The sequence below is a fragment of the Leucoraja erinacea genome, chromosome 17 (genome assembly GCF_028641065.1).
Source record: "Leucoraja erinacea ecotype New England chromosome 17, Leri_hhj_1, whole genome shotgun sequence".
NCBI classification, from domain to species: Eukaryota; Metazoa; Chordata; class Chondrichthyes; order Rajiformes; family Rajidae; genus Leucoraja; species Leucoraja erinaceus.
Window position 1 is genome coordinate 38990232 of NC_073393.1, and position 264357 is coordinate 39254588.

General features: G+C 42.3%; 6 protein-coding genes and 1 long non-coding RNA gene across 11 annotated transcripts; 2 read left to right on the forward strand and 5 right to left on the reverse strand.

Annotated features, from left to right (window-relative positions):
- Positions 1–31164: 31164 nt before the first annotated feature.
- uraha (urate (5-hydroxyiso-) hydrolase a) lies at positions 31165–39557 on the forward strand. Of its 4 annotated transcripts, none has more exons than XM_055649011.1 (4): positions 31165–31295; positions 37009–37148; positions 38405–38540; positions 39389–39557. In XM_055649011.1, the coding sequence occupies exons 1-4, from the start codon at positions 31245–31247 to the stop codon at positions 39476–39478; spliced, it is 417 nt and encodes a 138-aa protein (XP_055504986.1). In that variant the 5' UTR covers positions 31165–31244; the 3' UTR covers positions 39479–39557. The 4 variants fall into 4 exon arrangements, with proteins under 4 accessions (XP_055504986.1, XP_055504988.1, XP_055504985.1 ...); XM_055649013.1 differs by lacking the exon at positions 31165–31295 and adding an exon at positions 36289–36430; XM_055649010.1 differs by lacking the exon at positions 31165–31295 and adding an exon at positions 36449–36592.
- Positions 39558–42537: 2980 nt separating this feature from the next.
- gas8 (growth arrest-specific 8) lies at positions 42538–73933 on the reverse strand. Its single transcript, XM_055649009.1, has 11 exons — positions 73826–73933; positions 70961–71053; positions 70335–70532; positions 62334–62540; positions 60156–60210; positions 55062–55267; positions 52615–52782; positions 49422–49508; positions 47030–47239; positions 45310–45375; positions 42538–43065 (listed from the first exon to the last, which is right to left on the reverse strand). The coding sequence occupies exons 1-11, from the start codon at positions 73826–73828 to the stop codon at positions 42916–42918; spliced, it is 1443 nt and encodes a 480-aa protein (XP_055504984.1). The 5' UTR covers positions 73829–73933; the 3' UTR covers positions 42538–42915.
- Positions 73934–90396: 16463 nt separating this feature from the next.
- Positions 90397–111064, forward strand: dbndd1 (dysbindin domain containing 1). The gene is given in 5 exon segments (XM_055649070.1): positions 90397–90427; positions 101952–102019; positions 102022–102088; positions 105754–105894; positions 110481–111064. Coding segments are annotated over 5 exon segments (483 nt in total). The 3' UTR covers positions 110657–111064.
- A 17683-nt stretch (positions 111065–128747) lies between these two features.
- LOC129705444 (AFG3-like protein 2) lies at positions 128748–160396 on the reverse strand. The gene is made up of 17 exons (XM_055649015.1): positions 160040–160396; positions 156340–156424; positions 154133–154195; positions 153342–153445; positions 151337–151486; positions 147473–147544; positions 145567–145691; positions 143957–144227; positions 142752–142889; positions 141551–141704; positions 140111–140218; positions 138630–138755; positions 136972–137082; positions 134617–134732; positions 132953–133153; positions 130207–130401; positions 128748–129338 (listed from the first exon to the last, which is right to left on the reverse strand). The coding sequence occupies exons 1-17, from the start codon at positions 160115–160117 to the stop codon at positions 129123–129125; spliced, it is 2313 nt and encodes a 770-aa protein (XP_055504990.1). The 5' UTR covers positions 160118–160396; the 3' UTR covers positions 128748–129122.
- A 4503-nt stretch (positions 160397–164899) lies between these two features.
- On the reverse strand, positions 164900–202442 carry def8 (differentially expressed in FDCP 8 homolog). Of its 2 annotated transcripts, XM_055649018.1 has the most exons (12): positions 202225–202441; positions 199476–199604; positions 193592–193686; positions 189411–189560; positions 184861–185002; positions 182640–182804; positions 177419–177546; positions 174197–174310; positions 173061–173141; positions 172754–172894; positions 170950–171059; positions 164900–167757 (listed from the first exon to the last, which is right to left on the reverse strand). In XM_055649018.1, the coding sequence occupies exons 2-12, from the start codon at positions 199591–199593 to the stop codon at positions 167664–167666; spliced, it is 1338 nt and encodes a 445-aa protein (XP_055504993.1). In that variant the 5' UTR covers positions 199594–199604; positions 202225–202441; the 3' UTR covers positions 164900–167663. The 2 variants fall into 2 exon arrangements, with proteins under 2 accessions (XP_055504993.1, XP_055504994.1); XM_055649019.1 differs by lacking the exon at positions 170950–171059 and having other exon boundaries at positions 167592–167757; positions 202225–202442.
- A 9350-nt stretch (positions 202443–211792) lies between these two features.
- LOC129705445 (tubulin beta-3 chain) lies at positions 211793–223456 on the reverse strand. The gene is made up of 4 exons (XM_055649016.1): positions 223320–223456; positions 215691–215799; positions 214824–214934; positions 211793–213166 (listed from the first exon to the last, which is right to left on the reverse strand). The coding sequence occupies exons 1-4, from the start codon at positions 223374–223376 to the stop codon at positions 212091–212093; spliced, it is 1353 nt and encodes a 450-aa protein (XP_055504991.1). The 5' UTR covers positions 223377–223456; the 3' UTR covers positions 211793–212090.
- Positions 223457–226847: 3391 nt separating this feature from the next.
- LOC129705447 (uncharacterized) lies at positions 226848–236750 on the reverse strand. Its single transcript, XR_008724909.1, has 3 exons — positions 234916–236750; positions 233281–233374; positions 226848–232320 (listed from the first exon to the last, which is right to left on the reverse strand). It is a non-coding gene; the product is annotated as an uncharacterized LOC129705447 (long non-coding RNA).
- Positions 236751–264357: the final 27607 nt, after the last annotated feature.

Consider the following 264357-nt stretch of genomic DNA (forward strand, 5'->3'; position numbering starts at 1 on the left):
AGTAAAATATGGCTCTGAATTATTATTCTCAGTTCTGAACCACGATTTCTGCATTTAGTGTCATCACAAACATTAAAAAAAACATAATTTAATGTGTAACCATTATCTGAATAGATCTATCCAATATTGAAGACTTGCCACTAAGTACACGAGAAGACAAAACAAATAAAATCTGATTTTATCTCCGTGTAGTTTATCCCTGATGGTGCAGCCTACAGTGGGGGACATCTTGTCATGTTGAGCAATAGAATGACAAGTTAGAAGGAAAGAAATGCAGAGATTCAACAACAAATTCAGAAAAAAAACTGCAAATATTAAACTATTAACAGAGCATCCCAGTTTCCAAAATATTAATGTGCAAACATTTTCCGTTGTACTATAAGACTTGCGGAATTCCAGTCCCATAATTTCCACAGTTGGATAATAAATATTACACAAAATGTAAAAGAATAAATAATGAGATTGAATTTAACTTGAGCTGAGTATTATGAAGAACCACCTGGGAATCTATTTGGCTCCCATCTCATGCATTGAGCGAAGATAGACACAGTAAGCTGAGCAGGCAGGCAGTATCTCTGGACACATATAGACACATAGACAATAGGTGCAGGAGTAGGCCATTCTGCCCTTCGAGCCAGCACCAACATTCATTATGATCATGGATCATGATTCTCCAAAATCAGTGCCCCGTTTTGTGTAACCTTCATTATGATCATGGCCCCATATCCCTTGATTCCGTTAGCCCTGAGCTAAACCTAACTCTCTGATAGGAGTAGAATGAGGCCATTTGCCTATTAAGTCCACGCCATTCAATCCAGCTCTCCTTCCTAACCACATTCTCCTGCCTTCTCCCCATAAACAGTCGCCCGCACTATAATCTCTGGCGCTGTTAGGCAACAACTCTACAGTTGTGCCACAGTGCCGTTCCAGAATTCCCACTGCGGGTGAATTTTAATATCCCAGCCCAGCTTTGAACCTAGGAATGGGACGGGTAAATTTACATATAAAATAGAAATCAATAATCACATCGTCACATGGCTTCCTTTGACTGTTGCTGCCTTCGTCAGGAACAATTTGTCTTGCAAAAAGATAATGACAAATATTTCATGATATTTCACAATGTTCAAAATAATGAAAGATGAGCCAGGAGATGGATAAAGAGATCACCACGTCCATTGTAATCATGTCAAAGAAGCCCATCACAACTGCATGCTACAAAATGAAAATAACACTTAGTTACAAACAAAGGAGCCCGTTAAAGTCTCCTTTGGATGATACTAAAATACACAGAAAGCTTTGATAGACAAAGTAATTATTTAACAAAAGGTTATTCATGGTTATGACCACAAAAGATTTCATGCCTCTTTCAGACGTGAACTCGAGATCACATGAAGAATGCATGATTCTGCAGATGATTTTTTTAAACATTCAACCAATGGATTTTGGTAAAAATAAAATTCTGATTTGAAATGTGGGAAGAAAGTGAAGAGGCAATAAACAACTGTTTTTAAATTTTATAACGCAATGATTTTCATTTTTGCTGAAGGCAGAATTATCTTTGACTGAATCCTGCATCGACCTTGTTGTAGACCAGCCGTTTGTTGATTCTGCAAGAGGCATAGACTGGGGCCTGGAAATTGTTCCACAGCTGAAAGGCTGCATCAAAACACGAAAGGGCCTGCACCAGGTCACTGCAAGGTCCCCAACGGACAAAATGTATCTTGCTTAAGACAGGTATAAAGACAGGTATTAAGACAAAGACAATACAGCTCACCCCCTCCATGACACACTGGTCACCTTGAGGAGCATCTTCAGTAACAGACTGGTTCCACCAAGATGCAGGACAGAACGTCACAGGAGATCCTCCCTCCCTGTGGCTATCCCCCCCCCCCCCCACCCCCAATCTTTGCACCCCCCCCCCCCCCCAAGCCTTTCCAATCATCACTTTGCATTTCCCCCCCATGTATTTTGTGTTTGTATGACCTTTGGCAGATCAATTTCCCTCCTCTATTGTATGGTGTTGTTTATATCATAGCTCTGTGGAATTATGCTGAGCGACATACCTGTGGATAGAGAGATCCATTGATGCCGAACAGCTGAGGGTAGACACACTCTCAAATCCATGATTCAGCATTAAGTACTCATTACCCATTGCTTAAGGAAATTTTTATGTAAATATTTATATAACATTTTAATATTACCACGTACTGATGACCACATTCATTTTTATGCCTCTCAGAAGTTACATCAGAATTTCTAGAAACTACAGATAAGGTATCAAATATAACCATATAACATATAACCATATAACGATTACAGCTGAGGGGCCCTACACACTCTCAAACTTTTTTTCCCTTGATTCAGCATTAAGTACCCTCCATTCCCTTCCATCCATTGCTTAAGGAAATTTTAAATGTACCAACGAATCCACCACTTTAGCTCATTCCAACATTTAAAGAATATTACCACGTACTTCTGACCACATCTGAAGTCATTTTTATGCCCTCTCAAAGTTACATCACTCTGTCTAATCCTCTCTAGAAGACCTCTACAATTCCCCCCCCTTAACCTTCTGTATCAGAATAAAGATAGCTATTTACTCTCCATTTTGAAACCAGGCAATCATTAAACTTTACTCTCTACTCTGAATATCAACAACGGAAGATACAGAACAAAGCAAATACACATTGGGCGGCACGGTGAACTACTGCCTCACAGTGCCAGTGACCCGGGTTCGATCCTGACTACGGGTGCTTGCCTGTGCAGAGTTTGTACGTTCTCCCTGTGACCTGCGTGGGTTTTCTCTGAGACCTTTGGTTTCCTCCCACACTCCAAAGACATACTGGTTTATAGGTTAATCGGCTTGGTATAATTGTAAATTATCCCTAGTGTTTGTAGTGAAGTATGTTTCCCTGCTGCATCCCCAAACTAAACTAAACTAAACTCTGTGTAGTTTGTCAAAGGTAGATTGCAAATCTCAGGTACATTTAGTAATCAGTATGTGTCTACATTAAAATGTTATATAAATATTTACATTAACATTTCCTTAAGCTTTATCTACTTTGAAAATAAATTCACTGATGTATTTTCTTGTTTCTTGTTTCTAATTTCTTCCTGCTGTTAAACTTTAATCTATTCAGTTTGAAGAAGAGTCTTGACCCAAAATGCCATGCGTCTATCCCCTCCACAGATGCAGCCTGACCCGCTGATTTCTTCCAGCAAATTGTTTTTTTGCTCTAAACTCTTACGAGCTCTTCTGGAGTTCCTGACTCCAGACATCAGTCGGTTAGAATTGATCATAACATTTCATCCACCCTGACCCTCAGCATGAACTGAAACGGCAATCCTTCTTGGCAAATTTCATGTTGGTGTTGACTGGATATCGCTGGATAAACTAACTATTAGTGTTCATTTATTTTCAGCATTAAGACCACTGCAGACTGTAATATTTTGTCTCTTGTCGTGCTTCCTATAAATACATTTCAGTTGCTTAGTGTATAAAATACTGTGTCAGGTAACAGAATTTTGTATGTTTAGTTTAGATTAGAGATACAGAGACACGGCCCGCCGAGTCCGTGCCGACCAGCGCTCCCCGCACACGAGCACTATTCTACACACTAGGGACCATTTACAATTTTACCAAAGCCAATTAACCTACAAACCTGTGCGTCTTTGCAGTGTGGGAGGAAACCAGAGGACCCGGAGAAAATCCACTCGGGTCACGGAGAGAGCAGACAAACCCCATGCAGACAGTACCCGTGGTCAGGATCGAACCCGAGTCTCTGGCGCTGTAAGGCAGCAACTCTACCGCTGCACCACCGTGCCGCCCATATGGTGTTTATTTGGATTTTCAGAAGGCCTTTGATAAGGTGCCGCACATGAGGCTTCTAAACAAGATGGGAGTCTGGCATGGGCTGAGGCCAAGCGACAAGCTTCAGACACCTCGTCCGACCATGATCCCACAGGTGAGCACCAGGCCTTAACAGCACACAGGTCAGTCTGCCCTGCGAAGGCTCCAACCGCATCGTTCCGCAGCCCCGCATGCCCCATTTCATCTCCCCCCAAAATCCACAAACAGAACTGGCCCTCACGAAGGAAACTGCAGATGCTGGAAGATCAGAGGCACACAAAATTGCTGGAGAACCTCAGCGGGTGCAGCAGCATCTATGGAGCGAAGGAAATAGGCAACGTTTCGGGCCGAAACCCTTCTTCAGATCAGTCTGAGGAAGGGTTTCGGCCCGAAACGTCGCCTATTTCCTTCGCTCCATAAATGCTGCTGCACCCGCTGAGTTTCTCCAGCAATTTTGTGTACCTTCCACAAACAGAACTGCCCTGGCAGTCCCATTGTTTCTGCTTGTTCCACTGAATCAATTTCCACATACCTCGACTCCATCCTATCCCCCCCGGTCCAATCCCTCCCTACCTATGTCCAAGACACCTCACACACTCTTCGTCTCTTCAAGGACTTCCGTTTTCCAGGCCCCCACTCCCTCATCTTTACTATGGATGTCCAGTCACTCTACACCTCCATCCCCCCCCAGGAAGGTGTTAAAATCCTCCGTTTCTTCCTCGATCGCAGAACCATCCAATTTCCGTCTACTAATACTCTCGACTGCCTAGCAGAGAAGGTCATAACCCTCAACACCTTCTCCTTTGACTCCTCCCACTTCCTCCAAATCCAAGGCATAGATATGCACACTCGTATGGGCCCCAGCTACGCCTGCCTCTTTGTAGGGCACGTCGAAAAATCACTGTTCCAGGTGTACACTGGGCCTATCCCCGAACTGTACCTCCGCTACATTGACGACTGCATCGGTGCTGCCTCCTGCACCCATGCAGAACTCACTGACTTCATTAACTTTAAAAATAATTTCCATCCTGCACTCAAATTTACTTGGACCATCTCCGACTTCCCCCTACCATATCTAGATCTCACCGTCTCCATCACAGGAGACAAACTATCAACTGACGTGTATTATAAACCCACTGACTCCCACAACTATCTAGACTACACTTCTTCCCACTCCGACAACATTTTATCTCTGTACCGCCCACTCCCCTGATCAGTTTGAAGAAGGGTCTCGACCTGAAACGTCACCCATTCCTTCTCCCCAGAGATGCTGCCTGTCCCGATGAGTACAAAATGAGATGAAAAGGAATTTGTTTAGCCAGAGGGTGGTGAATCTTAGGAATTCCACATTTTTAAATCAGAGATTGATACGAATAATAATTGAGTCAAAAGTTACAGGGAGAAGGCAGGAGAATGGGCTTGAGAGGGGAAGATATTTCAGCCATGATTAAATGGCGGAATAGACTTGATGGGCCCAATGGCCTAATTCTGCTCCTTAGAACGTATGAATTTACTTTCTTATGCATCGGAGATGATTTTGCAGATCCATGAGTGTTCTCTTGAATTTCTGCAGACATATAATAAAAACTATTCCGATGGGATGCATGTCAGCCTGGTATCACAACCACTCAGTCTGCACAATGGTTGCATCAGGGGGGGAGGAAGTATTGTCAAGGATGCCTGCCGCCCTGGCCATTCCTTTGTCTCTCTTCTACCATCTGGGGGAAGATTACAGGAGCTTGAAATCCCAAATGTACAGCCTTAAGAACAATTTCTTCCCACTTCCCGGAGATGCTGCCACACTCTTAACCCCGACTCATTCAGTTGTTCCATCATAGCATTTTAGTATTATGCTTCACACTTCTGCAGACTGCACGACAATCTGTGCATCATTCTGAAGGGAGGTGGATAATCTGATCGACCGCTGCTGGAACAGCAATCCTGCTCTCAATGTTATGACGATCAAGGAGCTGATTGTTAACTTCAGGAAGGGAAGGACAAGGATCCATGCACCTACCTTCATCAACAGGAAGACAGTGGTGAAAGTCAACGGCATCAATTGGTTGTGTGTGCATATCTCTGAAGATCTGGCTTGGGGCCAGCACATTGATGGAATCTCAAATAACCTCATCAAGGCCACTAGAATCTCACCGAATCCTCAATCAAACTTCGACTGATGTGGCGAGCCTACTGACTGGTTGCATCATGGCCTGGTTCAGTAACTCAAATGCACAGGGGCTGTAGAAAATGCTGGCCATTGCCCAGTCCACCGCCAGTGTTGACTACCCCACCATCAAAGGCATCTCCAGGCTAATTTATTGTGTCATTGGTTGTTGTATATTTCAACATCGTTCCTTCCAAACTCATTTGTTAGATCCAGAGAACTGGGTTTCTGCTCCTCCCAATGCAATGGGATCCTCGACTTTATTGGCAGACTTCAATCAGTACGGATTGGAAAAACACCTCCTCCTCACTGATCATCACCACGGGAGCACCTCATGGCCGCGTGTTCAATCCCCAGCTCTCCTCTCCTCTATACCCATGGCATGTATCCAAACACAGCTGCAATGCCACCTTTACATTTGCTGTTAGTATCACCATCGACGAATAATGGTAACACGAGTAGTGCCAGAATAATAATCTTGCGTGCAGTGTTAGTACGAGCAGCTGATTATCAACTTCAGGAACGGAAATCCGACGGACCATGCACCAGTCTTCACTGGAGGAGAGACAATCAATATATTCATGTTCCTGGGCGTACACATCCCCTATGACCCATCATGTAGGAATGAACTGCAGATGCTGGTTTAAATCGAAGATAGACACAAAATGCTGGAGTAACTCAACGGGACAGGCAGCATCTCTGGAGGGAAGGAATGGGTTGTTAGCTGTTTATTAGGTGAAAACGAGAAGCTGGTGCGACTTGGGTGGGGAAGGGATGGAGAGAGGGGGAATGCCGGGGTTACTTGAAGTTAGAGAAATCAATATTCATATCACTGGGCTGTAAGCTGCCCATGCAAAATATGGGATGCTGTTCCTCCAATTTGTGTTTAGGCTCCCTGTCAAAAAGACATTTGGCCTGAAACATCTCCTCGATTTCTCTGTCCATAGCTGTTATCTGACCTGCTGAGTGTGTCCATTGCACGTCACGGTTTGCTTGGAGTGCCGGCTTCCAGAGTGCTTCCTGATACTCTGGAGAGCAAGATTCACACACTAAATGAACGTGTGCACATTGGACTTAAACTTTCATTCAGTTCCCACAACATTCAAGCAACTGTCGCTGCTAAATCCAGATTCAAGGTCCACATTTTCCTCTGAGCAAAGTCCAGCTGCAGTGTGACATTTAGAGTGAATCAAATTGTAGGTGAAATCAATTATGAATTATTCTACAACATAACTTCAAAGATGTGACATAACTGAACATTTACGGAAACAGATGCAAAAAATGAATTTGATGGAAATCTAAATTGACTAAAAAAAACTACAGTTAAGTCCATGGTCAATGTCAGAATAAAGATTTGGCTACCAACCAAAACATGTCCAACATCAAGGTTAATTGGCAGACGGAGCTCGTCTGTTGTTTTCAATGTGATTAATGTTGGCAGTTGGATTACGTGAAGAGCTATCAATAATGGCTTCTACATTTGACGGAGCTAGCAACACTACATGAACCAAGGCCGTATTCAATCAAGTAAATATGAACATAATTCCTACAATGAAGGACAGATACATGATTCTTCAGCTTTGGACCTGAGCCACACCTGAGTAGTTTGATGCTCAAAAATTGATTTGCGTCTTGTTATCTCTCCTCTCCTCAACCATAATGATCTAGTTATCAGCACACAGTGGTTAATTGGGACCTTACTCTGTGCAAAATGACTACAGTGTTTTCCTGAGTACAAGAGTTGAGTGGCACAGTGGCGTAGCGGGTAGAGCAACTGTCTTACAGCGCCAGAGACCCAGGTTCGATCCTGGCTACGGGTGCTTGCCTGTACGGAGTTTGTATGTTCTCCCCATGACCTGCGTGGGTTTTCTCTGAGATCTTCGGTTTCCCCCCACACTCCAAAGGTGTGCAGGTTTGTAGGCTAATTGTCAAGGTTCTGCATTGGTGATGCCCCAATACCAACAGTGTCTGAGCAGCCAGTTAAAAGCCTGGGCAGATGGTACAGCACAACGCAAGGCTCAAGGACAAAGAGCAGGTGCAACAACTAAGGCAAGAAATTGTCAACGTCCTGGAGAACATCAACCCTACTGCCTGGGAAACTGAAGCTCTGGTGCCTACAGTTTGGACTCCTTCCTCGGACAATGTGGCCACTGACCGTTTATGAAGCCCCAATAACAACTGTGGAGAAGATGGAGAGAACCATAACTTCATATGCGTAGAAATGGCTCGGGGTCCCACGATGTCTAACTAACATCGGCCTATATGGCAAAGGGGTCCTGGAACTACCTCCCACTAGTCTAACAGAGGAATACAAGTGTTCTAAAGTAAGACTCCAGATGACACTGAGGGACTCTAGAGACAAGACCATCAGTGCTGTTGTGCACCGCCCCTAGTAACTGGCCGGAAGTGGACACCATCTGATGCAGTACAGCAAGCTTCATCAGCCCTGAGGCACAAAGACATCGTGGGGCAAGTCCAGCAGGGAAGAGGAGGCTTTGGCCTTACGACAAGTAAACCAACTTGGCGAAAGGCCACAACATCAGAGCGGAGGACATTGGTGGTCGAGGAGGTGCGGCGACAGGAGGAGGCCGCAACAAGTGCAAAGGCGGTCTGGTCTCTCTTGCCAAACAGGGGCAATGGATGCAGTGGGAAGGTGTGGAGCGGAGGAAGATCAGCTGGAAAGAACTATGGGAAATGGAAGCAAGCAAGATCAGCATCATCGTCAGAGCAACTTATGACGTGCTTCCAACACCAAAGAACCTCCATCAGTGGTACGGCGAGGATCCAACCTGTGCCCTCTGCCCAACTCCAGCGACCCTGAAACACATCATGGTAGGCTGCAAGACCAGCCTCACGCAAGGGAGATACACGTGGCAGCATAATCAGGTACTAAAAAGCCTGGCATCAGCCCTTGAGAACAGGCGGTGTGCGACCAACTCCTTGCCTCCGAGAGCAAGCAACCCCCCCCCCCCCAAGGGCAACAACCTTTGTCCGAGAAGGACAGAAAACATCTAAACATCCTTCCACCAGATCAGAAGAAGGAAACCTATGCAGGGCCCGTGACTGGAGGATGCTGGCGGACATCGGCCGACAACTAGTTTTTCCACCTGAAATTGCTTCCACCAACCTCAGGCCAGACTTGGTGTTCTGGTCCCCTTCACAGAAGACTGCTTACATCATAGAGCTCACAGTTCCATGGGAGAACTGTGTTGAGGAGGCCTATGAGCGTAAGAAGCTGCGCTACGCAGAGCTTGCAGCAGAGGCAACGCAGCGTGGCGGGAACACCAAAGTCTATCCAGTTGAAGTGGGATGCAGAGGATTTGTTGCGTCATCTACCATCAGACTGCTGAAGGAGCTTGGAATCCACGGTCAGGCTCTGCGGAAGACCATAAGATCACTCTCAGAGGCGGCTGAAAGAAGCAGCCGGTGGATTTGGCTCATGCTGGGCCCCAAGTACGTCAGGGTGAATCTTTGGGACGGTTTGACAGGGGACACGCGCTGAGGGCTGATCATCCTGCAGCGGGCCGCCCTTGTGGAGGGAGGGTGTATAGTGTTAAAAGGCCGAAACACCCAGTGATGCAAGGGTAGACTATTGATGATGTCTCCTGTGCCCAACTATCCTGAAGGTTACCCAGGCCAAGATATACGTACCCCCCACCCCTCCCCCCACCGATATTGAGCGTCTACCACTCTCAACAATCAACGAATGTCGTGAAATGCTCCCCACCTATTGGCACAAGGGATTTCTTAACATCTTGTCCTGTATATTTGATTCTGAATTGGCTTGGTATAAATGTAAATTGTCCCTAGTGTGTGTAAGATAATGTTAATATGTGGGAATCGCTAGTCGGTGCGGACTCGGTGGACCGTAGGGCCTGTTTCCACGCTGTATTTCTAAACTAAATTAGACATTAACTCATGATTTTAAACGTGGATTGTAAGCTGGTATGCCCTTTGAAACAATCCACATTCATTAAGGTTGTATGTAAACACAAGCATTTCACTGTGCAAAGAAAAGGCCAAGATGCCAACCAGGATTTTCATTGTGATGGCTTTGCAAAATGTCCTTGTGGATGTTGAATCAGCACAGGAACAAATCAAATGTAACTGCCCCTGCAAACAACATGAATAGTTTTCAGGATAATGTACCAAATGGTGCCCAGGATTCATGCAAATCTAATAATCACATATGAATCAGTCCTTCGAAACTGGAGAAAAAACAGATCAGATAGAAATTCATAGGAAGAAACTGCAGATGCTGTTAAAATACCCGACCCAATGGCATTACTGTTCAAACATCACTGACGCATCATAACTATTTAAGTGTTTACCTTGCCAGCAACTTTTTGAAAGTAACATACGATGGGCACCAAATGGTGGCATTCGGGTGACAACCCGAAAAATAAATGACTAAAATAAATCACAAGACAGAAAAGGGAGATAGTACTTTGTTCACATAAATCAATTGTATATTTGACAAGATAATCCTTCCCAGCCATAGATTGTATACTTCCTTCATTACCAACTGTATACTCTCCCAAGCTTGCTGACTAAAGGGCCTGTCCCACTTGGGCGTCATTTGCTCGTCATTTATGCGACATTGTTTACGCGTCATGACGCACGACGCGGGTGTCGTGATGCGCGCGCACGTGACGCGCGCATGACACGTGGTGACATAGGCAGTGACGCACGGTCGCGCACGGCGCCCCAGGATTATGGGATTCACAAAATCTTCACCCGCCACCTGCGTGATGCGCAAATGATGCTCGTGGGACAGGCCCTTAATGACAGCAGCCGCTGATCAGTTTAGTTTAGTTTAGTTTGTTATTGTCACATGTACCAAGGACACAATGAAAAACGTTTTTTTGTGTTATCCAGTGAAAGAAAAGACTATCTATCTCTCTCTATATATATATATTACTAAAACTCTCATCGTGTTTGTATGTTTGTGTGTTCCCGAAACCCGCCAAAACGGTACACAATAGCTCTACAATTTTACACCCAACTTAGTCAAGTCACATTTATTTATATAGCACATTTTAAAAACAACTCTCGTTGGCCAAAGTGCTTTACATTTGTTATAAGAATAGTATAAACAAATAAACTACGTACATATATACATATAGCCCTCGCTCAGTGGACATCAGGAAAGGCTTGGGAGTATAGATAAGTTTTTAGTCTTGACTTAAACGAGTCGATGGAGGGGGCAGTTGGGAAGGGGGATGCTGTTCCACAGTCTAGGAGCTGCAACCGCAAAGGCGCGGTCGCCCCTAAGCTTATGCCTAGACCGCGGGATATTCAGCAGCCCCAAGTCGGCCGATCTGAGGGACCTGGAGGTGGAGTGGTGGGTGAGAAGACTTTTAATGTAGGAGGGGGCAAGCCCATTGAGGGCTTTGTAGACATAGATGAGGTTCTTCAAATGTATACAGAACCGCTCAGGGAGCCAGTGGAGAGAGGCCAGGATCGGGGTGATGTGGTCCCTTTTTCGGGTGCCCATCAGGAGTCTCACTGCGGCGTTTTGGACCAGTTGCAGGCAGGACAGGGAAGATTGGCTGATGAGAGTGTAATGGGAGTTGCAGTAATCTAGGCGGGAGGAGATAAATGTGTGGATGATCTTTTCGAGGTCATCAAAGTGGAGGAATTGTTTTATTTTAGCTATCGTCCGAAGCTGAAAGAAGCTAGCTTTTACCACCTTACTCACCATTGTCCTGTGATGTGCATTAGCCAAGTTTCGTTCAGGTTGATGTTATATTTTTCAAGTTATAGACATTTTAAACTTAATTTAACTTAAAACTGCACCTCCACTTGCCGCCCGCACGTGTGCAGTTGGGGGAGAGTTCCCACGCACGTCACAATGGGGATCTCAGGCGTCACAAGGGGAACATGTCAGCCACGCCTGCGCAGTTGGGGCCTTTTCTGATTTTCAGATCACCATTTCTTTTCCCTTTTGCCTATTGGGTAAGTTTTGTTCCATTTTACAAATGCCTCCATGGGTCCTCTCTTCACTTTATTAACTTTAACTTAATTTCAGCCGTCAACGGCACAACTTTGAACGCGGAAGTTGCGCCTGCGCGAAATGACGCCGTCTCCCCTCGCGTGCACAGTGGGCCCCGGTATCTGCGTGCGCAGTTGGGGAAGGCTTGCCGGGCCGGGATCGACATTTTGACTGAACATCGCGTCGTGTATGGGATGAGCGGTGGACTATTGCGTTGGGGGAACGGTACCCAACGGGTCCGTGCTTAGTCTATTATATGATTAAAATCAAGCCATAAGGTCATGTGATAGGAGAAGAATTAGGCCATTTGGCCCATCAAATCTACTCCACCATTCAACCATGGCTGATCTATCTCTCCCTCCTAACGTAATTCTTCTGCCTTCTCCCCATAAACCCTTGACACCCGTACTAACCAAGAATCTATCTATATCCGCCTTAAAAATATCCATTGACTTGGCCTCCACTTGGCCAATCATCACCCTCTGACTATAGAAATTCCTCCTCATCTCCTTCCTAAAGGAACGTCCTTTAATTCTGATGCTATGACCACTAGTCCTAGACTCCCCCACTAGTGGAAACATCCTCGCCAAATCCACTCTATCCAAGCCTTTCACTATTCGGTAAGTTTCAATGAGGTTCCCCCTCATCCTTCTAAACTCCAGCGAGTGCAGGCCTAGTGCCATTAAATGTTCATCATATGCTAACCCAATCATTCCTGGGATCATTCCCATAAACCTCTCCAGAGCCAGCACATCCTACCTCAGATATGGGGCGCAAAATTGCTCACAATACTCCAAATGCGGCCTGACCAGCACCTGATATGGCCTCAACATTACATCCCTGTTTTCATATTCGAGCCCGCTTGAAATAAATGCAAACATTGCGTTTGCCTTCCTTTATCACCCACAGATAAAGGATAATGGATAAATAAAGATTTAAAACAGTGGAATGGTTGTAATGGATGATTGCAGATCCTCTTGACATACAACCTGAAAAATAGATTACTAAAATAAAGCACACGACAGAAAGGGAGACTGGCACACAGAGAGTCGCCATCTTGGATCAAGTATTCCCAGGGCTTCACTGTTGGATATTCTCACGCAAGATTGGAAAGGGATCAGTCTATGGAAACCATGATGGAAGAGTCTGTTACTCATATAGAATTCACGACCCTATGATTTCCAGCAGAAGATATTCGGAGAAAGAACCAGGGTTACATGTTCCTACTCCAAGTACGGCCTAATGACATCACACTGGCATAAGGCCTGGCTGGGGATATGCTGGAACATGAGAAATGGAAGCAAGAATTGGCCATTATTTAGGATCGTGGCTGATCTTGCAGCTCAGCACCACTTTGCTGTAATGACCCCACGATTCCTTTAATATCCAACAATCAATTGATCTCATGATGAGTATATTCAGCAACTAATGCCCCTGTCCCACTTCGGAAACCTGAACGGAAACCTCTGGAGACTTTGCGCCCCACCCAAGGTTTCCGTGCGGTTCCCGGAGGTTTTTGTCAGTCTCCCTCCCTGCTTCCACTACCTGCAACCTCCGGCAACCACCTGCAACCTCCGGCAACCGCACGGAAACCTTGGGTGGGGCGCAAAGTCTGCAGAGGTTTCCGTTCAGGTTTCCTAAGTGGGACAGCCCCATTAGGCTCCACAGCCCTCCTGGTATAGAATTCTAAAGAATCAACCAGAGACTGTCAACTTCTCACATTGAATCAAATTCTACATTATTTTAGTTGTCAAGTAAAACAAAAAAAATCTGATTTAGTATTTTGGACTTAAATTACATTTACATTTTGTCCCATCTATGGTGCACTATGACCAATACAAATGAAAGCAAGGGCTTCAAACACACTGGTGGTACGTCATTGATTCCAGAGAAAGCTGTTGGCTAATAACTGTGCAGATCAAAATGGCATTTTCCGCTATTTTGCTACATGTTAAGGATTTCTACAATAGAATTTTGTATCCAAATAAATGTCTGCTTACTGAAGCTTAAAGGGCCTGTCCCACTTTCATGACCTAATTCACGACCTTTTTTAGTCGTGCACATTTTTCATCAGGCTAGAAAAATGCCCTGACCTACTTGATGCCACGAATACCTACGACTAGCATCACAACCTACCTACGACCTCGTGACGACCATGCTGCGAGTATGAGTCAAGGGCAAACTCGGCAGAGGTCGTGAATTAGGTCGTGTAAGTGGGACAGGCCCTGAAATAAAATAATTTGTTAGACCAGAGAAGATAACATGTCCAGCATCTCATGCACAATTGGTTAGAGAATAAGGTATATATTAAGGATGTCCAAGTTCTTTTCCATTAAAGGTCCGAGTAGATCTTGCCCATTAAATAGCAATAGCAGACCATTATCTCGAGTACTTGCTTTACACAGAACTGAATATTCAGGACATCCACACAGAATTTCTTCAATCTCTCAAAAAGACAAAATAAACACTCGGCATAAAGTGCCTTGCTGGGAGCTGAATAGCTGCATTATTTAATAATGAGGTTATACTGTAGATGGATTCACTGGCGTAAATCAATATCATTACTACCATTTACAAGAAACACTGTAAACCTTCCCCAAGTGTGCCATCGTCACCGTATAGGAAGGAACTGCAGATGCTCGTTTAAATCATAGACGTACACAAAAAGCTGGAGTAACTCAGCGGGACAGGCAGCGTCTCTGGAGAGAAGGAATAGGTGACCTTAGGGTCGAGACCATTCTCCAGTCTGAAGAAGGGTCTCGACCCGAAACGTTACCTATTCCTTCTCTCCAGAGATGCACTGTTACTCCGGCTTTTTGTGCCCATTCTGTGCCCATCTTAATTAACTTAAGCAGAATTACTCAGCCTGGAGCAGGATCTCCCAACTTAACAATCTCTGCATTTTTCGCTCTCAACCTTGCTCCAATTTAAGCTATCAGTCAAAATGATTAACACTGAAATCTCTCTTGCCTGAACATAATGGATACTTTAAAAAATGTTTAAAAACAAAATCCTAATGCATTGCGGAAGGCTATTTTTTCCACGATCATAAGGCCATAAGCGATAGGAGCAGAATTAGGCAATTTGACCCATCAAGTCCACTCCGTCATTCAATCATGGCTAATCTATCTCTCCCTCCTAACCCTATTCTCGTGCCTTCTCCCCCATAGCCTCCGACACCCCTGACTTGGCCTCCACAGTCGTCTGTGGTAAAGAATTCCACAGATTCACCTCCCTCTGACTAAAGAAATTCCTCCTCATCTCCTTCCTAAAGGAACACCCTCTAATTCTGAGGCGATGACCTCTGGTCCTAGACTCTCCCATTAGTGGATACATCCTCTCCGCATCCACTCTATCCAATCCTTTTCGGTAAGTTTCAATGAGGTTCCCCCTTCATCCATCAAAACTCCAGCGAGTACAGGCCCAGTGTTGTTAAACAATTCTCATATGTTAACTTCCTTCACTCCATAGATGCTGCTGCACCCGCTGAGTTTCTCCAGCTTTTTTGTGTACCTTCGATTTTCCAGCATCTGCAGTTCCTTCTTAAACACTCAAATGTTAACCCACTCATTCCTGGCATCATTCTTGTAAACCTCTCCAGAGCCAGTACATCCACCCTCAGAGATGGGGCCCTCAGATATATGAGAAATCTTTCCATGTTGCTACCATGATCTCCTGTACAATATGGCATTGAGCAGTTTTGTCCTTGGAGCAGCTATCCTTGGTGTGGAATAGTCTCAGTACTGCCCATTAGCCTTCATCATTGCTCATTTATCCACTTTGGGAGACAGGGAAGAAAAGGATGCCAGCACTTTTGTTGCATTTTCATTGTTTAAGATAAAGCTGATCCAGATATTTATACGTATGACAAATAATGGGAGTGTCTACTATTTATGACTTCCTGGAACTGGAGGTTTGTTAACATTGAAATAAATGACGTAATTGCTCATTAGCAGATTGACATTTCCCGGCTAACTCAGAATGTTTCTTTCACCTCCATGTTCAGTAAAGATATATTTTGGATTGCATATAATGATTGTTCTGAAAAAGATCAACGGATTTTTAGTAATTAAGGATTAGCGTAGGTAAAAGGTAAAAAGATCAGCAAAGATGTTATTAATTGTCCTACTTGAGGTGATGCAGTGCCGGATTTAGATGAAGAGCTGTTCCACTTGTGAGGCCCCCAACGACCGGACAGCCATGGTGGCCAAATCTCCCACAATTCAAAGCGAGGGAGAAAGTGCCCAGTGCCGACCAGTTGCCGTTGCAGTGCGCATGCGCAGGGCGGCTGATGATGTGCTGGCCGTGGTTGTGCGCATGTGCAAGGCAGCCGGCCGTGCCGGCGGATGAGGAGCGAGCGGAGCCCGGTGGCCCGGACACGGATAGCGGGGGGAGATGGAGAGAGAGAGATAGAGAGGGGGGCTGCCTAGAGTTGAACGGTAGGTGTTCTGCCTTGGCCGGAGGCCCCCCTAGATCTCGAGGCCCATCAATTTTTTCGGGGGGGCCCCCTAGAAAGTGGGGGCCCTAAGCTATAGCTTGTTTAGCTTATACGTAAATCCGGCACTGAGGTGATGTACAAACCTCACGTTATGGGCCGGTCCCACTTGGGTGTAATTTGCTCGTCCATTAACGCGACAGGCCGGTAGTGACTGAAGCGCAACTGTTGCGCGCAAATCATGTGTCATCACAGCCGTCTGGTGAGCGTGACGTCATTAGAATACCCAGCTTCCCTATTCTGTATCATGACCATCGTGGAAGGGATACAGATTTTATTGCTACAGCAACAACAGAGACTTCTGTTAGCAGCAGCCCTCATACTTGCAGATCAGCCAGGCAGGAGTACAACAGGAAAGGCTAGCAAGAAACCCAGGAAGTGTGGGCGGTGCGCGGCGTCGCATGTTTACGGACGTTGACGTACAGTGACGTAACCATGCGTCACCACGCGATACAGCGTGCAAGCCAATGCGTCAGCGTGCGTGAGCAATACGTCACGCAGGCGACGCGCAAGGATTTCGGTACACTATGAAATTCTGGAGCGCCGTGTTATACCACGTGCCACTCCATGCGATTTCCACGCCTCACCATGTGCTATGCGCGCGTCACCCACGCGTCACGACACGTCGACCAATTTTCTACATGACGCGTAAATGAGGCGCAAATGACGCCCAAGTGGGACAGGCCCTTTAGCCACAATGGTGCTGAACTGTTGGTCAGGTGCTTCCAGTTTCTAAGCATAAATATCACCAACAATTTGGTCCAGGATTCACCACTGAAGCTACGGTTAACAAAGCAAATCAACATCTCTACTTCCTCAGAAGACTAAAGATGTTTAGCATGTTTTCACCAACTCTTCCCAACTTCTACAGGTGCAAGGTAGAAAATGTCCTCTAGTGACGCATCATCATTTGGTTTAGCAGCAGCTCTGCCCAAGACGACGAGAATTTGCAGAGATGTGGATATAGCGTAGTCCAGCACACAAACCAGCCTCCCCCCCCCGGGCTTCATTCTGCACTTTCTCTGCAGCTGTAACACTATATTCTGCTCTCTGATATTGCTTTTGCTTTGAGATAGCATGCAACGATTTCCACTGTACCTTAGTGCATGTCAAGTCAAGTCAAGTCAAGTGTATTTGTCACATACACATACGAGATGTGCAGTGAAATGAAAGTGGCAATGCTCGCGGACTTTTGTGCACAAGACAAGCTACCAAACAACCAAACAAACTATAAACACAATCATAACACACATATTCTTTTACATAATAAATAATGGAAGGAAAAACGTTTAGTAGAGTTAGTCCCTGGTGAGATAGGCGTTTACAGTCCGAATGGCCTCTGGGAAGAAACTCCTTCTCAACATCTCCGTTCTCACCGCATGGCAACGGAGGCGTTTGCCTGACCGTAGCAGCTGGAACAGTCCGTTGCAGGGGTGGAAGGGGTCTCTCATGATATTGTTGGCTCTGGAGTTGCACCTTCTGTTGTATAGTTCCTGCAGGGGGGCAAGTGAAGTTCCCATAGTGCGTTCGGCTGAACGCACTACTCTCTGCAGAGCCTTCTTATCCTTGGCAGAGCAATTCCCAAACCAGATGGTAATGTTCCCGGACAAGATGCTTTCCACCACTGCTGTGTAGAAGCACTGGAGGATCCTCGGAGACACTCTGAATTTCCTCAATTGCCTGAGGTGGTAAAGGCGCTGCTTTGCCTTACTCACGAGTGCTGAGGCATGTGATGCCCATGTTATATCCTCAGAGATGTGGACTCCCAGATATTTAAAACAGTTCACCCTATCCACAGGATCCCCATTTATCCTCAATGGAGTGTACGTCCTCGGATGATGTGCCCTCCTAAAGTCCATGATCAGCTCCTTCGTTTTTTTGATGTTCACGAGGAGGCTGTTATCCTGGCACCTGTGCTAGATCAGCCACCTCCTCCCGGTAGGCCTTCTCGTCATTGTCTGAGATCAGGCCCACCACCACAGTGTCATCAGCAAACTTAATTATTGAGTTGGAGCTGAACCTAGCCACACAGTCATGTGTGTACAGGGAGTACAATAGGGGGCTGAGGACGCAACCCTGGGGCGATCCTGTGCTCAAGGTGAAGGACTTCAATGTATTCCCTCCCATCTTGACTACCTGGGGCCTGGCGGTGAGAAAGTCCAGGACCCAGGCACACAGGGAGGTGTTGAGCCCCAATTCCATTAGCTTCCTGGCCAGTCTGGTGGGGACTATCGTGTTGAAGGCTGAACTGTAGTCTATGAACAGCATCCTCACGTAGCCCCCCTTCTGGCTGTCCAGATGGGAGAGAGCGGTGTGCAAGACCTGGGAGACCGCATCGTCCGTGGACCTGTTCAGATTCAGATTCAGATTCAGATTCAGATTCAATTTTAATTGTCATTGTCAGTGTACAGTACAGAGACAACGAAATGCATTTAGCATCTCCCTGGAAGAGCGACTTAGCAAACGATTTGAATAAATAATAATAAGTGTCCGGTGGGGGGGGTGGTGATTGGCAGTCACTGAGGTACGTTGTTGAGTAGAGTGACAGCCGCCGGAAAGAAGCTGTTCCTCGACCTGCTAGTTCAGCAACGGAGAACCTGTAGCGCCTCCCGGATGGTAGGAGGGTAAACAGTCCATGGTTGGGGTGACATGGGCAGACAGCGCTTGCTTTGGACAGACTCAATGGAGGGGAGCGAGGAACCGGTGATGCGTTGGGCAATTTTCGGACGGTATGCGAACTGCAACGGGTCCATGTTCCAAGGGAGGAAGGCGCAGATGTTTTTCTTCACCAGCCTCTCAAAGCATTTCATGACTACCGAGGTAAGGGCCACCGGACGGTAGTCATTCAGACAGGCTGGGGAGGCATTTTTTGGTACCGGTACAATGATGGATTTTTGTTCAGAACACCAATACCAACTGATTACACATTCTGGTCAGCAAAAGGGTGAAGGGCCAAAAGGGTGGTTGAAGTGAACTATTGCTTTCCATTCCTCTAGCAAGCAAGTGTTAACATGGAAGAGAAGGAATTTAGTTCAGTCTGAAGATGGGTGTCGACCCGAAAAGTCACCCACCAGAGATGCTGCTGAGATACTCCAGCATTTAGTGTCTATCTTTAGTTTATTTTTTACTGTGTGGTCATGTTGTTTTAAACAAAGAACAAAAAAATAGAAAAATGTCTTCCTTCTGCAGCAGTAGTTCCTCAGATGATGTTATTAAAATCTAAGTGACAATTAAAATTCTTCCTTAATACACAGGTGCGAGGCTCTTATTGAAGTTGATCTGCTGGATACTGCTGGCCCCAGGCCGTCTCCCATTGTGAAAACTACCATCCTTGTTACTTAAAACAGGTGGGGCTGGTTCACCGGTATGTGGGATTTCACTTTGTTTGATCCACACCACATTTCTCCAATTATCCTCACATTTCAGGTGCCTGGTCTCCTTGTAGAAGCTGTACCAGAGTTAGCAATTAGCTGTGGATAACATTTATAGTGAGTGGAATTTTGCAGTTAGCTCCATATAGGGGAGTTAAAACAGGCAGACTATGGGATCCTATAATTTAAATAGGGTGGAGTGCAAATTATAGCACCAGGAATGATTACAATCAGGACTTCTGAATTCCAAGGACTTCTAAGTTGTTGTTCCAATGGACAATCAGCCCAAACAAAACCCGATACATTCCATTCTGGGAACAAGCACTTTAAGAACAGACTGAGTGTTCTCCCAATGATGTAATGTTCATGCACTATATGTCGTTTAGGTGAATGGGTTAATTTTTTCTAGATTGGTGTTGAGTCGTCCAATTTCAACCAGGGTTGGGCCAAGTTTGGAGGCGGCAACTTTAGCTAAGTTTCCCACAGGAACTATTCTATTTGAGGACATGCAACATTGCAATTGTAAATTACTGCCAATACTCATCGCTCAGTTGCAATTACACACTGCCAATACTCATCGCTTACAACACAAAAAGCTGGAGTCATTTATATTCTGTTTAAAAAAAAGGCTATTAACTTTTAGCTACGAGGAATCCATATCCCAGTCAGAGGAGGGAAAATGAAAAGTCGGATGCAATTTATAGTCGAGTCAAGTCAACATCAATTTATAATATCTCTAGTTATTAATAACACTTCTAATTAACATAATTATATTTTGGGTGCACAATGGTTTTTAGAATTTCACGCAACTCTACTCCTAACTGAACAATGATATTCAGAAGGGCAGAGGAATATAAGATTGAGAGCAAGAATGTCAGTGTACTGAATCTAAATGATTCATATCTCATTCATTTGTGAGATCTGATTTTAAAAGCAATGCTTCCTTAAGTCTAGGTGAAGAAACAGACAGCTATACGTCGGAACTGTCACTGAATTCTGGAATTAAAGCAGCACAGAGGATAAAACAGACGGGCGTGCAAAGCAACAGCACTTCATCAGTTTTCTAAATGTTTGATATGAACGGTGGCACGTTTCAAAAACATTCCAAGTATATCCTGTTGAGCAGTTTTCTCCAGAGATGCTGAGTTACTCCAGCTATTTGGGTCTATCTTCACTTTAAACCAGCATTTCCAGTTTCTTCCTATATTATTAAGTAGCCTGCCAATTGACAAGGCACAATTATAAAGAATGGCAGATTCAACTAAGTCCAGAAGACAGATTTGTTTGGGTCAGGACTCACAAGGTACAGAAGTGTGAAAACGCAGATTCAGGGACAGTTTCTTCCCAGCTGTTATCAGGAACCTTATTCTTCTTCTTGGGTATGGCGTGCACAGCCTAAAGTTGCAGGACAACTTGTTCTATTTGATCCTATTTGATTGTGCACGCCGGGTTGATTGCATTCGTCGAAACAGGGCGGACCACGTGAAGGTTGCAATCTGCCACCCCAGGCAACTGAATCATCCTACCACAAGCAGAGAGCAGTGCTGAACTACTATCTACCTCACTGGTGTTCCTCGGACTATACCTGATTAGACTTTGCTGGTTTCACCTTGCACTAAAGGTTATTCCCTTATCATGTGTCTATACACTGTAAATGGCTCGATTGTAATCATGTATCATCTTTCCACCGACTGGATAGCACGCAACAAAAGATTTTCACTGTAGCTCGGTACACGTGACAAAGAAACTAAACTGAACTATCAGAAAGTAGAACGCCGGTACAATTTTTAACATCAAATGCTAGGATACACCATATTACTTTTTTTTTTTAAAAACAATCAGGGTGCTTTGATAAAATAACTTTTTAATGGAACAATTCTCCCAAATATGACAATCAACTACAAGGGGGAGATGTTTAACATCAAGGACAGTGGACTGGGACAACTATGTTGTTTAAGAAGGAACTGCAGATGCTGGAAAATAGAAGGTACACAAAAAAGCTGGAGAAACTCAGCGGGTGCAGCAGCATCTATGGAGCGAAGGAAATAGGCAATGTTTCGGGCCGAAACCCTTTGGGTTTCGGCCCGAAACGTTGCCTATTTCCAGTCTCGATGTCTCCAGCTTTTTTGCATACCTGTGAAAATATCATTTTTGGAGCCGGTATAGAGAAGGTTCCAACAGAGACGTATTTGTGTACTGCTGTGAAAGCCAAAGTGGGATATTGATGGACATGCATTATTTTGGCTCCATAAATTCAATAGGGAATAGAACTCTTTTTATTTTCACATGCTGGTTTCCAAAAAAAAAAGAGACAATATGCTGGAGTAACTGAGCAAGCCAGGGCATCATCTCTGGAGATATTGCTTTTAACTTGGATCTAAATTTAACGTGAATTGCATATATTTCCTGGGCCTCAGAAAATAGTCTGAGAAACAAAAGGCTAATCTGAGAAGCAGCAGTTCTGGTAGGAGCTTAAAATCTCAATGTCCCTTCAGTATAGAAACGGACATCTCAGACAACGATGAGAGGGCCTACCGGGAGGAGGTGGCTGATCTAGCACTCTGGTGCCAGGATAACAGCCTCCTCTTGAACATCAAAAAAACGAAGGAGCTGATCGTGGACTTTAGGAGGGCACATCATCCGAGGACGTACACTCCATTGAAGATAAATGGGGATCCTGTGGATAGGGTGAGCTGTTTTAAATATCTGGGAGTCCACATCTCTGAGGATATGACATGGGCATCACACGCCTCAGCACTCGTGAGTAAGGCAAGGCAGCGCCTTTACCACCTCAGGCAATTGAGGAAATTCAGAGTGTCTCCGAGGATCCTCCAGTGCTTCTACGCAGCGGCGGTGGAAAGCATCTTGTCCGGGAACATTACCATCTGGTTTGGGAATTGCTCTGCCAAGGACAAGAAGGCTCTGCAGAGAGTAGTGCGTTCGGCCGAACGCACTATGGGAACTTCACTCACCCCCGTGCAGGAACTATACAACAGGATGTGCAACTCCAGAGCAAATAAAATCATGGGAGACCCCTTCCACCCCTGCGACGGACTGTTCCAGCTGCTACAGTCAGGCAAACGCCTCCGTTGCCATGCGGTGAGAACGGAGAGGTTGAGAAGGAGTTTCTTCCCAGAGGCAATTCGGACTGTAAACGCCTATCTCACCAGGGACTAACTCTACAGAACGTTTTTCCTTCCATTATTTATTATGTAAAAGAATATGTGTGTTATGATTGGGTTTATAATTTGTTTGGTTGTTTTGGTTGTTTGTCTTTTGCACAAAAGTCCGCGAGCATTGCCACTTTCATTTCACTGCACATCTCGTATGTGTATGTGACAAATAAACTTGACTTGACTTGACTTGACTTGACTTATTGCAGCTGCTGTCGGTGCCCTCCAGCAATATTTAATAATGTGCCTTGTGTGAAGGGAATCTGCTTTGATCGTTGACACACAGATGGGAAGTAGATGTTGTTGGAGGTGAAAATAGGCACAAAAAGCTGGAGTAACTCAGCGGGTCAGACAGCATCTCTGGAGGCAAGGAATAGGTGATGTTTCGGGTCGAGACCCTTCTTCAAATTTCAGACTGAGCTGAGTTGATTGAGAGATTGAGTGCATTGACTCAGGCAAGAGGAAAAGTTCCCTACTTATCTTCAATTTATGCCACAGGCTCTTTCACATGCATCTGAAAGAGGAGGCAGGACTTCAGTTCTACACGTCAACTCCACCATCAATGGTCCAATGGTTCTCCCTACATCCGCCTAGATTCCCACACAGGCGTGGGTGGAAATCGCTTTTAAAACATGGGGGGGACGACACAATGAGGCCTGGCATCTAGGACAGGGGTGGGCAACCCACGGCCCACGGGCCGAATCCGGCCCGTAACCCAAAATCAAATCCTTTTTTTTTTCAATTTGTTTTTGCGACCTGAGAACTGCAGCCGTTCCAGGGGCACACGCAGACGACCTGGGCGCTACGGCCAGACCTGGGGCAGGCAACCGGGGAACTGTAGATCCTTTGGCCCACCGTGTCCGCGCCGACCAGCAATCACCCCGTACACTAGCACCATTCGACACATTAGGGACATTTTACCGAAGCACTAAACCTACAAACCTGCTCGTCTTCGGAGTGTGGGGCAGGTGAGCCCACCTGGGCGCTACAGCCACACCTGGGGCAGGCGAGCCCACCTGGGACTGGCTGTAACGCCCAGGTCACAAAACACGGGGGTGATTGCCCCCCCCCCCCCCCCCCCCCCCCCTCCCCTTCCTTGATCTCTCTGTCTCCATCACAGGGACAGACTATCGACTGACATGTACAGTAAATCCACCGACTCCCACCAAGTGCGGTCCAGGTATCTGGGCTAGACTTCCTCCCACATCTCCTACTCTCAATTTCTCCGCCTCTGCTTCCAAGACAAGGCTTTCCCGTGTAGGACATCCGAGATGTCCTCTTTCTTCAGCAAATGTGTCTTTCTCCCCCTGTTGTCTTAGATGGATCCCTTACCCAGTTCTCCTCTGTAACCCAGTTGTTCTGCGCCTGCTCTCCCTCCCCCCCAGGTGGAACATGGATAAAGTTTTGTCAGTGGAGTTGACTAACTACACCCTGAAATGAAATACATATGAGGCCTTTGCAGAGACCATTCAATCTTAGCCGTGCTGTTATGGGTCTGGACCAGAAAAGACAAGGACATTAGAGATTCCGGCAGAACGTTGCATCTATCCAGTAGTTTCTCTGCCACATGTGCAGGCCTTTACCTTTATTATGGGTGCTGGCTCCTTCCTCGACTTAAATTTATTCACGAATTCACAGAACCTTACGGCACAAAAGAAACTGAAGAATGGTCTCGACCCAAAACGTCACCCATTCCTTCTCTCCAGTGATGCTGCCTGTCCCGCTGAGTTACTCCAGCATTTTGTATCTATCTTCGGCACAAAAGACTGTCTGTTTGAAAGTGCCTGCAGGGCAAAAACAAAGAGTCTCAACATCACATTTCTAGATCTTTTTGCTGATTATCTTAAATCTGCATTGTCTGATTCCAATAGCTGAAATTGTGTGTGTACCAGTCTCTTGAGTCACCATTTACCTAAAGTTTCTCATCCCTGCTATCATTCCAATGAATCATCTGCGATCTCCTCTGGAGATTGTCTGAAGGATGGTGTCCAGACTTAAACCCGACACTCCAGCTGATTTACTAAAGAGTGATACTGTACAAGGAGGCTGCCAGCACTGGAAAACTGTAACTATGAGAAAAGATTGGATCAACTACGGAGGAGGCTAAGAAGATACTTAGTTTAGTTTAGTTTTGTGTCACGTGTGCCGTTACCGGCTGTTGTTGCGCTCTAACCAATTAGCGGAAAGACAATACATAATTACAATTGAGCCATTCGCAGGAAATAACGTTTAGTGCAAGATAAACCCAATAAAGTCTGATCAAAGACAGTCTGACAGTCACCAATGAGGTAGATAGCCATTCAGGACTGCTCTCAAATTGTGGTAGGATGGTTCAGTTGCCTGATAACAGCTGGGAAGGAACTGTCCCTGAATCTGAAGGTTTTCAAAATTGGAGAAGAGAAACTCAGCGGGTGCACTCAACATCTATGGAGCCGCTGAAATAGGTGACGTTTAGATGGGGCCGAAGGGAGGTTCTTTGTGTGATGGGGATGGGGGGGTCCACAATAGGGGTGGAAGGAAGGAGCTGTTCCCAAACCAAGCTGTGATGCATCCCGATAAAATGCTTTCTGCGGCGCATCTGTATAAGTTGGTGTGAGCTGTTGGGGACAAGACGAACTTCCTGAGCCTTCTAAGGAAGTAGAGGCGTCAGTGTGCTTTCTTGGTCGTTGCTTCAGTATGCAAGCAAGGCCCAGGCGGAAGTTGTTGGTGCTATTGACTCCTAGGAATTTCCGGTGTTGATGCCCTACTTTGACACTGTCCCTGAATCTGGATTTTTTCCCGAAGATAAGATAGGAGATAGGTTCTCATATCTTGTATCTTCTTTAAGATATTTTTCCTAATGTGAAATTGGAAAAGAAAGAGATTCAGTAGGTGCAACTCTGGTTCAGCGGATTATGCAGTCTGTCCGCGTTTGCTTATTTTCTGGCAGCGTTTTAAGGTAGTTTTTGATGGGGGTGTGTGTGTGGGGGGGGTGGGGTTTGTGTGATGGGGGGGGAAACTTTTTAAATCTGCCTGCACTGGAGATCCGACCTTTTTTCTCGTCGGGTTCCGTTGTCGTTGAGGCCGCAACGAGGAGCGGCCTCCAACAGGAAGAAGCCGGGGACTCAGGTGCCGACTCACCGTTGCCGTCGCGGAGCTGGCCGAATTTCTTGTGGTGGAGGAACGCTTGCTGCTGCTGCTGCTGCATGCTGCTGCTGCTGCTTGCCGTGCCGTGCCGTTGCTGAGTCGGGGCTGTTGCTGCGGGTCTGCGGACAGCTTCCTGAGCCTTCTAAGGAGTAGAGGCGTCGGGGCGCTTTCTTGGTCGTTGCTTCAGTATGGGTGGTCCAGGAGAAGTTGTTGGTGATATTGACTCCTAGGAATTTGAAGTTTTCAACCTCAACCTCCACTTTGACACCGTCAATGGGCTACGTGTATCGTTTCGCTTCCCGAAATTGTCGCGACACGGGGGGGGGGAGAGTGCAGTACGAGGCTCTCTATGTGATGGATGTTTATGTAAAATTGTAATTATGTTGTGTCTGGGTCTATTTGTGTGTAATGTATGGCTGCAGAAACGGCATTTCGTTTGGACCTCTAGGGGTCCAAATGACAATTAAATTGAAATAGATTTATAGATGGCTGCACGGTCGTAGGTGTACAAGGAGTAAAGATGGGGGCTGAGAACACATCGTTGCTGAGCGCCAGTGTTGAGGATTATCATAGAGGATGATTTGTCCCCTATCCTCACTGATTGGGGTCTGTTAGTCAGGAAGTCGATGATCCAGTTGTAGATACTGGACTGGTGCTGACTCCAAGTCCCACTAGTTTGGTGATGAGCTCGGATGGCACTTAATTGTGGTGTATAAAATTATGAGGCGTCTAGAAAGAGCAAATAGGAAAGATCATTTTCTCGGAGCAGAAGGGACAAAACCATATATATATATAAAAGGATTGCAAGGGGGATTGTGGTGGTAGGAGTCTCAAATCCTAGTAAAGGCGAAAGCCCAAGTCACAATTACGGGCATGTATTTGAGATTCTGCGACCTGCAAGGCGATGATTATGGCCGTAGACCAGAAGATTCATAAATTCATAAATGATGGGAGCAGAATTAGGCCATTCAGCCCGTCAAGTCTACTCCGCCATTCAAACAAGGCTGATCTATCCCTCCATTCTCCTGTCATCTCCCCATAACCCCTGACACCCATACTAATCAAGAATCTATCTATCACTGCCTTAAGATGTGATTAGCTGCAGAGCTCTTTTCCAAAAGCAAAATATGAAAGGCTAAATTAAATAAAATTTCCATGATTCCGAGATAAAAACTCTGAATAACATCTCAGCTTCCGTATTCTTTAGTTCTATTCATAAATGCAATGAATCTACACGTTCTCAACTTATTTAATGAAATGAAAATATGTTACGGTAAATCTGTTCCTGTTTTAGTTGGTGCCCTTGCTATGGGAAGAGTGTACATTAACAGGAGCAATGTTGTCTGTTAATACACAGTATCACCTGGTGGATGAACTAGGTAGTGCAGTGAAGCAGGGGAGATTTGCTGCAGGAACCACAATATATCATGGTAACATTTAAGATTCCTGTAAAGAATATTCTGCTGATGGATTGTGTCTTTGACCTAGATTACCTGCGTCCACGTTAAAATATGTGCTTCGTCTTGGAAAAAAACATATACAGAAGAGAAAGTGAAGATGCAGGAACCTTGTACATAAAACAATCTGCTGCCTGAACGCAATAGACCAGGCAGCATCAATGGAAGGAAATGGACAGATGATGCCTTGGGTCAGATCCTTCTTCAGATGGGAAAATGTATAGTTGGTTAACAAAGAGGGAAAGTGAGGATGGGAATTTCTTGTGAAGATCAAGCCTAAATTGAGGAACTAAGATTCAGATTCAGATTCAATTTTAATTGTCATTGTCAGTGTACAGTACAGAGACAACAAAATGCATTTAGCATCTCCCTGGAAGAGCGACATAGCAAATGATTTGAATAAATAATAATAAGTGTCCGGGGGGGGGGGGTGATTGGCAGTCACCGAGGTACGTTGTTGAGTAGAGTGACAGCCGCCAGGAAGAAGCTGTTCCTCGACCTGCTGGTTCAGCAACGGAGAGACCCGTAGCGCCTCCCAGATGGTAGGAGGGTAAACAGTCCATGGTTGGGGTGAGAGCAGTCCTTGGCGATGCTGAGCGCCCTCCGCAGACAACGCTTGCTTTGGACAGACTCAATGGAGGGGAGCGAGGAACCGGAGATGCGTTGGGCAATTTTCACCACCCTCTGCAATGCCTTCCGGTCGGAGACAGAGCAGTTGCCATACCATACTGTGATCCATATACAAGAAACTGTATCCATATACAAATCATTAATCCAGGCCAAAAATCAACAATTCCAATCTACTCTGAACAAAATGCCACAGTTATTCGCTGGACAACTGTGCTCCACCAACAGAATCCTCAGGTGTGTAGAAGGGAACTGCAGATGCCTGTTTACACAGAAGATAGACACAAAACGCTGGAGTAACTCAGCGGGTCAGGCGCGATCTCTGTAGAAAAGGAACAGGGGAGGTTTCGGGTCCAGACCCTTCTTCAGACTGATCTTCAGTTTCCCTTTCCTCCGACTCCCAGCGTGAAGAAGGGTCTTGACCCGAAACGTCACCTGGGACTTTTCGCCAGAGATGCTGTCTGACCCGCTGCGTTAGTCCAGCAATTTGTGAGTATCCTCATGCTATTCAGTGAAAGAGAACAAACGTACATAGATTTCATAGCATTTAGATAAATTATTTACTTATAATAGTTTACCTTTTAACCGTCAAATAATGAAGATTTTACGACATTGATAGCTAATTGTACTCAGACTTTACACATAGAAATACATCGATGTAGCCAGATGACTGGGATTAGCCATCAGTCCGATAAGGCTTCCCTTTAAATGATAATTACAGCTGGAGTAGTAGGAGGATAAAAAGGAAGCTTGATAGGTGATTGGAGCAGAATTAGGCCATTCGGCCCATCGTCTAGTTGGCTGATCTATCTCTCCCTCCCAACCCCATTCACCTGCCTTCTCCCCATAACCCCTGACACCTGTACTAATCAAGCAAGGTAGGCCCTTGGTAACTGCAAGATAGGTTAGAATGTATTTCACTGTATTTTTCACCCGACCCCACTACCTCAGTGCACATGACACTAACTGTTCATAACATGACAAATAATTGTTCTAAAACAACCATCACGTCCACAACTGGACTTGACAATTGATGTCGAACAATTATTTGTAAGGGGCAGAGCAAGCAGGATCCAGTAAAAGTGAATGTATAGATAATATTTGTGTGTAAATAGATAATATGGCCTGAAAATTGCCTTCATCAGCTGCACTTACTATGGTTTGTGGTGAGCAGACTTGAACTTGTTTATGTAAGTCGCAGTTTGCTAAAATCAGATTTATGATATTTTGTAAATAATTTTAAGGCCAAAATCTACATGGTTAAAATATAGGAATTGTGCCAGTCCTACTGTTTAATATTATCTGATCGGATTGGATAGCATGCAAAGCAGCACACATGACAATAACAAACTGAAACCCTAACTTCACCCCTCCCCCAAAATCAAATCAGACATTCAGTTATTTTGGGAAGTGTTAAAATATCCTTCTTCCCCCCCTTCACTCCAGAGTTGCTGCCTGACCTGTTATCCTGTTTCCAATATATCTTCCTATATTAAAGATGTGTATCAATTGCAATTTGTTATTGTCATTTACCATCTCCTAACCATGAGTCACCATGCTGGGGAAAGTACAGAATAGATAAAGGGGAAGTTGCTAATGGAAAAGTCCCACTAATGCCACATTGCTTATTTTATACGAGCAGTTTCTACAGTTAATGAGCAAATTCCTGAACATTAAGTGGCTTAAATTGTACTGAGAAAGCAGTTGTTGTTTCACAAATTCCGTTTATGAACAGAACTGAATGAAATGCTTCCTGAAAGTAGCGTTAAGTGATCAGAAAACACTATATTCTGAAAGTCCCTGCATTCCCATGTCATGCAGTATTAATCCTACGGAAGTCACTTTCCATTTAAATCTGAATACAGTTTCACAGCAGGTAACGAGGGGGATTGGACAATAAACTTGCCTTCTAATTTACATCATTGATCAGAGTCAAAACTCTTTTCCATCAATATTGTAGTCACGTGTGGAAACGGTGTCAACTTTTGGGAATGTGGAGATGAATTTCTGAAAGTCAAAGATCTATCTCACCTGATGAAAACAGGAAATAGGCACAAAATGCTGGAGCAACTAAGCAGGACAGGCAGCATCTCTGGGGAGAAGGAATGGGTGACATGTCAGGTCGAGACCCTTCTTCAGACTGAGCTCAGTCTGAAGAAGGCTCTCGACCTTCGCTCCATAGATGCTGCTGCGCCCGCTGAGTTTCTCCAGCAATTTTGTGTACCTTCGATCTTCCAGCATCTGCAGTTCCTTCTTGAACACTTCTCTCCAGAGATGCTGCCTGTCCCGCTGAGTTACTCCAGCATTTTGTGTCTGTCTTTGATGAAAACAAGAAGCAGGTTGTGAGTTGATCTTTGGGCCCAGGTAACATTCACTAAAAGGTAAGCATTAGGGACACGAGAATTTAAACTAAGAGAGAGATCATGGGCCAAAGAATGATGAAAGGCAATAGATGTCAAAGGATCGAGATGCCCTTCAATCCCATGTACTGACCTTTTCATGTTGCCTTATTTCCTCTTCCCCAGTTCCAATTAGAGGCCTCAATCTCAAACGTTAACACTATTTCTCTTTACATTGGTGCTGCTTGACGTGCTAAACATTTCCAGCCTATTCTCTTATTCCATAAACCCTCTCACCTCTTCACTTCACCTAAACTTTCGACAATAAAACAATATCTCTTATTGTTGATAAAAGCACACTGTATAATAGCAAATCTGCCCATTTTGCTCTCATTCCACCATGCAAATAAAATATTAACTTGGTTTAGCTTTTTCTGTAAATGCGATCCTAGCTGACCAATAGATTCAGAAGGTGATTGGAGCAGAGGTCATGAGTATTGACAGTAGCTGGCGTTGTGAAAAAAGCAAACACTTTGGCCTTCAAAAGGGACATAAGAACAAAATCCAGAGTTGTTTAAATTATTCTATTCGATAGCTCAGGATTGCAACCACTGATACCCAGTCACCTCAGAGAGACGTATAATTAAATGACTGCACCGCGACTTCAGCACATTCAAGATCACCTGGTCCCAAGAAAGGTAAGGTGGTTAGTTTCACTGAAGTGCAAGTGTGGTTGGTAATGGTAGATTTGCAAATGAATCTTATGGAAGATTCCACCACTTGCAATGGTTTGAATTTCAAAGACAGACACAAAAAGCTGGAGTAACTCAGCGGGTCAGGCAGCAATTCTGGAGAAAAGGAATAGGATCGAGACTCTTCTTCAGACTGGTCTGACAGTCTGAAGAAGGGTCTCGACCAGAAATGTCACCTATTCCTTTTCTCCAGAGATGCTGTCTGACCCGCTGAGTTACTCCAGCTTTTTGTGTTTATCTTCAGTTTAAACCAGCATCTGCAGTTCCTTCCTAAATATGGTTTGAATTTTCTTACGCTGTCAATGGCCATCAGGATGGTAGAGGGGTGGAGTCCCAGGATCTGCCACGTGCAGTCTAGTTACAATTCAGGGCAGCCATGGCAGCAATGCCGAGAGCTTCCATACACCTGCAGGCCCACAGGAAGTTAGTTGAACCCCAATGACAGAGAGTGGTGGGGGGTGAATGTGAGAGAGTTGGCACAAGGTGCAACATTCTCAGCTGAACCACAACCCCTGGATGGAGAGAGAGAAACTGTTGATCATAGATCTAATCTGCAGGGCATCTCCTACAGAATTGACCAATATTTCACAGATTTCACCGGTTCCTTTATCCCGACCGCGTTCTCTAATTAACTTCATTGATACTATCATCCAGATGTTAGTTTATCATTGTGCCAACACTGGTCTCATTCTCCCAGACATATTCTCGTTATCCTATCTCTCCCTCCCACCTTCTCTGCAATTAAACAACTTGTTTCCCCTTTTTCCCCAGTCCCAAGGGCCATCACCTCGGCGAGTGCAGAGTCAGCGATCATTTCGCTCCTACACCTACACTCCGTCTACCTTGGGCTACGCGATCTCCTAGTTGCCAAACATTTTAACTCCTCTTCCCATTCCCACACTGACCTCGCTGTCCTGGGCCTCCTCTACTGTCAGAGTGATACCAAACGTAAATTTGATGGCTAATCCCAGTCATATTTCGCTTGGGCAGCTTAAAACCCCACCGGTATAAATATTAAGTTTTCTAATTTCATGTAACCCTTGCTTTCCCTCTCTCTGTCCCTCCCCTACCCTAGTGTCCCGCTACTTGTACTGTTTGTATCTCCTCATTATCACCTCCTCAGCTGCCAACAATGAACCATTGTGGGCTCTTTGTTCATCGGTGTCGGCTCTAATCTATTCTGCACCTTTTCATGCCTCTAGTTTCCCTCTCCCCCGACTAGCTCTCAGTCCAAAGAAAGGTCTCGGCCTGACACCAGCTATTTCTTCACTCCAGTGATGCTGTCTGACCCGCTGAGTTACTCCATCATTTTGTGTCTATAGTCAGTGGAAACCATCTTCTGCATTCCAAGATGTCCTCATTCTTAGGGAACAGGGGGTCCCCTCGTCTATCATACATGAGGCCCTCACACACGTCTCCTCGATACCCCGCAGCTCCACTCCTGCTTCCCCTCCCCCCAGTTGCAACAGGAACAAAGTCCCCCTAGTCCTCCCCTTTCACCTTTACCAAACACTGTAACTCCAATTCCCACACTGACCTTTCCGTCCTGGCCCCCCCTCCATTGTCAGAGTGATGCCAAATGCAAATTGGAGGAACAGCACCTCATATTTCGCATTGTACAGTTTACAACCCAGTGGTATGAACCTACTCTCTCTCTGCCCCCTCCCCCACCCTAGTCATTGTACTAGTTTCACTGTTGTTCTGTTGAGATTCACTGTCTGCATAACTTGTTATCACCTCTACCACACAACAAACAATGGACCATTGTGGGCTCCACCTTTCCTTGATCACCGTTGCTTTTTGCATATCTTTTATTCATTTGTTCTATGTGCTGTCTATATCTACTGTTTCCCTTTCCCCTGACTCTGTCGTGACATCCTCCTTAACCCGAAACATCACCTATTTCTTTCCTCCAGAGATGCTGCATGACCCATTGATTTACTCCAGCTTTTTGTTTCTATCTCCAGTTTAAACCAGCATCTGCAGTTCCTTTCTACACATATGCAGTACCTCATTCCTACACCTTAATTGCTTCTTTTAACACTGCTGCCTGACCTGCTAAATGCTCCCATGCATGTTGTCTTATTCCATAAACCTTCTGCTCTTTTACTTCACGGAAGTTTGTAAATTCAAATCATATTTTTTTATTTTGATGACACCACACAGGTGTCTACCTTTCTCCTCACTCCACCATCGTATTGATAGATGATACTCAGAATATTTACGTTTAAGAAAGAACTGCAGATGCTGTAAAAATTCAAAGGTAGACAAAAATGCTGGAGAAACTCAGCAGATGAGGCACCATCTATGGAGCGAAGGAATAGGAAACGTCACCTATTTCCTTCGCTCCATAGATGCTGCCTCACCCGCTGAGTTTCTCCAGTATTTTTGTCTACCTTCAGAATATTTACTTGATTTTAGCATCTTCTTCAAATTTAGGCCAATGTTATTGGGCATGTATCCAAATCATCAACTGATAGAGAATCCAAGAATGTAAAAAGATTCAGGAACAGGTTATATGACCCCTTGTGTCTGTTTCATTGTTCAATAAGATGCTTTGAGATCCCTGCTTTGAACATACTAACTGACTGAGCCTCCACAGTCCCCTTGGGTGAAGAAGTGAGAAAGCCCAAAGATTTGCAGAGATGAAGACATTTGTCTCTGAACAGCAACCCTTCATTTTGAGGTCTAATGTTTGGTTTGTAGATGCCAGGATTGAGTTCCAACGATATAGTTGGATGTTGACGATGTTGACTTGGTCATTGAACCATGGCCTTTCTCAGCTGTGACGACATAGCCGGTATTTGGAGGGGCCGTACACAGCATAAGGTCTCACTATATGCTGACGACCTTTTGCTTGTTGTCTCAAACCCAGGCACCTCTCTGCATTCTGCTATGCCACTGCTATAATAATAATAATAATAATAATTTTATTTATAGAGCACTTTAAAAACAAACATAGCTGCAACAAAGTGCTGTACATCACTAATCATTGACAAAAAAGTTAATACACACCAAAAATAACAATCAAAAGAAATAGTAGGAAAAGACATGTAAAATAAAGAAACATCAAAAACACCACAAACAGAAGCAAAGCCTCAGGCATGGTCAAAAGCCAGGGAGTACAAATGTGTTTTAACACTGGATTTGAAGATGGACAGTTGTGTTGGGGGGCCTGTCTGATGTCTATGTGGGGGAGGGGGGCAACGGCAGGGTGTTCCAGAGTGCCGGAGCAGCAACAGAGAAGGCTCTATCTCCTCTGAGCCTCCAACTAGACCTCGGTACCTCCAGGAGCAGCTGACCAGCTGACCTGAGGGACTGGGCAGGAGCGTATGGGTGGAGCAGCTCAGAGAGGTAAGGCGGGGCGAGCCCATTCAGAGATTTAAAAACAAATAACAGTATCTTAAAATGAACTCGAAAGTGCACCGGGAGCCAGTGTAGGGAGGCCAGAATTGGCGATATGTGCTCCCTCTTTCGAGTCCCTGTTAAAAGGCGAGCAGCAGCATTCTGAACCAACTGGAGACGAGCCAGTGAAGAACGAGCAACACCAAAATAGAGCGTGTTACAGTAATCCAGCCTAGATGTAATAAAGGCATGGATTACTGTCTCAAAATCCTGCCGCTCGAGAATGGGCTTCACCTTCATCAGCTTCCTTAGATGAGAGAAGCTGGACTTAACCACCGCGCATATTTGGCGATCTAATTTAAAGTCACTGTCCATCCTAAAACCCAGGTTCACAACTGTTGGCTTCACGTACCTTGACAATGGACCTAAATCAACAATATAGATCAACGATATAGATGCTGCCTCACCCGCTGAGCTTCTCCAGCCTTTTAGTCTACCTTCGATTTTCCAGCATCTTCAGTTCCTTCTTAAACAAATAGTTCAAAGCTATACAACCACCCTCTCATTTTTCAGTAATAGACAGCTAGAGGGTGGTAACCCGACCCAAGATGATGCTGATCGCAAGTTTAGTCTTATGACGAGTTGATGGTGGGACAACATTCAAAGGACCAGGACAGCACAAACAATGGAAACTCAACTTGGTTCCTTCCCAATTCGCACCAAACCTTTGGTCCCACTCATTTATTATGGATACTGGGTTAAATCCACTAGGGGCGCTGCACTGGCAGCAGCCTCTGCCTACTGTCTGTTACTTCTGTCTTTTTATTATTTTTAGTTAGTCCAAAGTTTTGTGTTGGGGGAAACTTTAACTTTTCTATGTGGGGGAGTGGGGCAGGGTAAGGGGGAAACCGTTTCCCAGTCTCTTCCGGGCGGGGACGCGACTATTTCTCCGAGTCGCGTCCTCGCCCCCCACCTCGCGGCCTACCAGCTGGATCGGAGCGGCCTTTCCTGCCGGGGACCGGGAACCGGACCAGGGCTGCTACAGCGGCGGCGCAGCGCTGGAGTCACCGCGGAGCGGGCGATGCCTACTCTGGGTTGCCGTTTGGAGCTCCGGAGCGTTGGGCCGTTGCTCCAACATCGTGGAGCTCTGGTGCGGAGAGCTTCCAACGCGGGCGGCGCTGAACAACATCGTGGAGTCCTGGGGCACCTTGCAGAGGGTCTCCAGCAGCAGTCTCCACCCGGCGCGGCCTGCGGACTTTGGAAGCCGCCGACTCCGGTAGGAGGGGGCCGACTGTGTCCACGCCGCTGAGGACGTCCCGCAGCCCCGACGTCGGACTAACAACGCCCCAGCGAGCGGTCCTGGACATCGGGCCGTCCGTAGCGGCAACTGCGGAGGGCACGAGGAGGCCCTGACCACGGGGAATAGTGGAGGAAGAGACTGACTTTGGTGCCTTCCCACACAGTGGGAAACTTTGATTCTTTTGTGTCAAACCCTATAGCGTGTGGTGTCCTGTTGATTTTTATTGTATGGCTGTGGAAATTCATTTCACTGTGCCATCTGGCACACGTGACAATTAAATCTATCTTGAATCTTGAATCTTGAAAATCTTGGGACCGATGGCACCACCTTCTGGTTGACTTGAGACAAGCAATTAATGCCGGCCATCCGAGAACCATTATAGTCCAAAGTGAGACACGGGAGACTGCAGATGCTGGAATCTTCAGCTAAACACAAGGTATGGAAGGAACCCACTCAGCAGGCCAGACAGTGTTTGGGGTGGGGGGGTATGGCTAGATGTTTCAGGTCAGTCCGAAGAGGTCCCGACCCGAAATGTCGCTTGTCCACACCCTCCCAAGAGAATTGCTTCGTTCCTCTGCGCGACACATCAAGGCAGAAGGTGATATTAAGCCGCGGGAAGGGAAACATCAGCGGTGTTAGCTGCTGTTACACCATTTGTGTTTAACTCTGCGTGGCCCTGGGAAGATCGAGGTGGAACCGACAGCCTCAGCCGCCAAAAAAAGTGTGTGTGTGTCTCGCCAGTGTCCTTATTTAATGCGGGAACTGTTGAGATTTCGGATCATTAAAATAGAAAGATATTTCTGACCTGGGTTAGAAACACACACACACACTTGGGACTCGCCACACCGGCCGAATATCTGAGGAAAACGGCCGAGGAATATGCGAGGCGAATATTCAACAGGTAGTTTTAGAGAGTCTGGCGTTTGCAATTTGTTTTTTTTTTCTTGGGATAAAAGTCAATGACTTTAATAGGATACGCTTGGCTAACATTTGAGCAACTTTTCCTCCACACAGTGTAACTCCCGGGCGGCCAGCATGTCCCTGAGTCCACTCACCACCCACGCCCTCAACACTGCCCAAGGTATCCCTGCTGCTCGACTCCCCGTCAGCGTTCACAGGCTGGACAACGAGGAATGGAAAGAGATGGCCGAAGGGTGAGCGAGATCAAAGAGAAAGTAGCGAATCCCTCCTTTAAAGCAAATATGGCGCTTGCTATTGTACTCACCAGTGGTGCACCTTTATCAATTGTAGTCGCAGCAGGTGTTTGTGGGGAAACACAGAGTCTTGGGTAGAGTTAGCATTTTGAACAAAACAGAATGGGTTCGTGAAAAAAGAAAAACATTTAAGTCACTGTTGTTCCAGTTTAATTCTTCTCTCTTTAACAATTTTCTCATGTTAAAGCTAAGAAATAGAAAAAAGGAACATTACACTGCAGAGTATATTCCCTTTTCTAGTCAAAACTGTATCACACCTACCTAATGTCACCTGTCACCATACCTCATCTTTTGCTTCAAGTCACCCCCCAATCAATCTGAAGAAGTCTCGACCTTCCCAGCAACACCACCTACCCGTTTCCTCCAGAGATGCTGCCTGACTCGCTGAGTTGCTCCAGCATGTTTGTGCCTATCTTTGGTATACGCCAGCATCTGAAGTTCATTTTTATTACATCTACTCTTTCTGTCCCATCCAACAGATCAACACAAGTTCCAGATTACCAAAGATCTAAAATTAAAAAAATGATCATTCAACATTAATCTGTGCCTGTAAAGGAGGGTGGATTTACCTATTGGTGTCCCTTCAATGACTCTTTTCTGATTATGCCGACCTTGCTTAACCCGAGCAAATCGTCCTCTTCCTCACACACCATCTATGTCCTGCTAGACTTGTCCCCTGGTTTCAGATTAATCCATCATCCAGACAAACTCTAGTGCAGAACTGTCAATAGTAAGCCAATTCCATTCCATTGGCTTACCATTGACAGTTCTGCACTAGAGTTTACAGCCCAATCCTTTCATACCTTCCTTCCCCAACACTTGATCAACCTTTAAGTTACCTGGCCCATTCGAAATTTATACCCTCGTGGAAATTTATTTGTAAATAGTTTGCAATGTAATTCGCAGTTTTGTCAAAATAACTTTTTGCACAAAGCATATTTAGAGAATCAGTTTTCCGTCTCTGCTACTTCATTGGTTCAAATACTGTTGACAAATATTGAACATGATTGAAAATTTTACGATGCAGTATATTTTTTCACAAAAAAAGTTTAAAGGATTATGGAGGGATGAAGTATGCAACAACTGCGTGTTTGTTTTAAAATGTAATTGAAACAAATTAAAGGAAATTAATAATCAAGGGGAAAATTGTTACGTTTCTTAAAAAATGTAATTTCTTTTCATTTGTGTGTCTGTAGGGTTACTAATTCGGATGGCAGATGCCCAGGTCTGCTTACGTCACAGACTTTTATTCCTGGGATATACAAGATCAAATTTGCAACAGCCAAATATTGGAAATCATTAGAGATAGCAAGTTTCTACCCATACATTGAGGTAATAACAGTAAAATCTGCTGTGTTAAAAAAAATAATTTTGCTCTTCTCATCTATAGAAATCACACAATTCAAAATGAAAAGTGAAATTTATCATGCAAGATTTACATGGGAAGACAATGACTTGTGACGCTTCAAAGATTAATGAACCAGCCACTGCCAGGAGTTTAATTTAACATGTAAATGAAATCGCAATGAAACCATGTTTTCATTTGGCAATGCATTTATCCACCAGAGGCAAAATGTCTACATTTTATGTTTTGAAGAATTTTATTTCATAAATATTTATTGATAAATAGTTGCTGTAAATATTCAGGTCAGACTGCATCCAGTGAAGACAAAATCCAAGTTAACATTTCAGTAGATGTTGTCCACCTGATCTTCTTATCAAGTCCACACACAAGATGGGAAGTTGTTCAGCCAGAGCTGAACACACTTCTTGGCATCTGTATACAATGGTGTCTGTCTTGTCGCTTCTTGTGTGTGGTGGTGGAAAGATTGGTGGAAACAGGGCCCCGACGTGAACGCTCTTTCCGTGATTCTGTCCACCTGATGTCTGACCCACTGAGTATTTTCAGCAGTTTTGTTTTTATTTCCTATTTGCAAAACGTCTATATTTTTGCATAGGGATTCAGTATAGGGTAGATTTTAAACATTTCCCTTTAACTAATTTGATATGAGGTGATTTCAAAATTGTGTGGTGATGTAAAATGTTTGTTAGCAAATTGCTTACCTTTATGCAAATCTCAATTTATGTTTTATTTTTTTAAATTTCTGCACGGAAAATTGCTTCAAAATAAGCTTATTTGACTGGATTATTATACAACTAATTCTCATCATGTTTTTTAGGTTGTCTTCAACATTTCCGATGCAAGTCAGAAATACCACATTGCTCTTCTCTTGAATCCATTCTCGTATACTACCTACCGAGGATCCTAAATGTCCTCACCAATGCAAAGGTGGATTGTGCATCAAGTGTCACATTATAATAAAATAACATTTGTGTGATTTTTCTCAATGAAGAGTAGGGTGTCTATCTTCGGTTTAAACCAGCATCTGCAGTTCTTTCCTACACAGGGTATTTTAGCAATAGATTCAACTAGACTAATGAAATCTTGGCTTTTGTTTACACCAAAGGGAGGGTGCTGTACATTAGCTACATTTTCTTCTAATTTATAAATACCTGTCCAAAGTAGTGTGTGTTATGTTTTGGAAAAATTATGTACAAACCTTGGGAATGTATCACAAATTCGCAAGAAAGTGAGAGTTTGAGGTTACATTTCTGAAGCAACCTGTATACCTTCAGTGTAGGAGTGACTTAATTAAAAAGAAAAGTGAAATAGAGAGGCAGGAGAGGAGATTGGGGGACCCTTGACAAAGATCATTGCGTCTTCACAGGCAAGGTCCCAGTGGACGGAGAGTAGCTAATGTTGTTTCTTTTTTTAAGAAGGTAAGTAGAGAGAATCCAGGGAATGAAAGGCAATGAGCCTCATTTCAGTGGCAGGGAGATAATTCATCAGATTAAAATTTCTTCCCATTTGGAAGAAAATTGATTAATTAGGGACAGTCAGCATAGCTTTCTACACGGCATATACGGTCTTATAACTTGATTTAAGTTTTTTTGAGGAGGTAACAAAGATGATCGATGAGGGTAGGGCAGTGGATGTTGTCAACCTGGATTTGAGTAAGGCATTTGATAAAGTCGCCCAAGGTACGCTGATCCAGAAGATTATGATGCACAGGTTTAAGTGACTTGGTTGTACGGATTTGAAACTGTCTTACTGAAGACAGAGGGTTGTGGTGGAAGGACAATATTCATGCTGGAGATCTGTGAGGAGTAAGTTTGCAGATGACACCAAGTTTGCTGGAGTCGCTGACTGTGAAGAAGGTTGTGAAAGTTTAGAGTGGGATATAGATCAGATATAGCTGCCGAAATTTGTTAAGAGACATGGCAGATGGAATTTAATCCGATCAAGTGTGAGGTGTTGCCCTTTAGGAGGTGAAATGTAAGGAGTAAGTTCCACTTAGGCTATTTTTAGGCAACTGCCAGCGACTGTCAAAGGTCGCTGAAAAAACTGGCGACTGGACCCCCCTTCGACATAAAATTGGAAATAGAAACATTTTACTTTAACAACAAAAAAAATCTGAAGTCAGCACTGGCGACCACCTGTGTCGCCTGGCGACAACCTACATTAACCAGGCGACAACTATGACAGCACCTACGTCAGGAGAAGTCAAGCTACGCTCATTGGCATCAAACCCACTGTCGCCGACTGTCTCCGAAAATTTTTCAACATGTTGAAAATCCAGCGGCGACCAGAAAGACGCAACGACTCTGAGCGACTGAGGAGACGACTCACGACCATACAGGCGACAACCTGGCGACCATGTGACAACAGCCCAGTCTCCTGGAGTCTCCTAAAAAATAGCCTAAGTGGGACAGGCCCTTAAATATATAATTCATGGCATAACCGTTAACAGCATTGATGTACAGAGGGATATGGCATCCATGTCCATAACCTCTGAAAGTGGCAACACTAGTAGATAGAGTGGTAAAAAAGGCATATAATATAGTTGCTTCTGAACGTCTTGGCTTTTACACTCCTGACCATAAGAATCAGGAAGTCCCGATGCCACTTTATAGGGTTTTGGTTTGGCCGCATTTGGCGTATTGCGTGCAGTTCTAGTTTCCACAGTACAGGAAGATTTTGAGATGGGAAAGGGTGCAGAGAAGGTTTACTAGGATGATGCCCAATTTAGGGGGCCATTAGCTAAAGGAAGAGGTTGTGTCGACTTGGATTTTTTTTTTTCTCTGGAATGCCAGAAGATGCAGGGAGGCCGCATAGAATGATATAAAATTATGAGGCATAGATGGGGTAGTCAGTGGGAATATATTTTCCTAGATGAAAAAAACAAGCTCATCAATGCCTCTACTTCAAGCTCTACTACAAGCTCATCAACGCCTCTACTTCAAGCTCATCAACGCCTCTACTTCCTTCGAGGATTGAGGAGATTCAGGATGTTGACAAGTACTCTATTGATCTTATACAGGTTCATGGTAGAGAACATATTGACTGGTTGCATCATGGCATAGTTTGGCAACTCAATCACCCAGGAATAAAGAAGATTACAAAACGTGGTGGACAATGCCCAGTCGATCAATGATACTGACTTCCCCACCATCGAATTATGTGCAATTGAGGCAGTTAAGAGTTGGTCTTGGCATCATGCGTGGTAGACATTGTGGGATGAAGGGACTGTTCTTGTACTGTGCTGTTTGATGTACTATGTGTGATTTGTGACTGTGAACAGGTAACAGTGCATAATTAGCAATTTTGAATGCCCCACTCTGAAAAGGGCATTATATTCTTGATTGTGTATTCACCAAGATATCAAGGCAGGGTGACAATAGTTACAAGAAATCTGAGGTTTGGGTATTAGTCCACTGGAGCCAGTTGAAGCATAGGCATGGAAAATTCAATTACTTTCATTGCAAGTATCATCAAAGATTATGGTCTCTGGTCAATAGGGCAACGAGTTTTCAATTTGATTAATAAAAGACTGATGAGATTGGTTGAAATGATTAAATCTTTTAGTAGCAGATTAATGAAATATTTGAAGCAGCAGAAGGTACATTGCAAGTGAGGCCACAGGTGTAGTTCTGAATTGTTATAACAAGAAGCACATTAAAAATGGGGCAATGGTATTATTCTGTCCTTCTTTATAGGGTTTTACAACAACAGAATAGGCACGATGAATGAAGTTGTAGGAATAAAATTGCATTTAGTATTCAGTCAGCAGCAAAATCTAGATGGTAGCAAAACACTTCAAGGGTTTTTTTTAATTCTCCAATTTTTAAAATCTCATTCAGGGTAACAAGAATCTAATCATACCATACTATTATTTTTTTTTTCTCTAAATGTAAATATGAAAGATTTATTCAGTTTTTAAAAGACAAAACAAGTTACAAAAACAAAGTATTTTTACATTTTGTTCATTTTCATTTCAAGAAACTGGACAACTGGGTAGCTATTTTAGGAAAACCAGAATCTGGGAGATCAATAATCATTCATTTCCTTTGGGAAGTGCTGATTGAGAAATACATTTTGCGCACAGAATCAAGAGATCTTCAAGCACTTCTTCAAATAAAACCATGGTATCTCTAACATTCGCCTGAACTGCCAGAATGTACAATGGGTGTTATCGTAATCAAAAGATGGCACCTCACTTCAGCGGCACTTCCTTAGTAATACATTTTCAACAATAGCCTAGAATGTGATCATTAGATTTTCAAATGAGTGTCCACTGCATCAAAATGAACAATATTACCAATTATACCTATTGGTAATCACAGAAAAGTACAACCTACAATTAGGTTATGTCCCTGAAGCAACCAGTCCAGCCGGACCTTGCCCAATAGTTTGTCCACACAAGGCTGTTTCCAGTGGTTTGAATCCAAGCTCATCTACTGGAATTCCAAATGCAGTAAGTTTTGCTTCATATGTTCGCAGCAAGTCATTGTGAGCCTGTACAACAAGCAGAATGGCAATCTTTTATACAGTATTACTTAGAAAATAAATACTTTTGGCTTTCCCACTGAAATCATGCATGTTTAAATATGCCCAACAATATGGAAAAATCGACAAATTGGCAGGATTGTATGTAAACAATTGTATGTTGGTACAGGCACTTCAAAGCATGTTATATATGATGACAAAATCATAATGGAACTATTTTAAAATGTAGCAATTGCTACATAATTAATTGCTACATAATTCAATAATTAAGTTTGCTGATGACACTGTGGTGGTGGGCCTGATCTCAGACAATGATGAGAATGCCTACCGGGAGGAGGTGGCTGATCTAGCACTCTGGTGCCAGGAGAACAGCCTCCTCTTGAACATCAAAAAAACGAAGGAGCTGATCATGGACTTTAGGAGGGCACATCATCCGAGGACGTACACTCCATTGAGTATAAATGGGGATCCTGTGGATAGGGTGAACTGTTTTAAATATCTGGGAGTCCGCATCTCTGAGGATATGACATGGTCATCACACGCCTCAGCACTGGTGAGTAAGGCAAGGCAGCGCCTTTACCACCTCAGGCAATTGAGGAAATTCAGAGTGTCTCCAAGGATCCTACAGTGCTTCTACGCAGCGGCGGTGGAAAACATCTTGTCCGGGAACATTACCATCTGGTTCGGGAATTGCTCTGCCAAGGACAAGAAGGCTCTGCAGAGAGTAGTGCGTTCGGCTGAACGCACTATGGGAACTTCACTAACCCCCCTGCAGGAACTATACAACAGGAGGTGCAACTCCAGAGCAAACAAAATCATGAGAGACCTCTTCCACCCCTGCAACGGACTGTTCCAGCCGCTACGGTCAGGCAAACGCCTCCGTTGCCATGCAGTGAGAACGGAGAGGTTGAGAAGGAGTTTCTTCCCAGAGGCAATTCGGACTGTAAACGCCTTTCTCACCAGGGACTAACTCTACAGAACGTTTTTTCTTCTATTATTTATTATGTAAAAGAATATGTGTGTTATGATTGTGTTTATAATTTGTTTGGTTGTTTTGTTGTTTGTCTTTTGCACAAAAGTCCGCGAGCATTGCCACTTTCATTTCACTGCACATCTCGTATGTGTATGTGACAAATAAACTTGACTTGACTTGACTTGATAAGTAATTCTGCAACTACTTTAATTTCAGTGGAAGTCAACTAATAATCTTTATGTTTTATTGATAGTGCTGTTTGAGACAGCAAAGTTAGGTGTTACATCAGGAGAAATTCCTGCTTTTCATATTGTAGTATGGAATTGTTAACACTGAACCAGCAGAAAGTGCTGCAGTTTTATCATCCAAAATGGTACTTCCAGCAACATTTAAGTTTAGTCTTTGAAATAAAACAAAATATGCCAGTATCTGACGAGGGAGTACAGAGAAGGTTCACCAGACTGATTTCTGGGATGGCAGGACTTTCATATGAAGAAAGACTGGATAGACTCGGCTTGTACTCTGGTCCTGATGCTGGGTCTCCACCTAAGACTCCAACCAGTTCTTTGCCTCCACAGATGTTGATTGACCCTCCAAATAGGGTTATTTTTGCTAATGAATTGTTACTGTTTTATCCCTTGAGAGAATTTCCAAAGTGGAAATAATTTAAAAAGCATCTCTACTTACAACATAGGCTTCTTGTATCAACATATCAATGGACTGTTACTAAAGTTACAGTCATTATTATCAACTGTCTTTAACAACAGTTTGTCACAGGAATTCTTCTTACAGAACATATATATATATATATGTTAAACTTAATGTAGGGATTATAAAGTTTCATTAGAATTTATAGAGGGTTATTAAAATAAACACAATTTTTTCAGTGCATATCAATAGACAATAGACAATAGGTGCAGGAGTAGACCATTCGGCCCTTCGAGCCAGCACCGCCATTCAATGTGATCATGGCTGATCATCCGCAATCAGTACCCTGTTCCTGCCTTCGCCCCATATCCCTTGATTCCGCTATCTAACTTTCTCTTGAAAGTATCCAGAGAACCAGCCTCTGAGGCAGAGAATTCCAATGATAAGTGCCTGGTGTTCGGTAGTGTAATCAATGACACTGCAGTTGTTTAAAGAAACACAGGAAGGAACAAACACCTTATCTGAACACTAGATGTCAGTGAGTACATTTTCTAGTTTTAGATAAATGATCACTGGCATGCTGAGATTAATTCAATTGTTGAACATGGTGTTACATTTCATTTATAACTTACCTTACAAACCCGAGCCAGTTCATATTGCAAATCCTTGATTACATTGTTCTTGGAATCCAGAACATCCTGAGAAAGAACCAAACAAGTGAAGTAGCTCGACATAAGTTTCAAAAGCGGAAAAAGCGACTATAAATATCAACAAAGATGTTTCAGTCACAAAATAAGCAGTATTTCCATAAATACCTATTATCCATGAAATCCACTTGTTCATAAGGGACAATAAGAGCTAAACTTAAGGTAAATTAGCTAATCATAACTAGTGTTTTCGGTTTTCTTGCTTCACATCCAATTAACACTGACCAGAATGTTGTCTGCCTTATTTCTATCTTAGCCCTTACTGTTCGTTAAAATGCATTTTCCAATTCACCTACTTATTCAAATACCTAACCTGAATGTACTGTGCATACGCCTTTGGCAGTATTTGATTTCTCAGCAATCTTTATTTACTTGCAGGATGTAGATTGAGCGATTCTAAGCAAACTATGCGCACTTAATGTCCACCTGATGACCTATTTTTGTTTGTGTGAGGATACGATTTTGTCTTAAGAACAAATATGCATAATGCACTAAGATATAACATCTAATAAATGCATACGTCTTTTTTCAAGTTGAAATGACATTGCTTCTTTTGTTTCTACATTTCTTAATAAAGAAAAGAGCAGAAAGGACTATTATCCCTTTGTCAAGTATCTATCCAGCCATCCATCCATTTTTACTTCCTGCCTTTCTTTATATCTTAAAACCTTTTCATTCCCAATCTTACCAAGTACAGAAACAAGGTCATTAACTTGAAACATATACTCTGTTTTTCTCCCCACAGATGCTGCCTGACCTGATGGATGTTACCAGCTTTTTCTATTTCCATTTCAGATTTATAGTATTTGCAATATTCTGCTTTAATATGATGTTAATATGTTGACATCTCACAAAGAATTTTGCTTACTTAGTTTAGTTTTTTAGTTTAGAGATACACCGCGGAAACAGGCCCTTCGGCCCACCGAGTCCGCACCGACCACGATCCCCGCACATTGACACTACCCTACACACAATAGGGACAATTTTACATTTACACCAAGCCAATTAACCTACAAATCTGTATGTCATTGGAGTGTGGGAGGAAACCGAAGATCTCGGAGAAAACCCACGCGATCACAGAGAGAAGGTACAAACTCCGTATAGACAGCAGCCATTGTCAGGATCGAAACCAAGTCTCTGGCGCTATAAGGCAGTAACTCTACCTCTACACCACCATGCCATGTTTATCCTCCATTTATTCATGGAATCATGGCAAAGGTTATAGTATTATGTTTTATAACTAATTTAAGGAGGCAATAAGGAATGTACCAGTCAGACAAGCCGGGCGGCATGGTGGCGCAGCGGTAGAGTTGCTGCTGTAAAGCTCCAGAAACCCGGGTTCGATCTCGACTTTGGGCGCTGTCTGTATGAAGTTTATGTTCTCCCCATGACCACGTGGGTTTTCTCCACGATATTCCGTTTCCTCCCACACTCCAAACACACGTTGGTTTGTAAGTTAATTGGTCTGGGTATAATGATAAATTATCCCTAGTGTGTGTTGGGTAGTGTTAGTGTGCGGGGATCGCTGGTTGGCGTGGACTCGGAGGGCCGAAGGGCCTGTTTCCATGCTGTATCTCCAAATTAAACTAAGCAAGCATTGTCCATTTACCCGAATACAGAAGTAAATGAGAGAGATTTGTAGTACCTCCAGCTTGCGAGTGATCATCGTGAGAGCAGTTGGGTCCAGATTGGAAGCAGCGAGGACCTCATTCAGTTGTGCTTCTTTCTTTTCCAAGCAGTCGGACAGGACACAAAGTTTCTGCTCAAGGATTGCATTCTTCAAACCCGTCTTCTGCTGAACTTCCTGAATAGCTTTCTCAAATTTGTTGTACAGCTGATCCCGCTCTTCTTGAACCTCAACAAAACATATTAAAACAGAATAAGGGTAAAGCAGAATAAAACAGAATACATTCTGGGAGATATGCATTATCATGTCAAAATGTATTTTTCCCTTGTTTGAATTGATTTGTTCTCTATAAAAATCACGTTATCTGTTACTGTAGGTATTGTATTCAGTAGCTGTATGGTTTCATTGTACTCATGTATGGTATGATTTGACTAGACAGCAAGTAAAACAGTTTTTCCACTATAGGACATGACTTCAGAGTTAAGGGACAGAAGTTTAGGGGTAATATGAGGGGGAACCTCTTTACTCAGAGAGTGGTAGCGGTGTGGAATGAGCTTCCAGTGGAAGTGGTGGAGGCAGGTTCATTGGTATCATTTAAAAATAAATTGGATAGGCACATGGATGAGAAGGGAATGGAGGGTTATGGTATGAGTGCAGGCAGGTGGGACTAAGGGAAAAAAAAATTGTTCGGCACGGACTTGTAGGGCCGAGATGGCCTGTTTCCGTGCTGTAATTGTTATATGGTCATATCTCGGTACACATGACAATAATAAACTAATAGCATTCTGGCTTTTAAGAGGCGTTTACATTGGCACATTAATATGCAGGAGTTTGGATCACATGCAGGCAGAGGAGATTCGTTTAATTTGGCACACGTCTGGTGCATACATTATTATTACTAATAACAATAATCTTTAAATTCACCTTTCACTTCACTCAGACCAACAATGGGATCTGCTTGTGTCTAGCATTACAACACAACTCAAAACTAGCCGGACTGAACTCAACCTAAGCCAAGGATTTATGATGTTGTTGAATCCCAAACCAAACTCAAATAGATAGAACCCATCAAGCTCAGGTTGGATAGCCAGGTTCTAAATAAAGTACTGAATATCGGTATAAATTCTGGCTGATATGCATTAAATGCATTTATTTTATAAAATGCATTTATTGAATGAAGAAGTAGCCCAGCATGAAAGGACCCCAGGCCAAGGACTTTAATAATTCTTTTACTGCCAGACTGCAATCCCACTATATGTAATTGGAACCCATCAGACTCGGGTTGATTTACTAAAGTCTAATTTGTTCTGCTGGGATATTATGTGACATGGAGTTAAGAGGAATTAATACAGCTCAGGGTCAGAATAACCATGAGCTAATTGGGCCAGGACATGGAGGAGGTTCGAGGAACTTAAATGATTCCTGTTCCTGCTCTATGGTATTGGTATCTGCACAACAGCCATTTCCACTGCAATTTCCCCAAAAGGGATTTCTGATTGGTATCACATTATAATGGTTGTCAGAGTATACTGTGGAAGGTAGATCATCTCCAAAAAATTCGTAGAGAAATGGAATTTAATCCAAGGAAGTGTGGGGTGTTACACTTTGGAAGGTTTCATGCAATGGGAAATCATACAATGAACAGCATGGACATATAAAGAGTTTTTGGGTCCAAGTCCATAGCTCCATGAATGTTTCAACACAAGTAGGTAGAGTGGCAAAGAAGGCATGTGGTATGCTTCTCTTCATTGGACAGCACATTGAGTACAAGAGTCAGAATGTGTAATGTTGGTAGGACACATTTAGAATATTGCATGCATTTCTGGTCAAAGGATGTGGAGGCTTAGGAGGGGGTGCCGAAGAGATTTACCAGAATAATGTCTGGAGTAGTGGGTATTAGCTATAAGGAGAGGTTGGCCAAATGTGGATTGTTTTCTCTGGAATGCCAAAGGTTGAGGGCAGATCTGATAGATGTATATAAAAATATGAGAGGCATTGTACAGTCAGAATCTTTCCCCCCCCCCCCCCCCCCCATGGTGGAAATCTCAAAGACTAGAGAGCACACCTTTATGGTGAGGGGGGCAAAGTTGAAAGGAGATATGCGGGATAAGCTGTTATTTATTTATATGCAGAAGGTCTTGGGTGCCTGGAACATGCTGCTAGGGTTGATGGTGGAGGCAGATGCGATAGTAATGTTTAGGAGGCTTTTAGATAGACATATGGATATGCAGGTAATGGAGGGATATGGACCATGTGCAGGCAGATGGGATTCGTTTATGTTGGCAACATGTTGATCTTTAATCAAATATGATAACAAAAGTATTTTTAAAGTTTCTCTTCAGGTATGCAAGACTATTGCAGAGCTTCAGTTATTAGCCGCATTTCAATAAATAATTTTACGGTAACCAACCTTGCAAAAACGCTGCTCCAGTACTTCATGTTCCCACCTGAACTGCTTCATATCTTTGTCCATCATTTTAAGCTTCGCTCTAGCTCGCTGGAAAAAAGAAAATCAATTGATTGAACTGTTAAATGGTGCATGCTTTACCAGTGGCACTTTTCCCTTGAAGTCAAGAGATAGACCAACCAGGGCTCAGATATTTTAGTAACTGGGCAGAAGTGTTTCATTGGCAAATGTGCACAATTTTTCAACCACAAGATGGAGCTGTATGACTTTATGACGGGATATTATATCTGATAATCCACCCATAACTGAGAAACTGTTCATCCGATCGATAATTTGTTTCTACTTGAAGCAATTAATGCTCAAATGTTTTCGAAACATGGCGCTAATTAAATTGTTGTATGTAGAAATAGATTGGCATTTTAAGTAAAAATAAGGAACTATTTCTATAAAGTAAACACCTGCTCCAGTCAAATACCCAAGTGCCACAACTGCAAAGTGCCGATAAACTATAACTTTTTATAACGTCCAATTCACAAATCATTTTCAAAACCTTCATTTTCAAACAGGAACCCATGGTACAATAAGATGATTAGTGAACAGAGGGAGTTGTTGAGCCACCAAGTGGCAATACTATAACAGCATTTAAGACACTTGGACTGGTACGTGGATAAGAAAGGTTTTATAGGCCAAACGCAGACAAAATTGAACTAGCTTAGATGGGCATCTTAGTTGGCAGGGGCAAGTTGGGCCTGTATCCATGCTGTATGTCTCTAGTGACAGTCTAACTATATTGTCATCATCAGGTTCTGAGCCACTAAGGTTATGAGGGTCACCAGAAGCTCAGGACAAATCACATCAACATCATGTTTGCACCATGCACCTCTGATGAGGTAGAATTTTCTGTAAGTGGCTCACCTCTTAGTCTCCATCCAAAAGGTGGAAAAACACCAGGAGAATACAAATAATAATCCAAAGTCAAAGTTGTGATATCAGAATCTTGAAACGCTTTACACAATAGCTTTGAGGGAATATAAAGTGCATTCAGAAAGTATTCAGACCCCTTCACTTTTTCCACTTTAAAAAAAAAATCATCAATCGACACACAATATCCCAGAATGAAGCGAAAACACGTTTAGAAATTTTTGCAAAGTAATTAAAAACAAATAACTGAAATATCACATTTACATAAGTATTCAGACTATTTACTATGATACTCAAAATTGAGCTTATCCTGTTTCCATTGATTATCCTTGAGATGTTTCTACAACTTGATTGTGGAGTCCACCTGTGGTAAATTAAATTGATTGGACATGATTTGCAAAAGCACACACCCGTCCTGCAGGTCCTGCAGTTGACAGTGCATCTCAGAGCAAAAACCAAGCCATGAAGACGAAGGAAATGTCCACAGACCTCCGAGACAGGATTGTGTCTAGACACAGATCTGGGGAAAGGGATAAAACAATTTCTGCAACATTGCAGGTCCCGAAGAGCACAGTGGCCTCCGTCATTCTTAAATGGAAGAACTTTGGAACCACCAGGACTCTTAATCGAGCTGGCCGCCCAGCCAAACTGACCAATGGGGGGAGAAGGGCCTTGGTCAGGGAGATGATCAAGAACCCGATGGTTACTCTGACAGAGCTCCAGAGTTCCTCTGTGGAGATGGGAGAACCTTCCAGGAGGACAACTATATCTGCAACACTTCACCAATCAGACCTTTATGGTAGAGTGGCCAGACAGAAACCATTCCTCAGTAAAAGGCACAATTGGAGTTGTCAAAAAGCACCTAAAGGATTCTCCGGTCTAATAAAACCAAGATTGAACTCTTTGGCCTGAATGCCAAGCGTCACGTCTGGAGTAAACCAGGCACCGCTCATCACCTGGCCAATACCATACCTACGGTGAAGCATGGTGATGGCAGCATCATGCTGTGGGGATGTTTTTCAGCGGCAGGAACTGGGAGACTGGTCAGGATTGAGAGAAAGATGAACCGAGCAAAGTACGAAGAGATCCTTGATGAAAACCTGCTCCAGAGCATTCTGGACCTCAGACTGTGGCGGAGGTTCATCTTCCAACAGGACAACGACCCTAAGCACACAGCCAAGACAACGCAGGAGTGGCTTCGTGACAAGTCTGTGAATGTCCTTGAGTGGCCCAGCCAGAGCCTGGACTTGAACCCAATTGAACATCTTTGGAGGGACCTGAAAATAGCTGTGCATCGACGCTCCCCATTCAACCTGACAGAGCTTGAGAGAATCTGCAGAGAAGAATGGGAGAATTTACCCAAATACAGGTGTGCCAAGCTTGTTGCATCATACCCAAGAAGACTTGATGCTGTGATCGCTGCCAAAGGTGCCTCAGTAAAAGGTACTGAGTAAAAGGTCTGAATACTTATGTAAATGTGATATTTCAGTTATTTCTTTTTAATTAATTAGCGAAATTTCTAACGCCTGTTTTCGCTATTTTATTATGGGTTATTGTGTGTACATTGATGATTTAAAAAAAAAAAAATAATCCATTTTAGAATAAGGGTGTAACGTAACAAAATGTGGAAAAAGTGAAGGGGTCTGAACACTTTCTGAATGTACTGTATTTTCCACACAGACTTCACTCTCTCATTGCCTTCCACCATATTATTAGTATAGCCATAATGGTCAATAATTATCAGCCTTGGGGATAAAACCCACAACAATCCACAGAAAATAAACGGTGGCACTGTGATCTTTTACACATATAGACTTGGAATACTTCCAAGAATTTCACAATTAATAGCATGTTCCATTATCAACAGCTAAAATTATGAATTGAAAATTAGGAAAGACACTGAAAATAATTCTGCATTTGTTTTTGATGTGATATTTATGTTCATTGATACTATGATAATGGGCTGTAGACACAAAATGTTGGAGTAACTCAGCGGGACAGGCAGCATCTCTGGAGAGAAGGAATGGGTGACGTTTTGGGTCGAGACCCTTCTTCACACTCCGCTCCACTGTGATAATGGGCTATAGATTTAGTATAGCAGCATGAGAAATATTAAATTACAATACTTTATAACAGAGATCAGCATTTACTCCAAAGAAAATTAATATTGGTTAAAAAAAATATTGGTATCATAAACAAAATTACATTACTAAATCAGTAAGCACAAAAAAGTGGCAATCTAGTGATCAAATTGCCTAGTTATCAAGATACTTACTGTAAGAAAAGATTTATCCTGCTCATAGTTGGCCAAAAGTTTAGTAAGTCTTGCAACCTCGTCCCGCGCTTTTTCCAGAGGCTCGGTCAGACGCTTGTTCTGAAAACGAAGATCGGCCATTTCATTCTCCATTCGTTCTTCTTTTGCTTTCATTTCTTCCACTTGTTCCTGAGGAATTAGAGCAAAATCTGATGATTATTACTCCCCAATAGGTACTCTCTCAAAATCAAAAGCAAACGGCTATTTTATTCATTGTAAATCACACACAAGCCATAACATACTAGGTACACAAAAAAGCTGGAGAAACTCAGCGGGTGCAGCAGCATCTATGGAGCGAAGGAAATAGGCAACGTTTCGAAATAGACATAACATACTGTTGGAAGGAACTGCAGATGCTGGTTTAAACCGAAGATAGACACAAAAAGCTGGAGTAACTCAGTGAGACAGGCAGCATCTCCAGAGAGAAAGAATGGTCCTGCCGAGTTACTCCAGCCTTTTGTGTCTATCTTCAACATAACTTACTATTTTCTATTCAAATGAACATTAATATCTATTATAAAGTATAGGACTATGAGGGTCTTACATGTAATTAAGAAAATGATAATATCTTACTAATTTCATTCAGGTCCAACATATTCCTTTATTGTCTTTGGGTAAAAATTCTGAAAATGTTTGCCTAATGGCATTGTAGGACTATGTGCACCACAGATAGTGCTGTGGTTCATTGCCATCTCCTCAATGGCAATTAGGGGTTGCCATTAAATCATGGCCTTGCTAGCAACAGCAGTATCATTTGAGGATCTTTTTAAAAACTTCAAACATGTAAGCTAGCCCTCACGTAATGTACATTTACAATTTTTTTTAAATTACTCTTCACGCTAAAAAAAGACACAGTGGAGTCGCTGGTAGAGCTATAAATCACACACAAGACATAACATCCTGTTGGAAGGAACTGCAGATGCTGAAGAAGGGTTTCGGCCCGAAACGTTGCCTATTTCCTTTGCTCCATAGATGCTGCTGCACCCGCTGAGTTTCTCCAGCATTTTTGTCTACCTTCGATTTTCCAGCATCTAAACCAAAGGTTCAGCTGCTGCAGAAAAATCGCTCCAACATCCATTCTCTGAAGTTTTTTAAAAACATCGCTGGACAATTTAATTGCCGGAGTAAAATAAAATTTGACTTCTAACGCCGTCAACGAGACGGATCTCCCATACAGGACAAATAAAGGTAAGTCGTCTATTTTACATATAAACTTGCTTCATAGGATTAAATCCAAATTGTATGTTGTGACAAGGTGATTTAGGCCCCATACGAACGGGCAGTGTTTTTCCTGCCGATATGGGGTTTAAATTCACCGCAAACCGCAACGTTCCAAACAATTGCGTTCCACAAAATTCCACTCACAAGATGATTTAAACGGCCATTAATTTATGGGAATTACACACTAAATTCCTTCCATTTGGCCTATAAATTCATAACAATGAGATTTAAAAATCATGTTATCTTGTGAATTCTTGTGTGAATTCGTTATTTGGACACAGGCTATTTAAAAATGTTGACCTTTTCTTAAGAAATGGATAGATGTTTAGTTCTAGTAATTGAACTTTGTAATTAGCTACAATTAGGTAACTAACTAATTGTATGCTTTAATTTCAGGTCATCCAAGTAAGATTGTTTCATATTTGTTTCAGAATGCTTCAATCTATAATCTGAAAATTTCATTCAGTTCTTTTAATTTTTAAGAAAGTTATGGGCTTTGTCCTCGATCACGGCTTTTGAGTTAAGTCAATGGAAAAGCAATAGGGAACAAGATGCTAATTAATGGCCATAACCTTTTTAATACTGAAGATATGAAAGTGAATTAGATGTCAAATTAAACTTCTTTTTATGCTTTATCTGATGAGATAAATTGCAGGCTTGATTTTTAAAATCTCAAAATTTTGTAACATTGCTACAATATATGGTCCAGAGATGAAATATGTTCCTTGGGAAAATCTACATTTTTTTTCAATGTTCAAAGAGGGCTTAGTATTGAAAAATGCTTCAAGCACAAATGCATAGATCAGAATCCTTCAATTGGTGCTCGACATTCCTCAACGCCACCCTGAGGAAGAAGCTCACGATTTCTCATGTGTTATTGTTTCCAATACAAATTCAACCACTAGGAACAGAATAATGACTTAGAAACCTGATTAATAAAAATGGTGTCCAAAGTATGCACATTATTTTCTTGTAGATACTTACAAAGTAGATTTTACTTCAAAAAGAACTTGAATTGAACACAGATCCAAGTCAATAAGAGAATATACAAACTCATGCAGTTAGTTCTCTTGTAGAAATTCAATTTTTTATATCACTCAACAACACGTCATACCATTATGAATTTATTTATACCAATTTACAATCATCCACAGGACATATAGTTTAATGATGTGGAATGTTCTAACCTTCAATGAATTGATGAGTGCCAGGTTGTTAAGAGTGATGTCATTGTAGTAATTTTTGATATCACTGAAAGCTTTTTCATGGTTTTTCATCAGTGCGTTGATCTGACTATTCTTTCTCTCTTCAATCTCATGAATTTCCGTTTTTCTTCTCAATTCCATCTCTTCACGCAGCACATCCATCTTCTTCTGATACTTTGCTTCGATGTCTAATATGAAATTATAGTTTAAAAGATTTTCTCACAGTAAATGAAATAAATGGTCATATTATCCAAACCAAAAGAAAACCCTCAATTATTTTTCACTTCAGAAAATTTAGAATTCAATTACAAACATCAGATCTGAGGGCCCAGAGTTGCTGAGGTGCAGGGGAGTGAGAGTTGGACAGATCCTCTCTAAGTGTCACCATTATGATAAGATTAGAGGCATCCAATTTCCTTACAATACCAGCAGCAATTGTCTTTATAAGTTCTGGGAATACCTTGTCATAGGGCATGGAAACAGGATCTTCAGTCCAACTCGTCCATGCTGACCAAGATGCCCAACCAAACTAATCTTATTTGTCCAAGTGTGGCCCATATTCCTATAAGCTTTTCCTACCCATGTGCCTGTTCAGACAATGGGGGCAAAAGCATGCCCAACGTCACCCTCATCCTGATGGCCACCTTCATTCGTGGCTGCATCAGGCTGCGTGTAGAGCCAAAGTAGATGGGCACCAAGTGTCATTACCTGCTGAGGTTCAAAGTGTCCCCTGTGTTGCGAAGGATGGGTCTGGCTCTGCTGCTGCGCTATGTGCCAGTCAGCTGGACATTGCTGCACCATTTGTCCATGAAGGAAAAGTTCTTACAGACCCCCACCTTTGGCCACAAATCCATCAGGCAGTGGTCAGATGGAACATCCTATAGGAACTGGGGGACAAGGACTCAATCCTGCCATGTGATTCCCTGAGCAGACTGAAATGGCTCATAAGCAGAACTCACCAACAAGCATCAAGATCTTGCTTGTTAGGTGGTGAGAGGGGGCCTCCCAGTCAGATCCTTCCTGTTTCATTGGAGTCTTACATGCTGCCCTTCGGGATGGCTGCTATGGAGAGGAGCTAGTTGCGCACCTTTTCATAGTGTAGATTTGCAAAGAGAGCTTGGAGAATGATGCAAGGGTCCTTTTTCAGGTTCATCCTGAACAGCTCCGTAACAGAGGACTCTCCAATTTACGGGCTGTTCTCAGGGACACATTCGGGGACGGACATCAAGTGCTGCTGGAAGATCAATAACTCAGTGAAAGATGCTTTTGGGAATGTCCAAAGCTTGTGGGCCTTTCAGAACAGCAAGATGTCTGTCATGGAATGTTGCTGACTGGCCTATTCCGGACTGCAGGAGTACGTGCTAAGGGATTCACTGAAGCTTGGTGCAGCCCAGGCTCCCCCGGGATGAACAGTGAAGGACAGTCTGGATACCCCTCAAAGAAGGGAAGGGATATCACCCGGGCGGCCTCATGAGTGGTAAGGGGGCATTGTTTAAAGATAAGTGGATGCAGGGTGACTTGGACAGGTTGGGTGAGTTGGCAGATGCATGGCAGATGCAATTTAATGTGGATAAATGTGAGGTTATCTACTTTGGTGGCAAAAGCAGGAAGGCAGATTATTATTTAAATGGAGTGAAGTTGGGAAAAGGGGAAGTACAATAGGATCTGGGGGTCCTAGTTCATCAGCCAATTAAAGCAAGCATGCAGGTACAGCAGGCAGTGAAGAAAGCAAACGGCATGTTGGCCTTCATAACAAGAGGAGTTGAGGGGATGGGAGATTGCAACCTTCACGTGGTCCGCCCCGTTTTGACAAATGCAATCAACCTGGTGTGCACAATCAAATAAGATCAAATAGAACAAGTTCTCCTACAACTTTAGGCTGTGCACACCATACGCAAGGAGTTGAGTATAGAAGCAAAGAGGTCCTTCTGCAGTTGTACAGGGCCCTAGTGAGACCACACCTGGAGTATTGTGTGCAGTTTTAGTCTCCCAATTTGAGGAAGGACTTTCTTGCTATTAGGGAGTGCAGCGCAGGTTCACCAGGTTAATTCCCGGGATGGCGGGACTGTCATATATTGGTAGAATCGAGCATCTGGGCTTGTATACTCTGGAATTTAGAAGGATGAGAGGGTATCGTATAGAAACATATAAGACTATTAAGGGTTTGGACTCGCTAGAGGCAGGAAACATGTTCCCGATGTTGGGGGAGTCCAGAACCAGGGGCCACAGTTTAAGAATAAGGGGTAAGCCATTTAGAACGGAGGTGAGGAGAAACTTTTTCACACAGAGTTGTGAGTCTGTGGAATTGTCTGCCTCAGAGGGTGGTTCTCTTGATGCTTTCAAGAGAGAGCTAGACAGAGCTCTTAAAGATAGCGGAATCAAAGGATATGGGGAGAAGGCAGTAACGGGGTACTGATTGTGGATGATCAGCCATGATCACATTGAACTGCCGTGCTGGCTCAAGGGGCCGAATGGCCTATTCCTGCACTTATTCTCTATTGTCTATAAGTCTAAACACTATTGAAAGTATAGTCACTAAGAATATGTAAAGAGGTTTTGTACATTTTATGTTCTGTATATATTTTTAATCCTAATTAAATTTTACTTTGGACAAAAATGTTTTAAAAATATTGTTATTCAACCTGTCTCTGGCGGCTCGTTCAATGTACCCATGATCCTCAGTGTGAAAAATTTCCCCCTCAATTTCACTTTAAATCTTTTCCCTCTCACCTTAAATCACTGCCCTCCAGTACTTAATTGCCCTACACTGGGAAAAAGACATGACGCATTCACTCTGTCTATTCCCCTCATGATTTTATACACCTCTATAAGATCATTCCTCGGCCTCTGGTGCTCCGAGAATGGTCCTAGCATGCCAACCTCTCACTATAGCACAGTCCATCGAGTCCTGGCAGCATCCTCATAAATCTTCTCTGCGTCCTTTCCAGTTTAATGCCAACTTTTCTGTAGCAGGGTGACCAAACCCGAACACAGTAGACTGGTCTCGATTCCTTTTAGAGAGGCAAGTTACTAGTTTAAATTTTGCAGTGTTCACTGGGCTCGATTATCACAGGCCAGCCATCACATTCACCCCATTTTTGGAGTATGAGATGTGATCATATATTCCAGTTACCAGCTGTGTGAAGGCTCACCCCACCATATTTCTGACAGCAGGGCAAGACCCATTACCTTTTAAATTCTATAAGACCCAAAAGCAATATATTTGAAAAAATGCTTGAAAGACAAAAGTTCATATCATAGTTTACATATTATGTACCCCTATTAAAGAGTCTCCCCGTTGGTTTGCAAGCTTGTCGTGGTCGGGGTCTCAGTGACCCCTAGAGCTATGTCAGCGGGAGATTTGTTCCTGTTAGGGTCTCCCATGCTAGACAGGTTGAAGGGTAGAGGCGAGACGAAGAGCAATCCACTGGTCCTCCAGGTTGGAGGTTGAGCACAGGGCTAACAACCCTGTCTCGTAAAACAAATATGTTACGGAAGCAGCAACTGAAGGAATCGACACTACTGGGCATGATGGACTTCCAGGGCCATTGACGGATGCTAGGATGAATACCTGACTTGGGGTAATGTCCAGAAGCTAGCCCAGAACAGACAGGAGTGGAGGACCTTCGTTGCTGCCCTGCATGCCAGGAGGCATAATCGGCAGTAAGTAAGTAGTATTTAAAGAGTAGTAGGTTTCAGCAAGGTATAGTAAATTAACTTAATGTGGAAATCATCTTAGACATGGTTGGACAATATTGAATTTCTTTAACAAGAAAACCTCTCGCATTCATACAGTCATTGGCATTGAGGTGGGAGATTGCAACCTTCATGTGGTCCGCCCTGTTTCGACGAATGCAATCAACCTGCCGTGCACAATCAAATAAGATCAAATAGAACATGTTGTCCTACAACTTTAGGCTGTGCACGCCTTACGCAAGAAGAAGAAGAAGTCATTGACAAATGCAATGGTTCATGCCTCTGACCTCAAAGAGATCTGCCTACAAAAACTAGGGATCTGTCATTTTCTGATGCTGCTCGCGGTCAGATATCAGTTCCAGGGGATCACTAGAATCCAGTAATAGAGATGGCAGAAGATTCATTGTGTAGCCATTTCCAACCAGGAATTTCCACAGAGAGCAATCAGGAAGAAAAGTGCAATATTCTGTTCCCATTTAAAACATTTTACAGAAAGAGGGGAGAAAGAAAAAGGAACAGACAAAGATTGGAATTTACACATCAGATTAATTCAATACATTTATAACAAACAAACTGTTACTCTAATACCCAACCAAATTGAAATTGTTCACCCAGCTACATACATTAAATGATGTGGGAGTAATATTTATAACTCAGTCTGCTATTAAATATGAATCTAAACCTCATGCAACCAAGCAAAAATGATTAGGCAAAAGACCATAATTGTCATTTCAGTAGTTTAGCCTAAAGTTGATCAGTTGATCTAGAAGATGATCAGTTGATGAGCAATGCTGATGAGAGCAGGCCATTTCAGGTTGGCATGGATAGATTTAGTGGATGGATAAAGTAGTGTCAATACGAGATCATTATTGGGAATGAAAGGAGATTCATTTTGGACTGCTCCAACTGAACCACCACAGATAATGACTGATGCATTTTTATGTGTCAAACAACTACTAAAATAATAATCCAATGGTCTTTTGCCTATCATAAGATTCTAATAATCATGTAAAATGGTCCACAGCCTGCCTTGGATGGTGCTTCTGGCACCAAAGCAATAACTTTAAGGAAACTAACAACAACCATCCAATCTGGTGACTAGAATGCACCAAATACTGTTACCAATTTTCACTGGAGAGAAAGTCTCACAAATTCACTTAAATGTCTTATTCCAATGCACACAATTTACTAACATGTTTTAAAAGTTTGACTGCTGCTTATTTATTCCCTCATCGTTTCATCTAGGCAATTAGATTGAGCAATCATAACTCCTTCTCTTATATTGACAAATTAGAACGCAATGGCCTTTTGTATTTTACGAAGACCTAAACTGTTCAATGTGGTCAACCTGGGTTTAATTTTAAGATAAACCAAACCAACCTTCTGTTTGTTTCTCAAAGTCATTCCACAATCTTGTGATTTCTTCATCAGTTTTCTGTTTGTGAACATGAAACAAATGTCAAGCAATAGTGAATAACTAACATTTAATGATGGAGTTCTAGCATTTTTATGTTTAATTCACAATTGAAAAGTCAGTTTCTCATTTTATCGATAATTGAAAGCTACAGTGCCCTCCATAATGTTTGGAACAAAGACTCATCATTTATTTATTTGCCTCTGTACTCAACAATTTGAGATTTGAAATAGAAAAAATCACGTAGTTAAAGTGCACATTGTCAGATTGTATTAAAAGGTATTTTTATCCATTTTGATTTCACCATGAAGAAATTACAGCTGTGTTTATACATAGTCCCCCCCATTTCAAGGCACAATAATGTTTGGGACACATGGCTTCACAGGTGTTTGTAATTGCTCAGGTGTGTTTAATTGCCTCCTTAATGCAGGTATAAAAGAGCTCAGCACCTAGTCTTTCCTCCAGTCTTTCCATCACCTTTGGAAACATTTATTGTTGTTTATCAACATGAGGACCAAAGTTGTGCCAATGAAAGTCAAAGAAGCCATTATGAGACTGAGAAACAAGAATAAAACTGTTAGCAACATCGGCCAAACCTTAGGCTGTTTGGAACATCATTAAGAAGAGAGCACTGGTGAACTTACTAATCGCAAGAAAAATCTCCAAACACCTGTCCGACAGGCCAGAAACACTCTTCAGGAGTCAGGTGTGGATTCCATAGAAGACTTCATGAACAGAAATAGAGGTTACACTGCAAGATGCAAACAACTGGTTAGCCGCAAAAATAGGATTGCCAGTTTCAGTTTGCCAAGCAGTACTTAAAAGTACTTAAAACCACAGTTCTGGAAAAAGGTCTTGTGGACAGATGAGATGAAGATTAACTTATATCAGAGTGATGGCAAGAGCAAAGTATGGAGGAGAGAAGGAACTACCCAAGATCCAAAGCATACCACCTCATCTGTGAAACACGGTGGTGGGGGTGTTATGGCCTGGGCATGTATGGCAGCTGAAGGTACTGGCTCACTTATCTTCATTGATGATACAACTGCTGATGGTGGTAGCATAATTAATTCTGAAGTGTATAGACACATCCTATCTGTTCAAGTTCAAACAAATACCTCAAAACTCATTGGCCGGCGGTTCATTCTGCAGCAAGACAATGATCCGAAACATACTGCTAAAGCAACAAAGGAGTTTTTCAAAGCTAAAAAATGGTGAATTCTCGAGTGGTCAAGTCAATCGCCCAATCTGAACCCAATTAATCATGTTTTTTATATGCTGAAGAGAAAACTGAAGGATACTAGCCACCAAAGTAAGCATAAGCTAAAGATGGCTGCAGTACAGGCCTGGCAGAGCATCACCAGGGGTGACACCCAGCAACTGGTGATGTCCATGAATCGCAGACTTCAATCAGTCATTGCATGCAAAGGATATGCAACAAAATACTAAACAAGATTACTTTCATTTGACATTTCGGTGTTCCAAACATTATGGTGCCTGAAATGGGGGGACTATGTATAAACACTGCTGTAATTTCTACATGGTGAAACCAAAATGTATAAAAATGGCCTTTATTAAGATCTGACAATGTTCACTTTAACATTATGAAGGGCACTGTATGTACAACTTTAGTGCCCAACCTACAGCCAGTGGACCACTTCCACTCACCATGATGCTCTCAACCAGCAGCAGGACAAACATGCACACTGTTCCCCTTCTTACTCAGACTTACTTATAAGGCCACAGTCAGAAACCATTCCTCAAAAGCTTGACCAAAGAATTTGCCAGTTCAATGTCCATGGCGGCACAGTGGAGCAGCAGTAGAGTTGCTGCCTTACAGCGCCAGAGGCCCGGGTTTGATCCTGACTACAGGTGCTTGTCTGTATGTAGTTTGTACATTATCCCCACGACCTGGTGCTTTTTTTCCCGGATCTCCAGTTTCCTCCCACACTCCAAAGACATACAGGTTTGTAAGTTAATTGACTTCTGCAAAATGTAAATTGTTCTGGTTTGGACGTTGTGTGCTTCCAAATACCCATCTGAAATTCAGATAGATAATCTTGACGATATCATCTATACATTTCTAGATATAATTGCAGTAAATATATAATGCTGACTTGACCTTTAACTCTTTAAACACGTACCAGTTTCAAGGTTTTCACCATGTTTTCATTAGAGAGCTCCTGTTCCTTCAGTTCCAGTTTGAGGTTTTTTGTATTACTAACTAAGAAATGCTCCTGGTCACGATGCTCTTTTTGTTCCAATTTCATGGTGACTGTATTTTCTGCCTTCAACTCAGCAAGATTATTCTGGTGTTCATATAAAAGATGTTTGACTTTCTGCTTGTAGACCTATTGGAAAAAAAAAAACATTGTTAGAAATCTCATGTACTGGAAATATTTTGAAGTTATAAGCTCCCTATTTTTGTCAATACTCATGGATATTTTTCCACCACTGTTCAAGTTCCTAGAGCATAAGTTTAAAAAACAGCAAGAATAGTGCCGACTTCTGGATATGGAGCATATATAGGAATGTCATATATAGAAAATTCAAATCAACTATTTACTTTTAATAAAATAAGTTCCCATTATTTGAAAACTATTTACATTATAATGAAAGTGTTCTTCAAATCAAAACGCAGCAAAGACCCCAGGGACCTTCACTATCCAACGAGTGGTTGAACTATTTGTTCTCAAGAAGGGAAAATGATGTGGGATTATAGAACAAGAATTTGGTAAATTCTGATTCACCAAACCTGCAAGATATTTGCAACAGTAAAGAATAATAAATCAAATTATGTTGTAGTGGACTCTGTGTTGGCTTAGATCTTTATGTAAAGTTTAAATTGAAACAAGCTATTTACAATTAAATATTCGCTTAAAGTGTCATGTTTTTTTAATCTTCTGACGAAGATTTTAAATTCAATCGGGATTATTATAGTAAAATCAAAGTGGATAAAGAACTGCAATAGTGCAAGACCTGCCTCCAAAAGCTGTCAACAGCCCGTCTCAAAATAGTGATTACATGGGAAGATATATACGCACCGAGAATGTGGAAGCAGGTAAAAGAAACAATTTATCTACAATTTAACGTGCGCAATGACTGGGAGATATGGAACATCTGAAGTTGTAACATTTATAGAATGTATTTGTGAAATTTTAAAACATTTGCTTCTCAATTGCTAAGGAAGTAGACCATACTGGATTTAATGATGAATGACAAACTACTAAATTAATTTACAATAAGTGAATTACAAACAAACAGTGCCAATATGATAGAAATTGACATTCGATGGAGAAGGAAGATTGCAAATGGTGGATAACAATTTAAGAATACAAAACTAGAAAGTAATGATAAATAAATGGTGTTGCCTAACGTATAGAACCTAAAGAAAATACATTGTGTAGAACAACCAAAAGAAAAACAATAGAAGGTATTAAACTTCATATTTGACATAATATAAAGCAAGTTCATTACTCAAAAGCAAAGTATCCACTCATTCCACCCATATCTGATATGCTCTGGACTTCAATGATGCATGCAGAGTATATTTTTTGGACTATTGGATGGTATTCCTATTAATACCTCACATTTTCATATATTTATTTTTAAATGTTACATTTTTCAGTGATCCCGCAATGTTTAAAATAAGTGTGAAAAACAGGATTCTGGGCAGTTTTAAGAAAGCAGGACAGTGAGGTGAAAGGGAGCATGGGAATTAGGGGACCAAGTGTGTCAGAAGGGAGTGTAGGAACCAAGGTCCCTATAAGTTGGAGGGAATCTAGGAACCGGGGCTTCGGAGAGTCAGGAGAGAGCACGGGAACTGGGGTTTCAGAGAATCAGGAAAGGGGAGTGGAACTGGAGCCCAGTGAATTGGGAAGGAGCCCAGGAACTGATGCCCAGCTGAGTTGAAAATGAGAATACGAAACATCACCTGGGAGCCAGATGGTAAACCCTTATGATTTCCAAAGAGAGTTGGATTGCACATTATCGGAGTTAACAACTAAAAAAGGTGTTATATCTTGTAAGGATCCTGGGAAAAATGGAATCCAACAAAAAGGGGAAGCATTAAAAAAAACTGCTACAAAGAAGCTAATAAAAGATTAAGAAAGGAATTTGAAAAATAAATTCAAAAGCAACATCAAATATTTTATAAATATTTAAAAGGAAGAATGACAAATGTCTGAAGAAGGGTTTCGGCCCAAAACGTTGCCTATTTCCTTTGCTCCATAGATGCTGAGATTCTCCAGCACTTTTGTCTACCAATGACAAATGGCAATATAGGTTCATTAAAGATAGCATGGCTATGTTGAATATTAAGGAAATGAACATTTCTAATTGGCCATAGTAATTAATAAAGTTAAGTGGCAGAAAAGGAATCATAGTACCACTAGTACAACTGTACCTCAAAAATCTCAAAGAGAACTTAATGAATTTAATATAACAAGGAGATGATAGACAAAATAACTGGAGATAAGATAGACAAATATTCAGTACTCTTTAGTTTCCACTCCAGAACGTGGAAATAGGTGAGAAAATTGCAGATGAATCAGTCAATGCTTTTTACTAGCCTTGGGATTCAAGAAGTGTGTCTTTGCGCTAGAAATTTTCAAATGCTAGTGTACTTTAAAGAAGCAGATGAATCCAAGTTAACCATAGGTTAAACCACAGGTTTGACATTGAATGTGTCATACAGTCAGTCATACAGCATGGAAACAGCCCCTTCGGCCCAATATGCCCATGCCGACCAAGATCCTGCATCTACACTAGTCCCACCTGTCTGCGTTTGGCCCATATCCCTCTAAACCTTTCCTATCAATGTACCTGTCCCAATGTCTATAAAATATTGCTATAATACCTGTCTCAACTACCCCCTCTGGCAGCTTGTTCCAAATACTCACCACCTTCTATGTAATAAAGTTGTCCCTCAGGTTTCGATCAAATCATTCCCTCTCACATTAAACCTACGTAACTTGGTTCTTGATTCCCCCACTCTAGGAAAAAAGACTGTGTATTTATCCTATCTATTCCCCTCATGATCTTATACACCTTGACAATATCACCCCTCATCCTCTTGCTCTCAAAGGAATAAAATCATCGCCTGCCCAATCTCTCCCTACAGTTCAGACCCTCAAGTGAAATGTGGGATGAAACTAGAATCTCTAATCCACAAGAGGGAGTCTAAATATTTGACCATGTACGAACAGTCAATGTGGACGTGATGGATGGGCCACTACTAGCTAATCTATCACAGTAATCTATTACTGCCGACAAACGCGCTAGAGTTGAGAGGAGACAGAGGGTAGTGGTGGAAGGATTGCAAGCCTGTGACCAGTGGTGTACCATAGAAACATAGAAAAATAGCTGCAAGAGTGGGCCATTCGGCCCTTCGAGTCAGCACTGCCATTCAATATGACCATGGCTGATCATCTAAAATCAATACCCCGTTCCTGCTTTCTCCCCATATCCCTTACTTCCTTTAGCCCTAAGAGCTAAATCTAACTCTCTCTTGAAAACATCCAGTGAATTGGCCTCCACTGCCTTCTGTGGCAGAGAATTCCACAGATTCACAACTCTCTGGGTGAAGAGGTTTTTCCTCATCTCAGTCCTAAATGGCCTACCCTTTATTGTTAAACTGTGACCCCTGGTACTGGACTCCCCCTAACATCGGGAACATTTTTCCTGCATCTAGCCTGTCCAATCCTTTAAGAATTTCATATGTTTCTCTAAGGTCCCCTCTCATCCTTCTAAATTCCAGTGAATACAAGCCCAGTCGACCCATTCTTTCATCATATGCGAGTCCAGCCATCCCGAGAATTAACCTGTTGAACCTACGCTGCACTCCCCCAATAGCAATAATGTCTTTCTTCAAATTAGGAGACCAGAATTGCACACAATACTCCAGGTGCGGTCTCACCATGGCCCTGTACAACTGCAATAGGACCTCCTTGGTCCAAAACTCAAATCCTCTCACAATAAAGGCCAACATGCCATTAGCTTTCTTCACTGCCTGCTGTACCTGCATGCTTACTTTCAGTGACTGATGTAAAAACATACCCAGGTCTCGTTGCACCTCCCTTTTCCTAATCTGACACCATTCAGATAATAATCTGCCTTCCGGTTCTTGTCACCAAAGTGGATAACCTCGCATTTATCAACATTATAATGCATCTGTCATGCATCTGCCCACACCCAACCTATCCAAGTCACCCTGCAGCCTCCTAGCATCCTCATCGCAGCTCACACTGCCACCTAGCTTTGTGTCATCTGTAAACTTGGAGATGTCACATTTAATTCCCTCATCTAAATCGTTAATATATATTGCAAATAACTGGGATCCCAGCACCGAGCCTTGTGGTACCCCACTAGTCACTGCCTGCCATTCTGAAAAGGGCTCATTGATTCCTACTCTTTGCTTCCTGCCTGCCAACCAGTTCTCTATCCATATCAATACCCTATCGCCAATACCATTTGCTCTAATTTTGCACACTAATCTCTTGTGTGGGACCTTGTCAAAGGCTTTTTGACAGTCCAGAAACACCACATCCACAGGCTCTCCCTTATCTATTCTACTTGTTACATCCTCAAAAAACTCCAGAAGATTAGTCAAGCATGATTTCCCCTTCATAAATCCATGCTGACTTTGACCGATCCTGTCACTGATTTCTAAATGCATTGCTATAACATCTTTAACAATCAATTCAAGCATCTTCCCCACTACTGATGTAAGGCTAACTGATCTATAATTCCCAGTTTTCTCTCTCCCTCCTTTCTTAAAAAGTGGGGTTAAATTGGCTACCCTCCAGTCCACAGGAACTGATCTCGAGTCAAGAGAACATTAGAAAATTATCACCAATGCATCCACGATTTCTAGGGCCACCTCTGGGATGCAGACCATCAGGCTCTAGGGATTCATCTGCCTTCAGTCCCAACAGTTTACCTAACACCATTTCCTGACTAATGTGGATTCCCTTCAGTTCCTCCCTCCCACTAGATCCTCAGTTCCCTAGTATTTCTGGGAGATTGGATCTGTCTTCAAGTCTGAGCAAGACACAAACAAAGTACTTGTTTAACTGTTCTGCCATTTCCTTGTTTCCCATTATAAATTCACTTGTCTCTGATTGTAAGGGACCTACATTTGACTTCACTAATCTTTTCCTTTTTACATATCTAAAGAAGCTTTCAGTCAGTTTTTATATTCCCCGCAAGCTTTCTTTCATTCTTCTTTCTTTCCCACTTAATTAACCCCTTTGTCCTCCTCTGTTGAGTTCTAAATTTCTCCCAGTTCTCCGGTTTGCTGCTTCCTTTGGCCAATTTATATGCCTTTTCCTTGGATTTAACACTATCCTTGATTTCCCTCATTAGCCACGGTTGAGCCGCCTTCCCCGTTTTATTTCTTCACCAGAAAGGGATGAACAATTTCTTGAGTTCATCCATGCGGTCTTTAAATCTTTGCCATTGCATCTCCACCGTCGACCCTTTAAGTATAATTTGCCAGTCTATCCTAGACAATTCTCGTCTCTTACCTTCAAAGTCTCCTTACTTTAAGTTCAGGACGCTAGTCTCTGAATTAACCATGTCGCTTTCCATCCTAATGCAGAATTCCATCATATTATGGTCACTTTTGCCCAAGGGGCTTTGCACAACAAGATCGCTAACTAATTCTTCCTCATTACACAATACCCAGACTAGGATGGCCTGTCATATAGTCAGTTCTTCTACATATTGGTTTAAAAAACCATCCCATATACATTCCAGTACTGGAGGGATCATTACTGGGACTCCTGGGGCTTGTGCTCTATATTAATGACTTTGATTTGAATAGGAGGTTTGAACAATAAATTTGCCAATTATGTGAAGGTTTGTGGTGTTGTGGATAATGGGAAAGGTTGTCTAGGGCTACAGCAGGGTATAAATCAGACAGCAATTTGGAAGGAGCAAAAGCAGGTCGAATTTAATCCTGATAAGAATGAAGTAATAGCTTTACGACTTATACAGTAATTAATTGGGCATTAAGGAATGTCGACGGTGAAATGCACCCTGAAAGTGGCAAAACAGGGGGATAGAACGATGAAGGATGTATATGGCATATTTCCTTTCATAGGTTAGGCATAGAATGTAAAAGTTGGAACAGTGTATTGAAACTTTACAAAAGACTGGTTAGAGCACACTTGGAGTATTATGTGCCGTTCTGGTCACCACGCGACAGGTAAGCTGTGTGTAAGAAGGAACTGCAGATGCTGGTTTAAACCGAAGATAGACACAAAAAGCTGGAGGAACTCAGCGGGCCAGGCAGTCTCTGGAGAGAAGGAATGGCTGTGGTTGTGATTCACAGTGCAGAGGATATCCACTAGAATGTTGCCTCGTTTAGTTATGGGGAGAGATTAGATGGTTTGAGTTTGTTTTCCTGGACAAAGAAGACTGAAGGGTGCTGTTGTAGAGGTATATAAGATTGATATGAGGCATTGTTAGGATAGTCAGAATCTTTTCCAATGGTAGGTGTATCATAAACAAGGGGACATAGATATAAGGTGTGAGGAAGGAGTTATAAAGGAGCCAGATACAATAATGCATTTAGAATACATTTTGAGAGACACTTAAATAAACAAAGCATAGAAGGAAATGGTCTCAATGCAGGCAAATCGGATTAATATGGATGGGTAAAAGATCGACATGGAAGTGGTGGACAAAGGGCTTGCTTCTGTGCTGTACAACTCTGACAATTTTAGCCTTGTGAAATAAGGTCATATTGTGAAATAAATTTGTGTATAAAATCATGAGAGGAATAAATCGGGCAGATGCACAGAATCTCTTGCCCAGAGTAGGGGAATCGAGGACCAGAGGACACAGATTCAAGGTGAAGTGGAAAAGATTTAATAGGAATCTGAGGGGTAAATTTTTCATACAAAGGGTGATGGGTGTATGGAACAAGCTGCCAGAGGAGATAGTTGAGGCTGGGACTATCCCAACGTTTAAGAAACAGTTAGACAGGTACATGGATAGGACAAGTTTGGAGGGATATGGACGAAACGCAGGCAGGTGGGACTACTGTAGCTGGGATATATTGGCTGGTGTGGGCAAGTTGGGCCGAAGGGCCAGTTTCCACGCTGTATCACTCTATGACTCTAAATAGATTGGTATATAGCTAGGAGATTGGATACAAGGCACAGCAATAAAAATAAACTCTCTGCAGTTGCTAATGTGTGGCAAGTGGTGTTCTTCGAAAGTGTGCACTGGTGTCTAAACTTTTCACCTTATACATTACTGATGCTGATGGAGGAGTCAAACATTGAACTCCAAACTGTTAAAAAAATACTTAGAAGCTTTGTTACAAAACTGATGCTTACAAAACAGATACAAAACTGATCCTTACAGTCATTGTGGCCAATGATTGAAAATTAATATTCAAAAGGTAACAAAACAGAAAATGAAACATTAACTACTGAGAGAAAAATTCAAAGTAAGGTATTGTAAACACCAAGTTTGGACTTTATATTAAGTGTTGGGCATCAAATTTCAAAAAGATATATTATACTTGGAAAAGAATCCTTGTAGGTTCTCCAATTGATATGTTAAATAAAATAGAATTAGTGATTAGCAAAAATAGAAGATTTTTTTTTTCTCCTGGAAGAATCCTGGAATTTTTGAATGAGATATGCATTAGAAGACAATACTTTTTCACATAATTGGTCATGGAATAAGATATTTGCTTCCCCCCCACAAAAAAATACACCTACTGAATTAAAATGTTCAAAACTTGAGAAATGTATTACTTTTTTGTTGGTCAAGGACACACAAAACACAAGGACCCACAAATAGAGTTAAATACAGAATGGCTATGTAGGAAAGAACTGCAGATGCTGGTTTAAATCAAAGGTAGACACAAAATGCTGTTGTCTGAAGAAGGGTCTCGACCCAAAACGTTACCCATTCCTTCTCTCCAGAGATGCTGCCTGTCCCGTTTAGTTACTCCAGCATTTTGTGTCTATCTACAGAATTGCTGTAATCTAATTACTGTAAAGGTCAAAACAAGTCTGGAATCATCAGCCTCCATGATTTGTTGGATGTGGAGGTTGGTGGGGTGATAAGTCTTCTTATCTCTGCATGTTAATTTTCCCATGATTTTGTTGAATTCCTCCCCTTACCTTAATTTCCACCTGGTGCCGTTCCTCTGCATCTTCCATTTCTCGGTCTTTGTTCCTCAATTCTGACTTCCTCTCCTCTAGCTGCCGCTTTGTGATCTCCCAAAATGTATGGATTTTATCGCGCTCGAGCTGAAAGTAATTCCGTTCTTCACGTTCTCTGTCAAGCTCTTCACGTAGCCGCACAATATGTTCTTCCAACTGCGAATAGTCAAAAAATTGTTATTCTAACCACTGGCACACTTGAACTATTTACTGTGAAAATAAATAATTGTGGCAACTCTGCTTTATCATTCCGAAGCCTCCTCCTTGAAACAGTTATTTAATTAGTGGCCCTCCCATGCTCTTATCCATGGTCTTTCAAATCACTCCTTTTCAATTATTCATCCAAATCACCGTTGAACGTTAACATTGAATCTGATCTCACTGCCTTTCATAAAAGGGACAATAAATTAGTGTTCTTGTTTTAAAATCACTCCTCATCCCCTTTTTCAAAATGCTTTTCAACAAATTTAATCCTACCTTCTAAGATTGGACTCAAACTACCAACATGTGATTTAACAACAAATTGATTGCGCAACGGGTACGATTCAAATGAATCTTAATTTCACAGAACATAAGAATATTACCTGCTCCTTTGGCATATCCTCTGTGGAAATGCCATCGATAACCGTTGGCGTTTTTGCTTTCTTGCCTGCTTTTCCTTTCTTCTTTTTTGGTGCCTGTTTAAAGGGGAAGTTTCATAAGCATTACAATTTGTTTTGATGTGAGCAATTAAGTATGCCAAAACTTTCAGGTCAAATGTATATAATTCACTTAAAGACTGAGAATATACTGTGCTTTGTCATGAACAACCACATCTGTGATCCAAGTCGTGGCAGGTAATTCCAACTAGGTTCAACACAAAGTGCTGGAGTAACCTAGTCAGGCACATCTCTAGAGGACATGGATAGGCAATGTTTTGGGTCAGGGGCCTTCTTCAGACCTATTGTAGTGGGAGTAAGAAAGGTAGTTGGAGGAGCGACAAAGCCTGGCAATTCATAGTTGGATACTGGTGAGCAGGTGGGGAGGGGTTGATAGGCAGATGGTAGGCAAAGGCGAGAGATAAAAAGGAATCATATGGATGACAAAAGAGGACCAAAGGAAAAAAAAGAGGTAGCGATGTAGGTGGAAGAGGATGGGGTGGGGTGAGGGTGGGGTGGGGAGGAGAGTGGGTTAGTGGGACAATGGGAGTGCACCGTGATCAGGAAGTAGGACAGGGGAGGCAGGGAAGGGTAAGAATGGGGTGGGGTGCTCCCCAATTTGGAAATTTTGAAAATTCAATGTTCATACTGCTAAGCTGTAAGCTATCCACGTGGAATGTGAGGTGCTGCCCCTCATGTGTCCACATGCTGTTTGCATGTGGCCTAATTCTGGCAATGGAGGAGGCCCAGGACAGAAAGGTCAGTATGGTAATGGGATGAGAATTAAAATGGGTAGAAACCAGGAGATCCAGCCAGCCTAGGCAGATCAAGCACAGTTTTCCGAGAGACAGTCACCTAGTCCACAATTTGTCTCACCGATGTTATGGAGGTCACGTCGGGAGCATTAAATTTAGCATGTCTCACCTTGAAACATAGAAACATAGAAAATAGGTGCAGGAGTAGGCCATTCGGCCCTTTGAGCCTGCGCCGCCATTCAATATGATCATGGCTGATCATCCAACTCAATATCCTGTACCTGCCTTCTCTCCATACCCCCTGATCCCTTTAGCCACAAGGGCCACATCTAACTCCCTCTTAAATATAGCCAATGAACTGGCCTCAACTACCTTCTGTAGGCCTGCTGGAGTCCCTGGATGGAGGTAAGGGAGGAATCACAGGTGTTATATATACCTCCTTTCATTGTAGGGGAAAGTACCTGGGGAAGGGGTGGTTTGGATGGGAAGCCAAGGAGTTGTGGAGGGAAAGGTCTCAACAGAAAGCGGAAAGGGGCGAGGACAGGAAGATGTAACTAGTGGGATCATATTGCAGGTGGCAGAAATGTTGGGAATTTATTAGTTGGATGTGGATGCTGGTGGGGTGAAAGGAGAAGAGCAGGGAATCTCTATCCTTGTTCCCTCTGGAGGAGCAGAGCAGAGCTGCAGAACATAGCGGCCAAACGGGTGAGGGATCCATTCACAACAGCAGAGGGAAGACCATGTTTGTTAAAGACAGAGGAAATCTCCGATCAGCCACTCGCCCTTTCTCACTCAAATCTTCAACTGGGTTTAAGGGTTAGTACAGGACCTTTGCCCTGAATGCCTAAAGGAAAGGGAAGCAGGACCCAGCCGCCACCTCCAAAGGGATCCCCCCACAAGCCACATCTTCCCATCCCTATCCCTTTTCGCTTTCCGCAGAGACCATTCCCTCCACAACTCCCTGGTTAACTTATCCTCTTCCCATCCAAACCACCCCCTCCCCAAGTACTTTCCCTTTTAACCGCAGGAGATATACCTGTCCCTCTACCTTCTCCCTCGACTTCTTCCAAGGACCCTGACAGTCCTTTCACGCGAGGCAGACGGTCACTTGCACCTCCTCCAAGTCCAACCTCAGATACTGTACCGCTGTTCCAGGTGTGGACTCCAATATAATGGCGAGATCAGGCGGAGGCTCAGCGATCATTTGACTGAACACCTCCGCTCAGTTCTCCTAGGCCGAGGCAATCTCCCGGCTAAACACTTTAACTCATCCTCCCATTCCCACACTGACCTTTCTGTCCTGGGCCTCCTCTACTGTCCAACACAAATTGGAGGAACAGCACCTCATATTTCGCTTGGGCAGCTTACACCCCAACGGTATTACTTTTGATCTCTCTAACTTCAAGTAACCTTTCCACCCCTCTCTTTCCGTCCATCCCGCTTCTTAGTTCTCCGACGAGTTTACATGTACTCCCGATTAATTGTATTGTTTGTATGCCTCGTTGTCACCTTCCCCAGCTAACAACGAACCTTAGACAGACACAAAAAAGCTGGATTAGCTCAGTGGAACAGACAGCATCTCTGGCGGGTGATGTTTCGGATCGAGACCCTTCAGAACCATTCTACATTTCCTTGGTAACTGTCTCATTTGATGCCCTTTTCACACCTTATCCTTCCATATCTCTGTGTCTCCCTATCTCCTGGCCCTCAGTATGAAGGGTCTCGACTCGAAATGTCACCCATCCCTTCTCTCCAGAGACGCTGCCTGTCCCGCTGAGTTACTCCAGCATTTTGTGTCTATCTTCGGTGTAAACCGGCATCAGCAGTTGCTTCCTCCACATCCAGTCTGATGGAGTGTGTGGCCACGGGGCGGGGGCACGACAGCCCAGTCAGGCCTGTGAATGTCCTCTCGGTGGGTCAGTTTTGTTGTGGGTGGCCGGTGGGCAGCCGAACCCCAGCGGGACCCGGTGCCCCCGGGGGAGGGGGAGGTGAGGGGGTGGGGGCTGGGCGCCGATCTGCGGCATTCCCTCCCGGATAAACAACGGCCGCCACTCACCATGTCGCCGCCGCCGTGTGTTTACCCGCAGCACCATGGAGACAGGCGTGAGGCGGCGGGCCCAGTGGGGGACAACGTGATGACGTAGTAGACCACTGTCACCCGTGGGGCGGAGGGGGTGAGCGTGATGACGCAGTACATTCCTGACACGGGGGGGGGGGGGGGAGCGTGATGACGCAGTACATTCCTGATACGGGGGGGGGGGGGGGGGGGGGGGGGAGGCTGGAGGGGCAGGGGGGGGGGGGGGGGGGGGGGCCCCCACCCAAACGGGGGGGGGGGGGGGGGGGGGGGGGGGGGGGGGGAGGGAGGGGGGGGGGGGGGGGGGGGGGGGGGGGGTGGGGGGGGGAAGGGGGGGAAAAGGGGGGGGGGGGGGGAGGGGGGGGGGGGGGGAAAACGGGGGGGGGGGGGGGGGGGGGAAGTGATGACGCAGTACATTGGGGCACGGGGGGGGGTGGTGTGAGGAAGGAAGGAAGGAGAGAAAATCATCTCCACTCGTCGAACAGCCAGACCAAAGATGTGATAGTCAGCAGATAGACTGTGAGACCAAGCGGAGGGGGCGGTCGTTTCGAGAGAGGCTCGGTCCGCAATAACCAAGGGACCTCCCGGTGGGCAGCATGATTCTAGAGGAGCTCTAGAATCATCTGGTCTGTGTCTCCTCCATGGCCACAGCGTGAGGAAATTGGGGAACGAGACATTCCGTTTGGGGAGTCTGCACGGGGGCATGAAAAAGCTCTCCCAATTTTGTTAGTCCTTGGTGTCTCAGCCCCATCTATGGAGCGAAGTCTCCTCCCATCCCCCAACTTCTGGCTACTCCTCCTTTTTCTCTTTCTTGTCCCCACCCAACGCCCCCGATCAGGACTGAAGGGGTTTCGGCCCGGGACGGCCTATTTCCTTCGTCCATAGATGCTGCTGGACCCGCTGAGTTTCTCCAGCTTTTTTGAGAAAAATCATCTCTTCGCTCGATCGAACAGCCAGACAGCAGCACGACCTCGCACGTACTTTTAGAAGAACGATGACTAGCAATGTTACAACATTTTGAGATTTAAAAATTCAAGTCTTTAATTTATCCCATCAGATAAAGCATAAAAAGAAGTTTAATTTGACACCTATTTCACTTTCATATCTTCAGTATTAAAAGTGTTATGGCCATTTTCATACTCAGAAATTGGCATCTTGTTCCCTGTTGCTTTTTCATTGACTTAACACAAAAGCTGTGATCGAGAACATTTAAAAGCCCATAACTTTCTTAAAATTTAAGAGAACTGAAATAAATTTTCAGTTATTATAGATTGAAGCATTCTGAAACAAATATTAAACAATCTTACTTAGATGACTTGAAATTAAAGCATATAGTTAGTTAGTTACCTAATTGTAGCTAATTACAAAATTCAATTACTAGATCTAAACATCTATCCATTTCTTAAGAATAGATTAACATTTTTAAATAGCCTAAGTGTCCAAATAACATTCACACAAGAATTCAGAATATAACATAATTTTTAAATCTCATTGTCATGGGTTTATAGGCCAAATGGAAGGAATTTAATGTTTAATACCTGTAAATTAATGGCCATTTAAATCAGCTTGCGAGTGGGATTTTCTGGAACGGGACCATTTGGAACGTTGAGGCTGCAGTGATTTAGTCCCCCATATCGGCAGCAAATACACTGCCGGTTCGTTTGGGGACTAAATCACCGTTTCGCAACTTAAAATGTGAATTAAATACATCTTGAGAAACACTTTTATACATAAAAATAAACCACTTTATTTTACCTGTCCCCTACATAAAATCCGGCCCCGTTGTCGGCATTGACGGCTTCAGAAACTGATTTTAAAATCACTCCAGCGATTAACTTGTCGGGCAAATTTTAAAAAAAAACACACAGAACGGCCGTCGGAACGATTCTTTAGCAACATCTTGCACTCCAACAAAATATAATTCAGGACCAAACGCGTTTTAACCCCCCTCCCCCCCTCAAATGCGCCAAAATCGCGCACACGGCCAGTGGCAGAATTGCAGTGCCGCTGAAGGTAAGTATTGTAACATACCTACGATGACTCGTTTAATGTGGGAAACTATATATAGTCTGAGAACGATATCCTGAACGCTGTAGAAGGGTTCATCCAGAGATGCTGCTTGACCCGTTGACCAGCAATGATGCCTTTTGCACCGCACACGTCCCAGCTGACATACTGCATTACAGAATGGTGCAGCTGCACCATGGCAGACGCTTCAGAGGGTAACCAGGACAGCGCAAGGTCATTTGCCCTCTCCCCTCCCTGATGGACATACACCTCCCGCTGCCTAGCACAAAGAAATGACAGCTCCCATCCTGCGTTTGGAATGTGGGAAACTATATATATCCAGGACAAACAGACTCAGGAATAGTTGCTTTCCGAGAATTATATCTACCATAAATTCAAATTCACACATGCACTGACTACACCGCCCAACACGGACTTCCATCTGTATATATGTATATATGATATATGTATATATGTCCCCCCCCCCCATCTCCCTTCTGTTTTTTGTTTTTTTTCTGTTTCTTGTTTTTTGTGCTAAATTGTATGTATGCACTGAGTACGAGCAGCTTTCAGTTTCACTATACATGTATAGTGACAATAAATGGCATATCTATCTATCTATCTATCTATCTATATCTATTTTCAGTATCTTGCCCTTTGCTCTACCCATTGGTCTTCGAGTTTGGCTTTATTACACAATACTGTATATTAGTTGACCTGATGGAATGGCATTGAAAACAAAGCTTTTCACTATACCTCGTTACACAACAATAATAAACCTAAAAGCAGCAGCCAATTTGCAAGCTATGTCCCACAAACACCACTGGGATAAAGACTACTTGTCAGTGATAGAGATGTTTTGAATTGGGAATGAATAATGGGCAAAACACCAGAGTGAACTCCCCTGTTATCTTTCAAAATCAGCCTGGATCTCCTATGTACATCTGAGAGAACCGATCGTCCCGCAAACCACTCTGCAACAGGAGTGTCAACCTAGATTTTTGTGCTCAAGACCCGAAATTGGACACAGAACCTCTGGCGGAGAGACTCGGTTCTACAATCCACTGAAGGTAGAACATCTGTCCCACTAGCATTTAGCTGGGGAGATGGCAATTATTTTTGATTTGCAACAACAGTTTAATAATTGTGAATCTAATGAACAGTTGTAATTATCTCCACAATAGCTGATTAGATTATTTTTCAATTGAGTATCAACCTTTTTTAAATTTCAAGTCGAGAAAAATAACAATAATTAACATTGGACCATTGCGGGCTCCACCTTTCCAGAGTAATTGATGCAGACTCTGTGCCTTCTATTCTGTACCTTCACATACCTCCTGTGTCCACCTCCCTGATTCCCAGTCTGATGAAGGGTTCCGACCCGAAACGTCACCTATTCCTTGTCTCCAGAGATGCTGTCTGACCCGCTGAGTTATTCCAGCATTTTGTGTCTATCCAGGTCCCGCTGAGTTTAGTTTAGTTTAGTTTAGAGATACAACGCGGAAACAGGCCCTTTGACCGAGACCGCACCGACCAGCGATCCCTGCACATCAACACTATATCAAGCCAATTAAGCTACAAACTTGTACGTCTTTGGAGGGTGTGAGGAAATCGAAGATCTCGGTGAAAACCCACGAGGTCACAGCAGGAGAACATACAAACTCCGTACAGACAGCACCAACATTCAGGATCGAATACGGGTCTCTGGCGCCGTAAGCACTGTAAGGCAGCAACCCTCCAGCTGTGCCAACGTGCAGCTAACAGTGTTTTAATATTGTTTTATTTAATATTTGTTTTAATATCTATTAAACCTAATTCTAGTGAGTTACAGAAGTCAGCTTGCTGAATTCTAAGTATTGTGAGGGATGAGATAGATTTACTTGCAGTAACACCTGGCACACTCTATGATGCTCAGCAGAATCTCAAAGGCTTCAACTGAAAACATTGTCCCAAGCTTTTCAAATGTAATCAGAGGCAATCTAATGTTTTTAATATATACAGTGCCCTCCATAATGTTTGGGACAAAGACCCATCATTTATTTATTTGCCTCTGTACTCCACAATTTAAGATTTGTAATAGAAAAAAAACACATTTGGTAAAAGTGTACATTGGCAGATTTTATGAAATGGTATTTTTATACATTTTGGTTTCACTATGTAGAAACTACAGCTGTGTATTACCTTCACGTGCCAAGTCTATTGCGTTGTGTATTGCTTTACGAGCCAGTCAGCGGCTGATAGAGCTATGTTCCCAAAGAGGGGAGGGGCCTCGCTCGGAAGCAGTCCCATTGCCATTCGTTTGAATTTGCGAGCAGCGCTATTGGATATGACTTACCAGCAGTTATTTTAACAGCTGATTTCGTACCTGTATAAAGGCAGGCGCCAGGAAGCCATAACCTACTTCATATGCGAGAGCGGTTCACCGATGGGCTGACTCGCGATCAGCGCCATGGACAGATGCAGAGAGTGTGAGAGAGAGAGAGAGAGAGGTGTGCTGTTGTCAAATGGGCCCCGCGCATACCAAGACAAGTATTGTCTGAAGAAGGGTCTCAACCCAAAACGTCACGCATTCCTTCTCTCCAGAGATGCTGCGTGTCCCACTGAGTTACTCCAGCATTTTGCATCTGCAGTTCTTTCCTATACAAGTATTGCTTTTGTTCTCTTGCCAATAAAACTGATTTATATCTAAATGGACGAGTGAGCCTTTTTCTGTTTTACTAGTTAGATCCTTGAACCTGTTCCCTTGTAACAGTGCCTCAACTACTTCCTCTGGCAGGTTATTCCCTATCCACCACCCTTTACGTGAAACGTCGCCCCCACAGGTTCAAAAATCTTTCTGACGATAAATAGATAAGAAAAAAAAGTTCAGTGTGTATATACAGTACATATTTACACACATACGTACACATAAAAAACAAACAATAGTGCAATAATATCAATAAATCCCCAGTTCACCTTATGTCACTCGTATAGCGAGGCATGACATGTGGAGTTGATTAGACGGAAGATCAATGGATTCACAACAATTCCCACTATATTGACATGGAAATATATTACTACTAGATTAAGTGGGACCCGTTGGGTCCTATGTTCACACGGGAGGGCTGGTCCCCCAACACAATATTCCACCTCTCCACCAATTCCAATATTGGTGGCCAGTGGGGGTGGGGGCTTTCTGCAGCTCTAATATGGGTGTTGTGGGCCGAAGGGACTGGTTTCCAGAGGGCTAGTATGGACATTGTGGCGGCGCTGGTGAACGGCTGCGGCTCGCCTGCAGTCCGTTTGTTTTTACTTTTTTGTGTTGTTTTTTTCGTTTTGTCTAGCTACGTTTTTGGTTTTTTAGGTTGCGTTTATGTGGGGGGGGGGGGGGGGTTGAAACAGGGCTTGCTGTCTCTCCCTTTGGGGGAATGCGACTTTTTTGTCGTATATCCCTCTTCTCTGCCTCCGTCTGCGCTGAGGCCTAATGGCACAGCTGGCGACCTCGAGGCTCCGGAAGCAGCCTGTCAGGACTCGCCCTGGGCTCGCTCCCGTGAGGGCGGCCCAGCTCGGGGCTGGAACGGCGCCCCCGTGAGAGGCTGTGACGCTCCTGTGAGGGCGGCCTGGCGAGGGGCTGAGATGCTCCCGTCAGGGCGGCCCAGCCGGAGGGAAACGGCGCTCCCGTGAGGGCGGCCCAGCCTGAGGGAAACGGCGCTCCCGTGAGGGCGGCCCAGCCCGAGAGTAACGGCGCTCCCGAGGGCGGCCCAGCTCGAGGGTAACGGCGCTCCCGTCGGGGCAGCCCAGCTCGAGGGTAACGGCGCTGCCGTGAGGGCGGCCTTGTGCGGGGCTGAGACGCTCACGTGAGGGCGACCCGGCTTGGCTCGGTGCCCCGGTGGCTGAGACGACGTTCTGGCGGCGGCGGCCTGAGTCTGGGGTTTGATGAGCTTTCTTTATGATTGCATTAATGTGCTGGATGCAGGACAGATCTACAGAGATATGCACGCCCAGAAATTCAAAAATTTTCGATTCTACACCAACATCCTGTTGATGGATCCTTGACCTTCCTCTTCCAAAGTCAACAATTAGTTCCTTGGTTTTACTGATGTGGAGAACAAGGTTGCTGTTCTGGCATCTTTTGGTCAGTCAATTGATCTGCCTCCTATATTCTCACTTGTCATCTGTAATTCGTCCAATAATGATGGCGTCATCGGCGAACTTCAAGATGGAGTTGGAACTCTGTCCGGCCACACAGTCATGTGTGTAGAGCAGGGGGGTGAGCACGCAGCCTTGAGCAGCTCCTGTGTGGATGGTTTTCAAGGAGGAAGTGTTACTACCAATTTGCATTGGTTGTGGTCTGTTGATGAAGAAGTCAAGGATCGAGTTGGAGAGGGATGTCCATAGACCCAGTACCGTGAGCTTGGTAACCAGTTTGGAGGGAATGATGGTATTGAATGCCGACCTGTAGTCTACAAACAAAGCCCGACGTATTTGTTTTTTTTGTCCAAGTGGTCCAGTGCAGAGTGGAGAGCCAGTGAGATCGTATCTCCCTTGCCCTGTTGTGGTGGTAGGCAAATTGTAGTGGGTCCATATTCTTGTAGAGGTAGGAGTTGATATGCGCCATAACCAACCTCTCGAGGCACTTCAACACACGGACACGAGTGCTAACGATCATTAGGTCATGTCACCTTATTCTTCTTGGGCACCAGTATTATTGATGCACTTTTAAAGCAGGTGGTAAAGTCAGACCTAAGTAATGAGAGGTTGAAGATGAATGCAAAAATTCCAGCCAGTTGGTCTACACAGGTTTTAAGAACTCAGCCAGGTATACCATCAGGTCCAGACACTTTCCGAGGATTCACCTTCGTGAGGAATCTTTTGATGTCAGCCTCTGTGACTGAGATTGTATAACCCATCGAGGGCTATGGGGCCAGGGGAGGACAATCAGTGTTCTCTATATCAGAGCGTGCGTAGAACATATTGAGCTTGGCTGGGAATGATGCTTCGCTGTGGCTTGAGCTGCCCCGTTTTACATTGTAGGAAGTGATAGCACGCCCTGCCATAGCTGTTGAATACTCATGATCATAATCATACTTTATTAGCCAAGTATGTTTTGCAACAATTCGATTTGCCAAATCTGAGGAAGGACATTATTGCCATAGAGGGAGTGCAGAGACGGTTCACCAGACTGATTCCTGGGATGTCAGGACTGTCTTATGAAGAAAGACTGGATGGACTTGGTTTATACTCTCTAGAATTTAGGAGATTGAGAGGGGATCTTATAGAAACTTACAAAATTCTTAAGGGGTTGGACAGGCTAGATGCAGGAAGATTGTTCCCGATGTTAGGGAAGTCCAGGACAAGGGGTCACAGCTTAAGGATAAGGGGGAAATCCTTTAAAACCGAGATGAGAAGAACTTTTTTTCACACAGAGAGTGGTGAATCTCTGGAACTCTCTGCCACAGACGGTAGTCGAGGCCAGTTCGTTGGCTATATTTAAGAGGGAGTTAGATGTGGCCCTTGTGGCTAAGGGGATCAGGGGGTATGGAGAGAAGGCAGGTACGGGATACTGAGTTGGATGATCAGCCATGATCATATTGAATGGCGGTGCAGGCTCGAAGGGCCGAATGGCCTACTCCTGCACCTAATTTCTATGTTTCTATGTTTACATTCATACTAATAAAAAGCAACAGAACACACAAAATACATTTTAACATAAACATCCACCACAGTGACTCCTCCACATTCCTCATCTCATTGTTTAGAGCAAAAATCCAATTTAACCTGTTTGATGGCCTTAACAAGGTCGTATCTGGACTTCCTGCATGTTTCTGCATCGCCAGACTTGACTGCCCGAGATCTGGTCCTCAGAAGAATGTGGACCCCCTGGTTCATCCAAGCCTTCTGGTTGGGGAACACTTGGATGGTTTTCTTGGGAACAAACTCCTCCACACATTTCATTTTGAAGTTGGTAACAGCTGTGGCATATTCATTCAGGTCCGTTGCTGAGTCTTTGAATCTCACCCAGTCTACCAACTCCAAGCAGTCCCAGAGCATCCACCATTACCCTCTTTCTTCTATAAAATTATACAACTCTGGAAATATCTTCAATGCTAATCATTTACATGTAGATACTCGTTGACCATCTCAGTTACATATCCTATGGTTCAATGGTTTGTTATTACAGGGCTGCCAACTCTCACGCTTTCGGCGTGAGACTCACGCCCTGGAGCAATTTCTCACGCCCACACGCTCACGACCGAGTTCTCACGTTGAGTTCAGTCCCTGCGCAATTTGTCCCTTAGCGCCGTGTGCCAGGGATCTGTGCGGTCCGGGGAAGCGCGTCAGTTGGCGGCTGTGAGTGACGTCGCGCCTCTTCTCTTGGTTGGATGTGGAGCCGCCGCCAACATGAAGCAGCCGGAGATGGAACTAACCAGGTGAATCAGTTGTAAAACCTGGGGGGGATGTTTCGGAATGGCCATAAATTAAGTATAAATACGAGGAGTCCTCAGTAGTGTGTTTAGATATTTTGCAAACTGTTCCCAATATGCAATATACGGGTTTTCGACCCGTAACCCGAAAAATCGCGTTGTTTTTTTTTCAATTCGTTCTTGCGGGGTCGGTGCAGGCGAGCTGACCTGAGAACTGCGGGCAGTGCGAGTGTCCCGGGCCGTCGGAGGCGTCAGAAGCACCGCTGCCGCGAGAGTCTCTGTGCCGAAGGGACAGACTCTCAAAGGGAGGTGGAGAGAGAGAGGGGGGGGGAGAGAGAGAGAAAGAGAAAGAGAGAGAGAGGGAGAAGGGGGGAGAGAGGGGAAGGGGAGAGAGTGAGAGGGGAGAGAGAGGGTTGAGAGGAGAGACAGAGAGGGGAGAGAGGAGAGAGGGGAAAGAGAGATGGACGGGAGAGATAGAGGGGGGTTGAGAGGAGAGAGAGTGCATCCTGGAGGACAACCAATGGCTGCTGGAAGTAAGTACCAAGCACTGGGGAGAAACGGTGGAAGATAGTGGACTTCAAATGGGGGTGGTTGGAGAAAGCATCCTGCTTGCCTGCTAGATTTTCACTTACTGTAACTGCAGGAAAAATATTCCCGATGTTGGAGGCGTTCAGAACCATGGGTCACAGTTTAAGAATAAAGGGGGGGGGGGGGGGGCAATTAGGACTGAGATGAGAACAAACTTTCTTCACGCAGAGAGTTGTGAATCTGTGGAATTCTCTGCCACAGAAGGCAGTGCAGGCCAATTCACTGGATGTTTCAAGAGAGAGTTACATTTAGTTCTTGGGGCTAACGACATCAAGGGATATGGGGAAAAAACAGGAAAGGTACTGATTTTAGATGAATAGCCATGATCATATTGAATGGCAGTGCTGGCTCGAAGGGCCGATGGCCTATTCCTGCACCTATTTTCTATGTTTCTATGCTTGAGTATATGGCAATAAAACTCGATCACTTGATTTTGAGACATTCATTCATGGTGGAGGTATAATGTAGTCATAGAGTGATACAGTGTGAAAACAGGCCCTTCGGTGCAACTTGCCCATACCTGCCAACATGTCCCAGCTACGCCACCTGCTTTTGGTCCATACCTCCAAACCTGTCCTATCCATGTATTAGTCTAACTTTTTCTTAAATGTTGGGATGGTCCCTGCCTCAACTACCTCCTCTGGCAGCTTGTTCCATACACCCATCACCCTTCGTGTGGATAAAGTTACCTCTTAAAAATACAAAAAAAATTGAAATCATACTTCGACAGTGCAGTAAAACATGATTTTAATACAACAAATTTCAAAAAGTTCCTACCCTTGGAGGGGGGACCCCCTTCTTCCACACCGTCTCCCCACTCGGTTGCTCCACTCCCTCACCGGGTACCCCCCAGTGATCAGTGATCGCACAGCCTCCCCCCTTTCAAAAACGCTCCAATCCAATTTAAAGCATAAATATTGTATTCAAGTGTAAGTTAAAAGACTCGCTGCAGTATGCACCATATTGCACAATTCCTCCTCCCCCCCTCCCAACTCCCAACTCTCACCCAATGTTGGCAGCCCTGGTTATTATCACATGTACCAAGGGACAGTGACATTTTTTTTGCCTGTAGTTTGGTGAATCATAACTACACATAAACACAATCCCAGATTAAGTACAAAGTGCAGCTGGTCATAAAGGTCAGTTGTCCTGGCAGTGATGTAGGGTCAACCTGGCCAAGTAGGCATCCTCCAACGTTACTCCACCGCACCTTGACGCTGAAAGCTGTGTCCGGTTCGCGAGCGTAGTCTCCTGGAGCAGGTTGAGACTCAGGTTAACACCAGACTCCCCAAACACCCACTCTACCCCAAGATCTTAAGCAAGACAGTAATTGTGAATTAGAGCCATTAATCTCTACTGGAAAAAACTCTCTAAAATAATAAAGAACGGAATAAGTGAGGTCAAAAAAAGATTGTTGGGCTCGAATGTATCCATTTAAACATTTTGCTTAATTCTGCTTCTTCTTCATAAATACATTTTCCATGTGAGGTGTCTTGCTTCTGATTTTCTCTCCAGAAGCTTGTCGCCTCCCATTTTACACTGTCTTCAGATGAACTGGCTAAGATTAGAAAGCCCCACCATTGAAAATCCTGAGGCACAACCTCTTTAAGGATGCACACACTGTGAACAGAGGAAACCAGACATGCACCGTTTCCTTTCTATTGTGAGGTGATGTGAGACAGCAGCTGCCTGCACCAGCAGACAGCTTAATTGTCAGCATGCAATTCCAATTCAGGGCAGCTGGAATACATCTCCCACAAGCCCAGTACAAAGCTGACAATTTAGACAAGGCTTCAAATTAACTTGAAAACAAATCTTCCTATAATTTAGGTTTTTTTTTATTACCAATCATATCTCATCTTTCCAAGCATTGAGTTAACATATCTTTTTAAATACTTTTAGATTTTGTAGGCTTTATATTATTTGTAACAACTCAACATTGATGTGCTTTAAATACATAATTTCACTAAATACATATTGAGAAAACAACTGCTGGAAAATATGTTCATTTAAAAATTAAAACAAGGCTCAACACAAGTGCACACCATACCAGATTGTATCAGTGGTGTATCTTAGGATCATGAATGTACCTGCAAAAATTATATCTATTAGGCATCAAATAACATTCATTTTGCCTTGATGGATTCACAATCAACTTTCATGCATATATTTTTAATTGGTAACATGCTTTTTTTAATATAATACTGGGATCAAACCAAGCCAGTTGGAAATACAGTCATCAAAATGCTCCTTAAACATTAGCTCAGTTTTAACTTTCACTGCCATTTTCTTTTTATTAACATTACTGTTCTTTGTAAGAAGCAAAACATATATATAGGATGTAATTCTCAATCTCAGGATTATCCAAACCATTTTAAAATCAACGAACAGCTTTACTTTGTCACATGCTGTTGCCATTATTATACAATTTCAGTGAACAGAAGGAGGCCATTCAAACCATTGTGACTGTGCCTGTTCTTTGAAAGTCCCATATGCGATGGTGGACAGATGTTTGGTTTAGCCTTCCGTTTGAAAATCAGAGCACACTCATTATTGCTTCGAGGTGTCAGCCTATATTATCCAAGTCCTTGAGGAGAGTTTGATCCCACTACCTTCTGATTCAGAGGTAGAAGTGCTTTCACAGATTCAAGTAAGACTCCCACAGAATTCTCAAATGATGTTGTGATTTTATCCATTAGCAAATTGCTGTGTTCAAATAATAGTGCCCAAGCTATTGCAGTAGTATCTAAACCACAATTAATATTGATTTGGTGATATGAATAGGGCTTTGTACAATTTGTATTAATATATAGCGTATTCATGTACAAATTAAATTGGTGCATTGATTAACTCATGCATACACATTGCCATATACATCCACATCTGCAGGATCCGAATCTGTAGTAAATAGCTATACTTTACATTACATCTCTGGCCAATAACATTTTCACTTCAATTAAACGGCTTTCATTTGCATATCCAATCTTCATATCCAGCATAATTGTGCCACTGGTTCTGGACTATAGTATATATCCAGATCACCACATAGCCCAAATACACACAAACTACCATAATGTCCTGTTCAATTTGTTACAAGTTAAAATTGTAGGATATTTGAAGTTACTGATTACTAGAACTACACTGGGATATCTTTCACGTCACATTATGGAGTAAATGTTATAGATTAGTGTGTTCGCTATAAGGTTAATGCAGACTGGGATTGTGGAAGCAGAGATTAACACAGCAAATTCAGGGCTCACGTTACAATAAATGATTTGAAAATTATGTAGGACATGACCTCAAAGGAACAGTTGCATTTTCTTTTTATACTAATTATACTATGTATGATGTGAGTTCATCAATCTTAATGTAATTGAATTATCAACAAGAATTGTGGTACAGCTGCTTCTGAGAAAAATCACATTAGAGATTTGGCACATAGATTAATAGGGGTCTCTAATCATGAATACTAAGTAGCATAAAAATAAATAACGCTGCATATTCTTTTGGTATCCAGCTGTAAATTATTGCAATCTGGAACGCAATACCTGAGAAAGTAGCGGAGGCAGGTACTCTCACAATATTTAATAGGTATTTGGACAAGTACTTGAATAGCCAAGATGTAAAAGCCTATGTACACAATGCTGGTAAATGTATTACTCTAGGTGGGCATGGTAGGCGGGAGAGTATGTTACTGTGCTGTATGGCTCTAAGAGAATTAGAGGTTCATCATAGCCATGTTTACCTGCAGTAAGACATATCTGGAGAAATATATCTGAGGAAGGATGTATTTATCTACAAGGAATGGAACATGAGTTTACCATAATCAAGAATTGTCAATAATCAAGTTGAGTGATTAATTTATATATATATACTAACAATGGAATAATTAAATTCTTACTTGCTGCAGCTTTAATGTCCCATTAATGCAATAACACACAAATAAACATACAATAATCAATAATAAAATGAATTAATAATACATCATATTGGGTAACCAGACCATAATAGTGCAAAATTGAAGTTCGTAGTGCAACCGAAACAAAGTCCACCTATTTTGGATGCTATTGGCTGAGGTCGTGGTTAGTGTGCGCAAAGCTCACGAGCCTGATCGTTGCTGGGAGGAAACTGTTCTTGAATTTGGAGGTATGGCTTTAGAAGTTCCTGGCCTTCTTTCTGATCGTAATTGTGAGATTACAGTATGGTCCATTCTTCATTATTGGCAGTTTTGCTGTTGCAAGCGATCATTACAAATAAATACCTTTCAAAAAATGGTATTGATGTGATTTTGAAATGATCAAAAAAGTACTTTCTCTGATGTCTTTTAATCTTCTCAAGATTAACAAATACATTCGCAAGGTAACCAAGTATTCGACTATCGTGCAGCCAATTTGTGCAAGGAAATGTTTATCTCCTTGCACAACGAAATTTGTGCAAGGAAAGGAAATTATTCCTTAGATTTGATTTCTAACTCTAAGGAATAAATTGGTGGCTAGGAGATCAGTGCAAATGCCTGGTTCTCCCATTAATAATATCATTGGACGTCTTACTTGAATCTAAACTGTGTTTGCTGTGGCCCTGAGATGGCTCTTTAGCTTTCAGCAATAAAAGGTTGGTCCCTAGGACAAGCAGCCCAGAAGACATATGACAGGACATAAAATAAAAGTGATATTTTTCATTTTCTTTTGATAAATTATACCTTATCTATTTATTATTTATGAACGTTATTTTACATGAGAATAGTCTAACATGACCCAAGCAAACAAGTCAGCTTGATGATTAGAAGATGGAATAAAATCAATAAAAAGATGTAAGAAATGAATTGAAATGTTTGTCATACATTTGGTAGGAAAATATATATTTAAAGTTTAATCTAAGTTTCATGTTTGATTCCAACTTTGCACGGCTATCTAGTGCCTCAGATAGACAAAACATGCTGGAGTAACTCAGCGGGCCAGACAGCATCTCTGAAAAAAAAAATGGGTGACATTTCGGGTCGAGACCCTTCTTCAGACTGTCTGAAGAAGGGTCTTAACCCGAAAGGTCACCCATTCCTTCCTACACACGTCACCCATTCCTTCTCTCCATTGAGTTACTCCAGCTTTTTGTATCTTTCTTCGGTTTAAACCAGCATCTACAGTTCCTTCCTGCACATATATAATATATTAATACCTCATTTGATTAACACATTTGCCATTGAAAACACTCATTTCATTAACCTTTACTCTGAAGTGTTATATTTCAAACACCAATGGAACAATGGGAAACTATCTCTGCAATAATACCGTTGTGACATTTGTGAAATGAAATATGAAAGTGAGGAGAGGAGGGATATACATTGTCATGAACATATCTGCATTATCACCTCCTCAGATGCTGCTTGATCTGCTGAGCTATTCCAATATTCTCAATTATTTTCCTTACACAATCAATTAGAGTGTATATTTCCATCTGTAATATCCATTGTTTTTACCCTGGTCTCCGTTTATTCTAGAGCATGGCCCATGGATCTGAGTCCAGTGGCATTTTACCATTTTTGATGAGTTTGGGTCACCATTGGTGTCTATTTCTGATAAAACATTCAAATTTAGGTTTGTTTCAGCCAAGTCATGGTTTATTAGCCCGGCCCAGTTCTTTACCCAGATACTGATGACTTGCTCAGACCTTTCACCAAAATCAGATTTTTTTTTTTCAGATTTAGTGGGGCTGTCAAAAAATTGTTTACGTTTGCGCTCTGTTATTTATCAATATTTAGCGTTTCATTGTCACACTGAACAATACCATGTTTGGGATTGCTACATTTATAGCAATAGTTGGCTACTGTCTGGTATGGGAAAAATTATAGGAACTCAGGACCAGGTCTTCTCACCTCGAAACTTGACAATTCCAGAGCTTTCAATTGCTAGATCCATTTGGCCGAAGCTTGGTGCCTTAAAACTTCTGCCCCACACCAAGTCCCTGTTCACACCAAACCCTCTTCACTTATCACTCACGTGTTTTCTGACCTAAATTAACTCATAATTAAACAATGCTTAATTTTTAAAATACATATCCTCGTCATCAAATCCCTCTGTGGATTAACCCATTCCCCTCAATAGCTAATTCGGACACCCCATTAACAGCTGTGCCTTCAGCTGCCATGACCTAAGTTTTGGAATTATGTCCCTAAATCTCTCTTGTCTGTTCCTAACCCCTTTGGTATGTGTGCACCCAAAACCTCATCCCCTCGGCCTTGTTTGGTTCATCTGCCCGATTATGCAGAGTCCATGTCAAATGTTATTTTCTACTGCTCCTCAAAAGTTGGCATGTTTTACTATGCTAAATAAATAAGCATTGAAAATACTTGCAAAGTCACTTGTATTTTCACACTTACTTATTTTGATTAAAGTCTAAACGCAGGAAACCCCAGCACAGATTTTAATAATAATGGCTCATTTATTTCTCCTTTGGGCCGTTCATTTCTTGGATGTGGGACCCGTGGTGGGGGAAGGGACCAAGAATATTTGAAGGATAGTACTTTGTAACTTTGTCTGCGCCTTGTGGCGACTCGTTTGCGTGCTGTGTATCCAAAAACAAAGAATTCCACTGTACCTTCATGGTACACGTGACAATAAAGTATCTATCTATCTATGTACCTTTGGCTCAACAGCTGGCTTATATCTAAATATGTCCGTGTACCAGGCCAAATATAGAGCAGGCGGGTCTATTCATTATGGGTAAACCAAACACTTATCTCACATTTCACAAAAAAAGTGTTGCATTCTACATTTTCTCCGCCCTCTCACCATCTCTCTCTCTCTCTCTCCCACTCCTTCAACGTTATAGCACCGACCTTAATAGATGGTCAATATTTCTCTTTTATTAATGTTTTCTTTGCCGCGGTGAGTTTTAACGGTGAATAAAGAGCTGACCTCGGCTCACATGCTCCATTTAAATATTTCAGTCGGAGAAAACTGTCAAAAACACTGGAGAGACGTTTTTTAACAAAAAAAATCCCCGTGGGACAATACACCGAAAGATGGTGTAGTCCACATGGATTATTGAGGTAGCTTTTTAGTTTTCTGTTGAAAGTCTGCTGGATAAACATTTTTTTTTCTCTCTCTCTCTCTCTCCCTCTCTGCTACTCTCCGCCTCGGCGCTGCATAATTAAAGTAGCTCTGGTTTTTTTTTTGAGAATGTGATTACGGATTATGTGCTGATTCATGGAGCCATTGAATGAGATAGCGTGCTGAATGGTACACCCCACATAGTTTCCAGTCTGGGCTGTCTGCCAGACGGTGCAGTCTCGTATCCTCATTTGCAATGCAATGCTTACTTTGCACTGTAATCTCCCAATTTGCAATGTGATATCTTTGCATCGCATTGTTTTTGAGTGAGTGCTGGTGCAATGCTCAGGTTTTTTTGAAATGAGATGCCGGCTTTGAAAGCAAGGCGGTGTTAATTTCTGGCGCTACGGGCCGTTTCTTTTTACACGTTCACCTCTCTCCACCTTTTTCTCTTCCCCTCTGATGGTGTGGAGTTTGCGGGAAGGCGGAATCGATTCAAACTGTCTGGATGGAGAAACAAGGAGGGGCAGTAGCTCAGGGTAAGCGAAATCTTAGAGAATTTTACAGAATTTAACCCGTTGCAACTCAAGGATTCTTACAATCTGCACTTTGTACATCATGCCTTATTTCTGTAATTGATTTGTTTTAGATTCATGATGAATGTGTGTATTTGTGAAATAGTTGAAGTGATGGATAATGCGACCTGGATGTAGGGAGGATATATCTGTCCATCAGCTACAAACTATCGTAAACTTACTCTCTCTACATTCCTTGTCTGACATTACGTTCAATATTAAATTCAAAATATCAAGATCATCCATATTGTGTAAGATTTATTTTTTCAAGCAGAGAAAATTCATCCGAAACCATCTACATATTGAACCATCCATTTTACTACTGATTTCCCACAATTTGGAACTGATACGCCTTGGAGAAGTATGTACGCGTTGTACGCCGTTTGCCTTGTATCTTCGTGTTTAATTTCATGTTTAATGCGGGTTAAAATATATTGTTTTTGTTCAAAAACCGCATTGATATTTGACAGAATCACAAAACCAGTGGGTGAGGGGAGGGGGATATGTTATCCTGATTCGCATTCTTTCCCTCTCCGTGAAGCTGGGGACACCACTTTGTACTTTGTTCCTTTTCACGTGAGCTACGAATACGAATAGCTCAGACTTGTTTAACCAGATGGGGCGCGCCAGCTGAACACATTTCTATTTTTACTCGTTTCCAGGCAGGTGCATTTCAGGAACCGAGCAAGTGCTATTTATCCTACAGATTTATTTTTTCCATCCTTTGAAGTCAGAAGCAACAACTTAAGGCTAATTGTTTCCCCTTTTAAGCAATAAAAACCATAATGAGTACAAACCTTTTCCGAGATCTCTTTTCTGCCTGACTAGCGCACTTGCTAAATTATTAGTTGCATTTTAACCTATTATCTCTACAGTAGGACCTACAGAAGGAAAACACGTTGTCAATAGGGCATCGCTGTAGAGTAATGTTAATCGCAGCAGCAGGGAAAGTGAGGGAAGACTGGGTTTAATCAGGTCCCTCTATTGCACATCATGGCAGAGAGGAGAAATAATGCATTGACTCTCACGGGAGCAACTGATATGCAAGGAATATATATATATATGTAGACCCGCGGTATCAGGAAGGGAAGTCAGGGCAACTTGATTTATTCAGCGCTTTCAATAGAAATAAGTATCTATCATATTCTATAGATTCATATAAATCAAGCTCTGTGAAAATATAAAGGGAGAATTTTACTTCACAGCACTGTAAGCATTCATCCCTGCTGGTCCAAGCAAGTCCTGTAGAAAATGAGTACCTCAACCTGACCTCACCGGCAAGATTGGACTGAATTCATTTGGTAGCTTGAGTTGTTGCTGGAATTCCAAATAATGAATGAGGCAACATTAGGTTAAACACCTTCGTTAAACCATGCAGTGCAGCCTAAATTGGACACAAAATGCTGGAGTAACTCAGCGGAACAGGCAGCATCTCTGGAGAGAAGGAATGGGTGAGGTTTTGGGTCGAGACCCTTCTTCAAAAGGCTTGTGAAGCCTTTAGGCTAAGATAATACAAATTGTGGTTTATTAAGAAATATAGTACAGTAAAATTAACTAATACTTTGTTGATAATGGGATGTGGGTCTGAAATGTATTGCTTTTAGACAATAGCCAATAGATGCAGAGTAGGCCATTCGGCCCTTCGAGCCATCACCGCCATTCAATGTGATCATGGCTGATCACCCCCAATCAATACCCTGTTCCTGCCTTCTCCCGATATCCACTGACTGCTATTTTTAAGAGCCCTATCTAGCTCTCTCTTGAAAGCATCCAGAGAACCTGCCTCCACCGCCCTCTGAGGCAGAGAATTCCACAGACTCACCACTCTCTGTGAGAAAAAGTGTTTCCTTGTCTCCGTTCTAAATGGCTAATCCCTTATTCTTAAACTGTGGCCCCTTTTGTGTTTGGCTGTAATATCAAACACAATAGTTATTTACCAGCCAAACAATAATTGTAACCAAAAGTGCTGTATCTTACAATATGACAGCATATATGAAATGTTTCATAAAGTCAAGTGTGCTAAGTGGTGTATCACATTTTTGGAATCAATTTGAAAGAAGCATTAGAAAAAGTCTTATTTATAATTGTTCTTCTGCCACTAATATTTGTCAGTAATTTCCTTGGTCATTCTCCCAGTTGGATACTACTTGGCCAAAGCTGACAGTAAAAGATAAACTGCGTGATCCGAGCTTCTGTCAGTCTTCGCAAGTTATCACGAGAAGCTTCTGGTTATTACCTTAAATTATTCATCAAAATGCAGATGAATTGTAGGCTGGATTTCAGCGCTCCAGTAGAGGCTCGTCACTTTCAGCATCTCTCTTGACCTCTTCCTTATTGCCATTAAAATATATTTTGATTGAAAACATTATGGGCCGAAAAGGCAAAGTGTTGGGATATAATTCTGAGGTAACGCACTGGAATTTGGAAAGTAATAAACACATCTTTCACATTCGGGTATTTGCAAGACATGATTAAATGCATTATTGAAAGATTACTGGAAATGGGCTATCGGTTATAAATATTTAATACTTTAAATAAATTTGCTTTTTCAAACATTAAGGGTATCACGAATAGGATTAATTTATATCAGCTAAAACCACTATATTCAAAGTAAGTCAGGCTAATAAGATTAAGGGACACTTTTCAAATCATCAAAATACATTTTACAATGTGGTTGAATGTTAGAGCAGTACTGATCGAATGAGTTTAATTGAATTAAATGTATTATAACTTGATTGAAGCACAAATTATGAATGTCAGGCCTATTTGGAGAAAATGAATTACTGTAGACATGATTCAAAATACATCTTTGGTATATATGCACTGGATTTAAATCCAGGCTGGAAATGGATTTGAGGTCAGAAAGGAGAATAAGTGTAGGGATATGGGCCTTCAGTTTATTGAGTGCCCTGCATGTGCCAGTGCCCCTTGTATAATGATTGGTGGTAAAATACCTGCTGCAAGTTAATGGACTTGGTCATCTACTTCACTCGGACATCACAAGCCATTTCTAAGTAGATTTGTTTCAGCAAGCATATTACACCAATGAGATCATTCTTAAGGCTTGGGTTAATATTTCATTGAATTGAGCCATTCACTGATTGTGGATACATGATAAAGGGAATAATGTGAGCAGAGTTAAACTAAGAAATGTTGCTGTAGGAGTAGGGATTTAAAAGAATGAAATGATTATAATATGTGATTGCAGATCCACTTCTGTGGCGAGTGAATTACCCATTGTCCTCTGCAGTTATGCTATGATATACGACATCATTATCACAAATTCATTCTCTAGTTGAAACATTTAAGTTGTGTGGAAGAAATATAAAATGATTATTTATTATGGAGCAAGGAATGGACAGCTGACCAACAAAGTATGGAATTCCCAGCAATTAGCTTCTTAGTGGATTGTTACTAGGTCAATCCTGCACAGAGGCAATGTAGCAATGTTACAAAATTTTGAGATTTAAAAAATCAAGTCTGCAATTTATCCCATCAGATAAAGCATAACAATAAGTTTAATTTGACACTTAATTCACTTTCATATACAGGGTTATATACAAGCCCCATTTAATGTAAAAATAAGGTACATACCTTTAATTGTTTGCTTTATAAAACCCTGGGGCTGCAAGAGGTTGCGGGTTGAGAGAGTGATTTTTAAACTACTATAACTATTATACAAGGCCATAAAAACTAATAATACCTTTTGCGACAGGGTCTTTCAGCGATTTTCCATTAATGATTTACTAGGCTGAACATTTTCGATTGCAACAGCCTAGTAAAAATCGTGTTTTAAACCCGCCCCCTCTAAACAGCGGCAAAATCGCGCACACGGGGTAGGGCAGATGCTCAGCCACGATTCAGGTAGGTTTTGTAACATACCTAGGCAATGCTTATCGATTGCCTCTGTCTATAGAGCCCACTGAATGTACACCTATCTACACTAATTCCATTCATCCCCACATTTTCATCAACTACCTCCCACAGTCTATCAGTACTTTGTACAATTAATCTGCCAAACTGCTTCTAGATTGGGATGTGGAAGCCAGATGCTCAAAGGAAGCCCATGCAGTCACAGTGGGAACTGAAAATTCCACGCAGCATCCTAATGTGGTGCCACTGTGGGCCCTGGCTTGCAGGGGAACAGGTTGAGGTTGGAGTAGTAATTAGTCAATAAATCAAAGGAAACCTGATTTCTATCATGCAGAAAGACAATGGGAGTGACAACGTCCGAGTGTTTGTTACTGTACTACCATATCCTTTCCATATTGTGGTTACCAGGACTGAACCAATGTAGCCTCCAGAAGATATTTGCAGGGTTGCGGTGGAAGGACGATATTCAGGCTGGAGGTGTGTGACCAGTGGAGGGGTCTGTGCTAGGACCACTGTTGTTTGTGATATTTATATCTGACTTGGACATAAGCGTAGATGATTTGGTTTGCAGAAGGCTCTAAGATTGCTGGACTCGTGGACTGTGAAGAAGGCTTTGAAAATATACAACGGGGTGTAGATCAGCCACAGAAACGGGCGGAGAAAGGCAGATGGAGTTCAGTGTGAGCAAGTGCGAGGTATTGCACCTTCGGAGGTCGAATGTAAGGGGAAAATATACAAATAATTGCAAGACCCTTAACAGCATTGATGTATAGAGGGATCTTGGGGCCCAAATCCATAACTCCCTGAAACACCAGTAGATAGAGTGGCACCTCCATTACACTGACAGGGGGCAGGGGAAGAGTTGTTGCCTTACAGCACCAGAGGGGGGGAGATTGCAACCTTCACGTGGTCCACCCTGTTTCGACGAATGCAATCAACCTGGCGTGCACAAACAGAAGATCAAACAGAACAAGTTGTCTTACAACTTTAGGCTGTGCACGCCACACGCAAGAAGGAGACAGAGCCCCAGCCCCAGAGCCCCAGGCTTGATCCTGGCTACAGGTGCTGTTTGTACTAAAGGGCCTCCTGTCCCACTGCAGTGACCTAATTGGTGAGTTTAGAAGACTTTGCCCTCGACTCACACTCGCAGCATGGTCGACACGAGGTCCTAGGAGGTCTTTGTAACTCTACTTCATGCTCGAGAGTAGTCCCCGCGTACTCTAGGCCTCAGCTAGGTCGCAGTAATTTTTTAGCATGCTGAAAAAAGCCAGCAAGTAAAAAAAGGTCGCCATGGAAAAAATCGATACTTTTTTAGTCGACGTAGGTCGTGGTAGGTCGGTGTGTTATTCGTACGTAAGGCAATCAAAGGTAATCGAGGGAAGTCGAAGGTAATCATAGATAGTCTTCAACATAGTCAAAGGAGATCGAAGGAGGTCGTCTCCAGTCTCCACTATTCGGTGTCCAATTTTCCCGAAGTCTTCAACATAGTCACCGATTTGCTCCCACGCTCCAAAAACATGCAGGTTTGCAGGTTAATTGGCTTTGTTAAAAATTGTAAATTGTCCCTAGTTTGTAGGACCGTGCTAGTGTATGGGGGTGATCGCTGGTTGGCGTGACGGTGGGCCAAAGGGCCCGTTTCCACGCTGTATCTCTGAAGTCTAAAGTAAAGAGTGGTAAAGAAGGCATAAGGTTTGCTTGCCTTCACTGGTTGAAGCATTAAATATAAGAGTCAGATGCAGAATTATAGCACCGTGGTTCGGCAGCATTTAGAGTATTGCGTACAGTTCTCATCTCCCCAATACAGGAAGGATGTGGAGGCTTTGGGAAGAGTAAAGAGGAGGTTTAGCAGAATGATACCTAGATTAGAAGGCATTAACTTGCAAGGAGATTTGGACAGACCTAGGTTTTTTATCCAGAATGCTGGAGGTTGAGGGGGGACCTAATAGAAATATATACAGTTATGAGAGGCATAGATAGGGTAGACAGTCAGAACCTTTTTCCCAGGTTATAAATATCATATCTTTGATCAATCAACCTTTATTGTCATCTTGCAAGCAACAGTTGTACAGTGCAAAATGAAAAGACGTTTCCCAGTGAATAGCGGAGCATCGCACATGAAATTTAAAACATTTCACACATAATAACACTAAAAACAATCCAGTCCCTGATGGAACAGTATAAATAGTTAAAAGCAGGTAAAAACACAATGTTAAAATACAGTAAACCAATCATACAAAATGTCCGGGGCAGCTGATTTGAGTGGCCAGTGCCAGTTATTAAAGTGTCCGTGCCAGCCACAGAATCAAGTGACTGTGAGTACAGAGTGACTGTTTAGCAGCCTCACAGCCTGTGGTAGGAAGCTGTTTAGCAGTCTTGTAGTCCGGGCTTTGATGCTTCGATATCTCTTGCCTGATGGCAGGAGATCCAGGTGTATGTGGAGGGGGTGCAGTTTGTCCTTAGCATTTCTCTGAGCTTTTTTCAGACAGCGGCTCTGGAACAGTTCTTGTACCGAGGGTAGGGAGACGCCAATGATCCTCTCTGCTCCCCTCACTACCCTCTGCAGAGCCTTCCTGTCCGAGCAGTTGCAGGTGCAGTACCACGTATTTATGCAGTACGTGAGTACAGACTCCACCGTACCCCTGTAGAAAGTCCTGAGGATATTGGTGGGGAGTGAGGCCTGTTTTAGTTTCCTCAGGAAGTGCAGTCGCACTTGAGGTGAGATGGGCAAAGTTTATGGAACATGTGCGGGGGCAAGTTTTTTTTACAGAGTGTGATAGGTGCCAGGAACATGCTGCCGGGGGTGGTGGTGGAAGCAGATGCAATAGTAACGTTTTGGAACGGCACATGGATATACAGGGAATGGAGAGACATGGATTGCAAACAGGTAGATAAGAGTTGGTTTTGGCATCATGTTCGGCACAGACATTGTGGGGACAAAGGTCCAGTTCCTGTGTTGTATATAACTTCACAATAATTGCGGAATAGACATGAATAGTTCAATGCAATGTCAGTGTAACGAGTGGACAATTACAATAGACTAATAGCATCCTTGATGAAAACCACACAGCCAACTCGGATGCCAACATGAACTATCACACTTATGCAGTCCTTTGCTCAAAGACAGATTTAATTAAAAAGAAAGGGAAATTTAGTGGGGGTGTCATATTAGCAACCTGATGAGTAATCCTCAAACTGATATGTTTCGTGTTCTTATCACCGCAGAGCTGCCTTATGCCCCTGTCCCACTTAGGAAACCTGAACGGAAACCTCTGGAGACTTTGTGCCCCACCCAAGGTTTCCGTGCGGTTCCCGGAGATTTTTGTCAGTCTCCCTACCTGCTTCCACTACCTGCAACCTCCGGCAACCACCTGCAACCTCCGGGAACCGCACGGAAACCTTTGGTGGGGGCGCAAAGTCTATAGAGGTTTCTGTTCAGGTTTCCTAAGTGGGACAGGGGCATTACTTACTTAGTATTTCTTGCACTTCCCATTTTAAACAAAATTAAGACATTTAAACCAAATAAATATTTCCAACTAGATTTCGACAGGAGGTAATTGCAAGGCATATCCATGATAATTAAACCCACATTCCCTTAAAGCTTTTACTGAATTAGCCTTCCCCATAGTTCTTCGTCAAGGCCAATGGCATAGCTGTTGGAATGCAGCGGACGTTCAGTGCACCAATAGTTTTGGGGCAACTTTGAAGTTGTTGTCCTGGAAGTCGCATTTGAACAGCGATATTTAAGCAGGGTTGGAAAAAGCCAGGCCTGGCTGGCAGAAGGCAGTAAGGACATTCAGTGGGCACAAGGATGGAAGGGCAAACCCGTTATGACTTTGAAAAGGTGCTAGATTTCTTGCCACATCGGTTCACTGCAACACTCGAATGTGGCATCTCAGCCATCCCAGTAATCCATGGGAGGACAGACTACTGGGCTAGATTGTTGCCATTTCTTGCACTCTGATCCACAGCTGTGATGGCTGCTGGCAGACATTGTACGCCAGCGATCAACCCAGAAAATCCAGGCATTTCTGCCGAGAATTATTGTTACTTTCCTACAACGGAAAAGTTCTTGAACAAACTTTCACAACCCTCAACCTACCTCGACAACAGAACACTATGGACTTGGGTTTTTTTAAAAATTAGTGATTTTGCGCTAATGTTTTGGCTTTTGCCGTTATCTCTCCTTTTGCCGACTTACAGAATTTTGAGTCATTTACGTGTGGTTTTGTTTTTGTGATGCTGCTTCAAGCATGATTTTCATTTTTCCTTTACCTGTGGTTGGGCTTCTGACAATAACACAACTTGATCTGTTCAAGGTCAATGACTTTAAGTGTGTGCTCATGTGGAGAATTGCAAAAACAGAACTCATAACCAGGATTAGAAATCTAGCCATCTTTAAATTCCATTATTATCCCAGCTCTCAACATCTGGCCTTGGATAAGCAAAGTGTGTCATTTGAAAAAACATGATGACTGTACAACAGGGAAACAAAAACTCCATTAATGCATACTTACACAAGCCTGGTGTTCATATATAATATTATTAAATAACACCAGTATAAAAGTCTCTCCATACCATCAAAATTATCTGATTTAATTTCATAACGAGCAAAAATAAAAATGTCTACATGCGTCTTATCTTTACAGAAATGCTGTCAAACCTTATGTACATTTGCAGTATTTACTATCACAAAGTTCTAGATTTAACAAATAAATAACCAGATGTGACCGGATTATGTTCAGGATGATATGCTTTTCAAGGAATCTGGTTTTACTTACCCTGATGATAGTTTCATTAAAATCTGAAGCAAGCTCAGAGTTGTTATACTTGGACAAATGTAATTGCGTTTGCCGCTGATGTCTTGCTTTTTTGCAGTCTTCTTTCTTTATGCTACCATACAGAATTCTGTGTAATGTATGTATCATTTATGTTTTGTGCCTTTGTGCCTGTGATGCTGCTGCAAGCATGTTTTTCATTTTACCGTGGCACAGCGGTAGAGTTGCTGCCGGAGATGCGGGTTCGATCCCGACTACGGGTGCTGACGCTACGTAGTTTGTACGTTCTCCCTGTGACCGCATGGATTTTTTCCCCCAAGATCTTTGGTTCCCTCCCACACTCCAAAGACGTACAGGTTTGCAGGTAAATTGGCTTGGTAGGAGTGTAAATTCTCCCTAGTTTGTGTAGGGTAGTGTTACTGTGCGGGGATCGCTGGTCGGTGTGGACTGAGTGGGACGATGGGCCTGTTTCCGTGCTGTATCACTAAACTAAACTAAACCTTTACCCCACCATACAGACCATAAGCGCAGCCTGATTTGTTAGAGGTGAATGATCAGCCACTGTAGTTGTTTAATCTTATGCTTTTAGTCACTCTTGAAGGAAATGTTTGCGCATGACAGCAGAATTCAGCATTAATAACATCCGATGAATCTTAATTTCCAATAGAATTATTATCGCAAAGAAAATGAGTTTGACTTTTTAGTATTTTATAAATGCTGCTTTTTTGATTTGTTTGGTGGATTTTGTTTATTTTTCTTTATCTTAAATGAAAACCCCCGTGAATCTTATGGAATCTTTTATTGAATGTATCATCACTGAAATAGGTGAAGATTCAGTTTGATCGTTTTCTTCATGCCATGTTGTATAATTTTGGCAATATATCATTTTGCTCTCCCTGCCAAAGCAGTTATCAATATTTAATGAATACTGGCTGAGAAATTAATTGTCCCATATCAGACAGGGACAAGTTCACCAACAGTTGCTTTATACTCATAATTTGCACAATGAGATTTATGAGCCCTCTATTTTTCCCACAAACACTGCACTCATACCCACAGGAACATGGATGCAATTACACTTTCCCATTTTTTGGGAGATTCTAGGACCATAGGTCATAGCCTCAGAATTAAAGGACGTTCCTTTAGGAAGGAGATGAGGAGGAATTTCTTCAGTCGGAGGGTGGTGAATCTGAGTATAATTTAAAAGATAAGAGTTTTGGAAGCAAAGAAAAGTTCATGTTATCGGGGCAGAATTAGGCCATTCGGCCCATCAAGTCTACTCCACCACTCAATCAGGGTTGATCTATCTTTCCCTCTTTAACCCATTCTCCTGCCTTCTCTCCATAATCCCTGACACCCGTACTAATCGGGTGGCGAATCTGTGGAATTCATTGCCACAGAAGACTGGAGGCCAAGCTAATGGATTCTTTTAGGGCAGAGATATACAGATTCTTGATTAGTACGGGTGTCAGGGGTTATGGGGAGAAGGCAGGAGAATGAGCTAAAGAGGGAAAGATAGATCAGCCAAGATTGAGTGGCAGAGATAGACTTGATGGGCCGAATGACATAATTCTGCTCCTGTCACTTCTTTCCTTTTCCAAAATTCTTATCTTTTAACTTATACTTGCCCTCTATAATTGCAGGCACATTTGTGAACAATGTAACTGTGTGTGCACTACACATGCCAATATATTTCAGGCCAGACTTTGTGAATAGCGAGAAGAGGCGACCTTGATTATATTTCCCACCAAGATTAGGGTGCACCAGGCACTGATTTTCTCAATCTCAACAAGACTTTGAATATATTTCCAGCCAAAGGAGACTTGCGGAATCAAGGAACGATACGGGTCTCAAACCGAGTAACTTCATGGACAGCAAATTGGGAAGTAACTGGGATCATAAATCATCTTTTGTTCATTGTACAAAAAACAAAGTATAGTTTTGGTCTTATGCACAGGACTGAAATAAGTGATGATGTAACATGAATAAACTTGTTTTGAATTAGAATTTTTTTAAAGTTAAGATGGAACTTTAGATGTAACATTAACTTTGCAGGAGCACAAAGACGAATAGTGATTGTGAATTAATATTCTGTTTAAAAACTCAATTACAACTGATCAAACAAAGCTTAGTATTTTGCTGTTTCTCTTGCATGAAATGTGCACAAACATTGCCCGTTGCTTGCATTGCAGACTGCAGCAGTGCATCATGTTGAGAAGCAGGATGTCATTGACAGCAGTTAACTTATTTTTGTGTTTAACTCTGCATGTGTGGGTGCCGGAGTCTGCTGTCCGTCTTGCAAAGCAATGACCCAAAGCATTAAAGGTTTGCTTTCATCACAAATGCTAATTTTAACCTATTGAAAATTCATTTTGCCGTATGCTGCCAATAACTATATTGTGTGAAGACTTTCCTCGGCCGGTACCAGACACAGGCAAACACACCCAAATGTAATGAAACTGGTACATTTGAGTGTGTGTCTGTCTTAGATAGGAATATATCAATGAATTCAATGAATATTTTTAACATTAATAAAATATGATAAATATTAACACTTGGTGAAACAGTAATAACAGAATTAACTGTTTGAGTGACGGATGAATTATTGAATTGATTTCTTTATTGCCACATGTGACAAGACACAGTGAAATTCTTTGCTTGTGCACCCAAGGTATGCAAATAGTCGCCACGAAAAGGGCGCAGCCAAAGTTACAAAGTACCCTGTTCCAGGTCCACCTTTGTTCTCCCCCCTCTCCCTTAAAATTATTTTTAATTGTCCTCAAAATTATTTTTTATGACCAAAAATAAATAAATTAATGCATATTTCACCCCCAATTTAGGAGAGTATGACAAATATAAACAGAGTCCAAAGAAGCCAAAGGATTGCGGACAGTCCGAATCTCACATCCCCCCCCCGTGAATGAGGATGGAATCCCAATTTCCACATCAGGATTACTGCAGGTGGTGGAAAGAAGACGTAAGTATTAACTACTGTCATATATTAACCAACATGTTCTATGCACCTGAAACATTGCCATTATATCTTGAATCTGATTCATTGTAAGAGGAATCAAATGTCCAAATGTCTTGCAGTGTCTTTCCGGTTCCAATGCAAAATATTAATGAAGGCTCTTTTACATTGTATATGAGTTGGGGCATTGCATCCTTTACTCACTTTTCCAAACTGTGAGCATAGCTTTCTTCACTGTTGTAAACAACACACGATCAGAGATTGATTGGCCAGGCTTATAGTGAGAGGAACATTGGTAAAAGTAAACCATCTATCCTGTTCACCTTTTGTCCGCTCTAGGTTTATACAAGTGCAAGTAGCTACACAGTCCATAATACCCACATCATCAAGACTTAAATATTCCTATTCATTTCCCATAGCTCTGGAAATCTTTTGCTTAAGTGATTTTTCAACTGTTTGAGTTGAAGCAGTAGCCAATTAGCCCTTCATGTCCATTCAGCCATTAACAGCACCATATTCTCCACTAATCCCATATATCCATGATTCACTTAATATCCAAAAATCGTTTGATTTCATTGTTGAATATACGCAGCAACTGAGCTCTCACAGTCTTCTCCAACATGTTGAACGCTGTTAAAACATAAGCTCTAAAATCCGATACGTTCATTGTGTTTTCAAACTGCATTCATAACAAAATGTCAACTTTAATGATATATATGGTCAAAATGGTCACTGGAAACTCTTGAAGTTTCATCTTTGCCTTACACAGTTAAATGCCAAAACAAAATGTTCATTTTGTCGATAGATGTAAAAGGACATAAAACGTTGTCGCATTTTCATCATCGGGGCATCATAACCAAATAGCTCAAATATACATTCCAATTCTTGTTCTTAAATAAATCCCTACAAGCTTCATTGCTGGACACAAAATGCTGGAGTAATTAAGCGGGACAGGCAGCATTTCTGGAGAGGAGGAATGGGTGGCGTTTCGTGTCGCGACCCTACCAGCATCTGCAGTTCCTTCCTTCATACATCACCCATTCCTTCTCTCCAGAGATGCTGCCTGTCCAGCTGAGTTACTCCAGCATTTTGTGCCTATCTTCAGTGTAAGCCAGCAGCTGCAGTCCCTCCCTTCACAAGCTTAGAAACATAGAAATTAGGTGCAGAAGTAGGCCATTCGGCCCTTCGAGCCTGCCCCGCCATTCAATATGATCATGGCTGATCATCCAACTCAGTATCCCGTACCTGCCTTCTCTCCATTCCCTCTGATCCCCTTAGCCACAAGGGCCACATCTAACTCCCTCTTAAATATAGCCAATGAACTGGCCTCAACTACCCACTGTGGCAGAGAGTTCCAGAGATTCACCACTCTCTGTGTGAAAAAAGTTTTTCTCATCTCGGTTTTAAAGGATTTCCCCCTTATCCTTAAGCTGTGACCCCTTGTCCTGGACTTCCCCAACATCGGGAACAATCTTCCTGCATCTAGCCTGTCCAACCCCTTAAGAATGTTGTAAGTTTCTATAAGATCCCCTCTCAATCTCCTAAATTCTAGAGAGTATAAACCAAGTCTATCCAGTCTTTCTTCATAAGACAGTCCTGACATCCCAGGAATCAGTCTGGTGAACCTTCTCTGCACTCCCTCTATGGCAATAATGTCCTTCCTCAGATTTGGAGACCAAAACAGTACGCAATACTCCAGGTGTGGTCTCACCAAGACCCTGTACAACTGCAATAGAACCTCCCTGCTCCTATACTCAAATCCTTTTGCTATGAAAGCTAACATACCATTCGCTTTCTTCACTGCCTGCTGCACCTGCATGCCTACTTTCAATGACTGGTGTACCATGACACCCAGGTCTCGCTGACAATAGACAATAGGTGCAGGAGTAAGCCATTCGGCCCTTCGAGCCAGCACCGCCATTCAATGTGATCATGGCTGATCATCCTCAATCAGTACCCCGTTCCTGCCTTCACCCCATATCCCCCGACTCCGCTCTCTTTAAGAGCTCTCTCTTGAAAGCATCCAGAGAACCTGCCGCCACTGCCCTCTGAGGCAGATAATTCCACAGACTGCTGCCATTTTAAGCAATGAATGGTGATCATTTCCACAATTCTACATTTTTCTATGTAAACTTTAATATAATATTTTAATTTTTGGGGTATGTTCTTCATTCATTTTCTATTTTATACTAAAACTGCTGAAGATTGTCTAAAAACATTATTTAATTTCTTATTGTCCTTTACCCAAGGGGAGAAGGCAGGAGAATGGGGTTAGGAGGGAGAGATTGAATGGCAGAGTAGACTTGATGGGCCAACTGGCCTAATTCTGCTCCTATCACTTATGGACGACCTCTGCATCATAGCTTTTCCTTAGTCAACGGACTTCACTTTGTAATGTAGTAGCTCTTGCTACTAATGTGACAATTCCCTCACTATGTAATGGCCAGCCAAACAATCCACGTCTCAGCATCAATAACGGACAGTTATCCTGGTCTACTCAAGCTAGACAAAGTGCTACACCAACTTAAATGAAAGATCTACCACCAAGAAAATAACATGTGACCTTAAATACCCCATTTCAAGAGATGGGCAAATGTGAGGAAAAAAGAAAACATAACTGCACATGCTTGAGTCTAGAACAATAATAAATCACCTTGCAGCATGTACAATATTCATGGGCTTGGACGTGAAGGTGTCGGATTTGTTTCCTCTAATTTCATAATAACAATTTGGAATTCAGAACAGAATTGAGAAGAAATCTCCTCATTTTTAATCTTTTGAATTCCCTAGCCAAGAGCAATGTGGAAGCTCAGCCTTTGAATATATTCAAGCGAGACTTATTTTTTAAGATATCAAGGAAATCCAAGATGTGGGAGTGGTGAGTGCAGGAAAATGGTGCAGAAGTAATTGATCAGCCATTACAGTGAATGGTGGAGCAGGCATGAGAGGTCAAATCGCAGGTCCAACTTTTGTTTCTACTGTTCTAATTCCATCTTTTCCGGAGTGAAGGATCCACTCATTAATGATCTCTCATCAATCTGTCCGCCCATTTTTGGTTCCATGACAAAAGTCGCCATAGAGAATCTGAAAATCGTGATTTAGGTGACTGGACAGAGGAGAAGTGGTAAGAGTGCAAAGCCCCACAACCACTCCACAGACAGCCATCTGTGAGGGCCAGGCTAGCATAAAGCACTCTCGCCGAATCCGCCATTCCCTCAAGATGAACCATTTCTTGACAAACACGGCCTCACTTGTCGTTCCCCATGAAATACTGAGCATGATGGGCTGAGAGGCTTCATTTATCCTGAAGATATGGGGTCACCCATCTATGTTCTATTACAAGCAGCCTGGCGGAAAGTTGACGCAGGAAGATGAATATTATTTTTCCACATCTCCCACCACACTGAAGTGCAATCTTTCTAAAACAGTCGTGTGAAATATTACAAGGTAACAAGCAGATTCTGTTTATAAAACAAGCTTCTGTTGCACGGTGCAACTTATCATTCTGTGCAGCATCCTGTTCGGGGTAACGGTGTGGAAAAAGTGTACAAGCTTTCTCACTGGTCTTGCATTTTGTAGTTCATGTTTTATAGATTGAGAAACAGTCGGAGCGTGACTGCTGATGTCCCCTTGGATATCAAGCTTCTACTTGTCTGCATTTGTATTCACAGAGCCGCTCAGCAGTGTCTCGTCACTCGAGGTGCACTTTGACCTCATGGATCTGACTGAACTCACTGACATGTCCGATCAAGAGCTCGCCGAGGTTTTTGCTGATTCTGATGACGAGAGTCAACCACATGATTCATCCGCAGGTCAGTGTCGGGGAGGATTGGCTGAGACGAACACTAACTCTGATCTTGCCTCTTGCCTCTTGCCTCTCGATTGTAAAAATGAAGAGCAAAATCAATATGAAACCTATTGATTGTATATGTGATGTGTCACTTAAAGGTAGAATACAACCTAAACAAAAAGCAAACTAAAAGAACAAAGATTTCAGATGAAAGGATATTAAAATGTAAAGTTCAATAAGGTGGCCTATAATCGACATATTGTAAATCAGATGCTGGAAAATAATTTGTTCAAGAAGGAACTGCAGATGCTGGAAAATCGAAGGTACACAAAATTGCTGGAGAAACTCAGCGGGTGCAGCAGCATCTATGTAGCAATGTTACAAAATTTTGAGATTTAAAAAATCAAGTCTGCAATTTATCCCATCAGATAAAGCATAACAATAAGTTTAATTTGACACCTAATTCACTTTCATATCTCAAGTAATAAAAAAAGTTATGGCCATTTTCATACTCGGAAATTAGCATCTTGTTCCCTATTGATTTTCTATGGACATAACAAAAAAGCTGTGATTGTGAACAGTCAAAAGCCCAGAACCTTCTTAAAAATTAAGAGAACTGAATGAAATTTTCAGTTATCATAGATTGAAGCATTCTGAAACAAATATAAAATAATCTTACTTGGATGACCTGAAATTAAAGCATATAATTAGTTAGTTACCCAATTGTAGCTAATTTCAAACTTCAATTACTAGCTCTAAACATCTATCCATTTCTTAATAAATGATTAACATTTTTAAATAGCCCAAGTGTCCAAATAATATTCACAAATAATTCACTATAAAACATGATTTTTAAATCTCATTTACATCAATTTATAGGCCAAATGGAAGGAATTTAGTGTTTATTTGCTATAAATTAAAGTCAATTTACATCAGGTTTCTAGTGGGTTCCTGTGAACGCGCTGGTTTCGAACGTTCACATTGCGCTGGATTTGTGCCCTCAAATACCCAGAAAAATACTGCGGGATATAAAGAGCCCAAAATGAACTACTCGCTATAGAAAACTTTATATACAGGGTTATATACAAGCCCCATTTAATGTAAAAATAAGGTACATACCTTTAATTGTTTGCTTTATAAAACCCTGGGGCTGCGAGAGGTTGCGGAGTGAGAGAGTGATTTTTAAACTACTATAAATATTATACAAGGCCATAAAAACTAATAATACCTTTTGCGACGGGGTCTTTCAGCGATTTTTCGTTAATGATTTACTAGGCTGAACATTTTCGATTGGAACAGCCTAGTAAAAATCGCGTTTTAAACCCGCCCCCTCTAAACAGCGCCAAAATCGCGGACACGGGGTAGGGCAGATGCTCAGCCACGATTCAGGTAGGTTTTGTAACGTACCTAATCTATGGAGCGAAGGAAATAGGCGACGTTTCGGCCCGAAACGTCGCCTATTTCCTTTGCTCCATAGATGCTGCTGCACCCGCTGAGTTTCTCCAGTAATTTTGTGTACCCTGGAAAATAATTTGATCTCTTTCCCAGGCATCTGTTTATGCCTTTGTTGTCCCTCATTCTACTTCTATTCCATGTATTCAAATCAGTCCTTGTTTCCAGAAAGATTTTGTGCTCTCAAATTCGCAGGTGTGTGGAGACTGAGTTTGCGTGAGACACACCTAAAGGAAACGCTGCAAAGATGAGCATCTTTCAGATGTAAATGACAGAAGGTAGAAAGCAAATTTGGGATCAGATTTGTGTCCACTAAAATTAAAGAGCAACCATTTTCTGGAATGAATGTGACTAGAATTTTGACTGATGTTGCGCCAAAGCCTTCAAATAGTATGGAGAACAGAAGTATTCTGGAACTAATCAAATAAACTGCACACATGACACATTTGCATGTGACAAGCCACTATTCTGATCGTAAATTGTTTTAAATTTATGCAGAATGCAAACCTTAGCAAAATTCATCTAATCGTTTTTGGATTTGGCCATTGTTTATCAGACTCTAACTGCTCTTGTTAAGGAGGCACTCGTGGTGGCAAAGGTTTTCCTCTCTTCTCTTAGTCGGAGTCCCAGGGTTTTGAACCAGTGACAGTAAAGGAGTTGTGTAATATTCCTGGATATGTGGATCTTTGCATGGGTTGTGCATGGTCATCTTTCAAATCATCAGCACATCACATTAAATTTATTTCCATTTTTAAAGATATGTTATTAGATTCAGATTGGAAAATATAAATATATTTTGTTTGAATAAAGTACCACCACGTTCATTAAATATTTATTTTGATGTTGTTTGTACAATACTTTTAAAAACAATGTAAATAATGAAAGGCACAAAGGAGGGGGACACATGTCTGCAGAAATAAAGCTTGATCCGCAGATCAAATCAAGAGTTGAAATAAGGTTAGAAACATAGGAAATAGGTGCAGGAGTAGGCCATTCGGCCCTTTGAGCCAGCACCGCCATTCAATATGATCATGGCTGATCATCCTAAATCAGTGACCTGTTCCAGCTTTCTCCCCATATCCCTTAATTCCCTTGATTCCCTTAGCCCTAAGAGCTAAATCTAACTCTGTCTTGAAAACACCCTGTGAATTGGCCTCCACTGCCTTCTGTGGCAGAGAATTCCACAGATTCACAACTCTCTGGGTGAAAAAGGTTTCGCTCATCAGTCTTAAATGGCCTACCCTTTATTCTTAAACTGTGACCCCTGGTTCTGGACTCCCCCAACATGGGGAACATTTTTCCTGCATCTAGCCTGTCCAATCCCTTAAGAATGTTGATATGTTTCTATAAGATCTCCTCTCATCCTTCTAAATTCCAGTGAATATAAGCCCAGTCGATCCATTGTAACGGTGGTGGAGGGAATATTAAATAAACAGATACGTATGTGATCAGGGCAACCAGGAGGATTCGAATGGCAGTGTGGAGAATAAACACTGTGGGCCACATCCTGCTATGCTGTCATTTTTATTTCCGCACATAAACAAAAATGTGCACAAACTCACTTTGTGTCAGGGAAAATAAACCGTTGTTTCAGTAAAATGCACTTTTTTTCCCTTTGAGGAAACAGCTGCACTGTTTTTTTTTTTCCCACGGTTTAGTGAGCTAATATTGTAAAATGTATCTGCGGTAATCACAAGCTGGTTGTTCACATTAATTCCTGTCATATTTTGGCAAGAGGGGAGGGGAAATCATATTATCTGCATCGCACTTCAAATATTTCCCTCCTATGTAATGATTGAACATTAGTCAAAGTGGACAGAAACACCAGGTTTCACCTCGGTCCAACCCCACTCCGCTTACATATACAGTCTAATGTCACTGCTTTAACCAGAGAATTTGCGAGATTGGAGGCAATCTGCTAGATCTCTCATTCTTTTTCTCCCAAGAGAATGCAGCGTTGCTTATATTTGATTACTGACCTAACTTTTGTTACGTGTCTTAGTGTAAAGTTATGTTTGCCTAAGCCCTTGCGATGTTCCAAGCAATGGTTTGCTCCATTGAAAGTGCTTTTCCAATACATCATTGTTGTTGAGCGTAAACCCTCACAAGGAAACCTTCTGCTGAAGGTGAAAAGGATTTAATTTCATTTACAAATGACATAAATGCATTAAATGAAGAATTTTGATTTTTTCTATAAATTCAATCTGAAGAAGGGACTCAATCCAAAATGTCAGCTATCAATTTTCTCCAGAGATGCTGCCTGACCCACTGAGTTGCTCCAGCATTTTGTGTCTATCTTAAAAAAGTGCAGATGCTGGAAATATGAAATAAAAGCTGACGGTGCTGGAAACATGCGATAGGTCAGACAGCATCTGTGGGAAAAGAAAAGTGGACATTTTGGGTCAAAGTCCCATTGTCCGAACCCCTTGGCAATGGAACCACATGGTGTTTGACATCAGCCCAATCTGATCATTTCACAATGAATAAATCTCTGATCACATTCAAACTTCATGGCCAAATAAAGGCTGGATCCCCAGTCATTGAATAAAGAATGGTGCCTTGCAGTTTTTAAACCCTTGAGCTTTACTAAGACATCCAGAAATATAATTTATTTTGAAAGAATATCAATTAAAGCGGCAAGATTGAGGTTTACAGCAATTATATTTTGAACAGCATGTTCCTTTCTTTCAGTCAGAAAGAACAGGCTGTTTCTTAAGAGATTGGTACAGAATAACTGATTTCCATCGTTAGCTGACCTAGCAAAACTGAGTCCCAGGCCTGCAAATAGTCTCATATTGGATAAGGTACTGCATATTTAATGGAAAATCCGCTGTCTGAATGACATTAGTACAACTCCTGTTTAATTTGTAAGAGAGTATTGGCCCATAGTTAGACAAGCAGACTTACCATGTTTCTGTGGTCTGTAGGTCCAGCTTACATTTGACTGGAAGGAAACAATATTTCTCACAGCAATCCCACCAGCAACATATTTCCAATACTAGAATCCTTCTCAGCGAGGCAAAATAAAGTGCCCTCTCCAAACCTTACAAGCTGTACTCTATATTTGAAATATACTTTGGTGGCAATAACTAAGATTGGAGGTTATTGGAGTCCTTAAAGCCCATCATGCATTCATTGTTCCATCTTGTTTTGTAGAACTGAACCATCCATTGATGTATCCAATTATTTCGCATGGAACGCATTTAAAATCCCCCTCGTGGACAAGAGGCAAGAACGAGCAGACCCATGACAGGAAGCACCCAAATGACCCCGATCCACCTTTGAAGATGTCAGACCACTTTCAGACAGTTGAAACACACAAGAAGCCCTAGGGACAAGAAACCAGCGTGTTTCCGTATGGAATTTTGTGCAGTGCTGAATATTTCTAATGCATCATTCATGGTTGTTTATCTGTGCCATTCTTCAGTGGTCACCTACATTCACAAAAAACACATTTGCACAATGTGTCCCTGCAATAGTTCCATCTCGTGTCAAAAAGCTGTGAAAATCGAAGTATCAATGGCACTCCATTCTCATACCTTTGGTGCTGGCGTATGGGACAGTGCTGTGGCCTTCATATGATAATATCTGAAGAACTAAAACTTTGTATTGCCTTGTAACTCAATCAGGTGGCTCCATTGATCATTTTTAACAGAAGTAATCCTCATTGTCGCACAGTACATGGTTATAGATCAAGACAAACGCTGACACTTCCTGACAGAGTATCCCTTCACATTTGGTAGTTGGTGGAAAAAAAGCCTGACATATTCTCCATTTCACTGCACACATCGTTCTAGTGCCTGCAACATGCACATCCTAGAAGGTGGAGAATGTAGGCAGTGAATGCACAAAAGGAAGATTGAACCTCTGCAAATTGAAATAGGGAACCTCTCACCTTTGTAGTTAGAAGAACTCTTCAACTGCAAGGAAAACCAAGTCATTAATAAGTGTCCAATACATTTCCTGGACTGAGATATCAAGATAAGATGTTTTTCATTTCCCAGGCCACATATCTGGGTGAGATGCAAAATCATACAGAACAATTTCATTGATATCGAAACTCATTAGTCCATGGATTAAAATTTCTAAATGCAATCAATGGTTTTCTTTATCAGTCTCCTGTATATAACAAGACAGCATTTTCTTACCTATTACATTTCTCCATTTAATAAGTAAATGTATAGTCCTTCCTGCCCAAAGTGTGAAAAACATTCATTAAGAAGGAAATGCTTGGTTGAGCCAAAATATGAATTAATTCCATGGGATTTACTTACATGGATAAAGAAAACAGACTCAGCTTTAACTTTCTTTGTACACAAGCCATTACTCTAAACCCAAATATTGCACTTCCTGAACCTGTGTATAATTGAGCGATTTAAGTCTGATGCTAACTTTATTGTTTAATCTGTTCTTGTAAATTAAGGTTTATCCATGTGATCTGAAAGCTGCTCTTGTTCCCTTCCAAAAAGAATAATTAGTTGCATCCCGATTCACACCATCAAGATACCATTTGAATACTGCAGCCTGAACCAGGTGCTGTATCAATTAACATAGATTATTAATTTCATTAATATCAAACGACATTGGGATCAAACAAGCTGCAATTGACTCTGTGGTAAACTGTCTGAATTAAGGAAAGTTCAGTCTTTGCAAGTTTTAAATTAAACTTTTTAAGACTTGCAAATAATGTTGTTCATCATCTTTTATATTGATTTGTTAAAATTATGTTATAATAATAGATTATTTGTCATTTCTCACACAGTAATTCAATAAAGTGGAACATTGTTCTTTTTTGATTTGTGTAATTTGATTATTTGAGTCACTTAAGGGCCTGTCCCACAAGCATGCGACTCCATGCGGCAAGCGCGACCTAAGCGACTCCATGCGGCATGCGCAACCTAACGTGGTCGCCGGAGCCGTATGGAGTTGCGCGGAGCTGGTCCCGACATCGCGCGGGGCTCCGAAAAACTGACCATGTTCAAAAATTCCGCGCGGCAACAGCCTGCCGGCCCGCAGCCACCTCGACGCCGTACATCACGCGCGAACTTCCCGCGGACATCGCTCGCACTTCATGTCACTCACTCCACCTCCGCGTGGCCCCCGCTTCTCGTTAGGTCGTGCTTGCCGCATGGAGTCACATGCCCTTTAAGCTCCATGTTTCCACACTGATAAGTAACAGCGTCTCTATGTTAATTTGGAATTGAATACTTATGGGAAAGCATCCGACCACCATATTTGTGCAAGAAGCAACTGCAGATGCTGGTTTAAACCGAAGATAGACACAAAAAGCTGGAGTAACTCAGCGGGTCCCAAAACGTCACCCATTCCTTCTCTCCAGAGATGCTGCCTGTCCCGTTGAGTTATTCCAGCTTTTAGTGTCTATCTTCAACCACTGCATTTTCTCTATTCAACGTCTGCTCTCCTTCCTGCAATGAAAAAATAATCAAAAGATGGACCAACATTTAATAAGGGTAACAGATAAAAATCCAGCACCAATTGTATAGCTGATTAGAGAAACTAAAATAGGACTAAGGCAGATAAAGAGAACGTCAGGACCTTGAAGGCTAAAAGTTAGATAATAATTGATTTTCAAAATTATTTCATTTTAAATGTCAGATAGGTTCAGTTATGACAGTCAGTAAAACTTGTGCAATAACTTTTAGTTTACATTTTTCTAAGGAGTTTTGGGTCAGGCTTGTTATGATTACATTATACAAACCCAGTTTTCATTCAGAGTCTCACAATTTCCCCCCACAATGGTCTCGGGCAGCAAGAAGACCTACGTGGGGGAAAAATCTGTACAGTTGCAATATTGATATTGATCATAATATGATTAGTTTTAATCTGCAATGTGAGAAGGAGAGCGTTAAATCGGAAGTGTCAGTGATGCAGTTGAACAAAGGGGACTATGAAGGCATGAGAGAGGAGCTGGCCAAGGTAGACTAGAAGGGGATCCTAGACGGAATGACGGTGGAACACCAATGGCAGGAATTTCTGGGCATAATCCGGAAGACGCAGGATCATTTCATTCCAAAAAGGAAGAAAGATTCTAAGGGGAGTAGGAGGCAACCGTGGCTGACAAGAGAAGTTAGGGATACAATAAAACTAAAAGAAAAAATGTATAACACAGCAAAGAGTAGCCGGAAGCCAGAGGGTTGGGAAACTTTCATAGGACAACAGAAGGAAACAAAACGGGCAATACGGGCTAAAAAGATGAAGTACGAAAGGAAGCTGGCCAGGAATATAAAGAAGGACAGTAAAAGCTTCTTTAGATATGTTAAGGGAAAAAGAATAGCAAAGTCAAATGTGGGTCCCTTGAAGGCAGACACGGGTGAAATTATTATGGGGAACAAGGAAATGGCAGAAGAGTTGAATAGGTACTTCGGATCTGTCTTCACTAAGGAAGCCACAAACAATGTCCCAGATGTACTGGAGGACAGGATCTAAGGGAGTAGAGGAACTGAAAGAAATTTTCATTAGGTGAGAAATAGTATTGGATAGACTAATGGAACTGAAGGATGATAAATCCCCTGGTCCTGATGGTCTGCATCCCAGGGTCCTCAGGGAGATGGCTCTAGAAATAGTGGACACATTGGTGATCATTTTCCAATGTTCTATAGATTCAGGATCAGTTCCTGTGGATTGGAGGATAGCTAATGTTATCCCACTTTTCAAGAAAGGAGCGAGAGAGAGAAAACGGGGAATTACAGACCAGTTAGCCTGACTTCGGTGGTGGGAAAGATGCTGGAGTCAATTATTAAAGAGGTAATAATGGGGCATTTGGATAGCAGTAAAAGGATTAGTCTAAGTCAACATGGATTTATGAAAGGGAAATCATGCTTGACTAATCTTCTGGAATTTTTTGAGGATGTGACAAGTAAAATGGATGAAGGGGTGCCAGTGGATGTAGTATATCTAGACTTTCAGAAAGCCTTTGATAAGGTCCCGCACGGGAGACTGGTGACTAAAATTAGAGCACATGGTATTGGGGGTAGAGTGCTGACATGGATAGAAAATTTGTTGGCAGACAGGAAGCAAAGAGTAGGAGTGAACGGGTCCTTTTCAGAATGGCAGGCAGTGGCGAGTGGAGTGCCGCAAGGCTCGGTGTTGGGGCCGCAACTGTTTACCATATATATTAATGATTTGTAAGAGGGCATTAGGAGCAACACTAGCAAGTTTGCGGATGACACAAAGCTGGGTGGCAGTGTGAACTGTGAAGAGGATGTTAGGAGGTTGCAGGGTGACCTGGACAGATTGAGTGAGTGGGCAGATGCGTGGCAGATGCAGTATAATATAGATAAATGTGAGGTTATCCGCTTTGGCGGCAAAAACAAGGGGGCAGATTAGGTAAGGGGGAGGTACAGTGAGACCTGGCTGTCCTTGTACACCGGTCACTGAAAGTTGGCGTGCAGGTACAGCAGGCAGTGAAGAAAGCTAATGGAATTTTGGCCTTCATAACACGAGGATTTCAGTATAGGAGTAAAGAGGTTCTTCTGCAGTTGTATAGGGCTCTGGTGAGACCACATCTGAAGTATTGTGTACAGTTTTGGTCTCCTAATTTGAGGAAGGGCATCCTTGTGATTGAGGCAGTGTAGCGTAGGTTCACGAGATTGATCCCTGGGATGGCGGGACTGTCATATGAGGAAAGATTGAAAAGACTAGGCTTGTATTCACTGGAGTTTAGAAGGATGAGGGGAAATCTTATAGAAACATATAAAATTATAAAAGGACTGGACAAGCTAGATGCAGGAAAAATGTTCCCAGTGTTGGGCAAGTCCAGAAACAGGGGCCACACTCTTAGAATAAATGGGAGGTCATTTAAGACTGAGGTGAGAAAAAACTTTTTCACCCAGAGAGTTGTGAATTTATGGAATCCCCTGCCACAGAGGGCAGTGGAAGCCAAATCACTGGATGGATTTAAGTGAGAGTTAGATAGAGCTCTAGGGGCTAGTGGAGTCAACGGATATGGGGAGAAGGCAGGCACGGGTTATTGATATGGGTCGATCAGCCATGATCACAATGAATGGCGGTGCTGGATCGAAGGGCCGAATGGCAGCCTCCTGCACCTATTTTCTATGTTTTTATGATGATCAGGGGCAAGTGCCAGCGAAGGGCTCCAAACAGCAAAATTATGACCAATGAGTTGCTCTCCACAGAAATGACCAGAGTTATGTGTAGGAAGGAACTACAGATGCTGGTCGACACTGAAGATAGACACAAATGCTGGAGTACAGATGGTATCGAGCCGAAACGTCGCCCATTCCTTCTCTCCACAGATGCCGCCTGTCCCACTAAGTTACTCCAGCATTTTGTGCCTATCTACAGAATAACCAGAGTTGAACTGGAGAAAGCAGCGGAACACATACTCACCGCCAGGAGTGAGCTGGCACATTCCCAGGACTCCACTGAACCTTCAGTCTCCACTGAGAGATTTAGATCCGATGTCTGGGCACCGCCACACAGGAAATTAGTCAAACGAAAGGAAAATATCAGCTTGTATTCTGCACAGTCATTGGCACAGGAAAAGATTCTGGATAATTAGTTACAGATGCTATGGGAATATCTGGTAATGTGGGAGGAAGGCCGATACATAAATATAAATAAATACACACACACACACACATCGATTTTAAATCTCATCATTTTCTTATCAGGTAAATTAACTTCTGTATGGAAATTAAATGTGTTTGCAGAAGGCAAATGGTAGTATAAGCGCACTGAATCATGCACAGAGTGAACGGAACTTGTTCAATTAGTATTTATCATTCCAAACCTAATTTGACACTTTTCTACAGTTGACGTTTTAAATCCTGCCCAATCATTTACAAGATTATGGATTTTGCAATAATCCACGAGTAATTTTCTGCTGTCGTTGATCATCCATGGTGCTACTCATGGGGTGGCATCTTTATAAGCGTCATTGTTTATTTTACAAGATGCACAATTGAAAATTCAACACCCCATTTTAAAGAGATACTAGACCAAGTGCAGACCCGTTGGGTCTGCTCCCCCAATGGTGTGATTCGCCCAACCCAATATTCCACCATGCACCCGTCTCCTCCAATGGAACTGAAGCCGTTCTCAATAGTAAGATTCCAGCACTGCCCTGCCTCTTTAAAAAAAAATCCAATGGCACCTCCCCTGCCTGCTGCAGCAGTGAAAAGTTCAGTGTTCCTGTCTTGCAATCGAAGTGTGTTGGAAGCTGAGATGTATGGAGAAGCCTTTTATTTTTGAAATACTGGGGGTGGGTGGGGGGGGGGGGGGGGGGGGGGGGGGGAGAAGGATTTGACTAAAAAACGTGTACTTCAAACACGACGAAATGAAATGAGGAGCGGATACTTAGAAAGAAAAGCGAAATCTCTACCGAAATGGAAAATATCTCGGAGATTGAGCGTCTGGATTGGGCGTGGCAATGAATCAAAGGAAGAAACGCAGCCGGCAGCCATACATGCAAATGGATCCGTTCCGATTGGACATCTGTGAGCATCGGCCATTCCGATTGGACATCTGCGAGTATCGGGCACGAATCGAAAGGCAGGAAGGGAGCCGGTTGGCAGTCGGTCGGATGGGGCCAGAGTTTTAAATATATAGATAGATATTATAAAATAATGTTGATTTTGGTAAGATAAATTTCCATGCTTGCATTCCTAATTTTGATTCTTAGGTTATGTTATGTGTTTGGGGGTGGGGGGGGGGGGGGCTGAAACATGGTTTTCTGTCTCTCCCTTCGGGGAATGCGACTCTTTCTGTCGTATCCGCCCTTCTCTGTCTCCGTCTGCGCTGAGGCCTAATGGCAGAGCTGGCGTCCTCCAACTGCGACCGATCTCGAGGCTCCGGAGGCAGAGCCAGCCAGGACTCACCAACGCGAGGCTGGCCGAATTCGGAGCTGTGGCGGCGTTCGGGCGCTCCGGTGAGGGCGGCCCGACTCAGGGCTGAGACGGTGCTCCGGTGGCTGAGGCGGCATTCCGGCGGCGGCGACCTGAATCCGGGGCTTGGCCGCGGGCCAGTGGACGACATCGTCGGGAGCTCGCAGGTCACAGGCTGGTGCTTGTTTTCCGGAGCTCCCGCGGCAACAGCTGCGTCCGCTGGACTGGAGGGTGGCAGCTTCAACCAGGCCCGTTCGCGGAGCTCGGTTGAGCCATGGGACTGCCTACCATTGCCCAGTAGGGTATCAACATACCGCCACAGCGCAGAGGGAGAATAAGGAGGGAAGAGACAGTAACTTTAAGACTTTTGCCTCCATCACAGTGAGGAGGTGCCTGGTGAACTCACTGTGGTGGATGTTAATTTGTGTTTATTGTGTGTTTTGCTGTTTATTATTATATGTATGGCTGCAGGCAACGACATTTCGTTCAGACCGAAAGGTCTAAATGACAAATAAAGGATCTAATCTAATCTAATCTAAAACCTAATGCAGGATATTTGGGCAAGCTCTTGACTCCCCTGCTGACAATGCAGTTTATTTATCTAGACACGATACATTTACACTTGCATTTACATTGTAAATGTGGATATTGAAATTTGAAATCGTTAATAAATTCATAGGAGCAGATTTGGGTTATTTGGGCCATCTGTCATTCAATCATGTCTATTTTTCCCCTCTCAACCCCATTTTCCTGCCTTCTTCCCATAACCTTTCACACATTTACTAATAAAGAACATATCAATGTCTGCTTTAAAAATACATTAAGGCTTGGCCTTCACACACGGCTGTGGCAATGAAGTCTATAGATACATCACCCTCTGGCTAAAGAAATTCCCCATCTCCTTTCTAAAGGTACGTTTTTTTAGTCTGAGCTGTGCCATGTGGTTTTAAACTCTCCCACTAAGTGGAAACATCCTCTCCATATCCACTCTATCCAGGGCCTTTCATCATTCGGTAAGTTTCAGTGAGATCCTCATTCTTCGAAACTCCAGCGAGTACAGGCCCAGAAACATCAAACGCTCATCATACATAAAGGCAAACAAATATGCAAGATTCTTCCAATTATTTGTTCCTTATGTGATTGGTGCATGAATATGTACAAAAATCATGTGTCAATAAATATTAGTTTGCAACAGGATCTAATATATTGATCATTGTTTAAAAATTGTGGAACAGTTTGGTTTTCAATTTCAAGATAATTCTGCAACATGTATTTTTGACCTAAATTATAAAGAGTCAGACTTCTACAGAATGGAAAGAAGCCCTTTGGCTCATCGTTGCCTATCTGAGCTAGTCCCATTTGTCTATATTAGACCAAATCCCGAGACACCGTTCCTATCTCAATAGTCAATAGTCAATTAATTGTCATTTGGACCCCTTGAGTCCAAACGAAATGCCGTTTCTGCAGCCATACATTACAAACAAATAGACCCCAGACACAACATAATTACATTTTACATAAACATCCATCACATAACTGTGATGGAAGGCCAAAAAAACTTATCTCTCCACTGCACTCTCCCCCCCCCCCCCCCCATGTCTCAGAGTTAAAGTTGGCGATGGCGATTGTCCCGCGGCCATTAAAGCCACGCCGGGTGGTGCAAGATCGCACACCGGGTCTTGTGTTAGAGCCCCCGGCGTGCGCTCGCAATCCCGCGGCCATTCCATTGTGCTGTAGGCCCCGCTCCAGGAGCTCTTCGACCCCGCAACTCTTTTCGCCGTCTTTCTCCCTCCAGGGATCCGCGGGCTCCCGGTGCCGCCGTCCTCATCATAGCAGCCTCCCAATCTCCGGAGGTCCTAGTGCCCACCGCTCACCATCCGGACTCGGCCAGCTAGACGGTGAGTCGTCGGCACCAGAGCCCCCGGTCTTCCTGTTGGAGGCCGCACCTCATTGCAGCCCCAACGACAACGGAGACCCGGCAAAAAAGGTCGGGTCTCCCGTGCAGGGGAGATATTTAAAAGTTACCCCCCCCTCCCTCCCCCCCCCCACACACACACCCCAACATAAAATAACAAAAAATACATAAAACATAGACAGAAAATAATCGGGCTGCAGAGGCCGCTTCAGAGTCGCGCCTCCTACCGGATACCGCCTACCTATCTGACTGTCATTTTAAATGTTGTAATTGTATCAGCCTCCCCAAATTCCTCCAACAGTTTGTTCCTTGCACCAACCACTGGGTATCAATACATTGCTCCTAAGTTTCCTTTTAAATCTTTCCCATCTCATCATAAACCTATGCCCTCATTTTAGACTTTCCTACCTTGGGAAATAGTCGTTTCAGGTTAGAAAAAAAATGACAATCGTTTCAGATGCTCCCCTCAGTGATAAAATAATGACATTTATTGCTGCCTTTAAAATAAGGCTAGCCACAAAGATTTTGCTTGGTTTAGAATCTGGCGTTCGTTCCTCTTTTACAACATCGGTTTCGATTTGCTGCTCTCCGCAGGGAATTGGAGCATCTACGAAGCGAGCAGCGAGGCTGAACTCCCAATGAGATTGCTGTCAAAATAGGATGTAAAAAAAGCAGCATTAGTCACATTCAAGCCTCTCTTACTGAATATGAAATGCGTTTAGGACAGAGACATGGAAGAAGTGCTAGCAAAGCATTCTTTGTTAAATTTAGACAGAATGAAATTCATACTTGACAAATTATATATTTTTTCGTTGTTATTCGTGGAGTTGTAAATTTTAAATTACAACCTACAATGTCATTAATTACTTGGTTATCATGATTAACAAGAAACAAATCTCTGCTTAATGCCAACGATGGCAGACATCTTCTTTAATGACATTAAAAGTGAAGCCCCCTGTCCCACTTAGGAGACCTAAACAGCAACCTCTGGTGACCTTGCCCACCACCCAAAAAAAAAAATCACGGTCGAGGTGACCTGCAACCTCCCACGCATACGTTGAAAACCTTCCTCGACTATGAAGAAAACCGGCTTCGATTAGACCTGCGACTAATAAATGATCAATTTTTTAAAATGGCAACCTATTTTTAGTTGAGGCCGGTTTTAAACATGATGAAAAATAGCAGCAACCTAGATGAAGCCTCGACCACGCGGAAACCACTTTCGACCATTAGGGAGAGTGACCAAAACCTCCGGTGACTTCATGGAAACCTTGGGTGGCGGGCAAGGTCACCAGAGGTTGCCGTTTAGGTCTCCTAAGTGGGACAGGGGCTTAAACATTTAAATTCATGAAAAATCTGGACCTTCAAGTGATTCTGCCTGCCCAATGGAGTGCATCCTGTGGAGAAAATGCTGGATTTCTGTATTTAACTCTGAGCGATGTCAGCGTGCTCATGGGCACCCTGCTCTGTGGAATCCAACACAGGACAAGAGAGATGAACCTGCCCACTGAATATTGAAAGCCCCTCGTGGCCCAGAGTGACTGTCTTGGGAAGATACGGAAGAGAGGATTGATGGATGTCTCAGCGCTTAATGAGTCCCACAGCAAGACCGCAGAACAAGTCTGCCTTTAAAGGGTAGACGACTATGGGTTTGTCAACATCACCGAGGAATTAAATCTTAAAACATATTAAACTACCTTTCACTGAAAACCCAGGTGAATCCATACAGTTTAGTACATTTGTTTTGGTTTATTATCGTTACACGTACCAAGATATAGTGAAAAGCTATGATTTGCATGTGATTCAATCAAATTATACTATGGTCACAAACAGGATATACACAACTAAATAAGTTAGGTCTTTATTCTCTGGAGCGCAGAAGGTTAAGGGGGGACTTGATAGAGGTCTTTAAAATGATGAGAGGGATAGACAGTGTTGATGTGGATCAGCTTTTCCCTTTGAGAATAGGGAAGATTCAAACAAGAGGACATGACTTCAGAATTAAGGGACAGAGGTTTAGGGGTAACATGAGGGGGAACTTCTTTACTCAGAGAGTGTTAGCGGTGTGGAATGAGCTTCCAGTGGAAGTGGTGGAGGCAGGTTCGTTGGCATCATTTAAAAATAAATTGGATAGGCATATGGATGAGAAGGGAATGGAGGGTTATGGTATGAGTGCAGGCAGGTGGGACTAAGGGAAAAAAGTTGTTCGGCACGGACTTATAGGGCCGAGATGGCCTGTTTCCGTGCTGTAATTGTTATATGGTTAACTACAATAGATAAATTGCTAATTGTTAATGTTTTGCAGACTATCCAAAAATATAGCTTGATCCAGCTCTACTAATTATGAATGGCCACCAATGTATGTAGGTCTCATGCAGCATGATCTGCTGATAGTGGCAAACCATATTGTATTTCTGGATGTGCACAATGGAACACAACTAAAACTGACTCACTTCCATGTGATGGGGATCTCATGAAGAAGTTAAAATGGCTCACTGATTTGCCACTTCTGTCTCCTCCTACATAGTTGAAAATGTCTCAGCCACGTCTTTAGCACTCACTGGCTGGGCCCGAACATCCTGGAGGATGGAGATATTCTTGGAGACTCTGCTGCCAGTCGGTGTTTATTTGTCCACCACATCCAGATGGAAGAGGACTGCAGATTCCTGACTTCATGTGTTGCAGATTCATGTAGTTGGCGCCACAACAGTTTTAGATGTGGCTCCTGGCATTCCTCGTTGAATCAGACCTTATAGTTAGGGTAAAGTGAAGGATGTACCAGTTCGCGGGCTTTACAGTTTGTGGATAAATCTTTAAAAAGTCGAGGTTTTAAGATGAGAACATTACCAAATGTAGGCTTTTATGAATGAAAACTGTGCATTAAAGATATGCAAGGCTGGTTTTCTTTTCACAATGAGTGGTAGATACCCAGAAGATCAGAAGAGGGGATTCCACAATGATCATTTCCATTTGTAACTCCTCATTTAGAGAAGCGCTTTATGCAAACATGGTATGCATTCCATGACAGCATTTTGCAAGAAATATGTCCAGCCACGGCTCCTCACAAAGCTCATGGATCAGTTGTAGCCATAGTCAGGCACATTGAGGGGTATACAGGAGGCGGTAACTGTTTTAGTTAGTAGTTTCAGGGAAGTGGTTACACTGCAGGCTCGGTCAGGTAGAGATTGGGCGACTGGCGGCAGAGATAGGCAGGTAACACAGGAGTGCCCAATGGTTAACTCCCTCTTGAACAAATATACCAGTATAGGCAGACCAGTATAGGCAGCAGGTAACCGACACGGACACTTCTCTCCCAGATGAACTGAACAACTTCTCTGCATGTTTTGATGCAGCAAACACCACACCCAAGGGGAGAGCCAGTCCCTGCGTACAAACCGACCAGCCAGTCCTGACCATAGACCCGATGGACACACGGAGAACCCTGTCCAAGGTCAACCCGTGGAAAGCAGTCGGACCCGACAACATCCCAGGACGTGTGCTCAAGGAATGTGCTGAGGAGTTAGCAGATGTGCTAACAGACATCTTTAACATCTCCCTTAGTCAAGCCATTGTCCCCACATGCCTCAAAACTTCCACGATAATCCCCATAGCGAAGAAACCAGTGGTTGCCTGCCTAAATGACTACCGCCCTGTCGCCCTGACCCCAATAATAATGAAGTGTTTTGAACGCCTGGTGAAACCCCACATTACTGCCAGCCTCCCCTCATCGTTAGACCCCCTCCAGTTTGCCTATTGCCCCAACCGTTCTACAGAGGATGCCATCTCTACCACGCTGCACACAGTACTCACGCATCTGGAAAACAATAACACATACGTCAGAATCCTGTACATTGACTTCAGCTCAGCGTTTAACACCATCATCCCAAAGAGACTTGTGGAGAAACTAACCCTGCTGGTGCACTGGATCTTGGACTTTGTGACAGAGAGACCGCAGTCAGTCCGTGTTGGCAAGAACACCTCAGGCTCGATCACGCTGAGCACCGGCTCCCCTCAAGGCTGTGTGCTCAGCCCGCTGTTGTTCACATTGCTCACACATGACTGTGCTGCCAGATTCAGGGACAATAAGATCATAAAATTTGCGGATGACACAACAGTGGTGGGACTCATCAGCGGAGATGACGAATCAATGTACAGGGAGGAAGTAAAACAACTAGTGGACTGGTGCGGCAAAAATAATCTAGAATTAAATGTCGACAAAACAAAGGAGATGGTTGTCGACTTCAGGAGGGCGCAGCCAAAGTATACACCCCTCAACATCAGTGGCACTACAGTGGAGAGAGTGGAGAGCATAAAGTTCCTCGATGTGCAAATTACAGACAGCCTCACCTGGTCCAGGAACACCACTGGGACCGTCAAACGGGCCCATCAGCGACTGCACTTCCTGAGGAAACTAAAACAGGCCTCACTCCCCACCAACATCCTCAGGACTTTCTACAGGGGTACGGTGGAGTCTGTACTCACGTACTGCATAAATACGTGGTACTCCACCTGCAACTGCTCGGACAGGAAGGCTCTGCAGAGGGTAGTGAGGGGAGCAGAGAGGATCATTGGCGTCTCCCTACCCTCGGTACAAGAACTGTTTCAGAGTCGCTGTCTGAAAAAAGCTCAGAGAATTGCTAAGGACAAACTGCACCCCCTCCACATACACCTGGATCTCCTGCCATCATGCAAGAGATATCGAAGCATCAAAGCCCGGACTACAAGACTGCTAAACAGCTTCCTACCACAGGCTGTGAGGCTGCTAAACAGTCACTCTGTATTCACAGTCACTTGATTCTGTGGCTGGCACGGACACTTTAATAACTGGCACTGGCCACTCAAATCAGCTGCCCCGGACATTTTTATGATTGGTTTATTGTATTTTAACGTTGTGTTTTACCTGCTTTTAACTATTTATACTGTTCCATCAGGGACTGGATTGTTTTAAGTGTTATTATGTGTGAAATGTTTTAAATCTCATGTGCGATGCTCCGCTATTCCCTGGGAAACGTCTTTTCATTTTGCACTGTACAACTGTTGCTTGCAAGATGACAATAAAGGTTGATTGATTGTATGGATACTGTTAAGAGGGCTGGGGAGATAGCCTGCAAGGGGAACGTGGCAGCAGCAAAATCACTGATATATCTGGTGCTGCTCTAAAGGAAGGTAGGGTAAAGATAAGACAAGCAATTGGGATAGGGGAGTATGGTCAGGGGGCATGGACAGGTGTTTCTGTGGCTGGCAGCAGGACGCAAGGATGATGTGCTGCCTCCATGGTGTCAGGATCAAGGATGTCTAGGAGCAGACACAGGACATTCAAGGTAGGGCAAGCCGCCAGGTCATGGCCCACAGATGAGATTGCGCAAAGAGAATTTGAGGAATTAATTGAAAAGCAGGACCCCCCTGCTCCAAGAGCCGATGAGACCAGGAACAAGAAGATGGTACAAATAAATACATGGCCAGGAAGCTGGTTGTAGTAGGGAAGGGCCTCCAGGGAAGGTGGGACCTGCACAAGATGGCCAGGTTGCACCTGAATTTTGAGGGGAACCAACATGCCAACGGGGAGATTCACTAGTGCTACTCAGGAAGAAGCTTAAACTAGTCTTTCAAGTGGGTGGGACCCACAGCAATTGTGTGGCAGAGGGGGAAATAGAGTGTGATGTAGAAGTTAATGTTAATTAGAGAGGACAGGCAGGGGCAAGTCAGGGAGCGAGGAAGGTTTGAGAGACTAGACTGTATTTATTTGAATGCAAGAATCCTCAAGGGCAAGGCAGATGAACTCAGGGCATGGATTAGTACCGGGTCTCGGATATTCCAGCCATAGTGGAAATGTGAATGGGAAAGGAACAGGACTGGCAGCTCAATATTCCAGGCTACAGATGCTAGATGGGAAAGATTAAGGAGATATACGAGCAAGTGAGCAACTTGCTGGAGTCACTCAGCTTTACTAGAACATCATTAACATTACTAGCAGTAAGCAGCAATATTCACTGCGTAACAATGTTGTGAAAAGTCAACTCAAAATCCAGACATTACAGTAATTAAATCATCAAAATCAACCTTTTATTTCAACAGTGCAATACCTATTTAATTCAAAATTAGAAGAATACTGATAATGACATTGCACCACATCTCCAATAAACAGCATTAAACAATCAGTCGAGCAGCTGACCTATGCAGACAAGGCAGAGATCGATCCCTAGAATGTGAATTAGCTGATCTCTGTTAAATGGAGGCAGGGGTCTAATTTTTTTCAGTGTTCTTTCTGTGGATTACAGAAAAAAATCAAGGTTCTGCTCAGTAAGCATCATGTGAGCTCAAATGGAAAAATATGCACGTTGATATAGCTTAGCTTTGATAGGTCCTTTGGAAATGGCTAGAAGTCATTATCTGCCGCAGATCAAACACCAATATTTTTTTTATTTTTTTTAATCGATTAAGTAAATAGTAAATTTAAGTAAATATAAATTATGTAAAAGAATATGTGTGTTATGATTGTTTATAATTTGTTTGGTTGTTTGTCTTTTGCACAAAAGTCCGCGAGCATTGCCACTTTCATTTCACTGCACATCTCGTATGTGTATGTGACAAATAAACTTGACTTGACTTGAGGCAAGGTGGGGAAAGGTCACGTGCCCAGAAACACCAAAGTGAGAACTGCTTCATGACAGCAATAACTAAAAACATTTAATAAATGAATAACAGGTGGACTCATGAGTGAAGAATAATTATGAAAGCTAATAAATTGTGCACCGTTACTGCAACACTTAAAAGCCCAGTAGCGGGGATGTCAACATAAAACATATTTACTGCTCACATTGTAAATACATCAAGGTTCCAGATGAGTAATTTTCAGGCCACTGTTAACTATTTTTCCTCCGTCAGAGCCTGCTGAGCATATACAGCATGTCTGATTTTATTTCTCGTTTAGAAATATTCCAGCTTATTAAGTGTAAGAAAGAACTGCAGATGCTGGTTTAAATCGAAGGTAGACACAAAATGCTGGAGTAACGCAGCGTGTGAGGCAGCATCCCAAGAGGGAAGGAATGGGCAACGTTTCGGGTTGAGACCCTAAGGTTTGTTAAGAATGAATATGCATTTAGGATCTACATTGAATTCACCAGACAAATTTTGTCTAAGGCATTCCATTAAGAACTAAATCGGAATAGGCATTATTAGCAATAGGCAATATGCATTATTACCAATAATTTTATATCTGTGGCAAATACAGTCCTCAACTAATGTAAACAGAGAGTCTTGGATAAGGTTAATATAATTGACGGGAGTAAAATTTATGATACAGAGAATTATGTTATTAGCTTCTTCAAAAGGGTTGAACTGGTTGGAGAATTAATAAACATCACTGCAGGATGTTTACAGATTTTAACAGAGAAAAAAAGGCTCTAAAAACAGAATGGTAGTAATTATTAATTTTAGAATTAGATATGAAAAATAAAATCAACTACACAAGAGACACAAAAATATTTAGCACATCAGTGCTTTGAATCAAATTCAAACATGCTTACAGTGTTTCAGAAATTTGCAAATTTTACATGGTAGCAATCACTGTTCAGATTCTTTGACCTTTTTCTTTTTCAGGGAAGAATTTTGGGAGAAGTTCAGTCTAAAATTTGTAGGAAGGAACTACTAAATGCTCGTTTAAACTGAAAATAGACACAAAATGCTGGAGTAACTCAGCGGGCCAGACAGCATCTCTGGAGAGAAGGAATGGGTGACCTTTCAGGCCGAGACCCTTCTTCAGACTGATGTCAGGGGGGGAGGGGGATACATGGATAAGGAAGTATAAGGTGTGAAAACAGGACTAAGGGGATGAGGAAAATGTAGAATAGATCACTGTAAGCTAGGAGAAGGTAACAACAAAGCAAACAAGAGATCAAATGTAGTCAGAGGCAGTAAGACAGGTCGAAGAACTGGGAAGGGGGAGGGATGGAGAGGGAAAGCAAGGGTTATGAAGTTAGAGAAGTCAATGTTCATACCGCTGAAGCGAAACATGAGGTGATGTTCCTCCAATTTGCGTTGGGCCTCACTTTGACAATGGAGGATGCCCAGGACAGAAAGGTCAGCGTGGGAATGGGAGGGGGAGTTAAAGTGATCAAGAAGGTTTAGGCGGACTGAGCGGAAGTGTTCAGCTAAATGATTGCCGAGCCTGCTCCTGGTCTCGCTGCTATATAGTCCACACCCGGAGCAGTGTATTCCTTCCCTTTGTCCTGTTTTCACACCTTACACTTTCTTATCTATGTATCTCCCTCTCCCCTGAAGTCTGAAAAAGGGTCTCGACCCGAAACATCACCCATTCCTTCTCTCCAGAGATGCTGCCTGTCCTGCTGAGTTACTCCAGCATGTTGGATTTTTAAACAAAAGCAGTCACTCCGGTTCAAAGAGGCGATATGTTGCAGGTACTGAAAATGTTCATAGATTCTGGGCTAGCTGGCTTGTGAAATCACCAACAGTTGAATGTCCATTCACCAGAATGGTCCTAGTCTTTGAAAGCAAAGGCCTTATTAAATAAACATTTCAAAGAAACAATACTCTTATTGACATAGACAGATAGTCAGTAGCACAGAGTCATCTGAGCTGTACAGTTAAAGACTGTTAAGAGAATGCAAACAGCGGACCCCATTCTGCAGCTGAAAAAATAAAATGTTAAAGGTCCACGTTTGTGGTGGACATTGCCTGTGTGGAAGTGTGACAACATGTGGGCATCTGCAAAAGGATATATGGTTCACATTTCTTATATTGAGAAAGGATTTTTTGTAAATTAAAATTATTTTCTATATTTACATGCTGTCAGTGAAATAAAGAATGAGCCATAAATGGCCCAGTTCTCAGTGTTTCTCAGACTATCTATTGGAGAGAAATCAGTCGTATACTATGGCAAAATATATATTTCACATTACAAAGTGACTTCTTTGTTTCACAAGGACACAAGAGATTGCAGATGCTGGAATCTTGAGCAAAAAACTAAGTACTGGGGGAACTCAGTGGGTCTGGCAGCATCTGGGATGAAGGACAGCCAACATTTCAGGCCGGGACCCTTCGTCGGAGTCTGAAGATGCTGCCGGACATGCTGAGTTTCTCTTGAGTTCCTTCTGCACTTTCTCGACCCTCCACCCACCTCATTGTTTCACCCTGGATTACAGTGCCATAAATTTAAATATTGGGCATTACATACTAAATATAAGCCATACTGATGACTTTAGGATCAGCTGGAAATAATATATCCGAGTACCATTCTGTCAAAGAAAGATACCGACCCTAGTGGCATCAATAGTACCTGGAACATGGCTAGGTTGAAAAGAATTAGCCACTGAACACACGTTCCTGTTGCATGCTCATATGTCACGTTGCATTTGCTTAGGTTGTTTTTTTTGCTGTCCACTATACAAGTTAATGGATTGAACTGCAATTTGTATTCAGTCATAAATCCCAGACCTGTCGATAATTCTTTCCCTGGCTTCAGGCCTGAGAAAATTATTTTAAAATAAAATGGCCCCTAACAGCATAGAGCATTTGTTATATATAGTGAAAATAATGCCAAAAAAACCCCTATAAATATTGGTGAGTACGATACAAAGGAAGAAAATGTTTGCTCGCAGCTGAACATTCATATGTACACACAAGTTTTATATTGTGAGCCAACAATCATTGAAATTTATTCAGGTAATTTTTCCATTCTTTATATTCACTGTTGCTCTTTCATGTGTCCAGATACAGATCATATTCCCTCCAGAGAGAAATGGCTTTATCAGATTCAGCTTGAGTCCAGGAATCTAGCAGGCTCAGCAAAAACTTATAATTGAGTCATAAATCCATGTCCCGACTGGGTCAATGCAAGATGGAACTGCAAAAGCTGCTTCATGCTGCCTTGGTCATCATGTACAGTCTTAAATATGAACTGCTCCAAACAGCGCATTTGTTTTCTCCTTGTATTAGCAATGCAGTTTGGACAACACCAAGCTCTGCAATTGTCCAAGGCAGAAAGCTGCTTGAGATATTTCAGACGAGCTCTTTCTGTGGCAATTCCTCTTTACTCTCTTCCCTTTCCTGGTTCCAATCCTTTAGACCTTCAGGTAGAGTGGTGTCTTCTTCAAAGCTACCAGTCCCTTCTACAAACTCTTCATAGGTGGATTTTTCTGCAAATGGCCGTGGTCCCAGCAGATCAACCATGTCCGCTTTATTAAGTATTTCCTTTTCTAACAACCATTCAGCCACCTAACAAAACCAAAGAAAGAAAATACACGTCAGTTCAAAAGGGGAGGAGTGGTTATGAGAGTTGTCTGGTACTACCGATTTCAAAAAGTTGTTTGGTGTCTTTGTTTGAACAAGCATGAAGGTGCTAGTAATATCTAAAACATCCTTACGTTTTGGACATTGTTTTGTTCTGCACAAAGGTGTGGCAATATTATTTTATACAGCATAGATATTCAATTTCTACATGGTGAAACCAAAATGTGGAAAAACACCCTTTATTAAAAACTGACAATGTGCACTTTAACCACACGTGATTTTGTCTATTACAAATCTCAAATTGTGGAATTCAGAGGCAAATAAATAAAGGATGGGTCTTTGTCCCAAACATTATGGAGGGCACTGTAGGTGACATTTCGGGTGGAGTCCCTTCTTCAGACCGAAGTAGGGACTCGACCCGAAATATCACCCTATTCCTTTTCTCCAGAGATACTGCCTGTCCCGCTGAGTTACTCCAACAATTTGTGTCTATATTCGGTTTAAACCGGCTTCTGCAGTTCCTTCCTACACTTTAATGGAACTGCATTGTATTCATAAAAAATGATCTGTAAAAAATATAATCTCTGATAATATAGGCAGTAATGAAAATATCAGAAAACTTGAAACGCATAATAGAAGCAACAAATGAATGTTATGAATGAATGAGCATTGGGTGACCAGTTAATGAAGAAAGCTTTGAATGGAATGACACGGTTTCAAAGCATTTTAGAATTTTAGTCTTCAAAAGAATATCTGACTGATGAACAACAGAAATTGAAATACCGTGTGCATTGATGCAAGGAAAGTCTGTCCGTGCAGAAATTACAATCAACTATATCATATAATTACTTACTTTTTCAACTTCTAATCGCTTTTCCTTCAACAATGCGGTGGTTCTCTGGCTTGCGGTACCAATAAGGGCCCGAACTTCCTCGTCGATAATCTGTGCTGTGGTCTCACTGTATGGTTTTTCAACCACCAAATCTCCCTGACGTGGAAGGTCAAAGGACACTTGTCCAAGTTTTTCACTCATACCAAACTGAACAATCTGATGAAGGGGATAGGGTGTGGGGAGATAAGAAACAAAAAAAAAAAAATCAGATCTCCCGGATTATGATGAAATCAAGTAAATAACAGCTGTGTGGAACAGGAGTGTTCCATGTATGCTTCTGCTGATCAGATGTAGATCTATTGTAACATTCCATATATGTTTCCTGAAAGTGACCACACACACAACAGAGTGGTGAAGCATATGGCTTGCTTGCATTGATGTGTCAGGGATGTAATATAAATGTTGGGATGTTATATAGACACTTTGCACGATGACGTTAGCAATACTGTGTGCACCTTTAGGTGCCACACTATAGGGACGATATGGTTGTGTTGGATAGAATGAAAGAGATTCATCAAGATACTTTGTGGATTAGAGGACTTAGTTATAGGGGGAGATTGAATAGGCCGGGCATGTTCTCCCTCGAGTGAAAGAGGCAGTAGGGTGACTTGATAAGAGTATATTAGAATAGAATAACAGAATAAAATGTTATTGGCCAAGTATGTCTACATACAAGGAATTTGACTTGGTGCTTTGCTCGCACATGGTAAACACACGATATGCAGCAGACAATTAAAAATAAAACATTATCATTTAAACATGTGAAAATAAAGTACCAGAACAAAAGGAGGCTACAAACTTTTGGCTGATGAGTAGAACTACTTGAGAAGAAGCAGTTTTTACGTCTGGCTGTGGCGGCTTGGATAGTCCGGAGTCGCCTCCTAGAGGGAAGTGATTCAAAGAGTTTGTGGCCAGGGTGGGAGGGGTCAGAGATGATCTTACCCGCTCGCTTCCTGGCCCTTGTAGTGTACAGTTCTGGGTTAAGGTTACAGCCAACAACATTCTCAGCTGATAGAACGATTCGCTGCAGCCTCCGGATGTCATGCTTGGTGGCTGAACCAAACCAGACCATAATGGAGAAGCTGAGGGCAGATTCTATGATGGTAGTGTAAAACTGGACCATCATTGCCTGTGGCAGATTGTGTTTTCTCAGCTGCCACAGGAAGTGCATCCTCTGTTGGGCCTTTTTGAATGTGGAGTTGACCGTCGCCTCCCATTTAAGGTCCCTGGAGATGATGGTTCCAAGGAACTTAAATGACTCCACAGATGTGACTGTGGTGATGTCGATGATGAATAGGGAGAGGGTAGGTGGGAGCTCTCCTAAAGTCTACAATCAATTCCACTGTCTTAAGAGCATTGAGCTCCAGGTTGTTGCGATGGCACCAGGACGCCAGCTGTGTCACCTCCTGTCTGTAGGCAGATTCCTCCCCACCCTGGATCAGTCCAATCAGGGTTGTGTCATCCGCAAACTTGAGAAGCTTGACAGAGGTGTCTGTGGAGGTGCAGTCATTGGTGTAGAGAGAGTAGAGGAGAGGGGAGAGTACGCAGCCTTGCGGTGCTCCTATGCTGAGGGTCAGCGGGTCCGAGATGTACTTTCCCAGCCTCACATGCTGCTTCCTGTCGGTCAGGAAGTTGGTGATCCACTGACAGAGGGGTTCAGGCACTGTCAGGTGGGCCAGCACAAGTCTTTCTAGGGTTTTCATGATTACAGTGCAACAGATTATTAGATTATAGAGACATAGATACTAGAAAGAAGTAGGAGGTTTAAAGAAAATGTTATGAGCACGTGGTTGACAACCAGAACATGCTGGTGGTGAAGGTAGTGGAATAAGATAAAGTTATTACAGAGAGTTGAAGACAAGACTGAAAGAGGTTGTTAATAACATGAAGGAGAGATTTTTACAGGCGATATATAAGGAAGTACGATGAAGGGAATAGTGACCACATTTTAGAAGTCGGGGAGAACCTATGGTAAAAATAAGCTGTAAACATGGTGCAAGAGTATATATTCAGGAGTACATCAGTAAAATCAGAATGCTCAATAATTTGGAACAGAAGAGAGGGGAAGCAATAGGGAGACTGACGTCATCTCATAGGAAGGATCATACAGTGTAGAAGGGAAGGGAAGGAAGGATGGAGGGTATTTTGAAGATAATTCCTAAACAATCCCATTCCATGCAACCCTGTGGAGGTCAGATTCATTATGGCACTCCCGGTCCTCAAGTCTGAATACTCGGGCAGGTATTTAATGTGTGTTCCAAGCCCTCTTGCTCTAATTCTTAATGACAACTCTCCACCCAAAATAAAATCAGGAATAACCAAGCAATATTTACTGACAAACCTACATTTATGACAGGAGTCCAGACAAAAAGTATTGAAAGTCAAACAGCAAAGATTGCAAATTAAACTGTGCCCCCTGTGAAGAAACTCATCTTAGGATATTGTTGTTGAGGCAGGATTAATATGTATTAATAATAAGATGTATTACTTAAGATGGAGATGAGGAGAAATGTCTTCTCTCAGTGGATCATGAATCTTGGAATTATCTAGGCCAGTGAACACTAGATGGTAGATCACTGCATATACTCAATGCTGAGGTCAGTGGATTTCTGATCTAATAGAGGAATCAAGGGTAAAAGAATGGAGCTGCTAAAATCAGATGAACCATGATCTTAACGAATGGCGACTCTTGCTCAGAACAGTTTACCTGGGCATAAGCACTTTGTGTGATTTTTCTCAGATCATCCTGAGCACCAGTTGTGATACGATTAAAAAATATCTGCTCAGATACTCGCCCACCAAGCATCATGCACATGCGATCAAAAAGTTGCTCTTTTGTGTAAAGATACTGCTCCTTAGGCAAGTACTGTGCATAGCCAAGGCCTTTCCCACGAGGTATGATAGATACCTGCAGAAAGAGATACATATTACATATTTAAATATTCATAAAACTTAATAAAAAGTATTGATAACATGCATTAAAGGCGACTTAAAATCTTTGCTATACTGAGCTCAAAAGTTCAAGAGCGTTCAAGTTCAAGGGCAGTACGGTGGCACAGTGGTAGTTGCTGCCTTACAGTGCTTGTAGTGCAGGAGGCCCAGGTTCGATCCCGACTACGGGTGCTATCTGTACGGAGTTTGTACATTCTCCCTGTGACTTGCGTGGGTTTTCTCCAAGATCTTTGGTTTCCTCCCACATTCCAAAGATATACAGGTTTTGTAGCTAAATTGGGGGTGTGTAGTGTGTGTGTGTGGGTGCGCGGGTGTGTGGGTGCGCGTGTGTGTGTGTATACACACACACGTGTATCGCTGGTCGGTGCAGCCTCGGTGGGCCAAAGGGCCCGTTTCCCTGCTGCATCTCTAAAGTAAACAAAACTAAAGCATCAAAAAACAGTATAGGTAAAACATAATTGTCCCTTTCATTCAAGTCTATTCTGTTATTTAGCTTACTTTGTGCTATCTGCAGTATACTGGGAAATAAAATACTGGCTTGAAAGTTTCTATAGGGTACAAATTGGGGAAAATATTTGACATTTTTTCCCCCAATAGCTGTACTGTAATAGTACACCACTATTAGACCTGTCACTGAAATTGAATGCCTGTTATTGTCTTTGACATCTATGCTGCAGGTTGCTCCAGTGCTTTTGGGCTGGGAAATGTGTTGGTGAACCTGTATCAGGTTAGACATTTTGTAAGTTCAACAGCTGGATTGAAATCAATGGGAAGAATCCAGTGTTAGCAGGTCTTTCCCTTTGATTTCATTCTAGTAATTTAAACAAATTTAATTGTTCTGAGAACATACAAGTGTAAGTTTTTAAAAAGTAATTTAAAGTTTTCAATATTTTGTTTAATGACTTCTGGTGTGCCATTGAAACCCTGCGAAGGAGATCTCACTAACTCTCAAAGCCATTCTATGAGAACAGTTGCTGGGAGAGTCCACCATTGTGATAGACAGAGCTGAGTCTCCTGGCAGAAGGCTGTATCTAAGGCCACATTCCAGTCTAAGCGGAGGTTGGCAGCCATTTCAGGGTCAGCGGATCTGCCCTATTCCTTAAACTCATTTAAGATTTATGGCAGTCTACAACATTTGATTTATTTTCATTCTGCTGGATTACAAAGTTTGTCTCAAATTGTTCCATGTCTTTGAAAGGACCAACCTGTTCCAATTATTACAATCATCAAACAGGCAGCCTGAGATAATCATTTTAAACCCTGGATGAATCAGAAAGTAGAAAAAAACTGAACTGATATTAATTTTGAAATTATTTTGTCCACTGCTTCGTGTTTTCACTCATTTTCGTCAATGTTATGAAATGTAATGAATATTTACCATGCAGAATAATTTATTCCCCAATTCCAACAAATGCTTACTTTAAGAAGGGGGTCTGCATGTTCCAGGAACCAACCAACAACAGCATGTCCAGCCTCATGATACGCAACTGTCCTTTTTTCGTCTGGTTGCAAAACCTGCGTTTTTTTCTCCAATCCTAAAAAAGAACCCGATGGACAAAATTGATTAACAAATGAAAGAAGTAAATTTAAATAGAACCAGAGACCATTGGAAACATGGCTTAGATATTCAATAAATAAAATAGCCATTGAGACTTTTTGTTTAAGAAGGAACTGCAGATGCTAGAAAATCGAAGGTAGACAAAAGTGCTGGAGAAACTCAGCGGGTGCAGCAGCATCTACGATCTACCTAGCCATTGAGACAAATACTTCAGCTACTTAGATAAGGCATAATTTGAAAACCATGAATCATGAAAAGACAGATTTATATCTTGCAATAAAAATCAAAAATGTTGCAAATCTCCTGCACATAGGAAGCAACTGTACAGGGAGAGAAAGAGAATTAATATTATGGTTTAAGCACACAGTTTTCCAGGAAAGATTATGACAGCACTAGAGGGGTTACCGAGCAGACTTTTGATAATGTTGTCAGGAAAAATTGCAGAATACAACATTGCCACCTTTAGACCAAAGATAACCAAAGACTGAACTGATGCACATAACATCATGCAGCATCTAGATACAATATACAGAGATTATCTATTTTCTGATAAAGATGGGTCAAAATTAATGTTAACTGATTTAAAATTGAAGAAAGATTAGAGGGGAGCTGAGAATATGTTTTAACCTGGAAGGAGTAACAAATATGAAACTCACTACTTTGAATAAAGGCTGGTAGTGAAAAAAACCATCAACATATTTAAATGGTATTTACAAGTGTACTTGCAGAGCCATGATCTGCAGGGCTCTGGCCCGAGCTAGAAGGTGAAATAAGACACCGTTGGCCAAAGAACCTCCTTCTACATCATAAGTGTTCTATGATTCTATGGAAATGGAACTTTCCTCATTAATAGGGTTGTGAGAATCCTTCTCCATAAGAGACTTTAGTAGTAAAAAGGCCCGAATAAAAGCAAGATTAACATTCATTTTCATGTGAGGCATTTTCAATGCAAGGCATTGTTAAAGCCGATAGAAAATGCTTGATTAACGAAATAGACACATCATAAATACATAAGAAATTAGTACAGATACAATTCTAAAATTCAAAAGACATTTTTAATTACAATGTATCATCAGATGTAGGAATTCTTCAAATGATCTGAAAAGATTCTTGTGTTTGATTGCAGCAGGATTTCCTGAATGTAGTTTTCAGTCGTCTCCAGCTCCCTGAATTTTATTGCTTTCGGTCAGTAGGTTAATTCCCAATGGTCTTGACATGCATTAACAACTCGTGAACATTCACTTCCCTGCATCTTCTCTGCTGACTAAAGCCTAGCTCTCTCCTTTCTCCTCAGACCTTTGAGCATTACCAGGAGCTACACAGCCCACCTGGTTCTTAAATATAGAAAAAAAGTTTGGTATTCTGACGATTACAACCAAAGTAAATCCCCATGTATGTTTCAAAAAGTAACAAAGCAGGCAATTATGAGTTTGATTCAAGTTCATGTATACATGCTGAAAATGAAGAATTTGCGTGATCCAGCTACAACAGATAAACTGAAAGAAAAATATGGTGGCTAGAAAGGGAGACAAGTATAAATGCTCATACTAGATAAGAACCCATGTTTTTAATGAAGATTTAACGCAAGTTGGTGGTTAATGGACTGGGTGGGTGAAGGGCCGGTTTCCGTGTTGCGTCTCTCTTTGACTGCTGTCTATGTTCAGTGAAATGGAGGATTACTCATTCCCGGTGAAAAACACAGGCATCTGACTTCCTTACAACATGCACATTTACCCTCAGTTACCCGACTACCCAAATGGAAAACCAATATCAGTGAACTGAACAAAATACCCAAGAGAGCTTTCTCAGTGTACATTAGACAGTGTTGCATTTATGTGGCTAAATGAAGAACATGCTAGGAGCCAGCCTTTGCACGAGAAAAACAAAGAAATATAAAAATAATATAAACAGGAAAGGCAGGAAAAACTCAGGTCCGTGGTAAGAGAATCAGTTAACATTTTGCACTGGTGATTTTAGATCCATCTGGAGTACTACAAGCAGCTGACCAAACAGGGAATAAACTGTATTTTATTGTACAGTATTTCACAGTACAAAAGCCATTTCAAAACTCCTAACTAGTCTCCTTCTGCAATGCCTCATCAGTTATCAATATTATAAGAGACCAGCGATTTCTTATCCATGTAACAGCAAAGGAAAAAAAGCATCAGATGTAAACAAAGAAACCAAGTTTCATGCAGCACAGATCGTGACCATACCTCCAATTACGCGTTCTATTGCCTGCTCAAAGTGCTTCACGTGGATCGAATCATTTAAATACCGAGCAGCAATCAGAGCAGCTTCATTACACACGTTGGCAATATCAGCTCCTGAAGGAAAGTAAAAATATTGCATCAGGCTCACATATATGTCACCAACATATTTTACTGGGATTTTGGGATTTGCAGCAATTGGAATTAAAAACGTTTTTTTCTATTAGGTGTGATCTTAAAACTCACCAAGGCTAAGAAAATGATGAAAATAAAATCAAGAAAAGGTAAAAAATAAACTAATTCTGCACTGGCCCAGCCTTGCCAATGTGTGGTCTCTTCAGTTGAACTTAGAGATGACAGCAAATTGACAGTGATTATGTAGGTTCAAGTGACCAATTTAATTGTGTTTACATATTTCTGAAGATGGACCCAGTACATTGATGCAATCATAAAGAAAGCCATCAATGCCGCTACATCCTTTGAAGATTAAGGAGAATCTGTATGTCGACGAATACTCTATTGAACCTCAGCAGGTGTACGGTAGAGATCATAGGTTACACAAAAAAGCTGGAGAACCTCAGCGGGTGCAGCAGCATCTATGGAGCGAAGGAAATAGGCAACGTTTCGGGCCGAAACCCTTCTTCAGACCGTCTGACTTCAACCCGTCTGAAGAAGGGTTTCGGCCCAAAACGTTGCCTATTTCCTTTGCTCCATAGATGCTGCTGCACCCGATGAGTTTCTCCAGCTTTTTTGTGTAACCTTCGATTCTCCAGCATCTGCAGTTGCCTCTTAAATACGGTAGAGATCATATTGACTGATTGCATTACAACCTAGATCGGCAACTCGAATGCCCAGAAATGAAGGAGATTACAAAACGTGTTGGACACTGCCAGGTCCATCACAAGCACTGACCTCTCCACCCTTGAAGGGATCCATAGGAGGCCATTACAAAAGGACCAACATCACTCTGCCCATGCTCACCTTTCACTCTTGCCATCGGGAAGAATGTTTAGGAGTCTGAAAACCGTGATGTCCAGGTTCAGGAACAGCTTCTTCCCAACATTCATTAGGCTATTGAACACTACAAACACCAACTGAACTTTGAACTACAAACTGTCTTGGTTGCATTAGAGACTTCAGGTTTTTGTTTTGTTTTGCACTAATATTGTGTTTATTTATTTATTTAACTTTTTTTTTTGTCGGTTTTATTCTGTTATCTATTGAGTACTATGTTTCCAGACCCGTTATCCTGCTGCAAGTAAGGATTTCATTGTTCAGTTTCGGTACATATGACAATTAAACATTTGATTCTTGGATGGCTATCTAACTGGGAAGGTTTGCATTTCATCCATCTGACAACGATTTCAGCCTAAAAGTTCAGACTGCAGTAAGAGTGTTTGAACCCACAAATCACAATAACTTTCTAAACAATGATATTAAATCAATGTCTGTCTTTATTCTATCTTCACCCATATACCTTTTATTTTTATTTTTTCTTTCATAATTGTTGGAAATAATTTAAAATGTGACACTCAACTTTTGTCTCATGAATATTTGGGGACTACGAACACGGATGCTTGGTAATAGAGGCATATTCGATACCGACTGTACGCCACACAGAAGCAGCAACTTAACAAAGTTTACATTCTTTATCTGAGTCTCACCAGTGAAACCTGGAGTCAGTGCAGCGAGTTTACGTGCCAATGAATCTTTGCTGATACTGGAATTCATTTTCAATGGACTCAGGTGCACCTTGAAAATGGATGCTCGCCCTTTAATATCAGGAGGACCTGCAAATAACAATAACAAAGATAGATCAAATTTAAGTAAACTATAAAACTGGCATCTTTACTGTAAACTATTGGCTTTATGTCTAACATTTTCACATTTTATTTTGAATGAAACAAAATGAACATTAGATATTATATGGTACACAAAAATGCTGGAGAAACTCAGAGGGTGCAGCAGCATCTATGGAGCGAAGGAAATAGGCGACGTTTCGGGCCGAAACCCTTCCTCAGACTATCTACCATAATATTTATTATGCCTTATGGCGTCAGGCACCTGGATTCGACCCTGACTACAGGTGCTTGTCTATACTGAGTTTGTACGTTCTCCCCATGACCTGCATGGGTTTCCTCCCACATTAGATATTATATATTTATTTTGAGCTTGAATAATACCTGCATTTGAACGAGTGACACAAATTTAAATAAATCTATCGGTGCCATAAATACTATCTATTAAAACTCTAACCTCCCTCTCTTTACATTAAAGTAGTAGTTTAACAATTGAGACAAATTCAACAATCACATTCTTGTGACAACGTTACGGGAAAACTATAATTGTGTATCAGTGTCTGATACTTCAGACTATCATAATTGCTTTATGTCAAACCTGCTTCTCATTCCACAGATGCTGCCTGATCTGCTATCCATCATCCTTGGCTTTTAATTCACATCACTCCAGCATTTATAATTTTTTGATTTTCAATAATATTTCTCTTTTACAAGATCAGCAGACCTCTAATAAAACCTAAATTCAAGTACCCAAGATCCTAATAAGGGTGTAATACCGACCTACCTATTTAGACCAACTTTTCAACACTTACTGTTTCGACCTGGAATTTGGGTGCAAAATTAGCTGAAATAAATGCAGACACTACCCTTTAAATAAATACAGAAATTCTAGTCATTTAAACATCGAAGATTTTAAGCACTGTAGCGCAGTGCTAGAGTTGCTGCCTTATGGCGTCAGGCACCTGGATTCGACCCTGACTACGGGTGCTTGTCTATACTGAGTTTGTACGTTCTCCCCATGACCTGCGTGGGTTTCCTCCCACATTCCAAAAATGTACTGCTTTGTAGGTTAATTGGCTTGGTGTAATCGTAACATTTTCCCTACTATATGTAAGATAGTGCTAGTGTGCTGCGATCTCTGGTCAGCACAGACTCGTTGGGCCAAAGGGCCTGTTTCTGCGCTGTAACTCTGAACTAAACTAAACACTATTTTAAGAGTGTTTTTGTCACATTTTTTCTAATTTACCTCAACAGCTGTTTGGTAAGAAATTTGTTAGTTGTTTACATTATCACCTGCACATAACTCAAATTCAACCGGTTACATAATACATTAGATGTCAACGTACCAATATAAATTTGTCTATCAAATCTGCCAGGTCTCATCAACGCTGGGTCAAGAATATCAGGTCGATTAGTTCCTGCCAGTACAACAACATTGGTACTGGTATTAAATCCTAAAAATAATAACAACAAAGATGTTAAGAATTGCATAATCGGACAGTTACATACATTGACACGGTATTAATAATGATATAATTATTATAATATTCACCTTGCCAGCATCTTAGTAAATTTTCAAATTCTCAATGTTCAAAATGTTACTTCAAATTAACCATTTTATTCTAAGCCAACAATTTTCTACTGAAAAGTCTTGTAATTTTCCATAATGGAAATCTGAATCTCTCATTTATTATGAAATTTTCAGCAAACATGTTCATTTAGTTGGAATTCCCTGCAACTGCAGAACTGCATCTTACATTCCAATGTGTTATTCTCTCTCTCTCTCTATGAAATGTATTTCTCTTCCTCTGCTTACTCTCCAAGCAGATTATTTATGACTATACCACTATGAATATACCACTTATAGTCTCCCCCAGGGCAGACTGTTTGAGTTTGAACGCACAAACATACAACTCAAGAGTAGGAACAGACCACTCGGCCCCACAAGCCTGTTTAATGGCAGATCAGATTGTAACTTCAACCCATGTCACCTTTCAGCCCTTTGCTTATTAAGAATCTATCTACCAGTGAATTAACTATATTCAAAGAGTCTGCTCCCTTTTAGGAAGAGTGTTTCAAAGTCTCATAATCCTCTGGGAGAAACAAAATTACATAATTTAATTAAATTTTTTTAGACAGTCACCCCCAAGTTCCCCTCCTAAAGACAGCACCATTGATAATGCAGGATTCCCTCGTTATTGGAATGAAATGCCAGTCTTGTTTAAATCTTGAATGTGGGTCACAAATTTCTCAGTCTGCGTTAAGCAGGCAACCATTGGACAGGGTTGTGCAGTTTGCAATTTCCAGTTATTTTGGGAATTATATTCTAAAGTGAAAACCATAAATTATTATTGTATCTTGTTTTACCTGTGTATTTAACTTTGATCTTACAAAAATATAGTGGCCATGGTATATGAAATGTAAGGCATTATTGAGAGATACAAAGACAGACACCTTGCTGCACTGGAGATGGGAGATTATTTTTCAAGCTTTCAACTAATTATTTGGCTAATAAACTAACCCTGGGAATGTAACCATACTATCCCTCTTCTAGTGCTACATTTAACTTTCAATGCTTGACATGTTGGTTGTTTTATTTATAGATGATAGTTGCAAGTAAATTGGACATTAAATATAAAGCACAAATACAACAAAATCTAGCTTCTAGACAATTTAATTATTTACATTTTAATTACTACATTGCTCCATTTTAATTATTAGGCACATTAAATTGCATATGTACCATCTAATCACGAATTATGGGAACCTCTACTCTTGTCACATACCATCCATTTCAACCAGCAGCTGATTTAAGGTGTTCTCTTGTTCACTCTGTCCACCAAAGTTTCCCCTTCCTCGCTTCCTACCGACAGCATCAATCTCGTCAATGAAAAGAATACAGGGAGAATTCTTCCGTGCCATTGCAAACATGTCCCGTACCTGGAAAGGAATCACCGTGGTAATAATTGGTAATGTTCCAATTATTGTTTTCTGACAAGTTACCTAATATAGAAATATTAATGTTGTATTGTCCTTGCAACAGAACTTGTTCTTCAGGGATGCTGCCAGACCCGCTCAGTTACTCCAGAACTTTGTGTCTTTTTTTTTTGTAAACCTGCATCTGCAGTTCCTTTTTTCTAGGAGTCAAAATCAACTCAGGTGTGTAAAGTAACATCTTACAACTCTACAGGTTTCCAGTCAAACAAGCATTCCCTGATTGTGTGAGCAGGTACGTAAACAAACCTTTTGGCAAAGGAATAGTTTAAGGCCTGTAGTTGATCAGAACATTAACAAAATGATTACCCCACATCCTGACTGCACGAGGACGAGGTGTATTTAACGAGGATATCTTAAACAATGCTCTTGACATTTGTTGTCCACGATTTACTGGACAGGCGTAAGAATGAGCATGTTAGAGATCCCCCATACAAATATTTCAAATTTCCAAAAATAATGAGGATCTTACTTTCAAAATTCTGCAAGCTTCCTTCTTAGCTATATCCCGAGACTGCACATGAATAGGGTGCAGTACAGAATTTGCAATACAGATTTTGGAAATCTTTTTTTCATTTTAGACATCAAAACAAACAAAACACAATTTTTTTATTTTTCCTTAAGGAAAGTGAAATTAACACAAATCTTAAAACAGGAGTAACTTAATGAAAGACGGATAACAATAATAATAATTTATATTTCAAGAAAGTAAAATTATTAGACAAAAGGACACAAAGTGCTGGAGTAACTCGGCAGGTCAGGCAGCATCAGATTGATAATTCAGTCTGTAGAAGGGTCTCAACCCCAAACGTCACCTATCCATGTTCTCCATGGATGCTGCCTGGCCTGCTGAACCAGCATCTGCAGTTCTTTGTTTCTACTGCTTCTGACATCACTAGATGAGGATTAGAAGTCTGATGAAACAATCTTCATTACGAGTGTTGGCAGCGGATTAGTGGCAAAACAAATGGAATGCAAAATTACAGCTCTTACCCTGGCAGGTCCAACACCAACAAACATCTCTAGGAATTCAGAGCCATTCACAGTTATAAAAGGAACATTTGCTTCCCCAGCAGTTGCTTTTGCCAATAGCGTTTTCCCAGTTCCTGGTGGTCCAGACAGGATAGCACCCTGTAACAAATGAGTATTACCGCAGGCTGTTAGGAAATCAGTGCAGTTTCAATTTCTAAGATCTCGAGAAATAAAATAAGTGAAGAGAGCATTTTTGATATGATTTTGTAAACATTGTAACATAAATTGGGCATGCACACAACCCATACACTGAGCTTGTACAAAATTAGAAATCCTATATCATACATTTGTACAATGTAACTGTTTTGGAAGGTAATTAAAATAATTTTAATGAATTAATATTCTATTTGTTAAGATCCATAAAAAAAATCAAAATGAGGGAGTGACAAAGTGAATCAATACAGCAACTGTCAGCCTAAGACATCATTGCATGTGAAGTGCTTGGGAGATACTTTAGAAATATTAGCCTACTCTAGCTTTATTTTGGATGTGCATACAGCTCTTTTTGTAAAATTCCACAAGACGCAGCCTGCTTACATACAACTTATAGTGAGGGATTGGAATAAAGGTTTGGAACATTGTACAGGTTTTCACACATTCACAAGTTATAGGAGTGGAATTAGGCTATTCGGCCCTTCGAGTCTACTCCACCATTCAATCATGGCTGATCTCTGCCTCCTAATCCCATTTTCCAGCCTTCTCCCCATAACCCTTGACACCCGTTCTAATCAAGAATTTGTCTAGCTCTGCCTTAAAAATATCCACTAACTTGGCTTCCACAGCCCTCTGTGGCAATGAGTTCCACAGATTAACAACCTTCTAACTAAAGAAGTTCCTTCTCTCCTTTCTAGGAGAGCACTCTTTAATTCTGAGGCTGTGACACTCCCACCAGTGGAAACATCCTTTCCACATCCACTCTATCTATGCCATTCATTATTCTATAAGTTTCAATGAGGTACCCCCCCCCTCAACCTTCTAAACTCCAGCACGTAAAGGCCCAGTGCTGTCGAACACTGCAAGTACATTGTTGACATCGAGGGCACTAGAATCTCTACATAGTTCGTACATAAAGGGCTGTGATTGGAAAATTCTTGTAAGAATCTGAATCTGCCTCAAACAGACTTTCGGTTACCAACATAGTTTTGTATAAAATCTGGTGATCATACCTTTGGGATCTTGGCCCCTAAATCTTGGTACTGCTTCGGGTTTTTCAGAAAGTTGACAAATTCCATTATTTCCAATTTAGCTTCTTCGCATCCTGCAACATCTTTGAACTTGATATCAATCTCATCCTTCAGCATTTTTGCTGTTGTTTCACCAACACTAAAGAGTCCGCCACTTCGTCCCCCACGACCAGCTGCCATAGATCCTCGTCGCAGTGTATACAGTAAAAAACCAATCAGCAACAGCGTGGGTAATATACTTAACATGAATGAACTGAAAACAGAACAAAAATGTACATTCAACAAAAGACCAGACATAAAATGGTTGCTCTAACTTAAGCTCGATTTTCTGCCAATTAACTTTAATTTAAAAACATTTTGAAATGTAAGGCCGGCTAGTCAGCATTTTAAAAGAAAGTAGTCAAATCCACATTCCAGGTGCAACGGACTGTTCCAACTGCTACGGTCAGGCAAACGCCTCCGTTGCCATGCGGTGAGAACGGAGAGGTTGAGAAGGAGTTTCTTCCCAGACGCCATTCGGACTGTAAACGCCTATCTCACCAGGGACTAACTCTACTGAACGTTTTTCCTTCCATTATTTATTATGTAAAAGAATATGTGTGTTATGATTGTGTTTATAATTTGCCACTTTCATTTCACTGCACATCTCGTATGTGTATGTGACAAATAAACTTGACTTGACTCGACTTGACCTCTCTTCATCATAGAAAAATAAAAGACAAGCACGCAAATCAATACAATTTGAAGAAGAAATGAAGGGTGAAGGGGTGAAAAAGAAGGGTGAGTGCAAGTGCAGGAAAAATGTTCCCAATGTTGGGAGAGTCCAGCCTAGGGGTCACAGTTTAAAAATATGGTGAAGGTCATTTAGGACTGAGATGAGGAAAAACTTCTTCACTCAGAATCTGTGGAATTCCCTGCCACCAAAGGCAGTGGAGGCCAACTCACTGGATGTTTTCAAGAGAGAGTTAGATCTAGCTCTTAGGGCTAAAAGAATCAAGCGATGGGGGGAAAAAGCAGGAGCGGGGTACTGATTTTCAATGATGAGTCATGATCATATTGAATGGCAGTGCTGGCCAGAAGGGCCAAATGGCCTACCCCTGCACCTATTTTTGTATGTTTCTATTATATTAAAGAAACAAAATACTTGAAAAAGTAGGAGACTTAGGGAAATGCACATAATGGAAGAGAAAACATAATTATTGTTCACTCGGAGCTTAGAAGATCTAATATTAATGCCCATCCCTATTTACCCCTGAGAAGCAAGTGGAGAGAACTGAACATCGCAGAAGATGGTTTAAGGTTAAATCACATTGCATTTTCAGGAATCTAGATCCAACTGGCAAAGAGCAAAGAAACTAGTCATTTATGTGCAAGTGGTGACCTGAATGCTGTAGTGCATTGCTTCACTAGCCACTCTTTGAATAGTATGATGCCAGCTAGCTCACTAATTCCTCTACGTCCATTTGATAGTGCCCATATTTTCTTTAGCAGAAATAGCAGAGTTAATTATATGTCCGAACCATACATACACCGACAGCGACATGCATCTTAAAGGACCAGAAGCGCAAACGTATATTTAATTTCCTGCTCACCCATCGCTTTCCGTGTTATACACCACAGCAGCACGATTTGCAGGTTCGATTCCTATTTCCTGTTGCACAGTTTCCAAATTGCGCTCAAATGTATCCACACTTCCAATGTTAAACCATACATAACTCTGATAACAGAGGACCAAACATTAGATTAGTAAACACTCCTGTAACATATATATGCACACATATAATACCCAATTTGAACATTTAACGGAATTTTACTTGAAAGAAATTACATCCAGCGATTTTGCTCCATTCTTTTCCAAATAATTTTAAATGGCTTTCGATTTAAAAAGCTTAACTTGGATTATATTATTCCCTTTATTACGATAGAAAGAACATAATTTACAAATAGGTGCTTTGATTCTCTTTTCAGGACCATCACAGAATTTGTTACAGACATTAAGCCTGTCAAATCTGTAATGGCTCTTTGCAAAAGAAATATACCGAGTCCCCTTAATCTACCCTCTTCTCTTAACCCTGTATTTATTTTCCTTTCAGCTACTTACCCAGCTGCTTGTTAAATGTAATATTGCTTCCACTACCTCCTGTGGCACATACCACAATCACTTGCTGTGTGAATTTATTTCTCCTCGTGTCACTTTGCTTTTTTGCCGTGCATTCATTTTTCACGCAAATTATTTTATATGATAGGCGTACACAACTCAATCCCTTAAAATTGGAATTATTTTCAACAATTGAAGACAAATGTGCACACAGGATTTGAAGAAACTGAGAAAATCCCTTAAAACTGTTTGGAATTGAATTTTCAATAATTGTTTCATTAAAATGTTTCATATGAAAGGCTTGGGTGCATCAAGGTGAAACCAAAGGAAATAGTCAGCTCCCAGTTTACACAGCTCGCAGGTCACAGGTCTTTAACCGTTTGAGCTCCCGATTTACAGTCCGCAAGGGCGGCATCTTGTTTCATTAAGTCACTTTGTTTCATCACATGAGGAATGAACTCACTGTGGGTAGCATCGAAAGGGTGAATGACCCAAAGGATCTATCCTTCCTCTTTTCTATTTTAGACATCACTTGTGCTGGATGACTTGCTTTCACTCCAGTTTTGTAGCTTAGCTAACAACCTTCTTGTTGCTGACTCTTCAGCAGATGGCGTATGTTAGTGGGAAGCTTGTGAGGTGATCTGCACCTTCTGCCACCAATGCAGGAGTTTCATGCAAGAACTCCAAGTTCTCAAAAATATCCCCAATATCCTTTTTCACTTACAGTACTCTTATGCTTCGGTGGAGACCTTGCACGTCTTGATAGAAACTTGAGCACATCTGTCAATCCACTATCTGGGATCATGTAATAGCAGGAATGCTTGATGTAAACAAGCTTGAAAGAAATCCCCCATAAAGCAGTATTCGTCATCTTGACTGCCATAAACTAATCAATACACCATAAGGAATCAATACACCATCTGTAGAAGGGTCTCGACCCGAAAAGTCACCCATTCCTTCTCTTCAGAGATGCTGCCTGTATCGCTGATTTACTCCAGCATTTTGTGTCAATCTTAGATCAGTATCTGCAGTTCTTTCCAAAACACCATAAGGAACAGTTTGAACAAATCACATACAGTAAACCTCTGTTAATCAATACAGTAGGGACTGGTGGTGTCAGACTGGTAGATTTTTTACACAATTAGATGTCCTATTAATACTTCAATGCTCCTTTACTTTGTTTTTTCTGAAGAGGTGTAACAAATCGCGCAATAAATTTTCCAGCAAACCCAGGAAGTTTAAAGGGAGCACAGGAAGTGGAGCTCTGCAGAATTTCAAGGACTCAGGGTCCTGGCACATTTCAGAGAGTGGCACATTTAAGAGAGTGCAGACGAAAGGGAAAAATAACAATTTATAGTTATCAATAAGAAAAAAAGAGAAAAAAAGATTAGACAACTTACAGCATCACTTTTGGTTCCTGGGTTGAAAATCACTCGAACAAACTGCTTGTTGACAACTTCTAGGCGATCAACCTCAAATGAGAAATAAACTGATTTAAAAGGCTGGCAGTAAATTGAATTAAGATTTTACTCCCACTACAAGAAAATGATCAAATTGAAATTAATATAGTTGAATAAGGGGTGAGAATTAATAAGCTTTGGCTTCTTCCTGCTCCTTTTCGGACACATATGATTTCATTTATTCATAGATATTGTTTATGACACTTTATAAATATTTTTGTTTTGTTTTTTTGTATGCCGTTTCACATTTTCTTTTATTCTGTTCGAAATAAATAATTAAAAAAAAAATAAAAAAAAATAATGCTTTAACATTCTGGAGAACTATAGTTCCAAACTACACAGACAGCATCGAAGATACTGGACATGGAATTAAAATGCAAACTTTTCCAAGTTCCTGCACGAACCAACAAAAAAGAAACGGTGGAAAACTGTGCTGAATGTACTTGATTGCCTGGAGTTGTTCTAAATGCATTGGTAAAATGCCTTTATTAACAGATTCTAAATGTCTGCATATGACAGATATTAAACTTACTGGCCTATAGTTTCTTGGTTTCTGTCCCTTTTAAAAACAAGTAACATTCACTATTTTCCAGACGAATGGAACCTTCTCCGAGTCTAAGGAATTCTAGAAATTTAAAACCAGTGCATCAACCACCTACAATATAAATCACAAAGTATAAATTTCAGCATATGTATTTGGGCTGTTATTGGCCGGTTTGTCTATTGGCCTGGCAAGTGATTATTTAACACCACTCTCCTTAATATACTAATGAAAGTATGATAAACATACAGCTGTATTTACAGGTTTCAACCAACAAGGTTACCACACCATTTACAATTTTTACATTCTAGTTTCCAGTCTGTTTTACAGCAATAGTAATATAGTTCAGTACAAGAGGAACCACACTTGTGAACAATTGGTATATGCGCTTGGCCGAGGAACTAATGGTGTGAAGATACCTTCCACAGGGTTATAACTGGATGCCTGTAGATCAGTATCCTGCCTAAATGGGATTATCAAGCTTTTGTTTTCATGTGACATGTTGATATCCATCACTGGATCACTTGGCTCCCATAGAAAGTTTAAATATGCACTACCAATGTTTTACAATATCACGAATTGCTGATATTAATATACTAGAGTGCTTTGACTTCAGTTTTTATTAAAAGAGGCAATTAAAAGTTTCCTAATCCAAGTCAAACAGAACAAATTCACGAAATAAAAAACCACGAACAGGTATGAGGATTACCAGATTTCAAAAGACAAATTGCTTGTTATATTTCCAACTACTTTGAGCAGAGACACTGACTGACTTGTTTAGTTCTCAGTGTTCGGTTTTAAGGTATGAGTGCAGCTTGAATGTTATGCATGATGGTACAGGTTATTGAGGACCGAGATGCAAGCATTCTACCTAGTCCACAATGGATTCATGCCTGGACCTCTTGTTTAGAGATATACAGCCATCAACCCAACTCATATTCAGCAGGAGGCTAATTATGCAAATATTCAGCAGGTCAATGGAGCCTTTAATAAGACTCAAAACGCCAGTGAGAGATAGATTCCTCATTCCATCGACCATGAGAGGGATTAATGAGATATAATGGGAGATTAAAAGGAAAGTTAATACATTTCCTCATGTAAATGAAAGGAAGGAAATTAGATCACCAGTTATATTAATTGCAGATTTCAGTTAATGTTCATTATTGTGTAAGCAGATATCTTTTATTCACTAATATTCAATTAGAGAATAATACATAAATACTAACTATTCTTCAATTCACAGCACCAGAGACCCAGGTTGAATCCTGATCTCTGGTGCTGTCTGTGTGAAGTTTGCACATTCTCCCTGTGAACGCACGAGTTTCCTCCCACATCCCAAAGACACGCGGGTTTGTAAATTATTTGGCCTCTCTAAAAGTGACCCAGTGTGGATGAGAAAGTGGCCTGAACTAAGGATTTCTAGAGTTTTCATTTTTATTTGCATTTCATGCAAATTTTCTTTGATATTATTATGATTCAGATCATTGATTATTAATCAATGTGAACAATCAGGGAGATGCTGCACAGACATTATTTTGTTCTGTGGACCATGAAGATACATAAAGAATATGATATCGGTTCAGCATCACTCAAAATATTAACATTCATATTACTTAGAGTGCATCTATTTGGAACGTATAGTTGAGTTCATGCCTTTGCTCTTTGGTGATCAAGTTTTTACGGTAATGCTAGGATTTGTTTGAATGCATCACTTCATATCTTAAGTGGAAGCTGATTATATGAATGCAAGCCATGGAGATAAGGAAACAACAGGACAAACATGGTGTCAACCCACCATGGTATCTCCATGAAAAATAAAAAAGGCCTTTGATTTAAAATGCATGGAGAAAGGGAATGTTTGGGAAGATTGAATGCTTTCGCAGAGGCAACACGGGCACAACTGACCTAACAGTCTCCTTCTGTGTTGTAAAATTTGGTAAAAATGGAAAGTATTTGTGGGCCCTGGCACACCTACCTGTCAGTGACTGCAGTGAATTGGCTTTGCAGACTCCATATCAGCTGCTTACAGATCTGTTCCACCTGCTGCAGTGACGTTTGCACCCAACCTGTACCATAGGGACAGCACTATCAGTGGCAGGCATGATTACCAGCACACTCAAATCTTTTGCTTCCACCTCTGCCCAGACTAACATATAAATTAACAGGATGACCAGTCAATATGCTGCCCGTATTGGTGTGGCACTATTAACTTCATACTTGCTTGAAATGAATGACTAAACATGTTTAGTGCAAGTAATGTCCATATCATTGGATTTTCTAAAATACTTGGAAGTAGGGCTATGCCTTGGCAAATCTCCTAACATCAATGGTATCCGCTCCCAGTTAATAGTTCATTTCACTTGCACTTTATGTGCAATGTGACGAATAAAACCGTATTGCCGTATTGTATTGAACTGTGCACATCACTGAGCCCAACCACTATTTGCTGCCAACCATATTGTAGTTCTGAGAAGATTGTCTTAAGGTGCTAGAGAGACAAACTCCTCTGACATAAAAGTAAAATGTGCCAAAAATCATCAGCAAGTCAGGCAGTATCCACAGAGAAACAAACAGTTAATATATCAGGTCATTAATCCTTCATCCGAATGTGAAGATAAGAAAGCCAGCTTACACAGCAATAAATCCTGTCATGCAGAAGAAGGTTCAGGTACTGCACAGATCCATTACTTTGTCAGAGACACTATCACTGTCTTGCTACATCCTATCACTGATTTCTGTCAGTCAAAACTTTGGCCCAAAGGATTTTCTACTTTTTTGCAACAATTAAGCCTGCATAAAATTGTGCACATTTTAATCTGCATTTACAAAGCCATATTCTTTCATTGTACCAGGAGATGATTTCTAGAAATTGAAATAGTAAAAATTTTATGACCTAGAAAAGTCCTATGAAATCATATAAAAGTCACAATTGCAGGAGAGAGAAAAAAAAGATTAATTCCAGTACCTGTCAGTTCAAATGGGTACAAAATAGCAATCCCTGTTGCACCCTTGCCAAATTATACTTCCCAATCAGGATCAAAAGCAGGGACTGTGTGCGGTGAGACCACACAGACATGAGGGGGTGGAAAGGCTGAGGCAAGTGCACTTGGAGCCTCCTTATTCAAATGGGCAAACACCATGGTTCATGATGTGCAGATCATATGTAAACAGGTGGGGGGACGAGAGGGGGAATGCAAGTTGTACATGTGCCCTGATATCATGTACTTCTTGCAGTGGAGAAGGCTGATTTTAAAATTACTTACCACACCTCGGGCCAGATAGTAGCTCACAAAATCTTTCCAAGTTATCTCCCTGCCTGGGTCTCGGTAGTAGAAATACATGAATCCAGAGATAAGTCCAGCTATTCCCACAGCCAAATAGCGGAATTCCTTGTCATCCCATGGTAGATCTCCCTACAATGAATGCAAACATTAAAAATGTGACTCATGTCATCCATTCATGGAAATCAATGACAATCAAATCATTACAAGATTAGCTAAGGTTTCCAGTATGGAGACTTTTCAATTAATAAACAGTGAAGTCATAGTTAAATATCAAATTACAGTAAGGGTTGAATGCATGAATCACTGTTGCAAAACAGCATTTGTTCTTATCAAGTCACCTCATGTGTATTAATAGTGTGACCTAATTAATCAGGCTTGATTTAAAAAATAGAGACACAATGTGTTGGAGTAACTCAGCAGGTCAGGCAGCATCGCTGCAGAACATAGATAGGTGATGTTGCAGTTCAGGACCCTTCTGCAGACCAACTGTGGTGGGAGTGTGGAAGAAAGCTGGAAGATTGGAGGGGCAGGAGGAAGCCTAGTGAATTATAGTGGATACGAGGGGGGGGGGGGGGGGGGGGGGGGGGGGGGGGGGGGGGCAATGGGGGGGGGGGGGGGGATAGGCAGACGGCTAGCTAAAAAGCTCAGTGATGAAAAGACACAAGGTATGAGATAAGGCTAGAAGAGGTGAGAATCGTCAGGGCAAAGACAGGAATATGAGTGGAAGGGGAGGGCGAGAGAAGAAATGAAAATTAGTCTAGGTAAAGAACTGTGAAGGGAGGAGAGGAGGGAGCAGTGTTTTTAGGTCAGTTACCTAAAATGGAGAATTCAATATCCATACCGTTAGGTAATAATCTACCCAAGCAGAATATGAAGCATGTGGCCTCACTCTGGTAATAGAGGAGCCCCAGAACTGAAAGGTCATTTTGGGAATGAGAAGAGTTAAAATGGCTAGCAATCTGGAGAACTAGTAGGACTTGGTGGACCGAATACAAGTGTTCTGTAGTATGGTTGCCAAGTCTATGCTTGGTCTCACCAATGTGAAAGAGGCCACAGTAGAAACACTGGATGCAGTAGATGTGTTTGCAGGATGTATACGTTTCACCCGGAAGGATTGCTGGGATCCGTGGATGGATGTGAGGGAGGATGTACAAGGACAGGTCTTAAATCTCCTGTGGTTACAGAGGAAAGTACTTGGGGGGGGGTGGGTGCGTAAATCAAGGAGTTATGGAGGAAATTATCTCTACGTAACCCTGGAAGGAGTGGAGATGGGAAGATATGACAGGTGGCGGGAACATTTTGAAGGTGGTGGAAATGTTGGAGAATGATGTGTTGGATACAGAGGCTGGTGGGTGAAAGGCGAGGACCAGGGGATCTGTTCCATCTGGGGGAGAGGGAGCAAGAGCAGAACAAATACAGCGAAGACACGGGTGAGGGATCCATCTATCACAGCCGGGGATACCACGTTTCGTAAAGAAAGAAGTCATCTTGGATGTCGAAGAATGGAAAGCCTCCTCTAGGGAGCATATGCGGCAGAGGCAGAAAAATTGATAGTAGAGGACAGAGTTTTTGTGTAGTCCAAATAACTGGAAGTTGGCGGATTTGATGTAGACGTTAGTTGATCATCTCCCTGTAATTGAGACCGAGAGATCAAGAAAGGGGAGAGAGGTGTTTGACATAGTCCATGAATTTGTGGGCAGGGTGGAAGTTAGTGGTAAAGTTAATGAAATCAATGAGTTCTGCATGGGTGCAGGAGGCAGCTCTGATGCAGTCATTGATGTAGTAGAGAAAGAGTTAGGGAATGGTGGCAGTGTACTTTGAAACTAGGACATATCGACATCTGCCAAAATGGTAGGCATAACTGGGGTCCTTGCGAGTGCCCATGGCTACATCTTTAACTTGAACAAAATAAGAAAAGTCAAAAGACAAGTGGTTGAGGGTGAAGACAAGTTAAATTAACCATGGCATTGCCTACACAACAAACCTTCTGTATCCGGTTCCACCAGGTGGATTGCTCTTTTTTCCCGCTTTTCTTACTACTGCCTCCTGGTCCACCTCCAGTACTTCCTCCAGACTCCTTTGCCTTTGCTATAGGTGAAGATATCACATTATAAAATAACATTTGATCCTGAACAATAGTGGATTTATTAGCACTAAACATCCATTACAATCCAGGTGAAAAAGTGACCTAATGGGAAGATCTAATAGTAGGATAAACTAATAGCAAGAAATATTGTGCAGGTATGATTATATAAATTACATTTTCATTAGTAATCTGGAGGGCTTTTATTCACAATACCTATAGCATAATTTGGAATAAAAAACTGGATTCAACAAAAATTAGCACAACGCCTCGGGATTGTTAAAAATTATTTATTAATATCCCATAAGAAAGGAAACCTGCCATGTTCTACATCAAGTAGATGACCTTTAACGGCTCTTGGAAGCCACTCATATATGTTATTGGGGAAACTAGGAAAGGGCATATATAGCAGCCTTGCCAATAACACTCAGAACCCGAGAATTAATAATGAAATGGCTGAAAAGGCTGTGATTAAAATTGAAACCATTTCAAATATCAGTAGCAAAAGAATACTGGAAATGGTACTGGTACTACAGGCAGAAATGGTACTACAGGCAGAAATGGTACTACAGGCAGAAATGGTACTACAGGCAGAAATGGTACTACAGGCAGAAATGGTACTACAGGCAGAAATGGTACTACAGGCAGATGATACATCCCATTAGAGAATCACAACATAAACAGTCATTTACCTTTAATGTCGGCAGCTTTTGGTTCTGAGGAAGGTTTATCTTTTGGGAAATACTTCTCAAAACCTAAGAAATAAATGAATACATTGAAACTCACTCTTCTCATTGGCCATGATTATCCCATTTAATGAATTACTGGTTAGCCAAATGGGACTAAAGCAAGCAACATGATAGAACCCTCCAGGTTCAAGGGGATTCATAGGTAGGGTGGAGAACAACAGGATTATTTATCGGGACACAAATCCTGAACAAGAATGTTGAAAACCGATTACACTTTATACCAACATTTTCAAAAAATAAACAAAAACAAAGAAAATGAATATGCCGGTACTTTTTGGATGCCTGATGTTGAGACAATTGAATGACAGAGCCACTCAATTAAGCTAACTGAGGATGATTAAAGTATCAATGCAGGGAATGTTGATGATTTTGGGGAGATTTCAACAAGACTGTGGAGGATATGTAGGATTCAGAATCAATTAGGTTTAATCTGGTTCAGCTGGTATTTTGGATGATCTTTGGAGCAAGAAATAGGTGTTTGCCGGAACCCTTTCAGACTGTCGGGGGCGGGGGGGGTGGGTGGGGACAAGACAGAGGCTGTGGAGGAGCAGGGGGGTAGGATTCAGAATAACAAAATTAGGGGAGAATTCGATGTGGATGACTGCCTATGAGGTGCTGACCATTTCCGGGTTTTGTGGCATGGAGGGATTGAGGTCTTCATCTTGAAAACGGGAGGTCAGCTTGGTTTCTCGAGCTTCGGCGAAACGATCGCCCAACCTCGCGCTTGGTCTCACTGCTGACATCTAGAGCAGGACGCAATAGATGAGGTTGGAAGAGAGATGCAGGTAAACCTCTGTCGCACCTGGAACGATTGCTTGGGAAGGCAATAAAGGGACAAGTGTTGCATCTTTCGGTTGCAGGGAAATGTCAGCCTCCAAGGGAAGAATTGACAGCTTAGGGAGCGGTCTTTCCAGGCAGATATGGGGGGAGATGGGGATGTGGCGTTTTGGGGGTCACGTTCGAGGGACGGAGGATTAATAGTGGGGCAGCAGGACTGATGTCTTCATCTTTAAACATCCTTTCTCAACCAAAGGCACACTGAAGGCAATAGTGATTTTCATCATCCATGTCAGCCTCCACTGAAAGACAGCTTACATTTTCCAGGGTCTCCATGGACAGCGTTTTGGATCGAGGGAAGGGTAATAGAGGGCAGCATGATGGTGCAGCCATAGAATTGCTGCCTTACAGCGCTTGCAGCTTGGGTTCGATCCCGACTACGGGTGCTGTCTGGATGGAGTTTGTACGGTCTCCCCGTGACATGCATGGGTTTTCTCTGAGATCATCAGTTTCCTCCCACACTCCAAAGACGTACAGGTGTGTGGGTACATTGGCTTGTAAATATTTTAAAAAATTGTCCTTAGTGTGTGTAAGATAGTTAATATGCAGGGATCGCTGGTCGGCACGGACCTGGTGTGCCAAAGGGCCTGTTTCCGCGCTGAATCTCTAAACTAAACAGTTTGTCTTATGGATTTTGAATGCAAGGAATAACCACATATATGCTTGGGAAAACAAGTCAACAACGGCTTGGACCTTGGCCTCTAAATGTATTCAATCGCAATTATAGTGTTTTAGTATCTAATATTAGCATGGTTAGCAATTGCAGTTGATCAGAGGGTCTTCCAAGGAGGCGTTGTGGGGAAAGGTAGTAGTGACCAGCCAGAACACTTTTTTGCAGTACTTGATTTTATAGCAAGCATTCCATATACCAAATACTGGAAAGGTTATGTTGAGGCTATGCACTGAATTGCAAAACAAAAATAGTAATTAAAAAACACTATGTACTCCTACCCTGAAATATCAATGTAAAATGCTGGAAGTACTCTGCATGTTTGCCAGCATCAGAATCACAGCAATATTTAAGCTAATCATCTTTCATCAGATGTTGTGACACAATGTATTTATTCCAAAAGTTAATTGTTTCTCTACCCATGGATGCTACCTAATGTGCCAAATCTTTCCAGCAATTTGTTTTTAATAAATTTAAAATAACTAATCTGGATACATTTTAAATCTAAAGAGATGCATTTATCATGTATGATCAGTCTGAAGAAAGGTCTCGACTCGAAATGTCACCCATTCCTCCTCTCCAGAGATGCTGCCCAATCCGCTGAGTTACTCCAGCATTTTGTGTCTATCTTAGATTACATTACCTTTTGGCTCTTTTGAACAGAATAATCTAAAATTCAACATATTTTCTTGACATGAAGAACCTCTTCCAATGCAGGGTCTGATAAACTAGATTAAGAAAAGAAAAATCAGAATTAAATTCTCAACATAGATTTCTAATTGAAGAATCAACGACCAAGAAGTGTAGCCCCGAGTCTAATTTGGGCTAGATTTCAAACCATTTTAAAATTGTATGCTGTATTTCCTACAAATGGTAAAATTTCTTATATTTATATATATATATTTAATTAGCTAGCATATTGAGACAAAAATAAAAAGATCTTTGTTGCTAGTATTTGTTTGCAATATATAAGAATTTAGTTAAAACAAGAACATTTTTAATAAAATCATTTTTAATTAAATTAGTTCCAAACACCAATTCAATGATACCAGCAGATTGTGTGAAAAATAACTTGAACTATGTTTTCCCTAATTAATAATACTTAAAATGTATCTATTCTTCCAAAGCAACAGATATTTGAAATTGAAATCTTGTAATTTTCATAGAAGCTTCTATCTGTCCAAATGCTCCTATGAACTTATGTTGTCCACGAGACCCATTTCTTGCACCTTCAATCATGTCCTCATGAAACTGCTGACCATCTACTTTCCCTTTCTAGCCTTTGTATTAGCTGATGTCATTAATTTATTAATTAATCATTTCAGCATGACCGAGCAAAGACTAGACCACTGTTTTGCCCAGAAATTATGCTCGGATCTCCCTGCTGGATCGTCAAATCTGTCTGCTGGACCTTCTGGCTGCTAACCATTTTCCCCTTTCCATTCCTACACTGACCATTCCGTCCCGGGCTTTCTCCCATTACCAGAGTGAGGCCACTCGCAAACTGGAGAAACAGCACCTCATATTCAACTCTCTTTCAGCCTTCTCCCCCCACCCCCCTCAACACAACAAGTCTGAAGAAGGGTTAAGACCTGAAACGTTCTTTATCCATGTTCTCCAGAAATGCTGCTTCCTCCAGGACTGAGTTACACCAGCACGATGTGTCTTTGTTTGTAAAAGTCTTCCTTGTGTTCCTATTAATAGGTTCTACTCAGTCACTGTTTGCCTAAGCTTCAAATGCCCAATCACCCACACCCTGAAAACATTCATTCCTTCAAGCAAGCAACCATTGTTGTATAAAGTCTTTGCCCAAGGATTCAAAATATCTTTTCCATAGTTGAAACCAATTATACAGGCTTTCAACCCTGCCACTGAATGGAAACAGATCCTATCAATGCCAAAATGATTATGTTGTGCTGCAGTAGCCATGGTGAACAATTTATCCTAATCTATCACAATCTGTATACAGCCACTGTTGTGCTTGTTCCTAACAGCTCTCCTCTTTTACTCAGTTGGTCCAATTTCTTGCGTGCTGTTGGATTTCTATTCACATTGTCGTTACATACAATAACGAATTAATGAATCCTCTGCAGGTATCTATTCTATTACACCTGGACTAATAAGATATGTCCAAGTAAACTATTCCTAAGATAATGGTAACAGCATCCGAAAACATGCAAGATCTCAAACATATACTGCCGACTCCCAACGTTACTTCATCTTAATCTTAATGAAATTCTTAAGCCACTGCAAGTAACAATTTCATTGTTCCATTGTCGGTCCATATTACAATTTAACACTCCTGACGTACTTCTTTTAAAAGCTTCAACCTCTGATTCATCTTACTATTATTCACTGTTATTGGAAATAATTGATGGCACGGTGGCAAAGCTACTGCCTTACAGCGCCAGAGGCCCGCCCGGGTTCAATCTTGACTACGATTGCTTGTCTGTACGTTCTCCCCAGGACCTGCGTGGGGGTCGATCTTTGGTATCCTCGCATACTCCAAGGAAATACAGGTTTGTAGGTTAATTGGCTTGGTATGAATGTAAAGTTGTCCCTAATGTGTGTACAGTAGTATTAATGTGCGGGGATCGCTGGTCGGTGCGGACTCGGTTGGCCAAAGGGCCCGTTTCCGCTCTGTATCTCTACACTAAACAAAACATTACATTTTGTTAAGACTAATGCAATCTCAGTCAGCCCTTACTGATTCGATTTTCGTCATCCTAACCGACCGTGAATTAAGCTTCAAATCCCATTCCATTCTACCACATAAATTAACTCATGATCATAAAAATGATCACAAGCACCCTCTTTCCCTTTCCACCTATATCCCTCCCTCTGGCTTTACGTTTCACACCTCTTTTCTCTATGATCTGGACACCTTTGTGTCTACTTTAATACAGAAAAGTGCAAGGTGTTGCATTTTGGGAAGACTAACCATGGCAGGACCTACAGAGTGAACAGCAGGGCTCTGGGGAGTATTGTAGCATGGAGGGATCGGGGAGTGCAGGTACAAAGTTCCTTGAAAGTGCTTTTGGCACATTGGCCTTCATCAGTCAGAGTATTGAGTATAGAAGTTGGAAGGTCATGTTACAGTTGCATAAGACATTGGTGAGGCCACATTTAGAGTATTGTGTTCAGTATTGGTCACCCTGTTAGCTAGAAAGGGTGCAGAGAAGATTTACGAATATGTAACTAGGTCTCGAGTGCCTGAGCTACAGGGAGAGGTTGAGTAGGCTAGGACTTTATTCTTTGTAGTGTAGGAGGATGAGGGTGCTCTTAAAGAGGTGTATAATATCATGATATTCTATCACTCCTCTAGCGGGTTTTGCATTTTACACTGTCCAGAACTTGACTTTAGTCAAAACTGCTCCCACAACCTCCCCTATCTCGTTTTCAATGCTTTTAATACCCCCTTGACCAAATTCTTGGTGACCCAACATTAATAAGTGTTATGCGATAAAGCTTCAGTAAAGAGCATGGCAGCGCTATAACGGTGGATTGCAGATGCTTTCTCAAAGACAGGTCGTGGTTTGAGAGAATGAGGGTCTGTGCAGTTGAGCATCCACGGTGCAGTTGGTCAAGTTCGCCACCTCCCGAGTTCGGTTTGCTCCTGAATTTCATCAAAACATACTCAGCGAGCAAACTGATAATTCCCGATCTTAAAAATACGCCGTATTTCTACCTTCAATATTGTCACAAATCTTTTTGTTTGCCTGAAAATTTAGGTCGCTGTGCTTCACGGTCACCCCGACTAGCACAGAAAATTTCAGCTCAAAAATCGGCCGTTTTCCATGTTTTTAACGGGTGGGAAAGTGCGTGTTTCCCCATTCACTTACATGTACCAAACTGAGAGGTGTCCTCCAGTTAAAATTTTCGGTCACGTGAGGGGGGGATCTACGCTCATTTGACCTTTGGTGAAATCACCCTATTGTCACAAAATGCTGGAGTAACTCAGCGGGACAGACAGCATCTTTGAAGAGAAGGAATGGGTGACGTTTTCTCAGACTGAGAGTATGGGGCGAGGGAGACGCAGAGATACGGAAGGGGAAGTTGTGAAAACGACAGGTCAAAGCAGATGAAAGGCACCTCCAGCTGGTCGTGGATGTTCTCACAAGGTCATAAGTGTTAGGAGCAGAATTAGACCATTCTGCCCATCAAGTTTACTCCGTCATTCACTCATGGCTGATCTATCTCTCCCTCCTAACCCCATTCTCCTGCCTTCTCCCCATAAACCCCGTCACACGTACTAATCCAGTATCTCTCTCTCTCTCCATTGACTTGGCGTCCACAGCTTTCGCACGTTAACTAATGAAGGCAAGTTAAGGGTTGCTTCTCACCCGCCAGCAGGCCCGTTGTCCCGGCCACAGTCGGCGCCAGGGAGCGCGGGTGTGGAGGAGCCGCAGGATGAGCGCCATGGCCCAGGCCCAGGCCCCAGGCGGAGGTCAGGCCTCCAGTCCACCTCACTCCGGAATCCACAGCGGCTTTACAATGACATTCACTTACACACAGGGGGAAAACCTCCTGATTAGCTCTTCTTTCTGCAAATAAAAATAATGCTTTAAACAGTCCGGAAAACAAGCCATCGAATTAACTTTCCGGCCCTTCAATTAATCAGCTCCGACCAGAAAACCGGCCCAGCGGCAGTAAGTTCCGGGACGAGCTCCAGTAATAGCGAGGATAAAATCAATGAACTGCGCTGCCGGAAATGTGCAATAAAACCGAGTGCTGAAACGCCTCTGCTCCAATGACGAGTCTTTGCTTTCCACAACAGTCCCTCCGATATATCTTCCTCCTTCCCTTGATCATATCCTCCCATCTCATCTGTATGTCACGTTTCTCTATTCTCCACCCCTATACTTCTAACCCAAGCAAGGATAGATTACCCTGATCTCCACGGTCCACCTTTTTAATCATCCTTTGCAATTTCCACAATTGGATCCAGCTTCCCTACCTCCACAGCCTTTGTATTTCAAAAGGGATTATTTCTATTGTTACTTTCGGAGCCACTCTTTCTTCTCTGACAATTATTTTACTGTTTATGCAACTACAGAAAATGCAACACTTGTTATTTTACCTCATCCCTTCCCACCGTCCAGTCAGCAACAATTCGTATACCAGAGTCCCTTCCTCAAAAAGGCAGTCAGCAAAACCAGAGACCCACACCAGCCTAACCACACACGCATTTCAACCCTGCCATCAGGAAGGTACAGGAGCCTGAAAACTCTAACCTCCAGGTTCAGAAACAGCTTCTTTCCTGCAGCCATTCAGCTATTATATACTGCACTATTATTGTTTCGCTTTTGTGTGTACATATGTGTGTACGTATGTATATATATTTATTTGTGAGTATATACTCTGTGGCAATGAGTTCCACAGATTAACTACCCTCTGACTAAATAAGTTCCTCCTCACCTCCTTTCTAAAAGAGCGCCCTTTAATTCGGAGGCTATGACCTCTGGTCCTAGACTCTCCCACCAGTAGAAACATCCTTTCCACATCCACTCTATCTGTACCTTTCATTATTCTGTAAGTTTCAATGATGTCCCCCCTCAACATTCTAAACTTAATGTACTGTGTTTACATATTCTGCTGTGCTGCTGCAAGTAAGAATTTCAATGTTCTATCTGGGACATATGAGAATAAAACACTCTTGACTTTTCACTTTTTCCATTGCATTTGTGCTCCCAATCTGGTCTCCAAATGCTAATCTCCCCCCCCCCCCCCCCCCCACACACACACATCAATTTAAAACCCAAACCAACTCTGCAACTTAAAAATGGCAGGTTTTCACACTTCATCTCCTTAAATGCATGGCCGTCCGAAGGGAGGGAGGGGGGAGAGGGGGGGTGCGTTGGGTGCGACCGCACCCCCCCCCTTTTTCCCCCAGAGTAAGAAAAAATCCAAAAAAAAAAACAAAAACAAAAAGTCAGAAAAAAAAATCAACGTTCCACTTTGGAAACGGCCAGTTCTCCATTCTCTCATCGCCAGGCGGGAGTGGCTGAATCTGAACCCAGCGGGACCTGACTGCCCACACCACCCCCGCCCTGCTGGGCCACGCCACCCCCGTTGCGGCCCATGCCACCCCCGCTGGGCCAACGCCACCCCCGTTGACCCACGCTGGGCCCACGCCCCCCCTGCTGACCCCCCGCTGGGCCCACGCCACCCCCACTGACCCACACTGGGCCCACGCCAACCCCTCTGGGCCCACACCACCCCTGCTGTCCCCCGCTGGGCCCATGCCACCCCCGCTGACCCCCACTGGGCTCACACCACCTCCGCTGACCCACGCTGGGCCCACGCCACCCCCACTGACCCCCGCTGGACCCACGCCACCCCCACTGGGCCCACGCCACCCCTGCCACCCCCACTGGGAGGAGATTGATAGATTCTTGATTGATACGGGTGTCGGAGGTAATGGGGAGAAGGCAGGAAAATGGGTTTGAGAGTGAAAGATCTCCCAACTTCTATACTCAATGACTGATGAAGGCCAAAGTGCCAAAATACTTTTTGACCACCTGATATACCTGCGACACGACCTTCAAGGAACCATGCAACCATCAACCATTCCTTTGCCCACCTGGCTAATTGATCCAGATCCTGCTGCAATCTTTCACAACCATCTTCACTATCTGTAAAACCACTCACTTCTGTATCATCAGCAAACTTGCTAATTTTTCCCTGTTTTATGACGTTTCACAGAGTGCTGGAGCAACTCAGCGGGTCAGGCTGAGTATAGAAGTTGGGAGGTCATGTTGCAGTTGCATAAGAGGTTGGTGAGGCCGCATTCAGAGTATTGTATTCAGTTCTGGGCACCATGTTATAGGAAAGATGTTATCAAACTAGAAAGGGTACAGTGAAGATTTATGAGGATGTTGCCAGGACTAGAGGGCCAGAGCTATAGGGAGAGGTTGAGTAGGCTGGGGCTCTATTTCATGGAACACAGGAGGATGAGGGATGATCTAATAGAGGTGTATAAAATCTTGATTTGGATAGATATGGTTGAGTCTTTTGCCCAGAGTAAGTGAATCGAGGAGCAGAGGACATAAGTTTAAGGTGAAGGGCAAAAGATTTAATAGGAATCTGAGGGGTATGTTTTTCACACAAAGGGTGGTAGGTGTATGGAACAAGCTGCCAGAGGTAGTTGAGGCAGGGACTATTACAACATTTAAGAAACAGTTAGACAGGTACATGGATAGGACAGATTCGGAGGGATATGGATCAAACGTGGGCAGGTGGGACTAGTGCAGATGAGACATGCTGGGCCGAAGGGCCTGTTTCCACACTGTATCACTCTATGACTATCTATCTTTCCCTCTCAAACCCATTCTCCTGCCTTCTCCCCATTACCTCCGACACCCATATCAATCAAGAATCTATCAATCTCCTCCTGAAAAAATGTCCATTGGCTTGACCTCCACAACTGTCTGCGGCAATGAATTCCACAGTTCACCAACCTCTGACTTACGAAATTCCTGCTCATCTTCCTAAACAAATGTCTTTTAATTCTGAGGCTGTGGCCACTGGTCCTAGACTCTCCCACTAGTGGAAACATCCTATCCAAATCCACTCCATCCAGGTTTTTACCAGGCTGGGACAGATGGCAACAGCTTCACACCATGCCCCAAAGCTTGTGTCCTGTCCTGCATCATCCAAGACAGCAGAGACATTATAGGAGAGGGCAAGCACCGTAACAAAGTAGCTCATGATGGTTTGGGTAACATTCATGAATGTCTCTGCATGTCACATCATGAATATTACTGAAGAACGGTCTTGACCCGAAATATAATCTATACCTTTTCTCCAGAGATGCTGCCTGACCCCTGAGTTATTCCTCACTGATATTTACCCCAGCACTCTGCCCAAGCCCACTCTCACCTATCCATGTTCCTTTCACCAGAAATGCTGCTTCACTCCTCTTTCCCGCTGATGTTATTCCAGCACTTTATAGTGTAGACTATTATGGAAACAGACCCCAGCCCAACTTCCGACCCATCTGTCCCATTCACACGCGTTTGGCCCATATCCTCTCCTATCCCCGTGTCCAAATGTCTCTTAAACATTAGGATAGTCTCAGCCTTAACTCCTTTCTGGCACTCGTTACATAAACACCCTCTTTGCCTTCACTCCTCTTTCAAATCTGCTCATTAGTTCACATACTTATCTACATGCATTTTTTCTTCTTCACTTTATAGTCATAGAATGATGCAGTGTGGAAACAGGCCCTTCAGCCCAACTTGCCCGCACCGACCAACATGTCCCATCTAAACTAGTCCCACTCACATGCATTTGGCCCATATCCATCTAAATCTGTCCTATCCATGCACGTGGAACTAAATCCCCATCCATAAAAGAAATGTCTCTTAAACATTAGGATAGTTCCCACGGTAGGCCAGCCTTAACAGTGTACCTCTTCTGGCAGGGAGCTCGTTACATACACCCACCACCCTTTGTGTGAAAAAGCTACCTCCCAGCCCATTCCTGCTTTACTGTTTCTGAAATATTGGTCATAAATTTGGTGCAAAAATGCACAGCCAAAATAAGACTCGGCAAATGCGGGAGACATCAGACCAAGCATCGATGGGCCGCTAAACCCTGAGCTTCCCTCATACAGCGGCCCCCTGGCACCCTGGCATCGCCCAGGGACTTCAGAGGGGCGCTTCGCGTCTTGTTCTTGAGGTCGCGCATGTGCGCAGCACTTGTCGCCGTAGCGGCGCACATTCCTTAGTTCACATTAAGTTTTTTGTAATCCTGTCATGCCACCCCCCTTTTTGAAAAGCTTTGTACGGGCCTGAAATTGCTGCATCAAATTTTGGTGATGATGCAAAGATATCGACTGGAAGCAGACAAAATGCTGCAAAGTCACGTTTGGCGCCTCTGCTGCAGCATGTCGCCTGGAGAGAAGGGTGGAAGTGGGTTTACAAATTCAGGAACTCATTCAACACACTGGGTCAAGAAAAAAAATACACTTCTTCAGGACGGGATCAAGGGATTTGGTATGAGCCGGGATACCACTGCATTTCGCTAAAAAATTTCCATTTTCCAAATTGAAACTTAAAGCCACCACAAATAGGTTGTGCACTTTACTGCATTTACATTTTAAATCCTTAAAGCCACCACAAATATTATAACTAAATTATGTTTATCTTTTGACAGACAAAGTCTAATAAACTCAAAGTTAATATACATGTCCGCAACTGATGTGATCAAATGTTTCAGCTTTTATTCAGATTTGGTAAAATCTTTAAAGTACAGAATCTTGACAGGGTTTCTATGAAAGAATTAAGTTTGAAATAATACATTTATGAACTTAACATTACAAGATGCAGTGATTAGTGTAATTAATGAACCATATTAATAAATTAAAGAGTTGATCTTGTGGGAGTACATAATGGCATTCTTCAATTATGCACATGCAAACTAAATAATCATAGATATCAGATTATACAATTTTTGATAGTTTACACTGACAATTTACAAACATTTCCAGAGCCATCATCATTTCCTAAAATAATGTGGGTTGAATTAAGCAGAGATTTTTTTTGAGTTCTCCCAACAGATAACTTTATGTACTGCACACCCTACATAGAACTATAAAGCTGGAATCACTAAACAAATCAGATAGTGTAAATGGGAAAATAAAATCCCCATTTCTTTCCTGCCTAGTGCATAAAAGGTTAAAGAAAAAGGCAGAACATTTTACACTGAACAAAACGTAACATTTCACTGTTTGAAACTGCCAAAGATTACCCATCAGGTTGGTGTAATGCCAAGTTATAATAAAGAAGCATATGTTACAAGAAAAAAGTGCACAAAATAGTTGATACATATTTAGGTGTTTCAAAAAGTAACACTTAGGGAGGTAAAACTTTTCAAAAAGTGCATTACTTAAAGTTCGGTGCTTTCAAAATGCAGCATTTGAAAAACATCAATTAGCAGCATTTAAAAGAAATTGTAGTGGTGGCCGAATAAATTGAGAAAAGGACTCCACTATTTTAACCATCATATTTTATTTCAGGATTCATAAAGATGGGGAAAAAGTGGAATGGGGCAAAGCAGCACCTCATTAAGACAAATGTAATAAGTACATTTAGGAATTTTCCTCCCTTTTGATAACACCAAGTCTCAGCAATAAATCAGATTACGTTATTTTATGCAATGAGACAAATATAATTCTTTTTGATCTTTTCTATGATTCTACTATTCAACATGTCTTTTTGTTTACTTCCTTTTCAATGATTACATCTTTCAGAGACACTATCTAAATAAAACAGATTGCATCATTACCAAGTATCGTCATTCAACTCTTCAAAAGGAATGAGGTGTTATCTCAAATTATTAAAATAAGCATATTTCAAACTCCAACCTAGATCAGATTGTCAAAGTCGATAATGGACCAGTCATAGAATAGACTGGAAAATTGCCTGAGAACATAAATATGCCAAGTTAGCTTTTATATCTGTTGGCATCTATCTTGCCTATTGAACTGGATAATTTATCTCTGGACAAAGAATGCTGGTTAAAACTACCCCACAAGGGTAAATGTTCAGAGTATTTGAAACTGTTGCTTCAAATTCCAGTTGCTTGATGTGAAAAAACGGATCACAGATCACATTTTCAAAGACAAATTATGAACATTGAACTGTATTCAATATGGTAGTCATGTAACAAGTTTGCAAATTCCACCAGGAATTTAAAACCTTTCCACAAAAAGTGCAACAGATCCAACAATGTAACTAAATTTGGTTTAACAAGATGATTGGGCTATTTGTAGCAAGTTTACTTAAAATCCATTTATTAATTTCACAATGAATGTAGCAAACCAAAGAATAAATATTTTATACCACACTGACGTGTCTGGGCCCGTCAGATCTACACTATTCAAAGACTGATCAAGACATTATGGAAAGCGGGAACTATCACCAACAACTAGATGCTTCATCTTAAAATAATTTTCTAAGAAAATGCCCTAACATACTCATCCTTCATTGCTTGGTTTGAAGATTCTTTGTACAGGTACTGCAATGGGGTTTCTGTTCTTCAAATATGCAAATTAATAAAAATGAGTCTTCAGAATAGCATGACAATGATCAGATTCATAAATTTAGTCTGCATTTATCACGTGGCATTTTAATCCTCTATTCCAAAACAAGGCTGGAAATATTCCTGCCTTAGTGCATATATTTGTTCTTACGCACCACGATCTTTTACACGGTAGCGTTTCAAGCTTCTCCAATTTAAACTAATCTTAAAGTTATTGGCCCAGATCTACAACTATTTGCCAATTTAAAGTTATGATTTACAAACCTTGCAGATTGACTTAGAAGATCTCTAGCTATTATAGAATAGCATTTTCTCCTTTGTCAATTATTGCACCAATGCCAGTGAGCAGGAAATAGAAACAAATGGCTGCATTAACATTTTGATTTCTGCTCAACCATTTTACAAATTGATACTTATTTGAGCTTTCTTTTACTTAAACCTGTAATGGTGAGAATACAGTTCTTATGATCCACCTAAATTGTGAATATTACAGACTATATGCAACTACAAAAACAAACTATGCTTAAAAAGAAAGTGCTCTGGAGGAAGTGTATATAAAATTGCAAACCTCAGTATTACAGCTGTTGGATTATACAGATCATCTAGATTAGAAGATCTAGGTGCACACTTTTCTACAGTTCACCTATTATTTATGCAACAATTATTTGGACTTACAGAAATTTGTCTTTATGACCATACATTAACTGTTTTTATTATCAGTTTAAAAATCCAGTTATTTTTAACCTTCTTGTAGTCACTTAATCTAAGTCTGAATACATTTTAATAGGTCACTGGTTGACTTGTACTCCACGGTTAATATTTACATTATATTCCCACATAATTCAGTTTTGTCAACCATCAGGAATTAAATAATCAACACACACTAAACTCAGCTTGATAATTCTTCACTTCGATCTGGTTTCAGTCTGGATGAGTTTGTCCTATTTGAGACTGTCTTCTCATTGTCAGCCGTGGACATCTTGGACATGTTGTAGAGTTGTCATAATAACAATCTCTGTAAATTAAACAAGAATATAACATATTAAAGAATTTTCACATTACAACAAATTAACCTAAAAAATACCGACAGCTTAAACACATTTCCCTGATTTGCATGCTACAAGCACGAGAATTTGGACCGATGTTATAAGTGAAAATAAAGAAGCATCAGAAATAATGATGATTAATTTGTCAATGTTCCACGAGGTAGAAATAGTAAAGTAACCAAAATAATTGTAATGAAGAAAATAACTACACTAAAGGAGGACAGACCTCCAAAACCAAAAAAAAAACATTCTGCAGGTTTAAAGTATGCAACAATACTGCAAATCCCTTGACAATCGCTTTCCATAATGCTCAAAATTCAGGTTTGATCCTCTTGATGAGCACAAGCACATCAATCAGCTATTAAAGAGGAATGTAGGAATCAAGGGAATTGTACAGTAGTTAACATGAAAGTTAACATGAGAAATTGCTAGATTTTAGCGTGATGGAACAACTTTTTAAAAATTGATCCAAAGAAAGACAGCATCCTTTTGTAAGTAATATGCACCACCTGATAAATCAACAAGTGTTTTTGAAAAAGTGACTGAAGTAGGGTATAATGAATATTGGTGTCATATTTATTGATGAAACATGATCTCTCAGAAGACACTTAATAAACTGTGAACATTTGGGGCAATTGAAGACTATATTCTGCACTGTGAATCTTTCTCTTTGCTCGACCAAGTACTCAAGTTTGGCTTGATTGTGTTTATGAATAGTATTATCTAATTTGATTGGATAGCATGCAAAACAAAGCATTTCGCCATACACATGACAATAACAATAAACCTAAACCTAAAAGGACAGAAAGTGCTGGAGTAACTCTGGAGAACATGGATGGGTGACATTTCAGGTCAAGACTCTTGCTCTTATTGAAGAAGATCTCGACCAGAAACGTCACATATATATGTTCTCCAGAGATGCTGCCTGACCAGCTGAGTTATTCCAGCACGTTGTGTCTTTTTGTATATTAACCAGCATCTGTAGTTCCATGTTTCTACCACCTACAGCTAGAGTTCATCTAATCATCAGTTAGCCGAGATTGATGTTAATGGAGTTCATCGCTGACAATAGACAATAGGTGCAGGAGTAGGCCATTCTGCCATTAGAGCCAGCACCACCATTCAATGTGATCATGGCTGATCATCCCCAATCAGTACCCCATTCCTGCCTTCTCTCCATATCCTCCCTGACTCTGCTATCTTTAAGAGCCCTAACTAGCTCTCTCTAGAAAGTATCCAGACAACTGGCCTCCACCGCCCCCCGAGGCAGAGAATTCCACAGACTCACAACTCTCTGCGTGAAAAAGTGTTTCCTTGTCTCCATTCTAAATGGCTTACCCCTTATTCTTAAATTGTGGCTGCTGGTTCTGGACTCCCCCAACATCGGGAACATGTTTCCTGCCTCTAGCGTGTCCAAACCTTTAATAATCTTACATGTTTCAATAAGATTCCCTCTCATCCTTCTAAATTCCAGAGTATACAAGCCCAGCCGCTCCATTCTCTCAGGATATGGCAGTCCCGCCATCCCGGGAATTAACTTTGTAAACCTACGCTGCACTCCCACAATAGCAAGAATGTTCTTCCCCAAATTAGGGGACCAAAACTGCACACAATACTCAGGTGTGGTCTCAATAGGGCCCTGTACAACTGCAGAAGGACCTCTTTGCTCCTATACTTAACTCCTCTTGTTATGAAGGCCAACATGCCATTCGCTTTCTTCACTGCCTGCCGTACCTGCATGCTTACTTTCATTGACTGATGAACAAGGACACCCAGATCCCGTTGTACTTCGCCTTTTCCAACTTGACACCATTTAGATAATAATCTGCCTTCCTGTTTTTACTATCAAAGTGGATAACCTCACATTTATCCACATTAAACTGCATCTGCCATGCATCTGCCCACTCACCCAACCTGTCCAAGTCACCCTGCATTCTCATAGCATCCTCCTCACAGTTCACACTGCCACTGATCTAAATAATTGATGTATGTATCCATGTCAGCACTCTAAATAGCTGTGGTCTCAGCACCGAGCCTTGCGGCACCCCACTAGTCACTGCCTGCCAATCTGAAAGGGACCCGCTAATCCCTACTCTTTGTTTCCTGTCTGCCAAACAATTTTCTATCCATGTCAGCACTCTACCCCCAAGACCATGTGCCCTAATTTTGCCCACTAATCTCCCTTATCAAATGTTTTCTGAAAGTCCAGGTACACTGCACCCACTGGCTCTCCCTTGTCCATTTTCAGAATTCCAGAAGATTAGCCAAGCATGATTTCCCCTTCGTAAATCCATGCTGACTCGGACCGATCCTATTACTGCTATCCAAATGTGTCGCTATTTCATCTTTTATGATTGACACCAGCATCTTCCCCACCACCGATGTCAGGCTAACTGGTCTATAATTCCCTTTCTCTCTCCCGCCTTTCTTAAAAAGTGGGATAACATTAGCTACCCTCCAATCCACAGGAACTAATCCTGAATCTATAGAACATTGGAAAATGATCACCAATGCGTCCACGATTTCTAGTGTCACTTCCTTAAGATGGCTAGAGGAGTGGCAGAACACAGTTGTAATGCTTGGATATGTCGAGTTGTGGTCATTGGAAAAGTTGTATTTCCTGGTTCTAATATTTAGTATATATTTGGCCTGATAATTGAATAGATGGAAATGTAATAATGCTGTACTATTAATGCTCAGCTGAAGCTTACGCTTGTGGAGGTAGTCAACAATGAGCTCATGCCAATACTTTGTAACCGTCTCCTCTGTGGGCCAACTTTATCAGCATCTGCAGACGTGTCTCATTTAGAAGATTATGTGGAAAATCTTATATCTGTAAAATTCACTAAGTTTTACTGATTTTTAAAAAATCCAAATGTATTGAAAACCCAACAGTGATTCTTGGATGCAATTAGCCATCATTTGTTTAGTATGAAATTGGAAGCTTTTAAAACCATAACTAACCTGCAAGTTTAGTATTAGAATAATTTTTGTTGAGCAATTTATTCCAACTATATCTCGAATCTGTTAACAATTCCATGATCCACAGCCTTAAACAGATTTCCCCCCATAAATCAAGCATTAAATTTAAGAGCCTATAATTACAACGTGTAAAATGTACATCAATCAAACAGTGACACAAACTGGACCTTCGTACCAACCTGTGGAATACAGCAGAACAATCCTGGCACACAGATGTATGGCTGTCAAATGGAAAAAGTACATCTCCCTCTTTGCACAACTCGCAGACAAAACCTTTAGCCTGACATCGCTGCAAATGGAGTCACAAAATTCAAACTGATTTACAGCTATCTATATGAGGTTTTAAATCTAACCAGCAGATTCATTCCAAACATAGATAAAACAGTTGTTGGAACAAACATTTGCTATGTTGTCTTAATAGTTTTTTATTTTGACATGCAAGTACACATTAAATGATACAGTATTTTAACTGCCCATTTTATATGGAATACCAACTGGAATTGAGACGTTTGCTTAATAAATGAAACACGAATGAGTACACAATTGCTGCATTAATAATTACATACAAGTTAAAAGTAAAAACTCAAAAGGTTGCAAGACAATTAGATAATTTAGTTGCAAAAATAAATTAAGCAAAACTAATACAGGTGATCTGCTTGGGTAACGGAAATTTGTCACTTAACAGAATTCACAAATCACATGCGAAATCCAGAATAAAATGTGCTCACATGGAATTTCTGTGACGTAAATATACCCATTCACCCTCCCAACTTGTTTCTCTACACATGGGTAGATGATGCAGTTCTGCATGATGGAAAATAGTGATATGACCATTTCCTGGGAACACAAGCCACAAACTCCCACCGATAACACAGGCGTCATTTATATGTAATTATGTGCTAGTCATTTAACTTAATAAACCAATTGAGGTTAGGGTATGCAGCATAATCCAGATCATGGATCATCCTGGGGACACGTGGTCTATATGACTCAGATTTCCATTGCTTCATTCAAATGAGCAACTGAAGGAACATCGAAGGTACACAAAAAAGCTGGAAAAACTCAGCGGGTGCAGCAGCATCTATGGAGCGAAGGAAATAGGCAACGTTTTGGGCCAAAACCCTTCTTCAGACTGATGGGGGGGGGGGGGGGCGGAGACAAGAAAGGAAAAAGGAGGAGTAGCCCGAAGGCTGGGGGATGGGAGGAGACAGCAGGAGGGCTGAGGAAGGGGAGGAGACAGCAAGGACTAACAAAATTGGGAGAATTCAATGTTCATGCCCCCAGGATGCAGACTCCCCAAGCGGAATAGGAGGTGCTGTTCCTCCAATATCCGGTGTTGCTCGCTCTGGCCATGGAGGTGACCCAGGATAGAGAGGTCAGAGACGGCTCCTCCTCCTTTTTCCTTTCTTCTCTCCGCCCCCCCCACCAATCTGAAGAAGGGTTTCGGCCCGAAACGTTACCCATTTCCATCGCTCCATAGATGCTGCTGCATCCGCTGAGTTTCTCCAGCTTTTTTGTGTACCTTCGATTTTCCAGCATCTGCAGTTCCTTCTTAAACACAACTGAAGGAACATGTTTTTTTTAAAGAAAATGTTAAAAAATGGTCCAAAAGGCAATGCAGCAAGGGCAGGTACAGAATTGTTTTCATTTAATGGAAAATATATAGTTGTTAAAAATGTCTGCACAATTGATGCCTACGCTGGTTATTTTCAGTATCTGTAGATAATTAAGTAGCATTTAAGCAGTCAAAGCAATCAAGAGGTTCGAGATGCAACTACAATTTTTATTCTTAATTGTGAATTACATTACTAAGGTGAATTAGGCAACAAAATCATATTTGGATATGGCAACTTTTCAAATGCAAGATTTTCCTATTGTAGGGTTAGGAGCATGCCATGTGCCACCACAATATTGATTCTTCCTTCGCCCTGGAAGCTGAAGTAGCCTTAAATAATTATATAAAATGTACAAATGTGACTATACCTCACAATCCAGTTTGATGTGCTTAGCAAAGATGGTGTGGGTTTCAGTTAAAGTGCAGCTCAAGCGCCCTGTGGCAATGTCAATTAAATCCTGTAAAGAATACATTTCATCGTTTTCCACAAAGTGCTGCCGATCCTGTAACTGCAAATGCAAGTACTTAGATAGGTACTAAACACTTCTACCATAAAGATGAATAAAATGTTTTTTTTTTAACCTACAACATTAATAGCAAATTGGGAACTTCTACCAAAATATTCATTTTGAATAAATGTTAAAAATCAAATTGTCTCTCTTACGCATGTCTAACCTGCAACAAGAGTCTTGCCTCCATTGCCTCCTTACAAGTGATGAAGTATGGCTTCATTAACAAAATATCTTGTCGGAGTTTCTGCAGGAAGAAGAAAAAGAAACTGAATTAAATTACCTTTAAATAATTAGCAATTATATTTTACTCTAAAGATTAACTCTTAGTAAGATTCAACAGGAATTATATTGTAAAAATGAAGATTAAATCATCTAATGGATGGCAGAATATTTTAAATCAAGAACAATTTCGATTAGGTTTACATTTCAGCATTGTAAAAATATTAAATGTCAAGAATGAATTTTCCAAACTGGCTGAATTCACTTCTACTTTGATATAAAAAATGTTTTTTGATCAAGCCATGCATTTTATAAACTTAACTGAATAGATTCAATATATATTTAAAATTTCTGGAATTCCAATATGCTAAATTGAAATGCAGAATGTCATCATGGACATCATTGAAGCACAAAGACAAACTGGTGATTATTCTGTTTCAATAGCAAACCCTTATAGTATAGGAGATAGATACTTCCGTTACTTGGCAGGATTGCGTTATGATGTTCTATGACTGGAACCACAGTCACAAAATGAGTGATTGGCCATTAGGGACTGGGATATGAAGCTAAATCGAGGAAAGCAGAGCTTATAGAACAAAGAATGATGGGTTTTTGCGTATTAATGAAATCGAAGGAAATGGATTTAGGCAAATATCATGAAGAAACAAAAAAAAATTCAGCCATGTTCTTATTGAAGAGCAGAGCAGGTAAAGAGGGGCTAAATGGGACATTCCATGTCCATTACTTAAAATATTTCATCTGAAAATATGCATTGCAAACTATTTGTGAATATTCTTCATTACTTCAAATAAATAATGAAGTTAATTAAATAGAATTAAATAGAATTTGCTCTTAACAAGTCAGTGCAGAACCTCCAATTACTTTAGCATTTTGCAAGTGTTCATTATTTTCATTTGGTTTATAATATCTAGCAGTTTCTCCGTGGTTTAGGCTGCTGCTGGCTTGACATTTCTTGCTTTCTCATTCTTCTTTAAAGAAAAAAGGGGAGTGACGTTTACAATCTCCAGTCCTCCAGCCACCACTCTCACATCCAAGGAGGATTATGAGATCTAGGCATACCCGAATTTCCACCAGTTCTTCCACATAATTAAAGAGAAGCGGATTAATTTCTCGAAGTTTCAGTACTGGCCGAGATATCATCAGTGTGAGATACCTCATACTATATCGACACACCTAATAACAAAAAAAAAGAAAGAAAATTAATTAGACTGTCCCAGTATCAACACCTACAGAATCACAAATAAACTTCTATTGTATCATATCGTATTTACAGATGTCAGGTTTCCGGTTGCATATTGAAGCAATGTACATATCCTTCTTCCTCAAAATCTACCTAAACAGCGCACATTATTCCATTTTAGCAATATTTTAGTTTAAGAGAACCAGGTTACAAACTTAATTGTTGAAAATTAAAGCTGATATGTTATTTGTGAAAGAATAGACATCTTCTTCTAAAGGAAGACTGTTAGATGAAAATGTTGTATTGGAGAATAGCATGTGTCGACCAAGGCGTTTGTGTCATTTTAAATACTAATTTCTAACCATGTGGAATGATGAACAATTATCACATGGTGAAAAATAATCAAATCATTAAACCCCTGGACTTAAAAAAAGATGCAAACATTAGGTTTACCAAGTACTGTATACTGATTTATGTGTGACCATGAAGGTTTTATATAGGGAACTTCCTTAACTCCAATTCTGGACCAAACATAGAAACATAGAAACATGGAAAATAGGTGCAGGAGTAGGCCATTCGGCCCTTCGAGCCTGCACCGCCATTCAATATGATCATGGCTGATCATCCAAATCAATATCCCATACCTGCCTTCTCTCCATACCCCCTGATCCCTTTAGTCACAAGGGCCACATCTAACTCCCTCTTAAATCCAGCCAATGAACTGGCCTCAACTACCTTCTGTGACAGAGAATTCCACAGATTCACCACTCGGTCCTAAAAGACTTCCCTCTTATCCTTAAACTGTGACCCCTTGTTCTGGACTTCCCCAACATCGGGAATAATCTTCCTGCATCTACCCTTAAGAATTTTGTAAGTTTTTATAAGATCCCCCCTCAATCTTCTAAATTCTAGCATGTACAAGCCGAGTCTATCCAGTCTTTCTTCATACAAGGTACACAAAATTGCTGGAGAAACTCAGCGGGTGCAGCAGCATCTATGGAGCGAAGAAAATAGGCGACGTTTCGGGCCGAAACCCTTCTTCAGCCCAATTATATTTCTTCATACAAGTCCTGACATCCCAGGAATCAGTCTGGTGAACCTTCTCTGTACTCCCTCTATGGCAAGAATGTCTTTCCTCAGATTAGGAAAGCAAGCTGAGAGACTCAATCCTTGCTTTATCAAGAAGCAAACAACGGGAGGATAGTGAAACTATGTGTCTAATCGAATACTAAAGGGTACAAAAGGGCATCAAATGGTCAGGTATTTAAAATGTTAACACACAGTGGTGTTCATTTGCAATACACGTTACAAGAATTATTGTTCATTGCACCGCCTGCTATCTCACATTACCCAGAAAGAAAACACTTTGAATCTTGGACAACACAAGTTTACACGTGGAAGCAGATTTTGTATGTTGGGTAATTGAAAACAAACATGGAGAAGAGGAAATATAGCGAGAGACTGTGTGAGAATTCATGAATAGAATTCATGACCATGCTAAAATTTGCAAACAAAGACAGTTCTATCAATAATCTATTGCACTCTGACCTCATTAATGAATACATATTTTTCCATTTTAATTTGTACACCAATTTAATATTTCAAGAATCTATATGGAGAGTTAATATATCATAAAATCATGATGGGTTTAGATGAGGTAAATGCTCATAGTATTTTTCCCTGGGTAGGGGAATCAAGAACCAGAGGGCGTAAGCTTAAGGTGAGAGGGGAAAGATTAAATATGAACCAGAGGGCAACCTTTTCACCTAGAGGGTGGTGTGCGTGTGGAACAATCTGCCAGAAGAAGTAACCGAGGCACGTATAATATCAACATCTAAAAGTAGTTTGCACTGGTACATGTATAGGAAAGTGTAGAGCTAATAAAGAACACTCCAAGTAACGGTCCAACAAGTTTATTAGCATATAGTAAAGTTAAGGGCCTGTCTAACTTGGCCGTCATTTGCACGCCATTTACGCGACCTGGTAGCGTGTGGGTAGCGGGGGACGGGTGCATGGAGGAGTGTTGAGTTGTGCGCAGTATCGCGCAGCGCTCCAGGATTTCGTTCTGCACAAAATCTTTGTGCTCCACCAGCCTGTCGCAAAAATGACGACCAAGTGGGACACCCTGGCACAACGTCTCACATCCAACAGCAGTAGAAGCAGGCAAATGATCGCCGAGCTCGGCCTGGGGCTCACGGCCGTTGCGGATCCGGATCCGACCCCACTCCCAGAGCTGGTGACGCGCGCAACTGTCACGCGTCAGTCACTACCGGCCTGTCGCGTAAATGAAGGCCAAGTGTGGCAGGCTCTTTACACTGTAAGTAGTCACCACTGTGACTACATCCCGACTAACGGACTAGTGGCTGAAAACATTAGTAATATATGGTGACTGTGAGGCAAGACCCGGCCTGGATTATAGATTCGAGTGGTGTATAGTGTGTATGTGTGTTAGTATTTGGTAGAGCAGATCTACAGAAAGTACACCTTGTGCATTGTGGGTTAAATGCAAGCAAATGGGTCTAGCTCAACATCTTGGTTGGTATGGATGAGTTGGGCCGATGGCCTGTTTTCATGCTCCATGGCTTTATGACTAATTGCAGGACATCCCTGTTAGAGGAAATTGGATGTTTGACCTGTACCCTGACCCTGTATAGCTCCGATTGGGACAGACACAAAGAATATCTCATAGAACAGTGGTGAGTGTCAGTTTATTCAAGGACTTAACAAAATATACTGGGGAACACTCAGACAACCCAAAGGCTTTCAATGATTCACAACACCCATAGCCTTTTAATAGTCTTGTGATACACTTTTCCAGGGTTGGTGGTGGTGGAGGCAGAAATGATAGATAGGCACATGGATGTGCTGGGAATAGAAGGATATGGATCATGTACAGGCAGATGAGATTGGTTCAACATGTTCGGCACAAACAAGTTCTATGTTCTATATGGATTCTATAATATATAGGTTTAAGGACCAACATATACATATATCAGAATTTGCAAAACAAAAACATTCCACTCTCTATTTTCATAGCAGATATTAGATTTTTATGTTCCTTAACTGCAAAATGTTCTCTACTTCTCTTCAATGGCACCTACCTTATGTGCTTCAAAGTCCCAATTGTGTATGACACGTGCAGGAATGACTGCTACATCATTCCAGTGGCAGCTGCTGCAGTAATATTGGCCCGTATAGTCACACCTCCGTGCTTCAGTAGGCACACCGCCTAAAGTACAAAATAACATCCAAGTGAGGAGGCCAGAGGCAGAGATCAAGACGCAAAAAAGCAAGATAAATGGAATGTGTAAAAAGCAACTGCAGATAATAAACACAAAATGCTGGAATAACTCAGCAGGACAGGCCGCATCTCTGGAGAAAAAGAATGAGCGACGCTTCTGGTCTTGACATTTTATGTCTCTCTTCAAGATAAGTGGAATATTGTGTCCAGTCCAATAGTAAAAGCCACTAGGGGGCAGCAGATGGTCAGATGTTTGAAATGGGTTAGCCTGCAATGGCACTCGTTTCCATTGAACAAAACTCTGTTTGCATACCTAACCAAACTAAATATCGAAGCCACAATCCTTTAATATCTTTGACAAATTAGAAGATTCCAATTAAAGGTCGACATTATAAAACAAACCATGCGAATGACTAAAGCATTGCAATTTAAACATGGATAGTGCAAGCTCACAATGGAAGCCAAAAAAGTTGACGTACAAATCACCAGGTCACAAGACCACAACAATTAACATAAATATCTTCATATGGATATGAAGAATATATGTAGTACAGCTTGTCACTGAAAAGCCTGAATGCAAGTATCACCTGAATGCAATACCTGACTGAGTTTCTCCGGTTAGATTTTCTGCATAGAATTGACAGATTCATATTTCAAAATACACGCACCATAGTGCAGTATGTTTATTGTGTTTACAAGACCTCTGTGTAATTATCTTCTGTGTAATTATCTCCTTTGAATGTGGTATTTGTCCTTTTCATTATGGAATTGAAAGTCACCTTCTCCTCACAACCACATTGTCCAGTTGTCGCACCTTACCAAATCAAGGAATAGACAATAGACAATAGGTGCAGGAGTAGGCCATTCGGCCCTTCGAGCCAGCACCGCCATTCAATGTGATCATGGCTGATCATCCCCAATCAGTACCTCGTTCCTGCATTCTCCCCATATCCTCTGACTCTGCTATCTTTAAAAGCCCTATCTAGCGCCCTCTTGAAAGCATCCAGAGAACCAGCCTCCACCGCCTATTGAGGCAGAGAATTCCAGACTCACAACTCTCTGCGTGAAAAAGTGTTTCCTCATCTCCATTCTAAATGGCTTATTCCTTATTCTTAAACTGTGGCCCCTCGTTCTGGACACCCCCAACATCGGGAACATGTTTCCTGCCTCTTGCATGTCCAAACCCTTAATATTCTTATATGTTTCAATAAGATCCCCTCTCATCCCCTAGTATTTCTGGGAGATTGTTTGTGTCTTCTTTGGAGAAGACAGAACCAAAGTACTCGTATGACAGGTCTGCCATTTCCTCGTTTCCCATTATAAATTCCCCTGTCTCTGACTGTAAGGGACCCACATTCGTCTTCAATCTTTTCCTCTGCACATTTTCCACTTCAACTTTTACAGTCAGTTTTCATATTCCCTGCAAGCTTTCTTTCATGCCCCCCCCCCCCCCCTTTAATTCTGTTGAATTCTAAATTTCTCCCAGTCCTCCGGTTTGCTGCTTCCTCTGGCCAATTTATGCCTCTCCCTTGGATTTAACACTATCCTTAATTTCCCTCATTAGCCATGGTTGAGCCACCTTCCCCTTTTTATTTTTTCGCCAGACAAGGATGAACAATTTTGCGATCTTTAAATCTTTGCCATTGCATCTCCACCGTCAACCCTTTGGGTATAATTTGCCAGTCTATCCTAGCCAATACCCGTCTCATACCATCAAAGTCTCCTTTCTTTAAGTTCAGGACCGCAATCTCTAGATTAACCGTGTCACTCTCCTTCTTAATGCAGAATTCCACCATATCATGGTCACTGTTGCACAAGGAGCTTTACACACCAAGATTGCTAACTAATCCTTCCTCATTACACAATACCCAGTCTAGCATGGTCTGCCCTCTAGTCGGTACTTCTACATACTGGTTTAGAAAACCACCCCGTATACATTAAAGGAAATCCTCCTCCTCAACGCTGTTACCAATTTAGTTGGCCCAATCTATATGTAGATTAAAGTCACCCATGATAATTGCTATAGCTTCCTACACACATCCCTAATTTCTTGTTTGATCCTATCCCAAACCTCCCTACTGCTGTTTGGTGGTCTGTATACAACTCCAACAAGCGTTTTTTGCCCTAGGCTATTTTGCAGTTCTACCCATTCTACAACGTTCAAGCTAAAGAGCCTGTCCCACTTGGCAATGGGTGACGTTTCGGTTCGAGACCCTTCTTCAGACTGATGAAGAGTCTCGACCCGAAACATCATCCATTCCTTCTCTCCAGAGATGCTGCTGGTCCCGCTGAGTTACTCCTGCATTTTGTGTCCATCTTCAAATGACGTCACGTGCTCCAGACGGATGTGCGGACGCATGATGACGCGCGTGACCGTCGCGTGTCAGTCACTACCAGCCAAGTGGGACAGGCCCTTAATGTCTCTCCTTGCTATTGCATTAATCTCCTCTTTAACCAGCAATGCCACCACTCCTCCTTTTCCTTCCTGAATATTGAATAAGCATGGTGAGCTCTCAGCCGTGGAGTCACCCTGGAGCCATGTCTCCGTAATCTCAACTATATCATATCCGTTAATTGCTAACTGCGCATTCAATTCATCCCTTATTACGAATGCTCCTGGCATTAAGGCACAATGCTTTCAGGTTTGTGTTTTCTTTTCTCCCTTCTGCCTTTGCTTCCGTCCTCATTTTACAACGCTCTGTCTCCTTGCAATGGTTCCCATCCCCCTGCCCCATTAGGTTAAATGTAACCTTTCCTACACTCTCTTTCCCGTGAACTTCACGCATACGCTTCCACGTTGTTGACTATTTAGTTTAAACCCATCTGTGTAGCACTAGCAAACCTGCCTGCCAGAATGTCGATCCCCCTCCAATTAAGGTGCAAACCAACCCTTTTGTACAGGTCACCCCTGCCCCAGAAGAGATTCCTGTGATCTAGAAATCTAAATCCCTGCCCCCTGCACCAATCCTCAGCCACACATTCAGATCTATCTCCCTGTTCCTACCCTCACTAGCACGAGGTAGTGGAAGCAACCCAGAGATAATTGCGAGCGGTGTGGAACTAGAACAGAAGTGAGAATTTTAATTGAATTGAAAGATACAACGTAGAAACAGGCCCTTTGACCCACTGAGTCCATGCCGACAATTGTTCAACCATTCACACTAGTTCCATGTTATCCCATTTTTGAATGCGCTCCCCAAGTTTACGTTTCGTTTTATTATTGTCACATGCACTGAAGTACAGTGAACAATTGTGTTTATGGTTTGCTGCTTTTCCAATTTACAGAGGCCAATAAACCTGCAAGCCCGCATGTCTTTGGGCAGCGGCTCCACCAGCTGGTACAATGTTACTTTCTCAAACACAGTTGGTCCAGACAAGTTGAAAAGTACGAATGTCAGGGTGTTGTAATGGAAGTGTCAAGAGCTATAGATTTCATGTGGGTTTCAGTTCATCTATCTGTAGCACTGTTCTTTCCAATAGCCAATACTGTCCACTTCCAACTAAGAAGCCCAATGTTATGAAGTATTAATCATAGTATTACTAAAAAGACAAAGTGTAATGCTCAGCCAATGCTTTAAAATTTAAAAGACGTCTTTAAACAGTTTTATTAAACTAGTTAGACACAAAAAGCTAGAGTAACTCAGCGGGACAGGCAGCATCTCTGGAGAGAAGGAATGGGTGACGTTTCGGGTCAAGATACTTTTTCGGACTAGCAGGTTGGTAACCATTCAAAATTTGGAAACAAAAGCTGCTTTCTAGGCACCTGTCATTACTAATTATCCATGAGCAGGATGTTATATCCAAATCTAATTAAAAGCCATTGGTTACGATAACATTCCTGCTGCCACTCAGTTTCCTTACTACTGATTATCTTTTATTGCATTCATTCCCCCCACACCCACACTCTTTCCAACATTTAAGAGGTATTTAGACATAGAAACATAGAAAATAGGTGCAGGAGGAGGCCATTTGGCCCTTCGAGCCAACACCGCCATTCATTGTAAAAATGGCTGATTGTCCCCAATCAATAACCCGTGCCTGCCTTCTCCCCATATCTCTTGACTCCACTAGCCCATAGAGCTCTATCTAACTCTCTCTTAAATCCATCCAGTGATTTGGCCTCCACTGCCCTCTGTGGCAGGGAATTCCATAAATTCACAATTGTCTGGGTGAAAAAGTTTCTTCTCACCTCAGTCTTAAATGGCCTCCCCTTTATTCTAAGACTGTGGCCCCTGGTTCTGGACTCACCCAACATTGGGCACATTTTTCCTGCATCTAGCTTGTCCAGTCCTTTTATAATTGTATATGTTTCTATAAGATCACCCCTCATCCTTCTAAACTCCAGTGAATGCAAGCCCAGTCTTTTCAATCTTTCCTCATATGACAGTCCCACCATTCCAGTGATCAATCTCGTGAACCTAAGCTGCACTGCCTCAAGACACATAAGCCTGCAGTGAACAGAGGGATAGGGTCCAGAGGCAGACAGGAACATTTTGATTTGGCATCATGGTTGGTATAGAGCTGGTAGGCCGATGGGCCTATTCCTGTGTTGTACTTTTCTAAGTTTTAAGTACTTCAAAGCCGGTTTACTTTAAAATGTGCTAAGTGCAGATACTGCGTAAAAAAGATCACTTCAGAACACAATTATAAAATGCAAAGCCCTACATGAAGGGGTTGTCCCTTCAATAAATTCTCCTTCAATAAGAAATACAGCGCACCAGCCTCTTCACAAACATCTTTACTGGAGGTTTCCTACCAAGTGCAGATTCCAAGTCCGACCTTAAATTACATGTGATTTGATGGTTTCCTCACTCTTTTGCAGGTGAAAGGAAAATAGATTACAGGACAGTCACTAAATCCTGTCACCATACATCAATGATGAAGGAATAATGCCTTCACTGCAATAAGACACTCTAAATCAGTCAATCATGTTCCTAAGGACTACAAGACAGATACATTTAGGTACAAAATGTAGCAAATTATTCAAAAAAAACAAATTGTAAACTTTTTATTCATGGGGTAGCTCCAAGCAATCTGTAAATTAGTTTAGTCTTCGAAGTAGATTATAACAGAATACTTACGAAGGGATATTGGCTGTCGACAGTCTGCACACCGGTAATCTTGTCTGTCCAGTCCCACTTCTGGGCAAATGCTTAGTTCAAATTCAGACTGGTGGCTAACCTTTGACCTTACACAAGCTTTGGTAATTTGGTTCAAGCATTTACTATGGCAGCGGTAGTAACAACCTATCAATAAAATTAAAGAGTTAAAAAAGCAGAAATCACACGTTCTCAAGCAATTGTGTTTATTCTTTTGGAATGTATCTATTTCTGCTTCAGGATGCTTTGTTTCAGAAGATAGATTTTTCACTGGGTTGCCAGGGTATCAATCCCTCAACTAAAACAAACCAAAACAAATTATTTTGCTACTCCAGATTAATGGAGCTACATTGTAATCTGGTATTGTGCAATTAAATTGATGTATTAAGGCACACATTCTGTTTAACATATAACCATATAACAATTATAGCACGGAAACAGGCCATCTCGGCCCTTCTAGTCCGTGCCGAACACTTACTGATGATCACTATTTGCTGAATACATCTTGTTTCCAGCAAAATGTATTTAACTATCTTATGAATAAATTCTCAGAAGATAGTTAAATACATTTGGATATGCAAGTTTTACCCGTCATTTTTAAACATTTAAGTATTACAAAGGGTGCTTTGCTTTCTTCAAAGTACATGTCACCACCAAAAAATTGAAGATGAGTTTTAACATGTATTCGTCTTATTCCAATTAAATACGCAATCATTTGAATATGGATCAAAAGCGACAAGCTTTTGATCGGCAATCGATGTTACAATAATGAGTAAATAATAGATCAGGCATTCGTAAGCTATTTTCTATGAAAGATTAAAGAAAAACAGTGAAACATGGAGGCAGTGTTGCAGCTGGTCGAGCTGTGCCTCACAGGTGCTGCCTCAGGTGCTGTCTGTGTGGAGTTTGCATGTTCTACCCTGTGACCATGTGGGTTTCCTCAGGGTGCTCCAGCTTCCTCCCACATCCGAAACTTGCACAGGTTTTTAGGTTAATTGGCCCCTGTTAGATAGCCTTTAATGTGCAGGGAAGGATTAGAAAGTCAGATAACATGGAACAAGTGGGGATTGATTCTCAGCATGGAGTCAGTGGGCTAGATCCCGTTTCCATGCTGTATCTCTAAGATAGCTGATCTTCACAATACCAGAAAGGAAAAGGTGTATTTTTTTTTCTCTAGCTAACATTTTATCATAGTGTCAAGGATAACCTATCAATTTGAAGCGAGACATTGTTTAAGAATAATCCATTTATGGTCATGATAGCCTTCCACTTTCATACTACTGAAATCACTGGCCACAATGTCCTATAGAGCTGAACAATAAAAAAGTATCAATAAAAATTAGAGACCATTTAGAACAAAATACATTAACAATTTTAAAAACATCAAACCCTGCGCAGGTAGTTTGATTTAAAATGATGCCAGCGATCGCATCTGGTACAGTTTCAGTATCTTCAGTCATCAACTGAGGACCTGCCAACATGGAGCTCTACAAGCTAAATTTGTCTCAAAACTAAAATTCAAGCCCTGATTCCGTTTTTTCAATTAACTTAAAAACAAGCTTACAAAAAAAAGTGCAATTGATTTAGTTTAGTTTTGAGATACAGTGCGGAAACAGGCCCTACGGCCCACTGAGATGTGTACACCACTATCACCCGTACTCTATCCTACATTCAAGGGACAATTTACAGAAGCCAATTAGCCTACAAACCTTCACGTCTTTTGGAATGTGGGAGGAAACTGGAGCACCCGGAGGAAACCCACGTGGTCACAGGGAGAACGTACAAACTCCACTCAGACAGCACCCGTAGTCAGAATCAAACCCGTGTCTCTATGCTATAAGGCAGCAACTCTGCACTACTGTGCCACCACTGCAAGTTAAATTGATTAGCTGGTTTTGTTTCTTGTGACTAACCAGCATGATATCCATACAAGTGAATAACAAAAATACCTGCCATTTCTTAAATGGGGGACCAGGCCTCCCGTGGGGGCTATGGGCGAGTGGTTGAATATTGCGTTGGGGGAAACGGGTTGCGTTTGGGGAGCAGGCCACCCGTGTGACAGGGGGTCCCACTTAGTCTAGCATTTTACCGAAAGTGCTTTGGGTGGGATATTCAAATATTAATAGATTACGTATGATTCTTTACAATTGTCATTTTAAAAAGTACTAAGAAAATGAAAAACGGATAAACAGTAAGCATTCACCTGTGCAGATATACCAGGTTTGAAGCAAGCCCCATATAATGGTGCTACACTTGTCACAGAACTGTTTGACACTTTTGCTTTTCTCCTTGTAGAAACGGTGCTCAAGCAGAATTTGAATATTTGGCTCATCCTCATCGGGGTCCTGTGAAGGATATCAAATACATCGATTAAAATGAAATATTGGGGTTTTCTTATTGTAAGGAATTACTGGATTTAGGCTAAGCAACGAAGGGCTAACAATATATTTCCAGGTCAGAATGGCGTGCAATTTGGAGGGGAATTTACAGGTGGCATTGTTGAAATGCATTTGATCCCCTCATCCTGTGTGGTAGTGATGAAAGATTTGGGGGGTACTATCAGAATAACCACAGCACTTTTTGCTGTTTGAACACGATGTAGTCAGAGTGTGCTGGTGGTGTAAAGACTGAGTGTTTTGGGTGGTTGAAATGGCAGTCAAGTGAGCTGTAATGGTTTGGATGGCATTGAGCTTCTTGAATGTTTTTGGTGCTGCAGTCATTGGGCAAGTCGTGTGTAATCATCATACTCCTAAATTGGGTCCTGTACACGATGACAAGGTTTTGCGGTGTGTCGGGAGTGCTTCTAACTTTCAGCATGATATTTATGTGGCAGGTCAATGATGCACCGTGGATATTGATGATGGGGCACAAATGTTAATTAACACTTAACGCCCATGTCCAAATGTCTATTAAGATCTTGAGACCAGGCATGGTCTGCTTCATTTGAAGGGGAGTTGCAAATGAAATGGAGCAGAGCCAAGCATAGCCCAGGAATAGGTCTTTTGGTTTCACAATGTATGTGCCCAGCATGATGCCGAGTTAAGGTAATTGCCTCTACCTACACATGCTCCCTGCATATCAATGTGTACATCTGAATGCCACTATCCTGCCTCCACCCCTGTTCAAGTCACCCACCATCCTAGGCTAAAAAAATAACTTGTCCTAACATCTCTTTTAAACTTTGCACTTCTCACCTTAAAGCTATGCCCGGTCTCATAATTTTATTGCTCCAGAGAAAATAATCAGTTTACCCAAACTCTCCTTAGCCAATACCCTCTAATCCAGGCAGCATTCTAGTAAATCTCTCCTGCACTCTCGCCAACACCTCCACATCATGCCTGCAAGGGGGCGAACAGAGTTGCATACAATTCTCCAAATACGCCTAACCGTATTAGGCCTATAAAGTTCAATATGACTTCCTGATTCTTATACTCAATTCCCCAATTGATGAAGAAAAGCACATGATACACCCCTTTTACCACTTATCTACTTGTTCATAAGACACACAAGCAGAATTAGGCCATTTGGTTTATTGAGTCTGCACTGCCATTCAATTATGGCTGATCTATCTTTCTCTCTCGATCCCATTCTACTGCCTTCTCCCAGTTACTTTTGACACTCTCTTACTATTCAAGAAGCTATCGATCTCCACTTTAAAACTACCCAGTCTTTGTTTCCACAGCCATCTGTAGCAATGAACTCCACAGATTCACTGCTCTCTGGCTAAATTCCTCCTCTTCTCCATTCCAAAGATACGTTGTTTTATTCTGAGATTGTGCCCTCTGGCCCTTGACTCTCCCACTAGTGGAAATGTCTTCTTCACCTCCACTCTATCCAGGCCTTTCACTATATGGCAAGTTTCAATGAGATCCCCCCTCATCATTTTAAACTCCAGCAATTACAGGCCCAGATCTTTCAGATAATGCTCATACATGAACCCAATCATTCCCTGGATCATTCTTGTAAACCTCCTCTGCACCCCTTCCAATGCCAGCACGTCCTTCCTCACATACGGGGTCCAAAACTGCTCCTAGTACTCCTAATGCAGTCTACTCAGTGTCCTACAGAGCATAAGCATTACATCCCTGCTTTTATATTCTAGTCCTCTCGTAATGAATGTTCACATTGCATTTGCCTTCCTTACTGCTGATTCAACCAGCAAATTAAGCTTTTGGGAACCCTGCACCCGCACTCCCAAGTCCCTTTGCACCTCCTATTTCTGAATCTTTTCCCCATTTAGAAAATAGTCTAAGCCCTTATTCCTAATACCAAAGTGCATAACTGCACACTTTGCTACGCTGTATTCAATCTGTCACTGTTTTGCCGACTCTCCCAACCTGTCCAAGTCCTTCTGCAGAATTCCTGTTTTCTTTACACTACCTGCCCCTCCACCTATCTTCGTATAATCTGCAAATTATTCATAAAGCCATCAATTCCATCATCCAAATCATTGACATATAATATAAAGAGTAGCAGATCCAACACTGACCCCTGTGGAACACCATCAATCATTGGCAGCCAACCATAAAAGGCCCCCTTTATTCCCACTATTTGCCTACTGCCAATTAGCCAATCTTCTCTCCAGGTTATCTATATCTTCCCTCTATTACCACGGGCTCACATTTTGTTTTAGCAGCCTCAAATGTGGCACATTATCAAAGGCCTTCTGAAAATCCAATTAAATTCCATCCATTGACTCTTCTTTCTCTATCCTATTTCCTTCCTCAAAGAATTCCAACTGGCAAGATCTCCCCATCACAAAGCCACGATAACTTCAGGCTGTTTTATCATGCGCTTTTAATTACGCTGAAACCATCCTTAATAATGGGCTCTAAAATCTCACCAGTCACTGAAGTCAGGCTAACCAGCCTATGGTTTCCCCTCTTTTGCCGAGCTCCCATCTTGAATAGAGTAACATTTGCATATTGTATTTGTATAGACATTTAGGGAGCCAAGAACATAGAACCAAAGATCCCTCTGTATGTCAATGTTGTTAAAGATCTTGCCATTATCTGTATGCTTTCCTCGTGCATTTGACCTCCAACACCTCATACTTGCTCAGAATAAATTCTATCTGCTATTTCTCCACACATTTCTGTAGCGGATCTATATCCCGCTCAATACTTTGACAGTCTTCAAACTGTCCGCAACTCCACCAATTTCAGTTTTGGCTGTCCGCTACTCACCAACTCTTCTACATTTACGTCCAAGTCGTCTATAAATCTTGCAAACCGAAGGGTCAGCACAGATACCTGTGGAGCTCTACAGGTCCCAGGCCTTCAGCCAGAATAATGGCCTTCCACCTTAACAACTGACTGGCGAGGTGGAATCAGGCTGCTCCTGCCCACAACATTGCACTTGACCATAAGTTAAGCATCCAAATTGTATGTATCCATTCTCTAGGACAAACGATTGCCAATCTATCTCTTTTCTCCATCTACTCGGAAAAACATTTACCTGTGACCAGAGTTAGTTTCAGACCAAACTATTTCAGTGCTTGCTTTGGCTAAGTTGCCATCCTCATATTCTAGTCTATATAAAGTACTGAAGACAAATTTCCCCTATCTTCAATCTGCATCGGCTACAAGTTCCACAAATTCAAATTTCCTCCAATCTCCACTACCAGTAAAGCTATTCCTCTCACCCAAACAGCTTGTGCATTTTCATCCCCACCCCACTTGAGTGGTGTGGGAGTGGCCAATCCTCTAACTTCTTCTACAAATTACTCACTGCACTTTCTTTAAAGAACTTTCTTTTGAAAACCTTGAGGATGAAACTTTTGGTCACCTCTCTATATTACCTTTTTTAATTTGGGTTTACTCATTGTACTACACATTGCTGGCAAAGTGCTGCAGTCTTTTTGTGCAAACATATAATTACACAATCCAAGCTGCAGTTGAAAACCGTTGGAGATACAATACTTGATAACACCATACTGAAATTAGTGCCAAGAAATGTGATTTGTTTCAGCAACAACTTTTTCTGCAGACCCAATAGTAAATGCTTCCATTTCCATTACATACCAAATACTTATCGGAAAAGTACCACCTGTGGCGCCAGCCAGTGGTTAGGCCACTCAATATGAGAGCCTTCGGCAGTCACGTGACTGGGTAATGTCGGGAAGGCGTTGTCACAGGGTTTAGGGGGAGCGCCCTAGTATAAGTATAGAGCCCCAGGTCAGCCTTCCCCCATTCATGTGTGTGTTGATCTCTTTACTACATCAATAAAGATCTCTTTCATTCACCACGCGTGGCTTGCTTATTCACCCGCCATACACCCTTTTTAAGTGTAATATTTAATGTCTCCTCCATTTGTTTTGTCAATAAATGTAATGCAAATGTTTTGGTATTGGAGCCACAACTAACACTCATCTTTTTTCAGTAGGTCACAGAGCATCTTGCCACAGGCACTCCATGATCTGAATAATAATTACAGCATTTAATTCACCTTATTTAGTCACTCAAATCCGTCATGCTTTTTAAACATTTCCAACCAACTTCCCAAGGAGAATAACTGAAGTCATCTCAAATCACTCTACTTTTTCCACTATCTTTTCATTGATCCTGCTAAATTCTAAATATTTCTGGATGTCTCTGCTCCTATATCCTATTTAAACTGCACTGTTGAGTGTGAATAATGAGCATCATGAGCTACCAATGATTAATTTCTCAGTTTTCTGTATTAGATTTCATGCTGCTCACTTCAATCTGTTTAAAATTGCATAATTATAATATTTCAATGCACAATACCAACCTTCAATTCTTGTAGTTTAAGCCGAAGGTGAATAAGTTTTACAACAGCATCTTTCTGCTTCTCAGAATGTTCAGGCAAGTCTAAGATAACTTGCTTCACTTCATCAATTGCACGCTTTAGATTTTCAATATCAAATGCCACAAACGATCCCTGCATAATACAAAGACAGCAGAAAGCAAACACTGATCAAAGTGAAAATATTAAATTACTTGCATTTGGTGCCTCAGAATTAGAAGCCATCCATCAACTCTAACATTCTTGTACCGGTAATTCTGCTATAATGCAATATGTCCATTCCTAAGAAATCTTGTGTCATATAAAATTGTGTTAGGAAAATAATTGTGTCAATCGTGTAAAAAGGGGTTAAGAGCCAAAGAATATTAGACTTGCAATAACAAAGTTCCCTCCCCTGTCCCTTGTCCCCTGCAGGTTTTTCAAAATAAAAGATCAGTTTTATAGCTTTGAGTTTATTTTTGTTCCAGCAAGCTAAAAGTGCTAGAAGCTTTATTTAACATTGCGTAATACAGTATAATTGCACGTGTCAATAGAAGCGTTGCTTGTCAATTGCAATTATCCAGTGAAACTGACAAACTGTGTTCTTAAGAGGTAACAGAGTCCTATTACTGCGGGAGGTTATATAGAAACAATTTTATTTTTTTCTAGTGTCTTTTTGCAAGAAGCCTTTTCTGTTTGACAATTTCTAAGGTATCTTTTAAATAGTTCTTTGTTTCCAGATTGAAATCAGCTCATATAATACAAATAGTGCTCCCCACTTTATCGTTCACGTTATATCCAATTCATGGTACGGACACACACTTTAAAGCAGGGATACCTGTACATTTATAGATTTTTCAAACCAACAGCTAGATGCAAATGTCAAACTTTAATCAACCCTATAATCTCCCACTATAGGGCTGAAATTAGTGCACTCTGCACCAGAAGCTCTCTTGCTGGAACAACTTGGACACCATTACTTGAACTGCATTAAGGAATGGACCTTATAGTACATCAATATTTTCCAGATAGGGAACACTCGATTGATTTATTTCGCACACAGTTCTCTTGACATATACTGATACAGTCTGTGATGGCAGTGACATACTTATTTAGGTTGGCCGCTGAGTATTTGAATATGGACCAGTCCACTGACTCAAAGCAGTCACATATGAACTCATCTGTTTCCTCTGACCAGCATTGTGGGACTTTCTGTACTGCATCTTCACGCTTCAGTTTCCGCCTGTAAGCAAGGAGTGGGAGCACAACCTGATGTCAGCTTTTCTAAAGTGAGGGTGGGGGAAGGAAGCAGTTGTGGAATAAAACCAAAAGAACAAGAGGAAACTTGTGGTCACAAACTCCACACAAGCAGCACCAGAGGCCAGGACATAACTTGGGTCATTGGAGCTGAGAGACAGCAGCTCTGCTATCTGTGCCACTGTGCAGGGATAAACAAGAGTCAATAGATGTACTCAGAGCTTTGGTAAGATCCTGTATTAAATGGTTACCATGAAAAAAAAAGCAAACACATGATGTAGTAGATAACATATTGGCACAGACAGAAGATTCACTAGCAAGCAAGAGACATAGATAGAGACACAAAATGTCTTAATATGTTGGCAATATGCTATATGCAGTACGTCAGAAATTTAATCCTGCAGCCTCAACCTTTTACTCTTTATACAAACAACTTGGATGAGGGAACAGGGGAATAGTTGTTCCATTTGCAGACAGCATGAAGATCGATTGGAAAATAAGTTGTGAAGAGAAAAAGGTGGCTATAAAGGGATATGGATAGAAGAAAATGATCAAGCACATAGAATACAATGTCAGAATTGTTTATTTTTGCAGAAAATTAAAAAAATGGACACATTATCTAAATGGCAAGAGATTTCAGAACTATGAAATGCAGAGCAATTCCAAATTTCGGTGCAAATAAATCAGAAATTAAGCAAAATTATATAATTTCTTACCAGGTGGATGAAACAATGGTAGTAGGTTATATTTGAGTTATATCAGGCATTGGTGAGAATTGGTATTGTTATTCAAGAAAGGATGCAGTTCGGAGAAGGTTTATTACTCTAAATACATGGCATGGAGAGTTTATCTTACAAAGATGGGTTTGATATTAGAAACTTCTATCTGATAGAGTTCAGAAGAATCATAGATTCTTACAGGATGGAAACAGGCCTTCCGGCCAACTTGCCCATGACAACCAAAATGTTCCAGCTACGCTGGTCCCACCAGTCCATGTTTGGACCATATCGCACTAAATATTTGCTATCCATGTACCTGTCCAAATGTCTTCTAAATGATGTTTTAGTACCTGTCTTAATTACATGCCCTGGGAGCTTGTTCCATATACCCACCATTCTCCATGTGAAAAAGCTGCCCCCAGGTTGCTATCAAATCTTTCCCCTCTCACCTTAAACTTGAGTCCTCTGGTTCTTGATTCCCTTACTCTGCAGGTGTCTCCTAAAATGCACCACCTTGCACTTATCTGCATTAAACTCTATTAACCATTCCTCAGCCCTTTTGCCCAACTGATCAAGACTCTGCTATAATTCTTGATAACCATCTTCATTGTCTAGTCCACCTATTTTGTTGTCATCTGCAAACGTACTAATCATGCCTTGTACATTCTCATCGAAACCGATGATATAAACCACAAACAGCTGTGGTCCCCACACCAATCCAAGGCACACCACTAATTGCAGGACTCTAGTCCGAAAAACAACCTTCCACCATCACCCTCTGCTTCCTTCCATGAAGCCAATTCTCTACCCAGTCGTGAGGAAAAGAACCTCAGATGCTGGTTTATATCGAAGATAGACATAAAATGCTCGAGTAACTCAGCGGATCAGGCAGCATCTCTGGAGAAAAGGAATAGGCGACATTTCGGGTCAGGCCAAGAAGATTCCCGCACAAAACATCACCTATTCCTTTACTCCAAAGATGCTGCCTGACCCGCTGTTACTCCAGCATTCCGTGTCTATCTTCTCTATCCAGTCAGATAGCTCTCCCTGGATCCCATACAATCTGGCCTTTCAGAGTAGCCGATCATACGGAACCTTATCAAATGCCTTATTGATGTCATCCCTAATCATTCTTATCCATGTACCAGTCCAGGTGTCTTTTAAGTACTCTTTATAGTAGCTGACTAAACTATCTCCTTTAGCAGCTCGCTCCATGTACCCACTATCCTCAAGATTTAATAGGAACCGAATGGGCTATATTTTCGCTTGGAAAATATAGTCCATTCGGTTCCTATTAAATCTTGTCCCTCACACCTTATACCCATGTTCGCTAGTTCTTGATTACCCCAAGTTGGGTAAAATACTCGCCCCATCTACTCCAATCATGATTTTATACACCTCTACAAAATCACCCCCCTTCAACCTCTCGTGAACATAAAGTGTGAAAATGAAATGGAAGAGTGGGGGTGAGGGAGTGGGGAGGACAAGATCTATTGAGGGAGAATTTAAAGCTATTGGCTCACTTAAAAAATAAAGGGGCCATTATTTAATACAAATGAAAAAAATGTTTTCTTTGCTTCTTTGATGAATGGAATATTTTGATATTGTTCAAGGCTGATTTAGGTGCTTCATTAGTTTACTTTAAACAGTGGTGATTAGCCAGTGGTGATTATAAAATTCTGAGTCGATGTTGCAAAGAAGCTATCCATGATCTTATTAAATGGCAAAGGGTACTTGAGATACCAAGTAGCCTATTCCTGCATGTTTTTAAAATCACCACTTTCTTCATTCAGAGTGAAGAATGTATATGGAGTGAGTGTATATGGAACAAGTTGCCAGAGAAAGCTGGAGAGATTTAATCACTTGTATATCTGGATTATTGGCAAATGCTGAGTGGATTTTCTTCCTGCGTTACGAATGACCCGATTTAGGGAAATCCAACTTTAGGCAAATTCTCCTATTCATTTTTACGGCATATTCAAGCTAATATTAGTATTATTTCATGATAATCAATGATTTGAAACAGTACATATTCCATTTGTTTAATAATGCAGTGTATGCGTGATTAGTGAATGAAATGAAAGAATTAAAGCAAGTGTATGTACAGTGACAAGACATGGATTATGATAGAAAACAAGTTTCTGATTTGTTGAGGAATCGTTTTATGGACAGTTGTCAGGAATGGACTCTTATATAGGTATCAATGCTCACCACTGGTTTTGAGAAATGATCCTCTGCCAAGCCAAGATCCATAACTCTGTCTGCATGTTCATTAGCCTTTCTACACAAGGAATCTATATGCAGTTCTGAAAGAAAAACAAATCATTAATGGAAATAGGAGCTACTGCAATTGACAAATACAGTGCCTTCCATAATGTTTGGGACAAAGACCCATCATTATTTATTTGCTTCTGTACTCCACAATTTGAGATTTGTAATAAAAAAAAAAAATCACGTGCACATTGTCAGATTTTATTAAAGGCCATTTTTATACATTTTGGTTTCACCATGTAGAAATTACAGCTGTGTTTATACATAGTCCCCCCATTTCAGGGCACCACAATGTTTGGAACAAATGGTTTCACAATTGTTTGTAATTGCCCAGGTGTGTTTAAATGCCTCCTTAATGCAGGTATAAGAGAGACTTTCCATCACCGTTGGAAACTTTTATTGCTGTTTATCAACATGAGGACCAAAGTTGTGCCAATGAAAGTCAAATATGCCATTATGAGACTGCGAAACAAGAATAAAACTGTTAGAGACATCAGCCAATCCTTAGGCTTACCAAAAATCAACTGTTTGGAACATCATTAAGAAGAAAGAGAGCACTGGTGAGCTTACTAATCGCAAAGGGACTGGCAGGCCAAGGAAGACCTCCTCAGCTAATAACAGAAGAATTCTCTCTATGATAAAGAAAAATCCTCAACACCTGTCCGGCAGATCAGAAGCACTCTTCAGGAGTCAGGTGTGGATTTGTCAATGACCACTGTCTGCAGAAGACTTAATGAACAGAAATACAGAGGTTACACTGCAAGATGCAAACCAATGGTTAACCGTGAAAATAGGATGGCCAGGTTACAGTTTGCCAAGAAGTACTTAAAAGAGCTGGAAGTTCTGGAAAAAGGTCTTGTAGACAGATGAGACAAAGATTAACTTATATCAGAGTGATGGGAAAAACAAAGTATGGAGGAGAAGGAGGAGGAACTGCCCAAGATCCAAAGCATACCACCTCATCTGTGAAACACAGTGGTGGGGGCGTTATGGCTTGGGCATGTATGGCTGTTGTACTGGCTCACTTATCTTCATTGATGATACAACTACTGATGGTAGTAGCATAATGAATTCTGAAGTGTATAGACACATCCTATCTGTTCAAGTTCAAACAAATGCCTCAAAACTCATTGGCCGGCGGTTCATTCTCCAGCAAGACAATGATCCCAAACATACTGCTAAAGCAACAAAGGAGTTTTTCAAAGCCAAATTATAGTCAATTCTTGAGTGGCCAAGTCAATCACCCAATCTGAACCCAATTGAGCATGCCTTTTATATGTTGAAGCGAAAACTGAAGGGTACTAGCCACCAAAGCAAGCATAAGCTAAAGATGGCTGCAATACAGGCCTGGCAGAGCATCACCAGAGAAGACACCTAGCAACTGGTGATGTCCATGAATCGCAGACTTCAGGCAGTCATTGCATGAAAAGGATATGCAACAAAATACTAAACATGACTACTTTCATTTACATGACACTGCTGTGTCCCAAACATTATGGTGCCCTATAAAATAAGGAGGCAAACAAAATTTAACGTGAATAAAATCATAATTTTAATTTTAATTCATTTAACTCAAGTCTATCTCCAAAATTAAAATGATTGAAAGGGGACAGCTTTGTCAGTTTTTAACAAAGCTGAAAACTGCTTTGTTAGTTTACTTTGATAGTAAAAGTAACTTTTTATAATTTATACATAATTTATTTTATCTCAAGTCTTCCTTAGGATCACGAGAGTTACGAAAGCTTTAGTTTTCTGTTTAGTTTAGCATGTGACCCTTTGTTGCATCACATGCAACTATGATAGATGCAGAAAGTGAAACAACTCTGCAGGGGAATGGAAATATGCACATTTAAAAGCTTAACTTGACCATTATTCAAAAATGACGTTTAAACATTCCATATCTTCTTCTGTTAATCATCAGCACAACCATTCCCCAGATTCATTGCAACCCGACTGCCTGAAATTCATCACGGATTTCCTCCACACACAGAGACAAAATAGTTACAACAAAATGAATCAGCAGAATATTGCTGGCAGATACAACAGACAACCACCATTGCAGAAGTTAGAAAAACCACCATTGCAGAAGTTAGAAAAACCATCATTGCAGAAGCAACCACCAGTTTCAAAATCTCCATCATCTTCTATTGAAGTCGACACTGTATGTTCAAAATTTACAGATGGAAAAGTTTAGGAAGATCAAGCAGTGCCAATGTGAATTTTACTGGCTAAGTAGCAGCACCAATGGGGAGAGAAATTGAAAAATAAATCTACCTTGAAGATGATGGAAATAGTGGAAATATCAAGCTTATTTGTTGAAAGTAATGAGGAATTAGTAATCTGCTTTAAATGAGGCAAAATTAATTGCAATTTTGTAACTAAACATGTCAATTTAGTTAGTCATTCATGCTACAGAAAGAACATGTATCTAACAACTGGCTACAAATCATTACTATACGTAGAAAACATGACTACATCAATTGTACTAAAAGATACGGATCAAAATGATATGACTGGAGATTTATGGGCCTGACCCACTTAGGGGACTGCCAGGGACTGGTTTAATGAAATTCACCTACTACACCTGGCGACAACCTACGACAACACCTACGACAACCTACGTCAGCAAAAATTGTTGCCACTGTCTATGAAAAATTTTCACCAAGTTGAAAATTTTGTGGCATTCGCCTGTAGTCGCCCAAAAAATCGCCTAAGTGGGACAGGCCCATAAATCTTTTTGAATAAAGTGCATAATATAAACAAACTTACAGTTATATGTCTTCCATGTCTTTCAGCTAGTCAATTACTTTTGAAATACATTCACTGCCAATTCATACATAGCAAGCTCTTCCAACTAATTTTAGAGTCATTAGATAATCTGTTTTTCTGTTATGGCGCCTAGATCCTGGGAATAATTCCCCTGATCATTTTGAAATAGGCCATGGAAATGTTTAATTCCCACAACAGTTTAACATCTCTTCCTTAAGATGGTACAGCACTCGATACTTCACAGGAACAGCAGTGTGTTCATGTCCCTAGATTTCAATCTGCTCCCTCAGAAATGAGCTGATACCTTATTAGTAAATACAATGTGCAGCCCACTCCCAGGTTACATTGATGTTTCATTCCTGAGAGCTGTTCATCGGTCAGAAATGAACAAAAATGGTGTGGGGTGGGGGGGATGATCATACAAACATCTGTGACAGGAGAGCGAATTGGCATGGAAAATTTGTCTGCCAGCCAGCCTTACTGCCTCAGTTGAATGAGTGAGTGAATCTGCTCAGTGCTTCCAGCTCAACTCGCTCAACTCAGCCCGATTGTTGCAGCTCGGGATGGAGGGATGGGGTGGTTGAGAAGAAAGCGTGGAAATACCCATCACCACTCAGCTGAAAATGTCTGCAGCTCAACAGTTGCCTGCAAACCCATGCCTATAAATCCCACCAATAACCTAGGGAAGGCCTTGTATTGCTTAGAAAATGATTCAAATTTGCAGTCACGTGTAAAGAAAAAGACAAATAAACTGCAAGGCCTACTTGCATTTATGAATGATCCTTACACATAAAACCTGCCCCGAAAGCTTAAAAAATGTGTAATTTGGGCAAATACCTATCTAACTACTGTCCTACAAAGTAGGTAGACACAAGATGCTAGAGTAACTCAGCGGGTCAGGCAGCATCTCTGGAGAGAAGGAATGGGTGACGTTTTGGGTCGAGACCACTTCTTCAGACTAGACTTCAGTAGCAATGTTACAGAAACAATTAATACTGCCTGAAAATTCCAGATCTATCCTGTCTTTGACACATTAAGACTTTCTTCACTGTTGGGTTAATATTCTGGAACTCGACTTAACACCATTCTGACTGGTCCAAGGTTTAGTTTAGTTTTGGGTTAGAGATACGGCGAGGAAACAGGCCCTTTGGCACACCGAGTCTGCGCCAACCAGCAATCCCCGCACATTAACACCATTCTACATGCACGAGGGACAATTTATACTTATACCAAGCCAATTAACCTACAAACCTGTACTTCTTTGGAGTGTGCGAGGAAAACGAAGATCTCGGAGAAAACCCACATGGTCACTGGGAGAACATACAAACTCCGTAGTCACGATCGAACCCGGTCTCTGGTGCTGCAAGCGCTGCAAGGCAGCAACTCGACCACTTTGCCACCGTGCATAAATTCAAAGTAGTAGCTGATTAGCTGCTTTGGCCAATTATACCACACTCTTGTGGAGGAAAAAGGATCCTGAAACCAAAACACAAGCAGCTGACTCTGCCTGTTCTCCTTTGGTTGTGAAAGAGTTCCTGTCCTGATAAATGATGCTAACCCAAATTTTTCTCAAGTCTGAAATGAACAGAAACAACTGTGATAGGAGAGGGAGACGATGAAGCCTGCCTGCGTCACCGGCACAGCGAGTGAGCTTGCTTGATGTTCCCAGCTCTGTTTGGCTCAACGCAGCCGGAGTGTTGCTTCACATCCACATGTATGGATGTCCATAAGTCGAAACTCATAACCCCATGAATGCCTGTGTTCTGCTTCATTCAAACCGCATAAGTGCAGAAACCAATAAATACTGAATTTTTTTCTTTGTCATCTCGCTGATTAGAGCACCATGGGTGGGTGAGTGCAAATCCAAAATCAATGCAGCAGCACTGCACGTTGAGACTTGAACATATTGTAGGAACAGTTTTATCTTGTTATTTATAATGATATGCTTTTTTGAAACAATTACTGGTATAGACCACACAAAAGAAATGACTCCCTTTAAACTGAATTCTACTGAATTGATCGATTTTACCCAGGATAAAAGTGGTATCACTATATGGTAAGCTTGAGGAAAAACGTTTTCACCTCGAGAGTTGTGAATCTGTGGAATTCTCTGCCACAGAAACCAGTGGATATATTCAAGGGAGAGTTAGATATACCGTATTTCCCAGCAATGAAGACGCACGAGAGGGAGGGAGAGGGAGAGGGAGAGCGCCGCGGCAACAGTGAGTGAGTTGCTGGCATGATCCCCGACCCCCTCTTTCTCAACGCTCCTGTCCTCCCCGCAACTTTACCCCTGGCCAGACTCCCCACACGCTGTGAAAGGAACTCCCCCCACCCCAGTGGTGCTGTCCTTTTACAGTCGCTTCCCATCAGCCAGCAATGATGGATAGAGTTGGCTATCTTTCTTGGCTAACGACCTAACCTTCGGCCTCCAAGACGCAGGTAACTTTTTGTGCCTTATTTTTGGGTAAAAAAATAGCATCTTCATTGCCGGGAAATATGGTAGCTCTCAGGGCTAACCAAGGGATATGGGGAAATAGCAGGAACAGGGTACTGATTCTGTTTGACCAGCTTTGATCATATTGAATGGTGGTGCTGGCTCGAAGGGCCGAATGGCCTACTCCTGCACCTACTTTCTATGTTTCTAAGTTCTTTGGACAGCAGGAGTATATTGTAGTAGCTCTCTCTTCACACTGTGTTTTTGATTTTCTGTTTTTGGATTGAATTCTGTTTTTAATTTGTGTCTCTGTGATGTCTTTATTACTTATTTTATTCCGATTATATGTTTTTATTCCGATTACTATGTAAGGTGTCCTTGAGATGTATGAAAGGCACCCATTAAATAAAATGTATTATTATTATTATTATTATTATCATGATCAATTTCACTTACTGCCAAATCTATTCCCTAATATTCACTAATGCTTAGGAAAGAATTACCTGTGGATTGGTAATAATTTAAATTTGGATTGCTGCATGCAAGGTACATAATGGAAGATCAATGGGAAACTAGGCCGCTATAACTCCCTATATTTCCAAACTCCACCATGCTGACCTTTTATGGAGAGATCATGTTCGTCCTCATCACCTTCCGTCAATTTTTCACTTGGATCTTTATTGAAGGGATTGAGATGACCTTGTCGAAACCGTGCGAGCTTTTCATTGTATTCCATGTCAGTCCGACCTGAACCAAGCAGGATAATTACAAAAAAAATCTATAATCTGTAATTGAAAATTATTTTAATTCCTCATCATATATTAATTAAAATACAAAATAAATTTCACGAAGTGTCTTTTTTTCCCCAGTTTTTAAATGCAATTACATATTATTACCAAGAACTACTTTATACGATAAATACATTTTATGGCAAAAGTACAACTTAAAAAAAAAAATTGCAATGGAGATTAGGAACATGTGAAGGAAAACAGTCACAAATGAATATGCACAGAATAAGCAAATGTACACTCTTTCCATGGTAAGTAAAATATAAATTATATGGATAATATATGTATATATAATATATATTAGACATATCATAAGAATCCAAACTAAATTTAAGGGAGTACTTCATAACTTCCCTTCATTTTAAAACAGCAATTTTAATTAATATTTTCTAGACTGACTAAAACCAAGTATTTCACTGTTGAAAGTACAAAATGCAAGAACTACTGTCTACATCGGGGGACTTCAAAGAAACTGCAAATGTCACCATAAAGGAGAAAATTTCAGATGGGACTCTCTGCAGAGTCAGCCATCCCAGCTGGGTAGTGAAAGATTTTAATAGGTAAATGTTAGGGTTAGTCTTCAACACAGGCATTCTCATCCCATCTGAAGAAAGACCCCAACCCAAAACATCATCTGTCCATTTCCCTTCACTGATACTGTCCGACTTGTTGCTTTTTTCCCCAACAGTTTGTATTTTGCTCAAGATTCCAGCATCTCCAGTCTCTCTCATCTCTATTTTCATCACATGTGCCTTTCCCATTATTATGAGTCATTATTATGACAGGTGGATGTTCAGGTTAAAAATGTATTTGGGTGTCTTGTTGCTCTTTATTGGTATGACTATGGCAAATCAAATTCCTCGTGTGTTGCATAACATAATTGGCTAATTAAAGTACTATTATGATTATTATTACAATTATATCCTACGTTTATAGGACAACCCAAATCCTTCTACACCAATGCATCACCTCACACCTCTCAGGATTAAATTCCATTTTCTTTTGCCCTGCCAATTTACAGATCATTGTTATTCTGTAGCCAAAGATGACCTACATTGCCATCAACAATTTTCGCATAATATGCAAATTTACAAATCATAATATAAAATCATTTTGTAGAAAATCATGAGAGGAATAGATTGAGTAGATGCACAGAGTCTCTTGCCCAGCGTAGGTGAATCGAGGACCAGAGGATATATGTTTAAGGTGAAGGGTATCAAGGGTTATGGGGAGAAGGCAGGAGATTGGGGGAAGGTTTTTAAGGTGAAGTGGAAAAGATTTAATAGGAATCTGATGAGTAACATAAATGGTGGTGGGTGTATGGAACAAGCTGCCAGTGGAGGTTTTTGAGGCAGGGACTATCCCAACATTTAAGAAACAGTTCGACAGATACATGGATATGACAGGTTTGGAGGGATATGGACCAAACACGGGCAGGTGGAACGAGTGTAGCTGGGCCATGTTGGCTGGTGTGGGCAAATTGGGACGAAGCGCCTGTATCCATGCTGTACCACGCTATGACAATATACAAAACTGGAGATTTTAATTGAACAATTTTAGCTTAATTGGTGTATACTAATCACCTTAATTGTTTTCATGTTTAGGTTAAAAACTTAACGATTGCCTCTGTGTACCACCACCGCAGAGTTCGAAGAACTTTCTTAACTTACAGTGCTTCAATAACGATTTTTAAAGCAACATCCAAGATCAAAGTATTATGTGACTTAAGTTTAAAGTGTCCCATATTCTACGTCGGCTCAGCACAAATAAAACAATTTTCGCTGTTATGACAGCACAAAAATGTTTTAAAAACTGGACACTAAGTACATTTATAGTTGCTCCATCTGTATAAATACTGCGATTTAAGATCACCCCAATCCCCCCCACCCATAATCAAGGAAACATGAATGCAGCTAAATCTACGTAAAAGTAAACTACTGTATTTAGGTCGATTAAGGCTTTAATAGACTAAGAACCAATTCTCATTTTCCTTCACTCAATTTTCAGGACATTTCATGTTTGCAGTTAAAAATATTTAAATTCTTCAATTTACAGTGATAGTAGAAACTAAAATTAACATTGCAGAACAACGACCCGTGTGGGCAGCACACAAATGTGATCTGAAATCTTCAAAGGAGTGGCACGTAAATAATAGAATGGGGTTACGTTTAACGTAATCTATAACAACCCCCCTGATTATGAACCACATACGCTTACATCGTTTTTGGATCGCGGTGTTGCCACGGTCAGTGACAAGAACGATTTAAATGATGGGAGGGGGCAGGATACTAGGATAGTGTAGGAAGGAACTGCAGATGCAGGTTTACACTGAAGAGAGACACAAATATACTGGAGTCACTCAGCGGGGCAGATATCTATGGAGAGAAGGAATGGGTCTGAAGAAAGATCTTCTCGACCCGAAACGTCACCCATTCCGTCTCTCCAGAAATGCTGCCTGTCCCGCTGAGTTACTCCAGCATTTTGTGTTTTATCTTCGAGGAGAGACTCAATGATACACCGGGAGGGAGGGACTGCGGCACGAAAACAACAGCGCCAGGAAAAGCAGACACACACTGTACCTCATCGTGGCGGTCTGGGTGGCGGAGAAACCAGCGGGAGGGGCAAATCAGACACCGTGATGTGTGTGGTCGAGCCAGCACCACAACATAGTGACCCCTCGATATGGGGAACGATATGGGTCCAGGCCGCGGTGGGGGCGAGCGGCCCCGGCGTTAAAGCACCGACATGGCGGCACGTAGCCTGCACGGCGCAACCGCACTGTACGGCGGGATACTGGCGGACTGGCCAACCGCACCAACCGCACCCGACCAACAACCCGCCAGCGGCGTCGACCATCTCGTCAGCCTCAAGTGAGACGTTATCAGTTTTAGTTTACTTTATTGTCACGATTACCAAGGTACAGTGAAAAAGCTATTGTTGCGTGCTATCCAGTCAGTCTGAAGAAAGGCACAAAATGCCCCTGTGATTCCGGTATGAAGAAGGGTCTCCACCTGAAACGTCACCCATTCCTTCTCCCCAGATGTTGCCTGTCCCGCTGAATTACTCCAGCACTTAGTGTCGATCTTCAGCGGAAAGACAATACAAAATTACAATCGAGCCACTCACAGTGTACAGATACACGATAAGGGAATAACATTTAGTACTAGACAAAGCAGGCAAAGTCTGATCAAAGAAAGTCTGAGGGTCCCCACAATGAGGTAGATAGTAGTTCATGACTGCTCTCTGGTTGTGGTAGTTACCTGATAATAGCCCTGAAAGAAACTGTTCCAGAATCTGGAGGTGTATGTTTTCACACTTCTATACCTTTTGCCCGATGGGAGAAGGGGTAGCTGCCAGGGTAAGACTGGTCCTTATATATGCTGCTGGCTTTGCTGAGACCGCGTGAGGTATAAATGGAGTCAATTTAATGGAAGGGAGGTTGGTGTGTGTGATGGTCTGGGCTGTGTTCACAATTCGCTGCAATTTCTTGGGGTCTTGGATGGAACAGTTTCCAAACCAAGCTGTGATGCATCCCGATAAAATGCTTTCTACGGCGCAGCTGTAGAAGTTAATGAGAGTTGTTGGGGACATGCTGAACTTCCTAAGCCTTATAATGGAGTAGAGACGTTGGTGTGCAATAGACGGTGATGAGGTTGGATCGTTGAGGAGGTCTGGTTATGTTCATAAGTTATAGGAGTACAATTAGGCCATTCAGCCCATCGCGTCAACTCCGCCATTCAATCATGGTTGATCTCTGCCTCCTAGTCCCATTTTCCTACCTTCTCCCCATAACCATTGACACCCGTTCTAATCAAGAATTTGTCTATCTCTGCCTTAAAATTATCCACTGACTTGTCCTCCCTGTGGAGACAATGAGTTCCATAGATTAACTACCCTCTGACTAAAGAAATTCCTCCTCACCTCCTTTCTAAAAGAACACCCTTTAATTCTGAGGCTATGACCTCTGGTCCTAGACTCTCCCAATAGTGGAAACATCCTTTCCACATCCACTCTGTCTATGCCTTTCATGATTCTGTAAGTTTCAATGAGGTCCCCCCTCAACCTTCTAAACTCCAACGAGTAGACGCCCAGTGCTGTCAAGCTCTCATCATATGCTAACCCACTCATTCCGGGAATAATTATTGTAAACCTCCTCTGGACCCTCCAGAGGCAGCACATCCTTCCTCAGATATGGGGCCCAAATTTGCTCACAGTATTCCAAATGCGGCCTGACTAGCACTTTATAGAACCTCAGCATTACATCTCTGTTTTTGTATTCTAGTCCCCTTGATATAAATACTAGCATTGAATTTGCCTTCCTTACTACTGATTCTACTTGCAATTTAACTTTTTGGGAGTCCTGTACTAGCACTCCCTTTGCAGGGGTGGGAGATTGCAACCTTCACGTGGTCCACGTGTTTTGATGAATGCAATCAACCTGGCATGCACAATCAAATAAGATCAAATAGAACAAGTTGTCCTGCAACTTTAGGTTGTGCACGTCATACGCAAGAAGGAAGACTCCCTTTGCACCTCCGATTTCTGGATTCTCTCATAGAATCATAGAAAATAGGTGCAGAAGGCCATTCGGCCCTTTGAGCCAGCACCACCATTCATTGTGATCATGGCTGATCGTCCCCAATCAATAACCCATGCCTGCCTTCTCCCCGTATCCCTTGATTCCACTAGCCCCTAGAGCTCTATCTAGCTCTCTCTTAAATCCATCCATTGATTTTGCCTCCATTGCCCTCTGTGGCAGGGAATTCCACAAATTCACAACTCTGGATGAAAAAGTTTTTTCTCACCTCAGTCTTAAATGGCCTCCCCTTTATTCTAAGACTGTGGCCCCTGGTTCTGGACTCGCCCAACTGGGAACATTTTTCCTGCATCTAGCTTGTCCAGTCCTTGTATGATTTTATATGTTTCTATAAGATCTCCCTCATCCTTTTAAACTCCAGTGAATACAAGCCTAGTCTTTTCAATCTTTCCTCATATGACAGTCCTGCCATCCCAGGGATCAATCTTGTGAACCTACGCTGCACTGCCTCAATCACAAGGATGCCCTTTCTCGAATTAGGAGACCAAAACTGTACACAATACTCCAGATGTGGTCTTATTAAAGCCCTATACAACTGCAGAAGAACCTCTTTACTCCTATACTGAAATCCTCTTGTTATGAAGGCCAACATTCCATTAGCTTTCTTCACTGCCTGCTGTACCTGCATGCCAACTTTCAGTGACTTGTGTATAAGGACAGCCATGTCTCTGTACCTCCCCCATACCCAACCTAACCCCATTGAGATAATAATCTACCCCCTTGTTTTTGCCGCCAAAGTGGATAACCTCACATTTATGTGTATTATACTGCATCTGCCATGTATCTGCCCACTCATTCAACCTGTCTAGGTCACCCTGCAACCTCCTAACACCTTCTTCACAGTTCACACTGCGACCCAGCTTTGTGTCATCCGCAAACTTGCTAGTCTTGCTCCTAATTCCCTCTTCCAAATCATTAATATATATAGTAAACAGTTGTGGCCCCAACACCGAGCCTTGCGGCACTCCACTTGCGACTGCCTGCCATACTGTAAAGGACCCGTTCACTCCTACTCTTTGCTTCCTGCTGCCAAACAATTTTCTATCCACATCAACACCCTACCCCCAATACCATGTGCTCTAATTTTAGTCACCAGTCTCCCGTGCGGGACCTTATCAAAGGCTTTCTGAAAGTCTAGATACACTACATCCACTGTTTCCCCTTCATCCATTTTACTTGTCACATCCTCCAAAAATTCCAGAAGATTAGTCAAGCATTATTTTCCTTTCATAAATCCATGCTGACTTGGAGTAATACTTTTACTGCTATCCAAATGCCCCATCTTTAATAATTGACTCCAGCATCTTTCCCACCACCAAAGTCAGGCTAACTCGTCTGTAATTACCTGTTTTCTCTCTCGCTCCTTTATTGAAAAATAGGGTAACATTAGCTATCTTCCAATCCACAGGAACTGATCCTGAATCTATTGAACATTGGAAAATGATCACCAATGTGTCCACTATTTCTAGAGCCACCTCCCTGAGGACCCTGGGATGCAGACCATCAGGACCAGGGGATTTATCATCCTTCAGTCCCATTAGTCTACCCAATACTATTTCTCGCCTAATGAAAATTTATTTCAGTTCCTCTACCCCCTTAGATCCTCTGTCCTCCAGTACTTCTGGGACATTGTTTGTGTCTTCATTAGTGAAGACAGATCCGAAGTACCTATTCAACTCTTCTGCCATTTCCTTGTTCCCCATAATAATTTCACCCATGTCTGCTTTCAAGGGACCCACATTTGACTTTGCTATTCTTTTTTCCTTAACATATCTTAAGATGCTTTTTTTACTGTCCTTCTTTATATTCCTGACCAGCTTCCCCTCGTGCTTCATCTTTTCAGCCTGTATTGCCCGTTTTCTATCCTTCTGTTGTCCTATGAAAGTTTCCCAATCCTCTGACTTCCGGCTACTCTTTGCTGTGTTATACATCTTTTCTTTTAGTTTTATTCTATTCCTAACTTCTCTTGTCAGCCACAGTTGCCACCCTACTCCCCTTCGAATCTTTTTTCCTTTTTGGAATGAAATGATCCTGCGTCTTTCCAGTCTACCTTGGCCAGCTCCTCCCTCATGCCTTCATAGTCCCCTTTGTTCAACTCTCTATTTAGAAAATAATCTACTCCTTTATTCGTATTATCAAAATGCATCACTTTGCTACACTGAATTTCATCTGCCACTTCTCTGCCCATTCTCCTAACCTGTCCAGAGTCTTCAGCAGAGTCCTTGCTTCCTCTACACTGGCTGCCCCACCACCTATGTTAGCATCATCTGCAAACTTGGTAACAAAGCCTTCATCAAGAGGGTTGTGCTGGCGGTCGATGAAGGTGCTGGTCGTGGTCGGGCCAGCGGTTGTTGAGGAGGTTGGATCAGCAGTCGATGATGGCTCCATCTGACTTTTCTCTTCCAGTTCTAACAAATTATCACTGACCTGAAATGTTAGGTCTGCCTCTCTTTCCACTTACACTGCCTGACCTGTTGGGTATTTTCTGCATTTTCTGTGTATGAAAACCATTTCTCTATCCTGTAGCCGGCGGCGGGCCTTCCGTGTTGAGGCGGGTCGAACCTTCCGCGACATTGGAGCTCCGGACATCCATATATGTATTTCCTGTATATGTATATATTGTCAACATCTTATCTTCTGATTGCCAGTAAAATCAAAGGGCATCCATGACAGGTATTCTTGTAGCCATTCTTCTGTGTTGTACCAGCAGGGGCGCCGTACGATTGGCAGTCCCGCGAACCGTCTGTTTTTTTGTCTTCAAAATTTGTTTTAGTGTGTGTTAAATGTTTGTGTAAATGTTCTCCAGCTCGTTTTGTGCTGGAGGAGGGGTAGGGGGAAACTTTTTTTTTCAGTTTCTTACCTTGCCGGAGATACGATTAATTTTCGGAACGCATTCTCCAGTCGCTCTGCGATGGAGCTGGAGGCCTCCTTGGGCTGACCATGGACCCCGCCGCGGGGCGTGAACTGATATCGGAATCAATCCCGTGCCTGAGATCGCTCCAAACGCGGCCTGCGATCTTTACATCGGGAGCTCGCAGACTCGGGAGAGGCCCTGGATGTCGGGAGCTCCAATGTCGCGGAAGGTTCGACCCGCCTCAACACGGAAGGCCCACCGCCGGCTACGGGAGTCACGATCATCCCGTCAACGGAGGGCTCGAGGCCCCCGACTGCAGGGGATTGAATATTTTTTCGCCTTCCATCACAGAGAGGAATGTGGAGTCTCTGTGATGGATGTTTATGTTAAAATGTGTTTTGTGTGTTCTGTTGCATTCTATTTGTATGACTGACTTGGCAAATGAAATTCCTCATATGTTGCAAAACATACTTGGCTAATAAAGTATTATCGTGATTGTGATTGCTATTGTGATTGCTATCACAATTATCCCATGTTCAACAAGCCCATTTAAAATACTAGAGCAGGGAACTCTGTTTAAAGCACAGTCCACTAAAAGTTGTATGTGACAGTATGCAGTATAGTGACCCAACTCACAATAACCATGTCAAGGTTCATGTCAGAGTTTCAAGAGCAAATTCAAATATGGGACCAAATGTAATTTATCTTAGTCTGTTGATGATATAAAGCTGGATGGCAATTTGGGTTGTGAGAAGGATAGATAAATGGTTCAAAGGAAGATAAACAGTTCAGGTGCATGGAAAGGATATAGCAGAAATATAATGTGGCAAGATATAAAGGAATTTTGAAGAAAAAAAAAGAAATAAAAAAAAAATATTTAGAGATCAAAAGATGTTGATATTCAGAAGCATGTGGATTATCTGATTATGTAAATCATCAAATATTAATGGACAGTGCTGGAGTAACTCAGTGGGTCAGGCAGCATCTCTGGAGAAAAAAGGATTGGTGATGTTTCAAATTGGAACACTTCTTCGGACTGAGTGTAGAAGGAGGAGGTGGGGGGGGGGGAGGATTATTATTTGAAATTAGAGAAATCAACGTTCATACCACTGGGTTGTAAGCTGCCCAAGTGAAATATGGAAGGAACTGCAGATACTGGTTTACATCGAAGACAGACACAAAATGCTGGAGTAACTCAGTGGGTCAGGCAGCATCTCTGGAAAAAAACGAGTTGGTGACATTTTGGGTTGAGACCTTTCTTCAAACTGAGAATCAGGAGAGAGGGGAACTAGAGGTATGAAAAGCTACAGAACAAATTAGAGCCAGCACTGATGACTCGGGAAAGGTAGAGCCCACAATGGTCCATAATTGACAGTGGAAGAGGCGATAATGAAGGGATGCAAGCAATGAAACTAACAAGCCGACTAGGATGGGGGAGGGATGGAAAGAGACGAAATGCAGTGGTTACTTGAAATTAGAGAAATCGTTATTCACACCACTGGGTTGCAGGCTGCCCGAAAAATGATGCGCTGTTCTTCCAAATTTGCGTGTGGCTTCACTCTACGACAGTGGGAGGCCCAGGATAAGTGTAACATCTGTCCATTCACACCCTCCCTGCTCCCCCTCACAATCATCCAGGGATCTAAACAGCCTTTCCACGTGTAGTAGAGGTTCACCAGCACAGAGGTTATCCAGGCCAAAGCTCCCTGAAAGTGGCAACACAAGTAGATAAAGATATTTGGTATACTTGCCGTCATCTGTCAGGGCAATGAGCGTACAAGTTAGGAAATTACGTGTAGGAACAGCAGATGCTGGTTTACACCGAAGATAAACACAAAATGCAGGAGTAACTCAGCGGGTCAAGCAATATCTCTGGAGAAAAGGAATTGGTGACATTTTTGGTGTTGAACTGAAATGTCCCCTATTCCTTTTCAGTCAATCATGTTGGGGTATCACAAAAATTTAGTAAGGCCACATTGAAGTATTGTGTGCAGTGCTGGTCACTCCATTGCAGGAAGAATGTGGAGGCTTGGGAGAGGGTTCAGAAAAGGTTTACATGATTGCTGCCTGGATTAGAGGTTATTAACTAAAAGGAAAGGTTGGACAAAATTAGATTGTTTTCTCTGGAGCCCAGTGGCTGAAGAGATACCTGATATAAGTGTATTACATTATGAGAAGTACAGAGAGGGTAGTGAGTACCTTTATCCCAGGGTGAAAATGATAAGTGATCTTAAGAGTCTTAGAGAGGGGAAACTTTAAAGATGTGGGTTTTTTCTTTAGAGAATGGTGGGTGCCATAAACATGTTGCCAGCAGTGGTCGTGGAAGCAAATACATTAGTGAGGTTTGAGGTTTTTAAATAGGCTCATGGATACGCAGGGAATGGAGGGATATGGATCGTGTTCAGACGAATTAGTTCAACTTGGCATTATGTTTGGCACAGACATTGTGGACAAAGGGCCAGTTCCTGTGCACTATTGTTCTGTTTTATTTTCGACAACCTGGTCTCCTGCATTTGGTAGTAATGCGATGTGGCTTCCTTTACTTTGGTGAAACGAAGCGTACATTAGCCGAATATTTTGCAGAACACCTGTGATCTGTCTACAATTGCTATTTCAAGCTTCTGGTTGCATATCATTTTAACTCTCCCATTCCCACACAAATCATGTTCTTTGCATTTTCTATTGGTATAAGGAGGCCAAATGCAAGTTGGAACAACATCTTGTATTCCACTTGTGTTTCTTACAACCCAACGGTATATACATTGGTGTTCTCGTCCTCTCACCTGTTCACCTAGTTTGCTCCTTCCTTGTTCATTTCTTCCATCCACCCACCTCTCACCTGGTCAACAACATCCCTTCCCCATCAGGTATTGGTGTAGATTTATTATTGTCAAGGATATGGAGATACAATGAAAAGTTTGGTTCTGGCTCCACTATCAACTACCAGCCTCTGTCACACTCACCTTCCCCACCTGTTTCCATCTACCCTTCATTCACTATCTACAGTATGTGGTGCCACTTATCGCCTACCAGCCCCTACTGCACCCTCCTACATACTGCTATATGCTGGCAATTTTTCCTGTTTCTTTAGTCCTATTGCAGGATCTTGACCAAAAATGTCAACTTGCATCCTTTGTCTCCATAGATGTTTCTTGACACGCTAAGCTCAACCAGGGGTTTGTGTTTGTCCTACCCGTCTATTCAACAATTTTGTGATATTGAACTTGCTTGTTGACCAGAGTCTTTATTTCAGAATTATTACTACAAACATCATAAAGGCAAGGAAGTCTGTATTTAATCTGATCTGTTACCTTAGTCTTGTTTTATTTAGATGGCAACCAAGTATATTTTTATCCAAGTTACAGAATATCTCAGATGCATGAGCATAGATTGAACGGGCTAGCAAAGTATCAAAGTAGTAGTTTGTTAGTAGATTTTTATGGATGTACAAAATAAATGGATTGAAACATGCTTGAAATGGATTGAAACTGGTTTGCAGCTTGGTCGAGAACCTTTGTTCCTGTCCTCCTCAACAGTAAACTCAAGCATTGAAATTTAGACATCGGGATCAGAATCCAGTGGAAGAGAAGAAATGTATTGAGAGGATTTTACATCTGATCCCTTAGATGGTGCAACCCATTACATTGGACTCAGCAACTTTGAGTAAAAAGAAAAGTGGGGGTAATGTTTTAAATATATATATATTTTCCTGGAGTTTATGCTATTTTTATGAAAATTTAATCTTTTTTAAAATTTAATTGTTTAAGCCTAGTGGAACTCTTTTTAAATGAGCAAGTATCAGAATAATTTAAAGGCATTTGATAGTAGTGAGCTGTCAAATAATGAAAAAGGACACAAAGTCCTGGAGTAACTCAGTGGGTTAGGCATCAAACTGTTTTGCTTCATTTATATTTGAAGGATAATTGTTGGCAGGGATACTGGTGAGAATAACCTACTCTTAAATTGTGCCCTGGGATTGTTTAAACCAACTGAGAAGAGATGAGGCACTATTAATAAATTTAATTTGTCAGCCTTGGCTGCAGTCTCTGGAGTGAAGCCTGAAGTCTGACTGTTCTGATTTAAAGAATGCTACTATTTAGGCAAGGTTGACGCCAGATAGAAATGTGGCTGAAGTTGTTCAGTGTGAAGATTGAAAACAAGGTCTAGAAAGCAGAGATAAGTGATAGTTGGCAAGGGAAAGAGAGGAGGAGTATGGAAGAATAGAATTGAAAGAGGGAATACAACTTGTAAAGTGGATGCTGTTTATTATGTGGTAGAACAGACTCGTTCTGGCTAAAGTGTTGAATTCAGTCAATAATAGCTGATGGAGGGGTGGAGATTATAGTTAGTGTGGGTGTGATGCCCATTTAAGGTTTAGACATGATTATGTGGGAGATAATTTGTAATAGGTTGCAAATATATGTAACTAGAGAATGAAACTTCACACTTTTTTCAAAACGGTGCAATTTTAATTGTAAGCATTTGTATTATATGCTCCACAGTCTGGAGTATTGGGACAGTAATGAGGATGTACATTTTAGTGCCATGTCTCCCTAGTCTGGTCTACTGCTCTAGTACAAGCGAAACACTGAAAATTTGTCACCATACCTCATTATAATGTTGATTTCTTTCAATTTGAATAAATGGGAACATTTGTAAATTACATGGATTGGCATTAAATGCACAACATCAGAAACTGTTTCACAGCAATAATTTATTAAATATTCAAAAAATAAACTGGCGAACAGTATAAAATAAAATCAGGAATTCATGTTATTTAAATAAAAAGTTATAGAGTTTTGAATATCTAGAACTTATACAGAGTTGGTTGCTGATCAATACTGAGTGTAAAGAGGATAACAGGATAAGGCTACCAGAAGCAAGTAATCTTTTACTGAGCTAACTCGTAGCAAAGACAAGTAAAAGTCTGATAAGTGAAGATCTAGGGCAAAATGTTTTCACATCCTCTCAGTGGACACTGAAAGATTTGCAATTCATTTTGGACCATGTGCTTCAGATTCTTCTTCATCATCCTCATACACCTCCCCTTCTTCATCTGCGGTAGCATCTTGGTACTGTTGGTATTCAGATACCAGGTCATTCATGTTACTCTCTGCTTCAGTAAACTCCATCTCATCCATACCTTCACCAGTGTACCAGTGCAAGAATGCCTTCCTGCGGAACATAGCTGTGAACTGCTCCGAGATCCGCTTAAAAAGCTCCTGGATAGCAGTACTATTTCCAATGAATGTGGAGGACATCTTGAGTCCACGGGGTGGAATATCACAGACAGCTACTTTAACGTTGTTGGGAATCCATTCCACAAAGTAGCTACTGTTCTTGCTCTGAATAGCCAACATCTGCTCATCAACTTCCTTCATGGACATCTTACCCCTGAAAACTGTGGCCACTGTCAAGTACCTACCATGACGGGGATCACAAGCTGCCATCATATTTTTGGCGTCAAACATCTGCTGAGTGAGTTCTGGAACAGTTAATGCCCGATACTGTTGGCTTCCTCGGGCAGTAAGAGGTGCAAATCCTGGCATAAAGAAGTGGAGACGAGGGAAAGGTACCATGTTCACTGCAAGCTTTCTCAAATCTGCATTGAGCTGTCCTGGAAATCTCAGAGAAGTAGTGACGCCACTCATGGTAGCCGACACCAAATGATTGAGATCTCCATAGGTGGGTGTTGCAAGTTTGAGGGTCCGGAAGCAGATATCATACAGGGCTTCATTATCTATGCAGTAAGTTTCATCTGTGTTTTCTACAAGCTGATGGATGGAGAGGGTGGCATTGTATGGTTCCACTACTGTGTCAGAAACTTTTGGAGAAGGAACAACGCTGAAAGTATTCATGATTCGGTCAGGATATTCCTCTCGTACTTTGCTAATAAGCAGGGTTCCCATGCCAGATCCAGTACCTCCACCCAGAGAGTGAGTAAGCTGAAAGCCTTGCAAACAGTCACAATTTTCACATTCTTTTCTCACCACATCAAGGACAGAGTCTACCAGCTCTGCACCTTCTGTGTAATGACCCTTTGCCCAGTTGTTTCCAGCTCCACTTTGTCCTATAATGAAAAAAATAAATAAATGAGGAAGACTTAAATATTAGAGGTGTAAATGTTCAGAAATAATCACGGCAATTCCATATTCTGGAACGAAATTCCTGAAAGCAGTAAATAACTTAAATAAAACCACTTAAATAATTTTGTGATAGGGATTTCATCTAAAGTAAAACCTGCTTATCAGCTCAGTCTGCAATATAACTATTGCCAATCAAACAAGAAAATGTTAGTTGGCATTTTACTCTGCTGATTATATAATCAAAAATATGAATTATTTTCTGACAACTATAATTTTATGAATACAATAACACAAAGAAGAATATTGATGCATATCATTCTTAAGATCTGCAAGAAGTGAAAAAATAAGTGTAGTCTTCAACTGATACATGATTATACAGATTATAGAGGGTGTTCGTTCATTCAATCCCCATTTTACCCATAGGAATGATGCAAAATAATCATATGTCCATGCTTATATTGATAATTAGCTATATAAAAGTGTTACTTGTCAATTGTGGTAGAGCACCACTAACTGAAAACCATCATCATCATGTTAAATGTAAAGGAAGAATATTTCCAGAGATGAAACGTTATTATGTTAGCCAATTTATCACATTTCACATGTGCAGCAAGTCGAAATGATCCAAAAAGGAGAATAAGAAATACTTAAACAGGATTTAAATATTAAAACCAAGTCAAAAATTTTGTAAGTGAAAAGACACATCCCAAGGGCAAAAAATACAAGAAATATATCAATGGACAACTGGAAATGGTTAGAAAACTGTCTGCCAGGAATGGCATAGGGAAGAGCAGATCATAGGAAGTGCTGTCCCCAAATCTGGAATGGGCAGGAATGAGCTAGAAAAACACAAGTATGAAAGCAGAACTTGTTAGATCAAATTTTAATACAAAAATATACATAAGTTTAAGACATTTCATATAAGTGTATATAATGTTTTTAATTGTCATTGATATTTTGTCAACTAAAGAGTTGATATTTTCTCAACTAAAGAGATGTGTTTTGTATTGCCATCTCTCCCAAACTCAAACTGACAATTGAACTAGCAAAGACAGTACAGAAATTGCTTCTCGGAGACACCCTTAACGGCGCAATTCATGCTAAAGTATACGTTTTCACAGACAGAAGGATTTGAAGCAAAAGTGGGTAACAATTTATTCTACTTTCCAGCAAGAGGGAAGGGAACGAGCAAGCAGCAGGGGGGCCCAAGTGGAACACTGCTTTGCCGTCAGCTCTACATTAAAAAAAAAAATTAACATTCTGGGAGTGTACCCATTGCACTGATGAAATGAGCAGCAACAAAACCTACTTTTGTCATGAGAATTCATATTTTTAATGAGGATTTGAATAAAACCATCAACCATTTCATTTGCAAATGCAAAAGATCCAATATTAGTTTTAAGCAGCCCGTTCCAGAAGAATGAGAAATCACCTGTGGTCTCAATGAAAATATATTCAAAACCTTAACCTGCTAAATTATATGTCATTAGACTTGTTTGCCATTATTCATGGATACATGCAGAAACAGATACATTTCTAACGTTAAAAAAATGAAAATTAATTGTGCTTTAGCTGGAGGTATGTTTGGAAATTGGATATAATTTTGACTTTGCATTTTGGCTCTGACTGATTTCTACATACCAAAAATAAAATTGTCTGGTCTGAAGAGATGTCCGAAGGGCCCTGATCGAACACTGTCCATTGTGCCTGGTTCCAGATCCACTAGGATGGCTCTGGGTACATATTTGAGAGCTGCAGAGAGAACAAATGTCAATAATCCGTAAATCTGAATTTTGCTCAAATGAAGTAAGATTCTGGCACAAGGGAGCAATTATTTCAAACTCGCACATTCTCAAATTGGTAATCTGCAATCCACATTTTCTCGGCTCTGTCCCCATTGTCTCAAGTATTTTGTCTTTTGCAACATGCCATGCTCTCCATTTATGCATGTGCTATTCCAAGATAATTTGAGATCGTTTTACACAATTAAAATAATGCTAAATATCCAGCAGCATATTGGAAAGATCAAGCTATTCTGGAAGTATGAATGAGGCATTGCCAAGCTGTTATTTCAAATGGCTTTGATATGAAGGCAGAATCAACTTTTTAGGATCTGATTCATAACTCAGTGGTTGGATATTTGAACAAGTTTAATACTGTAATTCCTATTCCACCCATTTCCAAAAACATGGCTAGTAGGTTAATTGCCCACATTGTTCCAAGTATGTAGGCAAATTAAAGAATGTAAGGGAATTGATAGGAAGATATGAAATAAAAGTAGGATTACAGTCATGGATCTTTGATGGTCAGCATGGACGAGTGCCAAAGAGCCTGTTTCTGTACTGTACGACTTTATGCCTTTGATCATTATTTCAACCAAATGCTGTGCACTTAGAAATCCTGGATAATACAGGCCATCTGTCACAAATGTCAGTATAAATGCTAATTATACCCAACTCTCGCTTAATGTTATACAAAATTTCAACCATGTAGGTTTACTTTACTTACAAGAAGCTTCATTGTAGTAGACACTAATCCTCTCCAGCTGCAGGTCTGAGTCACCCTCATAATTCCCACTCGGGTCAATCCCATGCTCATCACTGATGACTTCCCAAAACTAATAAAAAAAGAGGAAATGCATAATATTCAGATAGACTGATTTGTATCAGAATTACAATAATTTACACAAATTCTATTGTTTTGATTTTGCTATCCCAATTTTATTAATCTTTTGTCTCTGTGCTGAAAATAAACAAATATTTGACATTTTTATCAGTCATAGATTGAGTATATTAAAAGCCAGTGAAATTAATCTTTGTTTTGTTTTGCAAGCATAATGCATATCTTAACATGCATCTAATACTGATGATACTGTATTAACAATGTGCTACTTTTGAAATGGATCTGAGAGATGAAACTTTAAGAATAAAGCATGATACAATTTATTTGGAGTCAACCTATTCCCCCACTCGAGGCTCCATAATTAAATCAGTAAAAATTGGAAGCCGATTAAGGGAAGTTTACAAAACCACTTCTGCATTTCCCAAATTAGGACAAAGTGTAGAATCGCTGCTTATTTTAAGGCTGCTTAGGGAATGCAGGATAGATAACTGTTGGCTCAACAAATGCAGACACAAGGATGCTGGTTTACCATAAAAGATACTGTGTTGGAGTAACTCAGCAGGTCACGCAGCATCTCTGAAGAATATGGATAGGTGACGTTTCGGATCAGCACACTTCTGACATTGTGGGCGAGTGGAAAAGAAAGTTGGAAGAGAGATGGGGCGGGACTGGCAAGTGATAGTTGGATGGTTGATGGAGCTTTTGATTGGCAGATGGTTGGACTAAGGCCAGAGATGAAAAGACAAAAACTGAAATAATGAGGTAAAGATAGAGGAGGCGTGAATTGTGAAGTCAGAGGAAGAGTGGAAGGGGACTAGGGAAGGAGAGAAATCAGTGCAAATCTAGGTAGGACAGAGAAGGTGGAGATAACGGGTTGGGGGGGGAATTGTTTGTCAGCTAGTTACCCAAAATTAAATAATTCAATATTCACACCATTCAATTGCAGGATACTCTGGCAGAATATGTGGTGCTGAATACGAGCACCTCAAATTCCATTTAGGTAACTTACACCCCAACGGTATGAACATTGAATTATCTGTTCTTAAGTAACTTCAAACCCCTCCCCCTTCTCTCCCTCCCCCCTTATGCGCCACCTGGACTCACACATCATTTTCCTCTGTCTCTCCCCTTCCTTCCTCTAGCTTCACAAATAGCATCTCTTCAATTCTTTTGTCGCACACCTTGTCTTTTCATCTGTGGCCTTTGTCCACCTCCCTCCCCCTTAACTGTATCCATTTATTGCTTGTCAGGCTTTGTCCTACCCCTCCTCTTTTCCAGCTTTATTTACTCCCTCCCCGGGCTCCCCCATCCACTATCAGCCTGAAGGGTCCGACCCAAAATGTTCTCCAGAGATGCTGCCTGACCCACTGAGTTACTCCAGCATTGTTTGGTTTTGTAAATCAGCATCTGTAGTTCCATGTTTCTACTTTATTTTACTCCAAGTCTTCTGCTAAGTGAGTTGTTTGGTGGTTTAAATGAAGATTGTAGATATACATTGCATTCTCTAGGGTTAGTTAATCAAGTAAAAACCCTCAGCTGTGTAATAAATCACGTCTCATTCATCATCAAACTCGCCTGCATTTCAGCACCAGCTGGCAGACATGGGACTGCTTTAATTTCTTCTTGTATGGTCTCAAGAGTAAAAAGGATGTAATCTAACACCTTTGGCCCCTTCTAGTTCTGCTATTCATCTTGACCCAGATGGTTCCCAGTTTCTAATGGATTCATATTTAATCTTTTTGAAAGCAGCAGATGTGACATTAAAACAATTCTAGCTTGTAAAATTGAGCAATTTTCCTTCCAGCATAAATTCAATCTTTTCTAAAACTAGGATTATCTGGCACAGTGGACTTTCCATACCACCTTAAGGTTCAAATCTAGTTTTCCCAAGACAATAAGTTACCACTTGCTATAAAACTGATAAGATCCTGTTTCTGGTAAATACATTTACTCCAAAATGCCTCCAAAATGTTTGGGACATAGACCTATCATTAATTTATTTGCCTCAGTACTTCACAATTTGAAATTTGTAATAGAAAAAATATCACATGTGGTTAAAGTGCACATTGTCAGATTTTAATAAAGGCCATTTTTATACATTTTGGTTTCACCATGTGGAAATTACAGCAGTGTTTATACATAGTCCCCCCCATTTCAGGGCACCATAATGTTTGGGACACATGGCTTCATAGGTGTTTGTATTTGCTCAGGTGTATTTAAATGCCTCCTTAATGCAGATATAAGAGAGCTCTCCGCACCTAGTCTTTCCTCCAGTCTATCCATCACCGTTGGAAACCTTTATTGCTGTTTATCAACATGAGGACCAAAGTTGTGCCAATTAAAGTCAAAGAAGCCATTATGAGACTGAGAAACAAGAACAAAACTGTTAAGAGACATCAGCCAAACTTTAGGCTTACCACAATCAACTGTTTGGAACATCATTAAGAAAAAAGAGAGCACTGGTGAGCTTACTAATCGCAAAGGGACTGGCAGGCCAAGGAATACCTCCACAGCTGAAGACAGAAGAATTCTCTCTATAATAAAGAAAAATCCCCAAACACCTGTCCGACAGATCAGAAACACTCTTCAGAAGTCAGGTGTGGATTTGTCAATGACCACTGTCTGCAGAAGACTTCATGAACAGAAATACAGAGCCTACACTGAAGATGCTAACCACTGGTTAGCCGTAAGAATAAGATGGCCAAGTACTTAATTGCCAAGAAGTACTTAAAAGAGCACCCACAGTTCTGGAAAAAGATCTTGTGGACAGATGAGACGAAGATTAACTTATATCAAAGTGTTGGCAAGAGCAAAGTATGGAGGAGAGAAGGAACTGCCCACGATCCAAAGCATACCACCTCATCTGTGAAACACGGTGGTGGGGGTGTTATGGCCTGGGCATGCATGGCTGCTGAAGGTATTGGCTCACTTATCATCATTGATGACACAACTGCTGATGATGTAACATCATGAATTCTGAAGTGTATAGACACATCCTATCTGCACGTTCAAACAAATGCCTCCAAACTCATTGGCCGGCGGTTCACTCTACAGTAAGACAATGATCCCAAACATATTGCTAAAGCAACAAAGGAGTATTTCAAAGCTAAAAAATTATCAATTCTTGAGTGGCCAAGTCAATCATCCGATCTGAACCTAATTGAGCATGCCTTTTATATGCTGAAGAGAAAACTGAAGGCAATTGCCCCCAAAACAAGCATAAGCTAAAGATGGCTGCAATACAGGCCTGGCAGAGCATCACCAGAGAAGACACCCAGCAACTGGTGATGTCCATGAATCGCAGACTTCAAGCAGTCATTGCATGCAAAGAATATGCAACAAAATGCTAAACATGACTACATTCATTTACATTATATGTAGCTGCCATGCAAAACGTTCTGCATCTTGGCCAGAGGTCACCGATATTGTTAGGACTGAAAACACTTCATTTATTGCCCATCCCCAATTGCTAAAGGTGAGCTGCTTTCAAACCACGATAGTATTGTGAGGTACGGTACTATTAGTTGGGCAGTTTTAGGATTTTTACATTTTTTGCCAAGGATTCTCAACATTAGTGGCAAGGATATATTTATAAATCAGGATGATATGTAACTTGAAGGCAATGAATATTCCAAGCATCTGTTCCCCTTTCATAAGTGTAAATGATGCTAATTACCATCTTCTTACATATGAGCTATTTGGTAGATTTCTATCACCTGTGTGACAAAGTAAATGATATAAAGAATGACACAAAATCCTGGAGTAACTCAGCGGGACAGGCAGGATATCTGGAATTAAATATTGGGTGACGTCTCAGGTCGAGACACTTCTTCAGACTGAAGAAGGGTCTCAGCCCGAAACGTCAGCCATTCCTTCTCTCCAGAGATGCTGCCTGTCCCGCTGAGTTACTCCAGGATTTTGTGCCTACCTTTGATTTAAACCAGCATCTGCAGTTCTTTTCTACAAATATAAAGAATGATATGAATTTAATGCTGAAGTATTCATTACTATCCAAACACTAATCTCTGGTTTCCCATTTCTGTATCTCTCCTTCCGATTCATTTTGGTCCACCCATATTCCCATTACTCTCCTCCAGCCTCCCCTCCCTATTTTTCGTTTCAATCCCCATCCTGATTCCATTCACCTACTCGCACACGTCAGGCACTATCCACTCCCCCATTTAATTGGCCCCTCGCCTAGGGTGATGCAGCGGTAGAGTTGCTGCCTTACAGCGCCGGAGACCCAGGTTCGATCCCGACTCCGAGTGCTATCTGTACTGAGTTTGTACATTCTCCTCTTGACCTCATGGGTTTCCTCCGAGATCTTCGGTTTCCTCCCTCACTTCAAACACGTACAGGTACGTAGGTTAATTGGCCTGGTGTGTGTTAATTGCCCCTAGTGTGTATAGGATATTGTTAATGTGTGGGGATCGCTGGTCAGTGCGGACTCGATGGGCCGAAGGGCCTGTTTCCGCGCGGTATCTCTAAAACTCAAAAGTTCACTTCTCCCTTAAATGATTCACATTATCACCTTAAAAACACAAAGTGCTGGAGTAAGTCAGTGGATCAGGCAGCATCAGTAGAAAACAAGGATAGGCGACGTTTCGTGGTCGAAACGTGGATACGTCACCTATCCATGTTTTCCAAAAATCCTGCCTGACCTGCTGAGTTACTACAGAACGTTATCTTTATTCGTAAACCAGCACCTGCAGTTTCCCAATTTCCTAATTATCTTCTTACTTATTACATTCAAGCACTTGTACCACTGTGTCCATGTTTATCATCCTACCCCCCCCATCTCCATATGCTCTTTTTATCCTTATCTGCTTTAACTATCGCTCTCCTGCCTTTGACTCCCTATGCCCCCACCTTGCTCTAGCGGTCCATCCTCCCTCACCCCTCCTGTCTACTTATGACCTACAGCAGCTCTCATCTCACCCCCTCTCCATGTTCAGCCCTGATGCAAGTTCTTGGCCCGAAACATTAACCATTCCTCTCCCCCACATCCCACAACTGCTTGACCAGAGTTCCATTTTAAAAATATATATTTTTAACCATTTCTGTTAAAAGGATATATTCAGTAGCCAAATTGAGTGCACTTGTTTTTATAAATGTACACAAGAAACTGGAATCTGGAGCAAAAAACAACGTGCTGGAGGAACTCAGTAGGTCAGTCAGCATCTAGACCGAATCAAGAACTAGAGTGCATAGGTTTAAGAAACATAGAAGGTGCAAGAGTAGGACATTCAGCCCTTCGAGCCAGCACCGCCATTCAAAATGATCATGGCTGATCATCCAAAATCAGTACCCCCTTCCTGCTTTCTCCCCATATCCCTTGATTCCGTTCACCCCAACAGCTATTCTATCTCTTGAAAACATCTGGTGGGAGAGAAAATATTTAATAGGAACCTGAAGGGCAACCTTTTCCAGAAGGTAATGTACATATGGAACGAACTGCCAGAGGAAGTAGTTGAGACAGGTACAATAACAACATTTAAAAAACATTTGGACATGCACATGGATAGGAAAGGTTTAATAGGATTTGGGCCAAATGCAGACAAATTGGACTAGCTTAGATTGGCATTTTGCGTGCCATAGATGAGGTGGGTTGAAGAACGTGATTCCGTGATGTATGTCTATCTGTGGAGGGAAACAGACAGTCGTTTTTTTTCCACATCGTGACCCTGTCCCTGAATTCCTAGAAATGGGATCTGCTCAGAACATTGGTATAAGCAAAGCATTTTAGACGGGCTATAACATCAGTTCCTTATATTATGCATTGAAATACTTTTCAGCTGAATAGTTCTTTCTTTATATTCTACAGCACATTCACACGGCCACAGTATTTTGAAATGTATTAAAACTGCCCATTGTACATTTCATAGTATATGTAATAGGCCAGGAACTGCTATTGCAATCCTACTAATAGTTTTAAGATTGTGAAATGGTAACAAAAAATTATAAATTGTTGAAAATGCGTTTTGAGTCATTCAGTGTTTGAAAACCTCAACGCATTTTATTCTGGGTTGTTTGGGCATTTTTTTATTTCAACTTACTAGTGACCTGCAATAAGAAATGACTTGCAGTTTATTCTACAAATCCAGCGGAATAGACCCATTTTATCCATAGCTGCGCCACACCTGAAAATATCACGTCATTCTGATCGATGTACGCATCTCTAGAGAAAGATGGGGGGTCATTTGCGTTCAATTACTCTGGATGCATTAAAGGCAGCCACGCCCATGTTTGATCCCGATCCTTTTTTCCATGGTGAGTGAGATTGGCGAAATAAAACCCCAGACAAGGTATTGTCAGCCTCCTCACGTACACACCCGCCTATACCGTTCTCCATTGAACCCCAGTAACCGATCGGTTTGAAATTAACTTTGTCCCAATTCTTGCCATTTGATTTGTCATGGAGGGCCAAGATATAACAATTCCTTCATTGCTTTATTTTTTATTTTTCAAACGGCCGCTTTCAAAACACTGGAATAAAGATGGCCATCATTTCTATCGATGTCCATGAATAATAGGTCGTGATTTCCCGGGCCCATGGATTGACATTTAATCAGATTGCCCACGTCCCTATCTATTTCACTCATACCATTGTCGCTTTGTAAAACTTGATTTATTTGTCTAGATTAAGAGATTCTCCAGATAGATTTGTGCTTCGCCTAAATCTATTCAAATAATCACCCTTCAATTGCACGGAATGTCAGAAGGAATTACTTAGTAAATTATCGCTTATGTTGCAAGTTTACTGAATCAGTGAAGAATTCTCAAATATATATACACACACACATGCAGTGTATATGTGTATATATATATATATATATATATTTCCACCGAATGGGGGGGGGGGGGGGGGGAAGAGAAGATGGCAATGTCTGTCTCCTAGGTTATTCATATTAAGAGATAGCGCCGTTAATATGACACTGATTTCATAGTTTCTCCAGCATTTTTATCCACCTTCGATTTTCCAACATCTGCAGTTCCTACTTAAACAACTGAGTTCATAACTAAAGCTTTGTCTCGCTATTATTAAAGTCGTGGCTCCACCCCGTATGCGCTGATTTCATGCAAATCCATGGGTGCCTGCGGCGGTGTTGTGCTCGGCCTGTGCGGCACATCTGAGCTAATCGCTTTCTCCCTCTTGTATCTGCAGTCTTGGGCGTGGCTGTCTGCAGAGCCTTGCATCCCTGCAAGCAGCCAACAGGCGCAGACACCAGGACAAACCATCCCGACGCCACTTAACAATCTAACAAAGACTAATCATGTGAGTTTACAGGATGGACCAGGAGCTGCATACGTGAGAGGAAAACAATGCATTTTCACAGCACCATTCCGTTTACAAATTGCAGAATATTTGCAGGTTAAACGCACTTTACAGTAAGACAATGATTATGCAGGAGTAATTATCTAAACGCAAGTGCATTTTCTTCGGAGAATCTGTTATTGAACATACATCGCGATTATAAGTATATAATCCCGCACGTTTTGCAGCAAATAATTTACCTTGGCACCGATCTGGTTGCCGCATTGGCCAGCCTGGATGTGCACGATTTCTCTCATTGTCGCACTGTTTACCTCTCACTGCAACTGCTCAGACCCTTCAGCCGCGATTCTGGTTGGAGAAGACAGCGGGATGATGCCGTCTCCTCTTTTATACCAGTTCACTGGATCAGCTGATCAATGCCACAAGCAGGTGATTTCAGAGATAGATTGTGTCAGTCTCCTGGGAGAGAAAACTCGGCGGCCAATACCGAGCTGAGGAAGCCTGCAACATCCCTGCAAGGCTGCAACGCCGGGATGGCCTGCCACAAAACCCATCGCCATTGCTGCAAACACTGACTCTCCATTGTCTTTTCCGTATTCGAAACAAAAGGTGGATCGCAGGAGCGACACCGAGCTGCACATTTAATGAAGGATTCGACCACTGACATCAGTGCCATAATTTCTGTAGAATTGCACAGTTGCACCTGTTAAAAAGATTCTAACGGAACTGTACAGAAATCTGAAGAAGAACACAAAATGCAGATGTCGCATTTCGGTCATTTGTTGAATAACGCTTTAACCTCACCAACACAGTTGAAGGTCATGAAATAACGTGGGACAGCGCCGGTTAAATGAAATTACAGCTGGAAGCGATATACAGAAATAAGAACGGGCTTAGACAAAACTAGGATGCTCTATTTACATTTACAAGAGGAACATATATATATCTGTCTGTAAACAGTGATAACGTTTATTTTCCGGTTTGTTTTGAAGTTCACTGTGGTAATAAAAATCAAATCAAAAATTACAATGCACGAACCAACCTCCTTTCCAACTATTCCCTTTCAGCAGAGGGGTAGTCAAACTTTGTCTCATGATGACTTACTTTGCTCAACCTAAGAAATCAATCAGTTTTACATAAAATATTTCACTCAAATTGTTCATACATTTCCATCACACAATGTGATTTTGATTGTTATTCTCAAAATGAAATATAGAATTAGTTTTTTTAATCCATTTATTTTGCTGAGGCATACATGTGGATAGAGTATTGTGGGTTTGGTTTGGCAGATTAATAGTGTGATCTTGTGGTCATTTTGCTCTGGGGCGTAGGAAATGCATGCTGAACATGACTGAGTACACAATATCTGGTGGGGAATATGAATGGATGAATGCTAAAGGAAACAGTAGCCGTAATGGTGCTCTTTATTCATGAGATCCGCTTATGCACTTACCAGGACACCAAACCACACATCCACATCCCATAGGCCAAAAACTATTCAACCACGCACCCCAAGACCTTCAATTACACACTTCCTTTCTCTTATTGAAAAAGCCAGTGCATAAACCAGACCTGCTGGGGCAAACTTATGGGGTACAAACTGATAACAAATGCAGAACATCTCGAAACATTCAGCAGAACAGGCTTCACCCGTGCAGAAAGACATAGTCAATGTAGGTAATCAACCTGAACCATTACCTTTCTTGTGTAGAAAGGAAGTGCAGATGCTGGTTGACACTGAAAAAAAGACACAAAATGCTGGAGTAACTCAGCAGAAGAGGCAACATCTCTGGATAGAAGGAATGTGTGATGTTTCAGGTTGAGACTCTTTTTCAGACTGAGAGTCAGGGGAGAGAGAGACACAGAGATAAGGAAGGATAAGGTATGAAAACGTGAAATCAAAAGAGAATGTAGCTCAACATAGCAAAGATAACGATATTGGCTCTTACCAAATCTAACTCGTATATTTTACTCCTCAAGGCACAAGCTATTCTGATTTACCAGTTACTCTGATGTAAGTTTGTACTCTAAATTGCTTCATTCCCCTCATGATTACCCTTTTGGTATGCCATTCAGATGGACAAGAATCCAAACAAAGCAGGGTCTTGGATAGAAAATTGGTCAGTATTGACATGGATAGAAAATTGGTTGGCAGACAGGAAACAAAGAGTAGGGATTAACGGATCCCTTTCAGAATGGCAGGCAGTGACTAGTAGGGTACCGCAAGGCTCGGTGCTGGGACCACAGCTATTTACAATATACATCAATGATTTAGATGAAGGGATTCAAAGTAACAAGCAAATTTGCAGATGACACAAAGCTGGGTGCCAATGTGAACTGTGAGGAGGATGCTATGAGAATGCAGGGTTACTTGGACAGGCGGGGTGAGTGGGCAGATGCAGTTTAATGTGGTTAAATGTGAGGTTATCTACTTTGGTAGCAAAACAGGAATGCAGATTATTATCTAAATGGTGTCAAATTGGGTAAAGGGGAAGTACAACGGGATTTGTGGGTCCTTGTTCATCAGTCAATGAAAGTATGCATGCAGGTACAGCAGGCAGTGTAGTAAGAGAATGGCATGTTGGCCATAACAAGAGGAGTTGAGTATAGGAGCAAAGAGGTCCATCTGCAGTTGTACAGGGCCCTGGTGAGACCACACCTGGAGTATTGTGTGCAGTTTTGGTCCCCTCATTTGAGGAAGGTCATTCTTGCTATTGAGGGAGTGCAGCGTAGGTTCACAAGGTTAATTTCCGGGATGGTGGGACTGTCATATGCTGAGAGAATAGAGCAGCTAGGCTTGTATACGCTGGAATTTAGAAGGGTGAAAGGCAATCTTATTGAAACATATATGATTATTAAGGGTTTGGACACACTAGAGGCCGGAAACATGTTCTCGATGTTGAAGGAGTCCAGAACCAGGGGCTACAGTTTAAGAATAAGGGGCAAGGCATTTAGAACGGAGATGAGGAAACACTTTTGCACACAGAGATTTGTGAGTGTGGAATTCTCTGCCTCAGAGGGCGGTGGAGGCCGGTTCTCTGGATACTTTCAAGAGAGAGCTAGATAGGGCTGTTAAAAAGAGCGGAGTCAAGGGATGTGGGGAGAAGGCAGGAACAGGGTACTGATTGAGGATGATCAGCCGTGATCACATTGAATGGCGGTGCTGGCTCGAAGGGCCAAATGGCCTACTCCTGTGCCTATTGTCTATTGTCTTTTGAGCATGACACTGATGAAGAAGGCATCCTGTCACTTTATTTGATACTTGTAGTCAAGATTCAAGATTCAAGATAGATTTAATTGTCACGTGTGCCTGATGGCACAGTGAAATTAATTTCCATACAGCCATACAATAAAAATCAACAGGACACAACACACTATAGGGTTTGACATAAAACATCCCCACACAGCAGAATCAAAGTTCCCCACTGTGTGGGAAGGTACCAAAGTCAGTCTTCTTCCTCCACTATTCCCCGTGGTCAGGGCCTCCCCGTGCCCTCCGCAGTTGCCGCCATGGGCGGCCCGATGTTCAGGACCGCACGCCGGGGTGTCAAAAGTCCGACGTCGGGGCTGCGGGACATCCTCAGCGGCGTGGACACAGAGTCGGCCCCCTCCTACCGGAGTCTGCGGCTCCGAAAGTCCGCAGGCCGCGCCGGGTGGAGACTGCTGCTGGCGGCCCTCTGCAAGGCACCCCAGGACTCCACGATGCCGTTCAGCGCCACCCGCCTCTCTTGGACCCACAATACCTCACCACCAGAGAATGAGATGCTTGGTTGTCTGGCCTGTCTGCAAGAGCATGTGGAATATCAAACTGCATCAGGAGTCCAACTCTGAAGTTGGATGCAGTTTTGTGAAGTCACTTCAGCTGGGAAGTGACAGAGAGCTCTTCTGGACTCAGTCACGGTACAGTATCTATTGGCAAATGCCTCAGATTCTATTGCAGAAATGAGGGCAAGAACCCAACATCTGAATGCTGCAATTTTAGCCTGCAGCCGTGTAACTTCATTCTGCTGCATAAATAGCTTTAAGTACTATCCAATTGGGCTTTCCAGATGTCACAATAATACAGCAATCTGATCTCCGATTGATTACTGTGTTGAGTTACCTGAGTCTCCTGAGGAATGGCAATAGCTCTGTGGCACAACAATCAGTTATTTTCTCTTGGAGCGGCAACATTTGTGATCCTACCATTATCATTCCACCTTTGTACTTGTCTGTTGCTCGACAGTAAGGCCTGGTTGTGTCGGAATATCTTACACCAGACGTGAGTGACGATCAGACTGTAGCTACTTTATTAGCAATAACTTGTCAGATGAGGAGAACAATCAAGCAAGAGACTATGGAGTAAAGTTCGATTCCCACAGAATAAACTGCTGCCTGTGTTAAAAGACAATCGAACTTTACTCCAATCAATGTACTCTTCAGATGCTAAATATGTCTGGTACCATGAACAGTAACAAAGGGGAACTTGTGAATGCAATGTTACAACTAGACACCCTAACCATCCTACATAGATAATGAAGCTTCAAGTTTCTGGGGGTCAACATCTCTGATGACCTCTCTTGGACCCACAATACCTCAACTCTGGTCAAGAAGGCTCACCAGCATCTCTTCTTCCTGAGGAGACTAAAGGAGGTCCATCTGTCTCCTCGGATTCTGGTGAACTTCTACCGCTGCACCATCGAGAGCATCCTTACCAACTGTATCACAGTATGGTATGGCAACTGCTCTGTCTCCGACCGGAAAGCACTGCAGAGGGTGATGAAAATTGCCCAACGCATCACCGGTTCCTCACTCCCCTCCATTGTCCAAAGCAAGCGATGTCTGCAAAGGGCGGGCAGCATCGTCAAGGACTGCTCTCACCCCAACCACGGACTGTTTACATACATACATTCCATCCTTTCGCTTTCAAATCTGCAACTTCAATCCTTTTGTCTCCCACATTCTGTCTCTGGCTTCAATCCAACCATCTGCCTATTAAATAACCCAGCTCAACCGTGTCAGCCTATTGTGTAGGAAGGAACTGCGGATGCTGATTCCTTCTCTCCAGTGATGTTGCCTGTCCCACAGTCCCAGCTATTTGTGTCTGTCTTCAGCCTATCAACTGCCAGGCTTTGTCCTGCTCTTCCTCTTTTCCAGCTTTCTCCTCAGCCGGCAATCAGTCTGAAGAAGGGTCCCGTTCTGAAATGTCACTCACTGTGCCACAGACTTGACTGTTGCTGCAGGTCTCTCCCAAACAGTCATCTTTCTCCCAAAGTATCCAAAAGGGAATTATTGTTTTGGAGGGGAATGGTTACAGGTGATCCCTGCGCTCTCTGCCTACCCCTGTTCTGGTAATCACCCATCTACTTTCTGCCTATACCTTAAATGTGACCACCTCACTATAACTCACCGAAGTCAGGTTAACATGTCTGTAATTCCCCGTTTTCTCCCTCGCTCCTTTCTTGAAAAGTGGGATAACATCCAATCCACAGGAACTGATCCTGAATCTATTGAACATTGTAAAATGATCACCAATGCGTCCACTATTTCAAGATCCACCTCCCTGAGGACCCTGGGATGCAGACCATGAGGCCCAGGGGATTTATCATCCTTCAGTTCCATTAGCCTACCCAATACTATTTCTCGCCTAATGAAAATTTCTTTCAGTTCCTCTACCCACTTAGATCCTCTGTCCTCCAGTACATCTGAGACATCCAGCCAGATCCGAAGTACCTATTCAACTCTTCTGCCAATTCCTTGTTGCCCATAATAATTTCACCCGTGTCAGCCATCAAGGGACCAACATTTGACTTTGCTACTCTTTTTCCCTTAACATATCTAAAGAAGCTTTTACTGTCCTTCTTTATATTCCTGGCCAGCTTCCCTTCGTACTTCATCTTTTCAGCCTGTATTGCCCGTTTTGTTTCCTTCTGTTGTCCTATGAAAGTGTTAAACTGAGTTCTTTCAATCAAAAGTCAACTTGACTCAAACACTTGTTGCTGTTAAAATCAATTCTTTATTCAGCTGAGACTAGTCTCTTGAACCTTACAACACAGAGCAGATGCTCTGGGGCAGGTCCAGAGAGGAGTAACTTTGATACAAACTCATGGCATTTATATAGGTATTAGACATTTCAGATACAGAGGGTATGACAAGCTGGTAACCAATCATCTGAGTCCTTCTGGTGATTTACAACGTCAGTCACATGATCCCCCTTCCCTGGCCTCATTACAGCCTTCGTTTGTCTGTGCTTTATACTGTTTTAGAATTATTTTATTTCAACACAGCAAAACCCCAGTAGGCTCTTATGAAAGACCACTCCTCAAAATACAACATACGTATATAACACAATGATCACACAAGTCATACACACTTTCTATACCAAGAGAAAATATATTTCTATAAATCTAAACAATTTCTATGTCTAAAGTGTACCTTTCTATTAAGCCAATACATCTCATACATTGTTTCACTATAATTTCACAGTTTGAAATACTTTTACCTATGTCTTTAAAACATTAATTATATAAGTTTGCTGAATAACAGTTTCTAAGTTCAAAACCCATTCACATCCCTACCAAGCATACATGGGTCGTAAATCTGTCAATTTACTTAATAGTAGTACTAATGATCCAATTAAGTTTGGTGCCTTTCCTGTTATCGGGAAGTAGGATTTCCAATCTCATGTACCAGGCAGAACACAAGAGACTACATCTCAGACCATTACGTCAGAATTCCATCTGCTTCAACCTTCTATAAACTACTCCCTCAATCTAATTATTTCTCAAAGCAACTATTCCTTCACTTACATCTTGTTCCTTATCACACATTATAATTGTACACAGCCAAGGCTAACTGCCGTCTATCATCTCTCAGCCTTGAATTCTGTCTCAAACCTAGCAAAACAAGCCATAACTCTTCACCTTTACGTCACATTCAGAGCTCAGAAATGTGCCATAGAGACAGAGCAGATGGCCTAAGAAGAGGCCCCTTATTCAGCTTCCCATTGTTCAACACAAAGCCATATCAAATACAATTTCCTCCAGTGCTATAATTGCCCCAAACAATAACCTAAGTTCAGGCCTCCATGTTTTGATTCATCTTTGCCTGTGTGTATGTGTCTGTTTGCAGTTTATTTTGGTTCAGGAAAACTTTAAACTTTTCTTTTGCAATTTACTTAGCTTATATAAAAGTCACTATCCAAGCGGTTCTATTTGTATAATATTTCCTCATTCCCCACTCTGGTCATTCTATGACCACTAATAGGATAATAACACAAGGCAGAGATTCATCAGCATTGGCTTATTAGTCATCCAAGTTTATACCTAACCTTGAGATGCTTTATAGCCCCCAAAACCTGGACCACGTAGGTGAGCAGGCTGGCTTGTTGACACCAATGCTGTTCCCTACTTCTCTGTTGTGCTTAATACCCTAGCCCTTAGGGTGCTCAGCTATTCTGGGTTCCATACCACTGATCTATCTGCATTTTATTCATTCTAATACATTCATCTTCTAATAATTCTTTCTCAACCTGCGCATTTACCATCCTTTCAACTACTTCATCATTCAACATTAGAATGTCTTCTTCTAGATGTTGCAATATCTTCTCACCAGTTTACACATTACCCAAGGCTGTCAGTCTAGAAATAATACATTTAACAAAAGCAATTCCCACGAACAAACACAAAACCACTATTGCTGCATATATAGAAACATAGCAAATAGGTGCAGGAGTAGGCCATTCAGCCCTGCGAGCCTGCACCGCCATTCAATATGATCATGGCTGATCATTCAGCTCAGTATCCTGTACCTGCCTTCTCTCCATACCCCCTGATCCCTTTAGCCACAAGGGCCACATCTAACTCCCTCTTAAATATAGCCAATGAACTGGCCTCAACTACCTTCTGTGGCAGCGAATTTCACAGATTCACCACTCTCTGTGTGAAAAATGTTTTCATCATCTCGGTCCTAAAAGATTTCCCCCTTATCCTTAAACTGTGATCCCTTGTTCTGGACTTCCCCAACATCGGAAACAATCTCCCTGCATCTAGCCTGTCCAACCCCTTCATATGAAAGACCTGACATCCCAGGAATCAGTCTGGTGATTCTTCTCTGTACTCCCTCTATGGCAAGAATGTATTTCCTCAGATTGGGAGGCCAAAACTGTACGCAATACTCCAGGTGTGGTCTCACGAAGACCCTGGACAACTGCAGTAGAACCTCCCTGCTCCTATACTCAAATCCTTTTGCTATGAATGCTAACATACCATTCACTTTCTTCACTGCCTGCTGCACCTGCATGCCTACTTTCAATGACTGGTGTACCATGACACCCAGGTCTCGTTGCATCTCCCCTTTTCCTAATCGGCCACCATTCAGATAATCCATTCAATTTACCTAACACCACTTCCCGGCTAACCTGGATTTCACTCAGTTCTTCCATCTCATTTGACCCCCGGTCCCCTGCTATTTCCGGAAGATTATTTATGTCTTCCTTGGTGAAGACAGAACCAAAGTAGTACTAATGATCCAATTATAAAATCCACCCAAATCCTCAGTCTCCCCATTCAATACCTTCCTGTATCCCATCGAGCAGTGTAATAATGTCATTTCGATGTTTGTGATGTTACTGTTCTGTCCTGAATTCACATCATACATCTGTCTTTCACAATAGCACATGTCCCTCCCTCATGTGCCAACAGATAGTATAAGGCATATCTATCCTGTAAAGAGAACAGACGTATTTCTGATAGTAGCAAGGTAACACACAATTTGTCCTTTACCAAATAGTTCATTATGGGCTTGTTCATTATGGGCATGTTAGAGTCTGTTTCTTCCAATGCCCATTTTTCCCATATTTTTCTCATGTTCTTTCTCCTGTAAACAAGAGTAGCCCTCTAATGCTTCTCGATAGCATAGTCCATCATACAAATGTTCCTTTGCCGAGTTGTCTTCCAAAGAATACCGTTTGCAGAAAAGTCAAATTTACACTCCAGAGACTAACCTAATACCCATAGGTGTCGGTTATCTAAGTCTACCTTCCAATCGGGCTGACGCTGTATCCCATTGCAATAGTCAATCTTGGTGACATCCCAGGATCCAAAGGCATCTGGGCCATTGCACTGTACCACATCTCTTTTGCAGAGGTGAAAGACTCTGCTTGTTTGTCCCGGGACACATCGTCAAATTTTTCCTTCATTTCCCTCCATCTGTAGTAGCATCAGGATGCATAGCAGGATGAATCGCCTCATTTTAATTTATCTGAAATATGCAAAGGCTCACAATAAGCTCATTTCTTACTTAATTAGCTTAAACAACTATTCACTCAATTTAAACGTCCTTCAGTCAATCAGTCCAGTAATCAGTCGCATATTCTTAACATTATAGCAAAATAATTCCCCTTTATGTATTTATAACATTTTGGGGATTGTTGCTACCCACCAGAGCTATCTCCTGGCCCCTTTTTGCCCTACTGATCACCTTTTTCAGTTTCCTCTTAGTTCCCAAAACTCCTCCAGGGATGCACTTGATCCCAGTTGCCTATACCTGTCCCATGCATCCTTCTTGTTTTTGACCGACGCCTCAATTTCTCTCGTCAGCCAAGCTTCCTTACGTTTGCCTGGTTTGGCCTTCACTCTAACGGGGACGTATATATCCTGAGCTTTTATCAGCACACTTAAAAACATCCCACTTGGCCCATGTTCCTTTCCCCTCCAATAACCTGCTCCAGTCAACTTGAGCGAGACTTTCTCTCATACCCTCAAAGTTGGCCTTAACCCAGTTGAGCATTTTAACACATGGACCCTCTCCGTCCTTATCCATAACTATCTTAAACCTAATCGAACTGTGGTCACTGGACCCAAAAGGCTCCTCCACACATACTTCATTAACTTGTCCTTCCCAATTTCCCAATACTAGATCCAGTGTTGCCCTCTCACGTGTGGGGGCCTCGACACACTGTTTAAGAAAACTCTCCTGAACAGGAGGCAGGAACGGGGTACTGATTGTGGATGATCAGCCATGATCACATTGCTGGCTTGAAGGGCTGAATGGCCCACTCCTGCACCTATGGTCTATTGTCTATTTATCGGTGGTTCAGTGTGACTGGGTGTCCTGTGGGAGGGTGTGTTCAGTACAGAGGTGGGGAGGAGATGGAGGAGGCAGTGGGGATGGGTGTGACCAGGTGGAGGAAGGGAGTCTGTGGATCCCCGGAGCACGTACCTGGACAGAGTAAAGACATCGATCAAGGAGATGGCCGTTGTTAACTGGTACCAGGCTGTGCCCAACCACCAGTACACCAGGGGCAGAGCTTTTTCTGAAAGAGACAGTAACACAATATTAGACAACGTTGGGCCCCGATGCTTCACATCAGTGGAAGCGGAGAGAGCTCAGACTCTCCAACACGGAACGCACTGATACTGTGGAACCACGTCAGGCTGAGAGACCTTCTCCCCTGCAGGGACCACCACAGAAAGTCCACCGCAAGCTGGTGGCAGGAGAACCCAGGGGAGCTTTAGGGAACCTAAGAAAAAATAGGTTGCAGGAGAAACTCAGCGGGACAGGCAGCATCGTTGGAGTGAAGGAATGGGTGATGTTTCCTGTCGAGATCCTTCTTCAGACTGATGTTGGGGAGTGGGAGATATCCTTATCTATACACTTATAGATCTCCTTGTCTATACACTTCCTTATCTATGTACCTCCCACTCCCCTGTATCTGTCTGAAGAAGCGTCTAGACCAGAAACGTCACCCATTCCTTCTCTCCAGAGATGCTGCCTGTCCTGTAGAGTTACTCCAGCATTTTGTGTCTATCTAAGACAATACAGGGACCAGACAATCCAACTGGAACCAAGTGGAGCTTTACAGCCCCCACCTGACTGTGAGCCCATAAACAAGGCTTCCTCAACAGTCTAAAGGGCCTGTCCCACTTACGCGATTTTTTTCGGCGACTGTCGGCACCCGTCATAGTCGCAGCAGTTCGTCAAAAATGTTCAACACGTTGAAGATCCAGGAAAAAGTACGACTCTTTGGACGACTATTCACAACCATACAGGCGTCACGTGTCGACAGGTCTGGAGCCATGGGAGGGAGAGGCTGAGGCTGCGGTCTGGGGGAGGTTCTTGCCCCAGGTCCCGCTCCTCTCCCTGCCCACGGGCTCGGAGCAGCAGCCCCCGGACCCCACACCGGCTCGAACCCCAGCCCAGGGCCCGGAGCCGCACTCAGGGCCCAGTCCGTGTCTGTGTCCGCTCCTCAGCGACCAAAGCCCGGGCCCGGCTACAGCCCCGAGGCTCGGCCCACACCAGGCATCTTCCTTCACCTTCCCTCTTCTTTCCCCTCTCCTCCTCCCTCAATCACCTCTCCCTCCCTCAGTCACTCCCTTCCTCCCTCCATAACCCCTCTCCCTGCCTGCCTGCTTCCCCCACTCCTCACCTCTACCCTATCCCACCCCACACGATGTTTAATGTCAATGAGATTCGGATTCCCTGTGTGACGTTTATTGTGAATGAAAACAGGAGAATTAGAATGAAACAGATTTTGTTTAGAATTTGATGTCAATGAGATTCGGGATTCCATCGTGATGTCATTGACAGGCAGGGCAAGTGGAAGCGGCTTTAAAAGTCGTTTTTGTAAAGTTACAAATGGCAATAACTTGTACAATACGTCTTTAAAGTGTGCGGTTGGTTCATTCAGCGGTGCGGCGCCCCTGGGCTCTGACAGCGCTGCCGTGGGTCGGTGTTTAAGGGGAGGCAGTCAAGGGGGTGAGGCTGGGAGCCGCCCCCGTCCGCAGGGCCCCCGGCGCCGGGAGGAGCGGTCACCTGTGCGGGGCCAGGGACGACGACAGACAGACACAGACTCACCGAGTGATGATCCCTGCGGGGTCCGAGCAGCAGAAGCTTCGCCGCGGCGCCGGGAACAAGGAGCGGGAGCGTGGCCACTTCACCCACTCCCCTTCTGGTCACCACCCGTCCCCGCCGCACCTAGAGTATAATATAGTATAGTAGATGATGGTAGGGTAGAGTATAGCTGAGCTGAGCAGAGCAGACACCAGACACGACCTCCTCCAACGCCGTCTGTCTGTGTCTGTGTCTATGTCCCGCCCCCGGTGCCGCTGCCCATTGTCTGCATCGTTCAAAATGCTACATTCTAGAGTGTTAGTTTGTGTCGCGGCTCCACCCCACCGGGGGGTGGGGACAGGAACCGTGACAACTGCGGCACCACCACCCCCACGTTCCAACCAGCACCACCCTCCCTGATACCCACCTCCACACAATAGCCCCACTGACTATAAAAGATGAAATAGTGACACATTTGGGTAGCAGTAGCAGGATCGGTCAGAGTTCTTTGAGGATGTAACTAGGAAAATGGACAAGGGAGAGCCAGTGGATGGAGTGTACCTGGACTTTCAGAAAGCATTTGATAAGGTCCCACATAAGAGATTAGTGGGCAAAATTAGAGTGCATGGTATTGGGGGTAGGGTACTGACATGGATAGAAAATTGGTTGGCAGACAAGAAACAAAGAGCAAGGATAACTAGTGGGATACCGCAAGGCTCGGTGCTGGGACCGCAGCTATTTACTATATGCATCAATGATTCAGATGAAGGGATTGAAAGTAATATTAGCAAATTTACAGGTGACAGAAAGCTGGGTGGCAGTGTGAACTGTGAGGAGGATGCAATGAGAATGCAGGGTGGACTTGGACAGGTTGGGTGAGTGGGCAGATGCAGTTTAATGTGGATAAATTAGAGGTTCTCCACTTTGGTAACAAAAACAGAAAGGAAGATTATTATCTAAATGGTGTCAAGCAGGGAAAAGGGGAAGTACAACGAGACCTGGGGGTCCTTGTTCATCAGTCACTGAAAGTAAGTATGTTGGTAGAGCAGGCAGTGAAGAAAGCGAATGGCATGATAGCCTTCATAACAAGAGAAGTTGTGTATAGGAGCAAAGAGGTCCTTCTGCTGCTGTACTAGTGAGACTACACCAGGAGTATTGTGTGCAGTTTTGGTCTCCAAATATGAGTAAGGTCATCCTTGCTATTGAGAGAGTGCCGTGTAGGGTCACCAGGTTAATTCCTGGGATAGCATATGTTGATAGAATGGAGCATCTGGGCTTGCATACTCTGGAATTTAGAAAGATTAGAGGGGATCTTATTGAAACATACAAAGCCCCTGTCCCACTTTCAGGACCGAATTAGCGACCTCTGCCGAGTTTGCCCTTGACTCATACTCGCAGCATGGTCGCCACTATGTCGTAGGAGGTCTTTGTAACTCTTCCTCCTGCCCGTGAGTGGTCTCCGCATACTCGTGGCCTCAAGTAGGTTGCACCGTTTTTTCCAGCCTGATAAAAAATGCCCACGAGTAAAAAAAGTCGGCAGGGAAAAAATTGATAAATTTTACTCGTAGGCAGGTCGTAAGAAGGTCCTGATGGTAGTCGTAGATAGTGATAGGTCGGTAACTGGCCCGAGAAAAAAAGTGCAAACATGACATCATTTTATCATGTGATCAATCAATACAATATGTTTTATTCGTCACTGAGTGAAATGAATTTGTCAGCAGCGGTACAATGATAAAGAACACACAATACACAATAAAAATTTAACACAAACATCCACCACAGCATTTATCACTGTGGTGGAAGGCACAAAATCTGGCCAGTCCTCCTCCATTTCCCCCCGTGGTCGGGACCTCAACCCTCCGCAGCCGTTGCTGCGGGCATCCAGATGTGCAGACAGGTTAAAAAGTCCAGGTAAGCTAATTCAGTGCCTCCCCACCGGAGACCACGTTTGGTGCAGACTGCAGGGCCGGCGGTCGAAGTTCCCCTCCAGGGATCCCCGGGCCGGCAGTCGGAGTCGGAGCTTCTTCTTCTCCCGGGTCCCCAGCGAGGGATCCCAGGCTGTGGACGCCGTGCCATAGAAACATAGAAATTAGGTGCAGGAGTAGGCCATTCGGCCCTTCGAGCCTGCACCGCCATTCAATATGATCATGGCTGATCATCCAACTCAGTATCCCGTACCTGCCTTCTCTCCATACCCCCTGATCCCCTTGGCCACAAGGGCCACATCTAACTCCCTCTTAAATATAGCAAATGAACTGGCCTCAACTACCCTCTGTGGCAGAGAGTTCCAGAGATTCACCACTCTCTGTGTGAAAAAAGTTCTTCTCATCTCGGTTTTAAAGGATTTCCCCCTTATCCTCAAGCTGTGACCCCTTGTCCTGGACTTCCCCAACATCGGGAACAATCTTCCTGCATCTAGCCTGTCCAACCCCTTAAGAATTTTGTAAGTTTCTATAAGATCCCCTCTCAATCTCCTAAATTCTAGACAGTATAAACCAAGTCTATCCAGTCTTTCTTCATAAGACAGTCCTGACATCCCAGGAATCAGTCTGGTGAACCTTCTCTGCACTCCCTCTATGGCAATAATGTCCTGCCTCAGATTTGGAGACCAAAACTGTACGCAATACTCCAGGTGTGGTCTCATCAAGACCCTGTACAACTGCAGTAGAACCTCCCTGCTCCTATACTCAAATCCTTTTGCTATGAAAGCTAACATACCATTCGCTTTCTTCACTGCCTTTCACAGCTGGAGCTCTGCAGACCCCGGCTTCAGGCTGCCGCGGGCCAGCAAACGGAGCGCTCCCCTCCGGCGACCCCCAGCGAGGGCATGCCCGCTCCACGCCGAAAGTCCGCGCTACGCCCGCAGCTGAAGCCCAGGGCGCGTCTCCGGGAATGGCCGCACCGATCCTCGATGTTAGGCCATGGGGCAGGCGACATGGAAAAAGTCGCCTCTCCGTGGAGGAATCGACCAAAGCGGTTTCCCCCTTACCCCCCCACACAAGACATACAGAGGAACATTAAAAACCCACATTAGGACATACTAAAAAAAAACAAAAAAGTAGAAAGAACTGACACGCTGCTGGCCGGGCTGCCGGCTTGCAGCGCCCCCACCGACCGGAGATCATTTTCCAATCGTAGCTAGTGGTAGTTGGTCTTAGGTGTGGAATACTGAGGTCGAGGGGGGTCATAGGAGGTCGTAGACATAGTCGTATGAGGTCGTCGGCATGTGGGATGTCGTACTCATAGTCGTAGGAGGTCTTTTACTTCAGCGAGTCAACACAATCTTGACATTTTTATCAATTTGTCTAGGGTCTTCTAAAGTCGTCCAAGTGGGACAGGCCCTTAAGATTATTAAGGGTTTGAACACGCTAGGGGCAAGAAACATGTTCCCGATGTTGGGAGAGTCCAGAACCAGGGGCCACAGTTTAAGAATATGGGGTACGCCATTTGGAACGGAGATGAGGAAAAACGTTTTCACACAGACTTGTGAATCTGTGGAATTCTCTGCCTCAGAAGGCAGTGAAGGCAAAATCTCTGGAGGCTTTCAAGAGAGAGTTAGCTAGAGGTCTTAAAGATAGCAGAGCCCAGGGATATGGGGAGAAGGCAGCAACAGGGAGAATGTGGACCCTTCTAAACCCCTGTAAACTCTTCTAAACCCCTTTAAATCCCAATAAACCCCTCTAAACCACCTGCAAACCCCTCCAGACCCATCTAAACCGCTCGAAACCCCCTCGAAACACCCCTAATCCCTTGTAAACGCCTGTAAACCCCTCAAACACCTCTGAACCCATCTATACCGCTGTAAACCTCTCTAAACTGTTGTAAACCCCTCCACACTCGTCTAAACCCCTCCGGACCCCTCTAAACACTTTTAAACCCCTCTAAACACATGTAAATCCCTGTAAACACCCCATGTAAACCCCGCTAAACTTCTCTAAATACATGTAAACACCTGTAAACCCGTCTATACCACTCCAAACGCCTCTAAAGCCCTGTATACCCCTGTAAACCCCTCAAAACCCCTGTAAACCCGTCTATACCACTCCAAACGCCTCTAAAGGCCTGTAAACCCCTAATCGTCTCTAAACCCCTGTAAACCCTCTAAAACCACCTCACCAACCCCCTCGAAACGCCATGCAAACCCCTGTAATCATCTCTAATTTCTGAAGGGTCTCGATTGGAAACCCACGCCTGGCCCATCTCTCTCCATAGATCCTGCCTCACCTTCTGTTTTCTCCAGCAGAGGTCGTTACCTTTGATTATTCCCTGGTCAGTTCTTCCCTTCCCATCCAAACCACCCCCTCCCCGGGTACTTCCCTTGCAACATCAGGAAATGCTACACTTGTCTCTTTACCTCCCCCCTCAACTCCATCGAAGGACGCAAGCAGTCTTTCCAGGTGAGGCAAAGGTTCACCTGCACCTCCTCCAACCTCATCTACTGCATCCGCTGTTCCAGGTGTCAACTCCTCTACATCGGCGAGACCAAGTGCAGGCTTGGTGATCTCTTCGCCCAACACCTCCACTCGGTTCGCAATAACCAAACTGATCTCTCTGTGGCTCAGCTCTTCAAGTCCCCTCCTCCCATTCCGAATCTGACCTTTCTGTCCTGGGTCTCCTCCATTGCAAGAGTGAGGCCCAGTGCAAATTGGAGGAACAGCACCTCATATTTCGCTTGAGTAGTTTACACCCCAGCGGTATGAACATTGATTTCTCCCACAAGCCTACTGTCTCTGCCTCTTCCTTTCTTCCCCCCCCCCCTCCACATCAGTCTGAAGGGTCTCAACCCGAAACGCCACCTATCCCTCTCTCCATAGATGCTGCCTCACCTGCTGAGTTTCTCCAGCATTGTCTACCTTTGATTTTTCCAGCACCTGCATTTCTTTCTTAAACAAATAAATGTACACACCATATCTTAGGAGGGATGTGCTGGCTCTGGAGAGAGTCCTAGAGGATCTCCAGAGGAGGTTTACAAGAATGATCCCAGGAATTAGTGGGTTAGCATATGATGAGCGTTTGACGACACTGGGCCTGTACTGGCTGAAGGATGAGGGGTGGACCTCATTGAAACTTACCGAATAATGAAAGGCTTGGATAGAGTGGATGTGGAGAGGATGTTTCCACTATTGGGAACGTCTAGGACTAGAGGTCATAGCCTCAGAATTAAAGGATGCTCCTTTAGGAAGGAGATGAGGTATTTCTTTAATCAGAGGGTGATGAAAATGTGGTATTCTTTGCAACAGAAGGTTATCGAGGCCAAGTCAATAGACATTTTTACGGTAGAGATAGATAGAATGTAGATTAGTACGGGTGTCAAGGGTTATGGGGAGAAGGCAGGAGAATGGGGTTAAGAGGGAGAGATAGATCAGCCATGATTGAAGGTCGGAACAGATTTGTTGAGCCGAATGGCCAAATTCTGCACCTATCACATGAATTTATGAGGTATCAAGCAGTGCTCTTTTTTTTTGAGAGTCCACAGGTTTCAGACCACATCCCATGGTCAGAATGAAAGGATGTATTAAAGGATCATCATCAAGATGACACCCTGCCCTGACAGCAGACAGGATCCTTATTGGAGCATGGATAAATATGTACCTTGCAGCATATTTAAGGTGGTCCATCTTGGTTCAACACATGTGTAATAATCAGAATATGATTTTTTAATTATATGCTTTATCTCCAACAATATGTCATAAATGATAGGAGCAGAATTGGGCCATTCGGCCCATCAAGTCTACTGCAACATTCAATCATGGCTGATCTATCGCTCCCCCTAAGCTCATTCTCCTGCCTTCTCCCCATAACCCCTGACACTTGTAGATGTCTGGTAGATGTATTGCCTAGATCTAAACTGCCTTTAGAAGGCGATGTTGAGCTGTCATATTGAACCGCTGTACTGAAGATATTCTTAAAGCAACAAGGAAGGAGCGGCTATTTCTATCAGATGCATAAGACTTGAAGGAAATTAAAAAAGGCTCTTCGGAGAAGTTGAGATTGTTTTTTTTAGTGCGCCAAGGAGGTGATGTCATGTATGTCATATGCCAAGAGGAACAGAAGGTTGTAGGTTAGATAAAATGGTAGATCTATACAAAAGCATCTTTAAGACTCAAAGGAAAACTATGAATAGTTGTGGCCACAAGAAGGGAAGAATGTTGAGGCAATGGGGAAAGTAAAAAGAAGACTCACTATAGTGATTCCTAACAAGAAAAATAAAAGAATGGCATGAAACATATGCTTTCTTTTTGTACCCCAAGTAAAGTGAAGATATAATGAAAGGATTTACGATAGTAGATTGAAACAGAAGCTTATGGTAATGAGAGATCTACAATGGGGACACAGAGATATAAGGTTAAAGAACAGAGAAGAGGCAGTATTTTACAAAACCCCTTCCAATTACTGGAGTTAGTGATCAATGAGGCGTCCAAGCTAACTTTTGAGACTTGATCAGATTGATAGTTGGAGGAAAGATGAGTGGAAGGATATTAACAATAATTATTGAGTTGAATGGTCTATTTGTATGTTCTATATTTTTATGATTCTGTCGTGAAATAATCCTGCTTCAAAGGGAGACACAAAATGCTGGAGTAACTCAGCAGGAGAGGCAGCATCTCTGGAGAGAGGGAATGGGTGAGTGCTCTGAGTGCTCCGGTTTCCTCCCAGATTCCCAGTGGCTACAGGTTTGTAGGTTAATTGGCTTGGTATCATTGTAAATTGTCCCCAGTGTGATAGCGCAAGTGTTCGGGGATCTCTGGTCAGTGCAGACTCGGTGGGCCGAAGGGTCTGTTTCCACGCTGTATCTCTAAACTAAACTAAACAATAAGGAGAAGTTTGGAGGGAAATGAGCGAGGTGTGAGAAAATGGGTGCAGCTTAAATGGGGCAGCTTGATGGGCATGGACGCGTTGGACAAACAGCCTATGTTCGTGCTGTATGACTCTCCAATTCTCCAAACCTCGATCTGTGTGTTCATGGGCAGATAGTTTAAACCTAGGAATTCTGTGAAAAGGACATAAATAGCCACTAATGTCTCGATCCACAACATTGTTGCTGGTTGTGCTGAAAGATCAGAAGAAACCCTGTAGACATTATACTGCTCCATCTTTCCTTTTATTCAAGTTGCCTTTTGAGAATGAGTGATATTTCCTGGGGCTGCTGCCCCGTTATCTCTTACACTAATAAATGGTGTGCTAGGTAAACAGATGTGACCACTGCAGGCATGAAAACCAGTGGATTTCCATTGTTAGTATCAGCTTGATCCTCATAACCAAAGCTCGTCCTGCACGAATTCTTAACCTGCTCATATGGAATGGGCTCATCATCTCCTGGCTTGAAGGTTTTAACCTAGAAAAGGAACAGAAATAATATATATTCACTCCTCCAGTCTATTAACACGTAGACCTGAGTTTTTTCCAAGAAGGCACCCAACCCGGGTGACTATTTGTGGGCTAACCACAAAAGCAGATTGACAAACTCATATTACAATCGCTCCACACTCTTAGGTATTTATTCCTACAACAATATTCCTTACTTTAATGATCTTCTTACCCTCGAACTATCCTTGATTGGACTTTGCTGGCTTTACCTTGCACTAAATGTTATTTCTTTATCATGTATCTATAGACTGTAAATTGATTGATTGTAATCATGTGTTGTCTTTCTCCTGTCTAGTTAGCACACAACCAAAGTGTTTCACTGTACCTCAGTACATGTGACAATAAACACAATAAACTAACATCTTGCAGAAAGTTCAACTCCAACCTAAAATACTAATAGAAAAACATCGAAACATAGAAAATAGGTGCAGGAGTAGGCCATTCGGCCCTTCGAGCCTGCACCACCATTCAATATGTTCATGGCTGATCATCCAACTCAGTATACTGTACCTGCCTTCTCTCCATACCCCCTGATACCTTTAGCCACAAGGGCCACATCTAACTCCTTCTTAAATATAGCCAATGAACTGTGCCTCAACTACCTTCTGTGGCAGAGAATTCCAGAGATTCACCACTCTCTGCGTGAACATTTTTTTTCTCATCTCTGTCCTAAAAGATTTCCCCCTTATCCTTAAACTGTGACCCCTTGTTCTGGACTTCCCCAACATCGGGAACAATCTGCCTGCATCTAGCCTGTCAAACCCTTAAGAATTTGGTAAGTTTCTTTAAGATCCCCCCTCAATCTTCTAAATTCTAGCGAGTACAAGCCGTGTCTATTCTTCATATGAAAGTCCTGACATCCCAGGAATCAATCTGGTGAACATTCTCTGTCCTCCCTCTATGGCAAGAATGTCTTTCCTCAGATTTGGAGACCAAAACTGTACGCAATACTCCAGGTGTAGTCTCACCAAGACCCTGTACAACTGCAGTAGAACCTCCCTGCTCCTATACTCAAATCCTTTTGCTATGAATGCTAACATACCATTCGCTTTCTTCACTGCCTGCTGCACCTGCATGCCTACTTTCAATGACTGGTGTACCATGACACCCAGATCTCGTTTCATCTCCCCTTTTCCAAATTGGCCACCATTCAGATAATAACATTTTCAAATTGTGGTTTCTGAATAATTCAATGTTTATTAAATGTATTAATTCATAGAATTTTGTTCTACTCCACTCCACATTGGTTCTGAACTGAGAAGGCACATAAATATCAACCACATTCATGGAATTCAGTCTGAAGAAAGGTCTTGATCCGAGATGTCACCCATTCCTTCTCTCCAGAGACGCTGCCTGTCCCACTGAGCTACTCCTGCATTGTGTGTCCATCTAAACACATTAAAGTGTTGCACATTGTATAAAAATTAGATTCAAGATTCAAGTTAGTTTATTGTCATACACGCACCAGGTGCAATGAAATTTAATGTTTAACACATCGAGGACCAGTTTTGTTAATCATTTTAAGTTGATATTCCTGAGTTACAGATGGGACTCATCACAATTGCAATGATTTTTGAAAGGATATATTGACTTTCTGACTTTGAGATAAGCTTTGCATAACACTTTAGTGGACCTAATTTAGTGGAAATAATCTTGGTTCTGATATTAATTGAACTTTGCCACCATCTATGAAGGATCTATGACATCCAGTAATGAAGCAATACACTAGCCAGACAGTTGGGGAATTCTCAGACACACAAAGCAGGAATCAAAGTGCAATTCACATGTACAGAAGTGGCATGAAGACTAGCGCATACCTATGGGATTACAAAACAAGGCTTGAATCTCATTCAACAAAAATTAAAACAAATGTTAACATAATATTTGATATTATTGAGAGACCGTAACTGTAAAATCGTTGTTCAAAATGTAAGTTGTTAACCAACAATAATCAAGATATAGAGCCATCTTTAACAATAACTAGTGTCTGAAGAAGGGTCTCGACCCATTCTTCACCTAAGATGCTGCCTGTCCCCTGAGTTACTCCAGCATTTTATGTCTGCAACACAACTGAGAAGTGCAGGATATCATTAACAACACAAAGGCTGGTGGGTGTATGGAACAAAGGCCTGTGAGAACACTAAAGTAGTTCATAGTCAGAATATAGAGGCCTATTTATACATTAATTCTACTTCTACTGAAATTGAGACAACCATTTTCCTCCAATCATTTCCATCTTAGCTCTCTCATCCTGCCGAGATCTCACCCCTTGGCCACGTGTTCGGTTCAACACAACTCCTTCTGATTGTCTGTACACCCAACCTCTCCCCCCTCACATGTAAACCTGACCCCTCACCGTGACCTGTGAACCCTGACTTCTCCCCTTCAATGTAAATCCCAGACCCTTCCCAATGTCCGTAAATCAAATCCTTCCCCGATGACTAGATGTGATGTGATCCCTGACCCCTCACCGTGACCTGTGATCCCTGACCCCTCCTCACAGTCAATGATCCCCAACCCGTTCCTCGTGAATTGGGAATCCTGACCTTTCACCAGCAATGTGGGGTCAAGGAAAGAGTGTTCATGTCGGGGCCCTGTTTCCACCAATCTTTCTACCACCATGCACAAGAAGTGACAAGACAGACACCATTGTATGCAGATGCCGAGAAGTGTGTTGAGCTCTGGCTGAACAAGATCTAATCTTGTGTGAGGACTCGATAAGAAGAAGACCGTCTGTGTGAACCGCGGCCCCTTTCCATAGTCTGTCAACCTAATCCTTCCCCAATGTCAGTGAACTCTGACACACGCCTATAGCCAGTGAACACTTCTTCAGACGGAATAAGGGTCTCAACCCGAAACATCACCCATTTCTTCTCTCCAGAGATGCTGCCTGTCCCCCCGAGTTACTCCAGCATTTTGTGTCTATCTTCGGTTTAAACCAGCATCTATTGAATGTCGGTGCTGGCTCGAAGGGCCGAATGGCCTACTCTTGCACTATTTTTTTTGTTTCTATCTGCACTTTCTTCGTACACATACCCTGTCTACTGAACTTCCTTTCAAGTGTTTCTGTACTGACTTCCAACCTCTCACCTGCCTTACTCATGCATTGGAACCCATCCACCTGCTAATCTTGTTGAAACCCTCCCAAGTTGCACTAGCAAACTTGCCTGCAAGGATATTGGTTCCCCTCCAGTTCTCCTTTACAGGTGACCTCTACCCCAGAAGATATCCCACAGGCTCGCGCGGTTGGTGGGACCTCGCAGTCAGCGGAGCTTCGACCGACATTGCGGCAGGTCAACGGCACCAGGAACCCGCTCGTAGGACCAGGTGGGAGCTGGAGAAGTTAGACGCAAGGAGCACGGGCCGGTAAGAGGGTGAATTGGAGTAATGCCTCCAGCACCTTCAGGTCGGCTGCAGGAGGCACCCCCGGGACACAAAGATAGCCGGGCGAGGAGAGGAGAGGAGAGGAGAGGAGAGAGACGTTGCTCCAGTACATCGAGCGCGTGGGACGACCGGCCATTGAGCTTTGAATAACGGCGCCGAAACATAGTGACGGCCGCATGTGTGATATGTGCAAAATGAAATTCACTGTGCAGTTGCATAGGTGACAAATAAAACACTATTGACCACTGAAACATCTGCTCTCACCTGTGCTATCTTCTTGAACATATTTTTATATTTTATTATGTTTTGACTTCAACTGTTTTCTGTGACAGAGAAGCCCACAGGTTTAGCACGCTTTGGATGAGGAAATCTCCTCTCATCTCAGAACTAAACATCTCAGAACTAAAGTAATTGACTATTGGATGCTTTGCAAAAGTGTAACACATTGTTTAGAAAGAATAGCGAGTGATGTGGTACAGGTCAGCACAATGGGGCATATATTGCACACATTTTCACCATAAGAAATAACTTGAATAAATTAACTCCATCCTTGGACTGATCCAAAAATATGTATCTGTATATATAATGCACACACATGCACTCTGAACTTGCCAGAAGCATTTGTAAGGGAAGGGGTTAAATCGTGCAATGTGTCATTGCTGAAAATACATGAGCAAAGTTAAAAACCTGTGAACTGTCTATCTTTTATACTCTCCCATCTGTATACATTTATTTGCCTATGTACCAGTTTAATTCATCCACATTGCACATATTGTTTAACCAGTATTGTTATTTCTAATATCTTGCACTCTGACCAGATGCTAAACTGCATTTTGTTGTACCTGGACTCGTATTTGTGCAATGCCAATAAAGTTGAATCAAATCGAATCAAATCAAAAAGGTCCAGCAGAGACTGCACTTCCTGAGGGTGCTCAGGAAGAACAACATCACCCAGGGACTGCTGCTGTCCTTTTATCGGTGCTCCATAGAGAGCATCCTAACATACTGTGTATGCGTGTGGTACACCAGCTGCACAGCGGCTAAGAGGAAAGCGCTCCAGAGGGCTATTGACAACGCCCAGAAGATTGTCGGCTGCCCTCTCCTCACCTTGGAGGACCTACACAGTTCCCACTGTCTCAAGAAATCCCAGAACATTATAAAGGACATTTCCCACCCCGGACACTCCCTGTTTGAACTGTTGCCTGTCAGGCAGACGGTACAGATCAATGAGGACAAGGACAAACAGACTCAAAAACTGTTTTTATCCCACAGCAATAACTACACTTAATATAGCCACCAAATGAGCGCAGGTGGGCTACATACCAAAGGGATTGTGCAATCGACAGAAGAATGTATGGTTGTGTGTTTATGCTTGTTTTTTTCATGTTATTTATTTTAGTTGTTTATTTCATATATTTCTCTTTTACGTATCGTTAGCTTTTAGATAATGTGTGAATGGTGCACTGACTGGTTGGCATTTTTAATTTTGTTGTACATGTTTACATGTTATAATGACAATAAAGAACCTATATACACTATATAAAGAGGTAATCAAACTGATATTATCAGTTGGTACACCTCACAATCTGATGTGGCCTATCTGCTAATTTGCTGCAAGATGAACACATAAATCTAAAATAAGCTAACGTCTGAACCATTATAGGCAGAGATAGAGAGATTCTTGCTTAGTTTAGTTTAGTTTAGAGATACAGCAAGGAAACAGGCCCTTTGGCCCACTGAGTCCGCATCGACCAGCGATTCCCGCACATTAACACTATCCTACACGCACCAGGAACAATTTACACTTATTCCAAGCCAATTAACCTACAAACCTGTACGTCTTTGGAGTGTGGGAGGAAACGGAAGATCTCAGAGAAAACCCACGCGGTCACGGGGAGAACGTGCAAACTCCGTATCGACAGCACCCGTAGTAGGGTTCGAACCCAGGTCTCCAGCACTGCAAGCACTGCAAGGCAGCAATTCTAGCGCTGCGCCACCGTGCCGCCCTTAGTGCGGGTGTCAGGGGTTATGGGGAGAAGGCAGGAGAATGGGGTTGGGTGGGAGAGATAGATCAGCCACCATAGAATGGCGGAGTAGACGTGATGGGCCAAATGGCCTAATTCTGCTCCTATCATTTATGACATGAAAATAAATAAGCAGTTGGAGACCAAGTAATTGGGGCAATTGAATGAGTGTGTGTTTCGCAGGGATTTATGGAAAGAGTGAGTTTCCAAGGACCAAGGCCAAGATACCCGTCTCGTACATGACCCCGTCGCAAAGGTGTCCTTGTGAAGATGGACATAATGAACAAGTTTTGGGTCAAGGGCTGATGGCAAGAGGGTTCAAAGTAAATGAAAACAGCAATATTTTAATCTTCAACTAAAGAAATGAGAAGACCATAGGAAAACCAGCAAGAGGTGGATAAGGTAAACTAGCTGAAAAGTTCCCCAAATTGGGATGATTGTAGCCTTTCTGTCCAACATCAGGATTGTAACGTGAATAACGACCTTGTTACGATTAATGGTGTTTGGTCGATCCTCTGCAAATAGTACAGAAGTTGCGACATAATGTTACGGTTATCAAAGGTGTTTTTGTGTTGCCACACCATAGGAAGGATGTGATTAAGCTGGAGAAGGTGCAGCAAATATTCCCCTGCATGTTGACACATGAGACTACAGATGCTGGAGTCATCAGCAAAAAAAAGTGTTGCAGCAACTCAGCAGGTCAGGCTGCATCTGTGGAGGGAAATGGACAGCAACATTTCAGGACGGGATCCTTCTTCAGACTGATCAATCTGAAGGGTCCCGACCCTAACCATCGTGGTCCATTCCCTCCACCGATGCTGCCTAACCCACTGAGTTCCTACGATGATCTTGTCAGGACTGGAGGGCTTGAGTTCTAAGGAGAGTCTAGATGGGTTGGGATTGCTTTCCCTGGTGTAAAGGAGGCTGAGAGTTTTGTAAAACCATGAGCGGCATAGATAAGGTGGATGGTCACAGTCCTTGATCCCCCAGGGTTGAGAAGTTTAAAGTTCAAGAGTATTAAGAGGTGGAAAGTCTTAGAGGGGCACAGAGAGTAGTGGTTATGCGGAACGAGCTGCCAGAGGAAGTGGTAGAGGTTTGACAATGACAGTGTTTAAAAGGTATTTCCACAGGTTCATAGATAGGAAAGGTTTAGAAGGAGTAGGTTAAATAAAACAGACAGATGGGACTAGCTTAGGAAGGCATCTTGATTGGCAAAGATTAGTTGGGCCAAAGAGTCTGATTCCTCACCAGACAACTCTCTGATTCTATAACCTCAGCTTTAATTGAATAAACTTACAGTATTTCCCTTCTGTCTTCACAATCACATGGATTATTTCATTTCAGATATTTCCAAAGTTTCAACTCGGAACTATGGAATCAGCATGGGCCTTTGTGCTATTCATTCCTGCGTGATGTTTCTCCTTGCGACCTCTGACCTGACGACTTGGTCGACAACTTCAATTGTTTTCATTGTGTGAACACAGAATGTGACACTTCCTGTTCTACTGCTGTTTTGAACAAATCTATCTGTACAATAGCAACTGAGGAGATGTTTTCAGTGAGATTGTGGGAGAGATTTACCACTCACCTCAGATTCATAGACTCATACAGCACATGAACAGGCTCTTCGACCCAGCTTGTCCAGGCCGACCATTGTCTCATCTATGCTAACCACACCCGTCATGTTTTCCAATATCACTCTGACCCTTTCCTATCCATGTACCTGTCTAAATGTCTTTTAACATAGTTTCTGCCTCAACCATCTCATCTGGCAGCTCATTCTATATACCCATCGCATTCTGTTATGAATCTATATTTCGTCATATTTAGCCATATTTAATCATTTAGCCATTCTTTAGTGTGAGGGTAGTTAATCTGTGACTCATTGCCAGAGGGCTGTGGAGGCCAAGTCAGTGGATATTTTGAAAGCAGAGATAGACAAATTCTTGATTAGAACAGGTGTCAAGGGTTATGGGGAGAAGGCAGGAATATGGGATTAGGAGGCCATGATTGAATAGTGTAGTAGATTTGATGGGCTGAATGGCCTAATTCTACATATGACATATGAAAATATACCCACCGCCTTCTGAACTGAAAACTGAACTGAAATGATCATGAGTCTCAATTTATAATTACTTTGTCAAAGATGGCTATAAAAACAATTGCAAAGTTTCTAAATTTACGTGGAAGTCAGCATAACCAGCAGGAGAAGCCTGATGTTCGGTTACAGCTGGCTAACTTCAAGCTATTTGAAGGAACTGCCGATGCTGGTTTGCAAAAATCGACACAAAATGCTGGACTAACTCAACGGGTCAGGCAGCATTTCTGGAGAACATGGATAGATGACATTCGGGTCGGGAGCCGTCTTCAGATAGGTTGTAGATGAGTGGGGGGGGGAACTGGAAGAAAGTTTAAAGCTAAGAGGGGAAGGACAAAGCCTGGCCGGTAATAGGTTGATACACACAATATGCTGGAGTAACTCAGCGGGGCAAGCAGCATCTCTGGATAGAAGGAATGGGTGACATGTTGGGTTGAGACCATTCTTGAGACTTTTCTTCCACACAATAGGTTGATACAGGTGAGTAGAGTTTTTTGATAGACAGATGTTGGGTCAAAGGCCTGCAGAACTCCCAGGCGAGAACAGAGGTCCACCTGCACCTCGTCTAGCCTCATCCATTGTATCAGGTGTTCCTAGTGTGGCCTCCTGTACATCGGCAAGACCAAGCGACCACTTGGTGCCTGTTCCACTACACACTTGCACTCAGTTCACTAAGGCCTGCGGGATCACCCTGTTACTAATCATTTTACCTCCTCTTCCTATTTGCATACTTACCTTTCTGTCCTGAGGCTCTATCATTGCAAGCTTGAGGCCACACACAAACGTCAAGAACAACTGTTCATATTTTGTTTGGCTAGCCTACAACCCAATAGTATGAACATTGAATTCTCTAAGTTTAGGTTACTATATAACCCACTCCCTCACCCTTCTTGCCCCACATTCCCCCCTCCTGTTCTTCACTGCCCCCCCCCCCCCCCCATCCCAGTACCCCACCTAGACTCGCACCAATTTCTTCCCTCACCCTCCCCTTCCGCCAACAAACATTCCTCTAGCTTCACAACTCATCAATCCTTTTGTCTCACACCTTCTGCTTTCCTGGCCTTTGGCCAACCATCTGTCTATCACAACCTGTATCACTAGGTTTTGTCCTGCCCATTCTCTCTTCCACCTTTCTTCTCCCCACCCCCACAATCTGTCTGCAGAAGGGTCTCGGACCAAAAAGTCACCCATCCATGCTCTCCAGAGATGCGGCCCGACCCGCTGAATGACTCCAGCACTTTGTGTTGCTATTGTAAAGATATCTTTCTCAGACAATGAGCCAGGTAATCGCTTTCCCAGCTAATCCTTACCTTTTCTACTTCCTGAAAGACTCTGAGAAAGTTTTCTCCAAGGGCTGCTTTTACTTCTATGTCAGTCCACTTTCTCCGCAGTAGTTCAGCTACTAAATCAGGATAGAAGGACACATCATCCAAACCTGTAGGAACTCTTTAAAGAGAAAAAATGGAAACTGTAAGTTGTCTGTTTGATGATGAGATGATTCAAATGCTTCCCCCTCTATTATCCATAACCAAAACATTATAATATCACAAGAATTTTTACAGGGCTGGAGGCTATTCAGCCCATCAAGTTTTTACTATCTTGAGAAAAGCATTCCTAGAGTCATACAGCATGGAAAAAGGCCCTTCTGCCAACTTGCCCACACCGGCCAACATGTCCCAGCTACACAAGTCCCATGCCTGCGTTTGGCCTATATCCCTCCAAACCTGTCCTATTCATGTACCTGTTTAACTGTTTCTTAAACTTTTGAATAGTCCCTGCCTCAACTACTTTCTCTGGCAGCTCATTCCATACACCCACTACCCTTTGTGTGAAAAAGTTACCCCTCAAATTACTATTAAATATTTTCCCCTTCACCTTAAACCTATGTCCTCTGGTCCTCGATTCATCTCCCCTGGACAAGAGACTCTGTGCATCTACCCAACCTATTCCTCTCATGACTTTATACACCTCTATAAGATCATATGCACCTCTATAAGATTCATATCCGGTTTATTTACATAATCCATCCCACAGGACTCCATTATTACCAAGAGAATGTCTTCAGCATCAAGAGGTCATTCTGTTCCCTACATCACTCTCAGGAACACCTTGGAAAGCGATAAGACTTTGTCAGTTTACTGCCTCCTACAGTAAAATCCTCTGCACATGGATTTTGTCAAAGGCCTTGCCAAAGCCAATTCAGGAGGAGCAGGTGAAGAGATAGTCAGAGCAGGAGGATCTTGGTAGAAGGTAATGAAAGGATGATAATGGCTTATTTGACTTTCATTGGCGCAACTTTGGTCCTCATGTTGTTAAACAGCAATAAAAGTTTCCAAAGGTGATGGAAAGACTGGAGGAAAGACTAGGTGCTGAGAGTTCTCTTATACCCGCATGAAGGAGGCATTTAAACACACCTGAGCAATTACAAACACATGTGAAGCCATGTGTCCCAAACATTTTGGTGCCCTGAAATGGGGGGACTATGTATAAACACTGCTGTAATTTCTACATGGTTAAACCAAAATGTATAAAAATGGCCTTTATTAAAATCTGACAGTGTGCACTTTAACCATATGTGATTTTTTTTCTCTATTACAAATCTCAAATTGTGGAGTACAGAAGCAAATAAATAAATGATGGGTCTTTGTCCCAAACATTATGGAGGGCACTGTACAACCCTTTGATATATTTTGACTTCATTTCAACCTCATTTGTTTTTTTTCGTGCTGCTGCAAATATCTTGTCCCGTCTGAAGAAGGGTTTCGGCCCGAAACGTTGCCTATTTCCTTCGCTCCATAGATGCTGCTGCACCCGCTGAGTTTCTCCAGCTTTTCTGTGTAACCTTCGATTCTCCAGCATCTGCAGTTCCCTCTTTAACACTGCTCCACATTGTTCCCATTTACAAATACTCCTTGTATTCTGGCTTTCAACCAATGATAGAAACCAGGGTTTAATGTGGACGTCTGATTTTGTGAAAAATGTCTCCCCTTTGCAACCTAATAATATTTTGGTTACATTTAGGATCACCCAAAATGGTTTACTGTTAATGGGATACTTTTTATATAATTATTGTAACTTAGGAAATATAGCGTGTCCATTTTCTGCAATGAAGCAGCTTTGGCATTACATAGTTAATACTGGACATTAATCACAATGAAGCAGGCTCTTTCAACATGGATTGAGTGATTATATTTATTTGAATTAAACAGAGATTTGGTTAAAGTTTTGCATTATTTTCGATGTTTTTGACTTATTTCCAAAGGGTTTTGGTGTTGCTGCAAAATCGACTCAGGATTGTCGGAAGGTCGACCCTATGGCAATCGTTGTGTTTCATCAGGCTGATATTGGTGAATATATTCAACATGAAGACTCGTTGACATAATTCATCACAAAGACTATTTTAACCTCAAATCAAGATTATGAACTGGGCTTAGTCATTCTTCCGGCATTCTCTGCAAAAATGCGTGGGTTCTGATAGATTAAGATTCAAGTTGCATTCATAATCAATCTCAATTTGCAGGCGTATTGACATTAAGTGGTATATCTTGTAAAACTAACAAGTTGTTCTTGAGAACTATTAAAAGGTTGTAAATAAGCACACACATATTACTGGTAATTAAAGTTTGTTTTTTTTTTGTTCGATTTTAAATTGAATGTGTCAGCTCATTGGATCATTTGACAAAACTTTGATGTTTAAGAAGGAACTGCAGATGCTGGAAAATCGAAGGTTGACAAAATTGCTGGAGAAACTCAGCGGGTGCAGCAGCATCTAGGGAGCGAAGGAAACAGGCAACGTTTCGGGCTGAAACGTTGCCTATTTCCTTCGCTCCATAGATGCTGCCGCACCTGCTGAGTTTCTCCAGCACTTTTGACAAAACGTTGACCCTTGTGCTCCAAAATCATCGCTTTAATATAATGTTGTCAATTGTCATCAATTATGTTATAACAGATTAAAGAAAATCTAGTTTAGAAGGGGCACTAGATTTTAATTACCAATTTTAATCATCACTTTTGATGAGCTTCTCTGAGAAACAGAATATGAAAACTTACCCATTGTATTTTATCTGGAGATAATGGGTCATTGTGAAAATACCTGATTATTACTGTCTGTATCTGGTTTTGCTTTGAGTAACTCCACTTCTGCCTTGGATTGAAGGCAATTCGGGATGGACAATATATACCAGTGTTGCTATTGACCTCTGTATCCTGTAAACAAATAAACTTTATATAAATGTTACGTTTATTTTATTGAAGCAGGATGTTATATGTTATAGTATGTTCTGTATTACATATTTTAAATTCTGTTGCATTAATGGGTGATGTTTCGGGTTGAGACTTTTCTTCAGACTGAGGAGAGAGGGAAATTAGAGATGTGAAAGAACAAATGTATGAAAAGAACAGGTCAAAGCCAGCAACGATGACCAAGGAAAGGTTGTCCACAATGGTCCATTGTTCGCTGGTGAGAAAAAACATTTTCACCCAGATAGTTGTGAATTTATGGAATTCCCTGCCACAGAGGGCAGTGGAAGCCAAGTCACTGGATCAATTGAAGAGAGAGTTAGATAGAGCTCTAGGGCCTAGTGGTGTCAAGGGATATGGGGCGAAGGCAGGTATGGGTTATTGATAGGGGACGATCAGCCATGATCACGTTGAACAAAGGGGACTATGAAGGCATGAGAGGGGAGCTGGCCAATGTAGACTGGAAAGGGATCCTAGCAGGAATGAAGGTGGAACAGCAATGGCAGGAATTTCTGGGCATAATCCGGAAGACACAGGATCATTTCATTCTAAAAAGGAAGAAAGATTCCAAGGGGAGTAGGAGGCAACCGTGGCTGACAAGAGAAGTCAGGGATAGAATAAAACTAAAAGAAAAGATGTATAACACAGCAAAGAGTAGCCGGAAGCCAGAGGATTGGGAAACTTTCAGAGGACAATAGAAGGAAACAAAACGGGCAATAAGGGCTGAAAAGATGAAGTACGAAGGGAAGCTGTCCAGGAATATAAAGATGGACAGTAAAAGCTTCTTTAGATATATTAAGGGAAAAAGCGTAGCAAAGTCAAATGTGGGTCCCTTGAAGGCAGACACGGGTGAAATTATTATGGGCAACAAGGAAATGGCAGAAGAGTTGAATAGGTACTTCGGATCTGTCTTCACTAAGGAAGACACAAACAATCTCCCAGATGTACTGTAAGGGGGTAAAGGAACTGAAATAAATTTTCATAAGGCGAGGAATAGTATTGGGTAGGCGAATGGGACCTTAGGATCTTATAGAAACATATAAAATTATAATATGACTGGACAAGCTAGATGCAGGAAAAATGTTCCCAATGTTGGGCGAGTCCAGAACCAGGGGCCACACAGTCTTAGAATAAAGGGGAGGTCATTTAAGACTGAGGTGAGAAAAAACATTTTCACCCAGAGAGTTGTGAATTTATGGAATTCCCTGCCACAGAGGGCAGTGGAAGCCAAGTCACTGGATCAATTTAAGAGAGAGTTAGATAGAGCTCTAGGGGCTAGTGGAGTCAAGGGATATGGGGAGAAGGCAGGTACGGGTTATTGATAGGGGACGATCAGCCATGATCACAATGAATGGCGGTGCTGGCTCGAAGGGCCGAATGGCCTCCTCCGGCACCTATTTTCTATGTTTTAGCGTTTTCAAACCAAAGGCGGCTTTAGCGTTTTCAAACCAAAGGCGGCTTTAGCGTTTTCAAACCAAAGGCAGCTTTAGCGTTTTCAAACCTTAGTCAGCTTTAGTGTTTTGAAACCAAAGGCAGCTTTAGCGTTTTGAAACCAAAGACGGCTTTATTTGAGAAGGAGAACGTTAAATCGGAAGTGGCAGTGATGCAGTTGAACAAAGGGGACTATGAAGGCATGAGAGGGGAGCTGGCCAATGTAGACTGGAAAGGGATCCTAGCAGGAATGAAGGTGGAACAGCAATGGCAGGAATTTCTGGGCATAATCCGGAAGACGCAGGATCATTTCATTCTAAAAAGGAAGAAAGATTCTAAGGGGAGTAGGAGGCAACCGTGGCTGACAAGAGAAGTCAGGGATAGAATAAAACTAAAAGAAAAGATGTATAACACAGCAAAGAGTAGCCGGAAGCCAGAGGATTGGGAAACTTTCAGAGGACAATAGAAGGAAACAAAACGGGCAATAAGGGCTGAAAAGATGAAGTACGAAGGGAAGCTGTCCAGGAATATAAAGAAGGACAGTAAAAGCTTCTTTAGATATATTAAGGGAAAAAGCGTAGCAAAGTCAAATGTGGGTCCCTTGAAGGCAGACACGGGTGAAATTATTATGGGCAACAAGGAAATGGCAGAAGAGTTGAATAGGTACTTCGGATCTGTCTTCACTAAGGAAGACACAAACAATCTCCCAGATGTACTGTAAGGGGGTAAAGGAACTGAAAGAAATTTTCATAAGGCGAGGAATAGTATTGGGTAGGCGAATGGGACCTTAGGATCTTATAGAAACATATAAAATTATAATATGACTGGACAAGCTAGATGCAGGAAAAATGTTCCCAATGTTGGGCGAGTCCAGAACCAGGGGCCACAGTCTTAGAATAAAGGGGAGGTCATTTAAGACTGAGGTGAGAAAAAACATTTTCACCCAGAGAGTTGTGAATTTATGGAATTCCCTGCCACAGAGGGCAGTGGAAGCCAAGTCACTGGATGGATTTAAGAGAGAGTTAGATAGAGCTCTAGGGGCTAGTGGAGTCAAGGGATATGGGGAGAAGGCAGGTATGGGTTATTGATAGGGGACGATCAGCCATGATCACAATGAATGGCGGTGCTGGCTCGAAGGGCCGAATGGCCTCCTCCGGCACCTATTTTCTATGTTTTAGCGTTTTCAAACCAAAGGCGGCTTTAGCGTTGTCAAACCTTAGGCAGCTTTAGCGTTTTCAAACATTAGTCAGCTTTAGTGTTTTGAAACCAAAGGCTGCTTTTGCGTTTTGAAACCAAAGGCAACTTTAGCGTTTTGAAACCAAAGACGGCTTTATTTGAGAAGGAGAACGTTAAATCGGAAGTGGCAGTGATGCAGTTGAACAAAGGGGACTATGAAGGCATGAGAGGGGAGCTGGCCAATGTAGACTGGAAAGGGATCCTAGCAGGAATGAAGGTGGAACAGCAATGGCAGGAATTTCTGGGCATAATCCGGAAGACGCAGGATCATTTCATTCTAAAAAGGAAGAAAGATTCTAAGGGGAGTAGGAGGCAACCGTGGCTGACAAGAGAAGTCAGGGATAGAATAAAACTAAAAGAAAAGATGTATAACACAGCAAAGAGTAGCCGGAAGCCAGAGGATTGGGAAACTTTCAGAGGACAATAGAAGGAAACAAAACGGGCAATAAGGGCTGAAAAGATGAAGTACGAAGGGAAGCTGTCCAGGAATATAAAGAAGGACAGTAAAAGCTTCTTCTTTAGATATATTAAGGGCAAAAGCGTAGCAAAGTCAAATGTGGGTCCCTTGAAGGCAGACACGGGTAAAATTATTATGGGCAACAGGGAAATGGCAGAAGAGTTGAATAGGTACTTCGGATCTGTCTTCACTAAGGAAGACACAAACAATCTCCCAGATGTACTGTGTAAAGGAGCAATCCGTTGCTGAACGGCAGCAGGCTGGAGGACCTTGGGCACCAGGGATTGTTGGGCGATCGGCATCATTGTAAGTGAAAGCCTGAGCACGCTTCATAGCATCGGGACCGGCAAGGTTCAGCAGGAGTGAGGCTTTGACCGCATCAGGGTCGTTTCGGTGCACGATGTTGATGAAGTGGTTGTAGTCCATCATGAAAGTAGCCCATCGCTCCGCAATGTCAGCGTCAAAGACAAGGGGAGAGGGCTTGCGGCACGAGAATGCCATGGTAAATAGGGAATTAAACACTAGTAAAACTAGGAGCAAATAAAACCCGATAAACAGGAGGCGTGCGTTTAACTTACTGACACCATGTAAAGGAGTTAAGTCTGACACACTGTAACTTTACTGAGTCTTTAATAAAGGCACATGTCAAACACGTCCCAGTACTGACTGCATCTAGTCTTCAGGCGTACTGGAACCAAGGGAGGAGCAAGGGGAAGATATCACAGTTATACTGAGATGACTGGGCGTGGTTAGTGGTATTGAGGTAGCTACATTATAGGTTGCATGCATAAACCATCAACATACTGGAAGGGGGTAAAGGAACTGAAATAATTTTTCATAAGGCGAGGAATAGTATTGGGTAGGCGAATGGGACCTTAGGATCTTATAGAAACATATAAAATTATAATATGACTGGACAAGCTAGATGCAGGAAAAATGTACCCAATGTTGGGCGAGTCCAGAACCAGGGGCCACAGTCTTAGAATAAAGGGGAGGTCATTTAAGACTGAGGTGAGAAAAAACATTTTCACCCAGAGAGTTGTGAATTTATGGAATTCCCTGCCACTGAGGGCAGTGGAAGCCAAGTCACTGGGTGGATTTAAGAGAGAGTTAGATAGAGCTCTAGGGGCTAGTGGAGTCAAGGGATATGGGGAGAAGGCAGGTACGGGTTATTGATAGGGGACGATCAGCCATGATCACAATGAATGGCGGTGCTGGCTCAAAGGGCCGAATGGCCTCCTCCGGCACCTATTTTCTATGTTTTAGCGTTTTCAAACCAAAGGCGGCTTTAGCGTTTTCAAACCAAAGGCGGCTTTAGCGCAAAGGTGGCTTTAGCTATTTCAAACCTTAGGCAGCTTTAGCGAGTTCAAACCTTAGTCAGCTTTAGTGTTTTGAAACCAAAGGCAACTTTAGCGTTTTGAAAACCAAAGGCGGCTTTAGCATTTCCCATTTGGGCTCATGGCAGTCCTCTGGACTTGAACTGAATTCGATAATCTTGGGTAACCTTAGCGTTTTGAAACCAAAGGCGGCTTTAGCGTTTTGAAACCAAAGGCAGCTTTAGCGTTTTGCAGCTTTAGCGTCTTCAAACCAAAGGCAGCTTTAGAGTCTTCAAACCAAAACACACTTCTGCATTTTCAAACTACATTTTCAAACCACATTAATGGCACTGACAGGTCAGTAAAACCACTCACAGTTTAGTAGACATCTGTTCAGTGTTATTCAGACTGAGCTGTGACCTGTCTCTCCCCACCATCTTGCAGAGAACTGAGGCACCTCTACACTTGCGGGTTTTATAGTCCCTGGTATGGCCTTCATGGTGTGATGGACAAGAGAGTGAATCTCAACATTTTTTAAACATTAATAAGTCTTTTATTTTTCATCGATGGGAAAAATCCTCTGGCCCTGCACAGCAGATGGGGACTCTGAGTAAGATGGCCAAAAATCACAGTCGTAAGTGGTAGCGTTTTTTCTTAAATCAATATGCAGTGCAACAGGAAGTGGTCAAGATCAGAGTTTTAATTATATAGATTTAGCTAACAAACCTGTACGTCTTTGGAGTGTGGGTGGAAGCCGGAGCACCTGGAGAAAGTCCACGGAGCTCACGGGGAGAATGTAAAAACTCCGTACAGATCGAACCTGGGGCTCTGGTGCTGTGAGGCAGCAGCTCTACCGCTGCACCACCATGCTGCTCCTCAGCTGCTCTACCTCTCAGTCAGACCATTTATCTCAGCACATTTAACGCCATACTCTCAATTCCGTTATATTAAGGCCAGTCACCTCGCTGTTGAACTGGTCTCAAGGACTGGTCTCCGTAGCCACTTGGGCAGAGAATTCCCTGCATTTCCCATCCTTTAGATGTTAAGCTGCTACAGTTCAGTGAAGTTTGCTTTAACTTGAATGGTAGATTCTGCGGGCAATTGACGGGAATTCGTGAGGAACTAGTTTCAAGGAAAATTTGTGAGGGACTGGGATTCTCTGAGAGCTGGCAATGATTTGATGGGCTGAAATGGCCTATGTCATAAGGAAATATGAAGTATGGAAAAGTGACTTTTCTGCATTACATATTTGTAACTTTGACGTGTATGTTGTGACATAAGTAGCTGCGAGTAGAATTAAAAAGCCTCCAAACTTGCAAATAAACTTTGTTTTTAATTTCTATTCCTAGATGTTGTTGCAGAAGGTGAAGGAAATGGAATCAGCTGTGGAAAGGTGCAGAGCTGAGCTGCGGCAGTTTCCAGACTGCATCAACTGCTCACAACGATAGAGATAAATAACTCATTTAAGGGCCTGTCCCACTTGGCAATTTTGTTCGGTGACTGCTGGCGTCATATCAGTGTCGCCAAAAGATTTTGAACATTTCAAAATACAGCAGCGACGAAACAAAAAAATGTTGTGACACTTGAAAAAACACCGTGCGTCATACGTCATCACGCCACGTCACGCCACAAATGTTTTGGTGTTGATGTTGTAGGCCACAGTATCTGCAGATGCATCAAGATGCCCCTGGGGTTGTGGCACGGCAGCAGGTTTGCCTGTGGCTGAGCTGTGAGTAGTATAACGCTGATTCTGTGCGTTTCCAGCCAGGAGTGGAGTAGCAGCAGACCCTGGGGGGGTGGGGGCTTCGTCGGTTGCTGCGTGCAACAGGTCAACATCGTCTTTAGTTTAGAGGTACAACGTGGAAACACGCCTTTCAGCCCACCGAGTCCGTGCAGACCAACAATCACCCTTACAGGATTGAACCCGGGTCTCTGGCGCTGTAAGGCCGTAGCTCTACTGCTGCACCACCGTGCTGCCTCTGCTCCTGCACTCTGATGGCTTGCTTTGCCCTGTATAGGACAGATTTTGTCTGGGCCACAGCCAGACATAAAAACAGTATTTTTCCACAAGCAGTAGCTCTACTCAACAGCCAAAAATCTGTAGCCTCTGTTTACTCTGGTACTTTATTGCCCATGTTTAAATTATAATATTTTATTTTTAATTGTCTACTGTATATCATGTTTTTATCCTTGCAAGCAAAGCATCAAGGCAAGTTCCTTGTACATCCTTGGCTAATAAAATTATATTGATTATTATTATTCTAGGTTGACAGATGAACAGAAGCAGCTACTGACTGCACTGGCACTGCTGGAGGAGCAGCTCAGCCAGACACGGCTGGAGCTGCAGGCTGCACGTGTGGCACAGAAGGACATGGACTCCAGCATGCAAGCTTTGGAAAGCAGACTTAAAAGTATGACTGATGTAAGTTTTCCCAAATAGTTTTTTATTTAACTGTAAAAGGCCAAAACTTACCACTTCTTCTGCCTTGGAGATGATCAAAGAGATTGAGGTGAAGAGGAAAGTGTGGAAAGTATCTTGCCCTCTTCCCTCCCCTTCTTTAACACTCAACTCCCACTCTCCCCCTCCCTCTCTACTGCGTTCTTCCCTTTCTCTCACTGTCTCTTCTTTTCCCCCTCTGCTCCTTTCCCTGTGTTCACGACGTGGCCTCCTCTACACTGGAGAAACCAAACAGACGTTGGGTTTCTACTTTGCGGAGGACCTGTGTTCGATCCATGGGGCACTGCTGAGCTGCCTGCAATTGGGTTAGCTTGTTTTTAAAATCTCTATCCAAAAGTGGAGGGCATGTCCATGCTGACCTGCCAGACATGTCTTGTCTGAAAAGCGTCTCCACCGGAAACGTCACCCATTCCTTCTCTCCAGAGATGCAGCCTGTCCCGTTGTCTATCTTCAGTTTAAACCAGCATCTGCCGTTCCTTCCTAGACATGTCTTCTTGCTCTGCATTTTGCAACTGCTACAATCTTTTGTCTATTTTTCTTATCACCTAACCGCTCCTATTCACTCCTTGACCAGATAACTTTGTGTGCAGCTTATCCCCATGGTCACCTGCTTTTACACTAGCAGAGCCATCCACCCACCTGTGCAGCTTAACAAGTTTCTTTTGTCACCTCCCCAGTTCTGACGAAGGGTCTTTGACTTGACACATGAATTCTGTTTCTCTGGCTACAGATGCAGCCTGACCCAAGTGCTCCCAGCATTTTGTTTTTAGATTTATTCCATCTGCAGTTTTCACGCATTTATTCTAACTTATTTTTCTATATGACTGCCCCCTTTCAGTCCATGTTAGCACACTTCCTCTAATATCTTGGGCTCTTCATTTTTTTGCAGCAGCCTCATGATGTGGCAATTGAGATTTTGAGCTCATCCACCTTGTTGCGTACACTGTGTGCATTCAATTACAATGTTTTTACTTGTATAGTAATAGACAATTGGTGGGGGACTGTGTCTTATTGCCAATTGTCCGTTATAACCGAGTATGGTATTATCATTGTACGTAGTTGAAACAAAGAACTGCAGGTGGTGATCAATACACAAAAGGACACAAAGTGCTGGAGTAACTCAGGCAGCATCTCTGGAGAACATGATCATTTGGGACGTGTGCGCAAGAAGGAACTGCAGATACTGGGTTAAACCAAAGATGGACACAAAAAGCTGGAGTAACCCAGCGGGACAGGCAGCATCTCTGGAGAGAAGGAATGGGTGACGATTCGGGTCGGGACCCTACTTCAGACTGATCCGGTCTGCTGAGTTACTCCAGCACTTTAACGTTTCACCTTAAAACTGGGCGGCAATGCCGCTGCTCTGCACCACGAGCCCTTCTTCACCCACCGCACGGTCCGGGGAGACGGCTGTTGTTGCGGCTCATGTTGTAGCCCCTGGGAACTGAGCTTTCCTCTCAAGCTGTGGCCAACGATATGGCACGCAATGTCACCCTGGGGCCCCCTCCCCTCTCACCTGCTGCCGCTTCCAAGGTGGAGTGTCCGAGGGAGGAGGAGGAGGAGGCGACGGTGGGCAGGTGGAGGGAACCTGAAGAAAGCGCTGATGACCAGGGGCTACAATGAGAGTCGCAACAACAGCCACTGTCATCAGTTCTTACGGATGGTGAAGAAGCGCACCTTGTGAGCCGGGGTTGGGTCGGCAAGTCTGTCCGCTATCATTGAAATCTGTTATAAGAGGTCAGTTAAAACAAGGATTTACTGTATCTGCTATCACTTTTAAATTGGTTCCCATTTTGCCTGACATTAGATTCTTATCGATTGTTTAATCTTTTGCTCCTATTACTTCTTCTGGACATGAATAACCTCTCCTGGGTTCTCCTTCCCTTTAACTTCATCAATACATTTCCAATTTGTTGACCCCCCCCCCCCAACTATTTAGTTGAAAGCTCTATCTACATCCAGCCCTAATGATGTGATTTGCCAGGACCCTGGTCCCAGCAGGTGGTCTTATTGGAACAGTACCCTGTTTCCCTTATACCACAGTGTCCCACCAATTTGAACCAACTTCTCTCAGACCAATCTTTGAGCCACACGTTGAAGCAATTTGCTTGTTAGTGGCTCAGGTAGTAAGCCAGAGATTCTGATTCTGAGGATCTGCTTTTTAATTGAGTCCCTCTTGAAGGGCTGTCTGATCCACAGTGCCATTGCTGATCCTTCCTACAGCCGCCACAATTGTCTGCACAGGGAGCAACAATGTCAGACCTGGTAGACAAGCCCAAAGGCCGAGGCTCCTCTAACACTCCCTTCTGGATCCCTCACTAGTCTGTAGTTCTCAGGCCTTTCATTGCAACCCTTCTTCAATAGAACCGCAACATTAGCCACCCTCCATTCTTCCGCAACTTCACTAATGATCACTCGTATACCTCAGCCAGGGAGTTTGAAATTTCTCGAGCTTCTCACAATGTCCTTGGATATAATATCTGTTCTGGCCAAGATTTATCCTCCTTCATACGCCTTAAGGTCCCAGCTTCCAACCACCTGCCCGATTCCTCCTTTATCCTGACAAGAGCTTCAATTTCTCTCGTCATCCAAGTAACTCCCATCTGCTTTGCCCTTCACTCGAAGAAGAACATGCATGCCCTGAACTCTTGTCACCACTTTTAAAAACATCCCATTTACCTTTGCCAGCAAACAACCCATCTAATACCATGAAAGTCAGCCTTGCCCCAATTCAGAATTGTAACTTGTGGGCCCACCCTCAATGGTGGTTTCATTGTCACGTGTGCAAATAAACAGTGCTTTTCTTACATACAGTCCATATACAAGCACAATTCCCCATTAGCAAAGTGTACAGAAATAGTCTACTGAGCTCGCCGCACATAAGAGGTGCCAGGTTTTGGCACTTTCTGCAAAGTCCTGTCTGCGCTCTAGACCTTATGGGCATTGCCCAATCCAGGCAAGCTCCAGGCTGCTGCCTTGGACTTGTGGATCGACCAGTGAATTGATGCCCCTCTCCTCACCAGTCCAGCACTGAAGCAGGGTAATGTCGGCTGGCGATATGACCAGAAAGTACATTGTAAATGAACTACCGTTCATATCTGTCGGTATCAGCGTTAACGTAAAATGTCACACAACTGCAGTAATTCTTCAGGTACTGATTGGAATTCGAAAAGCTAATCAAAGGAAAGGGGAGGGGAATTTCCATAAGATTCCCCCTCATCCTTCTAAATACCAGTGAATACAAGCCTAGTCTTTTCAATCTTTCCTCCTATGACAGTCCCGCCTTCCCAGGGATCAATCTCGTGAACCTACGCTGCACTGCCTCAATCACAAGGATGTCCTTCCTCAAATTAGGAGACCAAAACTGTGCACAATATTCCAGGTGTGGTCTCACCAGAGCCCTAGACAGAGCCCTAGACAACTGCAAGAACCTCTTTAATCCCATACTGAAATCC

Coding starts and splice junctions, on each gene's coding strand:
- uraha (XM_055649010.1), top strand. CDS start 36,482: ATGGCTAGATGTTTCAGGTCAGTCCGAAGAGGTCCCGACCCGAAATGT. Junction 37,149..38,404: donor TGGAAAGAGATGGCCGAAGG/GTGAGCGAGATC, acceptor GTGTGTCTGTAG/GGTTACTAATTCGGATGGCA. Junction 38,541..39,388: donor GTTTCTACCCATACATTGAG/GTAATAACAGTA, acceptor CATGTTTTTTAG/GTTGTCTTCAACATTTCCGA.
- gas8 (XM_055649009.1), bottom strand. Junction 55,268..60,155: donor CTTTGAGAAACAAACAGAAG/GTTGGTTTGGTT, acceptor ATTTCATATTAG/ACATCGAAGCAAAGTATCAG. Junction 45,376..47,029: donor TGATCACTCGCAAGCTGGAG/GTACTACAAATC, acceptor GTTCTTTCTCAG/GATGTTCTGGATTCCAAGAA.
- LOC129705444 (XM_055649015.1), bottom strand. CDS start 160,117: ATGGCGCTCATCCTGCGGCTCCTCCACACCCGCGCTCCCTGGCGCCGA. Junction 140,219..141,550: donor GCTGCTGGTTGAAATGGATG/GTATGTGACAAG, acceptor TATTATTTTTAG/GATTTAATACCAGTACCAAT. Junction 138,756..140,110: donor TGATAGACAAATTTATATTG/GTACGTTGACAT, acceptor TGTTATTTGCAG/GTCCTCCTGATATTAAAGGG.
- def8 (XM_055649018.1), bottom strand. CDS start 199,593: ATGGAATACAATGAAAAGCTCGCACGGTTTCGACAAGGTCATCTCAAT. Junction 189,561..193,591: donor ATCATTTCTCAAAACCAGTG/GTGAGCATTGAT, acceptor TGTATTATGCAG/GGATCGTTTGTGGCATTTGA. Junction 171,060..172,753: donor ACATCAAACTGGATTGTGAG/GTATAGTCACAT, acceptor CTCCATTTGCAG/CGATGTCAGGCTAAAGGTTT.
- LOC129705445 (XM_055649016.1), bottom strand. CDS start 223,376: ATGAGAGAAATCGTGCACATCCAGGCTGGCCAATGCGGCAACCAGATC. Junction 215,800..223,319: donor GCAACCAGATCGGTGCCAAG/GTAAATTATTTG, acceptor TTTTTTTATTAG/TTTTGGGAAGTCATCAGTGA. Junction 213,167..214,823: donor ACCAGACAATTTTATTTTTG/GTATGTAGAAAT, acceptor TTTTCATTATAG/GACAAAGTGGAGCTGGAAAC.